The sequence below is a fragment of the Mus musculus genome, chromosome 16 (assembly GCF_000001635.26).
Source record: "Mus musculus strain C57BL/6J chromosome 16, GRCm38.p6 C57BL/6J".
Lineage (NCBI taxonomy): Eukaryota > Metazoa > Chordata > Mammalia > Rodentia > Muridae > Mus > Mus musculus.
Window position 1 is genome coordinate 13,532,524 of NC_000082.6, and position 242,620 is coordinate 13,775,143.

At 43.7% G+C, this 242,620-nt stretch overlaps 4 protein-coding genes, 1 long non-coding RNA gene and 1 pseudogene across 16 annotated transcripts; 4 read left to right on the forward strand and 2 right to left on the reverse strand.

Annotated features, from left to right (window-relative positions):
- Positions 1-5,440: 5,440 nt before the first annotated feature.
- Parn (poly(A)-specific ribonuclease (deadenylation nuclease)) lies at positions 5,441-135,675 on the reverse strand. Of its 6 annotated transcripts, none has more exons than NM_028761.3 (24): positions 135,488-135,647; positions 135,011-135,088; positions 133,379-133,458; positions 132,298-132,365; positions 132,133-132,214; positions 124,393-124,453; positions 121,926-122,070; positions 120,122-120,187; positions 119,275-119,313; positions 118,112-118,154; positions 115,896-115,976; positions 114,720-114,776; positions 107,730-107,807; positions 99,007-99,050; positions 97,060-97,102; positions 95,851-95,926; positions 93,591-93,701; positions 92,986-93,055; positions 74,728-74,783; positions 73,625-73,711; positions 70,505-70,579; positions 34,047-34,215; positions 8,532-8,725; positions 5,441-6,379 (listed from the first exon to the last, which is right to left on the reverse strand). In NM_028761.3, exons 1-24 carry the CDS (start codon positions 135,504-135,506, stop codon positions 6,327-6,329), a joined length of 1,875 nt encoding a protein of 624 aa, NP_083037.1. In that variant the 5' UTR covers positions 135,507-135,647; the 3' UTR covers positions 5,441-6,326. The 6 variants fall into 6 exon arrangements, with proteins under 6 accessions (NP_083037.1, NP_001345382.1, NP_001345381.1 ...); XM_030249305.1 differs by having other exon boundaries at positions 5,452-6,379; positions 133,375-133,458; positions 135,488-135,675; XM_006522652.3 differs by lacking the exon at positions 135,488-135,647 and adding an exon at positions 135,351-135,481 and having other exon boundaries at positions 5,452-6,379.
- Positions 29,379-30,150, forward strand: Gm33329 (predicted gene, 33329; annotated as a pseudogene).
- A 3,659-nt stretch (positions 135,676-139,334) lies between the features above and the next one.
- Bfar (bifunctional apoptosis regulator) lies at positions 139,335-171,089 on the forward strand. Of its 4 annotated transcripts, NM_025976.5 has the most exons (8): positions 139,335-139,555; positions 152,539-152,875; positions 154,868-155,072; positions 156,233-156,402; positions 159,910-160,054; positions 164,810-164,983; positions 166,350-166,552; positions 169,542-171,089. In NM_025976.5, exons 2-8 carry the CDS (start codon positions 152,613-152,615, stop codon positions 169,732-169,734), a joined length of 1,353 nt encoding a protein of 450 aa, NP_080252.1. In that variant the 5' UTR covers positions 139,335-139,555; positions 152,539-152,612; the 3' UTR covers positions 169,735-171,089. The 4 variants fall into 4 exon arrangements, with proteins under 4 accessions (NP_080252.1, NP_001171023.1, NP_079929.1 ...); NM_001177552.1 differs by lacking the exons at positions 154,868-155,072; positions 156,233-156,402; NM_025653.3 differs by lacking the exons at positions 152,539-152,875; positions 154,868-155,072; positions 156,233-156,402; ... (2 more) ...; positions 166,350-166,552; positions 169,542-171,089 and adding an exon at positions 144,311-145,865.
- An 11,444-nt stretch (positions 171,090-182,533) lies between these two features.
- Positions 182,534-198,571, reverse strand: Pla2g10 (phospholipase A2, group X). 4 transcript variants are annotated; one of them, NR_110990.2, is made up of 5 exons: positions 197,834-197,961; positions 195,440-195,590; positions 192,586-192,692; positions 191,809-191,907; positions 182,534-183,073 (listed from the first exon to the last, which is right to left on the reverse strand). NR_110990.2 is itself a non-coding variant. In XM_017316987.2 (4 exons), exons 2-4 carry the CDS (start codon positions 195,508-195,510, stop codon positions 182,931-182,933), a joined length of 321 nt encoding a protein of 106 aa, XP_017172476.1. In that variant the 5' UTR covers positions 195,511-195,590; positions 198,009-198,571; the 3' UTR covers positions 182,534-182,930. The 4 variants fall into 4 exon arrangements, 3 of the variants coding, with proteins under 3 accessions (XP_017172476.1, NP_036117.1, NP_001277938.1); XM_017316987.2 differs by lacking the exons at positions 191,809-191,907; positions 197,834-197,961 and adding an exon at positions 198,009-198,571; NM_011987.4 differs by lacking the exon at positions 191,809-191,907.
- Positions 197,313-206,948, forward strand: Pla2g10os (phospholipase A2, group X, opposite strand). Its single transcript, NR_040574.1, has 3 exons — positions 197,313-197,396; positions 204,968-205,053; positions 206,788-206,948. It is a non-coding gene; the product is annotated as a phospholipase A2, group X, opposite strand (long non-coding RNA).
- A 15,092-nt stretch (positions 206,949-222,040) lies between these two features.
- Positions 222,041-226,014, forward strand: A930007A09Rik (RIKEN cDNA A930007A09 gene). The gene has a single exon (NM_001357954.1). It carries the CDS (start codon positions 222,121-222,123, stop codon positions 224,029-224,031), a length of 1,911 nt encoding a protein of 636 aa, NP_001344883.1. The 5' UTR covers positions 222,041-222,120; the 3' UTR covers positions 224,032-226,014.
- Positions 226,015-242,620: the final 16,606 nt, after the last annotated feature.

The window sequence follows — 242,620 nt, forward strand, 5'->3', positions numbered from 1 at the left end:
TCAAACTCAGGTGGTCAGAGCTGCCATTCATTCATTCATTCATTCATTCATTCATTCTTCTGTCCAGTTACTCATTTGTGTGAGGCAGTCTCACTGTGCGGCTATCTCAGCACCACACATGGCAAACATGTCCATTCAACAAAAACAAAACCCTGTGTAGCTGAAAGCACAGCACTCACCAGAGAGCCAGCATCAAGTGCTTCTCAAGTTCATGTGTCTAGCTTGATAGACACAGCCAAGCAGCTGATGGAAAGCTGAGCTCACGCTAGCAAACACCAGACAACTTGGAGGGGAAGTGACTCCCAGCTAGCAGGAACAGGAAACAGCTTTCTGCTATTTTATTCCCCATTCCCAACAAAATTATGACACACCAGGGCATTCTGCATTACTGTAAAAAAATGACTGAAGTAATGACATTAAAAAGTATTCCTTTGTATTTTATGTTTACTGGTGTTTTGCTTGCATGCATGTTTGCACACCATGTTCATACACTGCCCATAGAGGCCAGAAGAGGGCATCAGATCCCCTGGAATTAAAGACAGTGTGAGCTGCCATTTGGATGCTGGAAATTAAACAAACCTGGGTCCTCTGGAAGAATAGGCAGTGCTCTTAACCTCTGAGCCACCTCTCCAGCCCTCCATGGAATCTGTCATGAGATTGAAAACCCAAGTCATTCACAGATATTAAACTGTTTCAAAGTATCAGTGATTCCCAGGTTGGGACAGATGGCTCAGCCTGGCCTCTGTGTAGCCAAGTGTTACAGCCTGATCCCTCCCAAGATCAAGGTTAGTGCAAAGACATTGCAGGTGAGAAGGGCACGTGCAGGGCACCCAGACTTGGCCACTTAGCAATACGAACAGCAGCTTCTGAAATGCACACCCAGCACCCACACTGATTCCCCACTAAAGTACCAAAGCCTCTACTGATGGTGCTACAAGGACAAGACATCCCTATGGAGGAAGGGAGCAAGATCCAGCCTCACCAGACACTAAAGTTACCCTGAGGCGAATGGTACACTTAGACATGACTGCGCCCATGTCTCCAGAAGGAAATACTAAAGGGCAGTTTTACCACTTTAGAGTGTCTTAGGGTACAGGGTAAGAATCTATCCATCAAAATTAAAATAAGACCAAGGTAATGAATGGCCCAGTGGGTTCAGTACTCGGTGCACAAGAGTGAGGACCAGAGGCAGGTGTGGTGGCACATCTGTCTGTAATCCCAGTGTTGACAGGGCAAATCCTGGGGATCATTGGTCAGTCTGCTTAACCCAAATCATGAGCTCTAGGCTCAGTGACAGACCCTGTCTCAAATAAGACGATAGAGGAAGATTCTTGAAGTCAACCTCTGAGTTGAAGTCAACATGTACGTTTGCAAAGAGGAGCACACACCTTTTTTTTTTTTTTAAAGGGGAGCTGCAAGCCATACATTGGGATGAAACAACTGCAGAACATCTGATGAAGAAAAGATACTGTGAGTACGTACCTCACATTAGGCATCTGAGAAAAGGCTGACGTGGTCATTGCATGCAGTGCACCCCTACCCAGAGGCTAAGTCAAAGACCAATTCCAGGAAATGTTGGCAAATAAAGGAAGTCCTGGGACTTCCCAGGTTTTTTGTAATGACATAAATACACTGAGGAGATGGCTCAGGAGACAACACACTTGCCACAGAAGCTACAAGAATGTGAGTTTATATCTTTAGCACCCACACAAATGCTGGCTGGCATGTATGTGGTGGCCAGCCTGTAATACCAGAACTCAAGAGCTGGGGAAGAAAGCTGGGGCAAGCTGGCCAAACAGACTAACCAAACTGGTGAGTTCTGGGTTCAACAAGACACCCTGCCTCAGCGAATGAGTCGGGAGCAGTTGAGGAAACTACAGGACACTGATCTCTGGCCTCCCTTACCTGCTTGTAAGTGTACTTGCACTGAACACATACATGCCCACTCAGGCAAATGCATCCACACACGCACATATGCAACAAACAAACAAATGACACAGCCACATTGGAGAAAGACCTGACAGCTTCTTAGAAGACATGCACAACTAACCTGAGCCCTTCTTGGGCCATGCCTGACCCTTGCTACTTATTCCCCCAGTTAAAAATTTTGCTCTTTGAAAAGAAAAATCAATGACTTAAGCAAAAATATTTATACAAATTTTAGTTACAAAAGTCTGCAACTGGAAATAATGTACATGTTTATGGGTCATGAACAAACTGTTAGAATAGACATGCTCAGAAAGAAACAAGAGGCTAGGGTAGCTCAGTGGTGAGGTGCCTGCCTAACGTCACAGGGCCCTGCATTACATGCTGTAGTGGTTTGAATAGGTTTGGCCCAATAGGTTCATGTGTCTTTATGCTTGGTCCATAGAAAGTGGCACTATTAGGATATATGGCCTTGTTAAATAGTTGTGGCCTTGATGGAGGAAGTGTGTCACTATAGGACAGGCTTTGAGATCTCATATATAAAATAAGCTCAAGCTCTGCCCAGTGTGACAGTCTCCTCCTGGCTGCCTTCAGATCAAGATGTAGAACTCTCAGCTCCTCCAGCACCAAGTCTGCCTGGATGCTGCCATGTTTCCTGCCAGAATGAAAATGCACTGAACCTCTGAAATTATAAGTCAGCCCCAATTAAATGCTGTCCATTTTGAGAGTTGCCATAGTCATGGTATCTCTTCACAGCAATGAAACCCTAAGATACATGCATAGCACCTAAATGAATGGGTGAATAATAAAGAAATGCTGCATGCACAACATAGATAAAGCCCAACGACATTATGCTGAGAGAAACAAGACTCATCTCTCTTGTTTTTCAGCTCTAGGGATGGAACTCCGAACTCAAACATGTTATTCAAGCACTCTGCCATATAGCTACATCCTCACCCCAATCTTATACCATCTTGGGTATAGACTTTCTCATTCAGCTTTCATAAAATCCAAGAGATTAATCTGTGGAGAGAAACAAAACAAAACAAAACAGTCCTGGGTGCCGCTGAGGTTAGGAGTGGAACTGGGGTTGGCTGAGCGGGGCCAGAGGAACAAGTCTGGGGCAGTAGCATTGGTTACTGATTCAATGGTACCTTAAAGAGTATTTTACTCAAGGTATGATTCTCCCAGGTCCCTAGATATAGACAACTACTAACTGGCTAAGACCCAGAGTATGTAAGGGCAGGGTGTGTTGCTGTCCTTCTGAGGAGGAGAGCAGCATCTCTGGCCTGGTGATGCCTAACACTGCCACTGAGCCATGCCCATCACCTGACCAAGGGAACACCTAGATGGGCTCACCATAAGCCATGCTAATGAGAGGTAAAAATCAATGTTCTTCTAATGAGATATTGTATTTTTCCTCTCCAGATGCCCATGCCCACAGTACGGTCTGGCTGAGCCAGCCTGCCTTTCTGAGGCTCGAGGTAAAAAGGCCCAGCATTCCCTTTCCTGCGTCCGTGAGAAGCTGGCCAGAACCTAGCACTTTTACTGACCCTTCGGACCTCTTCCCTTTCCCGGCCTCCTCACCAAACGCTGCCTGTCAACTGGCCGTCAGACCTGATGCAGCTCAAATAGCACGTGTCGTCTCCTCCTCTTAGTCTCCTTTCGGGAGGCTGCTGCAACGGCCAGCCTGCCCTGGGATATTTTGAACCTAAAAGGGGAATCCCAATTTCTCCTCTACCATCCTCCCAAATTCCTGTATGTGAATGTTTACAACTGAGAAATTCATCAAAAACTAAGATGACTGGATGATGAGTGGCTGAGTGAGTAGATGGATGGGTGGGAGGGTGGTAGAGCGGTGGATGGATGGACAGATGGAAATAAGACAAACATACTAAGAAAGCAACCACATACAGTTCAAATGGTGAATAAATGGAGATTCCTGAACACCACTTTAGTAATTTTCCTGAGATGTTAGTAGGGGCAGTGAACAAAGATAAACAAACACGGACAAAGCTGGGATGTTTAATTTCCACTACAAGACAACGTGCGGGGGAAAGCCACAGCATTCCATTCCCACACCTGTCTGAGGGCTTGGTGAGAGTCCTCAGGAAACCCACAAACCACACCCACACTCAGGGTGCCTCTGGTCAGAGGCGTTAGGAAGCCAGAAGCCTATCCCGCGGCTTTCTGGATGCATCCACATGACCTGGTGAATAGTCCAGGCAAGGTGTGAGGAGGGGAACACAACCTCCTAACCCACAACAATCTCTGTGTACCTGTGAGCGGTTTTGGTATCTTAGCTGTCTTTATGCTCATGACTACTCTGTGAGGCAGGGATATTGTTCTCATTTTATGGAAGAGAAGGCTGGGACTCAGAGTGCGAAAGAACTGTGCCCGGGAATACACAGCTGGAACTGGGATGCAAACAGAGTTGCACGCGGCCTGGAGCACATGTTCTTCTGACAAAGTACAGCTCACCTCCAACAAAACTGCTCTCGGCCACGGCAGGCTCTCTTCCAGTCTTCTGGTAATGAGCAATATATATATTTATATAGTGTGTGTGTCTTTGGGTACAATGCAGACATTCATCACCTTCAGATAAAGAAGCTGTCCCCTTCTCATGTGACATCTACATTTATACAGGGCTAGGGGTTGCTACAAGCACACGAGGACACACGTCAAGCCATGTGCATGTACACAGACATTCCAGCTCATGGTGTTTACTGAGTATGTACACAGACATGCCACTCTTCCCATTTTCTTTCTTTTTTCTTTTTTTTTGGAGGCAGGGTTTCTCTGTGTAGCCCTGGCTGTCCTGGAAATCACTTTGTAGACCAGGCTGGCCTCGAACTCAGAAACCCGCCTGCCTCTGCCTCCCAAGTGCTGGGATTAAAGACATGTGCCACCACTGCCTGGCCCCTTTTCATTTTGTATAGTTTTAAAAGATTCATTTATGCATGTACGTATGTGCACATGTGTGTTGGTGCCCATAAAGGCCAGAGGGAGGTGTTGGATGGCCTGGCTGGCCACAGATGCTGGGATTCAAGCACTCAGACACCGAGCTACATCTCTAGTTTCCCTTTTTCTTTAAACAATTAGTGTAAGACTGAGATGTAGCTCAGCGCTGAACAAGCATAAGCAATGCACTGGCCCCCCTTCCTACACAAAACCAAACCAAGCCAAAGGCAGGCTCGGGCTCTTGCTAGCCCCTAACCTCTAAGTCTGAAGACTTGGTGGAGCCAATGGCCCTGGCTTGCTCCCTCCATATTTCCAGTTTCCACTTCTGCTGAGTGTACAAACTGAGCTGGGGTAACTGAAGCCTTAAAGAGGCTAGGCTCCTATTTCTACCAGGTCTGTTGTCACAGACCCTGGGGAAAAGGAGTTAGGAGTTTTGTGAGTGAGGAAGTGCTTCGCATGTGGAGGTGTGCAACTCCGTGATGGAGTTGGGGTGAGGACCAGATGGAGGGGATGTGCATCAGTCACACCAAAGAACAGTTAAAGGCAGAGTTCTAGGAAATTTTCTTTAATTTCAGCTTTTTGAAATTACTTTTTCACTTTTATTTTCATGATACAAAAGCATTACATGTCCAGAAGTGTCTGCTGTGGGGTATCCTGCAGGAGCAAGTGAGGCTCTGCCACTGAAACCTGTCTGAATGAGGACTTGATGCATGCTGTAGGCCTGCCGCTGTCACAGACAGACAGACAGACAGACAGACACATACACACACACACAGACACACACACAGACAGACACACACACACACCATGTACCCAGATACAGACACACAAAGACATACAGTAAAAACCAGGAGAAGCTGCTGCACCGTGAACCCTGTGCGTAGGAACAGAAGAGCCAGCTTCTCACACACATGTCACCACACCCGGGACACACTCCTATCTGAGGGAAAGAAACTTGAAATAACAAGCTCTCAAAGCCTGGGCATCTGTTGAGATGAGCCTGAGCTAGCACAGGAATCTCCCACTGAAAAGACAAGCCTGTGTGCTGTTTCTGGGCAGCAGTGGGAGGATGGCAGGGCACATCTCGGGCAGGAGAAGCTCTGCAGAAATCTGCCTAGAACACCCCGGAGGTTGGCTCTCCTGGCGTGGTTCACAGCTGACTTACTCCCTGGGTGGACTTGCCAACATTCACCAGGGCAGGCAGGTTTTCAAGGAGCAGGAAGTAATTAGTTAATAACACACACGCTTGCAGAAGCCCTCAACCACGACGTGTGCCAAAGGTCAGTTTAGACTAAAAGGGACAATAGATGCAGCCAAAACAGTAAAAAGTAGCTTTGCAGGAAACAATCTGGTTCCAAAACTCCCCCAGGCCATATCTGGTTAAGTGTCTACAGTATGGCTTCCAAGCAGGTAGGCTGGGCTGTCGCAGCAGTACTCCACTACCATGTGTCAGGGACTTCAAAGAGCACGGCAGGGCTATCCGAGACACTTCCTGTGGGTAAAGGAGAAGCCGATTAAGGACATGGACAGTCACTAGAGGAACACTGTTGACTCGAACCACCAACACGCTGTGTATAACTTCTGTACACAGGTAGGTCTGGACCTGGGGACAGACCCAGCACACGAAGGGGAAACCCTCGGAAGCTTTGGGAGGGCAGCACACCACCTGACCCGCTCTGGCTGCCTCTGGCTGCTCACAGACAGGGTAACCGCTCGTGCACCTCTCCTGCTGTGTATACAACATTTTCTGTTGGCAACCAAGCTGGGCATTTCATTCACATACCTCACAAAAGCCCACTAGGCAGCCACCATTGTCCCCCAGGATAGCGATGCAAGAACACACACTGAGAGGTGAGGGACCTAAAGCTACCAAGGGGCTGAGGAGAGTTTAGAGCAAGTGCCAAGCTCTTTGCTACAGCAGCAACAGCCTGAGTTTCCATGAGAGGTACTTCTGCCATTTGTACAGCAGTGGTGGGGTGATGGGGTGGGGTGCGCAACACAGCTGGATAGGTACTGAAGCACCAAGTCTAGACTGGATTGAGAGCAGACTGAGTGGGGAAAAGCACACTCACAATGGAAAGCATCCAGGCCTGTCACTGACATAGACAGAGAAACAGGCAGAACCAAGGCTCTGAAACAGATCCAAAACCCTGGCAACAGCTTAATTGTACTCAAACTGGGAAATTAGTCTTAAATCACCCTGAGAGAGAGGAAGAAGAAGGAGGAGGGGGATGGGGAGGGTGAGGGAGAAGGAAAGGGAAAGGAAGACAGAGAGGGAGGGAGGGAGAGGGAGAGGGGGAGGCAGGAAGGGCTACCAACCACCCCAGTCACTATGCACATAAAGGAAGACTCAGTCATTTGCTTCTTCCTCCGTCCCTCCCTTCTGTGGGACAGGGTTTAGTGTCGCCCCACTGGCCTCTGGTCCAGCTACACTTGCTTCTTGAAAACCACACTTGCTGACCTGGGCAGCACATCACATATTGGTAAGTCAGCTCCATGGGACCTGATCACTCCTGTTGAGGCGCTTCATCATGTGCCTTGTTTCTGATTTAGAAGATCTGCAGACATTTTCCTTTGTAAAGAATCTTCCAAGTCATGGGCAGTTTGGACAAACCTCTGCTGCAAAGCAGGGAGGTGCAGGGGCTTTGGAGCTGGGGGTTCTTAAGAGCATGAGCTCTGGGCTCAGACAACTCAAGGGCAAACTCCATAAAACTGTTTCCTCTCCATCCTTGGACAGCAGCAACCTCGCTGCACATTTATAAAGCCTGGCAAACTCCAAAATAGGTTCTGAGGGGCAGGTGCCTCCTGACACAGCAGGTCACAACAGAAACCCAAGCAACAGCTACGTCTCCTGATACTTAGACACTCTTGTTACATGCAAATGCACTTGGTATTTAACTCCTCTTGTATCTTAGCAAAAGGTTTTGGTAAACGTTTGGCACCATTTTGTGTGGCTCCTGTGGAGGTCTCTTCGTGAGAAGTATTTGGGCCGTTTTCATAACGCCTCTTACTGCCATGTTATCAAGGTGTTTTGTGATTATTTCAGGTAGCCTCAGTGTTTAGGACATGTGTTTAGATTTACACAGAAGCAACTCCTTGTGTTAAATTTCACCAACACCCTGGTTTTTTTTTTTTTTTTTTTTTTTTAATAGAACCAGGGCTTCTTCTAGCATCTCAAATTAAAATGCATCACTCCTTGTGTCTTAAAGGCTCACATCTGAATATTCAGACCTCAGCTTGTGATGCTACTTAGAAGGCTGTGTGGCCTTTAAGGTGGAATCTGGCCGCCAGAATCAGGTCTCTGAGGGTTAAACCCACCCTGATTCTGATCTGGATTGGCTCCTCCACTTCCTATCTGCTAATGCCAGGTGCCTCCTGCTCTAGCCACACAGGCAGAAACACGCATACCATCATGCTGGAACTCCTCAGAAACCATGAGCCCCAACCAATCCTTCTTCCCTTAAGCTGTTTTGCCAAGTAATCCATCCCAGCAATGAAAGAGCTTTTCCCACTCTATTCCTCAATACATCAGGCCCATGGGTACCACGTGGGGGTTGCCTTCAAGTGAAGCCCTACTATTATTTTGCTCCCAAATTATGAGCCTCCTGAGGCCTGAGATAGTTTGTGATTGAGTCAATACCAACCTGCCAAGGAAAGCTCCTTCTTCATTCGTTTTAACTTCTTGGACTTTTTCCTTCCCTCTGGGAGGGGGTCTGTACAGGAATCTGTCTGTTCAAGCTCCGAGTCAGATACCTCCTCTGATTCTCTGTCCTCCAAGGCAGCTTCCCTTGGGTCGGGACTCAGCGTCCTCTTTCCAAGCATGCCAGCGGCTGTGAAGCTGAATGACAAGGTGAGCTGCAGGGGTGGGGCTGGGAGCTGGGACATGCCTCAGACATCACAGACCCTATCAACGTGTCACTGCAGGGGTGGGGCTGGGAGGGACAGGCCTCAGAGATCACAGACCCTATCAACGTGTCACTGCAGGGGTGGGGCTGGGAGCCGGGACATGCCTCAGACATCACAGACCCTATCAACGTGTCACTGCAGGAGTGGGGCTGGGAGCCGGGACATGCCTCAGACATCACAGACCCTATCAACGTGTCATTGGTGGGCAGCATGCGAATGCCGACTCAGCGTTCACCTGGGACAAACTGGTCAGAGGCTGGCTCCACAGGAGAGCAACAGCACCTTCAGCTGATGGAGGCGGAGCAGGATGGAGAGACAGTTGTCCCAGCTGCTCCTGCACAGCTCAGAACCAGAACAGCTATAGAGCATGAAACCTGCTTCTGTTTTTAAGTATTTTTAGGATTCGACATATTGAATTAAACTAGATTATAGATCTGATTTTGCCTTAAGAAGATATATTTCCTGAAATGAAACTTGCTGAAGAGTAGCACATGTGACTAACAAACCCTGTCCCCTAAAAATGGGTCCTGTAAATAGGGTTTTTCTAGATGATGGAAAGCATTAAAAAACAAAGACAAAACCCAAAGCAACCCACTTAAGTCAAGCCTTCAAGCAGAGCGAGCAGGGAGAAAAGAGAGCTGGCCTCATTCCCATTAGTCACTGACAAGATACCCAAGCCAAAACTCTGGCTGGCCAATTCTGCTCCCCTGTAAGCTTCAGCCCTTGACAGCCACTTGAGACAGTCCACTATGTGAAGAGGAGTCACTCCAGCACTGCCTCCTGCTTCACCTCTGCTACACGGAGGGTTCTGTTTTGGTTTTATTTTGTAGCATTCTGCCAGGGAGATGGGGGCACCTAACAAAATGGCATACGTGCACGAGCCAAGGGTCTACCTTCTGACAATTCAGAAGACACACCTCCAACAATGCAAATAATGTCTGTGTGTCATTCATTACTGTGTCATCTGAAACTGCAGAATACAGCAAAGCAACTGAATGTTCAAGTATAGGAAACTGAATGGAGACACTATAAAACACACCATCTAAATGATGTGCAGAGAGTGTCAAGAAAAGATTGAGAATAAAGGGAGAACTAGGAACGTCTAGGCAGTGATCTGGGCAGTGTGTGAAGAGAGCACACAACCCTGCTGTCCTCAGTCCATGTGCTGTGGTGGAGAGCTGGAGAATAGTAGTGAGCAGCATTGAGTGTGATGCTGCCCTGCAGATGAGCACACACTGCAGGGAAGCCAACGTGGGGACCGGCTGGGAGAGGCCAGCGGGAGAGAGCTCACTGTGTGAGCAGGGAGATGGGGTTACGCAGGAGGACCCCACAGGAGAGGTCCAGCTTAGTGTTTTACAGGCTGTCTGCTGTGAATGAGTGGGTCTCTGTGCCTGCAACTGTTTCTTGGGCTCTCTTTATTTTGTTTGTTTTGTCCTATTCCAATGTTTTAGTTTTTACCTAATTTGTTATTATCCCTTAGAAGCCGGTTTGTTTTCTAATGAGAGACAGAAAGGAAGTGGATCTAGGTGAGAGGGGAGGTGGGAAGGAACTGGGAGGAGTAAAGGGAGGGGAAACCATAATCAGGATGTGTTACAGGAGAAGAAAAATCGATTAAAATAAAAAAACAAACTAGATAAAGAAGGAAGAAGAGCGATGCCCTCAGAGGTTTTCCTTCCCCTTTGCTACTCTGTACTAGGTCTATCTCCCTGCAATTGTCCCAGAGTTCTCAGCCCGTCTTTCTAGATGTTCTGTGAATGAAATCACAATTCTTGGTGCTTGGTTCTGGTGTTTTGCAAATGGCTGCATGGGGCCTTCAGTAAGTGTTTCTGCACGTGGCCAGTGGCAGCATGTTCCGCTGCAGCTGCATTGCCATTTGCTGACACTACCGTTTAATGCCTAAAGATTATAAACAATGCTGTTATAGGGGTTGATGTAAAAGTGTTACCGTGACTACATTCTAGAAAAAATATCCAGAGGCAGGATTCCAGAGGGACAGAAGAACTCCAGCTCGGGATGCTGGCCCCACTGTCCAGGAAGCTGCCACAGTAACTCATTCGTCCAATTAGAAGCCTGCTGTTCCCCCTCACCTTCTCTACAAATGCTTTTCTTCCTTCATGGCAGTGAGATTGAGCTTATGTTAGCCAGTACTCCTGAGCTACTACCTCCCCACTCTGAAATCAGGTATATGAGTTCTTTATATTTTCTAGAAGTAATTACTTTATTGCATATAGAATTAGCAAATAGGGGCTGGAGAGATGGCTCAGTGGTTAAGAGCACCAACTGCTCTTCCAAAGGTCCTCAGTTCAAATCCCAGCAACCACATGGTGGCTCACAACCATCGGTAATGCGATCTAACGCCCTCTTCTGGTGCATCTAAAGACATATAATAATAAATAAATCTTTTAAAAAAAAGAATTAGCAAATAGGTTTTGCCTGGTTACAGCTTCTTTTATATGTGCATGTCTGTGCACATGTGCCAGTAGTCAAGTTCAAGTGTTGTTCTTCAGACACAGTCCACCCTTTCTTCTTTATTGACTTAGAGACAGGGTCTCACTATGTAGCCTGGCTGGCCTGACAGTCTATGTAAAGTAGGCTGGCACTGAACTCACAGAAAAGCTCCTGTCTATCTGCCTCCTGCATGCTGAGATTAAGAGCATAAGCCATCATGCCTGGCCCTCAATTATTTTTGATTCATGAAAGCAAAACCCACAAATAAGGAAGGCTGGATGTAGCATCCTTTGAAGAAAAGCACACTTAATGTAAATCCAGTTACTAGTATTTTTTCTTTGATAGAACATGTGGTATTTAAAAAAAATTTATCCTCCTTCTAGCTGCCTAGGAGCTGTCTTCTTCTGGCTACCTTCAGATCAATATGTAGAACTCAAGGCTCCTCCAGCATCAAGCCTGCCTACACAGTGCCATGCTTCCCACCATGCTGATAACATCAAGTCTGCCTACATAGTGCCATGCTTCCCACCATGCTGATAACATCAAGTCTGCCTACATAGTGCCATGCTTCCCACCATGCTGATAACATCAAGTCTGCCTACATAGTGCCATGCTTCCCACCATGCTGATAACAGATTGAACCTCTTCAGCCCCAACTAAATCTGAATGTTGTCCTTTATAAGAGTCGCTTTGGTAATGCTAAGACACATTCATTCATTCATTCTCTCTCTCTCTCTCTCTCTCTCTCTCTCTCTCTCTCTCTCTCACACACACACACACACACACACACACACACACACACACACACACATATTAATTAAGTTCTAAGTACCTGGCACAGGGCCTAGAAAGCTAGTCCTCTGTCACTTTCCTGAGTGGATGGAACAAATAAGTGGAAGCTCTCTCCCAAAAGCAAGAAGGTAAGCTTTGAGAGATACTTGTGATACCACAGTTTATATTCATTACAAAAGATAAATGTCTAACCTAATAAGAGGAAATTAAGGGAATGAACGAGGAATGAAGAGTGTCCCATTGTTCAGAGAACGAAAGAAAAAACAAGGGCAAATGGGAGCTAGCATATGCTCTCCTACTGCATTCACAGGTTCATAGAGTCGCATCCCACTAGCATGACTGTTAATGTGTTTGGAGTAAAATCTGGGGAGGAGGAGGAGGCTGAGGGACAGCTCTACTTTGTTCAAAAGCTAACAAACGAACACTTCTCTCCTCCCCTTTCACCTCTCTCCTCCTTATGTGTGTGCATGTGTGTATCCCAATGTTCATGTGTGATGGTAAGAAGAGATCAAGTATACTGTGTCCACCACTCTTTGCCTTATTGCCTTGACACAGGGTCTGTCACTGAACCTGGAACTCCCTGTTTCTTCTGCTAAGCTTCCTGACTAGCAAGCCTCTGCTAATGGCCTGTGCCTGACCCCTCCAGGTACTAAAGTTACAGGTACAAGCAAAGACACGCATGGCTTTTTATATAGGTGCTGGGGATAGAGCTTAGGTCATCATGTTTATGCACAAATGCTCTTACCCAGCCCATGATTCTCATTTCTAATAAAGTATTTGAATTTGAAAAGTAAAATTAACACTTACTAAGACATGTCTGTATGAGAGCGAGCTGCACAGCAGTGAAAGGCTTCTCTATAAGATGGGAACACACACATCTGTCTGTGTGAGTTCTTACAGGATGGGAACACACACATCTGTCTTGTGTGAGTTCTTATAGGATGGGAACACACACATCTGTCTGTGTGAGTTCTTATGGGCTGGGAGCATGCACATCTGTGTGTGAGTTCTTATGGGATGGGAGCACGCACATCTGTGTGTGTGAGTTCTTATGGGATGGGAGCATGCACATCTGTGTGTGTGAGTTCTTATGGGATGGGAGCACGCACATCTGTGTGTGTGAGTTCTTATGGGATGGGAGCACGCACATCTGTGTGTGTGAGTTCTTATGGGCTGGGAGCATGCACATCTGTGTGTGTGAGTTCTTATGGGATGGGAGCACGCACATCTGTGTGTGTGAGTTCTTATGGGATGGGAGCACGCACATCTGTGTGTGTGAGTTCTTATGGGCTGGGAACATGCACATCTGTCTGTGTGAGTTCTTATGGGATGGGAGCATGCACATCTATCTGTGTGAGTTCTTATGGGCTGGGAGCATGCACATCTATCTGTGTGAGTTCTTATGGGCTGGGAGCATGCACATCTATCTGTGTGAGTTCTTATGGGCTGGGAGCATGCACATCTATCTGTGTGAGTTCTTATGGGCTGGGAGCATGCACATCTGTGTGTGTGAGTTCTTATGGGATGGGAGCACGCACATCTGTGTGTGTGAGTTCTTATGGGATGGGAGCATGCACATCTGTCTGTGTGAGTTCTTATGAGATGGGAGCATGCACATCTGTGTGTGAGTTCTTATGGGATGGGAGCATGCACATCTGTGTGTATACCAGCTCTTATAAAAGAGAAGCACACATCTCTGCATCTGTCGGGGAGAGTTGGTCAGATGAGCACACATTCAATCCTCAGCATGGAGCATGTTTGTGAACATGAGATTTGCTTTAATAAGAGAAAAACAGTGGGTTACAAAGAATTTATGCCATCTAATTAGAAATACTTTTTACAAAAAGTCCAGTTTGAAAATTTTGAGCAATTCCTATTGTTAACTCCTTTTACTTCAACATAGAAAAGATTAGCTGATGAAGACCAGGAAAGACAGCTGCTTTAACCTGAACTCCTGAATGAAGAAGAAACACCAAACATTCAACCACTCGAAGCTCAACTGACAACATCTAGAACAAGAATGAAATCTACCTGTGACCTGCTGAAAACGATTTGCCCAAGAGGCCAGCAATAAAATCACAGCCACAAGAGGAAAACTAAAACAACATACCCTCCCTTCCCAAAGGAAGACATTTCAAACCATTTAAAACCTCAGGAAGTCTGGGATGGGTAGCTCTGTGGAAGAACATCTTAGTAGAAGCATTCCCAGAGCTCAAACCCTCAGTATTGAGAAAAAAAAATCAGGATTTTAAATATGACCAACTGATACAGCAATCTGTCTGTGGAGAGAGGCTTGCACGTGCCTGGACAGAGACTACGCCAGGCAGCCGAGGACTGACATCAGCTATAAATAACTTTGCGGAGGAAAAGCAGGAGACATGTGCCAAAGATAAGCTTAGAGAGGGAGATCTGCATGAGTGATCTTTGAAGGACGAGTTTGCCTGAGAATCCTAACATCTCTAGATATAGTAGGCTTCAGATTCCTGAAAGAAAATGGCCCGAGCTGAAGTCTCTTCTGGAGTCTGCACCTCACTCCAGTGAAAGAATAGCCAGGCCAGCAGCAGCCAGTCAGGCTTAGTGTCTGGGACCATGATCCTTCTGTTGAAGCTCAGATGCAGGACACCAGGCAGTGTGGAGAGTGGAGGTGAGCAACAAGAGCCAGCTGGCAGGTCACGCGGTCATCTTCACATCCTGGGGGGCTGCTAAGGCCACCAGCTTCCTTCTGCCCATGCCCTGAACTTGTATCCCTCAATCTACAAGTCTGAAAGTCAGTAAAAACTAAAAACTTAAAAGCCTTCCCTTAAGATCAGCAATAGAAAGAGATAAAAGATAAAAGACACAGGACTTGTGTTAAACACTACACTGGAGGTCACAGCCAGTCAGCACAGCACCAGACAGGGGCAGTCAATTATTTACCTGAAAGATGAAATTGATCACCTTCAATCCCAGCACTCGGGAGGCAGAGGCAAGTAGACCTCTGAGTTCAAGGCCAGCCTGGTCTACAGAGTGAGTCCCAGGAAGGCCAGGGCTACACAAAGAAACCCTGTCTCGAAAAACCAAAATCAACCAATCACTCAGCCCATCCATCTTGGCTTAGATTAAGGTTATCAAGACTTTCTTACGCTTTTTCTAGCAGTTTCATAGTTTTCAGTTTTATGAACAGGTGTAGGTGATCAATTTCAACTGAAAGTTTATATTTGATGGGAGGCAAGGGAACGCCTTTATATTTGCAAAAATTTATACAGACACAAAAATCAAGCCAGAGAGAAGTCAAGTAATCTCAGAGCAAAGATAGATTTCGGAGAGCTTTCACACCACCACTCTGCACAGGAAAACCACTGGTAAGCCTGCCTTGCTCAGCCGGTTAGATGGCTCCGTGTTCCTGATGCTTCTCACTAACACTGATGCCTAAGTACTCTATGCTTGGACCCACATGGCGGGAAGAAGGATCCAATCCTGTAATTGTCATCAGACCTCCACATACTGGACAGTGCGTGCTCCCCACACACAATTTTTAATTTTATTTAATTGATTTAAATTAATTTTAATTGATTGACTAAAAACTGTATCTGCCTCTACCCTCTCTTTGAGTTTCTCAGGCAGTTTTAGCTCACTTCTAACTAACAATGAATGAGTAATGAGAACATGTTTGAAGAGTCTCTGACTAGGGAGACTACAACTTAAGATGACCTTCACTCAAACAAAGCCAAGCGAGGAAGGCAAGGCACCATTAAAACCCAGAGGTGGTCCTTACCTCACACCTAGCACTGGGAGGCTCCTCCCTCAGGACGGGAGGACATAACTGCTCAGAGGCTGGCCAGCCCTAAGACCCTGAGGAACACTGAACACCAAGGATACCAAATCCCTCATAGAAAATGCAGCCGTATTGTATGTAACTGACTGGTACAATCCTGCATCCTTTAAATCATGTCTAGATTATTTATGACAGCTATGTGATAAAATGCTATCTAAGTAGTTACTACACTGTACCTTTGGCAACAGTAACAAGAAACAAAAGTCTGTACATATTAGCACAGATGCAATTATCTTCCCTGAAAATTCTAACAGCCGTCTGGCTGAACCTGCAAACAGGCCCCGAGAAGGCTCACCACAGTGACTCCTTCTCAAAGACGCAGAGTGTGGACCTGGGGAAAAGAGTCCTTCATGATGGGGAAACCTGACAGCACCTCATCAGGGAGCCTAAGGTGACCATCAACAGTGTAGTCACAGTGGCAGCCACACTGATAGTTTTTCCAAGTGTCACTTACAATACTGTCTGACACTTAGATGAGAGATATTCTATAGAGCTGGTGACCTGTGCTACTCAAAACAGTAAAGGTGATCAAGGTCAAAGGAAGGAATATACAGCAGTCTATATGACCCTGTGGAGGCATGGCACAAAACTAAGTGTGTATCTTGAGAAGTTTCTTCCCAAACACACAACTTAGGGTTTGGTGTGAGCAGCATTCCATGCCCTGCACTAGCCTCACTGCGGCTCTGTTAGTCTGTACACCATGACCGGTTACCAATCACACCACAGCTTCCAGGGCCTGGCAACACAAAGATTCAATTCATGTTCAGACAGAACAACACAGCTCCTTGTTTCTAATGACAAAACCATGCAACATTTAAAAAGTTTAAGTGGACAGGAAAAGATTAAAAACGCAACAAAGAATCAACCAGACAACACCACTTACACACAAGCAGAGCTACAGAAGGTAAGGCTGCCACTGAGGCCGCTGCAGATATAGGTCAGAGAAGCTAGTATAAGCAACTGGGCACACTGTGAGGGAAGACTCTGAGCCACCCACTCATAGCCCGAGGCATTTGTGTATAACCGCCAAAGGTCCTGGGGAATGCAAAAGATTTGGGACAGTTCAAGGAGGCAGAGGAGGACACAGAACTAAGCTGAAGGTGGAGAGGGCAGAGTTGGGGGGGGGGTGGAAACAGCAAGTGACTGCTGCCTTTCTGGGACGTGTTTTATTTTTATTTTGGATAGAACAGGGAGGAACCTCTCATAAACCAATTCTTTTTCAAATTGAACATAGTGAATAATGGTCTTCTAGTTTTTATTATAAAAAATAAATCTTCCCTGTATTTAAAAAACAATATTTATGTACTTCACTGAAAACATTTTTTAAAACCAGCTGGTGAGTTGGCTTAGTAGGTAACAGTACTTGCTACACAAAACTGACAACCTGAGTTTGAGTCCCAGAACTCCGACAATGGAAGAAGAGTTATCATCAGACCTCTACACAGGCTGAGGCATATACATATACCTTACATATGCATATCACATATACACAACAAATAAAAACAACAATGAAAATATTTTAATGGGAAGAATGTGTCTCATTTAGGGTTTTACTATTGGGAACAAACACCATGAACAAGGCAACTCTTATAAGGACAACATTTAATTGGGCCTGACTTACTGTTTCAAAGGTCTAGTTCATTATCATCATGACGTGAAGCATGGCAGTATCCATGTACACACAGTGCTGGAGGAGCCAAGAGTTCTACAGCTTCATTGAAAGGAAGCCAGGAGCAGACTCTCCCACATGGCTAGGAGGAGGTCTCAAAAACTACCCCCACTGTGACATACTTCCTCCAACAAGGTCACATGTCCTAATAGTGCCACTCCCTGGGCCACGCATATTCAAAGTACCACATTCCACTTTCTGGTTCCCATAGGCTAGTTCAAACACATGAGTCTATGGGGGCCATACCTAAACATAGCATAATAAAAATACATTTAGTCCAACTTCCAGAGTCCCTATAGTCCCTAGAAGTCTCAACAATGTTAAATGTCCAAAGTTCAAAGTCTCTTCTGAGATTCATCCAATCACTTAACTCTAATCCCCAAAGCAAGACAGGAAATCAGCTGAGCGAACTCCAGATTTTATACCTCCATGTCTGATGTCAACGCAGTCTTCAGATCTCCAACTCCTTTTTCATCTTTGTTGAATGCAACAAACTTCTTTCTCCTGGGCCAGTTCTGTTGGCATTTAGTAACCAAAACCCAGGGTATGTTGGCATTTAGTCTAGGCTCCGGCCCACAGTTACCTAGCAATAGACAAGTAGCGGCCTCTTCTCTTCTCCTTTTCCTCTCCTCTCCTCTCTCCCCACCCCACTCTGCCTTTCTCTCAACTCCCCTCTTCATGCCCTGAATAAACTCTATTCTATACTATAGGTTGTGTGGCTGGTACCTCAGGGAGAAGGGATGCCTCAGCAAGGCCCTGCAGAGTCACCCCCTTCCCCCACACTATATCGCACCTCCAACAAACATGTCCCTGCTTGCTTATCTTTTTATAAACACACAGTAGGTTCTGCTTCCTGTTAGCAGCTTTCCTTGGCAGGTATTCCACAGCTCTAGCATCTCTAACATCTGAGGGTCCCCAAGGCAACTTCAACGTCACAGCTTCTTGTTCCAGTGTCTGGGATCCACACATGATCTTCTGGGCTCCTCCAGAGGGCTGGGACACTTCTCCAGCTCTGCCCTCTGTAGCGCTCTGCTTGACTCCACCTCACTGCCACTGCTGTTCTGTAGTAATCTCATGGTACTGGCATCTCCAACATGCTGGGGTCTTTCAGTGCAACTAGGCTTCACCAATAGCTTCTCATGGGCTCTCTTCATGATGTCAACCTTCAACTCCCTTGTATGACCCCTTCAGTCCTGGACCATCAACTGCAACTGAGGCTATACCTTCACCAATGGCCTTCCCTGGCCTTTCACAGTGCCAAGCCTCAGCTGCTCTTCATGATCCCGTCATACCTTCATAACCAGTACCACTTGGGAGATTCTTACACATTATCAAGTCCAGCTGCAGCACAAGGTACAACCTTGGCTATCTCTGGAACTCAGTTTCCTTGTGATCTCAGAAAACACTTCCCAGAAGATTTCACCTCAGTGATGCTGGTCTCTTCTTAATCACTGCTAATTTCTTAGCTCCAGCTAACTAGCATCAATTGTTCCAGTAACCCCTTCTACTCTTGACTCTAAAGTCAGAGCCACATGGCTGAAGCTGCCAAGGTCTGCTGCTTGCGGGGGCATGTTCTCCCTTATTCTATCACCAGCTTTCTGTTTTCTAACTCCTTCGCTGCCTAAGCTTGGCTGCTTTGGAACTTGCTCTGTAAACTCATTTTGAACTCAGAGATGTGCATAGTGCTGTCTCCTGAGTGCTGGGATTAAAGGCCTGTACAACCAACCAGGCCTGGAAATAAGCTTTTCTTCACCTAGAACTTGCTTTGTACCAGGCTGGCCTTGAACTTGGAATCTGCTTGCCTCTATGTCCTGGAATTTAAGATATATACCACCATGCCTGGGCCTAAGCCTTTCATGGCCACTATTCTTTAAGATCCAGATCAAAAGCCTGTGTCTTCCAGCCTCAAAATCTAAATCACAAGTATGTCCTCCATTTCTGGATTGTTCATTCCAGATTAAAAATCCAAATTATTACTTGTTTAACTGCAAACACAAACAATAATTTTATCTGGGTGGAATCTTGTCCTGAGATCACTATTCCCGTAATCTCCTTATCGCCTTAAACACAGGATTCAGTTCCATTTCACTTCCTGCTGCTCTTTTGTTATTACTTGACCTATACATTTTGTATCTTTTCTTTGTAACCTTGCTATGCTTGATCAGAATGCTCTTTATGAGAGTAAACCAGAGGATAAAGTCTATGCTGGGCTTTCCTGAGACTTCCATTGTCAATGCTATTAACCTGATTCTCTTCACTTTAGACTTAGCTTAATGTAGACTCTGCAGACAAGGGCAAAAAGCAGCCATAATTAAATTTTTGTGGTACCAAAGTACCAAAACAACAACAACAACAACAACAAAAACCAGTCTCTAGGATACATACTGAAATTCATCTCCACTTGAGCTAGACCTGCACAGTTCAGATCACTTTCAGCACAGTCTTCCATGCTCCTACTAGGATGGCCCATTAAGCCCCACTTAAAGCCTTCCACTGCTTTCCATACCAAAGTCCCCAAACCCACATTCTTCCAAACAAAAGCATGGTCAGAACAATCGTAGCAACAGACACTATGACCAAGGCAACTCTTATAAGGACAACATTTAATTGGGGCAGCTAACAGGTTCAGAGGTTCAGTCCATTATCATCAAGATGGGAGCATGGCAAAGTTCTGGCAGGCATGGTGCAGGAGGTGTTGAGAGTTCTACATCTTCATCTGAAGGCCACTAAGAGAAAACTGGCTCTCATGTGGTTAGGAGGAGGGCACACTGCCACAGTGAAACACTTCTTTCAACAAGGCTACACCTATTCCAACAAGGCCACACCTTGTAACAGTGCCACTACCTGGGCCATGCATATTCAAACCATCACAGAATGTAAAGGACTCCCAGTAGACTGACTTAAGTAATAACACCAAGAGAAAATCAGCACCTGTTTTTAAAAAACAAAATCAGCTGATAGAAACTGGCTTTGTGATGAGGAAAACACATTGCTCTGAGCTTCCAGGTCCCCTTGCAGTGGCACAGATGCTCTCCCAGTCTCTCCAAGTCCACAGGACACTGCTTTATTAGCTTACACTTGGCTTACACAGCTGAGATACCATCTGTCTTAGTCAGGGTTTCTATTCCTGCACAAACATCATGACCAAGAAGCAAGTGGGGAGGAAAGGGTTTATTCAGCTTAGGAGGTGATGCAGAGGCCATGAAGGGATGCTCCTTACTGGCTTGCTCAGCCTGCTCTCTTATAGAGCCAAGACTACCTGCCCAGGGATGGTCCCACCCATAATGGGCCTTTCCCCCTTGATCACTAATTGAGAAAATGCCTTACAGCTGCATCTCATGGAGGCATTTCCTTAACTGAAGCTCCTTTCTCTGTGATAACTCCAGCTGTGTCAAGTTGACACAAAACCAACCAGTACAATTGACCCCTTGTCAACTTGGCACACACACACATCACTAGTAAGCCTCAACCCTTACTTTCTTATTCATCCCCAAGATCTAAATAACTTTAAAAGTCCCACAGTCTTTGCAAATTCTTAAAATTCCAAACTCTTTAAAATATCCAATCGCTTCAAGAGGGAAAAACATCAGGGCTCAGTCACAATCAAAAGCAAAATCAAACTCCAACTGTGTAATGTCTGGGATCCTCTCACGAACTTCTGAGCTCCTCCAAGAGCTTGGGTCACTTCTCCAGCCCTGTTCTTTGTAGCACAGACATTGTCTTCTAGGCTCCAGCTGCCTGTACTCCACTGCTGCTGCTGTTCTTGGAGGTCATCTCATGCTACTGGCATTTACAAAACACTGCTGTCTACCGCTGTAACTAGGCTTTACCAATAGCCTCTCATAGGCTCTCTCATGGTGCCAAGCCTCAACTCCTTTGCATGACCCCTTCAGTCCTGGGCCATCAATTGCAACTGAGACTGCACCTTCACCAATGACCTTCATGGCCTCTCACAGTGCTGAGCCTCAGCTGTTCTTCAGGATTCCTTCACGCCTCCAAAACCAGTACCACCTGGGTTACTCTTACACATTGCCAAGTCCTGCTGCAGCACCAGGTACAACCTTGACTATCTCTTTGTGCTCTCAGAAAACACTTCCCAGAAGATATCACCTCAACGATGCTGGTCTCTTTTTAATCACCGCTAATTTCTTAGCTCCAGCTAACCATCATCAATAGTCCCAGTAATGCAAAGGTTGTTGCTTTAGTAGTTCTGGTATCTTGTTAATCACAGATGATTCTTCAGCCCCAGCTAACCAGAACCACAGAATCTTCACAATCCAAACTAGCAATGGCCCTGATAAGAGTCTTTAATCTTCCCTCTGAAATTTCAGAAGCCAGGGCTCCATTTTCTGCACTGTTCTCAACATTATCTTCCAAGCTCCTACACAACATCCCACAGAGCTCCTTAAGACTGAATGGGTCTTCTAGCCCAAAGTTCCAAAGTCCTTCCACAGTCCTCCCCAAAACATGGTTAGGTTGTCACAAGAATACCCCACTCCTGGTACCAATTGTCTTTGTCAGGGTTTCTATTCCTGCACAAACATCATGACCAAGAAGCAAGTTGAGGAGGAAAGGGTTTAGTCAGCTTACACTTCCACATTGCTGTTCATCACCAAAGGAAGTCAGGACTGAAACTCAAGCAGGTCAGGGAGCAGGAGCTGATGCAGAGGCCATGGAGGGATGTTACTTAGTGGCTTGCTTCCCCTGGCTTGCTCAGCCTGCTCTCTTATAGAACCAAGACTTCCAGCCTAGGGATGGTCCCATCCACAAGGGACCTTTCCCCCTTGATCACTAATTGAGAAAATGCCTTACAGCTGGATGTCATGGAGGCATTTCCCCAACTGAAGCTCCTTTCTCTGTGATAACTCCAGCTGTGTCAAGTTGACACACAAAACCAACCAGTACACTATCCATTCCCCAAAAGAGAGTATCCTCATTTCCTCAAAGATTCCCTACACTCTAATCTAGGTCTCGCTTCCATTCATTGGGTTACCATGGCACTGGTACAGACATAATATTAACACTGAAAAGTAGAAATGACTCTAGGAAAAGACTCAAAGCTAGTTCCCAAACAAACATCAACACAGTACTCTCACTCTACCGTGCTCCTCAAGATACTCATTCTATTTTTTCAGAAACTATCATCTTGTTTCCTGGTTTTCTTTTAATCTAGTTGAATAGGAAAGGAAGTACCGCACTGTCACCTGGGCAGGGTCAGACTGGAAGTGAGTGAATCTACACAAAGAAAGATCAAAAAGAGGTGTAAGAACAGTCTCTCGATTGCAGAGCCATGCCTCCAGTCCTTACCATGACTTTATGGTGATAAAGGAAGAGAAGGCAACCTGTGTGGCCTCACGTAAGAAGAGAAGGAAGCTGTGTTCCAAGTGCTACAGTCCCTGGTTCACTTGGAATAGCGCATGTACAGGGGTGAGGTGCTGGAAGAGTTAATATGAAGGAAGTGTTAGCTCTTCCTCTTGTTACTTTTTCCAAGAGTCACAAGGCATAGAACTACAAAATCTGGCATGAGGGACACCTGAGAAGGCAGAGTGTATCATAAACTTATCAATATCTAAGGAGAGATTGGTTTTTCTGCTTTCCTAATGAATGGGATTTTCTGTGAATGGTCTTGGGAGGCAAGAGATAAGGGTTTGAGTCTGCTCTTTACTGGTTGTCTAACACTGAGAAAGTTTCTTCTTTTAGAAAATAGATTATAGTAGTGCTGGAGAGATGGCTCAGTGGCTAAGAGCACTGGCCGTTCTTCCAGAGGACCCATCTTCACTTCTCAATATTCATATGTCAGCTCACACCTATAATTCCAGTTCAGAGGATCCAATGCCCTTGTCTGGCTTCTGCAGGTACCAGGCATGCACGTGGTACACTGACATACATGTAGGCAAAAATACTCATGTAAAAACCAAGCCAAACCAAGCCAAAAAAAGAAAATGGATTATTGCAAAGATTAAATATGGAAACCATACAGTACATGCTCTGTGCTTGGTGCACAACATACTCCAGGACAGCAAGCAGGTGTTCCTCTGTTGCTTCCATGCTCTATGCTGAGAAAGGAAGACAGCCATGTTGTCAGAGCTGACGCTGATCTGAATGTTAAGACACTCCTCTAAATCTTCAAAAAGCAGCAATTTGATTAGTCTTGCTTTGGTCCAGAGTTTCCTCAGTGTGCCCCTTTCCTCCTTTATGGAATGGTAATGTATATGCTGTGTATGTTAGAAGTACATAATTTACTTTTTTATTTTCAGGGGATTACACTTAAGAGATTGCCTTGAGTCTCAGAAGAGATTTTGGACTTTAAGATGGTGTTGAGACTGAGAGATTACAGGCGCTTTTGAAGTTGGTCTAAATACATTTTGTATCATTGTATGACCATGAGTCAGTGAGGAGTAGGATGTGATAGCAGAATGAGACTGGCCCCATAGGCACAGACATTTGAATGCTTGGTCCCCAGCTGGTGGTGCTGTTTGGAAAGAATTAGGAGGTGTGGCTTGGCTGGACAAAGTGGGTTACTGGGTTGGGCATTGAAATTTAAAAATCTTCTAGCCATTCTCAGTACATTCTCGTATTCTCCTCCTCCTTCCCTCCCTCCTCCATCTCCCCTTTCTTTCTCGATCTTTGCCGTTTAAGACATGAGCTCTCAGCACCCAGATCCTGCTGCCACGCCTGCTGCCATGCTTCCTGACCACTGGAACCATAAGCCAAATAAACTCGTCCGTGTGTATGAGTAAATGAAAAGCAGCAAGGAAGGGGGCGTGGTGAAAAGAATAATGCAGGTAGGTACAGACAGCAAGAACAAGACAGTCCTGATGGCCGGAGAGTGAGAAGGCCAGCATACAACCAGCAGCTGGACGGCTACTTGTTAACTTAGGGTTGTGCAGGGCCCCCCCCATTGCTCCTCAAGGGTCACCCACACTGTCCTGTGTACAGTTCCTATGATATAAAGTTCTACCCTCTCTGCATCTCATTCTGAAAACTTCAGATATACAGGACCATTTAAATGCTTGAACCGTAAGCATTTATTTGCTGGTATGGGTTTTGCATTTGAAGAGAGGCGCACGCGTGGAGGGTGTGGTGTATTCCCAGGTGGCAAATGCTGGCACGTGTTCAGCCAGTGCTGCAGCTGAAAGCTGTGCTTCAGCGGGTTGTTTGAGGTTTTGCTATGTAGCCCTGGCTGGCCTGATATTCACTGTGTAGCCCAGGCTTGTCTTTGCAGTAATCCTTCTGCCTCTGCCTCCCAAATACTGGATTACAAATGTGCACTCCATGTGCTGCTTCAAGGATTCCTGAACGGACAAAGGGTCACATCTCAGATCTAAGACAAACAACAAGCCTGGTGTTGGGCAATAGTCACTTCACCCCGTGTCTGCTCCCCTGATAAACCCAAACACCCTACACTTCTGCTGGCTGTGGGTGGACGGCAGAATTGTGGCTAAGGATAAACTACCAAGAGAGAGCTGCCGGAGAAATGTTAAGTAAGGATTTCTATATCCGGCAAACTGAAATCTCAGATTTACACATTTCATACTTTATTTTAGCAACATGTTTATCAAAATAGAAAAATAAGGTCAGGCGCATAACATCTGGAAAATTCAAACAAGAAATTTGGTCTGTGTTTAGTTGCCAGTCACGAAGACACAGCACTCTACTTTCTGTAACTGAAAGGTGATGAGGGCAATCTGTGTCAAAAGTCATCAACATTCATTACACACTTATAAAAAGCCACGAGCACACAGAGATAAATGTGAATAACTGGACACCGGCAAGGACCTTTAATTATAGTTAATCAAGTAAATAACATGAAAATTTGGCAAAAAAACCCCACTAATTCTCAAATTACTGTTACTAGAAAACATAAAAGCGTTCCAATGCACATTGAAAGTAACTCAAGTGCAAGAAATCAGACTTAGTCTCATGTTACTTAAAATAAACCCCCCAGATGACATGCCAATTTAAAGTGTTAATGTGAAAGCTAGCATTCAGTGCCAAATTCCAGATTCTACACATTGGAAACATTTGGTAGAGAAAATTACAAAACTTTCTGTGTTTTCAAATTTAAAGAAAGGTAAATCATTGTCAAAAATTCTAAATTTTAATGAAACAATTGCAGATTCTTTAAAAACTCAACTTAAAAACAACAATGCTGCTTCCCCTTTGCACTGGCTTGCCTTGGGCGCAAACTCTGCAACCAGTCCCACAGCACCTGGAGAAGGCTCAAATCCCAGGTGCTCTAACACAGCCAGGATCCCAGGAGCTTGGTCACACCAAGACCTCAGTGTCCCAGAAGCAGCTTGACTCCTAGGAACTCTGACACACCCAGAATTTCAGGATCACAGGATCCCAGAATCACAGGATCCCAGAGACGGCTGGACTATGAGGAATTCTGACACAACCAGGATTATAGGAAGGGCAGGCTCAGTCAGATAGTGAGGGCAAGTAGCACTAGAGATACTCAGAGGCAATCGTAAAAACATAAGCAACGGAAACCAAGGTTACTTGGCATCATCAGAACCCAATTCTCCCACCATATAAAGTCCTGAATACACCATAACACTGGAAAAGCAAGACTGGGATCTAAAATCACTTCTCATGATGGTGATAGAGGACTTTAAGAAGGACATAAATAACTCCCTTAAAAAAATACAGAAGAGGGGGAGGGTATGGGGGACTTTTGGGATAGCATTGGAAATGTAAATGAGGAAAATACCTAATTAAAATAAAATTAAATTAAATTAAAAAAAAACAAAACAAAAAAACCAAAAAATAAAACAAACAAACAAAAAAATACAGAAGAACACTGGTAAACAACTAGAAGCCCTTAACTAGGAAACACAAAAATTCCTTAAAGAGTCACAGGAAAACACAATCAAACAGGAGAAGGAGATGAACAAAACTATCCAAGATCTAAAAATAGAAATAAAAACAATAAAGAAATCACAAAGGCAGACAACCCTGGAGATTGAAAACCTAGGAGAGAAATCGGGAGTCATAGATGCAAGCATTACCAAATGAATACAAGAGATAGAAGAGAAAATCTCAGGTGCAGAAGATACCATAGAAAACATTGACACAACAGTGAAAGAAAACACACACACACACACACACACACACAAACAAAAACAAAAAAAAAAAAAGCTCCTAACCCAAAACATCCAGTAAATCCAGGACACAATGAGAAGACGAAACATAAGGATAATATAGAAGAGAACAAAGATTCACAACTTAAATGGCCAGTAAATATCTTCAACAAAATTATAGAAGAAAACTTCCCTAACCTAAAGGAAGAGATGCCCATGATCATACAAGAAACCTACAGAACCAGAAAAGAAATTCCTTCTGACACATAATAATCAAAATGCATTAAACAAAGAAAGAATATTAAAAGGGGAAAAGGTCAAGTAAGATATAAAGGCAGACCTATCAGAATTAAACCAGACATCTCACCACAGATTATGAAAGCTAGAAGATCCTGGGCAGATGTCATACAGACCCTAAGAGAACATAAATGCCAGCCCAGACTACTATACCCAGCAAAACTCTCAATTACCATAAACAGAGAAACCAAGATATTCTATGACAAAAGCAAATTTACAAAATATCTTTCCACAAATCCAGCCCTACAAAGGATAATAGATGGAAAACAACAACAAATGAGGGAAACTACACCCTAGAAAAAACAAGAAAGTAATCTTTCAACAAACCTAAAAGAAGGTAGCCCCATAACATAATTCCACCTCTAACAACAAAAATAACAAGAAGCAACAATCACTTTTCTTAATATCTTTTAACATCAATGGACTCAATTCCCTAATAAAAAGACATAGACTAACAGACTGGATTTATAAACAGCACTGGACATTTTGCTGTATACAGGAAATGCACCTCAGTGACAAAGAGGAACAATGCCTCAGAGGAAAAGGCTGGAAAACAATTTTCTAAGCAAATGTTCCCAAGAAACAAGCTGGAGGAGCCATTCTAATACCGAATAAAATCAACTTTCAACCTAAAGTTATCAAAAAAGATCAGGAAGGACACTTCATATTCGTCAAAGGAAAGATTTACGAAGATGAACTCTCAATTCAGAACATCTATGCTCCAAATGTAAGGGCACCCACATTCATAAAAGAAACTTTACTAAAGCTAAAAGCACACATCGAACCCCATACAATAATAATGGGAGACTTCAACACCCCACTCTCATCAATGGACAGATCATGGAAACAGAAACTAAACAGAGACACAGTGAAAATAACAGAAGTTATGAACCAAATGGATCTAACAGATATTTATAGAACATTTCATCCTAAAGCAAAAGAATATACCTTCTTCTCAGCACCTCATGGTACCCTCTCCAAAATTGGCCATATAATCAGTCACAAAACAGACCTCAACAGATACAAGAAGACTGAAATAATCCCATGCATCCTATCAGATCATCATAGTCTAAAGCTGGTCTTCAATACCAACAAAAACAACAGAAAGCAAACATACACATGGAAGCTGAACAATGCTCTACTCAATGATAACTTGGTCAAGGAAGAAATAAAGAAAGAAATTAAAGACTTTTTAGAATTTAAGGAAAATGAAGATACATCATACCAAAACCTACGGGACACACTGAAAGCACTGGTAAGAGGAAAACTCATAGCTCTAAGTGCCTCCAAAAAGAAACTGAAAAGAGCTTACACTAGCAGCTTGACAGCACACCTGAAAGCTCTAAAACAAAAAGAAGCAAATTCACCCAAGAGGAGTAGATGTCAGGAAAGAATCAAACTCAGGGCTTAAATCAACCAAATAGAAACAAAAAGAACTATATAAATAATCCACAAAACCAGGAGCTGGTTCTTTGAGAAAGTCAACAAGATAGATAAACCCTTAGTCAGGAAGAACTTGGACTGCCTTGCTAAAGCAGACATCACAGAAGTTGCTATGAGCTACTGTGGAGCTGGAGAGGGACCTAGCAGTTAAGAATATGTGCTATTTTTGCAGAGGACCTGAGTTTGGTTTCCAGTACCCACACTGGCTCAGAACCTGTAACTCCAACTCAAGGGAACAGCCATTTTCTCCTGGTCTCCAGGGCCATCTGCCTTCATGTACACATACCAAGAGGGGCTAGAATCCAGAGGGTGTCCACTTATGGTTCATGACCCTTTTAAGTCACTTGGAAACCACAGATATTTACATTAGAATGTATAATAGCAGCAAAATGACAGTTAGCAGTGAAACAATTTTACGGTTGGGGTCACCACATGAGGAACTGCGTTAAAGGGTCACAGCACTAGGGAGGTGGAGAGCCCCTGGCTAGATGTATGGCTCCACGGTTAAGACAACTTGCTGGGACTTAGTTCCCAGCACCCGTAGAGGAGCAGCACAGGGAGCCTATGGGCAATGCCACCATGGGTGGAGCTCCACAGGGACCAGGTTCCAAGCAGTTCTCAGTGGCTCCCCAAACAGTTTCCCAGCAGCAGATGTGGAGAGGCTTCTGCGGGAGGGGGGCCTTCACCTTTTATGACCTCTTCTCTTTGATAAAACACTGACATCTCATTCCTAATAAACAAAGGTCTTAGAAAATCAAAAAGTAAATCTTAAAAAAAACTTACAGAACGATTGGGATTGTATCAGAAAATCTTTCATCTAAGATGACTGATAGAGGCACGTGGTATACACACACAACAGAAGAAGTACGGGAATTAAGGAGGCTGCATGGTCTATGGTCAGTCTACAACCATGGATTATATTTCTATATAAAAGCTGAAAACAACTTGGAAATACAAATGTAGGAAACGATTCCATATATAATAGCATCAAAAACATAAAAAATAAATATTAAAGTATTAAAATAATAAAATGCAGAGTGAGTGCTATTCTGTGTCAGATCCTGCACTGCATGTGTCTCCCACCCTGTGCTGCAGCAATGCCCCAGAGGAAGGCTAGTGCCATGGAGCCCAAGCGCCACTCCCCAAGGATGTCAGCCAAGCCTGCCCTTGCCAAGGTGGATGCAAGGCAAAAAGGTCAATCAGACAAAAGGGTGCAAATGAAAGGGAAGAAGGGAGTGAAGGTTAGACAGGCTGAAGTGGCTGACCAGCAAACCACAGATCTGCCTACAGAAGACTGGAGTCCAGCCTCCGAAGAAGAGAAAGACTCCAGGTCCGACTAAGCACCCATCAGGTCTGTCAGTGGCCCTGCCTTCCTTCTTGTACAATCCAGAGGAATATTTTTATCAATTATTTTGTAAATGAGAGTTTTTTAGTAGCTCTAGAAACATATTTACAAGGTGAGGGAATCACACCTCACCCCATTTTTAAGGGTAAATGTTTTTTTAAGAGGTTAGATCATTTGCTGGTTGTTTTAAATTTTTTTTAATTTATTTTTTGGTACAACCAGAAATAATGAGGAGAGGCTGTGACTGTAGAGCGGGTTAGTTTCATATCCTACAGTACAAAGCATACTAAATGGCAATTTGGAATCTCAGTCATGCATTCCACTCTGGAATGTTTTCAGCTCTATCTGGTCTACTGTTTCTAGAAGAACCATTTCCTAAGGAAACTACTCCTTGGTCAGAATTGACTGTAACGTCTCTCGTCCATTTTCCTAACAGTTGTGATAATGTGCTGAAAAAGATGGATTTTTAAAAAAAACGATTGTTTATTTATTTATTTATTTATTATATGTGAGTACACTGTAGCTGTCTTCAGACACTCCAGAAGAGGGAGTCAGATCTCATTATGAGATGGTTGTGAGCCACCATGTGGTTGCTGGGATTTGAACTCCGGACCTTCAGAAGAGCAGTCAGTGCTCTTACCCACTGAGCCATCTCACCAGCCCAGAAGATGGATATTTTGAGTGTGTCTGTGAGTCAGTGAGCTGAGGATTTGGAGCATTTGGCTGTTATGTGAGGTTAGGGAAACTTGTTAAGTTTGAGGCTGGAGCATCACTGGAATAAGTTCAAAGAGAAACATGCAGCTCTTCCTTCATTTGTGAGCATGGACACGATGCAACGCTTCAGAGTTTGGGTATGCTAAGAACTGGAATGTCTGCGAACTCTGTTCCTCCACCAATAAAATCTCAGTTATGAAAGAGAGTGTGTGTGTGTGTGAGTGTGTGTGTGTGTGTGTGTGTGAGTGTGTGTGTGTGAGTGAGTGTGAGTGTGAGTGTGTGTGTGTGAGTGTGTGTGTGAGTGTGTGTGTGTGAGTGTGTGTGTGTGTGTGTGAGTGAGTGTGTGTGTGTGTGTGAGTGTGTGTGTGTGTGAGTGTGTGTGTGAGTGTGTGTGTGTGTGTGAGTGAGTGTGTGTGTGTGTGTGTGTGTGAGTGTGTGTGTGTGTGTGTGTGTGTGTGTGTAATTTAGAAATATCAGTGTAACTTGTTTAAAGGATGAAACAAAGGAAGACAAACTCCCTGTTTGAAAAAAAAAAGCAAAGTTAGAGCCTGGGTGTTAGCTGAGGTCAAGACTTGTTGGAAGCCACAGAAATGCAGCAGTTTTGATTTTGCATAAGAAAAGGCATAAATGCAGCAGAGACTAGAAGAGATCAGACGCATGCAGGCCTGTTTATTTTTCACAAAGGTCAGTGCATTGAGTTATGAAGAGTTTAGTGGTTCTTTTCTTCTTTTTGGGGGTTCTATTTTAATTTTTATTTACATATATGTGTGTACATCTGCTTGTCTATAGGTGCACACAATGCCCATGAAGGCCAGAACTTAGCATCAGAGCCCCTGGAACTGGAGATACAGATGTTTGTAAGCTACCATGTGGATGCTGCACAGGCAAGTGTCTTCAGTCACCCCACTCCTTTGTTTTGTACTTTTCTTAAACAAATGCTAGAACAACAACCAGACAACCCTATGGGAAACACCAGACCTTAGCCTCCACAGATTAATCATTCTCACAACCATGACAAGTGTCTAAGAAAAGCAATTTAAAAGGAAGAAAGATCAAATTTGGCTCATGGTATCAGGAGTTTCAGCTGCTGGCTTGCTGACCCCTGATTTTGTATTCAAGGTGGCACAGCACAAACAGAAGAGACACTTGGTGGAGGGAGGCTGCTGAGCTCATGGTGGCCAGAGCAGAGGGAAGAGACAGTGTCCCAGAGTCTCCTGGAAGGATATTTCCCCAATGACCTACTCCCTCTAAACAGAGCCCATTTCTGAAGCAGCAACAGGGGAGAGCAACCTTTAAAACAAGAGCTCTTAGAAGGCATTTAAGAGATAAGCAAAATTCCAGCCGGGCGTGGTGGCGCACGCCTTTAATCCCAGCACTTGGGAGGCAGAGGCAGGTGGATTTCTGAGTTCGAGGCTAGCCTGGTCTACAAAGTGAGTCCCAGGACAGCCAAGGCTACACAGAGAAACCCTGTCTCAAAAAACCAAAAAAAAAAAAGAAAAAAAAAAAAAAAAAAAAAGAGATAAGCAAAATTCATTTGAAATGGATCATGACCCAAACAGAAAAGTACAAACCACAAACTCTCCTGAAGACAACAGAAACAAAATCATGACTGCCTTAGGGGTAAGAAAAAAAAAAGAGAAAAATCTATTAACCATTAAAAAAATCAATCAATCAATCAATAAAACAAAAAAGCCATAAGCAGCATATCATCGTGGTAGCAGTCAGTTTTCTGCTGTGATAACACACCAGGAGCGAGACAACTGACAGAAGAAGTGTCTACTTAGGGTTATGGATCCAGAGGGATCAACCTCTACTACCATTTTAGGAGTAAGGAAATGAAGTTCAGGGAGCTGACCAGCAGCAGAATGAGAGACCAGCATCAGAGCCGCTCCCATCAGCAGCTCATCTCTTCCTTTCCCCAGGTGCCAAGTACCTTCTCCTCCTCCTACCCCAGGTAGATACCGTCCTGGGTGCTCACACTGGGGAAGTGTGGCAGCAGGAAGCAAGGTGGCTGGGCAGCAAGCTGAGAGTGCACATCTTAAACCTCAAGCACGAAGCAGAGAGCAAACTGCTCCATGGTACAAGTCTTTGAAAGTTCCAAACCTTCCCAAGTAACACACTTCCTCCAGTGAGGCCACACCTCCTAGGTCCTCCAAATGGGAACCAAGCTCTGAAATGGCAGAGCTTATGAGGGGCATTGTCATTCAAACTACCACAAAACTTTAAAATATCTGCTCAGTAAGAGATATCACTAAAAATCGAGTAAGTAAACCAATCACAGACCATAAGTGTTCAGTGCGTATTTCTGATCCAGAATACTTAGAAGAACTGCACATCAACAGAAACAGCCAACACAGCCTGGGGTTGGGGGTGGGGTGACACTTTATATACCTCTAAAATAAAAAGGTTTATGGTCAACAAGTATATTAAGAAGGTGCCAAGGGCTGGAGCTGCAGCTCAGCACTGAGCCGACTAGAGTCCTAGCAATGCAAAAATAAAACGTAGGCCGCTGCATTAGTCATGAGAGAGGTGCAAATTAGAACTGTGATATGATGCTAGCTCATAGTCTAGAATAGTTGAAACAGAAACTGTAGCATTAAATTTTGGCAAGTATGTGAAGCGACAGAACTCACACATTACTGGTGGGCTGTAAATGTTTCTATAAAGCTTAAAGTTTAACAAACACACAGATGCCATACATCTCCAAGTCCACGTTCCTAGTGCTATTCACTTAAGAGAAATGAAAACATGCTGACAATATTGTTTCACACATACATCACAGCAAATAGCCTCAAACTAGAAACCATCCAAATGTCTACCAACCCAAATAAATGCTGTACAGTCACACAAAGAATAATATTCAACAATAAAAAAAATTTAAGTCATTGCACATAATACCAAATCTTAGAAAACAAGTTTTGTTTTGTTTTTTTAAGAAAAGACAAACACAATACTATGTAATTCCTTTCTCAAAGGTAAACTAAATAGGCTAAATTAATCTTCTGTCTACCTATCTACCTACCTACTTATTTTGTGGTACTGGGAATGAACTTGGAGCCTTGGACGCTCTACTGCCTGTGCTATACACACACAGGCACACGGCACAGCAGTGTGAGTATCTACCTGGGATCTAGGGGGAGGCAGAAGGTATTTGGCACCTGGGAAAGGAAGAGAATAGATGTCTACGGAAGCAACTGTAATCTGGCCTCTCACTCACTATACTGCTGGTCAGCTTACTGAACCTCCATTTCCCTACTCTTAAGATGGGAACAGAATATATTCCGTCTGCCTTGATGGTGTTGCAGGAGAGTTAATGGGAAAAGCTGGGGTCTACATCACCTCACAAAAGTAGGGAACTGGAATACTTATAAGCTAGTCCACATTTCTAGCACTGAAGAGGTCTCTGAATTCAAGGACAACCTGGGCTACATGGCAAGATTGTAGAAGAAAAAGAAAAGAAACAGCAGCAGAAACAAAACAAAACAAAACAAAACAAACCACTCGGTAATCACAGTTCCTTATACTATTATGCAAAACCTAGGGCAGAGGTTATTTTCCTCACAAGAGTCAGGTGCTTATACTCAAGGAGGCACCAAGAGGATCAGTGCGGGAACAGCTCAAGCCCCAGCCCAGCCAGGTGCTCACCTGTTGCTGTGGTAACAGGGGCCCTGCATGTGGGGCCGCTTTCTGTCCACCTCCTTCCAACTGTCTTCTGTCCACTTCCTCTTGACCTGCTTGCCTTTCTGCTTCTTTCCCACATACTCAGCATAGGTCTGGATCCGATAACTTTCAGCGTACTTGCTGGTATTAACGGCTACAAGCAAGAGAAAAAAAATCCTTAGAAAAGATGAAGAGGGTGATTAGAAAAAGGTGGCCTACAGAGTCCTCAGCTCACATGGAGAGACGTCATTGTTGCTCAGTCTCCCCCAGTGTGGGGGCTTTGCAAACTGGAAACCATTGCAAAGATCCTAAATAAAACACTGACACTGTAGGTATTTATAACTAGCAAGACTGCCTGAAAACCTTTCATTTTCAGGCTAAGAAAGGGAAAACAAGCAACCATTAGGCACCAAATGCATGCTCTCACTATTAAAAACCAAGTGGCGCCAAGGCTGCATGCACACTGTTATGTCACCATCAAAACAGCTCTGTTACACATCTGTGTTCCATGTTTCATGTTACTGTGTTTAAGTTCCATGTATGCCCATGAGCCAGGAATTGTCTTTAAAGACGAGAACAACCGTCTGGAAAGACAGCTCACTCAGCAAAGTCATTGCTTTACAAGCATGAAGATCTGAACTCACTCTACAAAGAAACAAAAACCAAAAACCAAACCAGGAACAGTGGCCTGTGCCAGCAATCCCGGCAGTGACGACCTAAAGGACAAAGGCAGGCAGGCAGATCCCAGGAAGCTTGAAGGCCAGCTCTCCTAGCCTACATGGCAAAGCCCCAGGCCAATGACAAACCCTACCCAAACAAAGGGGGAAGGTGCCCAAGCAAAGGACCAACATCTGAAACACACCCCCCCCCCCCAAACACACACACAATGAAAAATCAACGTCGCACAGGTCTGGGGCTACCTACAGGTTACTCTGCCAGCACTCATGTCACAGAGGTCTGGGGCTACCTACAAGTTACTCTGCCAGCACTCAACGCCAGGTTACCCCAATGCCAGGGCCATTGCTATTGCCTTGTGCCTCAGTTCCAGGAACTCCATTTTTGGTATTTGCCTTCACCCTCAATTTTTAAAGACTGCCCCTATCCCCACGTTGCACATCTGGCTATACCCTGAAAGAACACATAGTAGGTCAGCTTTGCAGCACTGGGCCTTTAATCTAGAAGCCAAGGGCTGGCTTGGAACCAGGCCTCTGACAGATGAATCAGCAAGAAGGCTATCAACCTAGTCCTCCAGCAGTCATATGCCTGTTAGGAGCAGCATGCATCAGGGTTGCCTGGTGACATTTGACTTCTCCAGATAAGGAAACTGATTTAAGGCCCTCTTTAGCTTCCACCACTTTGTCAAAGCCAATGGGAGACCAGACACACTGGGAGTCTACCCTGTTTCCCTGTAGGCAAGTGAAGTTGTTCTCACATAATAATCTCATGTCTTTGTGCCTGGTCTGTTGTCTTGTCACTGGCACACATCACAGTATTTAGTCTTCACAACCCCCAGTTCTTCTGTGTCCAGACTGTGCCGGCTCCTTGCCAGCAGGTCCAGGCGAGAGAAGGGAGATCCCGGTCCCGCCGGAGTCTCTCCAGGGCTGAGTGGGATGGTGAGTGTCTATAGCCCACAAGAAACACACCAAGCCAAGAGTCCTGTTGAAGCAGGAACTCAACTCTATGATTATATAAGTTCGGAACATGGGGGGGGGGATTTTGGTGGGATGAGATGACGTAGGAGGTGGGGAAGGGTGACAGAGAGTATGGAGTGACTGACAGGGCCAATGGCAAAGCTCTACATTAGCAACAGTAGGGCAGAAGCAGGGCCAAACAGGTCTTGCTGAGTCATCCAGATATATAAGTGACAGGTCTCAAAACTTGAGCCTGGCTTAGGCTCTCCCACAAGGCCATAGAAACTCAAGACAGGCTCAGGTTTGTCCTCAAGGCCCAAACCAGGGTCAAAATGGGGCCCAACACAGATTGAAGGTGGGAACAGGAGTATCCCCAGAAAGTCACTGACAAGTTAACCTGACACAATGCTGTAGTGATGAGGCCCTGACTCAAACAACCAAGGGTGTTCTCTGACCTCCACAGGTGTGCAGCTGCAGTCACACACACACACACTCGCACACACACTTGCACACACACACACACACACACACACGCGCGCGCTCACACACATGCGCTCACACACACTTACTTTCTGACTGATGTGGTGGTACATGTCTCTAATGTTAACACTTTAGGGACAGAGGCAGGAAGATTGCCTGAAGTTAAAACCCAGTCTGGTCTACATAGTGAGCTTTAGGTCAGCCTAAACAACTTGCAAAGAAAACAAAAAGTAAGAGTAGAAAAACAAACAATTTTATTGTCAACCAAAATCTTTCTACTTGGCAACTGTATTATATTTATATAGATTCCTTCTGAAATTGATCTACAGACTGATTGCAATGTGAGGGTAGGCATTTTAATGAAAGATTGCAGGAATTTAAATGAAAACAGCCCCCTTCTCCCCATGAAAAAGACAAAGCAAACACACAGACCCCTGCCCAGCTGGTAGTGCACACCTGTTGTCTAAAAAGAATGAGATGGGGCAGCCATGAGTCTGAGGTCTGTGGGGACTTACCTCACCTGCTAGAAATGTATTCTAAACTTTTATTTAATGCTAATTAAGCTAAGTATAGTAGGAGTATTCGTCCATGCCTATAACCCAACAGGTTAGAGGGTTAGGGGTTACAGATTAGGGTTGGGGGAGTCTGAAAAAGGAGAGTAACCACAAGTTCAAGGCCAGCCTAGGCTACAGCATAAACCTTGTCTCAAAATAAATTCAGTGTAGTGACCAGGCAGATATAAACAAATAGGCCAAGAGTATAGAAGTAAAAACTTAGAAATAGAATTCTGAATTTGCAAAATGTTGAATTTTAACAGAACAGCCTAAAAAAAAAAAATGAAGACCTGGGAAATTTGTTTATCCATGGGAAAAATGAAATTTTCCCATATAGTCATATGAGATAAAAAAAAAAAAAAAAAAATCCACTCCAGATGGGGAACTTAAATTCGAAAGGCAAATTTTGAAAACCTGAAAAGAAACTATAAGTGAACTTTCTGAGCTGCAGTTAGGAGGGATTCATGAAGATACAAAAGGCCTAAGTGAGAAGTTGAGGACAGCGTCCATGTTAATATCAAAACCGCCACCAGAAGATTCTATAAGGAAAGTGAAGACATTCGTCAACTGGGAGAAGACCTCTGCAATACATTTAGCTGCAGAGAATTCTCTTATCACCAGGATAGAGAAAAATGTCAGCAATCAGTATGAAACACAAGAAAACAGACAAAGACACAGAAAGCACGGGCCTCCATCACACAGAAAGCACGGGGCCTCCATCACACAGGAGGCCAAGAAATACACCTCAGGCAAAGGAAGAGAAATGAAGAGCACAGTATGATACAACTCCACACTGAGCTGAGCCTATGGCTTCCAGTGGTCACATGCTTCAGAAGACAACTCAGTGTGCCTCTGGTTACTGCTGATGGACTCACACTCTACAGAGAATATCGTATCAATGATGAGTACTAAGAGACAAACATTGAAAAGGGAGCTCTCTGTCTCCGGTTCCTACACACACACACGTGCTCTCTCTTCTCCCCCACCCTCTCTGTGTCTGTATCTGTCTCTCTTTCTGCAAAGTAGCAAGGAAGTTTTACTCAAAGCAAAGTGTGCAGGTCAGAAAATACACTATTTCGGGCATGGTGGCCCACGCCTTTAATCCCAGCACTTGGGAGGCAGAGGCAGGTGGATTTCTGAGTTCAAGGCCAACCTGGTTTACAAAGTGAGTTCCAGGACAGCCAGGGATACACAGAGAAACCCTGTCTCGAAAAACTAAAAACCAAACCAAACCAAACAAAACAAAACAGAAAATACACTATCAGGAGTGACAGCAGGCCACAGGAGTAAGAGTACACAGGGCCAAAAGTCCTCTTTACCACAGCCAAAAAAGCCAGGAACTAGGAAGGTACACAACCCAACACTGAATTTTAGAGGCATGGACCAGCATATACATGGAAGGACAAAGTGCACAGACTAAACCATGCAGTGCTACTGTCAGAGAAATCACCAAGCTGACAAGGGAACATCTTCCTAAGGAAAGACATCCATGATTCTGCTGAGACTTGAGGGTTTCCCAAGCAGATAGTGCAGGAAATACTGAAGGTTAAGATTTATATTCCAGGCAGAAGGCTCATTCTGTGAGCAACCCCTGAGAGAAGCAATGTCCAGCCTGAGGAATGAGAAGACTAGAAAGGTGAACCCCAGAGATGGTGCGAAGAGGAAGTCAGGGCAGAGCCTGAGCAACAGGCAGAGTACTGTATTGGCATGGTGGGAGTGTCTGAGGAAGCCATCTCATACAGCTCCTGTCTAGGATTTGAGAACACAAGGATGCCAAGGCCATAAATAAAGAGAGGAAGGAAAGCATCAAGGCAGGCTAGCAGAGATGATGATACAAGAAAGACACAGATGGAAGAGCAGTCCTTGAAACTAAACAATATGTGGGGATACCCTTTAGGTATGAACTATGAATGGGGAACACAGCATGTTTAGGAATGGGGTCAAATGCTGGCTTTGAGGCACTGGGAAACATCAAGTAGAAACACGGGATAGAGAGAAAATCAGTCTGGGAATCACTGGCAGAAACATAATCTGAGCTGTTGAGGAATGAGCTCTCAGACGGAGTGAGGAACACCAACTGGAAGGAGCAGGCATGGGACCTGGGATATTTTGACCATCTAGGAAACAAATGTTACGGAATTCAAGGAAACATTGCTTCAAGAAGGAAGAAGAGGCTACTGTACCGAGCGAGCGATGTGGAGGGTGGGAAGGCTGACTGGCAAGAAGGCCATTGGACACCTCTGGAGTAGTAAACTTACGGCTGTGGAGAGACACAGCCAGAGTCACTGCTAGGTGATGGCTGCAGAGAAATCCCGGATAGAGAAAGCAAACTGGGATGGGGACTCTGAAAGGATGGAGGCCTTCAGAAGTTGTTTACAGTCAGGAAGAAGCCAACAGTTAGGCCCAGGAAAGAGCAATGACACAGCCGTGGGGGAGGGTCAGACTCAGAGCCAGGTAAAAGGAGGTAGAGGAGAAGGGAGGCTTAGGTGCACATGAGAGACTGGGTTGTTCTTAGGGGAGAGAAGAGTATTCCTAAATGTGAAGATAACTCGTTGATAATTTATTGGGATTCTGACAGAGACAGTGACTTTCAGTTTAGAGACAATTCCTTTTCATTTCAAATACTCTCACTACAAAGTAAGTGGCAACTGTTTACCAAGTAAAAAAATAGAGAGGCTTGCAAGGTTGCCATTACAGGGTGATGCCACACTGATGTCAACTCCTATCTCACCTCTTAAGTACTGGGATGACACTTTCTCTGACTGCTGACAGATGTAACAAACCCTCAACCTGTGTGATGCACAGCTATTCAGAAACCAGCCAAATAAAACGAGCTGAGCAAGCTCCCTTCAAGACTAGGCAGTGATGTCAAATACAAGCAGGTGCATTCAGGAAAAGATTTACAACCGTTAGTTAAACAAACAAGCCACTTTCAGCTTTTTTTTCTTAATATTTTAAGATGGCTGCTTGCTTGCTTGTTATCGCTCTCTCTCTCTCTTTCTCTCTCTCTCTCTCAACTTTATTATTACTATACATAAGTACACTGTAGTTATCTTCAGATGCTCCAGAAGAGGGTATCAGATCTCATTACAGGTGGTTGTGAGCCACCATGTGGTTGCTGGGATTTGAACTCAGGACCTTCGGAACAGCAGTCAGTGCTCTTACCCACTGAGCCATCTAGCCAGCTCCCACTTTCAGCTTTTCAAGATGAAACATAACAACTACAGAAAATCATGGAGCTGGTCAGAAAATCATGGGCCTGGTCTAGCTGCCCTGAGAGACATGTGTTAAAGGTTTTTGAGGTTAGAGCCTATGGCTCCTGGGGCACTGTGTGCCTTTCAGATTCTAGGAAACCAAGGCACTCCCTCAGGCAGAGAAGTACTCAGGCCACCTGTGTTTCTCTGTGTCCTTTAGAATTCATCAAAGCATGTAGAAGTTTGGCAGAATATTTAGCCTTAAACATTTATTACATATGCCCTGTATAGCTTGCCATTATCCTGGCAACCACTGTACTGTTTTGGTAAGTGTATTAAAAGTCTGACTGCTTGAAATAAACTTGCCTCAACCTCAGTCTTGCTGTGACCCTCCAACCAACCCAGTCTGTTTTTCATTCCAAACCATATCAGGAGATCCTGGATAAGCAAGCACTGGTGCTTACAATACACAACTAAAACAGGAGTTGGTAAGTAGTCCTGACAGCCAGCTGAAAGACCTAAACACTTCATTCGAGAAAATTAAGACTGATGTCTCAATTCTACAAGAATAATTTAAGGTAAAACCAAAGATTGTCTAGATTCTGCGTGTCGACACTGAATGGCACATGGGGAGACTTTGGGGAGTCCGGGGCTTTGTGCTGTCATCATGCTTTTTCACAGCAGTACCTTTAGACAAGACATAGAGATGGCAACCACAGTTTACAGAGCTGTTACCATACACTGAGTGCTGTGTGTTAGCCTGTAATATGCTACTATGCTAACCTTAATAGACCTCTTTCATCTCTAACCCCACATCCAGGAAAGCTGTCTTGCACAGAAGGGAACCTCACACAGGTTATACAACTTTCCTGCTGTCCCCACCTCTGCCAGACTGACCCACCATGACCTGGCATCATACACTAAAGAGCCCAGAAGACTCCTCCATCAGCACAGAAGTTTTCATCTTTTCCCTTCTATCTCTTTGCTAATGCAGCTCTCAACTGGCATGAATTTCCTGACCTATTTACAAACCCTGACCCAAAGTTTGAAACATACCAGACCCACTGATACCCATAATCTAACCCAGGACTTGCTATTAACAATGCTTTGTATTCTAAAAGGTTAACCAACAAAAAAATCCCTTTAGGATACAACCTATTGGAGTGTTGGACCGGGTTGATTTTATCTTAAGACTAGAAGCTGTCTTATTGAAAATCAAAATAAGGCCATTCCTGGTTTCTGTAAAATGGATTTGACCAGATCTTGACCCACTTTCTGGAATGTGACAAGTTCCACACCCTATACCCTGACCTCCACCCTGATAAGATGTCCTGCCAAATAATTTTGACATGTTCAGCCACGTTTCTATATAACCAAGATTTCCCCCAGAAATCTCCCAACCCTTATAAACCCCCCAGTCTTGCAGGTTTTTCTGTGCTATATAAACCCCACTGTCTCCTATACTTGATGCTATTTTTTCAAAACCCACTTTAGGGAAATAGCCCTGTCTTGACAGAAAATAAAGGTTGCTTAATTTAATCAAAGAATTTGAGTAATGATCTTCACTCCTGGCAGTGGGAGTAACAGGAGTCTGCATGTAATAGAAGTACTGGTTGACAGAGTTAAGGGGAGCCTTGTTTGGTGTGGCTGTTCTAGCTCAGTGGTACCTTATTCCATACAGAAGGCATGGGTTCAATCCCCATTAACTCATGGGCATAAAATAAGCCTCAAATTAGCCTAGGATTTTACAGATTACAAAGCTAGGTCTTTAAAGTTGACTTATTTGCCTAACATATACACATGTGGAAAGCCATGTTAAAACATAGTGATTGTGTCTGTATTCCTTTACACTCCTTTCGGTTCTCTCGCTGTCACTAAGTGCAGACAAACACCAAATATAAAAATGCACTGCATGCATTCTGGATTTGTAGAGTTGCTTACAGTCTTGCATCTGCTACAATATAGGTGATGTTTTGATAAAATATATGTACCATTACTTTCCAGTTCTTATAACCATATTGAATACAAAACTCGGGTAAGCAGTTACCTGTGAAAATTCTGAAATTTCAATAGCTGTTTATAAGCTAGTGGAGACTCATCATCATGTCTCCACTGATGCTGGAATGTGCCTTTCATTTGATAAAAGGATGTTTCCACACCTCAAGACTCAGCTTAGTAGTCAACTAAGAAACCTAAGAGGAAGCCAGCTGTGGTGGCAAATCTCAGCTTTTGGGAGGCCAAGGCAGGGGACCTCAGAGTTTCAAACTAGCCTGGTCTTCTACAGAGTGAGGCTCAGGACAGCCAGGGCTACATAGAGAAACTCTGTCTCAAAACATAGAAAGGAAGGAAGGAAGGAAGGAAGGGAGAGAGGGAGGAGGGAGGGAGGGAGGGAGGGAGGGAGGGAAGGAGGGAGAGAGAGAGAGAGAGAGAGAGAGAGAGAGAGAGAGAGAGAGAGAGAGAGAGAGGAGAGAGAGAGAGAGCAAAGAAAGGAAAGGAAAATTAAAGAGTAAAATCTAGTATGGGAATCACAGAAGTCCCACGCAAACTGCACCCAGGGACAGCTTTGAGTCTGTGGTTCCCATTAGTAGGTCTGTGCAGCTACTATGATACACTAACGCTTCCTGTGGCCCATGTCATTCCTAGGAGTCATCAGCCTAGCCTTGCAGCTCTCCAGCCTGCAACCCGGCTGCAGGTGCAGAGCCCTAGGTTATAGAGCAGGCACCTGCCACATTTCTCCAGAACCTCCGGGTACCTCTCAATCATGAAGATCTGAGAAATGCCACCACTGCTGCCCCAACACTTGGCCACCTACTTCCACACTATCATGAGCACCTGCATATCTGCCTCGGCACACTGAGAGCCATTTCATAAAGAAAGGAATGAGGGCCGGGTATGGCAGCACCTGCATTTTAAATCCTGGCACCTGGGAAACAGGGAGAAGGACCTGAGCGGCCAGCCTGGGTCTACAGCCAGGGCTATATAGAGAAACTTTATCTCTGTCATGCCCCAAAGATACCCCAGGCCAAGGCTCACTCAGTATCTGTAGCTCCTCCCATCAGTCTCACCCCACCCGCTACCCTAAACCTCACCAGCCCAGGGGCTGGGCTTTGCCTCCCTAGCGTCTCTTTCCTATCTGAACCTGCCATTTCAGCCACCCACTCTCTTGGTCCTTTGCTCTTGGCTCACTCTGGGCCTCATTACCCTCTTGACTCCCTGCTCTCTACTCTCTTCCTCTCTTGCTCCTCCCCCCTCACCCCACCCCCTGCCCCAGTCATGTTCATGCTACACCAGTAGTTCTCAACCTGTGGGTAGTGATCCCTTTGGGGGTCAAACAATCACTTCATACCATCAGAAAACACATTTAAATAAAGATTCATAACAGTAACAGAATTACAGTTATGAAGTAGCAAAACAACAAAAATATGGTTGGGGTCACCACAACATGACAATAAAAGGTCACACTATTAGGAAGGTTGAGAACCACTAATCTAGACTCTTCCAGATGCATCTGTCTGTACTCTCCCCTCATGTCTACAATAAAACAACAACAACTTCTCATCCATACCCTGGAGTGGCCATGCACTCATTTTCAATCAGAACAAAAACAAACAAACAGTAATGAAATCTCTTCAAATTACAATTTGAAATAGTGACTGTGAGTTTAAATGACATTATCTCAGTCATGGGAGAAATCTATAAGAGTCACATGTGGGAAATATGCCAAGAATGGGAACACTGGCTTTCTTTTTCCTGTCTGTATCATCCACTGCTTCCGATGAGAAACTGCAGCTCCAAAGGTAATACAAAACACAAAAGAGGGGCTGGTGAGATGGCTCAGTGGGTAAGAGCACCCGACTGCTCTTCCGAAGGTCCAGAGTTCAAATCCCAGCAACCACATGGTGGCTCACAACCATCTGTAATGAGATCTGACTCCCTCTTCTGGAGTGTCTGAAGACAGCTACAGTGTACTTACATATAATAAATAAATCTTAAAAAAAAAAAAAAAAACAAAAAAAAAAAAAACACAAAAGAGCATATTTACTTTTTCATCTTCCTGCCTAATCCTCCCAAGTAGCTGGAAGTATCGGTGTAGATCATTCCACCCAGAAATTATTTCAATTATTTTTTCTACAGACAAAGTCTCATATAGCCAGGCTGGCCTTGAACTCCTAATTCCTTCACCTAAATGCTAGGATTATAGGACTGTGGCTACACCCAATCTAATTCTTTCAATGTTACAGTCCCTTCTGACTTCACACTTAGGATAATGTCTCTATCGTACATCATTTTCTTTTTAATTACCAGCTCATTTACATATGTACTTTATAATCTTTAGTAGTCTGTTCTACCTCTTCATATCTTTCTCTTAAGCAGTTTCTCTACAGACACAGGACTCATAGGTAGCATTTAGGTCTAGACCAGAAGCCAGTGAGCTTCCCAAATGAGACACACCATACAGTGCCATTTCTTAAGCCAGACACATGTTTCCATGGAGTGGAAAACAAAGAAAGAGAAGAGAGGAGAAACAGCCCAGGAGTCAGCAAGAATAAGTCTTTCCCTTAGTAAAAGCTTTTTAGAGCAGTGGTTTTCAACCTCTTGATTGTAACCTCTTGGGGGTGGGTGGGGGTGGGTGTTGAATGACCCTGTCACAGGGGTTGCCTCAGACCATGGGAAAACACAGGTAGTTTTACCCCACTGAATACACAAAGCAAATCAACTAGTTAGATAAATGGAGTGAAGCCTAACACAGAGATACAGATATATAGACACAGATACATGATACATACTGGGAAATATGATCCTGCTATGATATTTTTAGTACTTTATAAGAATGTACCTGAAAGTTCTCAGTGACCCCAGGATTTCCTACAATGTCCCAAACCCAATGACTCCTGGAAGTCATGCCTACACAGCAATCAGACTGCTTTCTGAATGACAGTGTGGTGCTTATGACCCTTAAAAGTACTCTACATTTTTCTCTCAGGAAACTCCCAAGTCCCACTGCTAGTGTATTTAACATAAGCAGTGTTCTTTTGCACATGTGCAGTGTATGTGTATATGGATGCATGTGTAAGTGCACGGAGCAACACGTGTGCCCCACAGCTGGCACTGACTGTCTTCCTCCACTGCTTCCCACTTTACTGGGACTGAACCAGAGCTTGTCAACTGCTGCTGGTCAAGATAACCAGCCTGTACCAGAGATCCTGTCTCTGTCTCCTGAGTGCTGAGATGACAGACGGATGGCCATGACTACCCAGCTTTTACATGGAACCTGGAGATCTGAGCTTTGATCCTCATACATATGCAAGAAGCATTGAGTCATCTCCCTAACCCAGCACTCAGGAGGCAGAAGCAGGTGGATCTCTGTTGAGTTTGAGACCAGCCTAGTCCATGTAATGAGTTCCAAAACAGTCAGGAATATATAAAGACACTCTGTCCCAAAGAAACCAAACAAACAAAACAAAACAAAACAAAACAAAACAGAAAGTCAACCCATTTTCTTTCCTAGCCTCAGCACATAGCTCTGTTAGTGGATCTTCCTGATATGGAACAGAGACTCATGTACCCATAGTGATGTGTTCTATAATAATGAGGTAGAAAATTCGTTCTTTCTATATTTACTGATTATGTTGTTGAAGGTTGAACATAGGGTTTTGTTAAAGCTAGGCATGTATTTTATTAGTGGGTTATGCATTCTTACCTTCAGAACAATTTTTGTTTGTTTTGACACAATCTCATTCTGTACCCCAGGCTAACCTTGAACTTATGTCTAGCATGGACAGACCTCAAACCCATAGAATCTTGCTATCCTGGTCTCCTGGGTGCTGGGAATGCAACTGTGAGCCACCATACCTGGCTTAAAACATAACTAAGAAAACTAATTCTAGCTCAGCCAAAAAAAAAAAAAAATGGAAAATAATAAAATAAAGATATGAGAACCTTTGAGCATATTATCAGAAGGTTAGTGCCAGTAAGGACCAAGGAAGCTTTCTATGAGAACAACAATTACGCTGGATGGTGATAGCGCACGCCTTTAATCTCAGTGCTCGGGAAACAGAGGAAGATGGATCCCTGAGTTTGAGGACAGCCTTCTCTACAGAGTGAATTCCAGGATAGCCAGGGCTACACAGAAAAACCTTATCTAGGGGGAAAAATTATGATATTTTATTTAATTTATTTGGTATTTGACTACAGATCATCTCAAAATTTCTAGGTTACAGGCTAGAGGCTGGAGGTGTCGCTCAGCTGATAGTGTGCCTACCTAGTGTACATGAAGCCCAGGGCTTGGTCCCTATCACTGTATACATGAGAATTGGTGGGCATATCTATGAGTTAGGAATCAGGAGGTGGAGGCAGAAGAATCCAGAGGAATTCAAGGTCATCCTCACCTACATATGCAGCTTGAGACCAGCCTGGGTACACAAAACCCTATCTCAAAAATAAATAAATAAACCCTAGTTTACACTAAACTCCATCTCCACTGATCATTTCGTGTGGTATTTATATGTAGAAGTAGCATGGTTATCACAAATTGAACACAAGCTCTCCCATCACTTTTCACTGTATAGATATAGATAGATACATTTGTCAGCATCAAAACGATAATCTCCAATCTTTTATAGAATTTAAAATTTACTGTTGGAATATATTGTTGACAATAATTTATTATTCTGAGACTATAAAATGTTTTTTAAAAAGAACTAAGGTAAAAATTTAGATAAACTAATTAAAAAGAAATAAAATTGTTCAGAAATAAGTAAGACAAAGACCAGGAACAGTAATACTTACCTATAATTCCAGTTGTCTGTGGGGCTGAGATAGGAGAATCTCCAGTTTAAGGCTAGTCTGGGATATAGAGTAAGACTGTTTCAAAACAAGAAACCTCTGATGTATGTACTATACTAGCCAGACAGGCCAGGCCCCAGACTAGGCTCACTTCGCTGATCCCAGAAGGAATACACAGTACACTCAAGAGCTTCTATTCTATGTTTTGGGCTGGCAAAAAATGGCTCAGCTGATAAAGGCATTTGCTACCAAGTCTGCTTAGCCGACTTTGATCCCTAGGACCCACATGGAAGAGAGAACAGACCCTTGCAAGTTGTTCTCTGTATACACACAATAGCACTTGGGGAGCCTCCATGGAAATAAATAATTTTAAGAACTATTTACTGTGCACAGCACTGAGCTGCCACTGTCATGTCCCCGGGGGGGGGGGGGGGGGGAGCCTGGGAAAGGGGCACTGCAGGAGGGCTGCAAGCACAGAGGTCAAGAGCCACGCCTGGGGAGCAGGCAGGGCAACCAGCACTGAGGGCAGGGGGTTGTGCAGTGTCTGGAGCTTTCTTGGAATTCCCCACCCCCCAACACACACACACACACACAGAGAGAGAGAGAGAGAGAGAGAGAGAGAGAGAGAGAGAGAGAGATGCTATATTTATGGTACTTCAGAAACCTTGAACCAGATCAAATAACTTGTTGAAATAAGTATTTGGATGTAAAAGCTGTTTGGGCAAATTAACATACTTGCATGACACACAGCAGTTTGGAACAGCACTTTAACACATGACTGTGTGATAGAGAAATGAGGAGGATGTCAAACAGAGCTGTGAGTGTGTGTAGGGAGAAGCAGAAGTATAGGTACAGGGGCACAGGCACAGCAGACAAAGGAGCCTGTACCTGCTGAGGATGGCCAGTCCTCAGGCGCTGGAAGCTCAGGCCACTAGCAGGCCTACCTTGGCCCACTGCCACCTGCTAGGCCAGTGCTACTACTAGGCATGCAGGCCTGGCCCTTGGTAGAGCTGCTACTGCTGTCTCTCTTGATGCTCTGCCTGCAGGGTGGCATGGTGGGCAGAGTGGGTGGTATACAATAGCATGGAGCTCTAATGGGGGAAAAATGCTGAAGTGTAGCTTCTCACAGTTGATGGCTTCTAGCAGGTGGTAGGGGTGGGAAAAAGTCAGTTTTCTTTAAGAGGCTGCCCACTCAGCATTTGACCATACTCCAGTGAGTATGGGCAACACAAATTGGACTTGGTGAAAGGGACGGGGGTAGGAGAATAGACCTGGGAGGAATGGAGCATTGCATGAAATTCCTAAATAATAAAAATATTATGTTGGGGAAAAAGATTTACTAAATTAGTCCTTCACTTGACCCTCAGTACTCTATACTTACCTATCATGTATAATCTCTAGATTAGATTAAAAAACAAAACAAAACTTACGTTGGAGACGGAGAAAAGCTTTTATTTATTGCAAATGTGGCTTACTGCTTGATCAACTAATACTTTTTCCCTTGGCCATGAATAAACCTATCACACCTCTCAATGTTATGACAAACAATAACAATTCAATTCCCAATCTACTTTCATGTGAAAAAGAGATTTGAGCGATGCATATTTTAAATCTAAATCCCACCCAACACATAAACATAGACCTCAAGTAGAAGGCAGTCATGACACTAACTCTCACCATGGTTAGCATTTCATATCCACAAGGTGTACGGCATGGCTAGCCACCTGGAAGAAATGCAGACCCCAGCTCTCTAACTCCATCTGCTGGTAGGGCAGGGAAAGGGCCTCTGTAACCCGGTCAGATGACAGAGCAACAGCAGACTACATAAGGAGTTTGACCAAACAAATTAAACTGAGAAGTACCAAAAGAAGAGAGAGAGAGAGATTGATTAAGCTTTATGATTACAATTAAAGAAAAAGAAATCAGAGATGCTTTTTAAATTTCTTGAATTATTTAATTGAAATTTATGATTGCTCTCTTTTAAAAAAAAATCAGAGATGCAAAGAGAAAGACAATTACTTAGTGAACATGACAAACAGGGGAACCCAGAGTCAGCTGCTCCTTTTTGCCTATGATCGAGGCTGGCTTTGAGTCCTCAACCCTTATGCCATAGTTTCCCAAGTGCTGGCATACAATCATTATAGTCCTGTGGCACCATGTCTGACTGTACTGGGTTTGTTGACTTATCATTCTGCTTTTCCAAAACCCACAGAAACTCTGTGCTATAAATCTACATCCTGGTTTGCTGGCACACATATGGAATCCTAGTATTTGGGAAAGGCAAAGCAGAAGGACCAGAAGTTCAAAGCCAGTGGCTATGCAGTGAGTTCAAGACCAGCCTGGGCTATGTGATAGCCTGTCAAAAAAAAAAAAAAAAAAAAAGACAAAACCAAAACCAAAACAAACTGGGTGGTGGGAAGGTGGGAAGGATCACCAATGTCAAAGGTTCTGAATATTGCCTAAACCATAGGATTGCCCAATAAAAGCCATTTCTGAATCATCACCCTTTAAAGAGTCCTGTAGTCAAAATTCCCACTCTCCTATTATCTTTAATGCTCACAGCCTAAATGTATGTCATGAACTAGCACAGATGATCAAGCCAAGGTCTCACTGTGTCTGGAAGGTCAAGGACAAGAGGTCTGCTCTATGAACCCTTAATATGTGCTGCTTCCACACAGGATAAGGAAAAGATCTAGACAGCTAAGAAACCCAAAACCACATTCTATGTGACACTTCTGTAAAGTAACAACAAAAACAGCCTGCAAGGATAGGTCAGGGGAAGTCTTTCTAGTGTGCGTAAGGTCTTCAGTCTGACCCCTAGGATTGACCAAGGAAAGAAAAAGTTATGTGGAAAGTATTCAAGAAGTCTATGGATCTCTACAGTCTCCAGAGAATAACTAATAAACAACAAATCATACACAATATTATTTTGAGTCATTGAACTGAAATAAAGACAAAGTATGAGATAAAATAGAGCCAAAAACATGAGCCAAAAATCTCTTTGGCTCTTTTTGGCCTACTGAATTATGAGAGCTAGAGGATTCAAGTGGAAATCTCTGTGCCTAAAAGGCTCAGGGCAGCTAAACTAAAGTACAAGTAATTCTGAGAGCCTTAGAGTTGAAAAGTGAGTGAGATTGCCCCTGTTCCAGAAAGCTGTACATTAAAAAGCTACTAGTCATATACAGAACCTGAGGGTAGGGACTGTCATTTGGCTGAAGACTTGACTGCCAGGCTCTGCCAAGCATGAGAATCCGTCATACCCTGCCCAGTCTCAGATTAGCACAGCTACAGTTTTAGATTGTTTTAAAAAGAAGTGACATTCTGGGGGATGCCCACAGAAATACTCACCAGTCAATACGCTATAGTCCACGATATGCTTCAAGAAAGAAAAAATAAGGGAGGGAAAATGGGAATATAGAAAATGTCTAGGTTAGCCCAAAAGTAGGCCAAGAAGGAGTTAACATAGCAACCATTACATCTTTTTTAAGTGGAGTTTTAAAATACAGCCATGATAGACATGGACAGACAGCTTAGCCAGTAAAGGTTTCGCCTTGTGTCTTAGTGCTCTATTGCTGTGACAAGAAATCATGACCATGGCAACACTTATAAAAGAAAAATGTAATTGGGGCTGACTTACAGGTTAGGAGATTTAGTCCATTATCATGGTGTGAAGCATGGCAGCACACAGGTAGACATGATGCTAGAGAAGGAGCCAAAAGATCTAAATCTGGATTGACAGGAAGAGAGAGACACTGGGCCTGGCTTAAGCATTTGAAACCTTGAAGCTCACCCCTAAGTGATATATTTCCTTCCACAAGACCACATCCCCTACCTAATCTTTTTAAACAGTGCCACTTTCTTATGAGAAGCATTCAAATATATGAGCCTATGGGAGACCATTTTCATTCAAACTACCACAGCTCCTGAGCATGAAGACTTGAGTTCAACCACCAAACCCCACTCTAAGTTTTTTTCAGAATTATCTCTTTTTATTTTAAGTGTATGGGTATTTTCCATTAGCTTATGTCTGTGTACCCCATGCACACAGTGCCTGTGGAGATCAGAAGAGGATGTTGGACCCTCTGGAACTAGAGTTACAGTAGGTTACATCCTGCCACATGGGTACTGGGAATCAAGTCTAGGTTTTCTACAAGAGCAACAAGTGCTCTTGAATGGGGAACCATCTCTCTAGCCCCGAACCCCCCCCTTTTTTTTTTTTGAGACAGGGTTTCTCTGTGTAGCCCTAGCTGTCCTGGAACTCACTTTGTAGACCAGGCTGGCCTCGAACTCAGAAATCCGCCTGCCTCTGCCTCCCGAGTGCTGGGATTAAAGGCATGCGCCACCATGCCCAGCTCCGAAAATCCATTTTTAAAAAGCAGGATGTGGGTGCTGGAAAGACAGCTCAGAGGTTAAGAAACTGTTCTTTTCCAGAGAAGCTGGGTTCAGTTCCCAACACCCACATGGTGGCTCACAGCTGTCTGTAACTCTAGACTCGCACACAGACAAAACATCAGTGCACATAAGGAACAAAAGCTGGGTGTGGTAGTGGGCACTTGCAATCCCAGGACTGGTGAGGCCAATATTCCTTACAAACAAAATATACAACCATGTATACTGCCTGACACTTTGTACCCTGAGAGAAATTCCATTCAGGGTTGTCCCAGAAAGTGGTTGTAATACTGTAGTTCTCTACTTCTGGGTGCTGGTGCCTGCATAAGGTGCAGAACCATGAATAAACCAGGCCTCAGTCCTCGGTCTTCTCTTCCTCCGTCAACCGGTCATAAGGCACGCCCCCATGAGGCTAGAGGTGCACACTTGGCAACAGATGGCATTGTAATAGTAGGAACCATTTACATGGGCAGCTTCTTCATGTAACTTGCTTATGCTTTCAGGACCTGCTCGGGCATGATCACGTGTATACCACTTCTATTTGATAACAGATTGCTGCTGTACATGTCCTGCATCATGACTTGTTGGGTCAGAAACATCCAGCTCATGATGGGCAGCTCAGGTCTAATGGTAACTCGGTGGCCCACTGTCCAAAGTTCAATTTCCATAAAAGCCCAACAGCAAGCCAAAAGCTGTCTTTCGAAGGGAGGATCATTGTATGCAGATGATATAGAGCCTTGCTGCAAAAGCCCAAAGGTCTCTTCTGTGATTCACCTATAGAGGCCTGCAAAGGCTCCAAACAGCATCCCTATCTGCCACTGCCACTTCAAGGACTACCAGATCTAAGGGCTCATATGTTCCAAGTGGTAGAACAGCCTGCACGGCAGCTTAGACCTATTGAAGAGCCTTCTCCTGTTCCACACAAAGCTAGTAGCTTTCTGAGTCTCTTGGTATATGGGCAGGAGTAGCACACCCAAGTGAAGAATGTGCTGTCTCCAGAATGCAAATAGACCCAGTAAATGTCGTTGCTTCTTTCTTGGTGGTGGGAGACACCAGGTGCAATAACATCCTTCACCTTAGAAGGAACATCTCTGCATGCCCCATGCAACTGGACTCCTAAGATTTTCACTGAGGTAGATGGTCCTTGAATTTTGGTTGGATTTATTTCCCATCCTCTGATATGCATATGTGTTACCAATCAGTTCAGAGCAGTTGCTTCTTCCTGTTTCCTTGACCCAATTAGCATAATGCTGCCTACATAGTACACCAATGTGATATTTTATGGAAGAGACAGATGATCAAGATTTCTTCTAACTTAGACACAGGCCTGGAGAGTTAATATATCCTTGAGGCAAAACTGTGAAGGTATACTGCTAGCCCTGCCAACTGAGAGCCAATTATTTCCAGATACCTAGAAAAGGGCATTTGCTAGAGCAGTAGTTGCATCTCAAATACCACCACCAGCTCTGCACAGGTGAGAATTTATCGATCTTGAAACTACAAAAAATACGGTGAATTAGCAAGTACAGAATGTGTGAATTGTGAAGGCAGACTGTGTTCACTACACCACGTTCAAACCAACTTTCCAAACTATGTCTGAGAATAGCTCCACAAACGCAAGGAGCCCAGGCTCACCTGCTAGTCGGCTCTATAAGTGTGGCATCAGGCTTCTGTTCTGTCTTGTTTTTGCAATCCTAGGGATGGAGCCAGGAAGACATATGATGGTCACGCTCCTCCTATTACTTCTGAGACTTCCTGCCACAGAAAGCTCTCGTCAGCAGTCGGAGCTGCTGGAACCCCCTGCACTGCTAAGAGGTTGTTTCACGTGGCAGCCCAGCTGCTGGATGTCTCGGCAAGGAAAGCAAACTCGAGTCAGTCTGACAGAAGGTCTGTCTCACCCAAACCCCGGAAGTCACTTTAAAGCAGCCCTGAGCCAGGGCCAGGCCAGGGGGCTTCTCCAGGTCCACACTCAGAAGTCTGGTTCCACAAATGTGTGTAGATCTGTCTGCTGCCAAAGCCGGAAATGCTGTTAGGCCACATTACTGAGCATTGATAAGCATTTATTTTTGTTTGTTTGTTTGTTTTGTTTTTTGTTTTTCGAGACAGGGTTTCTCTGTGTAGCCCTGGCTGTCCTGGAACTCACTTTGTAGACCAGGCTGGCCTTGAACTCAGAAATCCGCCTGACTATGCCTCCTGAGTGCTGAGATTAAAGGCGTGTGCCACCATGCCCGGCTGATAAGCATTTATTTAAGTGAAATATTTTACTGGAACTTGGACAGGCGGGTGGCTACCAGCATGGCATGCCACCTTCTGGTTGATGAGGTAGAATTAGGACATAGGAAGCTACATTTGGAGTGAGCGGCCATTTGTGGTTTGACAACCCAGAGGGACATCAAACTAAAATATTTAAGTTTCCATAACAAAGAAAGAACATTTTCAGTAAGAAAAACAGCTTCTAAGACCAATTATGAAACAAAAAGTCTTCTTTCTAAGTCACTACAACTTTCTACTGGCTTTTGACAATACCAGGCCACACCTCACCCCAGCCAAAGTCAGAGGAAGGGGATTCCTCTGCAGGCCGATGGAGCCATGCCCACACCCTAGAATGTAAACTGTTCTCTGCTGCTCACATTCACAGCCCATGTTTCATGAGAGCACCCATCAAGTCAATTGGTCTCTCCTGAGCCTTGTCAGCACTTGAGATTTTCTCAGTGAGAGCATCAGGGGGCTCTCCAACACTAGGCTCTACAGTTCAGTAGCCAGGATGGTTCCTGGGCCTGAGGTCCAAAGGGGGCTTCCTACTACAACTGATGCCACTCCTTACAGGAGTCCAACTGAGAGACTCCCACACCACACACAGTAAGTGAGGAGACTCCTCCTGTCCCCTAGCAGAGATCCAGGTAGCTGCTTTCTAGGCCAGCCCTCTTCCAGGCAGTGATCACCCACTTGCCCAAAGACCCTTGATTATCAGGCTCCTCCTAAATCTATCCATCAGTCATGTCCTGCATTAGTCCCCAAGGGAGTCCTCCTAAATCTATCCACCAATCGTGTCCTGCATTAGTCCCCAAGGGAGTCCTCCTAAATCTATCCATCAGTCATGTCCTGCATTAGTCCCCAAGGGAGTCCTCCTAAATCTACCCACCAATCGTGTCCTGCATTAGTCCCCAAGGGAGTCCTCCTAAATCTACCCACCAATCGTGTCCTGCATTAGTCCCCAAGGGAGTCCTCCTAAATCTACCCACCAATCGTGTCCTGCATTAGTCCCCAAGGGAGTCCTCCTAAATCTACCCACCAATCGTGTCCTGCATTAGTCCCCAAGGGAGTCCTCCTAAATCTATCCACCAATCGTGTCCTGCATTAGTCCCCAAGGGAGCAGCAAACACTGAGAGGGAATACTTAGGACAATGCCAGCAGCAGCAGCAGCAGCAGCAGCAGCAGCAGCAGAAGAAGAAGAAGCAGCAGCAGTAGCAGCAGCCGCAGCAGCAAACCACAGATCTGCCTAGAATGTATGAGGACCTTGGTTCCACGCCCAGAGATAGAAAAAAGAAAAGCTGTGCATGGTGACACTGTCTCAGAAGACGAGGGCCTCATCAGAACAAAAGTGAAACATCACCTCACTGTATGGGGCATACTGGCATTCTTAGGGTCTTCTCTTTTAAGAACACTGCAAATGGGGGAAGAGCTCCCTGGCAAAGCACTTGCCCAGTGTGTGGAGGTTCTAGGTCCCACCTCCAGCACCAGAAAAAATTAAAGCTGGCCATAACTCACTCAGGAACCTCACAGCTCTGGTCAGGTGATCCACAGCTTGGAAACACCAGGTAGTCACCACCATTCTGTCCTCCCTCTGCTAACCAGCACTGCCCCTCATAAGCCCCACAAAGGCTTCTCCCTCAAGACTACAAGTGTTCCAAGCACCACCCCATAGTTCATACTTCAAGGTGCCAGGTCTCCTGGGGGTGGTAGCTGAGCATTACATGACATGTATTAGTTCAGCATGCCCCACTCTGAAGGAAAACACCATCTGTAACCATCCTACATCCAGGCACTGTGGGGCAGTGGCCAATGCCAGGAAACTTGGTAAAAAGTACACTAGGTTCAGAAACCCCAGCACCCACCTGAAGACAGCAGGGGTTTCCCTACTGCCAACCAGATTCCTGGCCTGGAACACGTGACCACACTCCTTACATAAAACATGACTAGTGGTCAGGAGCACATAACGGAGTTCTCCATGCTAGTGAGGTGTCTAGATGGTCCCTGAGGGGTTGTCCAGTCAGCTTCCTTTCCCTGACCTTCCTTCATGCAAAAGGTCTTTAATCTCTGGTTCCCCCCAGGAAGATATATGAACCCATTTTCCATGATGAACAATCAATAAACAGTATTGACAAGCATGCACTCTCATCAAGAACCATGCGGGAGGGGGATGGGGGTGGGGACGGAGGAAGCCTTTGACGACGTACAGAGCCACTGCCAAACCTCCCACAGAAGGCCCCTCTACTCCTGGGCAATTTCAGGTGAGCTAAACTGAGGTGCCTCTCCCTACCCCCTAACCTTCCCCATCCTTGACTTCTCTGGATGCCCCGGAGTTAGGGAACTCCAGCTTCAGCCTCAGCCTGTGCTGTTTCTCATTTGAGCTGAGGCCACCATCCTAGGCTACATTCTCCACCCCCTGAGCAGTGCTTTGGCGCTTCCCACAAACCCACCACTTGATGGCAACAGAAGGTAAATACAGTCTAGCATTCTGCGGTTTGTTTGTCCAAAGGAGTTCCCACACCCCTGCAGTGAGGCAGAACACAGAACCATAGGGCTCTACCATACTTTGCCCCACTGCCACTTGTGTAAACAGCATGTAAATATGTGTCAAAAGATGAATATGGGCCAGGTGATGGTGGCATACGCCTTTAATCCCAGCACTAGGGAGGGAGAGGCAGGCTAATCTATATGAGTTTAAGGGCAGCCTGTTCTATGGAGCTAGGTCCAGGACAGACAGGATTACACAGAGAAACCCTGTGGGAAGAACTTGGGGGTGTGTGAATTCATCCAGTAGAATGTCTGTCTGTCTGTCTGCCTGCCTCCCTCCCTTTTCCCCTCAGTCTTCTTTGTCAGAAATATCTTTTACAAATGCTAAATTAGGAATTGAAGCTCACTATCAACAATTCTTGGAAGCCATGGCCCATTTATTATGCTGTATAGCATTTATAGACATGGCAGCTTCCAAGATAAATTCAATTTGGCCTCAGTCCAAAGCTATGAACCAGTGTAAATGAAAAAAACAAAAAGCTTTCCAGACATTTTAAAATAAACAGACCCAGCTTAGAACACCCTGTACTTGGTCTGCTCTGGACTCTGTGCTATGGAGCACCCTAGCTGTGCAAGGCCTGTGCCCTCCTCTAAAGAACCAACCTGGTGCCCAATGTTGAGCAAAGCGCACCATCAACAAATGCTTTAAAGTGTTATTTTATTTTTAAACCTTCTGTAGTCAAAAAGAAAGAAATTCCACAATGGCAAGACTTATAGAACAGACAAGATTCCAATCTGACTGCTCACATACCAAACTCCTGTTTGCACTGTCTGCCTGCCCTTCCTGTCTCACGTATCTTCATACTGGAGGGTGAGCTCAGGCTTGCTTAGTCCAAGAAACCTTCCCTGACTCTGCTGTGTCTCCTGAGCCACCTTCTACTCCAGTGCTCGGTCTCTGTGACTTGCAGGTTTCAATGAAGCTATATCTTAAGAACCTTGTAACATTTTAACTCTTTCTCTTGTCACTAAAGGACACTGAGCATGAAGATCCACCACGTCCAGTGTCACACAGTGATAAATTAATATGAAAAGGGGGCTTCATTTGTCTGAAAATATAATTACAAAATGTGTGAATACATTTTCATCCCAGCACTGGGAAGGCTGAGGCCAAGTAAGACTGCTCTAAGTTCAAAGCCAGCTTAGCCTACAGAAGAGAGGCCTGGGTTAGAAGGAAAGGAAGAAGAAAAGCAAGCCTAGCTTTATTTATTTTCAATTATGTGTATGTGCGCAGGTATAAGCACTTGAGTGCAGGCACCTTCAGAGGTCAGAAATTCCCTGGAGTGGAAGTTAGAGGAATTGTATGCAGGTCATCTGTAAGAGCTGCCAGTACTCTTAACTGCTGACTTCTCTCTCTGGCCCTAGTAAGTATGTCCAAATATGGCCTGCTCATGATGTAAGCAATTGAGTTAAGTTAGATGTTAACAGGTAATTAAAATTAACACTATACTACAAGTAGGCCTTTTTAAAGCCACATAATACGCTATAATAATTTCTAAATTACCTATATAGTATCAGGTAAAAGAATTTGTGAGAAAAATAATTCTCAGCACAGCACTATTGTCTCTCCATTCCTTTTCCAACACAGCACAAGTTCCTTGCCTCTGATGCACTCTGCAGAAATGTCTGCAGCTCCCCACATTGCTCCAATCCGCACAGAGAAAGGGAAAGAGGCATTCCAAACAGCTGACAAAATAACTGGAAACTTTAATATACTCAAGAGTTATTTGAAGTCAGTGTTGCTTTTTATAGTAATTCCAGCTGAAAACGAAGCATTAATACAGAGATAAGGAGATAGGGTATAGAGTTAGGGTAAAATCTGGACTCAGGCCTAGGGAGGTGGCTCGTTGGTAAAGTGCCTGCTGCACAAACATGAGGGCTGGAATCCAGAGAGCCCTAGCACTCACACAGAAAACTAAGGCCCATCACTTTCACACTGTTCTAGTCAATATTCTATTACTATGAAGAGACACCATGACCAGGGCAACTCTTATAAAAGGAAGCATTTAATTGAGGGCTTGCTTACAGTTTTAGAGGGTCAGTCCATGATCATCATGGTGGGAAGCAGACAGATATGGTGCTGGAGCAGTAGGGGGGAGCTAACATCCTAATTTACTGACAGACAGAGATTAGGCCTGAAGTGGGCTTCTGAAACCTCAAAGCCACTCCCAGTGACACACCTCCTCCTACAAAGCCACACCTCCTATCCTTCCCAAACTGTTCACTAACTGTGACTATGCATTCAAATATATGACCCTATGGGAGCCATTCTTATCTAAACCATCATAACCCCTCCAGTGCTGGCGAGGTAGAGACAGGTAGGTCCTCGAAGTTCATTGATCAGCCAGTCTAGATAAACCAGCAAATTCTAGGTTCTGTGACAGACTCTATCTCAAAAAGTAAAATGAAGAGCAATCCAGGAATATACCTGATGTCAATCTCTGGCTTCCAAATACATTAGCACACGCACACGCACACGCACACACACTCTCTCTCTCTTCACACTTAGGTCACCATCAATCCTGTGTCTGCTGGCACCTGATGTACATGACAAAGTGTCAGCCATGCTACCACAAACAAAGTGGGACTTCCTAAACAAACATCTTTAAAAAAAAAAAAAAAAGACAGCTTGCCTGAAGACTCAATAGAGAAAATGCTATCCAGAAACACAATAAAAACTATTTCATGTTCAACTTTTCAGTATAGGGTTATACCAAAAAGTTAAAGAAAATTTCAGCAAAACTAATTCCATAAATTCTACAATAAGAAATGATGCCATGAGCCAATTACACTCAGCCATAAGAAGTGCTGTTTAGGGCTGAAGAGGTGGCTCAGTGGTTAAGAGCACTGACTGCTCTTCCAGAGGTCCTGAGTTCAAATCCCAGCAGCCACATGGTGGCTCACAACCATCTGTAATGGTATCTGATGCCCTCTTCTGGTATGTCTGAAGACAGCAATGGTGAGAAGAGAAGGAGGAGGAGGAGGAGCAGGAGGAGGAGGAAGAGGAAGAGGAGGAGGAGGAAGAGGAGGAGGAGGAGCAGGAGGAGGAGCAGGAGGAGGAGGAGGAAGAAGAGGAAGAGGAAGAGGAAGAGGAAGAGGAGGAAGAGGAAGAGGAAGAGGAGGAGGAAGAGGAGGAGGAAGAGGAAGACGAAGACGAAGAAGAATCATCATCATCATCATCAAGATGTAGAACTTTCAGCTCTTTATCCAGCACTATTTGTGCCTGCAGGCAACCATGCTTCTTACCAACATGATAATGGACTAAACCTCTGTAACCAACAGTTCATCCCATCTAGTGAGGGCAGCGGACAACAGCAGCAGCAGCAACACCAAGGCCAGCAACAACAACAGCAGCAACAACCAGAACAGCAACAAGGCATGGCATCACAAGTTCCAGAAGTCAGAATCTGGGAGCCAGTGCATCCCCACTGAGTCCTCATGTTGCTCAGAGGCCCAGATGCAGTCAGCAGATTGACCTCTTGTTCTATACTCCAGTTGTCCCAGCAACCTAAATATCTGCTAAGAATTAATGTAACTATAGCAATCAATCAAAGAAGGTGAGGCTTGCTATGTAAAGTTTGCTGCATGACACTGAAAAGTAAAAATGATGGGCCAGCAAGAGGGCTCAGTAGGTAAGTGCTTGCAGTACAACCTAATGACCTGAGTTCAATCCCCAGACCCACACAAAAGAGGAAAGAGAGAAGTAACTTCACAGAGTTGTCCTCTGACCTCCACACATGCTCACACACACACACACACACACACACACACACACACACACGCACACACACAGACAGAGTAACAGTCTGTAAAAAGTAAGCATGATAAAAACAAGAGCAAGCGTAAAATACATGAGCAAAGAAAACCAAATTTAGGTACTAAACTGAGAGATATTGTATTCCTGATCATAAAGATCATCTCTAAATAAAAATGTTCAAAGAATTAGTAGAAATGTCTGTTCAACACAAGCAAAGTCCAGGGACCACAAAGGAAGAAAGATACTGAAAGGAATTTAGCTGTTTGTTCCAGATCATCATCACAAACATAGAGACTGCATTTCTTCAGAATTGAAAATAGGCGAAGACATAGACAAGGACTAAAGAACAGATGCTTACTAAAGTGCTGATTTAAAACAGTTACAGTATTGCAAACATCCAAGAGACAGCACTAAATCAGTTATATCCATACGTACAACGTATAACAAATACAACACACCTGTCCAAAGAAACTTCTAGGAAATAGCAACAGCATAGGAAATGCCCACAGCAGCATAGGAAATGCCCACAACAGCATAGGAAATGCCCACAGCAGCATAGGAAATGCCCACAGCAGCATAGGAAATGCCCACAACACTCTAAAAACAGCAAGACTCAAGGGTGGTGAGGAACCTGCCCCACAAACCTGGAAGTCTGAGTTTTAACTCTAGAACTTACACACAATAGTAAACAGAAAGTGCACCCCATCAACTTGTCCTCTGACCTTCACATGCATCTGTGGCAAGTGTACACACCTAGAGATCATGTACACACACACACACACACACACACACACACACACACACACTATACACAATAATACATAAGACCCAAAAATACATAAAATAACAAAGTGAGTTTGGGCTGTGGGTGAGGTTCAGTTGTGAGGTCGTGGTGTCATCCTACCATCATAAGAACAAACACCAAAGCAGATTCAAATCCCACAAACAAAGTCAAAATCCAATTAGCTTTCAAAGTTATGAAAATACTTACATTCCTGTAATCCTAGAAGTCTGAGGCTGAGGTAGAAGGGGATCCCTTAAGTTTCAGGATAGCCTAAGCTACACAGAAAGACTGTTGCCATTTGAGGTGGGTGACAGTCAATGCAGAGGCTCATAACTCATAAGCGACTGTTGAGGGCACACCTCTGAAGATGAGGTCAGAAAGCATGGAAGAGCCAGAGAGCGAGGGAGTACTGTGAAATGCTTTCTAGAGCGGCCTTGCACCCATGTGCTCTCAGCAGTGGTGGCCGGGGCTCGGGGGTTGGGAGAAGTGCAGGTAGAATATTTACTCCAGTCCACGTTCTATAGCCAGTAGAGGAAGCTTGGGAGGCAACTGGCAATGAATGGCAGCTGGGGTGGGAAACCACTTTCCTCAGGTGTGACCACTGGTAAGCTGCCCAAGTTCCATAACTCCCCATCTGTGCAAGCAACTCCAACTCTTAACACAGCATGAAATAGGAGAAGAGGGTCACAAAAATGTAATAAACATACTTATTTATAAGAAAGAAGGAAGGAAGAGGCTGGGCATGATGACGCATGTGTGTAAAGAAAGGAGTTGTGGGTTTTATTAAGATGTACTTGTTTTTACTTTATGGGTAGAATGTTTTCCCTAAATGCACATCTGTGCCGCATGCATGTATGCCTGGTCCTTGAGGAAGTCAGAGGAGGGCACTGATTTCCTGGAAGTAGCGTTACAAATGGTTGTGAGCTGCCACATGGGTGCTGAGAACCAAACCCAGGTCCTCTGCAAAAGCAACCATCTCTCCAGCCTCTATCTGTACACATTTTTTAATCGGAAGACACTGGCACAGAACATTCATTCACAGAAGTTTCTGTTCTTTTCTTTCTTGAAGCAAGGTCTTATGTTGCCTAGACTAGCCTTGAACACAAGATCCTCCTGTTTTGTCTACCTTCCACGTGCTGGGATTACAGAGGTGTGCCACTGTGCTCAACTCCACATCACATACATTCCTAGAAATATCATTCCAGCTGGGCAATCCCAGGACTCAAGAGGCTGAGGCAGCTGGATCTCTTGAGCTGGAGACCAGACTAGTCAACAGAGTGAGTTCCAGGACAGCCAGGGCTACACGGAGAAACCCTGTTTTGAGGAGAAACAAAGAAGTCAGAAGAAGAGGAGGAAGAGGAAGAGGAAGGAAGGCTGACCCACTGTTCCTTCGCCTAACTAAACTACCTAGAAACCATGGAGTCCTGTTTTTCAGTTTCCAGAACCCCGTCCTCATGTGAAGAAACCATGTCATTTAAATCCATGAGGTGAATTACCAGCCCTTCCACTAAAACAATCTTATCTATTTATGAGACTTGTTGCAAGCTGTCTCTGGCTGTAGGTTGTTCCTCTTGCAAGAAAGTCACAGTAACAACGAGCCAACCAACATGAGCTGAACGTAGGGCCCAGTGCATGCTAGGCAGGCATTCTAACACTGAGAAAGATCTCCAGCCTTCCTTTTACTTTACAAGGTCTCACAAAATTGCCTAGGCTGGCCTTGAATTTACCCAGTAACTCAGGAAGGCCTTGAACTTGTGATCCTCCTACCTTAGGCTCTGAAACAGCTATGTGTCACCAGGTTTGATTTGAGTTACTGGTTTTTATATCTCAATATTTTCAATAATTATTATTAAGCACAGAGGCAGTTTACACACAGCAAATGGTGTGGCTGGGAGATAGGAAATAAAGGCAGGTGCTAGAAAAGCATAGCAGTTAAAAGCAGGAAAGGACATGCTGGCTCTGCTCAAACAGGAACCTAACAGAATGGTCCTCCACTGCAAAACTGCAGGCTAAAGGGTAGGAGGAGGCTCTGAATAGGTGGACTTGGAAAAGCTGAAATAGTTGGAGGATACAGTAGCTCAGAGAGAAGGGGGAAGAGGGAGAGAACACGTGCGAGCATACTTGTGCATGCCTGTGCCTGCACAAGCAGTAGAGAGACTGCCCTATAGGGCAACTGTCATTAAAGTGGCTGGTGCCTGGATCCTGTAAGGCTTTTTTCTTTTTTTAAAAGACAGGGTCTTATGTATTCCTGGTTGGCTTGGAACTCACAGAGATTCTCTGACCTCTGCTCCCTAAATGCTAGAACTAAAGGTATGGGATATCAAGACCAGTTACCCAAAAATATTTTTTACAAATCTCGTATCTTTCTGTCATGATAAACAAAAAGAAAAGCATGGCTTTTCTCTCCAGTGTCTCTCTAAGGCGGGTCCACGCAGGAGAGTATGGGCAGCAGAAGCAGCAGAGCTATGCAGACACAGCCCTGCTATGGTCTTCATCCTCAGCCAGGAGGCGGAGCTGATCCTCAGTCCTCTGTGCACCTTCCCTGCCAGAGGAGAGCTTGCCTCCAGGGAGTGCTCTGACCCCGGGATGCAGGTGAGATCACCATTTTCCCTCCAGTGACTCTCTAAGGCAGGTCTGCTCAGGAAAGCACGGGCAACAGAGCTTCTAGGACAGGGTCCTACAGGCCTACATCTGCAGCCAGGAGGTGGGGCTGTTCCACAGCCCTCTGTGCACTGGTCTTGCCAGGAGAGAGCTGGTCTCCCAGGAATATTGACACAGGCTTACAGACTCACAAGAGGAACAACCTACAGCCAGAGACAGCTAGAATATCTAACACGAGAGATTACCAGATGGTGAAAGGCAAATGTAAGAATCTTACCAAAAGACACCAAGACTCCTGGGCATCATCAGAACCCAGAACTCTCACCACAGCAAGTCCTGGATACCACAACACACCAGAAAATCAAATTTTTGGATTTAAAATCATATCTCATGGTGCTGGTAGAGGATCTTAAGAAGGACATTAATAACTTGCTTAAAGAATTACAGGAGAACACAGGTAAACAGGTAGAAACCCTTAAAGAAGAAACACTAAATTCCCTTAAAGAATTACAGTAAAACACAACCAAACAGGTGAAGGAATTGAACAAAACCATCCAGGATCTAAAACTGGAAGAAAAAACAATAAAGAAATCACAAAGGGAAACAACTCTGGAGATAGAAATCCTAAGAAATCAGGAGCCATAAATGCAAGCATCACCAACAGAATAAAAGAGATGGAAGAGAGAATCTCAGGTGCAGAAGATTCCATAGAAAACATGGACACAACAATCAAAGAAAATGCAAAACGCAAAAAGATCCTAACCCAAAACATCCAGGAAATCCAGGACACAATAAGAAGACCAAACCAAAGGATAATAAGTTTAGATGAGAATGAAGATTATCAACTTAAAGGGCCAGCAACTATTTTCAACAAAATTATAGAAGAAAACTTCCCTAACCTAAAGAAAGAGATGCCCATGAACATACAAGAAGCCTACAGAACTTCAAATAGACTGGACCAGAAAAGAAATTCCTCCTGACACATAATAATCAAAACACCAAATGCACTAAATAAAGATAGAATATTAAAAGCAGTAAGGGAAAAAGGTCAAGTGATAAATAAAGAGATACCTATTAGAATTACACCAGACATCTTACCAGAGACTATGAAAGCCAGAAGATCCTGAACAGATGACATACAGACCCTAAGAGAACACAAATGGCAGCCCAGGCTACTATATCCAGCAAAACTCTCAATTACCATAGATGGAGGAACCAAGAAAGCAAGAAAGTAATCCTTCAACAAACCTAAAAGAACAGAATCCCAACTCTAACAACAAAAATAACAGGAAGCAACAATTACTTTTCCTAAATATCTCTTAATATGAATGGACTCAAGTCCCCAATAAAAAGACAGGCTAACAGATTGGCTACATAAACAGGACCCAACATTTTACTGTATACAGGAAACCCACCTCAGGGACAAAGACAGACACTACCTCAGAGCAAAAGGCTGTAAAACGATATTCCAAGCAAATGGTCCCAAGAAACAAGCTGGAGGAGCCATTCTAATACCGAATAAAATCAACTTTCAACCTAAAGGTATCAAAAAAGACAAGGAGGGGCACTTCATACTCATCAAAGGTAAAATCTACCAAGATGAACTCTCAATTCTGAACATCTATGCTCCAAATGCAAGGGCAGCCACACTCATTAAAGAAACTTTAGTAAAGCTCAAAGCACACATTGCACCTCACACAATAATAGTGGGAGACTTCAACACCCTATTCTTATCAATGGACAGATCCTGGAAACAGAAACTAAACAGAGACACAATGAAACTAACAGAAGTTATGGAACAAATGTATTTAACAGATATCTATAGAACACTTTTTATCCTAAAACAAAAGAATATACCTTCTTCTCAGCACCTCATGGTACCTTCTCCAAAACTGACCAAATAATCAGTCATAAAACAGGCCTCAACAGATACAAAAATATTGAAATAATCCCATGCATCCTACTATAGAATCCAAAATAAATTCAAGACCACCCAGCCCTTTCCCCCTTTGAAAGGACTTCCAAATTGTATAGCTTTAGTGGTCAGAATAACCATGACTTTTGTGTTTGGTTCAGATAGTGCCTAGATTATTTTACCACCCTTATGACTACATTTAGAGATCCTGAATAATAATCTGACTAAGCCTGCAGCTGCCAAAACAAAATTAGCAGTTCCCAGAAAAATTCCCCTACCCCGTCCCACACTGAATTCTGAGAAAAAAACACAAACTGTCCTGACCTTGTTGCTAGAATTCCCTGTGACGTTAATAGCCGTGACTTAATAGCTGTGACGTTAATAGCCGACCCAAAAGTTCAAAACCACAAGGGCAGGCTGAGTGAGAAACTAGGCCAAAGGGTTACTTAGTCACCCTATACAAACCAACCAGTGTCTGAAAGGGTTACTTGCTACACCAATTAGAATAAGCCAGCTACCTTGTTGCCTAAATGTGCCCCTTACAAGGTATAAAAAGTGTGTTCTTTCTTTGTTTGGGGTCATTCCTTTTGCCTCTGTGCTGGGGGGGGGGGGTCCCCAATGCATTGGAATAATAAAAAAACCTCTTGCAGTTTGCAGTGATGGCAATCTCTGTGGTCTTTGTGAGTGAGGGTCTTTTGGCGGACTCCTACACTATCAGATCCCACGCACTAAGGCTGATCTTCAATAACAACATAAATAATAGAAAGCCAATATACATGTGGAAGTTGAACAACATTCTAGCCAATGATAACTTGGTCAAGGAAGAAGTAAAGAAAGAAATTAAAGATTTTTTAGAGTTTAATGAAAATGAAGACACAACATACCCAAACTATGGGACACAATAAAAGCAGTTGTAAGAGGAAGAGTGCCTCCAAAAAGAAACTGGAGAGCATACACTAGCAGCTTAACAGCACACCTAAAAGTGATAGAACAAAAGGAAGCAAATTCACCCAAGAAGAGTAGACAGCAGGAAATAAACTCAGGGCTGAAATCAACCAAGTGGAAACAAAAAGAACTATACAAAGAATCAACCAAACCAGAAGCTGGTTCTTTGAGAAAATCAACATGATAGATAAACCCTTAGCCAAACTAACTAGAGGACACAGGGACAGTATCCTAATTTAAAAAATCAGAAATGAAAAGGGAGACATAACAACAGAATCTGAGGAAATCCATGCCACACCCACTCCAGTGGAGTTTTCGTGACAAGTCCAAAAGCTTGGCCACAGTCTTGAGGCAAAAAGTTTCAGTGAAACTAGTCTCCTGGGGTCTTTGGCGTCCCATAACATGATATGGCCAGATATGTCCTCGAGATAGTCTGGTGAAGGGTTTTGCATGCTTTCTTTCAGTATTATAAGTGCCTCCAAGGAATGATCTGACAAATAGCTAAATTAGATTGGCCTCCACCAGTGTTCCAATTTCCTAAGCAATCATTGAGCCAACCTTGGGCTTTAAATTTTCTAAGAATGTTACTTATTCAGACGAATTGCCTCCAGTGTTGTGAAAGAAATCAGGCATTGCAGTTTACTGGATTAGAGTAGAAATCTCAGGATAAGTTCAACAAAGTAAACTTAGAATTCTCATTACAGTCATGTATGGCAGACTACATTAGGAGTCTACTTTTTTACTTTTTCCTCCTAGACTACTAGGAGGAAAAAGTAAATGCCACAGCTTCCTTGGTGCATCTTTGCAGCCACCTATGAAGCGACTGTACTCATGATCCTGTCAGACTGGGAACCTGCAACCCAAAGGCTATTGTGACTCTCCAGGGATACATGGACAAAAGACCATCATCATCATCATCATCTTCATCATCATCATCATCAGCCCCCGAGTCAGTCGACTAAAGGTCTGGATGCTCCTCCTGCAAGGTTTGCAGGTCACTGAGGGGGAGAGCACTGAGCAGAGCAGGTGCAGCCACACTGCAGGTCAGAGTTGTACTTTCTTTCCTTTCATTCATACTATGGCCTCTCTACAGCCTGCCTCTCAGCTACCTGATCCCCACTGAAGACATCATCATGCTCTAATAAGCTGAACTCTTGTATTCTAAATCATCTGTCAAAAGACTGGGGAAATGGATAGCAAATATCAGAGCAAAAACTGCAAAGTATACAACCACAGCATCCTTTACATCCACATCAGACATGACCTTTGGTGTCACGCCTTTCTGAAGAACACCTCCCGTTGAAACATCACTGCTATTGAGTAGCTGGAATACAAGATCACCAAGCTAATAAATGCAGCTATAAATATGTTCTCAACAGTCCAAGTCCATGCTATCATTCTTACTACACAGATATGAACAGAACTTAGCAGGTTATGTAGCATGCTGGCATCATACACCATACATGGTTGAGTAGTACTAACACCAGTCTTAAGTTTTTACTTCTACAGCCCAGCCTGTATCCCTGAGATAGTGAAAAATTAAACAAAAAAATATCAAACTATTTGGAACTGAATTTGCATATGTAGAAGTTCAAAGTTTTAAAACTTTATAGCATCAGTTACATTATGCTAGTATTTGGCACTTGAAATAAAAAGCAGACAGATAAGCCTGGTGTGGTGGTTAGCATGCCTTTAGTCCCAGCACTTGGGAAGGCAAAAATAGACGGATTTCTGAGTTTGAGGCCAGCCTGGTCTACAGAGTGAGTTCCAGAACAGCCAGGGCTACACAGAGAAACTGTCTTAAAAAAACAACAAAACCAACAAAACAAACAAAAGCTGCTCTTTAAGAGAACCCAGGTTCAGATCTCAACACCTATGTGATGGCTCACAAACATCTACAACTCCAGTCCCAGGGAGCCTGATGCCCTCCTCTGGCCTCCAAAGGCGCTAGGTTTGTACGGACTCACAAACAGGCAATAAACTCATATACATAAAAATAAAGAAAAGAAAAAAATTGAATGAACAAACATTAAAGAAAAATGGCAGTAAAATTAATGCCTTATAAGGATCAACAGAAGATGTGGTGGTGACCCATCTTTCAGAACCCTGTTTAAAAGTAAATGACTTGTCATCCATTTGCTTGTAAATAGAACATTTGAGACGAGTTTAATGGCATGAATAAATTACAGCTAAACAGGAAAAGTACAAGATGAACAGACCAATGAAGGGTACAAGGTACCCCACTTCCCTCCTTCAATCTTGCTACCTCAGATTCTCAAAGTATACCTGGAGCTTATTTTAGAAAAAACGCACTAGGAAAAGAACAGAATAAAAGCAAATGCTCTCTTAAACTCCTCCTGGTGTAATCTAGTCTGCCCAAGGAACTGCATGAGCCAAGATAAGTGGCTATGCACAACAGACATGAGCTGGAGAGATGGCTGAGTGGTTAAAAGCATTGCCTCTCTTCTGGGTTCCATTCCCAGTACCCACATGGTGGCTCACAACAGGGACAGCCAGGGCTATAGAGAGAAACCCTGACTCAAAACAAAACAACACTTCAGCTTCTAATCAGAAGATTAATGATGTACATAAAAGATTGACTAACATAAGCACGCAAAACTAAATTATTTCCTAGGTGGTGGGAGGTCCTTTGATAAGTACAAAGGAGCGACTGAGCGTGGTTTATATGCGTTCCAACTTCTCACTCGGGAGCTCCTCCACACTGGATCCACACTGGATCCACACTGGGATCCACTTGAGGATGCTTAGTTCTCCAGCAATGTTTCTGTTAGAAGCTGAAGCAGGACCACGGCCCATAATTTTAAGGATCTGGTTGGTTTGACAAACTTATCTCTTAGAAATTCCATTCTGATGCAAAGGATACACTGTGAGAACTGGTCCAGTTTTACAAACAACAGAATTTTAAATAGGGGAAGTTAGTAAGGAGACACCTCCCTTGCTATGTGCTCTTTGAAAGTAACTGACAGAAACTACAGAACATGTAGGATGTGCTGCGCCGTAACAGCGCCTGAGCCGGAGCCCCAGAGCTCTTGTAGTATCCAGCCTTCTTTTTAGTACAAATACTTGTAGTTTGTAATGAATGTGCCACATACAATTTTTGTAGTTTACTACTATGGAACAGATTGAAGATCGACAGTAAGAATGGAATACTTATAAAGGTTTGCATTACTGAGGATTACACAGAAAACCTTTGTGTAAGGATTTGTATAGATCTGATAATTGGCAAATTTTTATTTTAAAAATATTCTTACAGAAGAGTTCCATTTAAGAATGTTCACTTAGGGGCTGGAGAGATGGCTCAGTGGTTAAGAGCATTGACTGCTCTTCCAGAGGTCCCGAGTTCAATTCCCAGCAACCATATGGTGGCTCACAACCATCTGTAATAGGATCCAATGCCTTCTTCTGGCTACAGTGTATTCATAAAAAATAAAGATAAATAAGTCTTAAAAAAATAATAATAATAAAAAAACCCTTTAATTTAAAAAAAAAAAAAAAAATGTTCACTTAGCCGGGTGTGGTGGCACACGCCTTTAATCCCAGCACTCGGGAGGCAGAGGCAGGCAGATTTCTGAGTTTGAGACCAGCCTGGTCTACAAAGTGAGTTCCAGGGCAGCCAGGGCTACACAGAGAAACCCTGTCTCGAACCCCCCCGCAAAATGTCCACTTATAGAACCAAAATATAAATTAAAACTTTCAAATATATTTGATTTGAAAACAGACACACACACACACAAACCTACTGATTTAGGGGAGCCAACTTCATGGGATCCAAGTTTTAAATAGGTTTACTAATGAAACATTAAAAAAACTAAATTAATTCTTTAGTAGCCACACAGAGTGACACTTGTCTTTAATCCCAGCTCTTGAGAAGTAAAGGCAGGCAATTTCTGTGAATTCAAGGCCAGCCTGATCCATATAAGACAGAGTCTTTCTTTAAAGAAAACAAACATTTTGATATACATATAATTTTGTTATTTGTTAAGACAAAAGCAATTTACATACTAATGAGATAGATGTGCCTGTCTAGCACAATACAACCCAAAGCTGTATTAATGTGCCAGGTGCTGATAAACAACAATAGGAAAATGGGACCTCTTCATTCCCATAATTAATCCACTATGCTCTGTCAACAGAGAACTGTAAGTACATGAGAACAGTGTAGTTAGAACACAGGCTAACCTGGAACCTGAAGTGTTTCAGGCAGTTGATGAGGATGCTATATCACAGGAGAGCACGCACAGCACAGAACATACAGGCTGTATGCTCAGAATGAAGGCTGCCTCCAGTTCATTAGTGCTTGATTTTTAATTGTTTAATCATTGCATGCTCAAAAACCTTTCTTTATTGCCAAATTTTCAAACTGCATATTCAGTTACATGACATTACATGGTGTTTTGAGCCACAGTTTAAGTATCTTTAGACTAATGAATCAAAAGCTCATCTTACTAATTTTTTCTTTATTTAACTAGCAAGCTAAAAATAAAACAAGCAGAAATGCTAAGTGAGCCAGCTAGCTGCCTGAAACCACAGCTGTCATAAAGGTGACCACCCCCACCTCATTAACAAACAAAACATATGTCTAGGACACTAACCAATTTGTACTTGTTCTGGCTGGCTGAGAGAAACGAAGGCTGATGTATCATCAATCCAGGATATCTGAATGTTACCTGTTAATGGAGAATTAAAAACAAAATGAGCCTCTGAGCATTTAGAAAACCATACAATAAACAGTCTGGTATAGTTCAGTAGAGTCTAGAGGGATGAAGTGCTGGTTTAAAGCTGAAAGCCTCAGCACTACCCAACTTACCAAAAACTTTCAATCCACTATTTATTTCTGTTAAAACTTCAAGACCGGCTAGCAGGTGGCTCCCTGCATAAAAGGGCACTTGCTATGAAAGCATGAGGACCTTATTCAAAGGCCTGTAACTCTAGCACTGTGGGGCTGGAAACAGTAGGATCTCAGAAGCTCATTGGCTAGCCAGCCTGGGACAACTTCAGGTTCAGCAAAAGGAGAGTGCCACAGCAGGATCTCCACCTCCTCCTCTGGCCTCTCCAGTGGTATAAGAGTATACCTCTGCACACACGCATGCATGCACGCACACAAACACCCATGCAAACTTTCAAGAAGAAAAACCTAGGAGATGTTTTGACTTGTTTTAAAATCTAAATAGGGATGGGGAGAGGACTCAGTCAGTATAGTGCTTGAACTTAAAGACCTTAATTTGATCCAAGCACCCACATAAAAAAAAAAGGTGAGCATGGCTGACTGTAAACACAGTGCTGGAGAGGTGGGCATGGAAATCCCTAGAATTCTCTGGTCAGCCAGCCTAGCCAAATTGGTGAGGTGTGGGTTCAGTAAGAGACCTTGCACTAAAAAGGCAGATGGAGGGGGTCAGTGAGATGACTCAGTGGGTGGGTGCATTCACTGCCAAGACTGATGATCTGAATTCCAGCCCTAGGATGTATGTGCAGCATAACTTTCTAGAAATATACCTGCTTTCACTTACGGTATTCAAGGTTTCTTTTAAGTTAGGAGGTAATGTATACTCATTTTTTAAAGACAGGAAAGCTTAGAAAACAAAAAAGAGCATCTGTCAAATACTCAGTGGTGTGACTGAAGGGTGGCTCTGCAGTAAGAGCACTGACTGCTCTTCTAAAGAACTGGGGACAGAGGCTCACAACTGTCTGCAACTAAGGTATCAAGGGATCCAATGCTCTCTTCTGACCTCCAGGGTACTGCACATACATGGTGCTAACATGTGTGCTAACAGAAATGCAGACAAAACACCCATATAGATTTTTTTCAATGAATCATAATAAAGTACCCAGTGGTAAATGCATCTTCCTTCACTTCCATCTGATTTCTCTATGTTGCTTTTAAAAAAGTATTACGTATGCAAGATCCTATTCCATATCCTCCTTTTAATCTAAGTATTAAAATACACTTTAATAGTTTACAATTTTAATATTTTCTTAAATGTCTATACATCTGCATATACAATTCAAGTATATTGCTTTATTCATTACTGTGCTAGATGGTTTTGTATCAACTTAACACAAGCTAAAGTCGTCTGAGAGGAGGGAACCTCAATTAAGAAATTAATGCCTGAGCGGGCGTGGAAGCGCACACCTTTAGTTCCAGCACTCGGGAGGCAGAGGCAGGTGGATTTCTAACTTGGAGTTCCAGAACAACCAGGACTACATAAAGAAAGAAAATCCTACCTCAAAAAAACAAAAAGAAAAAGGAGGAAGGAGCCAGGCGGTGGTGGCTCATGCCTTTAATCCCAGCACTCAGGAGGCAGAGGCAGGTGGATTTCTGAGTTGGAGGCCAGCCTGGTCTACAAAGTGAGTTCCAGGACAGCCAGGGCTGTACAGAGAAACCCTGTCTCGAAAAACAAAAAAAAAAAAAAGAAGAAGAAGGAGGAAGTAAGGAAAGAAAGAGAGAGGAGGGAGGGAGGGAGGGACAGTTCAGCCTGTCCAAAATCCCATAGGACATTTTCTTGTTTTTGTTTTTGTTTTTGTTTTTGTTTGAGACAGGGTTTCTCTGTGTAGCCCTAGCTGTACTGGAACTCCCTCTATAGACCAGGCTGGTCTTGAACTCAGAAATCTGCCTGCCTCTGCCTCCCAAATGCTAGGATTAAAGGCTTGTGCCACCACTGCCAGACTAGGACATTTTCTTAATTAGTAATTGATGGGGCCTATTTTCAGTGGGCTGGGCTTGTGGTCCTGGATCCTATAAAAAAAGCAGGCTGAGCAAGCCCTGTTAAGCAAGGCAGTGAGCAGCACTCCACAGCGTCTGCATCAGCTCCTGCCTCCAGGTTTCTGCTTGTTTGAGCTCCTGTCCTGACTTCCTTCAGTGATGGACTACAACACAGAAGCATAAGGCAAATGTCGCCTTTCCTCCCCGCATTGCTTTGTTCACACTGTTTCGCTGCAGCAATGGAACTTGTAATAATAATCACTATTATGTGTATTATAGGAGGCACAGCACGCACATGCATGTGGAGGTCAGAACAACTTTGTGGAACTGGTTCTCTTCTTCCACTTTTACATGGGTTTGAGGGATTGAATACAGATCACAAAGCTTGCACAGCAAACACTGAGCCATCTCATCAGCATATGAATATTTTCTTAAATCTCTACATAATAAATCTTTTGAGGAAATACAAGTATTTACTAAGCATCATTACCATGGCCAGTTCACCACCTTCACATTACTTAATAATTTCCAAAGAGAATAAATAGCTTTAGTACTTCATTTGTTAAAATGATAACCTGTACATTCCCAAGCCATGTGCACAGGTCTACTTCATGCCCTGATAAGCATGAGAGGAACTGCCTATGTTACGCCATATGAAGACTTGGTCGGCTCACACATCTGTGTTTGCTGATTAATTTCAAGCAGAAATTGTCCAACAGTATAAAAGAGACATTTTCTCTATTTAATCTTAAAACTTATTTACTACCGGTCTAGGTTTGCTTTCCCTAGTCCACAGGAAGGGCAGTCATAATGATGGCTCCCTGCTCTGCTCTCTTGGACTCTGCTAGCAAAGGCTATACAATGCACCTCAGATCACTTTAGAACATAACAAGTCCAAGACTGAATTCACCCTGCATTTGGACTTAAACGTCTTTTACAGGATCTACTTCTAACCACCTATACACCAAGATGAGTCAAACCTTAAAGCAATTGTCACAGGTTCCTTGCTCACCGAAGGCGCTGAAGAGCTGGTACAGGTCGCTGGTTTTCCACTCTTTGGGGAAGGTCACGTGGAGAACATGGTCCCGCTTAGGCTGCACTACAAGACACAACGTGACAAAAGGGCAGCAGTCGAAAGGTAGTCAAAGTATTGGCTAGGGAAATAGCTCAGTTTGTAAGACATTTGCCACCCAGGGACAAGACCTGAGTCTGACCTCCAGAATCCCCATTAAAACAGGTAGATGTGGGGGAACGTTCCGAATGCCAGTGCCAGGGAGGGGGAACAAGGAGGGATCTCTCCTTGACCTCTCTGGCTGACCAGTCTAACCTAACCAGCGAGCTCCAGGTAGACAGTGGGTCTCAAAACCCAAGGTGGGAAGCTCCTGGGAACAACAACCAAGGAACCAAAGCAAAGCAGGGATTTTTTGATTGTCTTAGCACACAGGGTGTTAGGATTAAAAGTATACACCACCACACTTTGCAAGCACACATTCTTTCATTAAACCAGCCCACACTACCTTGTGAAATTATCATAGATGTCTCAGGGTTAGCAAATAACTGAGAATCAGTAGAATTCTTACTACTATGTAGACATGGCTGATGAAAGGGCACAGAAATCCCACCTCTGTTCCCATGTGCTTGGAATCCAGGTGTGCACTGCCACACCCAGGCAGTAGCAGGCTGCTCTTATGTTAGGTAATCCACAACAATTTGATTGATAGCAATTTAAAAAAAAAGCAACTTGCTGAATTGAAATATATACGTAAGTAACTAGAAAACAGAATTTAACAAATTACTAACATAGATAGCATATTTTAAAATATATGTATTGGAATATGTATTGGAAATTATTCAACTTCAGGGGGAATGAATATATACTGTGAATATGTATATAAAGAGATATAGATATATAGATATATCATAGCCCGGAAAAAATAAATCATGATTAACAAAGGCCCAAGGTCTCATGAACTTTTAATTATGCAATCTCTACCAACCAAAAATAACTGCTCATTTTTAAGTAAAAAATGTCTTGTCAGCACTCTTTTTCTGTTATCCCTTTCAGACCATACTCTGACAACAATAGATACAATGAGGAAATCAAAATATACTTACAGTCTGGCCCTTCCAAGTTTAAATAGGGAATATCCATGACCCTCATAAGAAATAACCTACCAAAAGAAAACAAATAGTTCACAAACTAATTTAAAAAAAAAGCATCTATTAAAATGTTAGTAGAAGCTACTTGCTACTGTGGTTGTTTGAATGAGTAGACTCATATGTTTGAATACCTTATGAACGCTAACCCTCTGAAACTATTAGCCCAATTAAATAAATTCTTTCTTCTCTAAGTCTCCCAGGTCATAACATTTTGTCACAGCAATAGCAGAGTAACAAATATGTTCACATTATTCTATTTCTTAAAAAAAAAAAAAAAGAATTCTTAAAATTCACTTTGGAGATTTCTTTTCCTTTTTAGCTAAATATGTAGTATAAAGATAAAAATATAAATTGTGATATCTCCAACACCTACAACAGTTTCTGGCACTCAGTAGCTTCTCAGTAACACCAACTAGATTAATAAAATCACTAATGAAGTGTTGAAAGAAGTCTGTCCTACCTGTTAGTCCAAAGAAACAACAAGAAAGCAAGGACTAACTTCACCAACATACGAAAAGGTTTCTGTACAGTTATACTTGTGAGGGGAGAATGACATTCATTTATTTTTATTTCTTATACTTTAATAAACTACAAAGTCACTGGATGTAGGGTAGACCCCATAGACTGAAGCAACTGACTGTCTCAAACGATCACATTATTATTGCCATGAAAAACATATCTTAAGCACAAAACAAAACAATACTTGATAAAGAAAGTCATTATAGGGCTAGGGAAATGGCTCCGTGGGTAAGAATATTTGCTGTGCAAGCATGAGGAGCTAATTCAAATCCCCAGCACCCATGGGTAAAGCCAGGCAAGGCTGCACAGCACTAAAGGAGGAGAGACCACTGGGGATCTGCTGGAGACTGATGAAGAAGGATTCCAGTATCTTCCTCTGGCCTCCACTTTGCTACACAGGTACACTCACTGACCTGGCCACCTAGTCCAGCCCCACACACACATGGCTATCACACAAACATGAAGCACAACAAGCATTTTATGTATAGTTTCTGAAATGGATTTGGAGGCACACTTAAAACAGTACTTGTTAATTACATCTGTCTGCGATGCCTTTCTTTCCTTTTATTAGCTAGATTATGAACAAAAACAGGCTTTCTGTTGTGTCTGCAATGATACTAATGAGCTCTGCTTGGATAACAATATATTGTGTTCTTCTGTTAGAGGAGCCATTATACAGCAGATTAAAAAGGCGTCTAAGTGCTCAACAAGCAATTAGTTTGGCTTCAGTGACCTGCAATTAAGGAACATTATTCCCAGGCACTCAAAGACAAGCAGGGTATGATTAGCTCACAGACAAACCATTGGTAGAACAACTTTGCACTGTTACTTTAAGAAAAAATAAAGTCAATAGAGAGTTTGTGCGGGCCTCCAGGATAATTAAGCAAATCCTGTAACTAAGAAATCAAATATATGTGTAGCTCACCAATATAGGTTAGAGTCCACTACTGTGCTTATGGAACTATGTCACCCAAATGAACCAATGTTCCTACAGTGAGAGGAAGTGATAAAACAGCCACAGCATAACATGCCTGAGATCACTGGGCAGCTATCAGCATACCTACCACCCAGAGCATGGCACATTGCACAGGGTTCAAGGCAGGGAAAGTATCATACTTTGTATAATTTTCAGTTCTCCTTTTAGTAGATTTACATAGTTTCCCCAATTCTGAAAGTCAAATTAAAATAAAACAAAAATATTTACTTCAGATCAACGAGATGCCATGACAGGTAAACAAACATGTTTGCCATATAAGCCCTGTGGCCTGAGTTTGATTCTCCAAAACCCATGTAAAGGTGGAAGCACAAAGATGAGCTTCACAACACGCTGTGGCAAACACTCACATAATACATCATGGACACATGGGTTGAGGTTTGGTCTCTTGCTATGCTAAGTACTGGTTGCTCCCACAGATTACACATAGACCCAGGTAATGCTATGTGACCTTGCTCCTGAAGTTATCCCTGATTGGTAAATAAAGATACCAACAGCCAAGAGCTGGGCAGACAAGACAAAGGCAGAGTTTAGGGTTCCCAGGCTTAGAGTTGGAGAACCATGAGATGGAAAAAAAGAAGATGGAGAGAGAAGAAACTTAAAATAATGGCCATGTTGGTTGGCTAATTGGAGTTAAGAGCAGCAAAGATGAAACATGTCAAATTATATAATTGGATTATTGGCTGGGAAATAAACATAATAGCATAAAGGATAGATATCTGCCCAGCTCTTGTGCTGATTAACACTTACTATAAATATAAAAGTTGTGTGTTCTTTTATCCGGGAACTGAATGGTCAAAGGCAAGGTAAGAACCCCAGATTGAGATATTCTCAACAACACACATGTACAATAACAAATTTGGAAAATTACAAATTGAGGCTGGTGAGCAGCTCAAAGATTACAAGCTGCTCTTGTAGAGAACCTAGGTTTGATTCCCTGCAACCAACCACACAGTGGCTCCCATGTTAGGACTCCAGTTCCAGGGGATCCAGTGTCCTCTTTTGAACTCTTCAGCACTACGCACACATGGTACATATATAGAAATGTTAGGCAAAGCAATCATACCCATAAAAAAGTTTAAACTCTGTGGGAGGAAAATAGACTTTGAGAAACATATACCAGAGCTGGAGAGATGAAGGGCTCAGTAGTTAATTGCGTGTTACTCTTGTAGAGGATGCAGGTTCAGTTCCCAGAACCAAAACAACAGCTTACAACCATCTATAACTCTAGTTCCAGGGGATTTAATGACATCTTCTGGCCTCTGAGAGTGCCAGGAGTGTCTATTTAAGCAAAACACCCATATATAAAATATATCTAAAAAAAAGTTTTAAATTATCACTGCTTATCCTTTTTGCTAAAATCAAGTATAAAAATTAATGAATGGCAAGATAGGAGAAATTGATTGTAGATCACTTGTCTAATATATGTGAAGTCCTGAGTTTAATCTCTAGCAGCATAAAATAAAAATATTTTAAAGTCAAGGAGATAATTTACAATTTTTAATCTCAATTTCAAGAATAAAAGTTGAGCTGGGTGTGGTGGCCCACAACTATAATCTCAATCCTCATGAGACAAAAGCAGGTGGCTAATATAAATTCAAGGCTAGCCTGGTCTACATAGAAAATCCCAAGCTAGGCGGTGCTACATAGTGAGACCCTCAGACTCTGAGACTGTCTCAAAAAAAAAAAAAAAACCAAAAAACAAAAAACAAAACAAAACAAAAAGGGAAAAAGAGAACGCTGAATCGGTAAGATGCTCGTTGCTATACTATAAGCAAAACAATAACCACGGTTAACTGGCTGCTGGTGGACTCAAGGTGTCAATAGTCTTTTTTGTTGTTGGTTTTTGTTTGTTTGTTTTCTGAGACAGGGTCTCACTATATATCCCTGGCTGGCCTGGAACTCACTATGTAGACCAGGCTGGCCTCAAAGTCACAGAGATCCCGGTCTCTACCTCCTGAGTGTTGGGATGAACAACCACTATCTGGTGGTATCAACAAAGGGAAGCTCAAGAGCAAAGAACGGACTCAAACAGAATCCTGAGGACAAGTTATTACAGTTTAAGAAGAAACCCCAGGGCAGGCAAGCCGTAGCTCTCACAGCTGCCAGGAAATGAAGGGAAGAAATGAAGAAGAGAAGGAACGAAAGCCAAGTGTCTAGGCTAGGCAGCATGGAGGTCAGCCGCCTGGCAGCAGGCAGCAACCACACGGCAGGGAAGAGGGCTTTAGAAGGAGCAAGGAGGCCCACAGAATTAGTTAATATTTAAAAGCATACTTGGGCTCTGGCCAGCATTTCAAAGAAAAAGATAAGAAGAAAAAGAAACAGTTATGCCTTTCTAAGGAATGGCTGGCAGGCCCAGGCAAACATCATGGCGGCTCATGAGAAGTGGGAAGAAACCCCTGAAAGGAAAAGCACCCTGAGGTGAGCCCCTCCCTACATCCCTGGCTTGCCCCCCCGGATTAACCCTCAGTGGAGGAGATAAAGACCTGGAGCTGAGTCCATTCTTACTCTCTTTGTAGCAAACAGAGGGAACTAGAGACTCATCACAGGCAATTCCAAGAATGTTGTTTATCCAAGCCCTACAGGACATTTGGATAAACCCCTCAAGGCTCAGGGGACATTTCAGAAGGGGTTGGGATGAATATAGAAAGTCAGAAGACAGGAAGAAGGGCTGCAGAACCCTAACTCCTAGACAGGACACAGACAGCATGGTAATCATGAACTCACAGTAGCTACACCTACTGGCACTGAGCCCTGCATACCAGGGCTCTCTTACAGTCATCTAAGGATAGGGAACAGGCTCAGAAGGTCCTATCATTTACTGCTGAACTACTGGCAACTAAAGGAGGAAGTGTAAACACCAGCTGTCAGCCACTGGTGAGCCCACTAGGTGCTAATGTATAGCTCCAAACCCAAGGTCACTAATTAAACTCTGTATGTTTACAAAAAAAAAAAAAAAAAAAAAAAAAAAAAAAGTCATGGATATGGAAAGGCAATTGTAAGAAAGAAGAGCAGCTGGCAGGGGACGGAAGGAGATGAGGGAAGAGTAAAGGGAAAAGCAACCAGAATGCACTGTGCACATGCACAACACTGTCAAAGGCTAAGATTTGGTAGTAAAAAAGTAAGGAGTATTTATCCTTGGGTAAAACATCCAAATCTCTCCTGAAAACGCTGTGTCAGTCTTGCCCTATCAGACCGCCTTCCCAGTATTTGACAGAAATCACTTTCACGTGAATTAGTAACAGCACTTCTCTAAATTTTCACATCTAGGCTGCACAGAACCAAACAGCCCCCAAAGCAGGGAGGACATAGAAATCAGACCTGTGCATGACATAGCACAGGGGCTCTAGAGAGAGCCTCACAACTGTGAGAGTAACCCTAATGCGGCAGAGCTGAACCAAAATTAATGTTCCCGCAGCTTCCCACCTCCTTAGACCATGTGTGCAACTGCTGCCACCCAGAGCTCAGTGCGTGAGTTGGCCACGAAGTAAGCTTTAACCACGAAGGTCACACTAAAGAACATCTCTGATCTATACAAGACAGAACTGACACCCATAACCTTCATCAGACATGGAATCCTTCCCTCCACCTCCCACCCCCAGGGAGGGCACCGAAGTGAAAGGTTATTCTTTGATGACCCAATAACTTGCCTTAAACTATGACTCATCTGAATCATTCATTCCCTACCTGTCCAAAAAAGATTACAATATAATGCCAGTATTAACCCACTGTATGCTACCATGTTCAAAGAAACACACATGTAAATGTCCGGTGAGATGGTTCAGTAAGTTAAGGCTTTACTGAAGCCCCGAGTTCAATCCTCAGGACTTACATCAGGAAAGACAACAACAGACTCCAGCAAGATGTCTCTGACCTCCACAGATACTGAGATTGGAGGGTTGAAAACTTAGGCAAGACTAAATAACAAGACCCAGCAGGGGACGGGAGGTCCTGCAGGTAGGCTCAGGCACTGCTATCATGGAAATTTCCCCAGTTGCTTCCCACCTTGTTACACCACTGTGTGCAACTGCTGCCACCATGCGCTTCTGGAGGCAAGTTGGAAAAAGACTGATTCTGATTAGAAATGAAAGAAAATAGCTCTCGACTTTCTGCTCTCTAAGTAGGAGGCCATTCAGTATGACAATTGAAAGCACAGAGAGAAAGCTAGTAAGACACATGGAAGTCAGTGAAATAAGTAGCTAGGGGCTGGAAAGACAACAGCTCAGTGGTTAAGGGCACTGCTGCTCTTAGAGAGGATGAAAGTTGGGTTCTCAGCACCACATTGGCCAGCTCACAACCACTACGTCTGATTCCAGCTGAAGGGTATCCCATGCCCTCTTCTAGTCATCTCTATAGGTACTCACATATACAAAACAGAAACACACAGACACACACCAGATACATACACACTCATACAGATACATAAACACACTCACACACACACATATAATAGATATATATACAGCAGATTCACAGACACACACCAGATACATACACACTCATACAGATACATAGACACACTCACACACACACTTATAATAGATACATATACAGCAGATTCACAAACACACACACACCTATCAAATACACACACAACAGATAACAACAGATACACACACACACACACACACACACACACACACACATCCCAATTAGCAAACAGGGAAGAGTGCCAAGAGTCTACTGCCACAGCTATTTGGGAAGCTAATAAAAGAGAATTGGTAGAAGCCAAGAGATTGAGTCTAGCTTGAGCAACATGGTAAGACTCCTTTACTTAAAAACAAAACAGAGAGCCGGGCGTGGTGGCACACGCCTTTAATCCCAGCACTCGGGAGCCAGAGGCAAGAGGATTTCTGAGTTCGAGGCCAGCCTGGTCTACAGAGTAAGTTCCAGGACAGCCGGGGCTACACAGAGAAACCCTGTCTCAACAAAACAAAACAAACAACAACAAAAAAAACCAAAACAAACAAACAAACAAAACAGAACCTGCTAAGTTCTGGAAGGAAAACATGGTACAGTAGAGGTAGATACTGATAAGATACTCATATCCAAAGAGAAGGTCTCCACAAGAACCACCTGCCAGGGCAGCAAGGGCAGCTCTACACAATGCTGACCAATAGGTCTACAATCATTTCATATATATCTTCTTTCTCATAGGCTTTCATAGGTATACACACACACACACATACACACACATATACATACACATGTACATATGTGTGTGTGTATATTTTAATTTTACATATATGTATAAGTATGAGCATATATATGTATGTCCACCATGTCAGGCCTGGTTCTTAAGGCTGTAAGAGGGCTACTGTGTGGGTGCCAAGAACTGAACCTGGATCCTCTCTACAAAAGCAGCAAGTGCTTTCAACTGCTGAGCCAACTCGGCAGCTTATATATTTTGAACTTGTACGCTTATATGGTAGTATAATCAGGTGAAAATGGTGTGGTTTAAATAGGAATAACCCCCATAGGATTATGTGTTTGAATGCTTGGCCCATAGGGATTGGCACTATTATGAGGTATGGCCTTGTTGTGGTAGATGTGACCCTGTCACTGAGGGAACAGGCTTTGAGGTCGTAAATGCCCAGTGTAGGACAGAGTCCCCTTCTGCTGCCTGCGGATCAAGATGTAGAACGTTCAGCTCTTTCTTCTCCAGCACTGTGTCTGGCTGCATGCTGCCATACTTTCCACAATGATGATAATAGACTAGATCTTTGAAACTAAGCCAGCCCCAATTAAATGTTTTCCTCTGTAAAAATTGCCTTGGTCATGGTGTCTCTTCACAGCAATAAAACCCTAAGACAAATGGGAAATATTGATCTCAATTAGTAAATGTAAAAGACACCAAAAGGGGATGTGGAAAGTCAGTAAAATGACAGTGGATTTACTTTGGGCTGAGAAACTTCAATTTATTTTTATGTTTTAATCTGTTTTTAAAAAAACAAAACACGGGGCTGGTGAGATGGCTTAGTGGGTAAGAGCACCCGACTGCTCTTCCGAAGGTCTGGAGTTCAAATCCCAGCAACCACATGTGGCTCACAACCATCTGTAACAAGATCTGACGCCCTCTTCTGGAGTGTCTGAAGACAGCTACAGTGTACTTACATATAATAAATAATAAAATAAATCTTTAAAAAAAAAAAAAAAAAAAAAAACACAAAAACACCTGAACATCAACTTCAGCTTTCTGAGATCCTTTGAGGTCTACCCTTGGCCACTAAAGGGGCAAAGAAAAGATCAGAGCCAGAACTTCCAAGGCTTCCCCAGCCTTGTCTCCAGTGCAGGGCACTCTCCAGACCCTTCCCCACCAAATGTACAACACAGGTTGCTTCAAAACATCCGTTGAAGCCTGGTTTGTGTGTGTAGGGGTACATGCCTTTAATCCAGCACTCAGGAGGTGGAGACAGGTAAATCTCTGTAAACTTGAGATCAACCTGACCAATAAAGCAAGTTCCAGGACAGCTAGGATTATACAGAAAAACCATGTCTGGAAAAACAAAAACCAAACCAAAAAAAATCTGTGTGACAGTGGGCTCTGAGTCCGTTATAAGGAGCTAGGGACCAGAATGCAAATGCACACTCTAAAGCAAAATTCAACCCCTTAAGTAATGACTCCAGATGTTTGTGGGGGTTGGTAGTTAACGCTCCAAGGGCTGATTAGATTATAGCTGCTATGACGGCACACAGCCTGGATATGGGAAATGAGGCTGCTGCCCAGTAAGAAGCTCTGAGTAGAATGAATTTCAAGGCAACTGGAACAAAAGAACAGCGCAGAAAGCTGCAACCCTTTAATACTGCTCATGTTGTTGTGACCCCGACCATAAAATTATTTTTAACTGATGTCTCAGTTCCTAAGACAAGCAGAAATATGTATTTTTTGATGGTCACAACCCACACACTGAGAATCACTGCTCTAGGGATTGATTTCCCTGCCTATAGGATTACAGCTGGGCCACCAAACCCAGCCAGCTTTTACACGGCTCTGGTTTTATGCTCTACCCTCTAAGCCATCTCCTCAATCCCTCAGCTACATTTCTTTGAGGACATAGCTTACTGTTGAACAGTTACAAACGACATAATCTTGAAAATAATTATTGACCTCTTGTTCTAAGCCAGGACCAATGAAAAAAACACATTAAAAAGTTTTTTGCTACACGTGGTGATATGAGTCTTAATCCCAGTACCTAAGAGGGAGTAGCAAGAAGATCCCCAAGAGTTAGAGGCCAGGCCTACAAAAGAGAATACCAGGCCAGTCAGGGATACACAGGAAGACCCAGGCTAATAATAATAACTACTACAACAATAACAAAGAAAAATGCTGACTTAACTACAAATGGGACAAAGAATGGTAGCTTTCAAAAAATGGCCACCATTAATCGCCAGGACTTGTAAATGACAATTGGGGGGGGGGGGTGTCGTAATGACTGTTATAAAGGATCTTGAAGCAAGAATATCCTGGATTATCCACATGGACCCTAAATGTCATTACAGGTAATCTGAGAGAGGCTGAAAGAGATAGACACCTTCACGGAGAGGTAGCATTCTGGAACTATGGATGAAGAGGATGAATAATGTGGTCACAAGTCAAAGAAGACGCAGCAGTACCAGCAAACACCAGCTAGAGGAGGCCTTTGGAGGGAGCATTGTCCTGTTGATGTCTTAATCTGGAACTAGGACCTTCTAAACGAGAGAATATACATCTCTGATATTCTCGGTATGAAGCTTGCAGTAAGTGTCACCTACACTACAGGCAGACACTAATGCCATACCATCATGGAGGAGGCAAGCTGCTCCAAGAAGCATCTGGGAGTTGGTAAATTTCATTTCATCTCAATATACTACTTTTTTATTCTAATGTTAAATTAAACCAGGAAGAAATGTGATTTAAAGAAGCCAGAGCAAGCACAAGACCAGTTCAGCCTGAGGCAAGACCTTGTACTGTCCACGAGGCTAGCTTGCCAAGTGGAGCATGCTGGGGCACCTCTTAACGCTGCCTTAAAAAGCAGTCTTTTAATGAAGCCACTGAAAGAGCACATGTGGTGTGTGTGTGTGTGTGTGTGCGCGCGCGCGCGTGCTGCTTTCCAAAAAGGGAAACCATGTACACCATAGCCAGCTTTTTAAGTGGATTCAGACCCTAAATTCAGTGTGCACAGCAAGCTCTTTACCTACTGAGCAACCTCCACAGCCCCACTAATAAATGTTTTGACAATCAAAAGTTCAAATGAAATTAGACATGATGATACCAAGTATGGTACCAAGTATGATACCATACCAAGTATGAGTAATTTGGTACCCCAGACAGAAAGCTCCTCCCCCTGGATGAACAACAGTGTACAAAACTACTTTTAGAGCCAAATGTAATAGTGCAAGTAGGAGGCCAAGGCAGGAAGATCACAAACCAAGGCCAGCCTGGGCTATGTAACAAGATCCATCTATCTGGGTGATGTGACTCTTGTCCAGCAGATAGTCCCTGGGACTACAGCTATCCCCCTACACCTCTGCCAAATTGCTTTTCAGCCAACCTCTTAGAGACGGTCCCATCTATGCATCTGGAAGATTGGGAGTCCAAGAAGTAATCATGATATACCACAATATATTCCTGGTGTTTCTAAAATGTCAATAGTTTTATCACATTAGGCTCCACTGGAGCAATGCACTGCTCAAAAACAAATAGGTCACCAAAGGACGCATCCTTAGGAAGCTGAAAGGTTAAGAGAGAGAAAGCAGGCTGGGGGTGCCTGAGGCCCAGACTGTTCTGCTGGAAGTCCAAAAACTTCTACAATTAGAGGGTGTTAGCGCTTGCTCAATATTGTATTTAAATGGCAAAGATATAAAAAGTTATGGGTGTTTTATTACAATTTTAAAAAATTAACAGCCCTGGCTCATAAATGGCTCAGTGAGTCAAGTCCTTGCCACTTAGGCCTGATGAATCGAGCTGGGTCCCCAGAAGACATATAATGGTAGCAGAAAACTGGCTCCCAAAAGTTGTCCTCTGACCACCACACATCTGTGTACAGTGTACACCTACATAAACATATATATCCACAAAATGAATTCTTAAAAATTAACTTTATATGCCAAAACATTAAATTATATACTCTAGATGGATAGATGAGCCACGTTCTGCTGCACTTCTCTCAGAAAATCAGGTAAAAGAGAAAAGGGAAAGAAACGGCATGTGCTGAATAATTTAGCAGACGTCACCTCCTCACTACCCCTGCCTGGTGAAAACACCACTCAACTCTCAGCAGCAAGCAGATGACGGCCATGGGCTTCAAGAGGAAAACAGATGAAAAGCGACCCATTCAAGTCTTCTCCCTACGAGCACAGTTCTTCTGCTTTCTGGCCAAGGGTTCTAATTTAATACAAAGTCCTATTTAAAGAGTATGGACAGTGCAAAAGATACGATTATACAGTGTCTCCTGTAAGAATCAAACAGCCCCTCTTCCACTTTCCACCCCTGTCCAGAGAGACAAGCTGTGCGAGGCCTGTGTGCTGGCCATGGAGGAGCATGCTGTACTGTATCTTTCCACCCGCAGAGTCCCACAGAAAAGTCCTAGCAGCCACAATTTGCAGATGAGAAAGATGAGACACAGAAGAGTGAGCAAATGGTTTAACTCTTAAACACAGACAGAAAACAGCCCTGTGGCCCTGTGACACACGTGCCTCTAGCAGCACAGCTCACACTTGCACTAACCATTGGCAAGCTGTAAGGAGGGGAGACTGCACAGTGTGACCAGGGACAGAAGGTAAAACAGCGCTCTCTGGGGGCTAAGCAGAGAGACAGGAGACTAGGTCCTCTCCCCCACATTACCACTAAGCACTCCTGACCTTGAATAGACACAGCTGGGTATGAATGGCACTGACAGCAGTGAGCTGAGGCTCTAATCCTTCAGTCTCAAAATCATTTCAATGAAGTGGTGCACACCTTTAATCCCAGCACTCAGGAGGCAGAAGAAGGATTTCTCTGAGCTCAAGGCCAGCCTGGTCTACAGAGTGGCTTCTACGACAGCCAGGACTACATTGAGAGACCCTGACTCAAAAAACAAACAAACAAAAAAAACCAAGTCAATCAACTTTGATACATTTTGAGCCATACATATTGTGTTAAAAAAAATAGAAAATAAAATAAAATATAAAAAATAAAAAAAAACAGGGCCATCAAGATGGCCAGCCTGACAACCTGAGTTTGATCCCCAGAACCCACATAAAGATAAAAGGAGAGGGCTAGAGAGTGGCTTAGCGGTTAAGAGCACCAACAACTGCTCTTCCGAAGGTCCTGAGTTCAAATCCCACCAAACACATGGTGGCTTACAACCATCTGTAATGGGACCCGATGACCTCTTCTGATGTGTCTGAAAACAGCTACAGTGTATTTACATATAATAAATAAATAAATCTCTGGAAAAAGAAGGATAAAAGGAGAAAACGAACTCCCCAAAGTTGTCTTCCTTCTAACATTCACACATGAACCAAGGATTACAATTACATGAGCTATGGTATGCATGCATCTGCATTCACAGTATTCCCCAACTATTAATAAGTAAAAAAAAGAAAAAAATTAAAAGACCCTGTCTATTGCCTGAAGTGGGTTGGGGCTAATGCCGCTTGTGTTATAATGTTAATTTTGATCTACAAAACTGCTACAATAGTGTCTGCACTGAAGACACTGAGGGACCCTGCCCCCAGTTGGCTCTGATTGGTAAATAAAGATACCAGCAGCCAATGGCAGGGCAGGAAAGACAGAGGTGGGACGTTTAGGCTTGAGAGGAAGAAGCAGAATCACCATGAGAGGGCATAGAATGGACCAGCCATGTAAGAATTCAGGCGAGTGGCCCTAGCCACTTCCCTGGTTAAGTCTGGAGTAGCAGACAAGAAATATAGATTTTTAAAGGATGTTAACTCTGAATACCAGAGGGGAGTATTTGCTAGCCAAGGGAAGGATTAGAAGAACCCAGCTATTAAGCTAGTCAAGGCATATCGAAATTAACTGGTGAGTATGTGTGTGATTCTCAATTCAGGTAGCGCTTGGGCAGGTGCACACATGCAACCCGTTGAGAGCACAGTGCAGGTTGACTACAGTTAAAATTGCCAGAACATAGTCACTTTCCTTAGATGAAAGGAATAAAACATGAGTGAGCTTTATTTGGGGACTGGGCTGTAAGGAATCGTCTCCCCTCTCTACTTGCTGCTCTTAAATATGCTGTCACAACCTTCCATAACTGTAGCATTATTGTCATTTGAATAGTAGGATATTAGTGTTTGTAACTGCCCAGTTCAAAGTGACTTTTCGTCCCTAACCAGGCGTCCTTCTTGAAAGCAGAGCACACAGAAGGAGATACTCCACACTCAGATCTATAGCCAAAGGGTAAACGAGCTCACTGCTAGCATTAAACTAAAAATGTAAAACCTACAGCTTGCCACAACCACAATGATTTTGTAGGGAGCAGGGCAGGAAGGCAGTGCTAAATAGAGGAGGAACCCCTACTTTCATTAAGCTTCATAGGAGGTTGTCTTCAAGAGATGTCAGAATGCCGCGCAGACAGACAGCTAGCTGTTCATAAGATACAAGGCAAAGTCCTGACTCTCCTTCTGTAGCTCAGTGATAGTGAAAGCAGAGCATATTTTTATCTCATTCCAGCCTTAAAGGGTTTGGCCAAAGTATCTTTTCTAAGTCTGTTTTTTTAATGCATTGATTCAAATAGATCAAGGTTATAAAATAGACCATGTCCTGACCAGAGAGTTCCCCACGGAAACAATCAGGACACTGCCACCCAACTCCCATTGCCATGCCTCAGTTTTCACACACACACACACACACACACACACACACAGTTTTCACACACACACAAATAAGCACACATACATACGGACTTCACTGGCTGGAGGTATAGCTCAGTCATAAGGTTTAGCACATATAGGATACAGGGTTCCATCCCCATTGTCAGTGGGTACACACACATTCACATGCACACACACACAATTTTAAATGGAAATATGAATTCATCTTTCGTTCAAGGTTTACCCCTTTCTTCTTTGTTAAAAATTCTATTTATAATTATTATTGTACGTGTGCATGCTGTGTATATGTGGGTACACATGTTACAGCATGCATGTGGAAGTCACAACAACTCTGTAGAGTGAATTCTCTCACTCCACCTTTAATGGGTTCTAAGAATCAAACTCAGGTTGCTAGGCTTTTGTGCCAAGTGCCTTTACCTACTGAGCCATTCTGCCAACCTGCCTCAAACTTTACTTTTAAAACAGAAATCTGATGATAACAAAACACACAACTGTTTATGATGTGTGAGGGCAGACTTCACGCCAGTATAGGAAATCTACATTTAGAGAAATGACTATAAAAATTAATTGTCCTGGAAGAGAGAGACAGGATAAGTAGAAATTCAAGATCTTTCTCAGCTACACAGAAAGTCTGAGGACAGAGGTTAATGAGACACTGTTTGAAAATAAAAAAATAAGAGAATAATGAAATAAGTTGACCTTCAGAAAAAGTACCTTTTATTCCCCTATGGTAATTGTAGTCTCTGAGGCTTACTACCCCTCCAATTGCTAACATGGGCCTAGTCCTGGAAGCTTCTAGCCTCAGAACAATCTTATCTAGACCTAGAATGTTTTCAGCCTCTGAGACTTGCTGCTGAGTAAGCTCGCCCTTTCTAGCGCTTTCTGAATTCTGGCTGGCTGGTTCAACTCAGCTGCTTTGGCTCAGACTCTTCTCCAAACTGACTGATTCAATCTGCCTTCTCTCCTGGCCTCTCCTGAACTGCTCTGCTTGGCCTCAAACTAATTCTGGCAATTTGTTTTTACTCTTCAGCCTCCTTCTTATTTGGCTTGATCTGTCTTTCCCTGCGTCTAGTTTGTCCTCTCTCTACAACCTGTCTCTCTATAAACTGTCTTGGTAAAACTGCCTCCTTTCTCTGTACTGCCCCTTAAGTAGCTTCCCTTATGTCTCTTCTCTTGAAAGTTGGGCATATCCTATTCTGTCAGATCTTTCTCTGATTCATCATGTTGTCTGCTACTCAGTTAGATATCACTTTCAAAGGTGTGTGTTTCTACAAACTAACTTTACCTTCCTTGTTTGGGATTAAAGGTGAGTACTAAGGGCGTGTCTATATTCCAGGAAGAGGGTTTAAGGTGTGTGCTAAGGGCTGAACCACACCACAACTAGAAACAGTTTTTTTCAGTAAATAATCCAATCTCAGGATTCACATTGTGATCAAATGTCCTGCAACAATAAGTTATATTTTTCTAAAATCATTAATTGATATAATATTGGGAGCCAATGTTTGATGTTTATAAACATGGTAACTTGAAAAATGACAAAACTAAAGTTTTAATATGATAGGTCAGACTTGCAAACAAGAGCAATGTGACTGCTAGGACGGAAGATGATGTGGTCTAACCGCCTTGTCCAACCCCAGAATAGCTGTAGCCATTTTGTTCCATGCTTGACAGCTGTTTCATACTGTTGCTGTAACATGCCTGCCAGTCACTGATAAAGAAAACTAACTTGACTCAGAGCAAGGTCATGCTGATCACAAATCCCATTAATGTTATGTTCTGTACATCCTGAAGCTTGTTAATCTTAAGGAATTCCACAAAGCTTTACATAGGACTCATCAAGTTAAAGGTCAATATGAACTGTTATGGCTTGAGTCAGAGGTGACCAGCAGGCAGAAGCCCCTGAGCCTGCATATGAGCTCACTGTGGTTTTGTGGGTGACACTGAAGAATGCCACTAATAAGCCAAAGAGTTATGATTATAACACCCATGCTCTGTTATCTCAATGTTCAAAACTCCCCCCCGTTCACCACCTCTCTTACCTCACTCAGGACCAATCAGCTTTTTTTTTTTTTTAAAGATTTATTTATTTGTTATATGTAAGTACACTGTAGCTATCTTCAGACACACCAGAAGAGGAAGTTAGATCTCATTACGGATGGCTGTGAGCCACCATGTGGTTGCTGGGATTTGAACTCAGGACCTTTGGAAGAGAAGTCGGGTGCTCTTACCTGCTGAGCCATCTCACCAGCCCCGCAATCAGCTTTTAAAGGTCAGTTGATAATACTCTCTCTAGTAAGCTAAAATGTAATACTGCTCCCCCTTGCCTTTAAATGTTTGAACCTGGTTTTTCCTATAAAAAGTCTGCTTGCAGGACAGATGGGTACCACAATTAAGTTATTCTTTTTGTGGTCCTGGTCTGATCAGCATCTGGGTGTGCAAACAATAAACCATCCCTGTCTAACTGATCAATACCCGAGTGCTTTGTGCAGCGACTCCTAAACCACAACAGAAGAGATGTCAAAAGTAGCAGTGCATCAGGAGATAGGACTGCACTGGCCCAAGATATTACAACACATAGTAGAAAAACCACAGTATTTTCTCTTCAAAGCATTTACAAACAAGAAAAAATAGGCCAAAAGTCAATTTCTCAGTGAAAATCATAGGATTCTTGATCTTATCCCCTATTCAACTAATTGAGATATGTATTTAGACTTTAGCCCCTCAAAAAGAAAAATCCTAAACAGACAGATGTTCTCTCGCTAAATGAAGCCTTATGTTTTTGGTGGAGACGATTTCACACTGCAGCTCAGGTGGACCTAGAGCTTACTGTATGGTCCAGAGCTAGTCTCAGACTCTGTCTTCCAAGTTCCAGGATTAGAGGCCTGAAATCCTGGAATAAGACTGCTGTGCAGCATCTGGCGTATACTCATGCAGAAAAGCTCTTGATCAGGCTGCTCTGCTCTGTTGGGGACATGTGAGACTCAGAAGCTAAATGCAGTCACCCTCTAACCCAGTCGGTATCCACAACACCTGAATGTAATAGAGAACTTCTGCTTCAAATACTTGCAGGAACTAAACATTTCAATTTGAAGAATACTGTAGACCGGAGAATGAAATACCATGTCCATTTAATGTTAGAGATGCTTGAACTTCAGTCATGTGTATTGGCACCAGTGGCTTCCATGGTCTATGGCAGGGATTTAAGAAGAATTACAAAGAAAAACACTGCTCTGAAATAAGAGGTAAACGCTAAGAAAATGATTTTTCACTCTTTTTTCCCCACGCTTAGTGAACTGGCCAGACATCAAAGAAACTTGTGTTAGCACAACTCATTTTCCATGCCAAAAAACTCCAACTTAATTTCCAATAAACATCACACAATTCTCTCTTTTGAAAAGGTCATCAATATCATACATATTTCCTCTGAACTTCCAGGTAAAATACCAACAAAAATAGAAAAAAAGAGGTACTGGAGAGACCACTCAGCAGTTAAGATAACTGGCTGCTTTTCCAGGACTCAGGTTCAGTTCCCAGCACCTACATGGCAGCTCACAACTGTTTGTAATTCCAGTTACAAACAGCCAGGCGGTGGTGGCACACGCCTTTAATCCCAGCACTTGGGAGGCAGAGGCAGTCGGATTTCTGAGTTTGAGGACAGCCTGGTCTACAGAGTGAGTTCCAGGACAGCCAGGGCTACACAGAGAAACCCTTCTCAAAAAAAACAAACAAACAAAAACAAAAACAAACAAACAAACAAAAAACAGTTACAAACTCCGGTTACAGGGTATCTAACTCCTCCTTCTGGTCTCTGAAGGTACCAGGAGCACACATGGTGTACAGATATAATGTAGGCAAAGCACTCACAGATAAGATTAATAATGATAGGAGAAAGATAGTGAGAAAAAAGAAAATAAAGGAAGCCACATTATAATTCACGATAAAACTCACTAACTCAGGGAATACCACTACCCAGAGCCTATAAGAATCTTGGTTTGGAAGTAGTAGTTGTCACTACAGCATACCAAATAAAGAACTGTAGACCTATAGTTAATATAGACACCCTAGGGAAACAATATCCTCCCCTGTAAAGCCATGATACAATGGAGCTGCTGCACATGATGTACAGAAGTGATGAAACTCCCAACTCTGAAACAGCTGTTCATACCATGATAGATGTGCCTGTCTCATTCTGTTTGGCTCACACAGAATCTACTATCAACTCTGTCAGAGAGACTGAAGCCAAGAAGAAGGCTGAGGGCTGTGGCACAGAGCAAAACTCAGATGCTAGTTTAGTTTAGACCTTGCCAAGCAAGCACAAACCACACTAGGAAATAACAATCTTTGAGATTCTTGAAAAATGCTCTGAATTTAAGACTTCTTCAGAAATCGCAAGTACAAGATTTTCCCTCGTTAGATGAAATAGACAGGAGAACACTAGCATGCATGAGACCATGGTTTAATCCCCTGCACACCACAAAAGGAAAACGAGGCAAACAGAGAACCAATGAGCATGCAATTACAAGCGTGGCTTCTTAGCTCAGCATCCTATTTATCTAACATCTCCTTAGAAATAACATGTAATCAGTTAATAAGGCAAATACGAATAAATAATAATGTCATGTGTAAAGTTTGATAGGAAGTGGATTTAACTAAAACACAAGCATCCCTTGAAGGTAATTTAAATGCCAAAACCACTATCTTTTATTTTTGGAAAAGATCTATGCCATCAGAAATACTTTCTTTCCAAAAAGTCAACTTCTACTTTCAAAAAACATCTGAGAACTAAAGATGAGAAATATTTAATTAAAATATACCCTGGATCCCTGTCCCCCAAGATATGGGTCTTATCCACAGTGTGAGAATCAGGCTGCAACCCTCTGCTTACTTACTTGTTAAAAAAGGGTTCAATGAGCTTTGATCTGGCAGACACACACATTTTTGGAGGACTGAGTAAAGAACCTAGAGAAGAGAAGCAGGATATTACACACAGTACATGGTCAACGTGCAGAAGCTCAGACATGGTGAGTTACACTCAGAGAGGTAATGGTACTCTTGAAGGTCCACACATCTTACAACAGGCAGCAGGCAGCTGTCCCTTCCTGAGTGTCCCCACCTCAAGTCTTCTAGCTCCCCTCTCATCACCCTCCTGCTTCTATAAGGACGGCCAGACCCTAGGACCACAGTGGTGATGCAGATTGCCATCCCTTCCCCACTTCCAGATGGAAGCCACATCCCAAACAATGATAACCTTAAATGCGCTATCTGGGGGTCAAATAGGGTAACTGGTTCCTTCACGAGAAACACAGGTGCTTCCTCCCTCAAGCACTCTACAGTGTGAGGATATGTAAACGACAACTGTTAGAAAGCTGGTGTCCAGGTGTGGGCACCTCAATCCCAGGATTCCAAGTCTCCTGCACCAGGAGAAACACGGATGGATCTGTTATCTAAGCCGCCTCTATTCACTCTATTTGACAGAAACATGTATCTCAGGTACCTAAGTAATTTGCCATGGAGATGAAGCAGAGCCCTGTGATGTAGGCATCGTACCCCGCCTCATGAAGCTGCTCAGAAGCTGTGTCGTAGCTTGGAAAGCCTTCTGCACTTTCTAAAGAGGAAACAAAGGAACGATCAATTTCTCCCAGAGCACTGCAGAATATGAAGCATGATGTCTGGCCAAATCCATACTGCATGCAGTCTTGTGTATTGTATGTGGCCTGAAGACACAAAGAAATCTGTCTTATTGCTCAGTTCTATTCTTAGAATATGAGATAACAAAATCCCTAAAAATGGGAATTGCAGTTCAGACAAAAAAAAAAAAAAAAAGGCCTCAGTTTCCTTACCAAGATTCAGCTGTAGGCCTCCACAGCCACACCGACTGGAGCCATTTGCAATCTTATGTTTCCCATCCTGTGACAAGTCCTCCTTGCTACTCTTACCATACATGTAGGACAAAGCAGAGACTAAGCAGAACTTCAAGCTGGGCACGGTGGCCACACCTAAAATTGATGTACGTGGGAAGCTGAGGCAAAGAACCACAGCAAGTTTGAGACCAGCTTAGGCTAAATAGTGAGTTCTAGTCCAACCTCGGCTACAAAGTAAGACTCTGTAGGCAAAGTAAATAACAAACCAGAGGCGCTGAGAGGTCATGCGATGACCGTCAATCCCTCCCTCCGTCACTCACACAAATGTGACCCTTGGACAAAGCACTGCACCCCTCAGCCCCCCAGTTGTCTAAAAATGAGATGATAATCCACCTCCCCTCGTAAGGCTTTGGGGGAGGGCAGCAAATGGCAGGGTCCTGGAACATGCCACATGCTCATGACCATCCTCCACCAGTGTCCCAAATAGTCCCAGAAAACAACAAGTCCAGCCAGATGCAGCAGGCCCCCGGCTGGTGCAAACCTAGCAATTTATACAGACCAAATAGATCAGAGCTTGCTGTAATGCTGCCCTTAGTCCATGGGGCCACTGTACTACAAAACCATTCATAAGTTGGTTCTTAGTCACACATACAAGTGCTGAATGAATGTGAGAATAATCTGCTTTTCAGTAAGTTCTGTGCCAAAGAAATATGAAAATAATAGGACAGAATACAGCTCTTACTCATAAGTAATTATTTCCTAAAATCAAGTGGGAAATGAGTGTTTTTTAACACTGTCGAGCCAGGTATGGTGGTGCACACCTTTAATCCCAGCCCTCGGGAGGCAGAGGCAGGCAGATTTCTGAGTTCGAGGCCAGCCTTGTCTACAAAGTGAGTTCCAGGACAGCCAGGGCTATACAGAGGAACCCTGTCTCAAAAAGCACCCCCCGCCCCCCCAAAAAAGGCCAGTGTCTCGTCAGAAGCAAGAGCGGAAACTAGTGATGGAATGGCTGGAATCATTTATGCTTTTTTATGTAAGAATTCTTTAATTTCCTTACATACCAAATATTGGGCTTGACACTTGCTAAGAAAGAAAGCCTTTTAACAATGTAGTGCTTAAGTAAGACCCTAGACACCACCTGCTGAAGATCATTATTCCCCAGATCAATTATCCCATTACACAGTTACACACAGGGTATTGGTTTCCCTCCCTCTACCCAGTTCACATCGTAATTGGATTCTTGGACTATTACCCAGAAGGGAAGCAATGCTACCCTACTACCTGCATCACCAACTTCTGGACCATTAGTGCTGTGATCAGTGTCTTTGACCACAGCCCATAGAATGCTAACTGCAGGTCAGCAACTCAATGTGGGTAACAGGACGGAGGACACAGTGCCTCAACACAGGCTTTCCTCAGTGACATTGTTTAGCTCAGAGGACACAGGTATGCTCTCATCTAGGCAGCACGCCTAGTTCTTAGGTTTTCTGAGACCCAAAATGTATTTTCATTGCATCTCCAATGATCAGTCACTGACATACTGTCTATCTTCAAATAATGCACCAGATAAAAGGATACATCAAATTTTGGAAGAATTCTAAGCATTAGGAAATAAAAGCCTTAAAACTTTAATTGCCAAACATCACAGTAAATGGCTACCATAAAACTCTTAACATGATGTGGATATAGCTGGACATGGAACTAGAATACCATCATTATTCAGAAAGCAGCCATCTACCAAGGGCCTAGAAGTTAACCCAGCCAAAGTCCACAAATAACACATTACCATTTCCAAGACATTTCATATAACGTATTTGCATTTCCAAAGTTGAATATAACATATTAACATAGTAATTTCCAAAGTTTGATGGTTTTCGTGTTCAATATTCTTACCAACTTTGGGAGGGTCAAAAGGTGTCTCTTTCAACCGCTTTTCCAACTCTGCAAGGGATGTGTTGTTAATGATATCCTGCAAAGCAGTAAGCGGAGAATTAGGACATGTCATCTCAGCAAGAGACTAAGGAGAGCCAATTTAGGGTATCCACGTGGGAAATGCACGCCATACTGCCCTCTTGTGTCTCTTAAAAGAACAGAAGCCATTAGAACACATTTGTGAAAGGAACAAGTTCAAGGGTCACTACTCAAAGGTGATGAATGGAAAGACTTACAGGGTAAAACCTATAAACTCAGGCAGTGCTGGTGCTCACTTGTAATCCCAGCTACCTGGGAGGCTGAGGCAGCAGGAGGAGGAGTTTAAAGCCAACCTCATTACAAAAGCAAAATTTTGGGGATAAAACTGGCAGAGGGAAAAAAACTTCCATGTTGTTTGCTGAGGGGTTGGGGATGTCAGTACTTTGACAGGCACTGCAAAAAGGCTACAGGCAGTTCCATTGCTGGTAGAGACACAGAACTAGAAAGCACTGTCTTAACGTATTGTTCAGGAGGCTTCAGAAAGTCCTTGACAAGAATGTAAATAATTAACTAATTATCCTTATTAGAATATATGTCCAAATATGCAAAATAAGCAGGCAGGCAGAAAAAGGACAAACTGTCTGCAGGTATAAGCTATTGAATAACATACATGACAAGCTGCGCAGTGGTTGAGCACATCTTTAATTCCAGCACTTGGGAGGCAGACGCAGGTGGATCTCTGAATTCAAGGCCAGTCTGGTCTACAATGCAAATTCCAGGACAGCCAAGGCAGTTATACAGAGAAACCCTGTGTGTGTGTGTGTGTGTGTTGCAGGGTGGTGGTGGTGGGAAAAATAAAGATAACTTCACATTTTTATATTATTTCTGTTCTTTTCAAAATTCTCTCTTCTTCCTTTCTAATTTTTTAACGTGTCTGAAATCGCATTTAACTAGATCAGAATTCCAAAGCTATTTGTGGTCATACAAAAAATTTCAAAGAAAGCTGGACATGATGGCATACACTTGCACCAACCACATGGGAGGCAAAGGCAGGAGGGATCAGAAGTTCAAGGTTACTTCTATCAGCTACAGGGTGAGTTCAAGGCCTGCCTAGCATACCAAGAGTCTGTCTCAAACAAACAGAAATCTCAAATTATATCGTATGAGTGATAGTTCAGATTTAAATAATACCTTAAAAGGCTGTGTGCTGGCCATCAACTTAGTATCCAAGAGTCTGGAAACAAAATACATTTTAATAAGGTAAATAAAATATATATCAATATTGAAAATGTACTTTGTTAAAATATAAAATACTTAAAATGTTTCATAAATAAAACATATTCTTCACATATTAAATACTTTCATAAAACACATAGAAGTGGACAGATGAAACAAACACACTGGTCAGTGTGAACCGAGCGGCAATGTGGTTGATGAGCTGAGGACAGAGTCCCATCCTCTGGCTTCCTTCACTCACTGAAGTGTTGCATGCAGTCCATACTAAGCCAAAGGGACAGGTTCCGTACCTGTACCTGGAGGGAGGAGGCTAGCATCTATCTTGAAAGTGAGGCAGGCACTGCACATTTTACTGTTCTGTGGATCCACCCTTCCAGACTGCCACTGCCCACTGCCACCATCTGGTTTGCAGTCTGAACTCTTATGGAAGCCAAAGTCTGCATTGGGAAGTTTCCTGCTACCATTTCTTACAGTGGCAGCTAAGCTCCAGTGTCAACATGACTGGATTTGAAATCAACCATGAGCACACCTCTGTGTCAGTCTTTGAGGAAGTTTTCAGAGGCTTAACTGAGGAAGGAAGACCCACCTAGAACGCTGGCAGCACTACCACTGAGTGGGTAAAATAGCAGAGAAAGGCAGGTAAATCCTTTCTCTGCTTCCTGATCAGTTCTTGTGAGAAGTGCTCAACTCCAAAACCCCCACCCTTCCTTTCCCATCAAGACAGACTGTACCCTCACACCGATGCCAGCTGATTTTGTCAGGTAGTGCATCACAGCTATGAGAAAAGGAGACCACTTAACTACTCTACTACAGGGACCAGAAATACCAGGGAACAGAGTGACCATGGACAAATTCTCATAAATATAAACACTGTGGCCATAGTAGCAATAGCTATCCTAACTTGCCCTCCTTCAAAAGACATATTGTCTTACTGTTCAAGCTCCATGCATTTTACTTGCGGTTCCTCAGACATGTATGCATGGTGTAGTCAAACTAGCATGCAGTGCAATGCTGACTGTGGAAAACACTAATAGTGTTTAATCAAAGATAGAAGATGTGTGGGGCCAGAGAGCCATGGGATCAAAAAAGCAGGCCTGGAGCAAGAATGGGGACAATCGGCAGGAGTAGGATTGTTCTGTTCAGGCTCTAGGCCTGCAGGTCCTGGTGCACGTTGTCTTGTACCCTGACCCTTGCCTCCTCAGAGGAGCTCATGTAGGCAATGATCAGGTTAAACTTCCTCTCCCCTCATAAGGTCAAGTACAGCGCACCTAGAATTCTTCCTCATGCAAATGAGGCAACCTCAGCACTCCGGCCCCAGCCAATAATGTATACTTGCCACCATACCCCACAAAGGTTTAAATAGCCTCTGTTTCCCCTAATAAACGGAGCCAGTTCTCTGAAGCTGCTCCCAGGTGCATGTGTTCTTTACCCTGCACTCAGCACTAACCAAGATCCTATCTGTGCATCCCTGTCTTCCCTCCAGTATAGCTGAGTGCTCAATGAGCCTGGCTACCCAGAGTGGGAGAAGCAGACACAGAATGGGGACAGCCTCTATCTAGTTCTTAACTGAGGAAACAGCACTGTCAGCTGAGACACATCAACAATTAAATTGGTACATCCCACATGTGTGAATGGCCAGAACTATGACAGGACCCTTCACCAGTCCTTCAGACAGCTGAAGCAGGAGAGAAAAAGGGAGCTGTCACCTACTTTCCACTTTCACTCTGTTAGAATCCGATCTTTAAAGGCATGATCAAACTACCTGTAATTTAAACAGTCAACTATGGCAACGCTGGGGATGTCCCATCCATTAACTCGCCTCCCAGCTTGTCCACTTGACTAACTGCGCTGCATACGCCTCACTCAGTGTCTTAAACGTCAGGGCTCTTGAACAAGGCTTACCTGGGGAAGACACATATTGCCATCTCCTTAAACTCATTCAGGTCCTGAAAAGCAAGAAGATGACCTGTTACTGTTTTCCTAGCAGACCACAGTACTGCCAAAAACACAAGAGAGCATCTCCAGTTCTCAACTACTTCCTCAAATATTAACGCCTCACATGGGCCTCAAGCTAAATGGTAAGATCCACATGTAATTAAGAAATATCTCTTAGGAGCTAAAGAGATAACTCTGAAGTAAACAGTGTTGTTGCTCTTGCAGATGACCCAGGTTAGATTCCCAGCACCCACATGGTAGCTCGAAACCACCCATATCTAGTTCCAGGCCCCAAATGCCCTACTCTGACCTCCTGATCAATGAGAGCCACATGGGAAGAGAGAAGCGACTCCCACAGTTGTGCTTTGACCTCCACAGGCTCACCTTGGCAACACACAAAACACAAAGACAATACACAAAATTAAAAGTTTTAATGTAATGAAAATTAAATAATGAATTTAGGAATATCTCCCAGTTCTCACTCCCTGAGAACTATGTGGCCTGGATAAGTAATATCATAACCAAAAGAGTCTATGGCTGAACTAATGAGAAAGTGGTTCCATCACATGTAAAGTACTGCTGACCTAAATGACTGCACCCCAGGGAGTTCAGGGATGGCTGACAGGCTGTGCTCCACTTCACTTAGGTTAATAGTGGCAAAAAGTGGCATCACTACAGTTAGTGACTGATGTGGGACTGAACACACTGTAGAGCAGCTTAAACCTCTGAGCCTACCTCTGGTTGTTAGTTAAAATGGCCATTAAAACACAGACCTAGGACATGCGTGATTCCTGCCTAAGTACTCAGTAAATTGCTAATGTGGCACCAACTGCTGTGGGAAGATAGCTGATTACACTGTAAACTAAGATTGTGTCCTTTACTGGAAAAACTTGTTTCTAGTTGTGGTGTGGCTCAGCCCTTAGCACACACCTTAAACCCTCTTCCTAGAATATAGACACGCCCTTAGTACACACCTTTAATCCCAAACAAGGAAGGTAAAGTTAGTTTGTAGAAACACCCACCTTTGAAAGTGATATCTAACTGAGTAGCAGACAATGTGATGAATCAGAGAAAGATCTGACAGAATAGGATATGTCCAACTTTCAAGAGAAGAGACATAAGGGAAGCTACTTAAGGGGCAGTACAGAGAAAGGAGGCAGTTTTACCAGGACAGTTTTATAGAGAGACAGGTTGTAGAGAGAGGACAAACTAGATGCAGGGAAAGACAGATCAAGCCAAATAAGAAGGAGCCTGAAGAGTAAAAACAGATTGCCAGAATTAGTTTGAGGCCAAGCAGAGCAGTTCAGGAGAGGCCAGGAGAGAAGCCAGATTGAATCAGTCAGTTTGGAGAAGAGTCTGAGCCAAAACAGCTGAGTTGAACCAGCCAGCCAGAATTCAGAAAGCGCTAGAAAGGATTTACTCAGCAGTAAATCTTGAGGCTAGAAGCTTCCAGGACTAGTCCTAGGTTAGCAGCCAGAGGCATTAAGCCTCTGAGAGAACGCCAAGTACCTAAATTAGACTATTTATTTTACAGGTTGATTTTGATCAGGAGTTCTAGAGCAGAAATGAGAGCACTTTAGTTTTGAACTTGCCCACTTACATACATAACTGCCATGCTAGCCTGGGTAGTGCCCCTCCTGCCCCTTAGTCAACTCATGCTTCACAGCAAGCAGCCATTCACAATTAGCTTTTCAAGCCTGTAAACACAGACTGTACTTAGCCTGAAATACACACCAGCTTCTCAATGGCTGTCACTGAATCAATGGCTAATACATGAGCAAGGGTCTAAGGCTAAGTCAAACAAAAAATGCCCTACAGTCTGTTGTTAACCTTTCAACACCACTAAGACGTGTTACAAACAAGAGAAAAGTAGAATTATGGCCACTTCCAGGACTAACAAAGAATGCTGGACTAATGCCTACAAGGACATGCTCAAGTATCAGGCGGTCCCATAAGAAACTCTCTGCTAGGAGCCAGAGAAAGTACCCAAGGAGCTAAAGGGATCTGCAACCCTATAGGTGGAACAACATTACGAGCTAACCAGTACCCGGGAGCTCTTGACTCTAGCTGCATATGTATCAAAAGATGGCCTAGTCGGCCATCACTAGAAAGAGAGGCCCATTGGACACGCAAACTGTATATGCCCCAGTACAGGGGAACGCCAGGGCCAAAAAAATGGGAATGGGTGGTTAGGGAAGTGGAGGGGAGGGTATGGGGGACTTTTGGAATAGCATTGGAAATGTAATTGAGGAAAATATGTAATAAAAAATATTAAAAAAAAAAAAAGAAACTCTCTGCTAAATAACAAGACACAGTTTCTTTCTTTTTATTTTCATCTTGGTATATCTGTGCAAATAATAAGTATATAAGTATTGTGCATAAGCCTGCCACAGCACATGTGTGAAAATCTAAAGACAACTTCTAATGCCAGGCTTCTCCTTCCAACACACGTGAGCCAGAGTCTCTTGTTTACCATATGCCAGGCTGCCTCACCCATCAACTTCCAAGGAGTCTCCCGTCTCCACCTTCCATCCTGGAGTAGGAATTCTGGATTATAGATAAGCTATGACTAGCTTTACATTCACATTCTTAAATACGGTGCCAGTTGCTAGAGAGATGGTTCAGTAAAGAGCACTGGCTGCTCTTCCAGCAGACTGGGGTTCAATTCCCAGAACCCATGTGGCAGCTCTGAACTGTTTCTAACTCTAGTCCCAGGGGACCCAGTGCCCTTTTCTGGGTTTTGTTGGTACCAGGCATTCATGTAGTGCACAGACACATAGGCAGGCTTTAGTGGTTTGAATATGAATAACCCCCATAGGCTCCTATGTTTGAAAGCTTGGTCCATAGTTGGCAGAACTGTTTGGGAAGGATTAGATGAAGCCTTATTGGGGAAGATGTATTACTGGAGTTTGGGGTTACAAAAGCCCACCCATTCCAGCAATAACCTGCAGATCAGGATGCAAAGCTCTCAGCTACTGCTCCAAGGCCATGCCTGTTTCCTTCTCACTGTGGTGATCAGATGCACACTCTAGAACTGTAAGAATGCCCCAAATTAAATACTTTATTTCCTAAGAGATGCTTTGGTCATAGTTTCTCTTCACAGCAATAAAACAGGCAAGACTGTGCTGGCTAGTCTTATGTCAACTTGTCATACAAACTAGAGTTATCTGAAAGGAGGGAACCTCAATTGAGAAAATGCCACCAAAAGATCCCATTGTAATTCATTTTCATAATTAGTGATTGATGGAGGAGGGCCCACCCCATTGTAGATGGTTCCATGCCTGGGCTGGTGGTCCTGGGTTCATTATCAGAAAGCAGTCTGAACAAGCCATGTTTAGCAAGCCAATAAGCAGTATCCATCCACCATCCGTGGCCTCTACATCAGCTCCTGACTCCAGGTTCCTGCCCTATTTGAGTTCCTATCCTGACTTCCTTCCATGATGAACACTGATATGAAAGTGTAAGCCAAAAATAAACCCTTTTATCCACAACTTGCTTTTTGGGCATAGTGTTTAATCAGAAACCCTAACTAAGACAACACCCATACACACACATAAAATAAATGTTTTTAAACTTAAATATGGTGGCAGGAAATGTAACTATTCTACCATCTTCAATAGACTGTCTCCTATTCTTATCATTTCCATAGCTAAATCAAAGGACCATTTTTTCTCTCTGATCATGCAGAGGATTTAGATGCATGTGTGCATTCGTGCTTGCATGCTAAATCACCTCAGGTACCTCAGTGAGGTAAAACTGTAATCACCTGCTCTCTGGTGTCCTGGCTGGTGTTGTGTCACCTTGACACAGCTGGAGCTATCACAGAGAAAGGCGCCTCAGCTGAGGAAATGCTTCTATGAGATCCAGCTGTAAGGCATTTTCTCAGTTAGTGATCAGGGGGGAGGCCCCTTGTGGGCTGGGTTCTATAAGAGAACAGGCTGAGCAAGCCAGGGGAAGCAAGTCAGTAAGCAGCACCCTCCATGTGCCTCCAGGTTCCTGCTCTGTCTGAGTTCCTGTCCTGACTTCCTTTGGTGATGAACAGCAATGTGGAAGTGTAAGCTGAATAAACCCTTTCCTCCCCAACTTATTTCTTGGTCAGGATGTTTGTGCAGGAATAGAAACCCTAACTAAGACACTGGTAGAATTTGAATTGGACTAACCTCATTCAAGTTCACATTTTCTGAGCAATCACACACAAGCTGAAGTCAATCCTCCCCAGGTCTATCACCTAGGAGAAGAGGCTGTGCCATATGATATAGAACAAAACTTAGGCACCGGGGACCCCCAAAGCCCTGGAGGATCAGCCACTGAAGCTTCTAGCATGGCAGCAAGCAGAGAAGAACTGCATGGTAGGAAAGGGTTAAGTGGAGATCTAGAACTGAGAACATGGAGCAAGGCTAAAGGAAAGCAGGCAGAAGCAAGCAAGCACTGAAACCCGGGCCTGCCAGAGCCCACATCAGCCTACCAAGGAACATGGAACCTAGCAGAGACTGGAGTACATAGGCAATCAGATACAACCTGACAAGCCCAACTCCAAAGAGTCAGCTAGATGCAGAAACAATGTGGGAATACCTGAGAATCTTAAGCAGGGTCAGTGATGTGAAGAGAGCTATACATCAGAGGATTACAAAAGCAGTAGTCAGAAGACAAGTCACTTGTTAAATCAATACTTAATGCCTTCCATGTGCCTGTCTCTGTTTGCTATTAAGAATACCAGAAGCACAATATTAAATATGCTCCCTCAGTCCTTATGGTAACTGCGTCATCAGTAACCCTAACCCTTGCTCCTTTGTTCTCCATGGCTAGTAAAAAATTAATGACTGAAAACAACCATTAGCTCTGTAGACAGAAAATGCAAATGTATGGTCATCACTTTCACTGGAACCCTTGCATCCTAGAGAGGAATGGATGGGTTGTCACGGAAGTACGTTAAGACCAAGCCCTAGGACAAGCAGCAACAGACCCACTGTGCAAGTGGCAGAGCATACTGCTCTTCTTCAAAAGACTATCAGGAGCTAATGGGGCAACATGAGCTAGCAAACATCAAGAGAGCCAAACCTTGCAAGCAACAAATGATGAGTCCAGCCTCACAGCGATGTAAAGCAAGACTGAGCCAGGAGCTGGAGAGCATGTTGTAATCTGAGCAGTCTGGGCTACATATAAGATTCAAAACAAAGTGGGGCTAGAGAGATGGCTCCGCTCCTGGTTTAGAGCACTTGTTCATCTTCCAGAGGACACAGGTTCAATTCTCAGCACCCATATGGTGGCTTGCAAATACCTGCAACTCCAGTTTCAGGGAGCTCCACATTCTTCTCTGGCCTCCGCAGCATCAGGCAAGCATGTAGAGCACACTCATACATGTGGGCAAACACTCATACACTTTAAAACTTATTCATTTTTATTTGTGTGTGTATGAGTGAGTTTATGGGCACTAGATTTTTGCCTGTGCCCTTGGAGGCCTGAGGGCATCAGATCCCCTAGAGCTAGAGTTAAAAGCAGTTATGAGCCACTAATGGGCAGGAACAAACCCCGGACCTCTGAAAAAGCTGCAAGTGCAGTTAACCACTGCGACACCACACTCCCTAAACTTAACCACTGCGACACCACACTCGCCCTAAAATAAGTTTTGTTTTGCTTTTTTAAGTTCATAAAAATAAAGCATAGTTTGATGACCATTCTTGGATAACTTGACTACATCTGGAATTATCTAAAACTCAAACAGCTGGGCACACCTGTGAGGGGCTTTTTAAAAATTGAGTCATCTAAGTGGGACGACTCACTTCTACTCTGAATTTTTGAGGTGAAAAGATAAACCTTTAATCCTGATTTTTTTAAGTGGACACCTTAAATCTGGACCACACCTTCTGTTGGCAGCCCACAGAAAAGACATGGAAGCAGAAAACTTTGTTCTTTTTGTACTCTTGCTATTACTGGCTCATGTCCATTCCTTCACTGCATTAGAGCCTACTTCTTAAGGATTCTGGCTTGTACTGAAGACCAGCTGAGACACGCAGCCTCTTGGACTGACTTTCTCTCAGTTCTGTTCCTCTAGAACCCTGACTAATACCCATGGATTGGCAAACTGGAGCCACACAACTCAAATGTGGATCACCTGTTGGGGGCTATGCAAGAGGAAACAACAGAGCAGCTTTAGAACTCACGGACTGTGGCCTGCTCGAGCAGCTACCACAAGCAGGATGGAAGTGCCTCAGAGAGGAGGAGCCCAGAGGACTGTGTGTCCTGAGGACTTCATGCTGCTGTGAGCATCGCTCTGCTCGCTGCCCTCACAATCTAAGAACTGTAGGAAAACATTAAGGGGGTTTCCAGCCCCTCACCAGGCACTGTCATTGGCTTTACAACAGATATTGATCTTTCTCGAGCACTGCTGCTGCAGCAGATTAGGGATTCAACCACCACCTCAGCGAGAACTAAGAGACTGTTAGTTACGCTAGGCTAAGATGCTTTTGTTAGTGCTTTGACAAGGAAAATCTAAGGGAACAACTTAAAGTTCAGAAAGGCACACTTCCGATAATTGAGCAAAGGATTTTTTGAGGTCAGGGAACAAGAACAATGGCAGCCCGACTAGCACTGGCTGACATTCCTCGGTGATCAAAGTGATGATTAATTTTTTTGTACCTATTTTTGCCCTCATCTTCTTGCTATAATTTAATAAACAACTGTTAAGGAGTAGGTGTGTACCTTGAAGATTTGAAGTAAAAATGATTGATTGTTTTTTATATATAAAAGTTTAGATTTGGGCTGGAGAGATGGCTCAGCAGTTAAGAGCAGTGACTGTCCTGAATTTAACTCCCAGCAACCACATGGTGGCTCACAACCATCCATAATGAGATCTGACGCCCTCTTCTGGTATGTCTGAAGACAGCTACATTGTACTTAGATATAATAATAAATCTTTGGGCTGGAGCAAGCAGGGCCGGAGAGAGCAGAGGTCCTGAATTCAATTCCCAGCAACCACATGATGGCTCACAACCATCATAGCTACACTGTACTCATATACATAAAATAAATAAATAAATATTTTTTAAAAGTTTAGATTTATGATTCTTTTAAGTTTTATAAGAAGACTTTTAAAGATAAGTAACAAAAATCAATGATCCTCTGATTATATCCACAATTTGCAGCCTGCCAGTAATGTAAGCACATTTTAATTTTTATATTGCTTGAAAATTTTGTTAGGATATATAAACTGTGGGAGAAGGAATAAACTTCTTAGACCCACCGAGTTCTTCATCCACCGATGTGTGTGCGCCTGTGCGTGTTCGTGCTTTCCCCACTACAACAAAAAATCTGTTCGACCTACAAAGATGATTCCTGCATCTGTGTTCTGCCAACTCCATGCTGGATGTTGACAGTCACTACCTCATTTTTTCCTTTAAATCAGTTATTGTCCAACATAGCAGCCTCTGGGTTATAATGGCAGACTAAAGAGTTGTCTCAGCACTATACTGGATAGAAAACAAAAATATCTTACTATGTCTTTTATAAAAATGTTGCCAATGTATAGCAGAAGAGACAAACTGAATGTTAAATGGGGAGAAGGAGTCAAATCCAGGCTGGACTCCCGAAGAGAAGGACAGCTAGAGAGAGGTAAATGAGATCTCAGGTATGAGACACAGCATGTAATAGAGTCATCAAAAGTATCTACACACTGGACTGGCAGGACTCAAGCTCACATGAAACACAGGACTGCAGCTGGGAAACCAGAGTAGCAGAAACAGAAAACAGAACTGGTTTAAAGACAGTAAAAGAAGAAAAAAGGGGAAGCCACACTTTTAAATCTCTTTTGAGATATATAAATCTTACAAATGCCTTAGTCTGAGGGCTAGAGTCTAGCATGAACTGTACACCTGGGCCTGAGAGAGACCGGAGCTGGGGATGGATGTTGGAGTACCTATGGTATATGTGGCTCAAGTCATTTGAAAGACAAAAAAACGAAGGAGGGTGAAGGCAGAGTGATGGGGGCAAGAGACACAGCCACAGCAGTTACAGAGTGAGGGAGAAAAGCCAGTAGAGAGAAAAAAAACATTTGATAATGACCCAGATACCCTGGCTCCGAGTACAGAAATACCAGCAAGGTCCCCAGGGAGCCTCAAGCTACTCAGCAGTAGCAATCAAGTGGCACCCTCTTCCTTCCGGCTCTCCCAAGTCTAATTTTGGAGATACCTGTGGCCTATCCTATGTGTAGCAATAAATGAGCAAAACTACCAGCATTGATTGAGGAAATAAATATTTCGCCTTGCTCTGGCAATACCCGACAGCCATCAACCCCTTAAAATAGCTCATGTATTTATTCATCCTATCAAAACAGCAAAGCTGGGTTAGCAGCGCAGAGTACTTTCAAACTAATATTTTTCAGATGATGTCTGAGTTCAGTGATGAACAGCACGCGCTGCTCTTTCAGAAGACCCAGCATCCACCTCACAGCTCAGAACCTTCTGTCACTGCAGTCCTAGAGTACATTTCTTCTGAGGCTCCTTGGGTGCCAGGCATGCACACATGCATGCAGCAAAACACTCATCAGACACATAAAATAATAAAAAAAATAATAATGAGAAGCATATAAGATCTTCCTAGGAACATGCCACATACAAGGAAATGAAGAATCACAACCCAGGCAGAGAGCGCGCTCACAGGAGAAGCGGGTGGGTTTTGACCCTGCAGCCACTCACCGCAGGCAGGGGGCAGTAGAACTGATGAATCGTATGCATGACATCCAAGAGCATGTTGTGTCCCACAACCAGCTTCCCCTGGGGAAAGACGTTAGGAAATGCATGTCAGAGTTGCACCAGGCTTTACAAATAAGGTAGATGCTTCAGATGAGGCAGTCACAACACAGCCAGGCTAGCCGGCTGCTCCCTAGGTAAGCCACACAGGCCTCATGCTCTCCCTACCTCAGCTTCTCAAGTGCTGAGGTTACAGGTGCTCAGCTACTATGCTCATTCTTAGTGATTTTTCCCATTTTTATTCATCTTGTTATTTTCAAAATTTTGTTGTTGGTTTTGTTTTTTTGGACAAGTCTTGCTATACTGTCCAGGTTGCCCCTGAAATTCTGAGCTCCAGCAATCCTCTCGAATTAACATCCCTGAGAAGCTGAGACTATAGAGAACACTCTGCCTGCTGGAAGTAGTTTGACTGAAGCACTTTTAAACGATAAAATCTGAAATCCTGAGAACTTTGACTTCAAATATTTAAGACTCTTAAAACATCTTTAAAACCTACATATTTTTAAAGATTTATTTATAACATTGTTATAAAATGTAAAAAACCTACTTCCTAATGTTCTTAAACTTGATACATTTTCATTTCCTACATCATCTATGTCCAATGGTATGCCATTGCTCTTCTTTTAAAAATGTATTATTAGTCTTGTGTGTGCACTCGAGCACTCATGCACACAAGCACATACTTGAGCAGGTGGTGAAGGGGACAGAAATACAAGCCACAGAGTGCCCACAGAGAAGACTGGGGTACAACTTTGTGGACTATGTCCCCTCACCTTTACACACATTTGGGAAATCAGCCTCGGCCACCAGGCTTGCATGGCAAAGGCCTTTACCCACTGAGCCATCTTGATGACCCTCATTGCTTTTCAATCATACACGTACAATAAAATACTCCATTTTAGTAGCTACTAAAAATAAAATTCTTTATTAATTTTATAAAATTTTTTAAAAACTACTAATATACAATATCGTCTTAGATTTCCCAGCCCTGTGATTCCTCAGGGAGCAGAGAGATGTTGCTGTTTCAGTTTTGGGGGTCAGGAAAGTAGGAACTGAGATAAGACCTAATGTAGCCCAGGCTAGCCTTGAACACCTATGTAGATGAGGATAACCTTTAACTACTGATCTTGGGCTTCTGTTCCCCGAAGTGCTGAAATTAGGCCTGTGCGACCACATCCAGCTTTGCTTTCAAATTCTGCGTGTTTGTTTTTGTCACAATAGTGGGTTAAGATGGGTTTTATGTTTTGTTTGACATAGGGGTCTCTCTCGGTAGCCTGGGCTGAGCTGGAACTCATTGTGTAGCCCTGGCTAGATGACTCCATTTTTAACATAAACATTGTCTTAGGGTTTCTACTGCTTTGATAAACACTATAAACACATGGCAATTAGGGGAGAAAAGGGTTTATTTGGTTTACACTTCCACACTGCTCTTCATCACCAAAGGGACTCAGACAGAGCAGGAACCTGGAGGCAGGAGCTGAAGCAGAGGCCATGGAGGGCGCTGCTTACTGACTTGCATCCCATGGCCTGCTCAGCCTGCTTTCTTATACAACCAGGACCACCAGCCCAGGGATGGCTCCACTCACAATGGGCTGGACCCTCCTTTACTGATCACTAATTGAAGAAATGCCCTACAGCTGTATCTCGTGGAGGCATTTTCTCCACTGAGACCCCCCCCCATGACTCTAGCTTGTGTCAAACTGACACAAAACCAGTCAGTGTAAGCATCAAACACTACAGTAAAGCTTTTTACAGTTTCAATGGTTCTCTATGCAACATGCCAAACTCAGATGTCAACTTGATTTTTTGACATAATTAATCTTATACAAAATATCCCAAATCTATCTAACAAGATGGGTTTTTTGCTTTGCTTTGCTTTGCTTTGCTTTGCTTTGCTTTGCTTTGCTGTGGCTCAGTATCCCTGTAAGTCTTGAGTCCCAGTGCAATGTTAAAATGCTAAGCACTGTAGCAGCAGACTCCAATCAGAATGCAGGAGAAGCTGGGAAGAAAAGACTTGAAGAAGCACTTGACTAGACACTATGAGACCAAAAACTGCAAGAGCTGCAGAAAAGGTTGTAGTCTGGGCTGGTGAGATGGCTCAGTGGGTAAGAGCACCCGACTGCTCTTCCAAAGGTCCGGAGTTCAAATCCCAGCAACCACATGGTGGCTCACAACCATCTGTAACGAAATCTGAGTCCCTCTTCTGAAGTGTCTGAAGACAGCTACAGTGTACTTACATATAATAAATAAATCTTTAAAAAAAAAAAAAAGGTCGTAGCCTAGTCAAAACTACACTTGTCACAGGCTCAGCCAGTAAAGTAGTTGGCCATAGAAGTACAGGGATCTGAGTTTGAATCCTCAGGATAGTGGCATACAGTCCTAACAATCCAAACACTGGGGAGGGATCATCACTTAGTCAATGAGGACGAAGATAAGTAAAAGGGAGTAGGGAACGGAGAGAGCAACTTAAGAAGGGAGATGCCAGATGTCAACAACCGTCTTAGTCACTGCTCTATTGCTATGAAGAAACACCATGACCAACACAACTCTTCTTATAAAAGAAAGCATTTTATTGGGTCTGGCTTACAAAGTTAACCCATTATCATAATGGTAGGGAGCATGGCGGTTTGCATGTCACTGGAGCAGTAGCTGAGAGCTACATCCTGATCCAAAGGCAAAGAGAAAGACTCTGGGGTTAGCATGAGCTTTTGAAACCTCAAAGCCCACCTCCAGAGACACACTTCCTCTAACAAAGCCACCCCTCCTATTCCTTTCAAATAGTGCCACTCAAATAAGTGAACCTATGGGGGCTATTTTCAATTAGATCACACCAACCATATTCTGCACACAGAACTGTGTGTATATGCAGTGTCCAGTGACATCTAGAGCCAGGACAACACAAAAGAAATATCAGGCTAGAATCTTGGTTTCAAGATCCATTCTAGAGGCTACAGGATGGACCAATGGCTAAGAGTAATTACCGTCTCAACATCCATGCTGGCTGGCTCATAATCACCTGTAATTCCAGCTGAAAAGACATCTGAAAATGTTCTCTTCTGGCTTCTGCAGGCAAACTCATATGAGTAGCATGTAAATATAGATAAAAATAAATGTTCCAGGCTGTGCAGTAATGGTCCATGCCTTTAATCCTGAGTCTAGCCTGTTCTACAGAGTGAGTTCCAGAGAATAGAGGACTATACAGAGAAACCATGTCTTGAAGAACAAACAAAACTCCATTCTCCTGGAACCAGAGGTCCTTAAAGAAATCACTGTTTCCAGAATGAAGCCAAAGGAAACACAACATGACACCAAGAAATTGTCAAAGTAAAGGAACAGGAAACTTGCTCAAAGGACATAAGAACCAAACTAAAAAAACCACCAAGTAAAACTATTCTAAATTGAGCAACAAAATAAGCAATAAAAATACTAGGTTATAGGGCTGGAGAGATAGATGACTCAGTAGTTAAGAGCACTGACTTCTCTTGCAGAGGTTCTGAGTTCAATTACTAGCAACGACATAGTGACTCACAACCATCTGTAATGGGACCTGATGCCCTGTTCTGATGTGTCTAAAGACAGCTACAGTGTACTCACATACATAAAATAAATAATAAATCAAAAAAAAAATTCCACCGGGCGTGGTGGCACACGCCTTTAATCCCAGCACTCAGGAGGCAGAGGCAGGTGGATTTCTGAATTCAAGGCCAGCCTGGTCTACAGAGTGAGTTCCAGGACAGCCAGGGCTATACAGAGAAACCCTGTCTCGAAAAAAAAAAAAAAAAATTCCTAGGTCATAGCCAACCACTGTGGTAGATGTCTGAACTTCTAGCCCTTGAGAAGCAGGATGGAACAGTCTAAGTCTCTGTCTCAAAAACAAATAACAACAAAACTAGGTTGTCTAGTATGACATGTTTACATGCTCGATAGCCTAGACTAGCCTCCCAACTCCTGACCCTGCCTCTGCCTCTGCCTCGGCCTCTGCCTCAAGTACTGAGAAAACAAAAGTACAAGAGCACAGCCTACTCACCAAAGATATTTACTGCCTACAAAGGAGAAACAGTAACTTCACAGAGCAACAACTCAACAATCCATTACTGACGTCAACATCATAAATATCACGTCCGTGGCCTTCTTGCCAAAACAGAACATTCTGATTCTAAACATGAAACAACAAAGACCAGCTGAGGGACATTCAACAAAAACAATGAAAATCCATCAACACTATCAAGTTATATAGACAAAGAAAGATTATCAAAGTCTACAAGAGCAAGGAATGGTAATGAGCAAATACAAGCAGTCCTGCAGGGAACTGTGAAGACTTCGCTGAGAAGCCTGTGAGCCTCAAATTAAGGTTTTAGTTTACTTCCTCATATTCGCTTCCTGGTTCTCATAATCACAGAAGAGCAATGCAGGATGTTAGCATCAGGGACAGCTGTCCAAGGCATGCATGAAGATTCTTTATTATTCCCGTGACATTTATGTGAGTGTGAAATCAGAAGCCTGAGGCTTCATCCCTGGAACAAACACAATGGAAGATGAGAAATGATTCTCAGAGACTGTCCTCTAGCCTCCATGTGTGTCTCTGTACACACACAGAGACAGAGAGTCAGAGACAGACAGACAGAGATAGAGAGAAAGAGGCTGGAGATGCAGCTGAGTTGGCAGAGGTTTTTCCTAGTAACTGTACGATCCTAAGGTCAAATCTCAGTAGCACCAAAATACTTACAGATATTTAAAAGATATAATATAGATCTGCGTTGACTGGATAATTATTTAGTGAAATATAAATATCCCAGAGGAGTTGGAGGGCAGCTCCAGAGATATCTCAGTGGTTAAGAGTGCATACTAATCTGAGTTCATTTCCCAGGATCCACACTGGAGCTTACAACATCTCCAGAGGTATCTCACAATCTTCTGCACTCTAAGCAGCTGCACTCCCAAGTCCACACATACACATTCAGGCTAAGTACACATGAATACATTTTTATTTAATTAAAAAAATGTAGCCGGGCGTGGTGGCGCACACCTTTAATCCCAGCACTCAGGAGGCACAGGCAGGTGGATTTCTGAGTTCGAGGCCAGCCTGGTCTACAAAGTGAGTTCCAGGACAGCCAGGGCTATAGAGAGAAACCCTGTCTCAAAACACCTAAATAAATAAATAAATAAATAGTACTAGATTCCACCTTCAATCCTGCAAATAAACAAATAAATAAATAAATATGTCTACTGGCTTCATAGAGCTTATTGATATTAATAAAAAAATTAAGTTGGGCAGTGGTGGCACATATATTTAATGCCAGCACTTGGGAAGCAGAGGCAGAGAGATCCTTCCTTGAGTTTGAGGCCAGCCTGGTCTACAGAGTGAGTTCCAGGAGGGCCAGGGCTACACAGAGAGATCCTATCTCAAAACAAACAAATTAACATTAGAAAATAACTTCATTTCTAAGATACAAACATAACTTTTTTCTCACTGTTTCCTCTAAATCCTAGGAAACATGGTTTTACTTAGATCTTTTTTATTAAACTGAGTGTTTTTAAGAGATGCTTGTCATTTTCCCAGTTCTCAGATCTGCCCAGGCTTCATAGGTATTCAAAGGCATTACTAATGTCTTCTGTATTTTTTCTGAGTATGCATAGCTAAGCAAATAGAAATGCATATCTCCTTTTGTGTAAGTAGAACAAATAAATGCCTCAACGTTGGAAAGTAAGCTGAATTCTTATGTTAGTTAACGTGGATCAAAGCTGAAGGCCCCTGGCTTGTGAAGCATGCTGGCTAAGTGTTCACACAGTTCCAACGGTGGCCAGAACCTGCTTTTCTGGGTACCTGTGACCTTAGCAGCTGCTGAAGTGACTCACCCTTTTCTCCTCCCAGGATGACACAATTTTATGTTCAGGACAGTTTTAACTGTACTTGAGTAACAGAGTTCCCTGTAGCTATTGGTCTTTTATACGACTCTGTCATTTGTGCTGTCTTCAAATGAGGACAGTGAGTCTCCTCTCCACTGTCCACATTAACAGACTTAACTCTGAGAGGATCTCAATGGGCAGCATCTAAGGGACCAGCTCCAACTGCCCACAGAGAAGAAGGTCTTAGACCCAGGTGACCTACTATCCATGCAAGAGCATCACCTGGTTTAACCATGCCCAAGGTGGATGCCTTTCAGAAGGCCAAGGAAAGATGGCTACCACAGAATGCTCCAGCACATTTACACAAATAGCCAGCATAGTTTTAAAGCTTTATTATTACTAGGATTATGATAGATGAATCTGGGGATTTAATTACAGTTCTATAGAGGAAGTCAACTTGTAATTATGTATCCTTTGGATTCCTCTGCTTGCTCCTTGACTTCTAGTTCTTATATTAGGACTCATGAAAGTCAGTTCTGTGCAACTATACAAGGACATCATAGGGCAGGGTAATCCTGTATTTTTGTGCCTTGGTATGTGTAGGATATATATATGTTTATATGTGTGTGTGTATATATATATATGTATATGTTTGCATACATGTATGTATGTATACATATGTATGTGTGTGTGTGTATATATATATATATATATATGTATGTATATTATGTATACACATAAAATACACTAACTTAAAAACATTTATTTCTCACAGTGTGTTTGTGTTTACGTTTCTGTGTGTTTGCTGGGGGAGGCTTGTGTGTCAAAGGACATACATGGGGTTGTGCGCGTATTTTTGTACTTTTGCAACAGAGGCTTTCTGAAAACTGATTTGGATGTAATTCCACAACGATGACATCTGACCTGGTATATTGTACAGCAGCAGTCCACGTTACCAACTTCTCCCTCCAGACGAGGTAAACATTCCAAGGGTAACCAAGTGAGCAATTTGCAGTAGCAGTTAGACACTTCATTTCAAATACTGTGCTTGGCCATAAAACTAGAAAAAACCAAATGTGGCCAACTCACCGAATTAGCAATGGCATGGATGACTCTTGAAAACCCCACAGCATCATTCAGCTCCTCCTAAGGAAAAGGACAGAAAGGGCTGCAGGGTCAGAGAATAAGGTGCCTGCACAAAGGCCTCACATCTGTGCCCTCAGAACCCCATCAAGTCTCAACAAGAGAACCACTCCTTGAAGCTTCCCACTGACTTCCGCATGTATGTCCTTGAACAAGTGAACCCCCATCTGTCTCTGTCTCTGTCTGTCTCTGTCTTTCTCTGTCTCTCTCTCTCTCTCTCTCTCACACACACACACACACACACAAACACACACACACACACACACGTGAGAAAGACAAGTTTTTAAAAGTTGGTGTGTGTTTATCCCATACATACAAAGGCACATTGCCTTCCTTATTTGAATGAACCTTCCCCAAAATGAAATTTTCTTTTTTTAAAAGTTTTTTTGTTTGTTTTGTTTTGTTTTTTGAGACAGGGTTTCTCTGTATAGCCCTGGCTGTCCAGGAACTCACTTTGTAGACCAGGCTGGCCTCGAACTCAGAACTCCCCCTGCCTCTGCCTCCCGAGTGCTGGGATTAAAGGCGTGCACCACCGCACCCAGCTTAAAAGATTTATTTATTTATTTTATGTAGTACAATTATCGCTGTCTTCAGACACACCAGAAGAAGGCATCAGATCCCATTACAGATGGTTTGTGAGCCACCATGTGGTTGCTGGGAATTGAACTCAGGACCTCTGGAAGAGCAGTCAGTGCTCTCAGCCACTGAGTTACCTCTTTAGCCCCCAAAATGAAATTTTCAATCAAGTGGGGTAGCTTTACTGTCACAGGATTTGTTACACTAATCCCTAATTGCATGTAAATGAGTATCTAGGGACCTACAGAGATACTGTCAGAGTTAAGAGTGCTACTCCTTTTGCAGTGACCCCGGGTTCCATTCTAGCACCCACACCACCTGTATCTCCAGTTCTAGAGGATATCACAGCCTCTTCTGATTTCCAAGGGTATATAAACTATTGTGTACATTGTGTACACACACACATACACACACATGAATGAATGAATGAATGAATGAGTGAAAGAAAGAAAGAAAGAAAGAAAGAACTACATAGAAAGAAGTTAGTTATTATCATAGAAGTTATTATCATTCCTTATGCAAAAGAATAAAGCTGTAGGCACTTACCTGCTCCTTTGTGTACTTCTCCTGCTCTCTCCTTTTGCGTTCTTCTTCATCCACCTTGCTGATAACTATATGTCTTTCCTTCTACAAGACAAATAATGCCCAGTGTTCCGGAAACTTTCAACCCCTTAGCCTGCAAAGTGCGGTGATTACTCTGCTCGGCAATTCTGACACACTGGGCCACTCAGGGGGTTAAAGGACAGCCTCAGTGATACAATGACACCATCTCAATGAACCAAAAAGTTATAAGCCAAAGAACAAGCAAGCACAACCAAACCACTGTAAGATGATGCCAAAGCTGAGAGGGCACACAACCCCTATATATCTGCATGTCCACAACACTTCCAGCATTTAACATTTCAAACCAACAAACATCAGTTGAAATCAGCTACAAACCATCCAAATTAGACTTCATATAATGAGCATTGAGGTCACGCAGCCTTTAAAATGCTAAATAATTACTTTTAAATGAATAAAGCACCTGCTTCATATTTTATGAACACAGAAAAACCTTGAATAATTATAGTCTTCTTTCACATTAATTATAGTTTATATTTATTAAGCATACTTCAAGGGCCAGAGAGATGGCTCATTAGATAAAGATACCTAATGACAAACCTGACAACCTCAGTTGTATCCCTGGGAAGAGAGAACTGACTCTCACAAGTTATTCTCTGATCTCCCCATGGCCCTACTGCTAACACACACACACACACAAATAAATAAATAAACACATTTATATGTGTGTATAAATATATAAATATGTATACAAATACATACATTTTATATATTTATGTACTTATGTATATATATTCACATATATACAGAAATATATAATCATATATTTATATGATAAAATATATATTCATATATAAAATATATGTTTATATATGTATTGGTTTAATAAAGATGCCAACAACCTATAGCTGCGTAGAGAAAGGTAGGTGGGGTTTCGGTTCCCAGGCTTGGGGTCTGGGGAGACAAGGAGGAAAGAGGAAAAGACACCATGAGATAGGTACCTCATGGAGACAGGGCCATGAGGGCTGGCCAATTGGAATAAGAGCTGCTCAGATGGAACAAGGCAAGTTAAAAGTCAGGGTTAGCCAGGCATGGTGGCGTACGCCTTTAATCCCAGCACTCAGGAGGCAGAAGCAGGCGGATTTCTGAGTTCGAGGCCAGCCTGGTCTACAGAGTGAGTTCCAGGACAGCCAGGGCTACACAGAGAAACCCTGTCTTGAAAAACAACAAAAAAAAAAAGTCAGGGTTATTTGATAGGGAAGTAGAAACTAATAGTTTAGATGATTGATATCTGCCCAGCTCTAGTGTTCTTAAAGGCTTATTATAAATATAAAAGGTTTGTATCTTTTATCTGGGAACAGAATGATCAAAGTGAGGCAGAAACCCCCAACTGAGATTAAATATTTACTATAACAGCTAAGGCTGCTCTTCCAGTGGACCCGTTTGATTCCCAGCACCACATGGTAGCTAGCAACTGTCTGTAACTCTAGTTCCAGGGAACCCAATGCCCTTTTCTGGCTTCTGTGGGCACTGTACACACATAGCACATAGACATATGTGCTGGCAAAACACTCATGCACATAAAATAAAAATAAATCTTTAATTAAAAAAAGATTACAATAAATGTATATATTACAAATGGAAAAAAAGTTCACTTCCACTTATCCACGAAATAATCATATTTGGCTGGCATTTGTTTGTTTTGTTTGAAACATAGTATCTCTACATAACTGTCCGGGAACTCACTATCTAGACCAGGCTGGCCTGGAACTCACAGAGATCTAGCTGCTTCTGAATGCTGGGATTAAAGGCAAGACCACTACTAGCCTGAATCATCATAGAGTTGGGGAGGTGAGTTAAGGGCTCTGACTGCTCTTGAAGAAGCCCTGAGTTCAGTTCCCTACAACTACATGGTAGCCTACAAACACATATATCTCCAATTCTTTTCTGACCCCCATAGGCACATGGTACACATACTACACACAGGCAAACCACTTATACGAATAAAATTAAAAGCTATAAGCTACATTAGCATACAATATCATGCTTAGCCACACCATACAAATGAGAAAATCAGGCTCAGAGAGGATAGGTGGCTGGCCAAAGTCACAGCTCATGGAAGGCAGCACAAAGGTGAAAACTATCAACACCTCAGTGAGTCACTGTTAGCTGAGTGTGGGCACTGAATAACTCTTGGTTACCTTGTCAGTCTCTAATGTCTCAACATGAATGCCTTTAGGATACCTAAATGAAAAGAGGAAAAACTCACATCAGTGCATGATTCAGTGACTGCTAAAATCCCCAAAGAATTCAACAAGCTGCCATGTGGCTGTAAACTAAAGTTTTACTAAAATGGGACAATCACCACTAAAGACTTTAAAATAAGCCAACTTACAACACCTCAGCTGCTATTTCCCTGCCTCTTCTCTCAAATGCACAAGGATGTTACCAGTTTTGTGTGAACGTTTTAGGGTTTTAGCACTTTCTAAAATGCTTGGTATTTTATAATGCAGTCAACCCATTGCCACGGAGGTCATCTTACTTCTAAATGCCTGCTTTGTAACTGAAGTGGTAACAGTCTCTGTAGACTTAAGAGAAGGGTTGGGGGATGCTGGGCTTCAGTTTGCCTTAGTGTTTGCAGCAGCCAAAGAGGAGAGAGACATAGCACAGAGAAAGATGTAAGGATAAGACAAGAGAGGAGGCTGGACAAGACAGCCCAGAGCCCTCCCCTGTCTGGTTTAAAAGTTATTCCCTTCCGGAAATTGGGAGGCAGAGGCAGGCCGATCTCTGTGAGTTCGAGGCCAGCCTGGTCTATGAAGCAGCTTCCAGGACAGCCAGGACTACACAAAGAAACCCTGTCTCAAAAGAAAACAAAAAAATAGAATGAAAATTATTCACGTACACATCACTTGTCAGATTTTTTTTTTAAGTTTTTTTTTGTTTTGTTTTGTTTAGTGTGAAAGAGTGAGAGAGGAAGACATAGAGAACAGAGGAAGTTACGTGTTTTAAGACATCTACCAAATGGTAACAGAAAATTAATTAAATGAGTAGTCAATTTAAGAACTGCCAGGGGACATGATAGCGTCACATGACCCATAACTGAAAAACTCTAAAGAGCAATGGGACCAAAGATTATACTTAATTTATTAAGTTCTGTCCTAGAGAGCACTTTTTTTTCAAATGGTTTTAAAGTTTTATTGTAGAAAGGCAGAAAGAAAAAGAGAAGGTAAAAAGATAGAGAGAGGCCAGCCATGGCCACATGGAGGGGGAAGAGGGAGAGAGAGAAGGAAGGCTAGAGATGAGAGTAAGAAAGGTGAGAGCTTAAAGAGTAGAGAGCACTCTTATAGCTAATTCAAATACTTACTTCCAACTCAAAGTCTGATAAATAAGTTTTCTTTGGAACCTATAAAACAAAAGAAAAGGAATGAGCTTAGACTATTAGGGGTGAACCCTAACTGATCAATCAGTGGGTGGGAAAGATTTAATTTAGAGCCCTCACTAGAACAGGCAGGTATGGACAACCATCACAGGCATTTCTGAGGTAGAAGGACTGACTCATCATATGTCTTCATCAAAATTTTAATGTTACTACATTGCTTTTAGAGAATAGGTAGAAATTATGATCAACTACTGCTTCCTGCAGCCTTATGGAGAGTGTAGAACAGACGCTTGCACTCTGACACCTCTGTGAAGCACGCCAGAGGGAGGCAGGGGAGAGGCTCAGCTGCTCTCTCACATGATGATTTGTATTTTTCTCTGTAGAGAAAGAACAGAGGTGGCCTGACAGTGAGTCCTCTGCTGAAGCCTGTGTCTGTTGAGCTACCCTCCAGGCCAACAGTGCTGCTCCTGGGCGTAGCCTAAAGTCTAAGTTGCAGACAAAGTATTTGTTCTGAGCCTCAGAAGACAAGCATCCCTGCTGTGGCAGTACTACAGTTAGCATTCAAGGCTGAGGAACACACCTGTGACAGAAAGACCACATCCAAGCCAGGTGTGATGAAACAAGCCTTTAATCCCGGCACTCAGGAAACAGAGGCAGGTGCATCTGTTGGTCTACAAAGAGAGTCCAGGATAGCCAAGGCTTGTTACAGAGAAACCCTGTCTCAAACAAACAAACAAACAAACAAACAAAGAAAACCAACAGCCATATGCATCCAAATGCAGAAGTCCTCCTCTCCTAAAAAGGAATGCTTGCAACAAACAAGCCAACTGACCCAGTGCATGGGTCAAGTTCCAGGCTCCTCTTCTCTTCACTTTGTAGGAAATCCTCTATCTTCTCTCTGATGATAAGATTCAGACAATGACCATCAGTGCCTTGAATGGATGAAGTGATCAGAACAGTGATTGTCCTCAAAACCTATACTCAAAATAATCAGCAACAGATCCACTCAAAAGCAATGTAAATACTGTCAGGGGGCGAAGCCAGTGGCAGAGCACTTGTCAAAGATGAGCAGAGGCAGGACTTCCATTTCTAACACACACACACACACACACACACACACACAGAAGCAGTCTAGTTTTTTTTTCCTTTTTTTTCCTTTGAGACAGTGTCACATATCCCAAGAAGACATCAAACTTGCTATGTAATGAGGATGGTTTGAACTTTTGATTCTCCTGCCTCTACCTCCCAACTGCTGAGTGCCACGAGTATAGCTATGCGCCACTATACCCAAGTCATGCAGTGCTGGGGACCAAACCCTAGGCTTTATAGATCATATGCAAGCACTCACCAAGAACATATTTCTTATGCTTACAGGTCCTCTTTCCATACATTCTGAACAAATGAAAAAGATAATCAAAGCTGGGAGTGGTGGTACACGCCTTTGATCCCAGCACTTGGGAGGCAGAGGCAGGTGGATTTCTGAGTTCGAGGCCAGCCTGGTCTACAGAGTGAGTTCTAGGACAGCCAGGGCTATACAGAGAAACCCTGTCTCGAAAAACAAAAAAAAACAAAAACAAACAAACAAACAAAAAAAAGATAATCAAAACCAGAGAGAACAGGTATATTTTGACATAATCTTTGGATGAAATTATTGATGACACTAGCAAAATTGTAACAAATTCTCAAACAATTTATCAATTTTAGAGCTATAGAGCCTAGTTAGGAGTCACAACCACAAGGGTGAGTGAAGATCCCAGCACCAACACAAGCCAGGCATGGCTTAACAAAGAGTCATAACCACAGTGCTGTGGTGGGGAGCAGTGCAGAGGCAGGAGGATCATTAAGGTATGCTGACTGCCAACCTAGCCAAAAGATTCAAACTTCAGGTTCAGGAAGAATTTTTGCCTCAAAGTAAAAAAGTAAAGAGAGATCCAGGATATCCAACCCCCCTTCTTCTCTGACCTCCTCATGTGTGTACCCACACATACATGCATGTATTCCACTCACACATACACAGAATTTGTAAGTATATTAAGAATTCGCCAATACTAGCAATATAATTTTGACTTTTCTAATAAAGCTATTATACTGGTAGCTACCCTATACATGACTAGATACTCCTCCCAGAGCACATCTGTTTGTCAAAGACTTCACTGCAATAAACAAGTATATACAGACATTCTAGCAAGCTTTGGTCCAGGAAGATCTACACACCTGCTGAGACCACCCCAGTAACAAGAGAGTAAGTCCAAACATCTGCCACCTGCTGAGACCCGCCCAGTAGCATGGGACAGGTCCAGATGTGATACAATGTGCAGTTCTTGTCTGGATTCAGATATGGCACAATTAAAGCCTGCAACTCACATTCACACTGTGTGAACACCTTTGCATTTGAAGCACAGGTTGGTGTCAAAGACAGAAATCCTGCCACAATCAGACACTGGTGCTCGCATCACCTTGTGTGTACACCTGTGCATGTAAAACACAAAGCAAGTGCAAGACAGACATCCTCCAATAGGTCACAATTACAGCCTGCCTCTCACATCACACCTACCAAGGTCCCTGCAGATGCTGCCAGTGTACAACAGCCCCCAGTCCACACCTAGTGCATCTCTCGTGTCAGTTAAGGAACTTACATTACTTGGTCAATAAACTTCTTCTGATCCTCAGGGATGGTCACAGGACATTTTGCCAGAGCTCCTGCCCCATTGGCTTGAGACCGTTTTTCATCGAATTGCTCTCTCAGCTGCCTTTCTTCTTCCTGATTCAGATATGGAATCCCTACACAGAATTTTTAAAAGAATAAATTAGAAGAAATAACAATTTCAAGCACAAAATTATTTTGAAATTTTTATTTTTATTTATATGTATGTGTATTTGTCCTCTGTGCAGGTGCCTGTAACCTGTACGCAGGCCCCTCCAGAGATCAGACGAGAGCACTGGAGGCCCTGGATCTGGAGTTCTGGGCATCTGCAATCTGCCAGATGGTGGGTGGTGGGAAGTGAACTCCAGAACTCTACAAGAGCAGCAACCTCTCAACGTCTGAGCTGTGCGTTCAGCCCTTACACTAAACTACTTGTTTGTCTTTATTCTTTTGAGTCAGGTCCTACTTTGTAGCCCTGGCTATCCTAGAACTCACTATGTAGATAAGGCTAGCCTCAAATTCACTGCCTCTCAAGTGATAGGATCAAAGGTGTGCATTATTTCATCTGGTTATATACAAAAATTTTAACTAGCGAGAAATCTATCATATACAGACCATATTTTAACTATACTGCAAAAAAAAAATCAACTGAGAAATAATCGTGAAATATGCTTGCAAGTGCATTCAGTCATATGGATGAGAGCATAAAGGAACAGGCAGAGGTAACCTGCCTCAGTAAAAGGAACTTCTGATCAGACACAGAAAAGGCCACTGTGAAGAAAAGTCAAAAGACAAGTAAGAAAGATATGCAGAGCAGGGAGAAAGAAGAAAAACAGACAAACAGAAAAAAAAAATACTCAGTGGATGCTAAAGTTAACTGACAAGAATATCAATCCAATTTAGTATGATTTCCTCAAAAATGCACAGAAATGGGCATTTCTGATCATTCTGTTGGATGCTGAAGACACCCTGAGCAAAGAGACATACACACTAGGCATACAAACACCGCCATACAGAGATCAAGCTCCTGGGAAATGCCTGGCAGTCATGAGCCGGTGATGCAGTCCTGCAAAGAACTCCTAGCAGAAGAGTTATTGAGACAACACCTCTCGCCCTGTAGCCAGGGCTGGCACTGAACTTGGCAATACACCTACCTCAGATTCCCAACTACTGGGATGGCTGGCAGCCACTACCACATCTGATTCTCAAATATTCTTTTCTTTTTTTTCTCCCTTTTCTTTTTGCAATAGTAAGGCAGAGACCCAGTCTCGCATATGATGACAAGCACTCTTCCACTGACTTACCACTCCCTGGCACCTCCACTCTCAAAACATTTAAGGGAAAGGAAAGTCATTCCACTATGTCCAATTATCCAACATTCCAACACCACCATTCTACAAAGAGCTGATAGTCACCTCCCTGATAACGAAGCCTCATGCTCTGCAATGAGGACGGGACATGAGGAAGCCACATCTCTCCTCAACATGCTGTCCAATCCCATATCCCCAAAGGTGAGCCATTACAATCATGCCAACTACACAGACCACACCTCTCCCCATGAGGTGTCTCTAACTGTAAGAGCTACAGTAATGGACAAGGGAGTACTGTGACCAAAGACCAGAACACTGTATATACGTTGTTAAGAATTGCATGCACCTGTCACACAGGCAGAAGCTAGAAAACATTCCCACATTTGGACTCAGAAGTGACTAAATCCTACACAGGTCGAATGAACAAGCCCAATCAAGTCACAGTTTAAGATGCCACATTATCATCCAAGGAAATGCTATCTACTCTCCTGATCAGCTCAGAAGTTTCAAGGTTTACAAAAACAGAGTGGAGCTGAAGCAGTTATGAGCACCTGCTGTTCTTCCAGAGTGCCTGAGTGCATCCTCCTCTGAGCTCTGTGGGTGCCCGCACATAAGTGGCATATGCACAGACAAAATCTAATGCAAAAAAATTTTTAATAAAAAACAAAAAACAGAGGTTGAGGAAGATAGCTCAATCTGTTAAATGCCTCCTATGAAAGCCTGAGGGGTGATTGTGGAGCCCCAGGAACCTCCAGAGAAGCCAGGTGGGACAGCACATGTCAGTAACACCAGTCCTGCCCATGAAAACTGTCACTGTCTCAAAACAAAAAGAAAACTAAGGTCATCCTTGAACTACATAGCAATTGTGAGACAAGCCTGGTCTACATATTAAATTGAAAATTAATAAAATAAGAAGGCTTTTTCCAGAGGTCCTGAGTTCAATTCCCAGCAACCACACAGTGGCTCACAACCATCTGTAACGGGATCTGATGCCCTCTTCTGGTGTGTCTGAAGACAGCTGCAGTGTACTCATATAAATAAAAATAAATAAATCTTAAAAATTGGCAATTCTCAAGCAAAATGAGATTTACTTCTGAAGGATTTTGAAGGTTTATCAACTACAAAGCTAAGTCACATAGACAGTCTTACCACTGCAAAACACTTTATTAAAGTCAAATCCTTGGCTCGCCAGGAAGTCAATGCTGGAGCTCTGAAACAGACAACACACACATCAGTGAGACTTGAGGCAATCCTTAGGCCAGCAGAGACATAATGCAGACATGAAACCATGACAACCCAACAAGAAAGCAGGCCAAAAGTCAGAAGACACTCTTTAGCCATAGCTTCTGGGACTGTTCGTTTACTTAAAACACCACTTAAGTTCTCCCCCTTAGTAGCTTTATAAAACATTCTTTGTGTTATAAAATTTGTTAAGCCAGGCAGTGGTGGCACATGCCTTTAATCCCAGCACTTGGAAGGCATAGGCAGGCTGATTTCTGGGTTCGAGGCCAGCCTGGTCTACAGAGTAAGTCCAGGACAGCCAGGGCTATACAGAAACCCTGTCTCAGAAAATAAATAAATAAATAAAATAAAATTTGTTAAACATTCACTGAGTAAGGGCTGGAAAGATGGCTCAGCGGTTAAGAACACTGACTGCTATTCCAGAGGTCCTGAGTTCAATTTCCAGCAACCACATGGTAGCTCACAACCATCTGTACAGTGTACTCATATATGAAAAATAAAAAATAATTTCTTTAAAAAAATTCACTGAGTAGACAGCTAATTCCCCAATAGCAGGAGGCCCCTGCCATCTTGCTGCTACACTGACTGTGAGGCTGTAAACAGAAGTAGTGTACATTCATAAACCTCTATACTGACTTGGATACAAAAGGCCCATATCTTATTAGTAGTAGTACATGGGCACTAGTGTGTGTATGTGTGTGTGTGTCTGTGTGTGTGTGTGTATGTGTGTCTGTGTGTGTGTCTGTGTGTGTGTATGTGTCTGTGTGTGTGTATGTGTATGTGTGTCTGTGTGTGTGTGTATGTGTGTCTGTGTGTGTGTGTGTGTGTCTGTGTGTGTGTGTCTGTGTGTGTGTATGTGTCTGTGTGTGTGTATGTGTATGTGTGTCTGTGTGTGTGTATGTGTGTGTGTGTCTGTGTGTGTGTGTGTATGTGTGTCTGTGTGTGTGTCTGTATGTGTGTATGTGTGTGTGTCTGTGTGTGTGTGTGTATGTGTGTCTGTGTGTGTGTCTGTGTGTGTGTATGTGTCTGTGTGTGTGTATGTGTATGTGTGTCTGTGTGTGTGTGTATGTGTGTGTGTGTCTGTGTGTGTGTGTGTATGTGTGTCTCTGTGTGTCTGTGTGTGTGTATGTGTCTGTGTGTGTGTATGTGTATGTGTATGTGTGTGTGTGTGTGTGTGTGTGTGTGTGTGTGTCTGTGTGTGTGTGTGTGTGTCTGTGTGTGTGTGTATGTGTGTGTGTGTGTGTGTACCTGTAGAGCTGGTTCTCTCCTTTCACCTTTGCATTCTAACCCACTCAGAAGTGTTACCAGCCCTGAAGGCCTAAAATCATAATTGGATATTGTTTTCTTTTGTCTCATCCTGGTTTATGTTGGTTTTTTAGACATGGCCTCATGAAGCCTTGAACTACCTCATCCTCCTGCCTCCACTGAGTACTGAAATTGCAGCTGTGCACAACCACACCCCGTCTCTGGGTACTGGGGATGGACTCCAAAGCTTCATTCATTCTACAAAAGCACTCTACCAAATGAATTACAATCCCACCCTCTCAATGTTCTCTCAGGTTCTGTTTCTGAGAGGTGGGATTAAGCCCAGGGCTGCGCACACACTATGCAAGTGCTCTACCACAGAGCTGTACCCTCCGCATTCTGCTTTTGGTGTTTTGAGTTGTTTTGTTTTCAGACAAGGTCTCACTGAGTTGTCAAAGACAGCTTTGAACTCACTCTGTACCCAGTGATAGACTGAGCTCTTGTTCCTCCCTGCCTCGGCTTCCTGAGTAGCTGGGATGAGAGGCCTGTGCCACCAGACCTGGCCAGTTGGATAGTCTTAATCTTCAAGATCCAGAAACAAAATCCCTAACTAAGCAAGCCTGAGGAAGCAAATACATACTGTACCTAGAAGAAGCTGAAAGATTCAAGAAGATGTATTAAAACTGAGTAAGTAATTTTGAGGACTGTACCAGTTTAGCCAAATTCTGAAGCCCCTCAAAGCAAGGAAAGAGAACACTATTGCAGCTGCTCTGGTTCCCTATAGTCTTGTACATTCATATAAACACTCCTCTGTAGGCAAATGAGAGGGACCTAGATTCACGGTTTGACTACCAGGGGCCAAACCGAAGCTGCTCGAACTTTTCCACTAGAAACCCCCCTCTCATCCAAGGAGTTTCACATGACCTCATGTATAGTCATATAAAGTAGGTAGACAAATCAACCATTTACTAGGAAATAAATCACAATGACATTTATTCCAAGAAATTCTTTTATATACACATAATTATTTTACCATTATTAAAGACAAAAGCAGATTTGTGATACATCTAACAAAAGGAGCAAAAAGTTCAAGGTCCTCCTAGCTACTTGGTAATTCTGAAATCAGCCTGGACTATATGGGACCATGTCTCAGAAAACACAGAGAGAAAGAGAAGGTGGAGGAAATGAAAAGAACTCAGAAAGCATATAAATATTGTTGTTTCTCTCTACCACACAAATATAGCATTCGGCAGCTCGCTCCTCCACACCTTACCTAGCAGCTCAGTATTAAGCATTTAATTTTCAAGGAAACATTGTTCTGCCTTCAGGTCACATATAATTTGAGGGTGATTGGGGCATAGCTTTAATCTACTCACACTCTAGCACCTAACTCCTTTGTACAGCACAGCTCTATAGATGTGTGGGTGGGTGAGTGGGTAGGTGTGCGTTTGCACCCGTGCATGCATGTGCATAGTATGTGGAAAAGGGCGCACACACCTATACGTATTTGTATTTTCATACCATTCTCTACGTGGCTGTGTTTATGTATGCACTTGACTGTATGTGGTGCATACACGTGTGCACAGGGGCACTCAATTCACCCAGGCAACCATATGTGGAGGCTTGAGGTCAACACTGAGTATTTTCCTCAATTACTCTCAACCTTAATTTTTGAGATATGGTCTCTCATTGAATCCTTGTCTTTTCAGCCAGACTGACTAGCCAGCAAACACCTAGCCCCAGAACTCACCTGTCTCAATGAGTGATCATGGAATTACACATTGTGGTTGGCATTTCCTAATTTTCCAATGGTTCTAGGGGAATTGATATCCCCCCCTCAGCTATCTCCCCAGAGTCTGTATTTGTAGACTTTTAAATAAAACAAGCAAACAACAACTTTAGGGCCAAGGGGATAGTTCAGTTTATAAGGTGTTTACTTATCATGTATGAGACCCTAGTATGTCTCATTATGCATGACAATTTAAATCTTGAGGGGTTGGTTGTTTTGTTTTGTTTTGTTTTTGGACACAGTGTCTCACTATGTAGCTCTGGCTGGCCCATACTCCTTATTTTGACCAGGCTAACCTCAAACTACAAGATTTACCTGCCTTTTTTTTTTAAATAAAGATTTATTTATTAATATACATAAGTACACTGTAGCTGACTTCAGACACACCAGAAGAGGGCATCAGATCTCATTATGGGTGGTTGAAAGGCACCATGTAGTTTCTGAGATTTGAACTCAGGACCTTTGGAAGAGCAATCAGTGCTCTTACCTGCTAAGCCATCTTGCCAGCCAGATCTACCTGTCTTTGCCTCCAAGCACTAGTACTAGATTGCAGGGATTAAAGGCTAGCTAGCATCACCACACCCACCCAACTAATCCTCTGATGTTAACAATCAGTCAATCTTATGTATTCCTTAATAAGAAGAGAAAACAGGGAAAAAGTCAAGAGACAGCCTGCTCTGTAGGGCTAAGGACACTCGGTTTGGCTGAGTCCATACTCGACAAGCATGGCCCGGGAGTTCCATCCCTAGGACACAAGCGACACCAGCACCCGGGAAGCAGGCTAAGGCAGAAGAACCAAATACTCAAAGCCGTCCTTGTACAATCTTCAAGAGGCCTTGTGTGTACAATCCTTGTGTGTCCTTGTGTGCAATCTTCACGAGGCCTGCCCAGGGCCAGCTGGCCTGCTCTCAACAACTGGGCAGTCCAAAGACACATTCATCTCATTCAAATGACTTACGAGCTCACACACCAAGGCTACACCTTTCTCTGTCTGTCCCTTTGCTCTTCCAGACCAAAGCCCAGGAACTGGGCCGGGAAGATGGCTCAGCAGGTCTTACTAACAAGTCTAATGACCTGAGTTCAATCCCTAGGAACCACACGGTAGATAAAGAGAGCACTGTCACAAGTTGTCCTCTGACCTCCTTGAGTGCACTGTGGTAAGCACAAGTACTTACGTACACACGGGTACCCAAGTACACACCTGCACATACATGCATGTATATTCTTGAGGCAGCTCACAACTGCTGGGAATTGAATCTGAAGACTCTGAAGAGCAGACAGTGCTCTTAAACACTCCTGGGCTACCTCTCCAGCCCTAGTCATGGATTTATCACAGTAAAAAGAAAGTAGCCAGGCAGTGGTGGTGCACACCTTTAATCCCAGCAATTGGGAGGCAGAGGTAGGCAGATTTCTGAGTTTGAGGCCAGCCTGGTCTACAGAGTGAGTTCCAGGACAGCCAGGGCTATACAGAGAAACCCTGTTTCGAAAAACCAAAAAAAAAAAAAGTAACTAGTACAATAATTTTTAAAAAAAGTTTTAAAATAATTTTCTTAAAAAAAAAAGCAGCATTTTAATTTGCATTTGAGGCATCTACCTCAGGAATACCTCCAAGAATATCATCTTCCTTAAAGAGCACCTGGATGAATATCCCACATGTTGCTGTGTCACAGCTCATACAATGGCTGGAGCTCTTCTAATCGGCCTCAGTTTATTTCCTAAATGCCAGTTCTAAGGAGTGTGAGACTGGAGAATTACAATTTAGTGGTCAGCCTGGCTGACAGTGAGGAAGAGCAACCTGACTACACTGTGACACTATGTCTCAAAACAAAGACTAGCCAGAACACTACCTAAGGCATCTCACTGAATCCCTGTTTTTATATATTATTAATCCTGGACCAAAATTATAGTATCCTCATTTTAAATAATTGTTCTTGTGCTGGGTGTAGTGGTGCATGCCTTTAATCCCAGTGCTTGGGAGACACACGGGAAAGGGGGTGGGAAATTGGGGGGGAGGGTCTCTTAAATTCAAGGCCAGCAAGACTATACATAAACAGTTCCAGGCCATCCAGGGCTACAAAGTTGAAGCCTTGTCTATAGGTAGATAGATAGATAGATAGATAGACAGACAGACAGACAGACAGACAGACAGACTTCTAACCCACTAACAATTGTTACTTCTTTTTTTGTTTTTTTTTTTTTTTTTGAGACAGGGTTTCTCTGTATAGCCCTGGCTGTCCTGGAACTCACTTTGTAGTCCAGGCTGGCCTCGAACTCAGAAATCCATCTGCCTCTGCCTCCCGAGTGCTGGGATTAAAGGCGTGTGCCACCACGCCCGGCACTATTGTTACTTCTGAAAATAACTCTATCCAAAGAAGTTTCCAAACTGAGCCAATTTCCCCCCAACTGAACAAACACTGTTTAAGTATTCTACAATGAGGTTATCTTGTAAATAGTTAGTATCTGATTCCAGGAAAAAGGAAGTTTCAGGTCAGAGATATGATGACCTAGTAGAGGCATCCTTGTATACGCATGCGGCCCTAGACCCCATATCCACATAGTAGAACCATTAAAGTAAATAAAAAGAGCAAAGGAAATAACTATTGCTTATATAATAACTTAAGAAAACTATCTAAAAGACCAAAATAAACATGATCTGGATCTATAACCCTAGCTTTAGTTATGAAGTGATAATCTGTCCTTTAAAAACTAAAAAAGCAGCCAGGTGTGATGGCTCACACCTTTAACTCTAGGACCCAGAAAGTAGAGTCGAGAAAGGACTATGAGTTTGAGGACAGCCTATTCTACCAAGTTCCAGGCCAGTCAGGCAGGGTTGAAAGAACAAAATTACCTTCATTTTTCCCTTTTGTTCCCACGTATTCAATTATCTCTCCGTATCATGATTTGTGTCTTTCATTATTTTAAAGTAACAGTATGCACATTTTGGTTACTATGTTTGCTTTTCGAGACAGAGTTTTGTATAGCTTGGCTGGCCTCAAAATTTGTTGTGTAGCTAAGGATGCCCTGACCTTCTGGTCAGCTTCCCTAACTCCCCAGGTCTGGGATTGTGAGCATGTACCACCATGGCCAGTTTATGCAAGCACTGGTAATCCAGTAACTGCTGCCTGCTAGGCAAGCACTCTCCCTACTAAGCTACAGGCTCAGCCCTTGTCTTGTCACTTTAGGAAGAAAGTGCTCGGGACTCTGTGCTCTGGGGTCCCACAGCTACAGCACCACTTTCATGGCAAAAAGGGTGCAGACTGAGATGCACCGATGTTACTGTGTGGAGAGAAGCTAGGCTGCGGTAGCATGGGAGAAGAGGCAATCCCTCTATCATACACCCGCATGTTTACTCTCCTTATCCATGACAACAAAGAATCAAGCAAGCAGAGTGGAAACTATTTGAGCAGCGTCTGCCAAGGCAGCTACCACAAGAGTGTAAGGGAAAGCTTCCCTGCATCTCTCCTCAAAAATGTGTCTTGTCCACCTTCTGTTTCCTAACTAGTGACTCGGGAGAGGACCCAGGCTTTGAAGTTTGAGACTCTTAGCGGGCCAGTGGTGCAAGCATTTAAACCCAGCACTTTGGAGGCAAAGGCAGTTGTTTGTGAGTATGAGGCCAGCCTGGTCTACAGAGTGAGTTCCAGGACAACCAGGGCTACACAGAGAAACCCTGTCTCAAAAAACAAAAAAACAAAACAAAACAAAAAAATTTGACTCTTTCGGAAAACAAAGCTCCATCCTTGGGAAGGAACAAAAACAATGAAGGAAGGAGAAGTCTGTGGGGCCTGAAGTAGGGCTCCATGCAGAGGAGAGCAGTGGAAGTCCCAAACGGAGTCCCTCTGGACCATCAAGCTCCCCAGCGCAGCTTTAGTAATAAATAATTTACTAATTATTTAGTATAAGTATAATTATTTTAATATAATTATGACATAATAGTATGAGCTTGTTGATTGTAAATATATTTATTAATTATAAATATTAAGCCAGGCAGTGGTGACGCACGCTTTTAATCCCAGCACTTGGGAGGCAGAGGCAGGGGGATTTCTGAGTTCGAGGCCAACCTGGTCTACAGAGTGAGTTCCAGGACAGCCAGGGCTACACAGAGAAACCCTGTCTCGAAAAAACAAAACCAATAAATAAATAATATTAACTATTTATTAATAAATACTAAAGTTCATGATCTAATTTCTATCTACCTATCTATAGTCTATCTCATAACATTACGAAATAGAGATAACAATGTCATTAATTTAAAAACCTAAAAGTGAAGGTCTGATAGGTGAGATAATTTACCCAAAGCCTAAATCTTTTTGTTTGTTTTCGGGGGAGGGTTTGGGGTTGTTTGTTTTTAAGATGGGGCATCATATAGTCCAGACTGCCCTCAAACTCCCTACACTGTCAAGGATGGTTTCTGATTCAACTCTAACTCTGCATCCTTCCCAAGGCCGAATCACAGGCATGTCCCACTGTGTGGTGCTGGGAATGGAACACAGGGATCATTCATGCTGACTGACTCTGGGAACTGGCCCACAGCTCCAAGAGATGATCTAAAACAATTCTACATTTCCACTCCATCCCAACAACAATTCACAAACAGAAAAGGATCCACCACTAACCTGGCAAACAAACTTGACATCTGGTGAGGACCTACTGAAAGGCTTGGGGAAAACATAGAAGTTAAATGACTTCGTTACATGCCTGGGAAAAGAAAAGAAAAAGACACTCAGGGGTGACATCAGGAGACATCTTAGGAAGTCCCACCACCCACTAACTTAACCTACTTGGAATCTGTGTGGTCATACTTAAAAGCACAAAGGCCAAACTGAAACAGCAAAAAGTCCATGGAATGCTGGAAAAGGGAAATAAAACATCAGACACAGGAGAGCCAGGTTTCTCACGTGAACAAGTGTTCTCAAGCTGGTGGTTTTCTGGGCCTCTCAGCATAACCATAGCAGAACCCTTCTGACGGAAAACACTGGGCAGGCTATGTACCACAGTTTTATCCATGTGCACACAGTTCTCAATTGCATTCACAATTAAGAACTCAACTTTCATCATCAGAGCATATTATCAGGCATATTTCCAAATTACTAAAACTACTGAAAGGACACTAGTCAACTCCAGAGGGTAAACTGGCTCTGGCAGGCCTTGCCTGTCTCTATTCCCTCTGCCTCACTAAAAACCATTAGTTTATATTCCTAAAGCTAACTACCAAGATCTATTCCCTTATTTGACCACTTCATCCTCCTGTGACTGACTACCAAGGTCCAATTATCAGTTTTGAAGTCCAGCAACCAAAAGCCCCTTTGGCTCACCTAATTAACATGCCCAATTAAATAAACCACCTCACCCTAACATGAGGTTTCCCCTTTTACCTTTAAAAACCCTCATTTACCTATGGACTATGTCTGTCTCCTCTCTATCCAGAGGCAGCCTTTTGTTCCTCCATACAAATACCCCTGCCCCATCTCTCTGCCCCCTTTCCCTTCTCCCTTGTCCTCCCTCTCTTATGTTTATCTCTTATTCCTCTGGGGCAAAAACATGTCCTGTGTGTTGCGAGCTTGGTCTGGGGGCTTCTGAGCCAATACTGATCCTTTCAACTACATCATACTTATTTCCTACATATTGAATTAATATTCAAAGGTAATAGCCCTTCCCCAGAATGTCTTTCAGAGAACAATAAACAATCATTTTGTTATTTTTTTTAAACATCACTAAAATGTAACTTTCTGGCTAGATTTGAAAAGATGCACCTCACTTAGAAAACATGCAAGTGTAAATTTAATGATTCCGCCTTTCTGTAATTCAGTAGCAAGAGGAGCCACAGGAGAAAGGAAAGGGCTTTTGAGAATACCCACTTGCCTTTTTAAGCTTCTGATATCTCTCTTCTGGGGTGTCAAAACCACTTGTTAATGCTGTTACTGAGGGTCCATTGCTGATTCCTAGATCATAAAAAACAGATATTAGGCTGCTTCATAAATGCTAGTGTGTCAGTCTCCAGTGCTTATTCATATTCCCATTAGTTAAAATTAATTCAAAGTGCCTGTATCACACTTTTTAAAAATTAACATTCATCTGTGCTGTGGGTGTAGTTCACTGGTAGAAGTGCTTGCTTGCCTTGCACATGAGGGCCTAGGCTGGATTCTTACATTCACAGAGAAATCATAATTACAGGATGGAGAGATGGCTCAGTCAGCAAACTGCTTGCTGTGTAAGCGTGAGGACCTGAACTGGAATCCCTAGAACCCATGCAAACAGCTCCGTGCAGCACTGCCGAGAGCAGCGGATCCCTGAAGCACACTGGGCGACCAGGTGCATTGCAGGTTGAGACACTGCCTCAAAAAATAGAGTGTGGTTGAGGAAAAGCATTCAGTGTTGAACTCCAGCATCTATTCATGCACATGTGTGTACACATACTTAAACGCATACGTAGCACATGTGGGTCTACTGAGCTAACCAAGGAAGACTTGTACTAAAGCATTAAGTAATATCCTTATTTGTCGTCTAAGTACAGCCCTGGCCAGTCTCACAATACTATAGGTTTCCTCTTACATGATGTGTCTAGAGTGGTCACAATCAAAGACAAATGATGGCTGGTAGAGGCTAAAGGGAGTAATAGAATAATTCCATGAGTAGTTATCTATTTAAGATAGAAAAAGCCGGGCGTGGTGGCGCACGCCTTTGATCCCAGCACTTGGGAGGCAGAGGTAGGCGGATTTCTGAGTTCGAGGCCAGCCTGGTCTACAGAGTGTGTTCCAGGACAGCCAGGGCTATACAGAGAAACCCTGTCTCAAAAAACCAAAAAAGAAAAAAAAAAAAAAATCCAGAACTGGAGGATACCAGCTGGACAGCAACATGAGTGTAGTTAATGCTACCAAATTCCAAAACCACTTAAGAACAAATGCAATAGAGCTAGGAAATGTCTTGAAGCGTAAAGTGCTTGCCATGCAAACACGAGGACCTGAGTTTGGACCTTCACCATATAAAAACTGAGCATGTCAGCACACAGTAACAGGACCCCACAGCTGTCATCCTGGCACCTGTAACCCCAGCATGGATCTTGTAGGAGAGACAGATTCGGGGGGCCTGCTGGCCAGCCATCTTAGTAAAATACCCAGCTCTAGATTCAACAAGAGAAACACGTTGAAAACTTATTTTAAACATAAGCTACCCAAAAACAACCTCTGGCCTCCACTCATCATATACATATACATATTTGTGTGTGTGTGTAGTGTGTGCATTTCGAAATGATAAACTTGGATAGGTGTATTTTGTCACAGGAAAAAGACCTCAACCTAAACCCCCTGCTTTTTAACCATATACACCTAAATTAGTTTAAACAGCACCAGAACCATAATCTCTATCCAAAAATCTCACGCCCTGACCAACCACAAAACCACATCTCTCCCAGGCTTTTGCCATGACCAGTGAGGAAGGAGGCAGGGAGCCTTTGCAATACAAGGTGTAAGCCCAGAGCTTTCAAGGGAGTGATACCTGAAAACTCCCCATCGATGGCGAAGAAGTCAGCCTCCTCTATGGCCTGGTACACTTTGTGAAGATTAATCTTAAAATCTGCAGAGAAACCAAGAAAAGGCTCAGAACAGGTGGCCTGCCTTCCTGCCCACCAACTAAAGGGAGATGGGAGAAAGGGCCGGAGGAGCTCCCGGGGCATCGGAGAAGCGGAATAAGTGTTCAAGGACCACAAGGGACACCTCCTCCAGGGGTCACTAGATAAAGTATGCACGACTGAAAAGGGCTAGCCCTGAGCAGGTGAGCAGGGAAAAGAAAGGCATGGATGCCAAAGGTGCACGCTTTGCAGAGCGACAAGTCCCACCAGCAGCACCGCTTTTCAGAGGAAGTATTGCCCGGCGGGACTGACTTGTCCCGGGCCCCGCTAAACTCGAGAGGTCTGGGCCTAGCACGCTAGGTGGGCTTGAGGACAGGGATGGGGGTTGTGCGGCGGACACGCACTGCTCCGGATTATCTCCATCCTGCGGCGCAGACGGAACCTTGGCCCCGCCCAGGCTGACGCCGGTCCACGCGCAGAGTTCCGCAGCAAAAGCAGCGTGGGGATGTCGGAGGCCGCCACGAAACAGCACAGGACACTTCCGGAAACAGCGCGCGCCGCTGCGCCTGCGTCAGATCTGTGTCACGTTAGGGGCGGAGCCCGGGCCCTCCGGGCTGCCTAGAAAGGAAAAAGGGGCATTGCTATCAAAGTCTCAAGGCCTGGCCCATATGTTGGAGAAGTTTCCTGTCCTGAACCTGGTTGATCAAGAGACATATGGACTGGTTTCCCCTGGGTCTATAATTCCAGTCTGAGAAGGATGAGGCAGGAGAATTTGCAAATTCGAGGCCAGCTTAGGGAACATAATGAGAGTCTGTCTAAAAATTTTTAAATTAATTTTATATATACAAATATATAATTCTTGCTTAATTTGTGGGGTAAAGTGTTGGAGAAGTATACGTGCGCATTTGTGTGGCGGTCGGTGATCACTAGTAGTAAGCAAAGAAGGACCTCCCGTGGCTGTTCTTGTTCTCCACCTTCCTTGAGACAGGGTCTCTCTCACTGACTGAACTTGTTTCAGCCGGAGTGGCGCCTAAAATGCCAGTCTCTGACTCCCAACACTGGGTTTACAAGATTGCAGGGCTGTGCCTAGCTTTTTTTTCATGGGTGCTGGGGATTTGTCCATGAGTCTGGATGACTCCACAGCAAGTGCTCTTACCCACGGAACCATCTCTATGCCCCATATTGACTGAGTTCCGGTTCTATGCCACTCTGGTAGAAGAGAGACACTGTGATGACAAATCATGGTGGTTGTCCCATTGCAGCGTAAAACTTGGATAAGAAGAAAAAAAAAAAAAAGCCAGGCAGACATCAGACTTGCTACTTGGAAACATGATAGTTGCTATGGAGATAAAGAGCAAAATTCTGCAGCAGAGAGTGTTAGGTAATCAGAAAAGGCAGAGCCATTTTTGGGAGCCTACTTTGTGACCTAACACTCTACAAAAGTGGCAAGTACTCTTAACCTCTGAGCCATCTCTCCAGCCCTACATTCAGCTCACCTCAAAGAGTTTCAGGATTTTGTTAGCCAGCCCCTGCTGGCTTATTCCAGAGATAAAGTGTTCACAGGGGCTAGATAGTTGGCTGTTAACAACTGTAATCTTTCCAATATTTATCCTCCAAAGAGTAAATGAGACCCCGTGTGATGGCTATTCTTGGGTGTCAACTTGACAATATCTGTACTAAGCTACAATTCAGAAATGGAAGGCACACCTGTGAGAGATTTCCTGCTTGATTTACAGTGAGTGAATTCACTTCTAGTCCAGACCTCTGAGGTAGGAAGACATACATGCTTAATCCAGATCTTGAGGCAAGAAGACACACACCTTTAATCTAGATCTTGAGGTAGGAAGACACAACTCTAATCTGGGCCAACCTTCTGCTGGCAGCCTATGTAAGGACCTGGAAGAAGGAAGCGCTTACTCTTTGCCTGCTTACCCTGTAGGAAGTCCATTCCTTCACTGGCATTGAGGCCCTCCTTCCAAAAGACCAACTTAGACATCCAGCCTTGTGAGACTGAACAAGTACTAGAACCTTAGACTTGCTGGTCCCAGCTAGTCATTGTTAGATTATTTCCTCTCATATCTAAATATATACAGTTTGCTTCTTTATTTTAACAGAGTGCATTAGTGAGGGTAACCTAGGGTCACAGAACTTTGGAAATTATTCTCTGTCTCTGTGTGTATGTGTCTCTCTCTGCTTTGCACATCGGGAATGATGATACCTTTACCTGCCCTGGAGCTCGAACATCTCCCCCAGGATGCTGACCTTCAGAAACTTCTGTTAGAGACTAGACCTGATCTTCAGCTGAGATACATCACACAGGTGAGCAGCCTTGGGAAGATAGGCTTAGGACCATAGTTAGGAACTTAGTGTGAACCTTGTGTGATAAACCTCAGCGTAATACAACGTAACTTTCATTACACTAAATACTATGCATATCTATCTCCCTTCTTGCTTAAGACAGAGGCAGGTTGATCTACAGATTGAGTTCCAGGACAACCAGGGGTACACAGAGAAACCCTGTCTACAAACAAACAGGGGAAGTATGGTGGGACACACCTGCAATCCAACCATCTGGAGAGTTCATTTGAATTCAGGACTAAACCTGTTCTACAAAGGTTGTGTCTTATTTATTTATTTATTTATTTATTTATTTATAATATATGTGTGCTCTCCTGCATATGTATCTGCTGCCTGAAGATGGCATCAGATCCCATTACAGATGGTTGTGAGCCACCATGTGGTTGCTGGGAATTGAACTCAAGACCTCTGGAAGAGCTCCCAGTGTTCTTAGCCATCTCACCAGCCCAGGGCTGTGTCTTAATAAGGAAAAATAATCTTAAATGGTAAATTCTGTTATGTATCTGTTATCACAATGAAGAAAAAAAGGTTTCTACCTTTACTAGATCACTCTCTAGAAAGTAAATTCTGCTAGCACAAATCAGTTTTACTCTTTACCAACTTGAAAAGAACACTCTCATTTATTCCTTTAGAGGTGGCTGATCTCAAACTCATTCCATAGCTAAGTCTCCATAGTCTTAAACTTTTTTTTCTTTTTCAAGACAGAGCTTCTCTGTACAACAGTGCCCTGGCAGTCTTAAGAGGACTCACTTTGTAGGCCAGGCTGGCTTCGAACTCACAGAGATCCTGCCTCTGCTTCCTGAATTCTGGGGTTAAAGCGCTACCATGCCTGACAGCCTTCAACTTCGAATCCTCTTGCCTACTCCTTGCCTCGTTTGGGGATTACAGGTGTGCCACCGAGCCCAGTTCGTTTATATGCTACTGGGATCGAACTCAGCACAGCTTGGTATGTTAGTCAAGCAGTGTACCAACTGAGCTTCATTCCCAGCCCCATCTCCAACAACGTAGAGATGTTAAAATTTTGAAAGATCAAATCAATGATTGTCCAATTAAAGCAAGCTGTATTTGGGGGGTACACCTAGGCTAACTGACTGTCTCCTCCTAAATCGGGTTTTGAGAGAGCAGCCTCTGCTGGCTTATAGGAGATAAGAGTTTAAAGAGTTGTTTAAAGAGTTGGCTATTGCCGGGTCTGGTGGCGCATGCCTTTAATCCCAGCACTTGGGAGGCAGAGGCAAGTGGATTTCTGAGTTTGAGGCCAGCCTGGTCTACAAAGTGAGTTCCAGGACAGCCAGGGCTATACAGAGAAACCCTGTCTCGAAAACAAACAAACAAACAAACAAACAAACAAAACCCGAGTTGGCTATTAACACGTTTTTATAAAGATACAATGAAAGGGAAGGAACGAGGGCACGTACATGTGAATGGGGTTGCAAACAGTTTATTAAATCAGAACTGAGAAACAGGAACTTTTTCTTTCTTTGGTTAAGTTTCACTATGTAGCTTTGACTGTCTTGGAATTCACTCCGTAGACTAGACTGGCTTCGAACTCACAAAGATCATCCTGCCAAGCATGGTCTCACAACGTCATAGATTGAAAACATAGTACCATTGAGTTCTCAACAGATCTAGATCAAGGTGGGTAGCTGCGGAGTAAATGTGATAACGCCATTTTACCCCAAATTCCGACTCTATAAATAAAACTTTAAGGACTGCTTCTGTGGTTTTCTTCATAAATGTGAAGTTAAGATCTATTACGATGCATTCGGGCACTGTGGGAGACTTTGATGGCTGAATAAAGCTAGCTAAATACGGGAACGCAATCCAGCTGGAACCTCCAGACCTGGGGCGGTGACTTCTGTGCTTGGCTCGGACGAAAAGGAAGGGGCGGGTCGCGTTGGTGCGCATGCGCCCGCATGCCCCTAGAGCAGCCGCTCTAGGCAGCCGGAGGTCGCACGGGGTTGAGAGCATAAAGAGGTCTCTCCTCTATGGTTGCGGGAGCTGATCGTAGTCGGCCCCTAGGCCCAGGTTATTTCCGGAAGCGAAGCCTTGTCCTCTACTTCCGCGGGGTCCTGGCAGGTGGCGGTGACAGAGTGGGTACCAGGACTAGTGGCGAGGTGAGCTTCGGCACGGTGTGGGGTGGTAATGGTCCGGCAGGGCGCTTGGCTTGAGAGTGCGGCGCGGGAGACGGAACTGAACCCGCTCCCGGAGCTGCGCTGGCGGGGACTGAACCCGCTCCCGGAGCTGCGCTGGCGGGGTGGGTCCAGGCTCTGGGGCCTCCTCACCCCGGCCTGGACGCGTCCCAGCAGGGCTGCGGACCGTAGCCCCTTCCCTTACGAGGCGAAGACCCACGCCACTGCAGGTCTCTAGTCCTCCCCCGCGTCGGGGTCTGGGTCAGAGCCACTCGACCCTGGGGTGGTGACAGAGATGGGTCTTGTTTCCACTTACTTGCGGGCTATGGGCGCCCGCCACGTCGGCTAAATCCGAGGCACCTTCCTGTCCCAAGGCAGAGGGTTTCATAATGGGAAGTGAGGATAACGGAACATCAGACTCCAAAGTGACACCGAGGCTGACCTAGAACTTAGCTCTTCTCATTCCCATACACACGACTCAAAAATCGTGTGCTGATGAGAGCGTGTGTGTGTGTGTGTGTTTTAGAAGAGAGACGCTGTGTCTAACTGGGGACCTTTAACTGGGCAAGGGGCAAACCCCTAACTTTGGTTGAGAAGAGAAAGTGGGAGCCATTGGGTCCTCCCCACGGAAGCCCATTGGCCCGCCCTTGGAGTGGCCCCAACGTCACACCAGGAGAGGCCAATGCGAAGGAGTTTTCCTTTCACCTTTAGGTACGGACTGCACGTGCTGATGAAGTTTTATTTACTTTTGTCAGTGCTCTTTTATAAACAGCCTGGATGTGTCCCGACCAAAGTGCACGGTATATGCCAGGGAATATCGTCCATAAACCTGATGGGAAAGCTGTACTCTGTCCAGGCTGTTCACACACACACACACACACACACACCCTTTTCCCCCTTTCTCTCTGGCAGTATAAATGCTAACCACACTGTTAACAGCATTCAGTAAAATGTGACAGTTAGTAATGCTATTATTATCAGTCAGCAAACTTTTTACCTGGTCGAAGTTTGACATCTAATCCCACAATCCTTTAGCGATAATATTAGTATGGCTTGATAAATGGAAAGTAATGAAGCTCGAGGAGAACAAAGGGTGACCAGATTGGGAGCCCAGGTTGGCCTCGCTCTGAAGACTTAACTTTGGTTTTGGTTCTTTGTTTGTTTATTGGGGGGGGTGCATTTTGAGACAGGGTTTCTCTATGGAGTCCTGACTGTCCAATAATTCACACTAGGCTGGCCGAGAATACACAGAAATCCACCTGCCCGTGGGGATTAAATGCCACCATGCCTGGCTTGTTTTATTTGTTGAGAAAGGCTTTATGTAATCCAGGCTGGCCAAGAATAATTCTTGGACTTCTGATTTCTCTGGCTTTCTGAATTGAGTAGCAGGAAATGGAGAAGGGAGAAAATGAAACTCTTGAACTGAGTCTAGAAATCTGGACTTATGCAAAAGAGAGATTTCCCTGAGTGGTGTGTGCCACCATGCCCGGTTTATACACTGCTGATGATAGAACCAGTCAGCAAACACTCTACCAAATAGTCCAGATTAGGTAACACACAGATAAACCTTACACAGTTAACTTGGGTTTGGAGTGGATTAATCATCAAAGACGGTTTGGATCTTGTGAGTGGATACTTTTGACTCAGAAATCTTAACAGATGGGAGTGTAATGATCCATTTAAGATAGTTATTGACAACCATGCTGATTATGCCAGTTAAAAAATTTTAAGTCCTTTTAATTGATGACAAGACCATAAGTGGCCTTATGCCTCTGAAAATATCCCTTGCTGCCTCTGCCCAGGGATAGAGTTTTTAAAGACAAAAACCTCAAAGACCTTAATTTACCTCAAAGTTAGATGAGGATCAGAGTAAACTTTCATTCCTGGCAGGGCATAATTTTAGATGTAACCTCAAATGGGTATCCAAAGCAGACATTGGGTTGCGGAAAAGGGAAAGACAAAATACATTCAAAACAGGATGGCATTACCTTAGTCATTTCAGGAGGAACATTTGAAGAAAAAAAAAAAAAACACTCAAGGAGCAGAAATTTATAGGTGGTCTATGAACAGAGTCTAATCTTAGTAATAGAAGGAACTCCTGTGAGTTGTGATATATGGTTATTATCCCCACTGTTATAGGGATACAAAGAAAGGTAAATGACCTACCCTAGATCAAGCAGCTAATGGTTTGTTGAGCTAAGATTTAACGTGATCATTCTGCCTCAAGTTTGTGCTGTAAGTGAAAATGTTCACTTGACAGCCAGACATGATGGTGTCCCAACATTTAACAAGCCAAAGCCTGGTGGTGCAGACCTTTAGTTACTTGGTAGACCAAGGCAAGAAGATTGCAAGTTCAAAGCCTTAGTTATATGGATTGGGGCTGAAGGTACTACCTCTGTAGTAGAGTGTGTTTAGAGTGAACAAAGTCCTGGCTTCAGTTCCCAGCACTAGAGAAGTTAGTTTACTACTATGTCATTCATATTCTTTACTGAATAAAACCACAGCTGTAGGTTTTATTTAGTCTTATTTTCTTTTTCCATAGCAGGGAGTGTTGTTTTGTTGAGATGGTTTCATGCATCACTCGCTGGCTGGCCAGTGATGACCTTGAACTCTTAGTCCTTCACCACTGAGCGGCTGGGATTACAGGCCTGTGCTGTCGGGTCCAGTTTAGTGGGGAAGGTTTTGGGCAATTTGATGGGAATTTTGCTCTAGGGAGATGATTCAAACATTGAAAAAAAAGAAATTCACAAAAAGAGAATAGGAAATGAGCATTATTTAAGTTTCACTTTAGCCATACCTAGTCTGTCATAATTAGGCATTTACATGCAGATTACATGTAGTTGTAAACTTCCAGGCTCTTGTGAAGAACTTGTTTCAGGTACATAGTCAGGTCCATATCTATAAATTGCATATCTGCAAGTTCAATGGTGAATGAGGGGGAAAATTCAGTTCAATTGTGGGCTAGAGAATGTAGCTCAGTAGTATAGTGTTTATCTGTTGTGTACAGTGGCCCTGAGTTCTACCTCCAGTCCTGCCAGAAAAATCCAAGAAGTTCCAAAAAGCAACATTTGATTTTTGACGTATGCTAAGTACTACACTGAATCAAGAGGAATGAGGCTATGTGTAGGTGTACACACCCTTCGATAGCTTCCCACCATTTCACAGATCCTTAGCCTCTCCAGCTCTCTGGGCATTGTTTGCCTGGTATTCTGATCACTTGTACTTTGTAGTCAGGCTTACTGTGGTTGCTTGTATAACAAGCATGTTAAGAGATGACTAAAAGAGCCTGGTGGTGGTGGCACAAGTCTTTAATCCTCATACTTGGGAGGCAGAGGTGCATGGACCTCTGTGAGTTCCAGAATAGCAAGGCTACACAGAAACCAGAGGGATTGGAGAGAAGACTGGGGGATATAGGAAACAGTGCATAGGCCACTTGCAAACACTGTCCTTGCCCAGAAAGGACTTGCACACCCATGAATCCTGTCACCCTGGAAAGTCCCGGAGGAGACACCAAAGGAGGACTGTGTACTCTTCTGCCTTGTTCTCAGACATTCTAGTTCAAGTTCTTGAAGTTTCCCATGGGATTCTATTGAAGATATTAAGAGTCACATTAATAAAGAGTCAGATATTTGTTTGCTTCAATTTTCAGCTGCAAATATTTAGAGCCCCACTTTGCAGCTATTGTGTGATATAATAGGATTCTGTAACTTGATTCGAATTCATGGAGTCCAGATTTGGAGAGACAAATGTGGCTGGAATAGGATGTGCAAAATAAAGTCAGCAACTGCATTTTGCTTTTCTAAGAGTAGATAGAACTAAGAGGGAAAGAGCCTACAGAACCTGGAATCTCCTGCCACATTTGAATCATGTTAGCAATTCTGCTTTTGGCAGGGTTGAGAGTGAAGGTGAATGGGTTTGCATAAAGGAAAGTCTTGATTCTAAGATAGATTTACTTCCTTCTAGTGCAGTGGTCCTCGGTCTCTGAGTTTCAACAAATTTGGGGGTTGAGTGATGCTTTTTAGGGGTTGCCTAAGACCATCAGAAAACACAGTTATTTATATTAACAATTCATAAACACCAAAATTACAATTTATGAAGTAGCAGTGAAAATAATTTTATGGTTGGGGGTCACCACACATGAGGAACTGTATTAAAGGATTGCAGCATCAGGAGGGTAGAAAACCATTGTTCTAGTACCTTAATAGGCAAAAACAATACAGAGCTAGGTCACGTGTATGATTCAAGATTGGTTAGGAAGTCAGTAATTTTGCTCATTTGTTTATTCGATTGTTTTTGTTTTTTTGAGACAGAGTATCACTATGTAGCTTTGGCTGTCCTGAAACTTGCTGTGTAGACCAGGCTGGCCTTGAACTCACAGAGATCCTCCTGTCTCCATCTCCTGAATGCTGGAATTAAGGTATACACCACTACTCCCAGCTGACTCTCATTGATATAACCAGCACAGTATTGCTCTGGAGGATTGTGGGTAGGGAAGGGAATAGCCTCTTTCTGATGGAGATCTTAGTTCTATTGAGGGACAAGACCAACCTGGGAGGGTTAGGTTACAGAATGACTTGTCTTAAGAATTGGTATGCATAGTATGGATCCTCTTGGCCCCTTTTTAAAGTTTTATAAATCTATAAGAGGTGTGCACTAACCTTTCAGGGTTTGTAAGGTGCCCATCAATTGCTCCTACAGAAAATAATACAAGACAGTTTATACTTAACTTTTACTCACCAGCACATGCCAACGAGACCTCTAACTGCTCCTGTGGCAGCCTGCGTACCAGCATCCTGGAACCTGGAACCATCAATTTACACTGAAGTTCACATCTCCTAGAGTCTAGCCTATCTAGTGTGCAAGTGAATTTTGAGGCTAGTATCTCAGTGGCCATCAAAGAACTGCTAGGATTGTCTTGGTGAACTTGTGGCGAGCCCAACCTTCCATGCTTCATATCCCGGTCATCCTTGGTCACCGTCCAGGATCAGTGTACAGAAGAGACAAGATGTGGCCTAACAGATCATATGATGAAGTACCTCAGAATGTCTCCAGTGATGAATCTACCCTGAGGAAAACAAGAGGTGATCTTTCTGCAAGCCAACAGCATGAGTGCGGGGATGAGAAAGATGACTTTAGAAGAAACTGTTCCTCTTCTTCCCATTACTCAGAACAGCAGTCTCCCCATAAAGGGGCTTCTTGTTTTTCCAGAAAATCAGGTATAGATCAGAAGAACTCCCCACACAGCAGATCTGGATCCAGTGGAAGCCATTCTCCAAAACAAAGCAAACTGCATTCTTCCCATGGGTCAGAGCTTAGGAAGTCCGAGCATGCTCATTCCTCCTACAAACGGCACAGTGAAGAAAAGCCAGAAGGAGGTAAAAAGAGGGCTGGCCAGTCTTTGAAAACATCAAGAGACACACACCCAAAAAGTTCTTCAGCAGTTCCTTCGTCAGAAAGTTTAAACAAACTCAAAAGGCTTGATGAAAAGGGACGTCCTAAAGCTGCAAGCAGGCAAGCTGTAGAAAAGCCAATGATGGCAGATGAAAGTGACTTACCTAAAATTTCTGAGTTTGAAGTTGGATTCTCAGAACTTATGGATCAGCCACAAGAACCTGGGTCAAACAAAAAAGATCATACAGAATTCATTGATGACCAAGTAACCAATCGCCGTAAAGCAATAGTGTCAAAGACCAAGGAAATTGAACAAGCCTACTACCAAGACTGTGAGACCTTCGGAATGGTGGTGAAAATGCTGGTTGAAAAAGACGCTTCATTAGAAAGGCCCATTCAGTTTGCGCTCCGGCAGAATTTACATGAACTAAGTGAGCGCTGTGTGGAGGAGCTCAGGCAGTTCATTGCAGATTATGATGCTGCTGCTTCCTAAGGACTGGTGCTCTAGCAGAAAGTCTATCTTGATTGTCATTCCAGAATTGTATAAATGCTTCATATGTGGCGTTTTTGTGATGAAATAACCTCAGTTAAACATCTAGGAAACATCTGAAATGGTCAGCTTAAAATCATCTTCAGAAATGTTTCCACTATGGAACCTCATGATTCATACACTCACCAGTGTGTGTCTTAGCCTGCTGGGGAGGCTTACTTACTCATGCTCTGTAGTCTTCCAAGTAGATGAATGTATGGCTCAGTGTACTTTACAGTTAGATTGAACTTCATAGTAAATGGTAGCATGTAAAAATGTTAGGATTCGAGTTGTGGTTTTTATTGGCTTTTGTTTTCTTAGGCTTTGTTGCTTTTATTAAAATCATCCTACATTAAAGTATGTTTTCTTAATAAACTGGTACTTTGGTATCTTAAGAGAATAAAACACGGGGATGAGCTGACTCTTCAAAGGACACATGAGTTTGTAATATGAGTTGAAGTTGATGTATCTGTGAGGTACTGGGGATTACGCTCAGAATTTTGTTATTCTAGGCATCTGATCCACCACTGAGCTATAATCCCAGCATCAAAATGAATATTTTAAACCAACTATTATTAGATCATGTGTTACTTGGTAACCCCTATAAAGCTTTTTGGTTTGGGGGTTTTGTGGTTTTGGGGAGGGATTTGTTTTGTTTTTCTTAATAGCTTTCTGAGTTGTTGAACGACTACTGCATGTAATGCAGAATAGATCCTAGAATGTCTGCCACAGGGATAGCAGATGACAGGCTTAGCCTAATGCCCTTCTCAGCCTGCCCTCATCTTGCCCAACACAGCTTAAGGCAATCTGTTCAGACAACAAGTCAGGGTCTAATGGAGCATGTTACCTTTATCCTAGTCACCTCTGGCCTTCTCCAGAAAGAGTCTTTTTGGAATTGGAAAAATACAGAGTTTTAGACAGACTGGAAATGCTTTCTGTCTTATTAATGGAAGAGCCAGGTTTACTGGCTACAGGAATTCCACTAACATTCTATTCTATTTACTGACAGTTGGTTCTTACTGCCATTCCTGACCTTTGCCTCAGTTAGTCTGGGCACATTAATGTTTATATGGTAGTCATGAGAGATGGGTGGATACTTTCTGCCAGCATTTATAGTGTTATCCCAGACTAGGCCTGGCCTCCCGGTTTGATTGTGAATGTTCTCTGTGGAACATTCTAAGAGCTAACAGTTGGAGTTCATGTCCCAGATAGTATTGTCAAATCCTAGCTTGTTTTTCTCATCTGTACCATTGCAGCACCTTGGTGTATACTAGGCGATAAAGGAGTGAGTCATACTTATTAAGTACTTTGTTAGGATAGTATCTTTATGATGACATTCTTTAAATTTCTATTTTATGTGTATTAAGATTTTTATTTTAGGGCTGGAGAGATGGCTAAGTGGTTAAGAGCACTGACTATTCTTCCAAAGGTCCTGAGTTCAATTCCCAGCAACCACATGGTGGCTCACAACCATCCGTAATGAGATCTGATGCCCTCTTCTGGTGTGTCTGAAGACAGCAACAGTGTAGTTATTAATAGTAATAAATAAATTTTTGGGCCAGAGCGAGTGGGGTTAACCGGAACAAGCGTAGGTCCTAAAACTTCAATCCCAGCAACCACATGAAGGCTCACAACCATCTGTACAGCTACAGTGTACTCACATACATAAAATAATAAATCTTTAAAAAAAGATTTTTATTTATATGTATGTGTGTTTTGTCTGCATGGGTATCTCTGTACCACATGTATACGGTGCCTGTTAGAAGCCAGAGGATGACACCAGATCCCCTGAACTGGAGTTACAGATGGTTGTGTCCTGCCATGTAGGTGCTGAGATAGTTCTCTGAAAAAGCACCCATTGCTGTAACCACTGAGTCATCTCTTCAGACTCAAAGTGGGGTTGTTTTGCTCACACTGAATATCTTTGCAAAGAGAGGATTGAAAGAAAAAGTTTTAGGCTGAATTTGAAATAGTCTTTAAAAACATTCCTCAAATTTTAGGTATAATTTCGATCATGATAACTGAGTTTGAGTTGGTTTTCTTTGAATATATGTATGTGTGCACATGGAAGCCAGAGGTTAGGGTACTGTTATTCAGGTTCCATCCAGCTTCACTAGGCCTGGAACTCTTTGATTAGGCTATGGAACCTACATGTTTCCACCTGTCAGCTTTGTAATTGTAATAAGCTACACGTGCCTTATTATTGATTTTTGTTTTAATGTACATTGGTGGTGTGTCCATGTGAGAGTATCAGACCCCCAGACCTGGGGTCACCGACTGCTGTGAGTTGTCGAGTGGGTGCTGGGTACTGAGCCTGAGTCCTTTGGAAGAGCACCTGATAACTCTTAACCATTAAACCATCTCTTCATCCCACCTTATTTACTTGTTTATCTTTTAAATATGAGGTCCAACTTAGGTCTTCAGGCTTGTACAGCAAGCACCTAACAGCTGAGTGTTCTCCTTAACCCAGGTTTGTTCTGTTGCTGCTGCTGTTGCACTGTTACGGAGGCATTTGGGGGTGGAGGATGTGAGATAGGGTCTTACTATGTAATTCTGCCAGTGCAGTTCTGGCCTAGAACTCTTACATTGACCAGGCAAGCCTCAGATTCACCTGCCTCTGCCTTCTTGGTGCTCAATTTAAGACATGAACCGTAAGGCCTGGCAAAGATACTCTTAAACCTAGATTAAATGGTTTCTTACTTGATAAACTCAATAAAATTTATTGCATTAAGTTGGTCAAGGTGGGAAGGCCTGTAACCCACCACTTAGGAGATTGAGGTGAGATTGCCACCACTAAATGGTTAGCCTGGGCTACAGAGTGAGATCCTGTCTCAAAATAATCAAAGAGCTTGCTCTCCTTTCCTCCTATATAACATAGAGCAAACTACATGAACCATACCCTCCAGCATTTCAAGAGGTATCTGTCCTTGGGCAAGTGAGTTTACAAAGGTTAGAAACATTTTTTGTTTGTTTTGGTTTTTTGGTTTTCCGAGACAATGTTTCTCTGTAGTTCTGGCTGTCCTAGATCTCACTCTGTAGACCAGTCTGGCCTAGACCTCAGAAATCCGCCTGCCTCTGCCTCCCAAGTGCTGGGACTAAAGGGTCTGCGCTACATCTGCCCAGCTTAGAAATATTTTTGTTCTGTGGATCTCTTAGGCACAGTAATTAAAACATAACTTTAGCTCTCACAGTATTGCTAATTGACTAGGTGGTAGTGACTTTGCTATATGAGCAACTGGCAAGGCTAACAGATGACAGTGCTATAGGTGGTCAGTAGCCCTCCAGATAAGTGTGTCGGTGAGGACCAAACCAGACAACTTAGAACAGGAATGGACAAGTTCATTTATCTCAGGTTCTTTGATAGCAAAGCATCACTGGGGACATTATGTGCATCCTAGCATCCTTTCTTTCAAAGATTTTCAGATAACTATACCAGTTAACTATGGCTTGAAGGGTGGGAGGTCATATTGAGATAGAAATGGTGCTGCATACCTCTAATAGCAGCACCAGAATTGGTAAATTCAGTCCTAGTTTGGGTTACCGTATGAGACCTGTCACATAAAAAAAATTATATATACACATATATATATATGTGTATATATATATGTATATATATATAAATTTTGGAAGGGCCCAAGTTATCAGAGACTACTCTTTTAAACCCTTTTGTGGTCCCTGTCCCTCATATTATCCTGAGTGCTTCACACACAAGCAGGTTTCTGTAGCCTCCCATCCTAAAGCAAAACGGAAATTGTATCTAGAAAAATGTGTGCAAGACCTAAGCTATCATTTTCTCAACCTGATAGCAAACCAATATGGAAAAACGTATCAGAACTTCAAAAGCTGACCATTCCAAAGCTAGTTAGCCTAAAAACAACTTTGTACAGTTTCAACTCTCAAGGCATCCCATTAAGAGCAAGACCTGAGAACTCCTGGGAACTAACAACATTAAAATGGAGGACCGAGGGGCTGGAGAGATGGCTCAGTGGTTAAGAACACTAACTGACCTTCCAGAGGTCCTGAGTTCAATTCCCAGCAACCACTTGGTGACTCACAACCATCTGTAATGGGATCTGATGCCCTCTTCTTACTGTATAGCTGTATAGCTGTGGCTGGCCAAGAACTCAGACACTCAAATGCCTCTGTTTCACATGTGCTGGAATTAAAGGTGTTCACTTAATTTTTTGACACAAAGACATATTTAGAAGTCAGTTCAGCTAGACTGAACCGCACAGATCTCCTGTCTTTGGTTCCTTGGTAGTGGGCTTGGCAAGCTCACACCACCCTTGCCTGAATTTCCATGGGTGCTGAGGCTCCAAACTCAGGCATCCATGCTTACATGGAAAGCACTGTCTCCCCTTCCCCTTAATTTGAATTTATATTCTTAACATTATACATGTTCCACAGCACTAATCCCTAGTCCCTATATTTTGTTTTCTGTCTTCTTAGAACCAGGAGTTAGGTTTGAATAGTAAATGTCTCCCAGGGTCTTGGGCAATTGAATTGGTCCTAGTTAGTAGAGAGAGCTGTTTGGGTAGTATGATGGTTTGTATATGCTAAACCCAGGGAGTAGCACTATTAGAAGGTGTGACCCTGTTGGAGTAGGTGTGGCCCTGTTGGGGTGGGTGTGGGCTTTTAAACCCTTATTCTAGCTTCCTGGAAGCCAGTATTCGTCTAGCAGCCTTCAGATGAAGATGTAGAACTCTCAGCTCCTCCTGCGCCATGCCTGCCTGGATGCTGTCATGCTCCCACCTTGATGATAATGCACTAAACCTCTGAACCTGTAAGCCAGCCCCTGTTAAATTTTGTCCTTATAAGTGTTGCCTTGGGGCTGGAGAATGGCTCAGTAGGTAGGAGCTCTGACTGCTCTTCCGAAAGGCCTCAGTTCAAATCTCAGCAACCACATGGTGGCTCACAACCACCCATAATGAGATCTGATGCCCTCTTCTGTACGTCTGAAGTCAGCTACAGTGTACTTATGTATAATAATATACATAAGTATGTATATTATGTATAATAATAAATTTTTAAAAAATGTGTTGCCTTGGTCATGATGTTTGTTCACAGCAGTAAAACCCTGAACGGGTATGCTAGAGAAAGTGTATCACCTTGGGGGTAGACTTCAAGAATTTAAAGATTGCATCATTTATACTTAGCTGTTTTGTGCGTGGGCTGTCAGCCTCCTCATCCAGCCATGCCTGCTGTGTTGACATGCTTTCCTGCCTTGATGGACTTTCTCCTCTGGAAGCTAAGCCAAAAACCCCTTCCCTCTGTAACTTGTCTTGGTCATGGTGTTCTAACACAGCAACAGAGCAGTAAATAAGACATCTTTGTGACTTATCTATAGTTATCCTCAGTCCAGCCCATCCCCTATCCACAGAGAGATGTGTCATGTAGAACTCAGCTTCACTGACTTCATTGCATCTGAAAATTTATGTGCTCTCATCAGTCAACTGCCATTCTCATTAACCTGGCATAGGAGACACCATATCAGATCCCAGCCCTGACATTTGCTGGTTTTGACAAAAAATACAAAACAGTGCCTGAGGCAGGCCTAGTTCTTACTTAGATGGCCTGTATCCTTCCCCTGGCTCTGGAGTTCAGATGTGCTGGTTATTTATCTTAGGGCCTGGCTCAGCACCTAGCTTGTAAGAGATACTCCGTGAGTAATGGTGTCTGGGGCTGAGGATGTAGCTCAGTGCTAGAATACCTGCCTAGTGTGGACAAAGCAGTGCAAAACCAAAACAAAAATACTTTCGATATACTTGCCATATACTAGGCTTTGTACTAGACGCTGTACATGTATTAACTTATAGATTCTGCAAATGTCATGGGAGTAGACTCTAGTTCTGAGCTTGTCATACTGAGGAGGCTGATCTGCTCACTGGGGCCTGTGTTCTTCTTGTTTGTTTGTTTGTTTTATTTGCATGTTCTGTTTTTTTGGGGTAAAAATTTTGCTATGTAGCCCTGTCTAGCCTGGTACTTACGGTGTTGCCTGGGCTGTGTTAATCCTGTTGGATAAGAATAAAACTCCTGCCACAAATATTTAGCCAAAATTGAAGCAAGTTTTTATTAAATACTGGCCAAGATGGTGGATACTAGCCATGTCCATACCTGGGATTCCCAGAGAATGGCTGTGAATTACACATTAGTCCCAGTGTTTATAAAGGCAAATTCTACAAGGCTACATACTTTTTGCATTTGCCCAGTCGAGGCAAGCATACATCCTGATGTACTTCTACCTCCTGACTATGTGTGATCGATCAAGCACATGTGCAGTTGGGGCAACCAACCTTGTTTCCAGGAGTGAATACACGTGGCTTGTTATATCTCACTTCCTCCGCATTCTAGGAAGTTATCCATCGTGGGGCAAGTAGGGTTTATAGGTCAAAGGCATTTTGTTGTATAGCGCTCCTAAGTAATTTAAACTTAAAACATAACTTTAGCCCTCATAGCGGGTCTCATGCAGGAGGTGGTGTGCTTGCCTCAGTCTCCTTGGTGCTCGAACCACAAGTGTACACAGGTGTCTTAGCTCCCCAAGCTCTTGTTGTCGTGGCCGCTGTGGGTAGCAATGGCGAGTCTTAGGAATGTACCCTACTACCAGAAATAGGTGCCCTTTGCCCCTACCTTTTGTGAGTGTGGGGTGCTGTTTTTTATTTTATCGTTTTGAGAGACAGCTTAGTTGGTAGAGTTCTGTCTAGCGTATATGAAGCCCTGGGTTCAGTTCACAGTTTCACAGAAACAAGGTATGGTGGCACACACCTCTACTCTTGGCTTCTAGGAGCTCAAAGCAGGAGGATCTAGAGTTTGAGGCCAGCCTGGACTATATATGATCTCCACGCACACCTACCCCTTAAAAAAGAAAAGGAGACAGACAGAGAGAGAGAGAGAGAGAGAGAGAGAGAGAGAGAGAGAGAGAGAGAGAGAGAGAGAAAGAGAGAGAGAGAGAGTGAGAGAGTAAGAGAGAACAAACTTGAGTAGAATGACAGTAATCTTACACAGCGACCGTTCATTCATCCTGTTGTGTGGCTTTACCCCACTCCCACAGACTTTATGATGCATTGCAGCAGTGTCCTGAGTCTGAAAGTGTCTATGTGTATGGATCCCAGAATTTGCTGAGAGATGGAGGAGCCTCAGAAAAATGACCTGAGCATGAGAGAGCAGGAGGAAGAGCATCCTGTCAGAAGCAGCGGCCCTCAGATTTCTGTGAGCGAGTTCTCCTGCCACTGCTGCTACGACACCCTGGTTAACCCCACCACCTTGAACTGTGGCCACAGCTTCTGCCGGCACTGCCTGGCTTTATGGTGGATGTCTTCAAAGAAGACAGAGTGTCCAGAATGCAGAGAAAAATGGGAAGGTTTTCCTAAAGTCAACATTCTCCTCAGGTAACACTGGGTCCTATTGACAGCATGGTGTGCAGTGTGGTTTCTCTGTGGGAACTGCTGTTTATAAAGAAGCAGACTTGAGGCAGATTACTCTAGGAGCTTGGAACCAAAAGCCAGATTCCTTTCTTACAAGTGGTTGTCATCTGTCCTTCCGTTTTATTTATTTTTTTAGGCAAGATCTCACTACAACATGTCTGGCTGCCATGGACCTGCTGTGTAGATTAGGCTGACCTTGAATTCACAGATCTGCCTGCCTCCTGAGTTCCACTCCCATTACCCTCCCTATTGTCCCCTGAACCCACCTTGTGTTTTAGTATTTTAAGACTGAGTCTCAGTCAACTCACACTGCCTCTTGCCTCAGCCTCCTGAGTTACAGGCACAGGCCGACATGCCTAGCTGATTGTTATGTTCCATGGGAAGAAACAGAGATACATTTCTGGTTATGACCATTGCTTATCATCCCCTACCCTAGAACACTTCTTTCTGATTTATGCTTATGAGTAAAACGATAAAGCTATACAATTAGAGGTAACTGGTGCTAATTTTCTTAATATGTAAGTAAAACCTGTGGCTGTCATCGCCTGGTAGAGTTTCTTTCACAACCAGCCACAAACCCTTTCACATGGTTGGTTCTTCCGTGCTTCCATGCAGTAGGGCCTTTCCAGTTTTTGTTTGATTTGGTTTTGGTTTCTTTTTATTTGTATGTATTATTTTTATCTGCATGTGTATCTTACTTGTGCCTGCTGTCTGAGGAAGTTAGAAGAAAGTATTGGGTGCCCTGGAACTGGAGCTCTGGTTGTAAGCCATTGTATGGGTTCTAGGAATCAAACTCAGGTCCTCTGCAAGAGCAGCAACACTCTTAACACAGAATCTCTTCAGCTCCTCCTAGTTTTTGTTTGTTGGTGGTGATGTGTGTGTGTGTGTGTGTGTGTGTGTGTGTGTGTGTGTGTGTGTAGGGGTTGATTCTTTCCTTTGATTATTGGTTTTTGTTTTTGTTTTTTTTTTTTTAATATAAGCACACTGTAGCTGTCTTAAGACACACCAGAAGAAGGCATCAGATCCCATTACAGATGGTCATGAGCCACCATGTGGTTGCTGGGAATTGAACTCAGGACCTCTGGAAGAGCAGTCGGTGCTCTCAACCACTGAGCCATCTCTCCAGCCCTTGATTGTTCTTTGAGACAGTGTCTCACTATATACTTTAGAGTTCTGCCTGCCTCTGATGGAATTGAATTCATGTGCTACCACACCCAGTGCCTTGGAGGCTCTCGTTCTTTTTCTTCTTATTTCCTTAGCAATATGCCTTAGTTAGGCAACCTCACTCAGATCACTAGAATACCCAAAAAGTCCATGAACCCTTTAACCCAACATTGTTTTATAAATTATGTGGTATTCTACTAGAAGATTTCAATATTCTAGGCTCAGCAGGTCATAGTACTTGCCACTCAAGCATGATGACCGACCAGAGTTTGATGATAGGAGGGGAGATCAGATTCCTGAAAGTTGTCATCTAACCCCCACATGTGCGTGACCAAACTCACACATTGGACACATATGTGAACATAATCATTGTAAGTAATTTTATTAAGTCAGTCTCATTGTGTCACCCAGGCAACCTGGAACTGCCTATGTACATCAGGCTAGTCTGGAACTCACAGAGTTCTGCCCTTGGAGTGCTACAATTAAGGACACATGCACCATACCTGGCAATATCAAAGGTTGGGTGGTAAATATTTTGCTGCCATTTATGAGACCTCAGATTTAGTACCCAGTACTTTCTGGGAAAAAGACTTGTACGTAAATATCTCATTTGGCTGTTTCCTTAGTGGTAGCACATAGATTGTTGTGAATTTTTTGTTTTTATCATAAAGCAGAACTCTTTGTTGCTCTTCTGGGCTTCTCTGGATTATGAAATGTCTGTACTGGTGGGTGTAGTCTCTGAATGCTATATCTTGTCAAACACCTGTTCTGTGATTTCTCTCTTCTCCACAGGGATGCCATTGAAAAGTTATTTCCTGATGCCATTAGAATGCGAGTTGAAGACATTCAGCAGAATAATGATGTAGTCCAAAGTCTTGCAGCCTTTCAGAAATATGGGAATGATCAGAATCCCTTAGCTCCCAGCACAGGGCGAGTAAATCCTCAGAGAGGAGGGGGATTCTTCTCCGGTGTTCTCACAGCTTTAACTGGTGTGGCAGTAAGTCTGGCTGTTTAATCTGTACCGTGCGTCAACCCCCAGTTGCCTCTGAAGTCAGTTCTTCTGATATCACTTAAACAGTTGATGGTGTAACCATGTCTAAGTCATTGTAGCCATTAGATTTGTGCTGCATGTTGATAGCTGAGACCATATAATCGTTGTTGGCTGGGTAGGTGTTAGCTCTGTTCTTATTCAGCCCTCTTCCTGACCTTCAGTGGTGTCATGATGACCCCCATTTTAGAGCTCAGGAAAGGGGCAGAACAAGACTTGAGAAACCATGTCTGCACTGTTACGGGATTCTTTCTCTTCTTTCTTTCTTTCTCTTCTTTCTTTCTTTCTTTCTTTCTTTCTTTCTTTCTCTTTCTCTTTCTCTTTCTCTTTCTCTTCTTTCTCTTTCTCTTCTTTCTTTCTTTCTTTCTTTCTTTCTCTTCTTTCTCTTTCTCTTCTTTCTTTCTTTCTTTCTTTCTTTCTTTCTCTTTCTCTTCTTTCTCTTCTTTCTCTTCTTTCTTTCTCTCTTTCTTTCTCTTCTTTCTCTTCTTTCTGTCTTTCTTTCTCTCTCTTTCTCTCTTTTTTTCTCTTTCTCTCTTTTTCTCTTTTTCTCTTTCTTTCTTTCTTGGGGGTCCTTCGTTTTTTTAAAAATTTATTTATTTATTCATGCATGTGAGTACACTGTCACTTCTTCAGATACACCAGAAGAGTGCATTGGATCCCATTACAGATGGTTGTGAGCCACCGTGTGGTTGCTGGGAATTGAACTCAGGACCTCTGGAAGAGCAGTCAGCGCTCTTAACTGCTGAGCCATTTCTCCATCCCTGTTATGGAATTCTTAAGAGCACACAGGTCACTGCCAATGGAAAGACTGCTTAAGTCCAGTCCTTTGAAGTTCTTAATGTTTCCCTGTAGAAAAGGCAAATGAGTTGGTGAAGTCAGAGACACAATTGCTCCTAGATTGTCTGCCATGTACCCTTTCCAGACCTTTGCACAGCCATGAGCAGAAATGAACCTAGAAACATTGTGTCCTCACTTCTCTAGGACTTAGGTTGCCTTCTTTCTTGAAGAGACTTGGTGTCATTTCTCAGACTCAGCCCCTTCCTTGCCCTGCCCCATCCTCACATCCTCAAAAACTGACCTTTCACTTCTGACCTCCTGTCTCCTTCCAGGTCATCCTGCTTGTGTATCATTGGCGCAGCAGAGAATCTGAACATGGCCTCCTGGTGCACAAGGCTGTAGATAAGTGGACGACGGAAGAAGTTGTCCTCTGGTTAGAACAGCTAGGACCTTGGGCCTCCCTGTACAGAGACAGGTTCTTATCTGAAAGAGTAAATGGAAGGTGAGAAAAAAAACCTGGCACACCAGGGTAGGTGTGGTGGTGCAGGCCCTAAATCTTAGAGGCAGGCAGATCTCTTGTGAGTGTAAGGCCAGCCTGGCAAGTTCCAGGCCACAGGGTGACATAAATCCTGTCCATACCAGACATATTTCTAGATGGATTTGAGATACATTCTACCTGCCACAAATCCTATCTTATAGAAGTGAATAAGCGTGAGCTTGTAAGGTCTTCACAGATATGTAAAACCATTTCCAGTCATTTCCTGACTCTCAGAAGAAAACTCATTTTCTTCCTGGTCTACCCTCACTTCTTCTCCCTCAGCAGATTTTATTATCTTTATTCAAAAATGGCTTTGCCTATAGTTCTTGCATATTATGTAATCATAGAACATGGAACCCTTGTGTGCAGCTCTTTCCCTCAGTCTGATTTCAAGGCTCACACATGTTGTAGCATCATCTATGCTTTATTTTATCTCTGAAAAACTCCTTGTATAGGTAGATCAGATTGTCAGTTCCTCACTTGGCAGGTATCTGAGTTGATTTCATTTGTAGTTATTTTGAATAGTGCTGCTAAAATCATTCTTGCACAGGGTTTTGTGTAAATATGTATTCTGAGAACTCTGAGGAATGGCCACATCCCAGGATCTGTCTGTGTTTACTTTTCAAAGATGTTGTTGAGTAATAGTTTAATTTCTATCTTAACTTCTCATTATGAAAGTAACATTTGGCCAGGCATGGTGGTGCAGGCCTTTAATCCCAGGACTTGGGAGGCAGAGGCAGGTGGATTTCTGAGTTTGAGGCCACCGTGGTCTACAAAAGTAAGTTCCAGGACAGCCAGGGCTATAGAGAAATCCTGTCTCAAGAAAACAAAAAAACAAAAAAACAAAAAAAAAAAAGAAAGAAAGAAAGTAACATTTAAGGCTGGAGAGATGGTTCAGCAGTTAAGAGCACTGACTGCTCTTCCAGAGGTCCTGAGTTCAATTCCCAGCAGCCACATGGTGGCTTACAACCATCTGTAATGGAATCCAGTGCCCTCTTCTAGCTACATAGTATGTTCATATACGTAAAATAAATAAAATCTTTAAAAAAAATAAGTAACATTTATTATTTTTAAAGACCAGCTGGGCAGCAGTAGTGTATGCCTTTAATCCCAGCATTCAGAAGGCAGAGGCAGGCAGATCTGAGTTCAAGGCCAGCTGGTCTACACTGAGATCCAGGACAACACAGTGAAACCCTGTCTCGAGGGGAAAATAATAATAATAATAGTAAGAATGATGTGGGACAATGTCTTTATGTTGCTACTATTCACAAATTATTGCTGTTAATGTCATAATAGACATAACTGAACATGGCGGCACACAGCTAACCCAGCACTTGGAAGATGGAGGTAGGAGAGACAGAGTTCAAGGTAAACCTGGGTTATACATCACACCCTGTCTCAAAAAAAAAAAAACCAAACAACTTATTACACATCTTTCCAAATCTAAAGGTGTTTCCTTGGCATGCTGGGGATTACATAGGGCTTTGAACATGCTAGCTGCTTTCTCTACCATTGAAACCCTCCCCAGCCCTAGTGTTTTTCTGTTCAGTTTATATAGGTATATAAATATAGTGTTGGGTTTTGGGGGTTTATTTTGTTTTTGTTTTTTTAGTATAGAATAGAATTTATTCAGAGCATGGGGAGGGGAGTTAAGAGGGTAGTAGAGGCAGAGTGGCAGGTAGAGAAAGAGAAAGTAGAGAAGTAGAGGCCGGCCATGAACACATGGAGAAAGGCGGGAAGGGAATGGGGAGTGGGGGAGCAAGAGGGAGCAAGAGGCAAAAGAGCTTTGGGGGTTTTTTATTTTGTTTTGTTTCATTGGTTTGTTTGAGACAGATTTAACAATGTATTTCAGTCTGATTTTGAGTGTTCAATTCTCCCATTGCTGCTATAATTATAGAAATGAATTTAGCTTTTTAAATTCTCTACCACTGAACTGTGTCTCCCACCATACATGGATGGTTTTAACAGTGAGTTGTTGTAGAAACAGGTTGTTGGGTGTTTGTTTTCTGTTTTCATTCCATTTTGTTTTCTGTTTTCTTTCTTTTATAGATAAATATTTTTTAAAATTTTATCTATTTTTATATGTATGTGTGTGTTTTTTGCCTCCATTTTTTGTCCCTGCAACATGATTATGCTGGCACATGTGGAGCTGAGAAGAAAGCCTTCAGATTTCCTGGACCTAGAATTACAGACCAGTGTAGCCACCATATCAGTTTGGGAACTGAACCCAGGTCTGCTGGAAGAGTGGCCTCTTAATTGCTGAGCCATCTTCAGCCCCTAAAATAAATTAGGGGTTTATAATTCTTATTAAATTGAATCAGTATCTCAGTACAATCATTGTTTTGGGGTATTTTTTGAAGTGGAGATCTTGATATGTTGCCCAGGCTGGCCTTAGTTTGAGCAATCTTCTGCCTCAGCCTTCCAAGTCAGTAGTATTGCAGATGTGCAGTATTGAACCCAGCTAAAGCCACCATGTTTATTTTAAGTTTTTATTTGTTTATTTAATGTATATGAGTATACCTTTACTTTATTCAGACACACCAGAAGACATCAGATCCCATTACAAATGGTTGTGAGCCACCATGTGGTTGCTGGGAATTGAACTCAGGACCTCTGGAAGAGTAGTCAGTGGCTTTTAACCGCTGAGCCATCTTTCCAGCCCCACAACGTTTAGTGTAATAATAGTGTTCAGTTGAATTTCCTTCTAGTTTTCTCCTACATACACCCTTTTAGAAATAAAGCAAGCCGGGGCCTAGCAAACTCAGAAGTGGATGCTCACAGTCAGCTAATGGATGGATCACAGGGCCCCCAATGGAGGAGCTAGAGAAAGTAACCAAGGAGCTGAAGGGATCTGCAACCCTATAGGTGGAACAACAATATGAACTAACCAGTACCCCCAGAGCTCGTGTCTCTAGCTGCATATATATATCAGAAGATGGCCTAGTCGGCCATCAGGGGAAAGAGAGGCCCCTTGGTCTTGCAAACTTTATCTGCCTCAGTACAGGGGAACGCCAGGGCCAAGAAGTAGGAGTGGAGGGAGGGGAGTGGGTGGGGGATCGGGTGGGGGACTTTTGGGATAGCATTGGAAATGTAAATGAAATAAATACCTAATTAAAAAAAAAAAAAGCAATATGACAGTAGGAATCTGTAATGGATTGGAGGCTTAAGAACAAACATTCTGATGTGCCTAAAGCAAGTCACTTTATTTCTAAAACCAGGTTTTGATCCACAAAATAGACATGAAGCCACTCTGTGCAGAGTTAAATAATGACAGTGGTTTGTGAAAATATTTCCAACTGGAAGTGGGCAGTAAGCAGACTGCTCTTGGCATTCATCAACACAGCGTTTAATGTTCAGCCTTACTAAGCAAGCCTGTATACCTGTGCAGAAAGGCAAAACTCAGTGTGTAAGCACGCGTTGTCTGCATCCTGTGGGTCATCTCAAAAGTCATCTCCACCCTCCTCCCTTCAGGTTGCTTTTAACTTTGACAGAAGAAGAGTTTTCCAGGGCACCTTATACCATAGAGAACAGTAGCCACAGAAGGGTCATCCTCACGGAGCTGGAGCGTGTGAGAGCCCTGGGAGTGAAGCCACCGCAGAATCTCTGGGAGTACAAGGTATCTCGTGGGGGGTTTTTGTTTGTTTGTCTTGATGGGGAAGTGGGGGCTAGAAAACAACTAGCAATCACCTTCCTGCTCACTGTGTAACTTAAGAAAACATTGCAGACATTGAAACTACAAGCACAGCTAATCTCCAAAGGCACCACGCTCCCACAGTGAGTGCTTCACAAGCCTCTCGGGTCCCTGTCCATAATCTGTGGGAGGTGTCCTGCCTGAGTGCTGCATAAACCGAGAGCTCCCTGTCCATAATCTGTGGGAGGTGTCCTGCCTGAGTGCTGCATAAACCGAGAGCTCCCTGTCCATAATCTGTGGGAGGTGTCCTACCTGAGTGCTGCATAAACCGAGAGCTCCCTGTCCATAATCTGTGGGAGGTGTCCTACCTGAGTGCTGCATAAACCGAGAGCTCCCTGTCCATAATCTATGGGAGGTGTCCTGCCTGAGTGCTGCATAAACTGAGGCGTCCACTAGATACATTGTTTCACAGGCAAGAGGCAAGAACCATGGACAGTCTTCTGCAAATAGCTGCTTTTTCCTAGGGCTCTAGTTCATTCCATCTTTTTGATGGAATTCTTCACTGGTCTGTGTGACAGTTTATGAATTTTCCTGTTGATAGTCACAATTTTTCTGTTGTTACTGTTACAGGATATTTGATTGATGTACATAGAGACCCTAATAGCAGAATATAATGTTTACGTATGCTGTGTTTGTCAGATGTAGTTAGGTGTGTCCTGAAAAGATGGAGTTTTGGTGTGCCTTTAAAAGCCTCCATAGATAAGCATGCTAAAGAATGGAAAGTTCCTGCCTATTTTAACACAAGTTGCTTGAGAGAGGTCTTGTTGTCTTTGCTCTATGTCCAAGGCAAAGTCAGCTGGGTGACCTGGAGCTACCACTGTAAAGGTAAAATGGCTCAACCCCTACTGACTTGGCTGGGAGCCCACCACGATGGAAGTGACACGTGGTTCACCCTGCCAAGAGTATAGGGGAGGCGCTGGAGAGCTCTTTCATACACAATTGGACCTCTGATAGAGCTTGCTCTCTCCAAAGGCTTGTAAGAGCCTTTATGGAAGGAACTCCTGGTTAGAGATAGGGATTTTCTCTTTGAGCATGGAGAAACAATAGAAACAACTGTCAGGACACAGGTAAGAGAGCCAAGGAACCCTCTTAGGTTTGGGGAAACTCAAGAAAAACGTAGATTAGCTAGGTAGAATGATACAGATAGAGATTTCTAAAGAGCTCGCAGTTTAGTTGTAGCATCAGAAATGTCATTCAGAAAATAAAGTTATCTTGCTGAGTGAGCCAGCAGGGTTTTAACTCACTTTACAGCTCTCATTTCTTTATTGGTGTAAACACTGGATAATTTTAATGGTTATAACAAATCATGCTGCTTTAGATATTATCCTCATTCTTCAGCTTATTCACAATATATTTATAGTCTATGAAGAGGCATGGAATTATCAGGTCACAAATAATCCACAGCTTCATCTTTCTGTATTTGATAACCCGATCCTCATTGTGACGGTATGAGTTGATTCTCCCCCACAGACAGAATGTGATGAGTACTGCAAGTCTCTGGAATATACAGGCATGCATGCATGTTGAAAGAGGCATTATAAAGAAAGATGAAACTATGTAACTCTTAAATATGTGGTGGGAAATATTTGTAGTTCAAGAGGTGCAAATAAAACGATCGATCAGGTGGCTTTCACCCATTCCTGATGTAACACAAAGGAGGACGGTTTGTTAATAATATCCCAATGGAAACTGCACTGGCCTTGGGTGGGGGTTGTTTTCTAGATATAGTTTGTCTTTGTAGTCCAACTCAAAGGAACTTACGGTTCTCCTACCTCCTCCTCTTGAGTGCTGGGATTGCAGACATGCATCACCAGCACATTAAAAATAACCCCTTTAATCTAGAGGCAGGTAGATCTCTGAACTGAGACTAGCCTTGTCTGCAGAACTAATTCCAGGAATACACAGAGAAATACTGTCTCGGAAGGAAGGAAGGAAGGAAGGAAGGAAGGAAGGAAGGAAGGAAGGAAGGAAGGAAGGAAGAAAACAGTCTGCCCAGGGGTCTGGGGAGATGGCTAAATGAGTAAAATGCTTGCTATGTAAGGATGAGGACATGAGTTCAGATCCACAGAAAACCACAAAGGCCTATGTAGCCCCAGCTCTAATCAGTCAGAAACAGGTAGGTCCCCACCTATTAGCCAGCCAGCCAGGCTTGCCAAAATGGTAGGTAGGGTTTAGGTCTAGTGAGAGACTCTGTCACAGAAAATAAGATAGCCAGTAATAGAAGAGGCCACCATTGTTGACTTTTGGTCTGTGCATACATACACAAGGGAGAATACCTTCACAAATGTGAGCACACAAACCATACACACACAGAGAGAGACAGACAGACAGACAGGCAAAGAGACAGACAGAAGGAGAAACAGAGAGAGATTTGTGTCCATCATTACCAACAGGTTAGATAACTGACACATATACACAAACACCCACTGAAAATGAGAAAGTGACTGTGTATTGTTAATTAGAAAAGGTCACTGGGATAGCTTAGTGATAGAGCTTAGCATGCATGCAGAAGAGGCCTAGTCAGTTGCTAGCACAATGGATAGATGGTTGGTCGATCAATCAGCACATAGGCAAATAGAAATCTTTTCTTGAGGCAAAATCTCACTGTTGTGTAGACATGCCTGGAACTCAGCATCTTCCTGCCTTGGGCTCCTAGCTGCTAGGACTACACGCCTTCCTCACCATGCTGCTAGGACTACACGCCTTCCTCACCATGCTGCTAGGACTACACGCCTTCCTCACCATGCTGCTAGGACTACACGCCTTCCTCACCATGCTGCTAGGACTACACGCCTTCCTCACCATGCTGCTAGGTCTACACGCCTTCCTCACCATGCTGCTAGGACTACACGCCTTCTTCACCATGCTGCTAGGACTACACGCCTTCCTCACCATGCTGCTAGGACTACACGCCTTCCTCACCATGCTGCTAGGACTACACGCCTTCCTCACCATGCTGCTAGGACTACACGCCTTCCTCACCATGCTGCTAGGACTACACGCCTTCCTCACCATGCTGCTAGGACTACACGCCTTCCTCACCATGCTGCTAGGACTACACGCCTTCCTCACCATGCTGCTAGGACTACACGCCTTCCTCACCATGCTGCTAGGACTACACGCCTTCCTCACCATGCTGCTAGGACTACACGCCTTCCTCACCATGCTGCTAGGACTACACGCCTTCCTCACCATGCTGCTAGGACTACACGCCTTCCTCACCATGCTGCTAGGACTACACGCCTTCCTCACCATGCTGCTAGGACTACACGCCTTCCTCACCATGCTGCTAGGACTACACGCCTTCCTCACCATGCTGCTAGGACTACACGCCTTCCTCACCATGCTGCTAGGACTACACGCCTTCCTCACCATGCTGCTAGGACTACACGCCTTCCTCACCATGCTGCTAGGACTACACGCCTTCCTCACCATGCTGCTAGGACTACACGCCTTCTTCACCATGCTTGACGATTTTTAGTTCCTTTATTTCTTTTGAGACAGAGTCTTAACATGTAGCCCTCGCTGTCCTAGAGCTCACTGTGTAGATCAGGCTGGCTTCTTTGAATTCACAGAGATTCCCTGCCTCTGCCTCGAAAGTGCTGGGAAGAAAGGCACCATGCTCAACTCCTAAAACTCACCTTTTTCAAAATGTACCCTAGTTTATGAAGAATGCGTCTGGAGTTCCTCAGATGAAAATGTGTACAATTTTGGTGGTGCTGCTGCTGCTGCTATGGTGGTTTGTTTATGATTTTTCCAGGGTAGAGTTGATATCAATGAAACCGATGCTAGTCTTGAGCTACCTCCATTCCACAAGTGCCAGGATGATAAGTGTTCAACACCATGCCCAGTGTGTCTTATTTATTTTTTATTTATTTTTTATTATGCATATTTACTCTTGGATCTGTGTGCACACATGCAGCTGCCAAGGCACACATGTGGAAGTCTTACAATCTGCAAATAGTGGAAGGAAATCTTTCCTTCTAACATGTGGGTCCCAGGGACCAAACTTAGGTTGTCAGGTTTGGGAGCAGACGCCTTTATTCACTGAGTTATCTTGCCTAAGCTAATACTGTTTGTTTGTTTGTTTGTTTGTTTGTTTGTTTGTTTGTTTGTTTTTTGAGACAGGGTTTCTCTGTGCAGTCCTGGCTGTCCTGGAACTCACTCTGTAGACCAAGCTGGCCTCGAACACAGAAATCCGACTGCCTCTGCCTCCCAAGTGCTGGGATTAAAGGCGTGTGCCACCACTGCCCAGCTGCCTAATACATTTTTTGTAATGTGTTTGGGTGTATGCCTGCTTGTCTGTATGTATACCACATGTGTGCCACATGCCCTCAGAGGCCAGAAGAAGGATCACATCTCCTGAAACTGGGATTGAAGCTGTGCATAATCACGTCTAGCCAGCTTCTTGGGTTTTGAGATGTTCTTTTTCTGTGTTGCCTGCCCTTGAACTTGTTCTGATACAAAGGCTGGCCTAAGATTCACCATCTTCTTCCACATATTAGAGATGTGTACAACCACGCCCAGCAAGACTGGAGCTTTTTACAGTATACCCCAACAAATGAGCTCTATACCACACAAAAGACTGGTAGCAAAAGTCATGGGACATTGAAGAAGTGCAGGTGGAGAGCTGGCCACAACATACATAACATGGTCCCATGTCTGTCTTGTCCTCTGCAGGCTGTCAACCCGGGTAGATCCCTATTCTTGCTCTACGCTCTCAAGAGCTCACCCAGACTTGGCTTGCTATACCTGTACCTGTTTGACTACACAGACTGCTTCCTACCCTTCATCCACACCATCTGCCCTCTGCAGGAAAACAGCTCTGGCGAGGACATTTTCACCAAGCTTCTGGTAGGAAAAAACTAATTCTACTGTACCTCAGTGTTGTACAAAGCTGGAGAAAGTAGACCAGCCTATCTATGAGTTTTGCAGAGCAAGTCCTCTGCAGAAGAAAAGAAAGTGTGACCCTCTCCTGGAAGCCAACTTCATTTTCTGTACTGTTCAGCCAGAGTGAATAATATTGAAAATTTTTTTTTTAAGCTTTGATTTTGTTACAAAAGAAGTCATTGTAGGCCTGGAACACCCTAAGAGATTAGGTGGCTAGCCCTCGAGATTTGGCAGAACCCCTAAAGAGTAGTAGTTAGCCGACTACAACAGGATTTGGATCTGCCCTTAAGGCCTCACGGTAGTAAGCCGTGGCCCAGGATGTGACTACTGCCATTGGCCAGTTATTTCTCCATGTCATGTGTCGTTCTCCAACCCTTGTGGAACTCGTTTTGCTGGGACGACTTCTCTGAATCTAGTTGGTCTTTTGAGAGTAATATTTGTTTGCTCCTGTTGGACTATCTGTGTACTATACTGTACATACTATCAAGAAATCACTTCTTCAAGGGACATATTTAGGTCTTTTTTATTCACTCACCATGTCGTCATCATAACACAGCTAAGATGTTCTATTCTAGCCATGTTTTGACCTTCCCATGTAGACGCGAAGAAATAGAACAGAAATCCTAAATTCATTTTGCCCTGTTATTCATAATTCAGGCCTATTAAGGTTTTTACCTCTAATCTTCCACAACTCGACAATAAACATCTCAGTTCAAACTTTTTGGTAACATTGATCTTATTTTTGACTTTTTGTGTGTATATGAATGTGACATTGGTGCATATGTGTATACACACAGTGTGTGCAGGGCCTTGAACCTATGCACAGGCCAAAGGGAGGGGTTCTCCTTTATCTCTTCCTCCCTTGTTTCTTGGAGGCAGAGTCTCTCTGAACATGGAGTTCAAGGTTTTCTGTAAGCTGGCAGCCAGTAAGCAAGCCCCAAATGTCCTCACATCCCCGCCCCTCAGTGCTGGGGCTACAGGGGTGTCAAGAACCATACCTGGCTTTTATGAAGTACAGAGGATCCAAACTCCAGTCCTCATGCGTGGACAGCGTGCATCCTTAACCACTAAGCCATTTTTCTAGCCCCAACTTTATTTTAAGATGAACTATTACAGGGGGATTGATAAATTTTTATTTAATTTAGCCATGCACATGCTTTTAATACGGGACTGATGCAGGAAAAAAATGTGAGTTTGAAGGCAGCTAGCTATAACCAGGTGTTGATTGTTAGAGGTAGGGGTGTGTCCAAACGTAAAGCTCATTCATCGACATTACTTGTATTAGTCAATCCTATGATGACTGGGACTCTGTTGTGTGTTCTTCTTCAAGGACCTGAGGGAGCCCACGTGGAAGCAGTGGAGAGAATTCCTCGTCAAGTACTCCTTTCTTCCGTACCAGCTGATCGCGGAGTTTGCCTGGGACTGGCTGGAGGTCCACTACTGGACATCTCGCTTCCTGATCGTCAATGCCGTGCTGCTCTCTGTTCTGGAGTTGTTCTCTTTTTGGAGGATCTGGTCGAGAAGTGAGCTGAAGTAAGTGCCTTTCAGTGGTAGATGGTTGGTAAGGAAATACCAATGACGATGGTCCCTTTAAAGTATTTTCAGACCTGGCATGGGGGATGAGGTTGCCTAGCGCCCCCATCAGGCAGTCTACAGTGACTCCAACCTCAGAGCATCTAGCATCCTCTTCTGGCCTCTGAGGGCACTGCATTCATATGCAAAAACCTATACGCATATACATATAACTAAAATAAGTGAATAAAAATAAAGTCTTTTAAAAAAATTCTACCTTGGCTCCTCAGGCTCTGATTTGAGAAATACTCTTTAAACAGCAAATAAGACCGTGATTTGTGTCCAGGAGGTAGTCTTCATTTCATATAGTGGTTTGGTTTGTTGATTTTCTTTGGTTTCTTTGTTTTATTTTGCTAGAGATGGGGTCTGTCTTAGGTTTCTAATGCCGTGCTAAAACACTGTGATCAATGTCAATAGGAAAGCTAGTGTGGTGGTGCACTTTTTAAATCTCAGCCCAGGGACCTCAGCACTGAGAGGCAGAGACAGGCAGATCTCTGGGAGTTCAAGGCCACCCTGGTCTACAAGTCAAATTTCAGGACAGTTAGGGCTGTTACACACAGAAACTCTTTTTTGAGGGGAAAAAAAAATCAGTTTGTGGAAGAAAGAATTTATTTTGGCTTACTGTTTGTAGTTCATCCTGGGAAGTCAGAGCAGGAGCTAAAGCAGAGTTCATGGAGGGTGCTGCTTCCTGGCTTCTTCTCTATGGCTTGCTCAGTTTGCTTTCTTATACCACCCAGACCTTTGCAGAAATGACAAGGCCTATAGTATGCCAGGTTATCTCCTACCTCAGGTTTCTGAACTATAAGCTTGTGCTATTCTGCCTAGATCTTTGTGTTTGTTGGTTTTGATTAGTTTTTAGGTTTTTGTTTTGTATGCATGTATGTATTTATTTACTTTATGTATGTTTATTAAATTATTTTGTAAATATATATGTTTATTTGTCCTGCTTTGTAGCTCTGTCTAGCTACTCACTAGTAGACCAAGGTCACAAAATGCTAGGACTAAAGAAGTGTACCACTATGCCTGGCTCATTGTTCTAATTTGTGTGTGTGTGTGTGTGTGTGTGTGTGATGGGTCTCAGACTTAACAAACCTGCCTCTGCCTGCCAAATGCTGAAATTACAAGCATGTACAATCATACCTGGCTTCCATATCTCACCCTATTTAAAAGTAAGCCAGATAACTTCTGGGGTGGGGGGGTTATTTGAGAGATTTTATTAATTGATGAGTAATCAAAGGAAAAGCAAGTATAGAAAAGAACAATATAGCAAAGGCCAGAGAGACATCATGTGAATTTTATAGTGTTCTAATTCAGTTTTACCAACACTTGGGAGAATAACTTCCAGATTAATGTAGGATGAGAACATTGGGCTACCTAGTCTGTAAGTAGATCTCTTAGTGGCAGGTGACAAGAGCCAACCTAATTGACTTACTACAAAGGCTTTCAATGCTCACACAGAGTAGAAAGCATGGTTAGGCCCCGTCTTAGTAAGGGCCTTATTGCTGTGAACAGACATTATAATCATAGCAACTCTTAAAAAGGACAACATTTAAGTGGGACTGGCTTAGAGTTTCAGAGGTTTTGTCCATTATTGTCATGGTGGGGAAGTATGACAGCATACAGGCCAGCATGGTACTAGAGAAGGAGCTGAGAGTTCTACATCTTGTTCTGCAGGCATCAGAAGGAAACTGTATGTCACACTGGGCATAACTTGAACATATAAGTCCTCAAAGCCTGACCCCACAGTGGCACACTTCCTAAAACAAGGCCACACTTATTCCAACAAGGCCACACCTCCTAATAGTGCTACTCCCTATGGGCTAAATACTCAAACACATGACTCTATCTATGGTGGGCATATCTATTCAGACCAGCACAGACCCAGAGATGCAAATACTCTCCTCGGGGCTGCCTCACTCAGGACCACCTTGCTCACAGGCTGGCCTTCCCTGTGCTACTCAGCTCCTCTCAGCTCTTCTTGCATCTCATAGCCTCTGGTTGCCCCAGAGCTTGGCCTAGCAGTGCCAGTCAAAAGCAAGCATTTCTTTTCCCATCACATTTGAAACAAGCCTTTACTCTGATTGGTCCAGCTTTAATCATGTGGTCACACAGACATACTACACTGCAGGAGTGTGCTGTGCTTTCCATGGCCAAGCTCAAGGTATAAAGCATATCTCCAATTCAGACCACATAGGAAAATAGAGGAGGGAGGGCCTGGGATGCTCTCATTGCCCCAGGTAGACAAGGCAGGCATCTCCAGAGCAAGTCAGACTGTTTCAGGAAAACAGCTCCAGGCAAACAGACTACCACAATGTTTCATGTTGATGTCCTGTCTCTCACACAATTCCTGGCCTTATAAATTGTTGTAAGAAACTCTCAAGTGTTTCCATTCAGCAGACTCATTTATTTATTTAGAGAATGTATATATTCATGCTTAGGCTTTGTCCCTCTGCATTTCATCCCCAGCACAGATCAACAAGATATGGTGTCACATGTCTGAAATCCCAGCCTTCAGGAGGCCAAGGCAGAAAGATGAGAAGTTTAAGATCATTCTTAGCTACATAGCAAATTTAGGCTAAGCTTGAGCAATATGAAAGTTTGTCTTAGGAAAAAAAAAAAAGTGCCATTGCCAGGTTGTGATGGCACATGCCTTTAATTGGGAGGCAGGGATAGGTGGATCTCTGTCACTTTGAGGCCAGCCTGGTCTAGAGGTCCAGGCCAGCCAGGGCTACATAGAAAAAAACCTGTCTTGAAAAACCAAAGAGAAAGAAAAAAGGGGCGACAAAGCAGGTAGAACAGAGTCTGCGCCGGTGTGTACAGAGGACACATGCTAGGAGCTGGAGACTGGTAAGGCAGAGTGTTTCCTCGGTTGTGAGAACAGGTGACAGGGCAGACCCCTCGGCACCCAGCTTACCCAAGCCCACCGTCCACCACTCTTCTTTCTTTTCAGGACAGTGCCCCAGAGGATGTGGAGCCACTTCTGGAAAGTATCGACACAGGGGCTTTTCATGGCCATGTTCTGGCCGCTTATTCCTCAGTTTGTCTGCAACTGTTTATTTTACTGGGCTCTGTACTTCAACCCAATTATTAACATTGATCTGGTGGTCAAGGAAGTCCGACGGCTGGAAACCCAAGTGTTATGATGGGCAGCAAGGCCCGAGCGAGCCCGTGAATCTACCTGACAACCAAGCTGTGACATTCAAAGAGACAAGGGACTCGTTTCTACCCCTGGTAATGCGAGGTGCTGCTTCTGTGTGTCAAGGCTTCAACCAGGTCCCTCTTCCTCTGACTCTGGCACCATGCCAGCTGACTGCTACCCAGGTCAGATTGGACTCATGGTCAATACCCAGCCAGTCTTCTTACAGGGACTTGAGAGGCTCAGGCTACTATGACCAATAGAAGTGAAAGTCTTGGTCATAATTTGGGGTGACATGCTGTCAAAAGGCTAATATAGACTGGGTGTGGTAGTGCACACCTTGAATCTGAGCACTAGGAAAACAGGCAGGTGGATTTTTGAGTTCAAGACCAGAGTGGTCTACAGAGTGAGTTCTACAACAGCCAGGGCTACATAGAGGAACCATGTCTCTAAAAAAAAAAAAAAAGAAAGAAAGAAAAAGAAAAGAAAAAAGAAAGAAATCAAAACAAAACAAAAAGAAGAAAAGATAAAAAGGAAGGCCATTATGGTCAGTAGCCCTAACCTCACTAACTGACATACTCCCAAACCAGGCTTCTTGGGCCAGGTCTGTCCCATGAGTCAAATTTAGGAAAGCAAGGATAGGTTTTGTCATAGATATGGATAGTTGGACATACAAAATAAAGACCTAGAATCCAGTCATAGTTTCTCACTGAATAGTTGGTAGGTTTCAGAATAAACTCAGAGAAAACTTCAGGCTAAGAGACAGTGCTGCGTAGCTGTGTTGTTTCCTGTTATGAGCATTGGAAATTGGGTTCTCCTTCTGTGAGCATGGAGTTGAATGGAATGCCCACCAGGCCGAGTCTTCTTAGATGACTGAGCACTGCTTGATGTTGTGTTTTGAATAATTTAATCTGTACAATAAATACAGTATAGGCTGATCAAGGAGCATTTTGTAAGCTGCCCTCACACTATATAATGGACAATCTTTATTCTGTTCTTTAGTATAACAGCAAGTATAATTATGCCGAGTCCTGCCATCATAAGTATGGAGTAAGCTAAAGGATGACCGTTATGCCCGTGTAGACATAGTGTACTCAGCAGATGTAGAATGTGAGCTCATCAGCCTTGGCCTGGCTGAAACAGGCTTGCATCCAACGTGAGACCGACAGACGGACAGACGGACAGACAGAATGTATGGGTGAGAGAGAGACAGAGACAATGGGAGAGAGACAGAAGGAGAGAGTCAGAGAGACTTGGTAATTCATTAACTCTTTGTATCTCAGAGTGAAGATTTGACTTAAACTTTGCATTGAAAGTTTGGAAAATTACTTGAAATAAAAAAAGATTTTTATACAAATACAACCTTTATAGAGAAATCTGATTGCTAAGGAAATAGAAGGGGAAACCTACATTGCTTGATGTGTTATAACCTAGTCATGTTGAGTTTCCAGCTCTGTGGGATGTTGAACCAGGGTGGTTGCTTAGAGATTTCTACAGGAAGGGACGAGTCTTTCCTAGTTTTCTCACAGAACCCCAGGGCCACCTGACTTTGTAAGACAGCAGCTTTGTGGCTCAGGCACACTGTAGTGACCCCTGCTCTTCCTTCCCATGAGTAGGTAGGGGCTGGCTGACAAAGGTCATTGTACTGGTACTGGCAGTCATAGGTTTGGGAGTGCCCAGGCTAGACTGTATATAGCCAGCCTCCCAATATCCCACCCCCACCTGAGGCCTTCCACACTGACTCCATGTGCACTGACACTGTACCTCAAAGATGAGTAATGCCCAGGAAAAGAGGAGATTGGGCACAAAGCAGATGGGCTGGCACTCTAGCTTCCGTTAGAGCGGGCATGCTCAGATCCAGGCGCACAGGCCTGTGCTAATGCTTGAATCTGTCTACCCTCCCAGGAACGCTTGGATCCTCAGGTCTTTGAAATTCTGGAATTACAGTTGCATGCAACCACACCCAGTTTTATATAATGCTAGGAACCGTCCTCTAGGCTTTATGGATGGAAAGCAAACACTACTAGCTTAGCAACATCCCCTAGCCCAAAGTGGGATTTCTTTACACAGATCCTAAGAAAGAATTTACAGAAATAGGAAATGACAGAGCTGGAACTTTTAGAATCCAGAAGTTGGCAGTGCTAGATATGCAACCCAGGGTTCATTCGTGGTGGGCAAGTGTTCTGCCACTGAGCCACATGCCCAACCTAATGCTGCTTTTCAGTTTGTTTTGTTGTTTGTTTGTTTGTTTGTTTGTTTGTTTGGGGGAGGTTTCAAGACAGGGTTTCTCTGTATAGCCCTGGCTGTCCTGGAACTCACTTTGTAGACCAGGCTGGCCTCAAACTCAAAAATCCACCTGCCTCTGCCTCCCGAGTGCTGAGATTAAAGGCGTTCGCCACCACACCTGGCTCTAATACTGCTTTTCAAGAGGCAGTTTCCAAGGTTTTACATTAATGATAGAAAAGACTGAAAATAGTAGGGCATCGTCTCAACTGCATCTTCTAAAACTAGGAAAGGGGCCTTTTGGAATGGGGATAGCATAAGGACGAGATGTAGCTAAGAGTTTCCTGGTATCATGGCAGATCCTCAGGATCGCCACCAGAGGAGTCAGAGTCAATAGGGTTTTCATTGCTGCGCCCAGAGACTGAGTTACCACTGTTTCTGAGCTAAGTTTGTGTGGTGTTTTCTTCTCACGGCAATTCGACTGGGTTCCAGAGAGAAAGGTATGGTGCAAACCGTGGGTTTGTCTAATGTGGGCCACAAAGGCTGTGGGGGGGGGGGTTGAAGCCTGGGTGCTGGCGTGGTAGCGACCCGCCAGTGGGGACCTAGCGAGCTGGGTGGAGAGATTCTGGAGTTCTGAGCCAGAGATTTTCCATGAGATAATACCAGGTCGGCCATTGCCCCCCAGGGCATGGCCGGCCAACCCACCTGGGCAGAGTTGCCAGTACCCCGCAGTAGTGTAGGGAAGCTTGCAGGCCAAATTTTAATATTTCCCACAACAGCTCTACACACACACACACACACACACACACACACACACACACACACACGCTCTTCAAAAGTTTTGTTGGAAAATGTACTTTAATGTTATCCAAAACTGTAAGTTTAAAAAAAAAAAAAAAGAACCACCATTGGCTCTGGAGCTAGAGGGATCTCACAGTTAAGAGCTCACTCTTCTTCCAGAGGAGCTGAGTACAGCTCCCAGCACACAGCACACACATGTGGGCTCCAAACTATCTGTAACTCCACTTCCAGGGAATCTGACATATTTTTCTGACCGTCAGGAGCACCACACATGCATGTAGCACGCATGCACACAGGCAGAGCACACCGACACATAAAATAATGTGTTTGTTTTTAAAGCCACTTAAACTGAAGGTCTCAGAGATCTCTTCCAGCTTTGAGCATCAGCATCCCCCATGGTGCTGGAGGAATCCTAGGATCTCATGAATGTGAGGCAAGCATTCTACCAACTACGCTGTTAACACCCAAACCCAAAGGTTCGTGGTTTTTAAATAATCAACTGTGCAGTGTCACTGAGACCAGCATTATGTTAGTGGCCTGCTCATCAGTTTGTTATTTATGACAGCATCTTACAGCAGTATGCTTGGTTCTGGAGAAATACTACCAACCAGAAAAATTAACGTGATGACTTCAGATAGTCTGAGGGAGAATCAAAGCAGTAAAAATCATCGAGTTTTAAAGAACTGACAGTCAGGAGCTGGAGAGATGGCTCAGTGGGTAAGAGCACCCGACTGCTCTTCCTAAGGTCCAGAGTTCAAATCCCAGCAACCACATGGTGGCTCACAACCATCCGTATCGAGATCTGACTCCCTCTTCTGGAGTGTCTGAAGACAGCTACAATGTACTTACATATAATAAATAAATAAATCTTAAAAAAAAAAAAATTTAAAAGAGCACTGACTGCTCTTCCGAAGGTCCTGAGTTCAATTCCCGGCAACCACATGATGGCTCACAACCATCCGTAATGAGATCTGGCGCCCTCTTCTGGAGTGTCTGAAGACAGCTACAGTGTACTTACATATAATAAATAAATAAATCTTTAAAAAAAAAAAAAGAACTGACAGTCAGATATTGTCATGCTGGCCATGGAGGTGCACTGCATGGAATCCAAGAGAAGAAGCTGGTCAACCCACAAAACACCATGGCCGCTGCCTATCCCCAGCTAACCTCTAACTACCTCCAACTCTTTAACATCACTCCATCAATAGCACTAAATCTTACTGCAAAATTAGTTTGGACTACTACTCAGAACATTAATTTTTTTAACAATATTTTCAATAGATTAAATAAAGACCACTGTTCAGTTAAATGACAATGAGAATTTTTTAAATTCATTATAATGAAATGAATACCTACATGTGCCTGAACTTTTTAAAATATATGCTACCATTAAACAGACCAAAAACAAACAAACAAAAAACTAGGAAAGGACACAAACGCAGACAGTATTTTGGATTATACAAATTTGAATTCAATTTTTTATCTGGGTATTTTTAATATTCTTATCTTTTGTGCATGAACATTTTGCCTGCATTATGTGTGTGCACCATGTCTGCCTCATATGCAGAGGCCAGAAGAGGACTTTGAGACATTCCCTGGAGCTGGAGTTGATTCTGGTTACGAGCTGCTTTGTGGGGTTAAAGCTGATTTTGAGTCCTCTAAAAGAGCAGCAAATGTCCTTTAAGCACTAAACCATGCCTTCAGCCTCATTCTTTTATTTATTTATTTATTTATTTATTCATTCATTCATTCATTTATTTATCATATGTAAGTACACTGTAGCTGTCTTCAGACACTCCAGAAGAGGGCGTCAGATCTTGTTACAGATGGTTGTGAGCCACCATGTGGTTGCTGGGATTTGAACTCAGGACCTTTAGAAGAGCAGTCGGCGCTCTTAACCGCTGAGCCGTTTCACCAGCCCTCAGCCTAGTTCTTTATCATTGTTAGGTTGCGGTAAATCTCCAACCCAAATAAGCCTGGTCAATGAAAACACAACTCAGGTCATATGAATACAAGCTGCATGCCTAGATTGGGCGGATCTACCGCGACACTACTATATTTCCCGTCTATGAGACCCCTTGTAATTTGTGGTTTCTCCAGGCCACGTGCTTCTCCTCCATTCTCCTTCCACTCTCTCCTCCTTCGCCCCCAAACTTTGCAGCTCCACCTTCCCTTCTACTGCCAATCACCGGTTCTAGCCTTTATTTTACAAGTTAAGGTGGAGAGCAGGTTCACAAGAAGTCACCTGTATTTGTGATTCACTCCTCAGCCACAGCCCCCACCCCCACCCCCAAGCAGAATTATCATCAAAATACAAGACCTGGGCTATCCACAACATTGTTATTTAATAGTTTGGGTTGGTTGGTTGTTTTTTTTTTTTTTTTAGTCTGTATTAGTCAAGGTTCGAGTAATAGAACTTGAATCTCTATATATAGAAAGTGGATTTACTAAAATGACTTACAGGCTGCAGTGCAGCGAATCCAACAGTGGCTGGCCGTGAACAGAAACACAGTCTAACTGGATGAGCTAAACGGCTCAGTATATCCTGGAATTCCAGAAAAAGTAATCTCTAATGCCCGTAAAGGAAAGGACTTGCTGACAAAGGGAGGACAAGCAGGCAGAGCAGGAGCTTCCGTCTTCCATGTCTGTCCATCGCTTTCCAGCAGAAGGCATGGCTCAGATTAAAGTTGTCTTCCCACCTCATGATCCCGCCTCAAGATCCCAAGTAAAGGTCTTCCTACCTCAAAGATCTGGATTAGAAGGGGATCCACTTGCTTCAAATGAAGCAAATTTCTCACAGGTGTGTGCCTTTCAATTTTGGGTTTGGGGAAAGTCCAGGTAACAACCAAGAATAGCCTATACAAGTCTATGTCTTGTCAACCTGATGCATAATTATATCTTATGTCATGTTTAATTTCCAAATGAAATATATAATATAGCACCTAAACATAATATAATTATTCTACTGCAATTACAAATACATTATATATTTAACCAGGTCATAATCACACCTAACATAACTATCATCCATACAACTATAAACATATGTTTAGAAAAGGTGACAATATCCCTTGAGGGATATATTTTTCTAGTATCTCAAACTTAACTATGATAAACATTTATACTCTCTTAATTGATGTTCTATCATATGATAAATTGAGGAAAGAAAACACAGATATATGCTTAAACATTCTTAACAAAACAAGACAGAAACACTCAACCATAATCTTTGTTTCTGTAACTGGTCACATGGCATTAACTAGTATTTTTTTTACTTTGTTTTTCTAGACAGAGTTTTTCTGTGTAGACCTGGCTGTCTTAGAACTAGCTCTGTAGACCAAACTGGCCTCCAACTCACAGAGATCCATCCACCTACCTCTGCCTCCCAAGTGCTGGCATTAAAGGTGTGGGATACCATACCTGGCTCTTAGCTGGTTGTTTATAGCTGGTGTTTATAACTACCTTCCTCTACTACCCATTCTGTATTTCCTCTACCTTCCACAAGAATCTCAGGAGGTCTTGGTTCTTTTCCTGGAGGAGTGACCCATACCTTCATTTCTGGTGTGCCTGTGCCCTTTGTCATCCTGCCTGAGTTAGGCTCTTGTAGTTTCCCATTGACTTTAATCACAGGATACAGTACCACAAAGAGATGCCCTAAGAGATCTCCTACACTCCTGACATAATCTTTCTTGCCTCCATTGTGAAGAAGCAATCCAATCTCCCCTTGGTGATCTGGATCTATCACCCCTCCACTGTTACTCTTTTCTTAGCATATTGGTTTAAAGGCATTAGAAGCCTAGAGTGGCAAGGGGAAAGTCTGAGCTTCCAGGTGAATGAAATGTTTGTTGTGATTCCTGGTAGAAGTGCTGCCTCCCTACTCAGGAACCAAAATTTCTAGGCTAACAAGAGTTATAAGGCCTAGAGATCTGCAAGCAAAATGTTTCCTAGTGGATCATTAGTCGTGATAATGAGTAGGACTATTCCCTTTTCCATTCCTTTATTCCTGGACCTGTGGATCCTGGCTATGGGAGAAATCACTGTATTTTGGACACTGACTAAAAGAATATCCTGCCTCTTGCCCCAACCCTCCAGGCTGCTGCCACCTAATTGGAAGTGTAATTGTGTCTTCCAAAGGCCATTCCATCTTCTTATCAAGCCAGCTCCTTCAAGATGGTGGGGAACGTGGCAAGATTCCATGATTGTGGGCCCACTGTTGTACTTCTCTGGCTATGGAATTAGTTCCTTGGTCAGAAGCAATACTGTGGAATACCATGGCAGTGCATAAGGCATTATGTTTAGGAAAGTCAAATCCATAACCAGAATGGGTATCTACTCCTGTAAGAACAAAGCATTGTCCTTTCCATGGAGGAAGTGGTCCAGTATTATCAGCTGCTACCAGGTCAACTCAGGGACGGTGCATATATAGGATCTGGCTTTTAGCAGCATCTGTAGCCAGGTCAGCATTGGTGAGTGGAAGCCCATGCTGCTAAGCCCATGCATATCCCTCATCTCTGCCTCCATGGCCACTTTGTTTATGGGCCTATCCTGTCACCTTGATTCTCAGCTAAAGCCACCTTTTGATGAACATTTACATGGGACACAAGTATCTTCCCATCCTTTGCCCATTTGGAGAGCTCTAGCCACATACTTCTTCCCCAGATGTCTTTCTCATGTATTTTCTAATCTTGCTCTTTCCAAGTCCCTGACCATCTAGCCAATCCACGAATCTGAACAATCACACATCTGGCAATTTTTCCTTCCAAGCAAAATGTGTACAGCCTGAAGTTCAACCCACTGAAGATTTTCCTTCAGTGGTGTCTTTCAGGGATGTCCCAGAAAGGGATTGTAATGCTGCAGCTGTCCCATTCTAGGTGGTGCCTTCATAACATGCAGAACTATCATGAAGCCATGCCTTTTCCTCCGTCAACCGGTCATAAGGCACACCCCCATGAGCTAGAGGTGCACGCTTGGCAACAGATGGCATTGTAATAGTAGGAACCATTTACATGGGCAGCTTCTTCATGTAACTTGCTTATGCCTTCAGGACCTGCTCGGGCATGATCACGTATATACCACTTCTATTTGATAACAGATTGCTGCTGTACGTGTCCTGCATCATGACTTGTTGGGTCAGAAACATCCAGCTCATGATGGGCAGCTCAGGTCTAATGGTAACTCGGTGGCCCACTGTCCAAAGTTCAATTTCCATAAAGGCCCAACAGCAAGCCAAAAGCTATCTTTCGAAGGGAGGATCATTGTATGCAGATGATATAGAGCCTTGCTACAAAAGCCCAAAGGTCTCTTCTGTGATTCACCTATAGAGGCCTGCAAAGGCTCCAAACAGCATACCTATCTGCCACTGCCACTTCAAGGACTACCAGGTCTAAGGGCTCATATGTTCCAAGTGGTAGAACAGCCTGCACAGCGGCTTAGACCTATTGAAGAGCCTTCTCCTGTTCCACACAAAGCTAGTAGCTTTCTGAGTCTCTTGGTATATGGGCAGGAGTAACACACCCAAGTGAAGAATGTGCTGTCTCCAGAATGCAAATAGACCCAGTAAATGTCGTTGCTTCTTTCTTGGTGGTGGGAGACACCAGGTGCAATAACATCCTTCACCTTAGAAGGAACATCTCTGCATGCCCCATGCAACTGGACTCCTAAGATTTTCACTGAGGTAGATGGTCCTTGAATTTTGGTTGGATTTATTTCCCATTCTCTGATATGCATATTGTTACCAATCAGTACAAAGTGGTTGCTCCCTCTTGCTTGCTTGATCTAATCAGCATAATGCTGCCAATATAGTGCACCGATGCAATATTTTATGGAAGAAACAGACAATCAAGATTCCTTCTAACTTAGACACAGGGCTGGAGAGTTAATATATACTTGGGGTAAAACAGTAAAGGTACAATGCTGGCATTGCCAACTAAAAGCAAATTACTTCTGATAGGCCTTATGGGCAGATACCCAGAAAAGGGCATTTGCTATATCAATAGTTGCATACCATATTGTATAGGGGATGTATTAATCTGTTCAAGTAAGACACTACATCTGCTACAGCAGTTGCAATCAGAGTCAGTACTTCATTGAATTTTCAGTGACCAACTGTCATGCTCCATGATCCACCTGTCCTGGACATTAGCCAAAAGGAAATGTGGTGGCAGCCATCACCCAGCATCTTTCAAGTCCTTGATGGTGGCACTAGTTTTCTAATTATTTCAGACATTTGACACTGTCTTTGATTCACTATTTTCCCTAGCAGAGGCAACTCCAGTAGCTTCCATTTAGTCTTTCCAACCTTAATAGCCCTCATTCCAAAAGTTAAGGAACTAATGTACAACATCTGCCAAGGTCTAAGTCTATCTACCCCAATTCTACATTCGGGGGCTGGTGATGAGTCCAGGAATCCACGGGACCTTTGTGTGTGTCAGACTCCAGCCACTCCCTAACCTCTTATGTCCATAAGCTCCCGCTTTAATGGGAGGGCCACAATGTTTCTTGAGGTCTCCTAGAATCTCTGCTGGTTCAGAACCAGCATCCAGCAGTTGAACCATCTCATTGTTTCTTTTCCTCCATTGTTCAGTTTCCCCTGTAAAAGACCACAGATCCCTCTGAGGAAGGGCTGGAGAAAGACTAACAGCAAATGTTTCCATGTTTTATCCACGTCCTTCCTTAGGGGAACCTGACTGTCCTTTCACTCAAGGGGTTCTGGGTCTGCCAGCTGGCTCAAGTCTGGAAATTGATTCATGGGCCGAGATTCCCCTTTGCTGTGATCCAGTGTAGCCTTTTCATTTGTTTGAGAACTTTTTGGCTTCTACAGATGAAACAAAAATTCAGTGGCTTCTTATCTATTTCCTGCCTGGAAACACCATGAGTAATTAGTAGCACTAAATGTCCACATGAGTCACCCACCATTAAATTCACTTTGCCTGTGCTGACCATTATGGGTCAGGCCACTATGAACATTGCTTTGCCTATGCTGCCCATTATAACTACCCTAACAGTTTTAATGTACCTATAAGTCACCTTGCTTTTGGTGATTCAGTGCTGGCGCCCAGCCCCTGCTACTTATTGGGGTCCAATTAAATTCCATTCAATCCGTTAACTGGGCAGCAGCATCTTCAACCTTAAGGTCTGGCACAAGGAAAGGGGCAACAATAAAGCTCTTCAAATGTGCTGGTGCCCCTCTCACTATTTTGTGTCTTATAGGACTCATGAGGGCATGTCTTCTGAGCCTTCTCATCATGGAGGGTTAGGTTTTACAGAGTACCCGCTGTAGCATTGCAATTTCCCCAAACCTTACAATCCCTTCATCAACACGAAGCCAAGGGATATCAGGCATACTCCAGAAGTAAGCCATCTTTTGACAAATACTTCACCCAACCATTTAAACAAACTTTTGACACTTTTTTTTAACTGTGTAAGTTTACATATTCAACCTAGAATCTCCACTTAGAGGGCCCATGTCAATAATCTCAGCCTTTTCTAGTTTTATGACCTTCTACCATTATCCCATACCCTTAAAATCCATTCCCACACATATTCCCCAGACTTCTGCTTGAATCAACAAACACATTAGGCTTTTTAATAATATAGCACACCTCCTCAAGGACAATACTTTTCTACCTCCCCTCTAGGAACCTGCTTTGCCTTGAATTTAGTTACAGATCTAGAGCAAATATTGGTGGGCCCTGAAGGACATTAGTATTGTCTTGAGTGGCATCTCCTTCAGAGAAAGTCACATCTGGCTTAGCAAATGATGAAGGATTTATTTCCTGGATCAAAGGCAGAAAAGACAATATGTCAGGGGTAGACAAGCTCATTTTCTGCTGAGGGTGGAAAGACTTTTTTTGTTCTTGTTTTTGGTTTTTTTTTTGTTTTGTTTTGTTTGTTTTGGTTTTGTTTTGTTTTGTTTTGTTTTGTTTTGTTGTTTTTTCGAGACAGGGTTTCTCTGTATAGCCCTGACTGTCCTGGAACTCACTCTGTAGACCAGGCTGGCCTCGAACTCAGAAATCCGCCTGCCTCTGCCTCCCGAGTGCTGGGATTAAAGGCGTGTGCCACCACGCCCAGCTTTTGTTTTTGTTTTGTTTTTTGAGACAAATTTCTCTGTGTAGACCAGGCACCAGGCTAACCTCAAAATTAAAATGTCTTCCTGCCTCTGCCTCCTGAGTGCTAGGGTTAAAGGCGTGCACCACCACATCCCTTGGCACCACCACACCTGAGAAAATAGAGACTATTTTTTCAGGTGAGATAAACCCTTGTGAATCTGAAGGTTCAAAGTTCTCAGCTTCAGTAGGCGCCTCCCACGCATCCCATCCCAAGTTAAAGGATTCCCCTTAACCACTGACACGCTCCAAGCTGGAGCTTGAGTTTTCCTTGTAATTCAGTGTGATTGTCTACAACTTAGGCTTCCTGGCTGCTGGAAAGATGATTCCCTTCCAGGGCACAGTGAAGCCTTTAGAGTGCTGATGGGCATCTGGAGCCAGCTTTATCACTGCCCTTCACTGTATTCTGCTAGACATTGGTTAATTCTACCAAAGAGCTCATTTCTATCCTTTTTAAGTTTTTCCAGAGATGCTAGGAGCAACCAATATCATCATTTTCCTTATTTTTACACAAGCTCTCAAAGGTTTCATATATTAGGACATCAAATTCATTGCCACTCACCATTGGTGAATCATGGTGCTGAAATGCATTTATCTTAAGTTTATAATATAGTTCACACCATGGGCTTCAGTAAATGCAATGGCTTCAGTAGCTGTATGTGTTGGTGAGTTGAAGTTTATTCCAGATATTTAAAAAAGATTCATCCTTATACTTCTGTTGTTCTAGAACCAGTTCTGGTACCAAAATATGTAGTAACAGAATCTATCTATCTATCTATCTATCTATCTATCTATCTATCTATCTATCTATCTATCTATCTAAAATTCCATATATATGTGCGATTATACACACACACACACATATGGGATTTTAGTAGAATGACTTACAGAATGTGGTCCAGCTAATCAGACAATGGCTGCTTATGTATGGAAAGTCCACGAATGCAGTAGTTGCTCAGTCCATGAGGCTGGATGACTGGGCTAATCTTCAGTACACACTGGAATTCCCAAAGACAAAGGTTCTGATGCCAGTGACAGAATGGACTTAGCATCTTGAGTGAGGGCAAGCAAGCCAAGAGCAAAGGCTTCCTTCTGCCATTCTAAAGCTTTGGAATGATCTCTCTCTAAAAATATTTTGATTGTGGGATGTGTGTGTGTGTGTGTGTGTGTGTGTGTGTGTATACACGTGTTTACTCGAGCACACACTTGTGCAAGTAAGCATGTGCAGACACGTACTTGCAGAAGCCAGATATGTCACATTCTTTGGAACCAGAGCAAAAGCAGTTGAGCCGAACAATATGCAGGCCAGAAACTGCACTCAGGTTCCCTGGGAGGGCAGGAAGCTCTGCTAACCACTGAGCATCTTTCCTGGCCTGCGATTTCAGTTTTTAGGGTTTGATCTGTTGTTCTACATTTTTTTTTTAATTTTTTCCTTGAAATGTTGGGACTCAAACTCAGGACCTTAAACACGCTTCACAAATGTTTTGACACACAGCAGTACCACCAGCCCAGGAAAGAATTTTCTTTTTCTTTGAGAAAGTCTCTCTTGCCTACACTGGTACCAGCCTCCTGGGCTCAGCTGACCTTTCAACCTCAGCAGAACACCCCAGCAGACATCCCAGGAGTGTGCCACCACACCCAGCTTCCGGGAAATAAAATTTACCTCTTACACAAGGAGCCAGTTAGGGAACATTTTTTTATTACAGTTACAATTCTTAGATGTATCATGTGGCAATGTTATTACCACAGCCAAGCCTAAGCAGGTGTTCACCCACATCTGACCAGCAGCCCTGCAGCAGGTACAAGATAGTACAGCTTCTCATAAAGGCTGAATTTCAAAAAGTATACCACGCCCAACACAGCGCTATTTGTATAAAACAGGCCCAGGACTTTGAACCTTCATCAGACTGGCAACTCCACAGGCTCATAGTTGTGAGTTCCTGAATGGAAGGAGAAAGCAAACGCAGGTGGCTTTAGCACTTGGCCTCCGGTGACTCTCCTGCACAAATTGCATGCTGTTGGTGATCACTGAAAGTGAAGTGCGTTTCCATGTGCAAAGGGACATGTGAGCCTGTCAATTGCACTTGGGAGAGTCCTTCTCACATAAAATGGAGGGGAAGAAGAGGTATTTCAGGTGGTACTCGGTCCCTGCCAGGCAGTAAGCCAGCTCCTCGTCACACCTGCACAAAAGTTCTTGGCATTTGTTCTCTGCTGGTCCTGGAAGAAGTATGGAAACTGAGGTTAGAGCAGAGACTCAGAGGCACATGAGAATAAGTGCCAGGGGAGTGTAAGCTGGAGGCAGGACGGGTTATAGTTTGCATTTATGTGACATGTGATAATTTCCCATTTGAAGACCACTTGAAGAGGTAGCAATGACAGCCAGCTTCTACAAGAAAGGGAGTTGACAGACTGGAGAGATGGCTCAACAGTTAAGAGCACTGACTGCTCTTCCAAAGGTCCTGAGTTCAATTCCCAGCAACCACACGGTGACTCACAACCATCCATAATAGAATCCGACACCCTCTTCTGGTGTGTCTGAAGACAGCTACAATGTACTCATATAAATAAAATAAATGAATCATTAAAAAACAAAAAACAAAAAAAAAAAAAGAAAGAAGAAAGAAAGGGACTAGGCATGCCAAATGGAAAGTCCAAATTCCATACAAGCTTGTGTCTTCTCTTCTTTGTCAATAATACACGATTTCACTTAGGAATCCATTCAGGTAAGGCTGGGTGCCTAGCAACCATCAGGCCTCAGTTTGCAGTTCTTACTCTGAGTTGTGTGACCTTCTCCACCCTTTATGTTAAACAGAAACAGCGGAGGGTAGAGCTCAGTGGTAGAGTACTTGCCTGGCTTATATGAAGCCCTGGGTTCCATTCCTGCCACCACCAAAACAAATAGGTTAAGTAAATAGGACATGATCATTCCCCACTTCACATGGCAAGCACACATCCTGGGTGAGATAGGCTGTTACACAGTTCCCATCCCAGAGTTTGGGATGCCCCTGAGTTGGTAGAAAGACTGCTTAACATGCACAAAAACCCTAGGCTCTATCTCTAGCACCAAATAAACTGGCATCATGTCACATTCATGTAACCCCAGCAAGTGTGAGGAAGAGGCAGAAGGATCTGACATTCAAGATGATCCCTGACTACCTAGCATGAAGCCAGCATGGGCTGCAAGAGACCCTGACTCAAAAAATGGGGCCTAGCTGGAGGAGACAGTCACTAGGAGCATGTCTCTGAAGACTACGCGTAGTCCCCAGTCCCTTCCTCCTTCCTTGTCTGTCTCCCATAAAGCAAACAGTCTCCTCCCTGGAACTCCCTCTGCCATGAAAGTCAGCCGTATCATGGGTGAAGGACATGGAATCAACCACAATGAAACCTCTGAACTGCCAAGAGCTTGAGAACATGGTCTGTAAGGCAAGTTCCAGGCCAGCCATGGCCAAATAGTGAGATAATCTCAAAAAAAAAAAAAAAAAAAGAGGAGGGAGAGGTAGTCTGTTAATTTGAGGGCTGAGGATGTAGCTCAGTAGTATTCACCTAACATACATGGGGCAGGCACTAGGCTCAACCCCCAGCACTGCAAAAGAATTGTTTCTCAATGGCTAGTTCTACATCAACTTGATACAAGTTAAAGAGTCATCCAAGAGGAAGGAACCTCAATTGAGGAAGTACTTCCATAAGAGCAGGCTGTAGGCAGACCTGGGCCTCTTTACTAATTAGTGATTGACTGGGGTGGGGACGGGGGACACTCAGCCTATTGTGGGTGGTGCCATCCCTGAGTAGGTGGTCCTGAGTTCTATAAGAAAGCAGACTGAGCAAGCCAGTAAGCAGCACCCCCCACCATGGCCTCTGCATCAGCTCCAGCCTCCCCGTTCCTGCACTGTTTGAGTTCCTGTCCTGACTTCCTTCAGTGATGAACTGTGATGTGAAAGCAGAAGCCAAATAAATTCTTTCCCCACACCAAGTTGCTTTGGTCATGGAGTCATTTCCACAACAGTCACTGTAAGACAGTTAGCTTATTGACTAAATATTAAGTAATTAATTAAACAAATTTGTTTAAGTACATTAACAATGTTAGTATTCATTTAATTCTTCATTTCTATTACCAAAAAGACACTGTGTGCACCTTAACCAGCCACTCCTCATGTTCCCCCTGCTGATCCTGAGTCTCTTGTGTCTGCAGAGATTGACTGTCTCATACAGATGGAGTCATGTGACCTGTTGAACCCGGTTCCTGTCACTCTGCATCATGTTCTTAAAGTTTATTATGCCCATGTTACAGCAGATGTGGTACGTCTGCTTTTATTTGGGAGGATGCTGGAGAGATGACTCAGAGTTTAAGAGCACTTGTTCTTATAAAGGACCTCGGTTTGATTCGCAGCACCCACCAGCTCAGAAGAGTCTCTAACTCTGATTCTTTTTTTTTTTTAAATTATGTATTTTCCTCATTTACATTTCCAATGCTATCCCAAAAGTTCCCCATACCCTCCCCCCCACTCCCCTACCCACTCACTCCCCCTTTTTGGCCCTGGCGTTCCCCTGCACTGGGGCATATAAAGTTTGCAAGTCCAATGGTCCTCTCTTTCCAGTGATAGCCGACTAGGCCATCTTTTGATACATATGCAGCTAGAGTCAAGAGCTCCGGGGTACTGGTTAGTTCATAATGTTGTTCCACCTATAGGGTTGCAGACTCCTTTAGCTCCTTGGGTACTTTCTCTAGCTCCTCCATTGGGGGCCCTGTGATACATCCAATAGCTGACTGTGAGCATCCACTTCTGTGTTGGCTAGGCCCCGGCATAGTCTCACAAGAGAGAGCTATATCTGGGTCCTTTCAGCAAAATCTTGCTAGTGTGTGCAATGGTGTCAGCGTTTGGAAGCTGATTATGGGATGGATCCCCGGATATGGCAGCTCTAGATGGTCCATTTAACTCTGATTCTGTATGATGCCCTCTTCTGTCTTCTGTCGGCACCAGGCACTTGCTGCCAAGCTGAGAAACCTTGGTCCCAGAGCTCACATGGTGAAAGGAGAGCTGATTTCTGCAAGTTTTTCTCTGACTATCACATATGCATGTGCATGCATACACACAAGGAAAGAAAGACAGAGGAGGGGGTAGGAGGAAAGGGAAGAGAAGGAAGGAGGGAGGGAAGGAGAGAGGGAGGGAGGAACAATGTGGAAAGAGTAAGCCAGGTCTTTATATTATTTCCAGTGCTCATATAAACCTAGCAACTTTTTTTCCCTAAGTTTTCATTCTTAAAATTGTTTTATTTCATTTATTTTTTTCTGTTTGTTCGTGTTCACAGAATGATTATGGAGGTCAGAGAACAAATCAAAGAAATCGGTTCTCTCCTGTGACCATGTGAGGATTAAACTCAGGCCATTAGGCTGGGGAGGAGAGCATCTTTAACCACTAAAACCATCTTGCTGGCCCACAACTATGTGTTATTTTCCCATTTTACAAAGTGAGGCTGGAAGGGATTACTCAGCCAAGGTCACAGACCTGGGAAGGAGTCACCAGGATTACAACCTAGAGTCAGTCCTCCCCCTGGCAAGAAAGACTTTCAAAAGTAAGGCAGGTTCACCTCTCCATGTCCTGAGAGCCGAGGAAGCTCACTGTTCCAGAAGAATGAAAATTTGGAGGGAGTGAGCCTTGCTGGTGCCACTTGGAATCCCAGCAATCGAGAGACTAAGACAGAAGTTTGAAAAGTTCAGGCCAGTCAGCCTGGGCTATGGTGTGAAACTATTATCTCAAAAATAAATAAATAATATATAAAGGAAAAGGAAAAATAGCTTCCATGGGTTATACTTAAAATTAAAGCCTGCTAGTAAATATTATTATAAGCTGAAAATTTTAAATATATTTGTCAGGCCCATAAATGGAAAAAAGGCCAAACCTGTAATTAAATAAACAACTATGCTCAGAATATCTCTAAGCAGACTAACAGAATATTTTTGTTGAAAATGCATAACAGAGACCTTGGCTCTTTCCTCCGGGAAAGAGCTCTGAAAACAAACAGAGGCTCCACCAGCAAACACAGCAGTGAACATTCCCTGAATACCATTTCCACATGCGTGTTTTTGAGAACATGCACACTAAAGGGGAGGGTAGGAAAGCTATAAGAAGTATTTTCCCACAAAGCCTCTTTGCCCGTGCTAGCAGTTCATGGACAAGTCACTTCTTACCCAGGGCCTCCATTCCCAACACAAAATGAAAGGTGAGTTGAGTTGAAGCAGAATGCTTGCCTTGCATGTACAAAGCTCCAGGTTCCATTACCAGCACCACCTGTCCAGAAGTAGAGGCAGGAGGATCACAATTTCTGTGTCATCCTAGACTACACAGTGTGTTTGAAATCGGCTCGGGACATATGAGGCTTTATCTCAAAGAAAGACGGTTAAATAAGATCACGGCGCCTGGTGCACAGTCATGGTCATATGCCATGACAAGGGTATGGTGATGCATGGATGCAAATCTCCATGAGGTGAAGGCCAGCTTGGTACGTAGCAAAAGCCAAGACAGCCAGGACAACATAGAAAGACTCTGTCTCAAACAACACAAAACAAAACCAAAAAATAAACTTAAAAAAGGGGGTGGAGGGTTTTAATGTCTCCACAGTGATTCAACTTCACTTTTTTTTTTCTGTCTGTTTGTTTTGTTTTGTTTTTCGAGACAGGGTTTCTCTGTGTAGTCTTGGCTGCCCTGGAACTCACTTTGTAGACCAGGCTGGCCTCGAACTCAGAAATTCACCTGCCTCTGCCTCCTGAGTGCTGGGATAAAAGGCGTGTGCTACCACGCCCGGCTTCAACTTCACTCTTTTTTTTTTTTTTTTTTTTTTTTTTACAGAAGCCAGGGAGCAGGAGCCTGCTAGGACTCACTCAGCTTTCTTTTTTTTTTTTTTTTTTTAATTTTTATTTATTTATTACATGTAAGTACACTGTAACTGTCTTCAGACACTCCAGAAGAGGGCGTCAGATCTCGTTACAGATGGTTGTGAGCCACCATGTGGTTGCTGGGATTTGAACTCTGGACCTTCGGAAGAGCAGTAGGGTGCTCTTACCCACTGAGCCATCTCACCAGCCCTCAACTTCACTCTTTAAAACAGTTTTTTCTATGTATTTCTTTTGGTTTGGAAGGGTTCCATTTCTTTGACGGGGAAAGGCAGGAATACACACATACCACAGCACATTTTGGTTTGTCATTTTACTATGTGGGTCTCATGGATCAAACTCAGGTCATCAGACTTGACATCAAACACCTTTCTCCGCTGAGCCATCTGGCCCACCACAACTTTATACTACCAGCTCTGCCTTCCCTCTAGGGAACCCGGGCCAAGAGCAGTGCATATGAAGCTGGTCACCCAAGGTGTTCCTGCTCTTTCTGCCTCCAGAGCAGACAGACCCCAGAAGCTGAGGTTTTAGTGGAGAGTCAGAGGGTGGGAGAGGAAGGGGGAAAACAAAACACACACACACACACAGCCTCAATCTGTTTAACATGTTTTGAACTCTTTTTTTTTTTTCATCCTACAATACCAACTTCCAGGTAAGGAAACTGAAGCCCAAATGGATTGTTATCACTTCGGTGTACTACGACCATCGCCCATCTACGGTCAAGTGATTTTCAACAAAGGTGCTAATGCTATTCAAGAGAGAATGATCTTTTTAACAGTGTTGAGACAGCTGTATGACAATATGCCAAAAAATGAAGTCAGACCTACCCCCACTGTTTGTATGAAAAGTTAACTCAAAGTGGGCCACTGCCAAAAATCTCAGACTATTAGAAGAAATAGAAGAAGACAGACAGGTAAATCTCTGCGGTGCTCTATTCTCAGTGGGCTCTTGGCTTGCTTGGTTTTTGTTCTTTTGAGACAGGGTTTCTCCTTGTAGCCCTGTCTGTCTTAGAACTCACTCTGTAGACCAGGCTGGCCTGCCTCTGCCTCCCGAGTGCTGGGGTTAAAGGTGTATAGTCAGCACCACCCGGCTCTCAATGGATGCTTAAGGTATCAGCATAACTGACGAGGATGTCAGTAAAATGAAAAACGTCTGTGTTTCAAGGACGTTATTCTGAAGGGAGGACAACCCACAGAAAGGAGAGCAGCCACAAGAAGGGCTGAAAATTCAAAACATAAACAATTCTCATAACAGCAAAAAAACAATCCTATTGAAAGATGTATGTGGAGGGGCTCAGTAAAGAGCCTGACACAGTGGCCAGTCTGTTGGGGGAAGGGTTTTGTTGTGGATGAGAAAGAAAATAACCAGAGGCAAGTGTAAGAGTCCAGAGCAGAAGCCGGGTGTGGTGGCGCACGCCTTTAATCCCAGCACTCGGGAGGCAGAGGTAGGCGGATTTCTGAGTTCGAGGCCAGCCTGGTCTACAAAGTGAGTTCCAGGACAGCCAGGGCTACACAGAGAAACCCTGTCTGGAAAAAAAAAAAAAAAAAAAAAAAAGAGTCCAGAGCAGAGAATAAAAAAACAAAACAAAACCTCTAAACTGGATGTCACCAGGGCTATCTGCAAGGTAGATAGAATGGAGACTGCAAATGAGAGAATGGAGAGACGGAGAGAGAAGGGCAGGGAAATAAGGATGAGTAGCTGCTGGAAGACAAGCGGAGCAGGCCTGGGAGTTCTAGGTAGAAGAGGAGTTGAGAGGGGCAGGATACTATCTGCAAGGTAGATAGAATGGAGACTGCAAATGAGAGAATGGAGAGACGGAGAGAGAAGGGCAGGGAAATAAGGATGAGTAGCTGCTGGAAGACAAGCGGAGCAGGCCTGGGAGTTCTAGGTAGAAGAGGAGTTGAGAGGGGCAGGATACTAGGTGAGGGCTTTGAAATATATAGTAGGTACTTGTGAATAGGGACTACAGGAGCCTGGAAGCTAGCATGGGTCTGGATATACCCCTTTGATACATACAGCTTATATCTGCCACAGGTGTGTGTCAATGGAGAACCATATATCCCTTCTGCCACAGATAAGGGAAGTGACTTCTTTTTGTAGATAAAAAAACCTGTTCCTGATAAATGTTGGCTTTTATCTAAGCCCCAGAAATCCTCCTATAGTCCAAGGAGATGAAATACCTATGATCCAGAATCCAGGAAGAAAAGACAGACAGAACAATGGTTCAAGGCCAGCCTGGGCTATGTGGGACCCAGTCTTAAAAAGCAACCAAAACTCCAGGCAGTGGTGGTGCATGCCTTTCACCTCAGCAATTGAGAGGCAGAGGCAGGTGGATCTATCTCTTTTGAGTTTGAGACTAGTGTGGTCTACATAGTGAGTTCTAGGACAGCCCAAGGCTTCACAATGAAACCCTGTCTGAGAGAGAGAGAGAGAGAGAGAGAGAGAGAGAGAGAGAGAGAGAGAGAGAGAGAGAGAGAAGAAGAAGAAGAAGAAGAAGAAGAAGAAGAAGAAGAAGAAGAAGAAGAAGAAGAAGAAGCAGCAGCAGCACTCTGTTGGAATGACCTTCCCCCACACATTGTGTCAAATGGCTTGTAGGGTATGTCCCTGTATTTTTAATTGGTAATTGCTGTTCTGGAACAAAACTAAGTACTGGCAGAATTTTTGGTATTGTCCTCTCAGTGGCCCATTCCCAGCCTTTTATATGTAAATGTTTGTCCTCCCCACCTGACCAAAAGATGATTTTCTGAGATTACTATGTTAAAAAGCAAGCGGCTAGGAGGGCAGTCAGATAGCCCTCATCCAGGCCAAAGGGCAACCCAGAGAACCGGATCCACGCGGCCCTGCAGCTGATTGGTTCAGACTGGAGTGTGGCTTTTTAGAGAATAAAGAGCTGGCTTCCAGCTGGGGCGGAACGAGAGAGGCAGGAAGGAGAGGCGTGAGGGTGAGAACCCAGTGAGTTGGCAATAGGAGACAGAAGCATGATGGGAAGGAAGCAGGGAGGTAAAGAGACAGATAGACCAACGTAGTGGGGATGCAACGGCAGGAAGTCGGGTTAAGGTAGATCATAGCTGAGAGTCTGCCCCAGCGAAAGGCCAACAGCCTAATACTATATAAATGTCTCCACGTTTTCATCAGTAAATCTCAAGTGGACTCTGCCAAAGCCCCGAAATAGCAATCAAAATTTTTTAAAAAGAAGAAAGCGAGAGCAAGAACTAGAAATTATGAGTAATGGCAAATCTGAACAAAATCTTGATCCACCTATATTTATTTGTGATTTGTGAGTGTACACAGGAGGTCAGGACAGCTCGTTAGAGCCAGTTCTCGCCTTCCACCCTGTGGGTCCTGGGGGTTGGACTCAGACCATTGGGCCTGGCAGCAAATGCCTGTGCATGTTAAGCCAGCTTGCCAGCTTGCCTATATGCTTTAAAGGGAAGACAGAGACAGAGAGAGACAAAGAGAGAGAGAGAGACAGAGACGCCTGAAGGGTACATGAGAGGGTTAGGCAGGAAGAAAGAAGGGAGACACCATGCAATTACAAGTTCTAAAAATAAAAATAATTTAAAAAAATTTTAAATGTTAATTTTTTTCAGTGTGGTGATGGAACCCAGGCTGTCAATATTCTCAGCAAGTGCTCTACCAATGAGCTCCCTGAATTCCCAGCCCAGCTAAAGCAAATCTGGCCTGGGGAGGATGGTTCACTGGTTCAGATTACCTCCTGGTCTTCCAAAGCACCCGAGTTTGGTCCCCAGACCTACACTGGAGTGGCTCTAAGCTACAAAGGAATCCGATGCAAATACTGAAGTCAAGAGCACTGATCATTGAAATAATAACAATAGTAAATATATAACTTAATATATTCATAATTATAATTTAATATTTATCTAGTAATAGTATAAAGCAATGAAATTTGTATTGTGTTTATTCTTATTTAAAAGAAAAAAGGAGAGAGCCAGGGCTGTGGGGCTCAGTGGAGAGCACTTGTTTAGCAAGTTTGAGGCCCAGGTCTAACCCCTAGTACCATCAAAAAGAAAAATAGAAAAAGGGGGAGGAGCCAGTCACCTACTTTGTTTGCAGCTCCTCAGAGTACTGGATCTCTGCCCCACTGTATTCCTACCCACAGTTCATCTGTGTGATCACGCACTCCGAGTATTTAAAGTCAGTTCTGCATTTAAAGTTATTTGAAAGAAAACTATAAATGGAGGGGCACCATTAAGCCTTAGTCTCTGTCACCCAGGCTCCCCACAACTGCACAAGTATTCTACCATTAGCTACTTCCCTGACTGCCCAGTAGCCTTAAAGGTAAGTGTCTTACTTCCAGGCTAGGTGGAGCATACTTGTAATCCTAGCACTTGGCATGCTGGATCAGTAGTAGACCTAGGGAAGGAAGAAGGCCTCGGTCTCCACCCTCAGATCCAGGGAGGTAAGGGACAAAATTACATAGTATCACCAGCTCTATATTTAGATTTTTTTTTAATTTTCTTTTGTTTGTTTAGTTGGCTGGTTTTATTGTTGATATTTTGTTTGAGTCAGGCTCTCAAATGGTTCTGCCTCATCCTTTGTCCAGCTTAGAGTATATTCTACAGTTTGGCTGCACCATGAACACATCGCCAATCCCCTCCTATGGACTTTTAGGTTGTTCACACCTAGTATCTTTCTCTCCTTTTGGTCCACACACTGAATACCTACATGAGTACGTGTGTTACAAGGGTTCGATGACGTTATTATGTGGTCTGTGGATAGCTACAAGCAGTGGTACCTTACCACAAGGGTACAGGAGCCATTGGGATCTGCAGGATGTCCAGTGGGCACTTGGGGAAGTCACACGGCATAGGGCACTCACCACACAGGATGTGATGGTCCATGCACTTCCATGGGTAGCGGTCTAACTTAGGGCTGCAGCCAGCGTCCTGAGCCCGAGAGTAGCAGCAGTCGTGGTGGTAGCAGCACCTGAAGGTGAGAGTGGGCAGATCATAGCTGTGTAAAAGCGGGAATTCTGCTAGCCTTGCCATCTGACAAAGATTCTCAAGGAGCTAGTGTCCTCTGATGGACACACTGTCCCTCACAGTACCAGTCCCGGAGAAAAATTGTACCAGCTGAACATAACTGCCCAGACTCTCCCTGACTTTGCCTATCTACCCCTGCCTGCCTCCTTGTAACTCTGAGCCCCAACTACCCTGGAAATCTTCCCTTCCTTCCTGGGTCTGGGTTGTGCCTTCTGCCTGGACAACCCAATGACCTTCTTGGCCATTAGGTGTGAGGAGCCATCTAGGTTATACTAAAGGCATGCAAGGGAATCCAATGCAGATACTGAAGTCAAGTGCACTGATAATTGAAATAATAACAATAGTGTGGGGCAATGGGCTATGCACAGACAGTCTGGTCTCCAGTCGAGCTGAGGTGTGGAACCCCCAATACCTAGTGATGATAATTCACCTACATGGGACGGTAGACATTCCCTCATGTCTCCTGGAACCCTGGCTCCTGTCGAAGTTACCGCCCCCCAAAGTCCCCACAGGAGAAGTGTGACTTTTAGTCACTGTCCCCACTCGATGGGGTCAGTGGCTTAGATGCCCACCCAGGGCTGAGTGGAAAGCATCTGGCAGCCCTCCTGCATCTGCCTGCCCAGAGCACAGGAGCTCCGGCCGGATGTGAGCTCTTTCCTTCCCCCTCCTTCTCTTACTCCTCTTGGGGCCCACACAATAGTAAATATATAATTTTTAAAAAAGATTTATTTATTTATTATATGTAAGTACACTGTAGCTGTTTTCAGACACTCCAGAAGAGGGCGTCAGATCTTGTTATAGATGGTTGTGTGCCACCATGTGGTTGCTGGGATTTGAACTCCGGACCTTCGGAAGAGCAGTCGGATGCTCTTACCCACTGAGCCATCTCACCAGCCCGTAAATATATAACTTAATATATTCATAATTTTAATGTAATATATTTATATAGTAATATTATAAAGCAATGAAATTTATATTGTGTTTATTCTTATTTAAAAGAAAAAAAGGAGAGAGCCAGGGCTGTGGGGCTCAGTGGAGATCACTTGTTTAGCATGTTTGAGGCCCAGGTCTAACCCCTAGTGCCATCAAAAAGGAAAAAAGAAAAAGGAGGAAGAGCTCTCTGGAGATAGCTATCATACTGCATACTCTACAATAGATGAGTTCTAAAAGGCAAGGTCCAAAGAGACTTCATCTCGGGATTGATTCTTAGAGCTTCCTGTTATTATTAAAATAATATAATAATTCCTGGGCATTAACCTACCCTATTAGATAGATTTTTCTGCAGATCAACAAAGATGTACTATCTTGTAAATATACTTTGTAGACAAATTGATGATTTCATAATTCCTAATAATGATTCTATAGAATTCCTAAATTTATACAGGTAATTTTGAGCCCTCTATAGTATGAAGGCTGCAACTAGGGCTCTGTAATTCTTCATGTGTCACAGGCTAATTGCGCTAGGCTAGAAAGCAGGCTTGGAACAGATTTGTGATCAGAGAAGGCATTCTTTCTGGGATGGCTGTGAAACCATTGGCTGATAACTGGGAGTGGATACTTTATTGTGGGTGCAAGGACAGATAATGAAATAATGACTGGATTGATCTATATAAAACTTCAGTACTAGTGAGACACAAGACAGATAATTTGCCTTTTGACAAAACCATACTAACTTAAGATATAAGAATTATTGTTTTAAACTCTTTTTTTTAGATGTTGTGAATCCATTTATTTATTTATTTATTTATTTATTTATTTATTTATTTATTATATGTAAGTACACTGTAGCTGTCTTCAGATACTCCAGAAGAGGGCGTCAGATCTTGTTACAGATGGTTGTGAGTCACCATGTGGTTGCTGGGATTTGAACTCCGGACCTTAGGAAGAGCAGTCGGGTGCTCTTACCCACTGAGCTATCTCATCAGCCTCTGTTTTAAACTCTTAATGAACGTGTGGAACTAGTAACAGATAATAAATGTTTAGATAACTCATCTTAATAGAAACATTGCTGCTGAAACTTCTTATTTGACTTATGATGAACTTCTGGAGTATAAAGATGCTTGGAAAACCATGTGATCTATTCTTCTCTTGAGAAAGTGTCAGGGCTTCTCTCATTCAGCAATGAAAAGGTAGAAGCTTTTTTTTTTCTCTGAACAATAAAGGTTGGAGCTTATTTTTCATCCAGAATGAGTGGAGTGGATGAGATAGGTGGTTGGGCCTAACAAGAATGTGTGTATATGAATGTGTATATATGAATGTGTGTATATGAATGTGTATATGTGCATATTTGCAAGTATGACTTGCTTTTCCTGGTTCACAAAGAGTTAATAGCTCCAAGCCTCCCACTCTCACCTATGCCCATACTCTGGGCACTAGATAAACAACTTAATGGCTCTGAAGTAAGCTTTCTTATCTACGAAATGGAAAGGATCCTCAGAGCTCCTCAGGCTGTACAGTGGTCTAGATAGCTTTATGTTATCCTCAATGAAAGCGTCAGGCCACAGCCAGGATAAAGGTTAGCCGGCACCAAGACCTCCTCACTGACCCTAGAGCCCTTTGTATTCAAGGTAATGCTAGGTTCTGGGATCTTTCTGAGTCAAAACTGGACTTCAGTTTGGTGTTTTTCTCATAGCCCTTGGCTGTCCTAGGACTTGGGAGATCTTTTCTACTCTGGGCCCAGTGTACACTCACCAGTCAATGGCGTCACGTGGCTCTCCATGGCCACCAAGGCCACAATAACAGCCATAGTTCATGTAAGCCATCGGAGATCGAGGCCCAACACAATCCAAGGTCCCTGCCAGCTCCAGGAGTCCACGCTTGTATACATGTGACCTCCTGGTTGCTAAGAGATAAACAAAGGTCATAGGTTCAAGGTCAGAGCTTCCCTATCCCTAGTTAGAGGCACTGGCCCAAGAAGGACCTAGATGTAGCAACTTGACTGGGTTTGATCCTACTTCTAGGTATGTGACCTTGGACAAATTACATACCTCTGTGATCTGCTTTCCTCATTTGCTTAGTGCAGGATAAGATGGCATCAAGTCACAGAAAAAAGTGCCTTGTGCAATAAAATCTCCATTGAAATTCAGATCTTTTTTTTTTCCCCTCTCTCTTTTTTTTTTTACTTTTTCAAGACAGGGTTTTCTCCATGTAGACCTGGCTGTTCTAGAATGTGTTCTATAGATCAGGTGGCCTTAAACTCACAGAGATCCTCCTGCCTCAGCCTCCTGAGTGCTGGGGCTAAAGGTGTGTACATTAAAGGCTGCATTTGAAAGATAGAAAAGGAGGCCTTCTGGAACAAAAGCAGCCTTCCCACTCCCACAGCCCACAGCACTGGAGCTAAGGTTACAGCCCATGTACTGGTGTTTCTCCATCTGTGTGAGGAAGGGGGAATTGCAGCAGAGCAGGACAAACTCCCAAGTCTATTTGCTGATGTATGTATGTACCCACAATATCCTCCCCACGGTGGAGTACATTGGCAGTGAAACCTTGCCCTGGGCTGCTGTGACTCCCATTTGTCACTTAGAGCATGTTTCCACCACAATAACTTATTTGAGGGCTCTCCACTAAACTTAAATAGAATCATGTTTTCATGGAAAAAGTTCTATCTTAGAGGTGGTTCAGATCAGAAGATCAGAAGAAAAATCTGGTCCGTTTGAGAATCCGGGGCATAACCCAGATGGAAGCATACACTGCTGGCATGCACTGGGTTCCATCCCCAGTATCATAAGACAAGGTAGCCCACGCTTGTAATCCTAGCACTTGGGAGACTGTGGCAGAAAGATCAGAAGTGATGCTTCTCCTTGGCTTGATGGTAAGTTTGAGGCCAGCCTGGGCTACATTTTCCTCTCTGGATAAGTCTGCTCTCTTCTAATAGCCCACACACTTCCCTTGAGCCTTCCTTGGTTCCCATTTGGGATGTAGCTCCCAGCTTCACTGTCCCCCAAGCCCCAGTGGAGATCCCAAGCTAGATCCCGAAGCCTTCCTACCTCCCCAGAACCCAGCTTTCCCTCCAGTCAGGCCATCACACTACTGCCCCTGCCTTCTCTTCAGCCTGCTCCCTGCTGCCTTACCCTGCCAATGGCCCATGCTGCTGCCTGTTTATTGGGGGTGCCCTTCTAGCTTGCTCTTCCAGAACAGATCTCTGACTCAAGTAGCTCTGGCACACGGAAAGGCTTCTAGGAAAGGTCTGTTGACCTCAGGAGCCACCAAGTCCAGGTGAGACACACCTAGCCTAACCACTCCCAACACCATACCCTGAAACCATCTGCAGAGCTCCCCCTACCCCACCCCCAGCCACTCTCTGCTTTTAGAGGCTAAGACTGCCCATGAAGGGCCCAGGTGAGGGACACACAGCAGCACTAAGTTTGGAACCAAAGAAAACACTCCCTTTATGCCAACATAGGTGGGGCAGGCCAGGCTGGGGTCTGTTTGCTCTGTCTACCTGTGGGCAACCTCCAATGGCAGTGCCAGGACCCACAGGGCATTGTAAAAGCTCAAGGTCTACGCCCATTGTGGGCCGTCCTAGGCATCCCTGAGCTGTGTGCTAGCCGGCCAAGTGCTGCTTGGAGCAACTGTGGCATCTGAGATGTTGGTCTGGGTGAGCCTGTCCAGGAGGAGAGAGGCTTCACACCTGCACCTCTGTACCCAGGTAAGGCCGGGGTTGGTTCTGTGCCTCTATGCTTTATTGTACTCTAGGATTAAAGAATCACCAAGAGGGGCCTTTCTAGAGTAGTAGGAGTGAGTGAGGAAAACCCCCTCTATAAGTGATAGCCAGTTCACATGACTCAGGATCAGAGGCTAGGAGCTTCAGGCTGCTGGAGAGGACCGCAGTAACTATGGGGTTCAGGAAGGGAGGACTCTGAGACCAACCCCTCTTCCCCTTCTGAGTTCCTGAGTGAAATGCCTAAGTGGAGGGCTCTGGAAGGAATCAAAGACATGACTCCTGGGTGTCTGGGAAGATGGATGTGTGGGCATCTGATGAAGGGACTGGGGATTTTAAGGCTTCAGGGTGCTGGAACTAGGTGTTGAGTTGGGGCGGTGAGGAAAAAATCCCAGGCAGGAGGAAGCCAGTCAGTCCTCACTTACCTTCGCTGAATCCGGGTCCAGGTCCCAGCAGCAACAGCAGCAGTAGCAGCAGCATTATTGCCCGTCACAGAGGTGGCCCACACATAGGAGAGTGACAGGTGTAGGACTGACCAGAAGGGCCAGTATACTCACCAATCCTGCCGACCCCCACCACCAGCCCCGCCCCCTACCTCACCTTCTTTCCGTGGGGCGGAGTCAAGCAGGAGTGGTCACCTGGAGCCTTGAGGAGTGACTGTCTCTGACTTCTGCAGATTAGTTCCAAAAAGTAATCCAGACACCAAATGGAATGCTGAGGCCAAAAGGGGATCAGGTTCGGGGATGCCTCCACAGAGTGTAAAGATGCTGCTGACGCTGCAGTTAAAATGCGGGGTGGGGGTGGGGGAGGGAGGGGGACGGTATGCTAATTTTCGCCGTGTTATTCTAATTTACTGTAACATTTTACAACGCGGGTAACTGCTCCTGTGGGGCAGTCACAATTAACACTCTACAATCTCCTCACTAATACCACCACAAAGCGAGAAACTGAGGTAGTCAAGGGTTGTCCCAAGTCAGGCAGCCATTTCTAATAAAAAGAGCTGGAGCCTTGGTGGTGGTGGACTAGAAAGCTAGGTCAGAAGAACGTGAGGAGTTCGGAACCAGCCTGGACTATACAATGAGGCAGACCTCGGAGAGGTGGGGGAGGGGCGCTTACGACACAAGGGCTGGAATGGAGCGAGCAGGATCGTGTGGGAGTTATCTATCCCGTGCAGTCTGCCTCAGGCTTCCCGTTTGTGGATGGTTATGGTTCTTCTGGGGAATGTGTGTAAGCAAGGAGGTGTACTCAACTGATGCCTACTTTTCATACTGAAAAGGCATGATAATTGGGACACATTATTGCTTTTTGCCCCTGAGACTAGCACTATTCAATTGGTCAATAATTTTTGTTGTTTAGATTTCATATCTGATCTGAGTGAAACCTTGGAACCACCCCCCCTCCATGGACAAATTCTAGTAAGGGTAAGAATGATCTCCAGAAAAAAAAAAAAAAAAATGACAAGGTGAATTGGGTTTCCCTGGCTTGAAGGTTCACAACACAGGTTGTACGCCTAGGACCCCAACCCATTCACTGTCATAGAGAGACACTGAGGGTCTGAGAACTGGGAAGCCAGAGGCATGGTGAGATGGCTTAGAGGGAACCACACAAGCCTAGAAACCTAAGTTTGATCCTAAAACCCATGTAAAGGGGGAAGGAGAGAACTGATTCTACACAGTTGTCCTTTGACCTCTGGACTTGTACTGTGCCCTCCCATGCATCATGTTCATATATACACACTAAAATAATTTTAAAATGTTAAGTATTAAAAGTAGGTGGTCCATGCCTTTAATCCCAACACTCAGGAGGCAGAGGCAAGTAGGTCTCTAAGTTTGAGGCCATTCTGGTCTAAATTGTGAGTTCCAGGACAGCCAGGACTACCACAGAGAGACCCTGTCTTAAAACAAACAAATGAACAAACAAACAAACCAAATGAGGAGGAGGAGGAGGAAGAGAAGAAGAAAGGAAGGAAAGAAAGAAGGAAGGAAGGGAAAGAGAGAGAAAGAAGAAAGAAAGAAGAAAGAAAGGGAGAGAGAAAGAAGGAAAGAGAGAAAGAAAAAAGAAAAAAGAAGAAAGAAAGAAAGAAAGAAAGAAAGAAAGAAAGAAAGAAAGAAAGAAAGAAAGAAAGAAAGAAAGGAAGGAAGGAAAAGAAAAGAGAAGAGGGGCCATGAGTAGAACTCATTCCACTTGGTACTCAATCTGTCTTGGTCCCTGCTATGATAATTCACAGGGACAAGTCTTCCTTCCTTTCCTGCTACCCAGTGGGTAATGCTCTTTCCATTGGAGTGTGCGTGCCTTCTACAGTCTCATGTCATGCTTCTTGTGTGGCCATCACTACTCTGCCTGGCCTTGGTCACCACTCAGTCAAACCTTTTTGATATAGGACAGATGAGATTTCAAATACTCCAAGTTTTTAGATTATAGAAAAAGTAAATGACAACCTGAGTGTTCAGCACCCTAAGAAAGGGCATGGCCTCCTGTGACCCCAACACTCAGAGCCACCTGTTCCAGGAGGGTCCCTGCAGATGACCATAGGGCATTGTTTTGAAATTGACGTCCTGGAAGATGCTTGGGTACTCTACTGACAGATGAAAAACAGAAGTTGAGAGTAGGGACAGGACTGCTCATGGTGGTACGTAGTTCCTCAAGACGCTTCATGCAGAGCACTCCGCTCTTGGAGCACCTCCCGTGGGAGTTCTTTCTCACCTTTCCTCAGTTTTGCTCTGTGAAAAAGACATTGACCTCTTGGAAGGCTGAGGTAGAAAGATTGTTGTGAGTTTGAGACCAGACTAGACTATATAGTGAGTTCTAAGCCAGCTTGAGCTACCGAGTAAAAGCATGTCTGAGAAAGCTAGGAGCCAGCAAGATGGCTCAGTGGCTAAGGGCACTTGCTACATTGCCTCGGGACCTGAATCTGATTCCAGGAAGTGTATGCTGAAAGTCGAGAGCCACCTCCCTTCACAGGCACATTAGCCACATTCCCCACCTCCATCAGCTAAATAAATGTTAGAAGAAGAATCAACTCAGGTAGGTCTACAGGCCCAGAGCTGCTTGGGAGGCTGAGGCAGAACGATGGCAAGTTCAAGGACAGTCCAAGGGAGGTCAAGCTCAAAGCTACTGAGTTAGCTCAAGGTCAGCCTGAGCAACTGACATCCTTCTTAAACCAGGGATAAGGGGGTTGAAGAAACAGAGAGCTGGAGATGCTGATCAGTGGATGTGCTTGCTGTTAAGTATGTTTGAGGCTGGAGGTCCAACACCCATTAGTGAGGGAAGAAAAGAAACTTGATTCAGTCCCTCTGCTATTCATTCACCGTGTCCCTAGCATGGACTGACCACCATGTCCTCAAGGGCAGGTCCTTTAATGGAACACAACAGAGGACCAGGTACAGTTTTGTCCCCAGAAGTCTCTACTGACTGTAGGGACAGGATGAAGACATAAGGGATGTGAAGATGGGAGCAGGACAATGACAGGATAGCAAAGGATTTTGGTTCCAGGGTATGAACCTCCATGTCTCAGACTGAATGATCTGTCATTTCCCAAAAGCAGAGCCTGGGCTGTAAAGTATATCCAGGGAGCAGAGAATGGAGCCAGAGGAAGGCAGAAATGCAAGAACAAGTTTCTGTGTCTGAGTGAGCAGAGCTCACACAAACAAGACCTTCTAGGGAATTCATCTAGAAATTGTATCCTAAGTGCCCATGCGGAGAACAAACGAAAGAAGCTCTAGGCTCCTGTCTCTGATTGGTTGAGGGTTGCCCCGTGGAAAATGCTGCAGAGGGTGAAGCTGATGAATCTAGTTATAGCCCTGGTGGTTAGATCCAGGACTGAAATCTGCTGAGATAGAACATGAGGTCAGGGACAGAAATCTTGCAATTCCTCTTCCTCGGGACTTAAAGAAAACTCTCCAAGCCACGTAAGAGATGAACTTTCCAGATACGTAGGAATGTGATGGGACCATGGAGCAAAGACACCAAAGGAAGAGAGACAGACTCAGCTAGGCAGAGGTCCTGCTGCCAATAGGAATTCCTGGAGCAGTGGTACAGGCCGCCCCCTGGTGGACGACCTAGGCCTAAAGATTCTTACCAGGCAGTATTTGATTTAGGTGTGGGCAAAAGGAAGAAACTTATTTTCTGATTATAAAGATTGCAAAGCTGGAGATATATATTTGAAGAGAACTATAGTATTGGAAAAAGAAACAAAGTGTGCACGTGTGCACACATACAAATGAGAGAGAGAGAGAGAGAGAGAGAGAGAGAGAGAGAGAGAGAGAGAGAATTAATGGAGAACACAAGCAAAACAGCTAAACCAGACGATGTGTGCCTGTGATCCCATCAGTCTGCAGGCTGAGGCTGGAAGAACACAAGTTCAGGTCTTGGGTACGTATTGAGTTAAGAGGCAGCCCGGGATGAGTACACACACACCAACCCCCCCCCCCCCCCAGTGTTTGGGTAGCTTGTATGCCTTATCATTAATAACACTGATCATTTCACCTAGCAGGCTGGAAGTTGGGTCACTTGACCAATGAAATGTGGTGAAAGGGACCTAGGTATCTCTTTAGCAGAAGCTTTTAGAGGTAGCAAGTGTCGGTGTCTATCATTCCTTCAGTCTCAGAACTGCTGGTCCCAGTGAAGGCTAAGCACTTAGTCTGTTGTAGTTATAAGGTATTGGAAAGAAATCTTTCCTGTTTGTTTTTCAACACAGTATTTCTTTGTGTAGTCCTGGAACTCACTCTATAGACAAGTAGACAAGGCTGCCTTTGAATTCACAGAAGTTCTCCTGCCTCCTAAATGTTGGGATTAAAGACACACACACCCGCACCAAAAAAACAAAAAACAAAAAACAAAAAAACCTTTTTAAAGTTAAAAAAATTAAATATGGGCTGGAGAGATGGCTCAGCGGTTAGGAGCCCTGACTGCTCTTCCAGAGGTCTTGAGTTCAATTCCCAGCAACCACATGGTGGCTCACAACCATCTGTAATGGAATTGAATGCCCTTTTCTGGTGTGTCTGAAAACAGCTACAATGTTTAGCATATAGCTAAAGTATATATAAGATAAATAAGTAATTCTTTGAAAAATTAATTATGCTTGTATGTATGTCTTTATATAGAATATAACCTTGTGAGTACAGGTGCCTATGGAAGCCAGAAGGATTGCTAGATCCCTGGAATGTGAGAAGTTCCAGGTGATACTGAACCTCCTAACCTTAGTTCTGGGAACCAAATTCTGATGTTCCACAGGATCAGCAACCTCTCTTACCCATTGAACCATCTCTCCAGCCTAAGAAATGAATGTGTACTGTTGTAAAGCTTTGGGAATTGGGCTTACATGTTACTGCACCTAAACCTAGTTCTTATCCTGAAGAACTAATGTTGTTAGAAGAACAACTTTACTTTGCTTACTATGGCCTTCCTGAAATCTTCAGAGAAGACTCAGGGTGAAGGCTTTCCCAAAAATAATCTTTTTTTTTTTTTTTTTTTTTTTTTTTTGGTTTTTCGAGACAGGGTTTCTCTGTGCAGCCCTGGCTGTCCTGGAACTCACTCTGTAGTCCAGGCTGGCCTCGAACTCAGAAATCCGCCTGCCTCTGCCTCCCAAGTGCTGGGATTAAAGGCATGCGCCACCACGCCCGGCTCCCAAAAATAATCTTGATTTATATTCCAAGTATAATCTGGGAGACTTTGGATAATTCATTCCCTTCCATGTGATTTGGTCATCACGAGTGTCAAATTCCTGCGGTAAGCTATAACTTCTGTAAAGAATTTTGCTCTGGAGCTGAGGATAAAATCCAGTGGTACCTTTACCTGCATTTCGTCATTATAAATAAGGGGAACACCCCTCCCTCTCTTTTTTCTCCCTTCTCTTTCTGCCACCACCGCCCCCCACCCCCAATAAACCTCTCACCCATGGAACTGTTTTGGTCTAGTGTGCTGTGTTCAGACATAAGCCGCTGTTTTAATACATCGTTTTGGCGCTGAAACCCAGGAATCAGCAGTAGCATCAACAGCTGCTATGGCACACACCACAGCAGGGGCCGCACAAGCAGTGAGATCACGGCCATGTGGACCATCACCTCTAACTCCTCTGCCTTTATTAAAGAGTTTCAATATATCACTCAATCTTACAGCTTGACTTTCCACGATGTACATATGATACTTACTGATAACTTACTTCCCGAGGAATGCAGGCGAGTTTGGGAGCAAGCAAGAACACGTGCAGACGAAATTCATCAAACAGAGCGGATGGGATCGGAGACAGTTCTAAAAGGCTGCCTTTCTAAGACCAGGACCCTCAATGGGACTATAACTCCACATGTGGTATTTTAGCCAGAGACAGGTTTATTACATGCCTTTTGGCAGGTCTTAGAAAGGCAGCCTTTTAAAAAAAGATTTTATTTATTTTATGTATACGAGTACACTGTAGCTGTCTTCAGACACACCAGAAGAAGTCCCAGTACAGATGGTTGTGAGCCACCATGTGGTTGCTGGGAGTTGAACTCAGAACCTCAGGAAGAGGAGTCAGTGCTCTTAACCGCTGAGCCATTTCTCCAATCCATGAAAGGCAGCCTTAAAGCCAGTAAATTTTGAAAAACTCCAAGAGGTTGTCCAGGACACGCAGGAAAATCCATCTCAATTTTTGGAATGCCTCACAAAGACTTTATTACAGCATACCAATATGGACCCTGAAAACCCAGAAGGTAAGCTACTTCTGATGACCTATTTCTCTTCCCAGAGCTACCCCGGCATAAGAGCTAAACTTAAAAAGCTAGAAAGGGGACCCCTAACTCCACAGGCAGAAGTTTTAGTGCTGGCCTTCAAAGTATACCATAAAAGAGATGAGAAAGTTTGCAAACAACAATACCATATGCTGGCACAGGCTATCCAACGAGCCCCAGTCACTGCCCTTGACTCCTGGTTTTCTAAGACCCAGAGACCACCAGGTACCTGCTACAAATGTGGTCAACAAGATCATTGAGCAAAAGCCTGCACTAACTTCCGCAAGCCAAGGGGGCCATGCCCTAGGTGCCATCAAGAGAGACATTGGGCTGTCGATTGCCCTCATGTTACACAGAACAGAGGGACATCACCCCCAAACAATCCTCTAACTGGTCTCCTAGGCTTGGCTATGGCCGACTGACAAGGCCTGAGCTCCCCTGACCCGACCACTGCCATCACTAGCAGGGAGCCCCAGGTAGATATTGTGGTGTGTGGGCAGCCCATCTCCTTCCTCTAAGACACTAGGGCCACTTACTCAGTCCTGACAGAGTTTTGGGGACCCACTTCTCGCTTTTCTGTTGTCAGGGTAGGAGGACAGTCTTACTTCCCTCACCAGACCCCATCACTTAGTTGTATTTTAAGGGGTGTACCTCTCACCCATTCTTTTTTTGGTAGTGCCAACATGTCCTGTCCTTCATTGGGAAGGGATCTTTTAGCTGAGTGGGGAGCCTCTATTTCCTTTGCTCCTCCCATTCGCCTAAACCCAAGCTCACCAACAGTTCCTCTGTTCCTTCTTCTAGCCAGCCAGCCTACTAACACTACCATGCTATTTATTTCCTTTACTACATTCTCAGGTAGATCCCCGAGGCTGGGACGTCCAGAACCCCTTTGTTTCTAAACACCATTCTCCTGTTGTCATCCAATTACTGGACTCTACCAGGTACATAACCCAAACTCAATACCCCCTCTCTCTCCAGAGCCTCAGGGGTCTTAAGTCTATCATTTCTGACCTTTTCAGAAAAAAGCTTCTTTGCCCTACCTCTTCCCCCTTTAACACCCTTATACTAGCAGTTAAGAAATCTAATGGTACCTATCGCCTCGTTCAAGACCTCAGGCACATTAATTCTGCAGTGGTTCCTCTCCATCCTGTTGTGGGTTGAGAAATAATGGAACCAAGACAACTAGTCTGCTCAAGGTTCAAATTTTTAATGGCAGACACGCTTTAGAAAAGAGGGGGGAAAAAAGGGGGGAAAGTCCATTCCCGCCAATTCATCCTTGGAGCCTGGAACCAGCTGCAGGTGATGACGTAGGATAGGGCATAGTCTCCAGAAGAGCTCCCGGGCCTCTCAGCAGGTAGCAGTATCCTGAAGAGGAACAGTGGCTGTGGTGAACAATAGAGTGATCTAGGGAGGAAGGCTCCACACTTCTTTCCACTATCCCCTCGGGGACTTCCCATTTCTCAGTCCTAGATCTCAAAGATGCATTTGTCTCTATTTCTCTAGATGCCCAGTCACAGAACATATTTGCCTTCACCTGGACAGATCCTGTTACCCACTTTTCTACCCAACTTACCTGGACTGTTCTACCTCAGGGATTCCGGGACAGCACACACCTATTTGGTCAGGCCCTGGCTTCTGACTTACTATCTCTGTCTCTCCTTAAATCTAAGATCATACTTTACAAAGATGATGTCCTACTCTGTAGCCCCTCTCTAGCCAAGCTGACACCTCTGCTCTTCTAAATTTCCTCTCCAGTTGAGGCTACAGGATCTCACCTTCTAAAGTACAACTGTCCACTCCTCAGGTCACCTATTTGGGACTAACAATTACCCCAACCCAAAAGGCTTATTACCTTAGAAAGAATCTGATTCAGTCTCTAACTGTTCCTTCTACAAAGGAAGAGACTTTATCATTCCTAGGCATAGCTAGTGTTTAATGTTCCTGGGTTCCTTCCTTTCCCCTCCTTTCTTGTTCCTTATATGAATCAGCATTAGGCCCCACCCATGAACCTCTTCTCAAACCTATTCCAAGCCCTTTCAAAGGCTCCAGCAGGCTCTCCTTAAGGCCCCAGCTTTACATCTCCCTAACCTGATCTCCTTTTTCCCTCTACGTAACTGAAAAGGAGGGATTTGCCCTTGGAGTCTTAGGTCATCAACTGGGACCTTCTTTTGCAGCCATAGCATACTTGTCAAAAAAAAAAAAAAAAAAAAAAAAAAACTAGATCTAACCATCCAGGGATGGGCATCTTAGCAGCCACTGAACTCCTTATTCAAGAGTTGAAAAAACTAACCTTTAGGTCACCTATAACTGTCTTCTCATAACTTGTCACAGCTCCTAACTTATAAAAGCTTACAGATTCTACCTCCCTCCAGGGTTCTTTCTCTTCAGGTAGCTCTAATAGAAGACCTCACACTCACCTTCCAATCATGCCCACCTCTTAATATTTCCAATCTTCTTCCTCGACCAAATACTGACCACTCCCTATCTCACTCCTGCACTGAAACTTTAGAGGAACTATTACCTCATCCTTCACACATACAGGAGTGTAGCCTCCCATAAGCCTGAAGCAGGGTAAACTAGAACTTGACCTTGCTGCCACTAAGGAGATTATCTAGGGTGGAGCCTTCCTCCCTAGCTCACTCTATTGTTGAGCCACAGTCACTGTTCCTCTTCAGGATACTGCTACCTGCTGAGAGGCCCGGGAGCTCTTCTGGAGACTATGCCCTATCCTACGTCATCACCTGCAGCTGGTTCCAGGCTCCAAGGATGAATTGGCGGGAATGGACTTTCCACCCTCTTTTATAAAGCGTGTCTGCCATTAAAAATTTGAACCTTGAGCAGACTAGTTGTCTTGGTTCCATTATTTCTCAACCTGCCTAGGCTCCCTCTTTTCTTCCAGATTCCAAGATGCCTTCCAGGGTCGAACCCGGACATGTGAGCTGCTGGCCGGCCCCAACACAGGAGGGCACATTGCCTCAGGTCATCTATACCTAGTATACAGATGGCAGCTTCTTTTTACATGACGGGGCCAGAGAGCTGGCTATGCCATAGTGTCAGACACTGAGGTGGTGGAGGCACAGGTCCTTCCTGCTCATACCACCAATCAACAGGCTGAACTAATAGCCTTACCCGTGCCTTTCAACCGACACAGGGAAAATCCCTCAACATCTACACAGATTCCAAATATGTTTTTCATATCCACCTGTTCCATGCTACTATCTGGAAGGAGCGTGGATTACTTACCACAAAAGGAGGATCAGGGGGGCTGGTGAGATGGCTCAGCGGGTAAGAGCACCTGACTGCTCTTCTGGAGGTCCTGAGTTCAAATCCCAGCAACCAAATGGTAGCTCACAACCATCTGTAAGGAGATCTGACTCCCTCTTCTGGAGTGTCTGAAGACAGCTACAGCGTACTTACATATAATAAATAAATAAATAAATCTTAAAAAAAAAGGAGGATCAGTAACTAATGCAAACCAAATTTTGGCCATGCTAAAGGCCTCCCAATCTCCCCACAGCTGTTAGGATTGTACACTGCAGATCCCACCAGATGGCTGCCTCTCTTGTCTTCAAGGGAAACAACTGAGCTGACGTGGCAACTAGAGCTGTGGCCCTTAGGGGCCTAGACTTGTCTCATCCTCCCCAGGACATCCTTACACTACAACCTACACTCCACCTTCACCCCCTGATACCCACCAAATTCTGTCCTATCTCCCTCCCTCCCTCCCTCCCTCCCTCCCTCCCTCCCTCCCTCCCTCCCTTCTTCCCTCCAAAAAAACCTCTCACACATGGAACTGTTTGGGCCCAGTGTGCTGTGTTCAGACACGAGCCGATATTTTAACACATCAAAAACAACAACAAAGAACAAACAAAATCCAAAACCAACAAACAAAGGAATTTCTGGTGCAGGCCCAATGTATAGCCCAGAGCAGGTGCTTAGGGCCTTTGAATCAGTGTTGCAGCTTCCCTGGTTCTGTGGGGCTGTAGTTGTTAGTCAGACCTGCGAGAAGCCACCTAGCAAACTAAAAAGACAAAGGTGATTTTGACTCACAGTTTCAAAGAGTTCTTAGCTCCGAACATTCTGGGCCTGTGCCAGTCATGAAGGAAGTTGGGAGAGTGTGGAAATGGAAACAACTGTTCATTTCATAGCAGCAGGACACATAGTGCAGAGAAACAGCAATCCAGGGGATGTATTCAAAAGTACACCCTCTGGGACATACTTCCTCAAGTAGGTCCCAATACCTAAAGTTTCCAGAACATTCCAAAATAATCTAGGAGGCAAAATTTAATGCTCAAGTCAGAACAGGAATTCACCAATGTGACACTGGTTGATAGTATACAGGGACGTTGGGTCCTGATCCCCTGATTGGACTGTCTTAGATCTGTCAGTTTCTGCAATGGGGCCCTAGGGGCAGCATAGTGCCTGGTGCCTAGTTTCAAAATACAGTGACTACTTTGGGGCTGAAGAGGTGTCTCAGCAGTTAAGAGCACTGGCTGCTCTTCCAGAGGTCCTACATAGACACACACAGGCACACACAGAGACTTTCCTTTTTCTTACACCACATCATTCGATACATCATTCCCACCTGGACCCATCTCTTCTTTCCAGAAACAAACAACACTTTCTGGAGGATCCTGTTTCCTGTGCCTTCAATTCAGTTTCACAGCTATCTAAGATCATAGCCTCCCAGTGTCCTGGCTTGGCTGGGGCACACAGTAGATGGGGATCTAGTTCCCAGAGGCTGCTCCTGTGCCCCCTTGCTGCCCACTGCAGCCCATTCTGTGGACAGGCAGAATTTTATATCAGATTGAACCTGCTGCCTCCACCACCTGGCAGGAGAGGCTGCTGGTGCAGGATGTATTGGGGTGAACCAGGGGAACTGAGTAAGCCTCTCTACTTCTGGGGGGACCTCTTCCCCATAGACTTTAGCCCTACTTGTGCCTCAGTTAAGAAGACTGACTGAAGACTGGAGAGATGATTCACTGACTCCTCTTCTAGAGGGTCTTGAGGTCAATTCCCAGCAACCACATGGTGGCTCACAACCATCTTTAATGCCCTCTTTCTTGTGTGTCTGAAGTCAGCCACAGTGCTATAAGCCCAGGACAGCTCAGAACTACACAGAGAAATTCTGTCTTGAATATAAAACAAAGAAACAAAAAACTCTTTCTCCCATTTCTTCTGCTGTCCCATTTCTGTTTGTCTGCCTGCCTGCCTCTATCTCTCCCTTATGTACCCACTCAAAGATAGTCTTCCCACCCTATCCTTTCCCCCAATAAACCTCTTACACTAGAAAAAAAGAAAAAGACTACAACGTGGGATGTGTGGAGAAAACTCTGTTCCCAGCTTCCCCCAGCTTCTCTCAGTTTGCTGGGTTGTGGTACTTCTGCAGAGTGAGTGACTGGCACAGAAAGGGGGAAGTCACTGCAGGTATCCTGTAGTCTCCTGTGCTCGCTGCTCACTGTTTATCCACTGCTCAGCACCAGGAATGGGCCATCTCTTCATCAGACATTCCTCTGCTGGGAAGGCCCAGGTGCTCAGTGTGTGTTTACAGACCATATGAACAGAGCCACCACCCAGGTCTAAATGCAGGATATTTTCCACATCCTGCTGGCTCCCTCAGGCCCTATAGTCAATCTTTCTGCCTTAGTTACTGTTCTATTGCTATAAAGAGACATCATAACCAAGGAAATTAAGTACCTTGATTATGAGGGCTTGCTCACAGTTTTAGAGGGCTAATTCCTGATCATCATGGTGGGAAGCAGACAGATGGTACCGGAGCAGTAGCTGAGAGTTCTACATCCTTATTTACATGCTGAGAGAGACACGTTGGACTTGGCATGGGGTTTTGAAACTTCAAAGCACATCCCAAATGACACACCTCCTCCAACAAGACCATAACTCCTAATTCTTCACAAACTGACTGTGGATGTGGACCAAGCACTCAAACACATGCGGGGGGGGGGGGGGGGGGCACGGGGGGGGGGGGATTCTCATTCAAACCACCACAGCTACCCACAGCCATCCAAAGGAAAGCATGCTTCTGTTTCCCTCCCCAGGGGTTGTGTGTGGTGATTGTGTTCTGTGTGCATATCACACCATGTACAATCTGAGGTCAGCTGATCTTCCAGGAAGCAGAGTCAGGATGACATGATGACAAGAAGTACGTGGGGACAGCACTGTGTTGGGCAAAAGGAACACGAGGTAACACTGGGCAGGGACAAACCTCACAATGTAATGTGGATACCACTTATCACTTGGTACCTCTGCTCTTCACATGTAGAAACAATTGTTGCAGAAGGAAACTTTTTGGCTTATTTTGACCAGATTATGTTTCCATGGAAACATTTTGTTTTCTGAGACATGCTATAACCCTTAATGAACATTCATGGGTATCTGCACCCACTTCCCCTCCAATAGTTACATATATTCAAACCAACTTCCCTTCAGATACCAGGTCCTCTGGTCCAGATAGTTGAGTGTAATCATAGCTATCCTTTCTGTATCTGGTAGAAGGTGGCTTTTATTGTAGCTTCCCTCCCCTCCACCCAAGCAGAGTTTCTCCACATAGCCCTGGCTGTCCTGAAACTAGCTCTGTAGACCAGGCTGGCCTCAAACTCACAGGCATCTGCCTGCCTCTGATTCCCAAGTGCTGGGATCAAAGGAGTACACCATTACCACCTGGACAGCTTTTGTTTTGTTTTGGGGGTGGCTTTTAGTACATCAGCCTTTCAAAAGGGGAATCACAAATCTTTTTGCCAAAACTATCTTTACATTGGTGGTGTGGCCTAGTTGGAGTAGGTATAGCCTTGATGGAGGAAATGTATGACTTGGAGTGGGCTTTGAGATTTCAAAAGCTCAAGACAGGCCTAATGACTTACTGCCTGAAGATCCAGACATAGAACTCTCAGCTACCTCTCCAGCACCATGTCTTCCTGCATTTTGCCATGCTTCCTGCCATGAGGATAATGGATAAACTTATGAACTGAAGTCAGCCCAATTAAATGTTTTTCTTTATAAGAGTTTCTGGGGGGCTGGTGAGATGGCTCAGTGGGTAAGAGCACCCGACTGCTTTTCCAAAGGTCCAGAGTTCAAATCCCAGCAACCACATGGTGGCTCACAACCATCTGTAATGAGATCCGACTCCCTCTCCTGGAGTGTCTGAAGACAGCTACAGTGTACTTACATATAATAATAAATAAATCTTTAAAAAAAAACTAAATGTAAAAAAAGACAGAGTTTGCTTCTTTAAAAAAAAAGAGTTTCAGTGGTCACTGTGTCTCTTCATAGCAATAGAACCCTGACTAAGACATATCTATAACCTTAGCTTGGTATACCTTAATGGATATCTGTTAATGATCTTTCCTGTGGAAAGAGTGCAAGATATCTTTTACAGATGCTCAGTCTCATCAAATTTTAAAGCAAAGCTGAGCGGAGCCCTGCAGACTTGACTTCAGGCCCTGAGATGGCAGGGACATAAGAGGAGAATAGGATGTGGTCTAATATAATGCTCAGAGCCCAAGGAAACTAGAAGGCATTAAAGTGTGGGGAATGTGTCTAGCAGGGCAGCTCATCAGCCTCTATTCCATCTTGTCTACATCCTGGCAGTCACTCAGCGTTATCTGCACTAGAGTTCTCCACGGAGCTCTGCAAACTGACGTAGGCAAAGTATTTGGAGAGAACCTCACAAAAGTTTCTCCACACAGAATCTTCTCCCTTTCAAGGGAATCAGTCAGTTCTGCCTCACACTGTGGACTAAGAGCTCTAGGGCAGCCATGAAACTCCTAGGAGAGCAGGGCCCTCTTCCAGCCAGTGCTGCTGAGCCCATGCAACTCCATGGGGGCCATATTGCCTTCCTTCTGCAGTCTACCTTTCAGGGAACAGCCTCTCCAGGTCATCTAGCTGAGTATTGTAAGCCTCACCCAAGTCAGACCCTCAGAAGCTATTGTCTCCAAAGCTCTGATTCCCTCCTCCCCCAGACTCCTGTCCTGTGCTGGGCACCCCTCTTCCCCTTTTTCCATGAAAGGGAATCACACACAGCTCAGTGCTATCTGCTGTGTTTGTCTCAAAACATCTAAAACATCTAAAGCCCAGATCTGGGAATGTAGTTGAGTAGTATAGCGTTTGCCTGGCACATGTGAAGTCTCAGGTGAAATTCTTAGCCAACAAAAGGCGGTGAATGGTGCTGTAGAGTGGCTTAGCAGTCCAGAGAACTCTGCTCTTGCAGAGAACCTAGCACCCATATGGTGACTTACAGCCACCTCCAGTGGCAGGGATCTGACATGCTTTTCTGGGCTTCTTGACAACCAGACATGGGCTGGAGAGATGGCTCAGTGGTTAAGAGCACTGACTGCTCTTCCAAAGGTCCTGAGTTCAAATCCCAGCCACCATATGGTGGCTCACAACCATCCGTAATGAGATCTGACGTCCCTCTTCTGGTGCATCTGAAGATAGATACAGTGTACTTACATATAATAATAAATAAATCTTTAATAAAAAAGAAAACCAGACATACACATAGTATACATACATGCAGGCAATAATTTATATGTATAAGATATGTATCTTTAAAACAAACAAACAAACAAACAGACAAGCATCTGAAACCTAACGAAGTCAGGATGTCTTTCTTTTGCCATATTTGGCTGGGAATATAGCTAATGCCCCATGCATGACTGCTGTTATTTCTAACTTCTATTAATATCTCTTACTTCATCTTCAAAAGAGATCGTGTAGGGACATAGAGGAGAATAGAATGCGGTCTAGTATCCCTTGCCTTGCTCCTACAGTCTACCCTTTAGGGAGAAGTTACTGTGTTTGCCTCAGACACCTGAAAAAAAATCCAATGTCCACCCCAGTCAGCTTTTCCTTATGTTACAAATCCTGTAACATCATCAGGTGACCTTTTGGAGGGGATGAACTAGGGATCTCATCTCCCACTATGTTACACGTCCTAAAAGTCTGACTGCTGATAAAAACTTCAGACTGTGGGGTGCTAAAATGTTACACACTGAAACCCAAGATATCTTAGGCAATCTTAGTCCAAATATGGCCATTTATTCCTTCCTCTGCATGACTTAACATCCTTGTGACTATTGGGTACATCTTTTTGGAATGTCAGATCCCTATTTTCTCCAACCCAAGGAGTTCAAGGTCAATCGGGACGAATGGTAAGTAAGTTCAAGGGTGATCTGAGCTAAGTTGTGAGACTCTATCATAAGCAAGCAAGCAAGCAAAACATAAACACACACAAAAAAGATTGAGCTGCCGGACGTGGTGGCACACGCCTTTAATCCCAGCACTTGGGAGGCAGAGGCAGGCGGATTTCTGAGTTCGAGGCCAGCCTGGTCTACAGAGTGAGTTCCAGGACAGCCAGGGCTATACAGAGAAACCCTGTCTCGAACCCCCACTCCCCCAAAAAAGATTGAGCTGGGCATGGTGTCACACATTTTTAACTCCAGCACTTGAGAGGCAGAGGCAGATGTATCTCTGTTCGTTTGAGGCCAGCAAGTTCCAGAGTCACTAGGTCAATATAATGAGACTCTGTTCAAAAGAAAGAAAGAAAAGAAGGAAGGAAAGAAAGAAAAGGAAGGAAGGAGAAAAGAGGACTAAATAAGCGTAGCTAAGTAATGCACAAATACAACCCTAGCACTGGACACTGAGACAGGAGGATTAAAAGTTTGAGGCCATCCTGGGCTATATAATCAGTCTGTAACAAAATGAAAAGGAATAAATAAACAATGAAAACCATGATCCTGGGAAGAAGGTTCTATGGCAAGTGTGAGGACCTGTGTTTGGATTCCTGAACATATGTAAAGGTAGGGACAGTAATGCATGTCTACAATTCTAGAGCCCTTAGAGAAAGGTGGGAATCCTTAAAAACTTGAGGGCCAGCTAGCCTGGCATAAATACAGTGGACATGAAAAGACTCTTTCTCAAACAGATAAAGGAGAGGACGGGCGCCTGAGCTTCTTTTGACTATAAAAATATAACATGGGGGCTGGAGAGATGGCTCAGCGGTTAAGAGCACTGACTGCTCTTCCAGAGCTTCTGAGTTCAATTCCCAACAACAACATGGTGGCTCACAACCATCTGTAATGGGATGAAAGAAAGAAAGAAAGAAAGAAAGAAAGAAAGAAAGAAAGAAAGAAAGAAAGAAAGGAAGGAAGGGAGAGAGAGAGAGAGAGAGAGAGAGAGAGAGAGAGAGAAAGAAAGGAAGGAAGGAAGAAAGGAAGAGAGGAAGAAAGAAAGAAAGAAAGAAAGAAAGAAAGAAAGAAAGAAAGAAAGAAAGAAAGAAAGAAAGAAAGAGAAAAGAGGAAAAAAAATAAAGGATTGAAGTGATCCACAAGTCCATCTGTTCTGACATGAGATTTGGGTTTAGCCGGGCGTGGTGGCGCACGCCTTTAATCCCAGCACTAGGGAGGCAGAGGCAGGTGGATTACTGAGTTCGAGGCCGGCCTGGTCTACAAAGTGAGTTCCAGGACAGCCAGGGCTATACAGAGAAACCCTGTCTCGAAAAAAGAAAAAAAAAAAAAAGAGATTTGGGTTTAAACAGAAGACAAGAAATGTATGTATCCAGGAGTATGCTGCACACTTTTAATCCTAACACTTGGGAGGCAGAAGGAGGTGGATGGACCTCTATGAGTTTGAGGCTAGCCTGGTCTAAATAGTGAGTTCCAGGACAGCCAGGGCTATATAGAGAGAGACCATGTCTTGAAGAACAAGAAAAAGGAGGAGGAGGAGGAGAAGAAAGAGAGAGAGAAAGAGAGAGAGAAAGAGAGAGAGAGAACCTAAGAAGTAAGTGCTGATCAAGGTATAATTTCCATCTTGGTTCTACCAGCCAATAGCTTGAACTAGGAGAAATCTTCGTGAGAAGCAATTCCTTCTCTGGCTGACATCAGACTTTGGCTTTTGTCTTCCCCCGGGGAGGATTCCTGGAGATTTTTTGATTTTTTGGTTGTTTTTTTTTTGTTTTTGTTTTTGTTTTTGTTTTTTTGTTTTTTTGTTTTTCGAGACAGGGTTTTTCTGTATAGCCGTGGCTGTCCTGGAACTCACTCTGTAGACCAGGCTGGCCTCGAACTCAGAAATCCGCCTGCCTCTGCCTCCCAAGTGCTGGGATTAAAGGCGTGTGCCACCACGCCCGGCACGATTTTTTGATTCTTTAGGGCTTATTGTTTCAATAATCCAAATCAACCAGTATGACACCAGAGCTATATATCGGAGTATCTCCTTTCTGCCAGGACAAGAAGACACAGCAGGCCACTAGCTTCCACCACTCCTAAAGCTAAGAATGTTATAAAACAGGATCTGAGACTTGTAACAGATATTTCCCAACTTCCCAGAACTGCATGCCTCCTGGCCCCACCAATGTATTTAAATAAATGCCTTGATTTAACTTTGTTTCACATTGGACCGCTACTGGGGGGCAACATGAATCTATGTTTCCAGGCTATAGTCAATCTTTTTTAGATTAAAAATAAAATATATGTCATTTCCTTGAATGTAGGAACTCTTAATATTTTACTGTAAAAATTTTCAAGTGCAAAGACAAGTTGAATTGCTCAGAAAACATCTATATCCACTTTGCCTTATCACTACCTCTCTTATATAGCTATCCAATTTCCTAGACGTGTGCACACACACACACATCCACGCACATCCATGCACACATTTTACATATGCATGTCACAGCAGGAGTGTGGAGATCAGAGAATGACTTTGTGGGGTCAGTTCTCTCCTTCCCCTTGATGTAGGGGTTCCAGGAATTGAACTCAGGTCTTCAGGTGCACAGCCTGCTAAGAAATAAATTTCTTTTGCGTATGCATATCACTGCTACTTCAGATGGAGCAATCTGTAGAGTCTAGCTGCAAAGCTGTTTGGCAAACACAGATATGACCCTGACAATGGTGACAGGAAAGCTGTATTGGGTATATATTCTTGACCTACCTTTGCTTGCCTATGTCCCAGATTAGACAAGCTGCCTTGCTTCAAGCTTTTAAACCTTGTGGGACAGAGAACAAAGAGACTGTGGAAAATAAGTTAGAAAAATTAATCAAAAGGAGGTGTTATAGTGACTCTTCCTTTCCTTTAATGTGACCAGTTATTCTGACTCAAATAAATCCAGTATTGGAGATTCCTATTATGAAGGTAGCTAAAAATCTTTATTAGCTAGCAGAGTTAACTTGGAGCATAGCCTCCAATATTTACATGAGAAATTGTAGCCTCCCCCAGCCTTGAGTAGGCTGGCTTTGACCTTGCTGCCACTGAGTATGAGACCACCTGGGGTGGAGCCTTCCGACTTAGATGGCTCTATTGTTCTGTCTTCCGCGTTGCTCTTCTACAAGACACTGCTACCTGCTGAGAGGCCCTTGAGATATTCCGGAGACAGCCACAGGCAGATCACCTACAGGCTGGCCACAGGCATCAAGAATGGATTGGCGGGGGATGGGCTTCCCCGTTTATAAGCACAGACTCTTAGTAAACTTGGGGGCCTTGAACAGAAACGCGTCTTGGCCCCCATTATTTCTCTCACCGTTTCCTTCCTTACAGTTCCGGCCTCCCACTCAGGAACCCAGTTAGTGTGGCCGCAGGTGGCTTACAAGAAGTAACAGTTTTGCCGGGCGTGGTGGCGCACGCCTTTAATCCCAGCACTGGGGAGGCAGAGGCAGGCGGATTTCTGAGTTCGAGGCCAGCCTGGTCTACAAAGTGAGTCCAGGACAGCCAGGTCTGCACAGAGAAACCCTGTCTCAAAAAATCAAAAAAAAAAAAAAAAAAAGAAGTAACAGTTTTTCTGTTGATTCTCAAAGCCACCTCCCCTGCTCCTAGAGGTCAGACTTGGATCTTAACATTGCTAATTTGCAACTGAATTGAGTGCCTGGGACATCCGCCCAGACAACCTTAATCCTGTTGCTTTCAATTTTGACTTTGTATTTCAAGTAGATCGATTACCTTCATACAGGCTCACCTTCAGCAAAGCTCAGATATGGCAGTTATTCATCGCTATGAAGAGATGCATTGAGTGCATATTGGGGCTTTGGTTTGAATGGGAAAAAGAAGTGCTGTGAGGGCCGGCAGTCAAAGATGGGCAACTGATGAATCTATGACTCTTATCAACCTAAGACAGAGGCATGTGCCAAAAGGCTGTTTGTTCATAATAAACACTAAAATGCCGTGTTTGTGCAAATAAACACAAACAAGCTGCACGTGTTGTCCGGGATGGGTCAGAAGGGGTATAGACATTCAGACCCAAGCCAAGCACCGCCAGCCACCGTAATTCCCAGGCAAGACCATGGAGCATAAATAAATTTTATGCCCCAGTCCAGCTAATTTTTAATAAACAAAAAGAGAGAAATTGTGCCCTGTCCTCCAGCCTTGAGCAGGCTGACTCAGAACTGGTTTGCCACAGTTGCTAGCCCACCTAGGGTGGAGTCTTCTGACCTAGGTAAAGTCTATTGTCCTGCCACAACTGTGGTTTTCCAAGACACCACTATCTGCTGAGAGGCTGAACCTGTTTTCCTGACAAAGCAGCGAGATCCTGGCATGGTGGGGGATGGGTCCCCCCTCCCCCTAAATTTATAAGATCAGACTCATCAGTAAAGATTGACCTTGATCAGAGAGCTTTGTCTTGGCTCGTTATTTCTCTCACTGCCTTTCCCATCCAAACCCCATCTTTCCTTTCAGGAACCCAGTAACCCATGGTCGCTGGCAGTTACATTTCCCAGCTCATGTTCATTGTTTTTTAACACTGGGTCTCATGTAGCTCTATTTTGCAAATACGTTTTAAATTTGGATCCTTGTGCCTTCACCTCCAGACCACAGCAATGTCTAAACTGTGGACTACAACCCCATACAGGCTAATTTAACTGAATGTGGGAGAAAAAAACAAAACAAAACAACAACAACAACAAAAAAACAGAAGCAACAGTAAAATGTTTCTAAACATTTGACAACCAAAAATTAATTCAAAACCAAGCAGATAAGGAATCCAAGGTATCTCTGGAAGTATCACTCATGGTGAATCACACTTTGCTGCAACTTTTCATTCTGAGCTCAGGACAAGTGCAGTGTGCACTGTGCATGCTATTACATGGGCTCCACCATCCCAGGCTGCCTACAACACCTTAGCTCAGATTGACACCATTGTATGTTAAGAAGTGCAGTGTCTCTATTGTATGCAGTTTTCTGCTCTTATAGAAATGTAATGGTGCCGGGCGTGGTGGCGCACACCTCTAATCCAGGCCGCACAAACCTGGCAGGCAGAGGCGGAGGCGGAGGCGGAGGCGGAGGCGGAGGCGGAGGCGGAGGCGGAGGCGGAGGCAGAGGAGGCAGAGGCAGAGGCAGAGGAGGCAGAGGAGGCAGAGGAGGCAGAGGAGGCAGAGGAGGCAGAGGAGGCAGAGGAGGCAGAGGAGGCAGAGGAGGCAGAGGAGGCAGAGGAGGCAGAGGAGGCAGAGGAGGCAGAGGAGGCAGAGGAGGCAGAGGCAGAGAGGCAGAGGCAGAGAGGCAGAGGAGGCAGAGGAGGCAGAGGCAGAGAGGCAGAGGCAGAGGCAGAGGCAGAGGCAGAGGCAGAGGCAGAGAGGCAGAGGCAGAGGCAGAGGCAGAGGCAGAGGCAGAGGCAGAGGCAGAGGCAGAGGCAGAGGCAGAGGCAGAGGCAGAGGCAGAGGCAGAGAGGCAGAGGCAGAGGCAGAGGCAGAGAGGCAGAGGCAGAGGCAGAGGCAGAGAGGCAGAGGCAGAGGCAGAGGCAGGCAGATTTCTGAGTTCGAGGACAGCCAGGGCTACACAGAGAAACCCTGTCTGGGAAAAGAAAGAAAGAAAGAAAGAAAGAAAGAAAGAAAGAAAGAAAGAAAGAAAGAAAGAAAGAAAGAAAGAAAGGTAATGGTTTAATTACTGTGAACAAAGACTTTCAGCATTTTCCTATTGTCATTCCTCAGCATGAAAGTATCAAATCAATAAGTCTTTTTTACAGTATCTATTTTTTTTCCCATTACACAGGGACTCACTGTCTCCTTTGGCTTTCCTGGATCTATGTTGTTAAGGCTAGCCTCAGACTCAGAAACCTGTATGCTTCTGCCTTCCCAGTGCTGAGTCTAAACACCACACAAGGTTAGAAGGTTTGTTTGTTTTACTTATTTTGGATTTGCAGAACAGGGTTTCTCTGTGTCATCCCTGGCTGTCTTGGAATTCGGTCTATAGACCAGGATGGACTCAAAGTCAGGAATCTGCCTGCTTCTACCTCCCAAGTACTGGGATTAAAGGTTTGTGCGGCCTGGCTTGATTGCTTAATATTTAAAACTGCTATAAGGGCCTGTGAGATGACTTAGCAGCTTTTTGCTGTTAAGTTTGACAGCCATGTGGCCCCAGGATTCACATGGGAGAAGTTTAAGTTATCCGCTGACAACCATAGTTAAGCCCTTATACTCTCCCTCCCAAACAAACAAACGTGGAAAATGTGAAGATTCTCTATGTCCTACAGTATCAAATATTTAGCCAAGACTCAACTCTTTATGTAAAAGAATGTGTATCCATCTGATGAACATGCCAATTTGCTTTTGTCTAATGAATGGTAAAATTATATGTATACCAAAGCATTGTTTAAATAGCAGGGCATGATGGCTATGTCCATAATTTGAGCACTTTGGAAGTAGAGACCGGAGGATCATGTCATCCTCAGTCACATGGTGAATTCAAGGCGAAACTGTGCTACAGTGAAGCTATCTCAAAACAAAACAGTAATAATAGTTTAAGGCTGGCCTCGAACTCAGAAATCCGCCTGCCTCCGTCTCCCAAGTGCTGGGATTAAAGGCGTGCGCCACCAGGCCCGGCTCAAAACAGTAATAATAAAACCCTTGTTTTTAAATAAATGTATGAGTGTGTTTGACTTGTATACCTGATTTTATATATATATATATACATATATATATATACATATATATAATTGTATATATATGTGTGTGTGTGTGTGTGTTTATATACCTACAGTGATGTAACAATTTCTCACACATAAAGGGATCCTAAATGGAAATGGCTTGAGAGACTCTGGCAGTGAGCAACTGTTAGTACTTCTCAGTATAGCATCATCTACTGGCCATGTCACAGCCTCCTTATAGGCACCTGTTCTCTCATTTACAGAAGAGGAGATCAAAGCTAAGGGAGGTTAAAGATCTCAACTCAGGTCAGAAACTCAAATTTAAGCCTTCCTAATTCCAGTATAGAGACTTGCCTCAGGCTAAACTGGGCTAATTTCAAAGGATCTGACGAAGGATAACTCCAGCTTATCACCTTGCGGTCTACGTATGGCATGGTGCTGCACCCTTTATCATTAGGCAGATAATTCTGGTTGCCAGCCTTGAACACTCCTGCAGCCAAAGGGGAGAGATTTATTTCTTTTCATCTGGAGGTCAGACAGCAATGTGCAGAAGTCAGTTCTCTCTCACCATCACGTGGCTCCTGGCGACTGGACTCAGGCTGTCAAGTCTTTAGCTACTGAGCCATCATCCCCACCTGCTACTCATGTTTATAAGTTTATAACTTAAAATTTAAATTACAAAATAAAATTCTGCAACTATTTTGAAAAATGTCAAGCCTAAAGAACACAGGAAAGAACTGAATAATGAACACCTATACTTATTTCATCTATATTCTATAATTATGAACATTTGCCATATTGTTTTCTCTAATTATCTTTATACTTTATTAACTTTTTATTCTTTGACAATTTTATACATAGATTTCTTGATTATATCCACTTCCAACTTCCTGGACACACCTTCAGGTCTTTTTATTTTCATCCATTCATTTTGACACAGGGTCTCACAGTATAGTCCTGGTTGGCCTGGAATTCTCAAGTTAGGACAGGCTGACTTCCAACTCAGAGATCTGCTTGCTTCTGCTTGTTGAGTGCTAGGACTAAAGTCCTGCACTATCATGTCTGACCTTTTTAAAAACATTTTAATAGGGGCTGGTGAGATGGCTCAGCGGTTAAGAGCACTGACTGCTTTTCCAAAGGTCCTGAGTTCAAATCCCAGCAACCACATGGTGGCTCACAAACCATATGTAACAAGATCTGACACCCTCTTCTGGAATGTCGGAAGACAGCAACAGTGTATATAATAAATAAATAAATCTTTTAAAAAAAACACTTTAATAACCCTCTGATTCCAATTTGTATTGCTTGAATGCTCAGGCCAAGTAGGGACAACCTATCATTCTTTATTCCTTTATAATTTTCTATCTATACGTTTGAAAATGCTTAAGAGTAGTTTTCTCCAAGTATAGTGGCGTGTGCCTATAGGCCTAAGTAAATGTGGCCTGAACTACAGGCCTAAATCTATTTAAAATGTACCAAATGTTTTAAAATCCATCAAACACACACATAAAGGTCAACCTTTTTCTCCTTTCATCCTACCCTCTCCCTCCCAGCCTCTACAATACATGGTTGGTTGGCGGGGGTGGGGGGGGTGGGGGGGTGGGGGGGTGGGGTGGGGGGGGGGACGGACGGACGGACACGCGATGGGGTCTATTAGGTCCTTGGGCAAGTTTATCAACAGTCACCAGAGAAGATGGGAGTACAGACCTAACAACACTAGATGCTAACTGCACCTGAGGCCAAGAAGATTCTCGCCCCAGGTACCGCTAGTTTCATTGTCATAAATTCTACTTCTTTTTTTTTTTTTTTTCCATTTTTTATTAGGTATTTAGCTCATTTACATTTCCAATGCTATACCAAAAGTCCCCCATACCCACCCACCCCCACTCCCCTACCCATAAATTCTACTTCTTGATACACCTAAGGATCCCAGACTGAGAAAAGCTGCCCGGGCTAGCACTGGGCGCAAACGCAGAAGGTTCAGCAGGTCGTCGTGCGCACGCGCAGCTCCCTTGGCCCGCTCCAGTTTCCTGGTGTGGAGCAGAATGCCGCTTCCCGCCCCGCCCCTTGCGTTGCCATGGAGAGTGTCTAAAGCCCGCCTGTGGCAGCGCCCTGGGCCTGGTGTCCTCTGGCGGGGTTTGCGTGGAAGATGTTGAGCCTCTCGGAGCTTCCGCAAAAGAACACAGACTTGGCGGAGATGCAGTCCGGGCCCTTGGGTCGCTGCAGTCACTTTTTTTGGCTGGGCGTCGCCTTCGACGCGGTGGGTGTGGCAGTGCTGTTCACTGGCGTCTTCGCCAACTTGCTGTTCTACGACATGCTGCTCTATTTGGGTTCCATCATCATCTTCGTCAGTCTCCTGTGGTGGATCTCCTGGTACACCGGCAACATAGAGGCGCTCCCGGAAGACCCCTTGAGGGGGACTTCGCCCCGCGAGAGCGGGGTGCACCGTAGCGGCAGCCGTCGCTTCTCGCTGACCCTTAGGAGCGTCTCCGACACCTTTCAGCGGATTCGCCGGCGACGGCGGCGGCGACTCCACCCGCGGGTCGTCCAGCGGATCAGTAGCATCAGCTCTACGGACCCGGGGCAGCTAGAAAGGAACTGCGACGCCAGAACCTCGGGTGGCAGAGCGTTGTTCCGTTCAGCGAAGCCTGAGGCTGTTCTGAATCAGTTTAGCAGAGTCCAGACCTCTAAGAGCCTGCCTCTGGGCATTGTCCACACCGGTCTTTCCATTTGTACTTCTAGGAGTCAACCTGTCTTTTCAGTGACTTCGCAGACCTACCCTTTGGCGTCTGACAGCAATTCTCAGATGGCAATGTCCTCTGACAGCCATGTGTATTTGGACTCTCACTCTCAGGAGCACTCTAAAATCAGTGTGGCCTCTCAGATCTACCCTCTGGAACGAGAAGAAAGTCAGAGCCACCTCTTGGTGATCCCTGACAGTTTATCTATGGTACCCGTGACCTCTCAAAGCCAAATCCTGCCCTCTGTATCTTCTGAAAGCTGTGTGCCTTTGGGCCCTCACTCTCAGGGGCGCTCTAAGATCAGTGTGGCCACTCAGATCTACCCTCTGGAACGAGAAGAAAGCCAGAGCCACTTCTTGGTGATCCCTGACAGTTTATCTATGGTACCTGTGACCTCTCAGAGCCAAATCCTGCCCTCTGTATCTTCTGAAAGCTGTGTGCCTTTGGGCCCTCACTCTCAGGGGCGCTCTAAGATCAGTGTGGCCTCTAAGATCTACCCTCTGGAACGAGAAGAAAGCCAGAGCCATCTCTTGGTGATCCCTGACAGTTTATCTATGGTACCTGTGACCTCTCAGAGCCAAATCCTGCCCTCTGTATCTTCTGAAAGCTGTGTGCCTTTGGGCCCTCACTCTCAGGGGCGCTCTAAGATCAGTGTGGCCACTCAGATCTACCCTCTGGAACGAGAAGAAAGCCAGAGCCACTTCTTGGTGATCCCTGACAGTTTATCTATGGTACCTGTGACCTCTCAAAGCCAAATCCTGCCCTCTGTATCTTCTGAAAGCTGTGTGCCTTTGGGCCCTCACTCTCAGGGGCGCTCTAAGATCAGTGTGGCCTCTAAGATCTACCCTCTGGAACGAGAAGAAAGCCAGAGCCATCTCTTGGTGATCCCTGACAGTTTATCTATGGTACCTGTGACCTCTCAGAGCCAAATCCTGCCCTCTGTATCTTCTGAAAGCTGTGTGCCTTTGGGCCCCCACTCTCAGGGGCGCTCTAAGATCAGTGTGGCCTCTCAGATCTACCCTCTGGAACAGGAAGAAAGCCAGAGCCACTTCCTAGTGCCCATGCCCTCTGACAGTTTCCCCGTGGTACCCATGACCTCTCAGAGCCAAATCCAGGGATCTCTGGCCCAACAAAGCCATCTCCAGAATCTTCCTCTTGCCTCTCAAACTCCTGAAACTGATAAAGCTTCTAAGAGCCATACTTTGGCCAAGGGGGTTCCTGGGGTGCCACCTGGGTCTGCCCAGACTCAGCACCCGCAGGCCTCTTTAGCCCAGACTTCTCAGATTTCTTCACCTGTCCGGAAGGTTCCTAAGAACTAAAGTGCTGAAGCTTTGGAGACTCTCCCAGCACCCAGCTTGAAACTAACTCAGGAGCAACCTGACTCTTCATTGCCTGTCTTTAAGGCCACCCATTCAGACTCTCAGTAGTGTGACAGTTCTGGAAACCCTTCAGCTTTGGGGATAGTGAGGAAAAGTCACCCTTTCTAATAGGACTCAGACACCAGCCATTTGAATGTCTGCTAAGACCTTTGCCAAGTAAGTGGCTTGGAAGAAAAGTTACCAACATTATTATCCTTTTTATTGTTAGTGTTCTGGTGGCTTTCTCAATTCCTGTAGTGGGAGCAAAGTGGCCTTGGACTTCAGGGATTAGCGATTTTGATGATTTTTTGAGACCAGCTCTTTGAGTAGTTGAGACCTAAGGCTTTGACTACTTTATTGAATAATGAAACCTTTCGTTGTGTTTAAAATTAGAGGAGGGAGCCAGGGGAATATTATTCTTTTAGGAAGCTATAAGATCTGGAGATAGGTGGAGGATTTAGATTCTGTAAGGGTTCTCTTGGAAGAAGACAGCATTCATTTGTACAGGGACATAACGCCAAATGACATTGGGGAAGTTATTTCTTTTCAATATATTTGATTTTTGTAGAGAGGCTATCTTTTATTGGAGGCAGTGCCTTCCAAATGCCCCTTTAAGACCCCTTTAAAGCTTCAAGGCAAAACCTATTCCCAGCTAGACATTAATAATCTTCATATTCATACACTTTTCAGTGAGTCACTTCTACTTAATGCCAAGTGATATTAATTTCCTGTTTGCAACAGTGATAGTTGCTGTTTAAATATATCATCTAAATAAAACGTTTTGTACAATGTAAAGGTAAGCTTTGAATGCATAAGAAAAGTTGGGTGACTCTAAAGTGAAAATGTGGGACCTGAGCTAGCTAATTTACTTTCTCTTCTCCTCTTTCTCTTTCCTCTCCCCTCTCCTCTTCTCTTTCTTGGTGCTGTTTTTGTTTGTTTGTTTGTTTTTGTTCTTTGTTTTTGTGACAAAGTCTTCCTATATAGCCTTGGCTGGCCTGGAATTCACTATGTAGACCAGGTTGGTCTATGTAGATCAGGTTGGCCTTGAACTCATAGAGATCTGCCTGTCTTCCTGTCTTTGCCTCCCAAATCCTAGGATTAAAGGTATGCCCTTTCTATTAACAGAGACCTCATGTAGACCAAGCTGGTCTCAGCCCTGATCCTCTCCCTTCTACTTCCAGAGTGGCAGGATTACAAGTATGCACTGCCACCCCTAGCTGAGCTTATTTTTTCTTTGCCTTTTTTTTTTTTTTCTGGGGTGGGGTGTGTGTAGGGTCTGATGCCCTTGGACAGAAGAGGGCATATGATCCTCTGGAAATGAAGTTAGATAGCTGTAAGCCCCCACGTAAGTGCTGGGAATCAAACCTGGATCCTTTGGAAGCGCAGCCTGTGCTCTTAACTGGGCATCCATCTCTCCAGTTCCTTTTTTTTTTTTTTTTTTTTTGCATTTAGTTCAATAATGGAAAGAACTGAATATTAGGCAGCAGTTATTATCTTCTTACAACTTCCTCCAACACTCCTTTAAGAAATGTATGTTTTTCTTCTCTAGAAATAGACACATATATTCTGTGAATCTTTTGTTATTTTGAGATAAGAGTCTCTACTTAGCCTTGGGTATCCTGGAACTCACTGTTTAGGCCAAGTTGGCCTGGAACCAACTTGCAGACCAGACTGGGCTTGAACTCACAGAGTTCTATAAATCTTTACAGGCATTTTGGCTACTTGAATTTTATACAGTTTGAACAACTGAATTCTATAAATAAATATAATATTTGATTTATAAATAAATATATTTATAAATATATAAAATATACCCAATGACTTATGTTTCTATTAAAAGAGAGAGAAGCTGGGCATGGTAACACATGCCTATAATCCTAGCATTTGGGATGCAGATGCAGGATGATTGTTGAAAGTTCAATGTCAATCAAGGCAACCTGTCTCAAAAAAAAAAAAAACAAAAAAACAAAAATTAAAAGTAGGGGGCTTGGGCCCTAGTGGAGTGGCTCAGTGACAGTGTTTGCTTGCCTGATACAATAGTGTGTATGTGTGTGTGTGTGCCCATGTGCCCACGTGTAAACTATATATGAGCAAAACTAATTTTAAAAGGGAAAGGCTGGGTTGGATGTGGTGGTGTACACCTATAGTCTCAGAATTCATGAGGTAGAGGAAGGCAGTATCTCTATAATTTGGAGGCCAGCCTGGTCTACAAAAGCAGGTTCTAGGCCAGCCAGGGCTACATAGTGAGACCCTGTCTCAAAAGCAGAAGAAAAACAGAACTTAGTGTGTTGCAGGATTTTCCCTGTCCAATAATTACATTAGGGCAGCAGGAGGCCTGTGATTGGACAGTGAAAGGGAGGCAGAACTAAGAGTTGCAGAGACAGTGTCTCAGAGGGAGAAGGGAGAAGGCCAAGATGGAGGCAGATGTGAACCAATATGGCTTTAACCAGCCACAGGTAGTTATGATATAAGGTTAGAATAATTGGGATAAAGCTCTTATCATTATCAATTGGTTTTGAATTTATTGTCTTGGCATCTTATAAATTGATATTTATTGATACATAAATCTGATTGGTTAATTATAAGCTTCAAGAGTTTTGTTTCTATCGGGCAGATGGGTATTGTGGTGGCTGACCGTGGTGTGGATGGTCATTGCATGGCATCAAGAGGAACTTGGGAGCTCAGGCCCCGCCGGAGAGTTGCCGGCATATGTGTGGGAACATGCCGGTCATTTTTTAATATTTCCAGCAACATTAGTGTTACTTCAAAAGGCCATTCCCGTGGATCTTGCCAACAGAAAGTTTGTAGTCTTTGTTCTCCAAATCCAAATGAGAGTTATGAGGATGCCTGAAGGTTAGCCTTTAACAGGAGGAGCCTCTCTTGCCCTATAAATAATTAATTTATTGGCCAAACATTGGTATTCTTTCTAGCAGGTGCCAGGCATTGTAGTAAGTACTGGTGAGTGGGTACTATATTTGGAGACCCTACTTTTCAAGACTTCCCACCTATCAGGAGGCAGAGACACTGAAATAACTCCTATAGTGTAATACTATGCACACTATACGGTATGTAATTCAGTGCATACTATACAGCATGTAATTCAGTGCACACTATACAGCATGTAACACAGTTCACACTATACAGTATGTAACACAGTTCACACTATACAATATGTAATTCAGTGCACACTATACAGTATGTAATTCAGTGCACACTATACAGCATGTAACACAGTGCACACTATACAGTATGTAACAGTGCACACTATACAGTATGCAACACAGTGCACACTATACAGTATGTAACACAGCACACACTATACAGTATGTAACAGTGCACACTATACAGTATGCAATACAGCGCTCACTATACAGTATGCAACACAGTGCACACTATACAGTATGCAACACAGTGCACACTATACAGTATGTAACAGCACACACTATACAGTATGTAATACAGTACACACTGTACAGTATGTAACAGTGCATACTATACAGCATGTAATTCAGTGCACACTATACAGTATGTAATACAGTGCACACTATACAGTATGCAATACAGCAACACTATAGCACACTATACAGTATGTAATACAGTGCACACTATACAGTATGTAACACAGCACACACTATAAGTATGTAATACAGTGCGCACTATACAGTATGTAACAGTGCACACTATACAGTATGCAATACAGCACCCTATACAGTATGCAATACAGTGCACACTATACAGTATGCAATACAGCACACTATACAGCATGCAATACAGTGCACATTATACAGTATGTAATACAGCACACTAAGTATGTAATACAGTGCACACTATACAGTATGTAATTCAGTGCATACAGTATACAGTACTTAATACAATATAATGAAGCTAATACAGTATACAGTATGCAAGACTGTAATACCAGTGAGGGCTGTGTGAGAGGTGTTTGAAATGGATCCAAAAATAGACATTCACTGGGTGAAGACCATGGATGAGAACATGGGAAAAGGGAAAAGGATTTTTTTTTTTTTTTTTTGGTTTTTCGAGGCAGGGTTTCTCTTTATAGCCCTGGCTGTCCTGGAACTCACTTTGTAGACCAGGCTGGCCTCGAACTCAGAAGTCCGCCTGCCTCTGCCTCCTGAGTGCTGGGATTAAAGGTGTGTGCCACCACGCCCAGCAGCTGTTGCTTTTTTCAAGACAGGGTTTCTATGTATAGCTGGCTGTCCTGGAACTCAGAGACCTTTCTGCCTTTGCCTTCAAGTGCTGCAGGATGACCAATGCCTGACAATAAATAAATAAATAAATAAATAAATAAATAAATAAATAAATAAATACCTTAAGCAGGGCATAGTGCATACAACTTTAATCCCAGCATGTGAAAGACAGAGGCAGGCAGATCTCTGTGTGTTTGAGGTCAGCCTATTCTATATATCAAATTCCACAACAGTCCTACTACAGAGAGAAGCCATAACTCAGAGAGAGAGAGAGAGAGAGAGAGAGAGAGAGAGAGAGAGAGAGAGGAGGTAGGGCTTGGATGTAGTAGCAAAGCCAGTAGAATGTACACTTCCGTTGTGGGGCATGTGGGTCCTGAGTTCAATTCCCAGCAACCACATGGTGGCTCATAACTATCTGTAATGGAATCTGATGCCCTCTTCTGGTATGTCCAAAGACAGATACAGTGTGCTCATAGAGAAAAAAAAAGCAAATCTTAAAAAAAAAAAAAAAAGATAGTCTTTTGTAGGCAAGATGGTTCAATGTGGGGAACACTTAATACCAAGCCTGATGACATGAGTTCTATTCCCAGTACCCTCTAATAGAGAGAACCAACTCCTGAAGTTTGTTCTCTGAATCAATCAATCAATCAATCAATCAATACATGTTTAATACATAAATAAATAGCTTAAGGAACCCTCAGATGACTTCTGTTCCTCATCCATGAGAATCTTTATGTTTCATTTATCTGATAGCCTCAGTTTGTATCATCTTTGAAAAAACACTCATGTATTTATTAATAATAGCTATTGGATATTTGTAATGCACTACAAGTGACTCACAGGCATTTATCACAGTTGGGCACTGTTGTTATCTCCACTTAAGGGATGGGTTTGAGTTAAGAGATTAAGTAAAAATTTCAAAGTCATACAAGTAGAGGAGTTGGAATTGATGCAGAATTTTAACAAATTATGGGATATACAACTCAATTTCCTTTTGTATTAAAGTTACTGGTTAGGTATGATGGTTCATACCTATAATCTCAGCACTCTGGAGGATCAGGAGTTTAAGGTAATTTTCAACCACATAGGGAGTTTGAGGCCAGCCAGAGCTGCCTGGGACCCTGCCAGTATTATTAAGGAGCCTACTTGTTATGCATCGTAGGTGTAATTAAGTTGTAATGCCACAGGGCAGTTGGTGGACTACTTCTCTACTTAGACTTTTGGTGGCAGCTAGAAAAGGAAACCTGCCATTGCCTTCGCTTCCTTGTTCTATTCTAGATTATCATGTTTGTAACTACCATCTCAAGTAGAATTGCCTTTTTTCTTTCCAGAAGTTAACAGTGTTCCTACATATCTTGTTTTAGAAACTTCTATCTGGAGTCCTGACCTACTCCAGACAGACAGACTGCCTATGCAAGTGTTATATGAGACTGCCTGTACTTGCTTCAGTACTGGAGACAGTTTTCCAGCTAAAAATAATAGTACTATTTATTAACAGGATTATAAACTGAATAAACTTTGTTATTCTAATGAAATTCTATTTAAAATAAAGTTTTGAAATATAGACTTATCTTGTGCAAACAATTCAGAAACCTGAATGAAAAACGTCCTACATAATATGTATACAAATACAAATAGACATTAAAAATATAAAATAAAAACACCACTTTGCAGTTGAGCATGGTAGCACATGTCTTTGATTTCAGCACTTGGGATGCAGAGGCAGGTGGATTTCTGTAAGGCTGAGACCAGTCTTGTCTATATAGTGAGTTCTAGGACACCTAGAACTATGTAGACAGATCTGTCTCAAACAAACAAAACACTTTCAGGGCTGCTGGAGGTCTGGGTTTGTTTCCAGCACCCCGCATGGCACTGTCTGCAACTCTAGTGCCAAGGGTTTCCAGCACATTCTGCTGGCCTGTCTGGGCATAGTATGTAGGTGGTGCACATATATACCTGTAGATTAAACACTCATACAGACCCCCCCCCCCCGCCAAAAAAGAATCTTAAACAAACAAAAACCCACTAGAAAAATAAGACTAGGATTGTGGTCTCATTATAAAAGATGTCACAAAGATTAATGTGTTTAGTGTGTTGGGTAACAGCTTAGGTAAATAATTTTACAACTTTATAGTTTCCCATTTCTACTAATCATTTAAAATTAGCCTTGAAGGTGAAGAGGAACTGAATAGGTCAATAAGATCTGAAGTCCTGGGCTGGTGAGATGGCTCAGTGGGTAAGAGCACCCGACTGCTCTTCCAAAGGTCTGGAGTTCAAATCCCAGCAACCATATGGTGGCTCACAACCATCTGTAACAAGATCTGACTCCCTCTTCTGGAGTGTCTGAAGACAGCTACAGTATACTTACATATAATAAATAAATAAATCTTAAAAAAAAAAAAAAGATCTGAAGACCTCAGCAGATTGGATCTTCCCAGCCTCCTCATTCAGAGCAGATCTCCTGACCTCACCATTCAGAGCCTCATCAGTCTTTCATTGTTGGTTTTTTAATTTTTGTACTGAGATAAGACTTTTTAAAAAAGGATTTATTTATTTAATATATATGCATACATACAGATATGTGTACTCCATCCCTGTCTTCAGACACATCAGAAGAGCGCATCAGATCCCATTACGGATGGTTGTGAGCCACCATGTGGTTGCTGGGAATTGAACTCAGGACCTCTGGAAGAGCAGTTGGTGCTCTTAACCACTGAGCCATCTCTCCAGCCCCCTGAGACAAGTCTTACACAGCTGAAGTTAGTTTTGAACTGATTGCCGTGTCACTGCCTCCTAAGTGGTAAGATTATATTCATATGCCACCATTCTCATTTGTGATTGCATATTTAGTTTCTGCAGTACTTGGTATCCAACCCAGGGCCTTGTACTTGCCAGGCAAGTGCTCCCATGAGCATGTAGCCCTATCTTGTGTGTGTGTCTCTTTGTTACCCAGGTTGGCTCCTGCTATGTCCTGCAGTACAGCTGGGATTATAGGAAATGATATCTGACTAGAGGTGAGCTTTTAAACTGGTATAGTAAGCTGGGTTGTGGTGGTATGCACCTTTAATTGAAACACTCAAGGAGTCAAAGGCAGGATCTCTCTGAGTTCTAGGCCAGCTGGTCTTGCAGAGTAGCCATAGCTACACAGTGAGATCCCATCTCAAACAAAAGATGATATAGTAAAGCAGTCAACATAGCTCAGCAGGAAAAACACTGACCGTGTAAGCCTGATAGAAATCCACAAAGGTGCGCATATCTGCACTCACATACACACACACTAAAAGGTAAAATCATATAATGCTTTAGGTGGAAACCTCCAAAAATTGTAGCTTTTTAAAAAGACACGTTCTTATGACGAGTCTTCTCTGAACTGTGAAACTGAGCATGAACTTGAAATTCTGACCCCCTTCCTCCACTTTTTTTTTTAAAGATATACATATACATACACATATACACACACACAATTATAGCTGTCTTCAGACAAAACAGAAGAGGGTGTCAGATCCCCATTACAGATGGTTGTAAGCCATCATATGATTGATGGGAATTGAACTCAGGACAACTGGAATAACAGTCAGTGCTCTTTACTGCTGAGCCGTCTCTCCAGCCCCCTCCTTCCACTTCTTAAGTGCTAGAGTTACAGGTATTTATGATCAATCATGGTTTATATGGTGCTGGGGATTGAATCAGAATTTCTTGCATGTCAAATCAGTACTCTACTGTGAGGCATTGGGCTATGCACAGACAGTCTGGTCTCCAGTTGAGCTGAGATGTTGAACCCCCGGGGGACCGGTGGTGATAATTCACCTACTTGGGATGGAAGGAGTTCTCTCAAGTCTCATGGAACTCTGGCTCCTGTCAAAGTTACCGCCCTCTCAGCCCCCACAAGAAAAGCATGATTAGTAGTCACTTAGACAATGTCCCAAGCTTCTGACCTTCAAGCTAAACTCCTCCCCAGTTACCTAGCAACAAAAAGATAACAACACACCAAAAAGAGGGCTGTTTGGCCCCTCCTCCTCTCTTGCTCTCTCACTCTTACTCCCCTTACACTCTTCTCTCTCTCACTCTCTTCCTCTCTCTCAATCTTACTCTCTCACTCTTACTCTAGCCTTTCTTCTCTCTCTCCTTTCCCCCCTTCTCTCCTCTTGGCCATGGCCGGTCTCTCTCTCTCCACCTTCTCGCTTTCCCCCTGCCTTTCTATAATAAAGCTCTAAAACCATAGACTGTCTCTGTTCATCAAGGCCCTCTGCGTTTGGAGGATGGGATAGGCTTTCTTCTAATGAGCCGTTTCTAATCTCCAGATGGAAGGCCTTCCTGTGCTCCAGTCAAGGCCCGCTGCGCAGACTCTCACCTATGTGGAAACCTCTCTCCTTAAGCTCTCTCTCCCATAAGCCCCTTGGTTTCTGGGGCTGCCCCTTGTCCACTCCCCGTTGAGTGGGGTCAGTGGCTTAGATGCCCCCCCCCCGGGGGGGGGCGAGTGGAAAGCATCTGGCAGCCCTCCTGCATCCGCCTGCCCAGAGCATAGGAGGAACTCTGGCCAGACGTGGGCTATTCTCCTTTCCCCTACCCCCTTTTGTTCCCACACTCTCCAACTGAGTTACATTCTCAGCCAAAATTGATTTATAAAGTGCCAATTTGCTTATAAGATTATGATGGGGCTGGTGAGATGGCTCAGTGGTTAAGAGCACCGACTGCTCTTCTGAAGGTCCTGAGTTCAAATCCCAGCAACCACATGGTGGCTCACAACCATCCGTAACAAGATCTGACACCCTCTTCCGGAGTGTCTGAAGACAGCTACAGTGTACACACATATAATAAAATAAAATAAATCTTAAAAAAAAAAAAAAAAAAAAGATTATGATGTAGTCACCAAGAAGCCATTTTCACCCTTCATTTTTACCTTGCATAGCAAGAACATTAAGAAGTAAACAGTGCCGAGGATAGGATGTAGGATAGAATAGGATGTAGAACAGGATGTTGGGCTGGGCTGTGGTGGTGCACACCGTTAATCACAGCACCTGGGAGGCAGAGGCAGGTGGATTTCTGAGTTCCAGGACAGCCTGGTATAAAGAGTGAGTTCCAGGACAGCCAGGGCTACACAGAGAAACAATGTCTCAAAAAACAAAAACAAAACAAAAAAGACAGGATGTTGGATAGGATAGGATAGGATAGGATAGGATAGGATAGGATAGGATAGGATAGGATAAGATAGGATGTAGGATAGGATAAGATGTAGGATATAGATTTAGTTCCTCATACCCTGAGAAATGGGTGAGAAACAATAGTCCATGGCCAGTAATCACTATCTTAAGTCATAAAGAATCAGTTGCAGCTTTAAAAATAAGCTAAAATTATAGGAAACTAGATGTGATGATGCATTTCTGTTATCTGAGCACACGAGAGAATGGAGGTAGTAGGATCAAACGTCAAAAGCAGGTAGCCAGCCTGGGCTACTTGAGATGGAATTTTTAAAAGCCAAATGTAGGCTTTGGTGGTTAAAAGCTTCTTAATGCCAAGTATTGAGAACCTTAGTCTGATCCCTGTGACTCACATGGTAGAGAGAAGCAACTCTTGAAAATTGTCTTCTGACCTAATACACTCTCTGTCACACACACACACACACACACACACACACACACACACACACACACACACACAAGAAATCTAGGCAAGCTTCAAATTGGTAGTTCTGGATACTATGCCTAAGAATTGGGCAAGTTCAGGCAAGCCCAGGAAGTCAGTTAATAGAAAAAAAAAAATCAAAAAACAAAAGCCAAAAAGCCAGGCTTCAGGCAGCTAGTCAAAAACTGCCCTGTCATCAGAAGCTGCCTTGTCACCTGGCTGGAGGCAAGGACAATCAGCAGTTTCCAGACTTCTTCAACAATAGTTTCCAGACTTCCCCACTTGTTATTTTCCAGCCCCCATGTCCTGGTATTGGTTATGGAATGTCCCTAGAGATGGAGTTAACAGATTAAGATAGAGGCCACTTACCCTGGAAATCCTCTAATGTTCTTTAAGTCAGACCTGTGACCTCACTTCAGGGTCTCCATCTTGGAGACCCCAGCATGCTGGACTTCTGCAAAATAAAATATTCTTTGCATTTACATACTTTTTGAGTCTGGGGTATCATTCTTCGGTGAATCATGGACCCTTTCAACACACATACACACACACACACACACACACACACACACACATAATTTGGAGACTAGAAAAAGCACTGGCTGCTTTTGCAGAGGATCTGGGTTTGATTTCTCACACTGTCCCTAGCTCCGGGCGCATTGGCTCGGACTCCCTCTGTTGGCTTCCAAGGACATCAGACATGCATGTGGTGCACAAGCACTTATGCAGGTAAAACGTCAATACACATGCTATTAAAATGTAACTTTTATTTTGTTTATTTTTTTTTAAAGATTTATTTATTTATTATATGTAAGTACACTGTAGCTGTCTTCAGACACTCCAGAAGAGGGCGTCAGATCTTGTTACAGATGGTTGTGAGCCACCATGTGGTTGCTGTGATTTGAACTCTGGACCTTCGGAAGAGCAGTCGGGTGCTCTTACCCACTGAGCCATCTCACCAGCCCTATTTTGTTTATTTTATATTTATTTTGGAAACAGGGTCTCCCTCTTTAGTCCTGGCTGTCCTGGAGTCTGCTATGTAGACCAAGCAGATCCTTCTGCTTCCTAAGTGCTAGGATTAAAGGCATGTTACCACCCCAGGCTTAAGTGTAATTTTTAAAAAAGCCCTTAACAAAAAAGTAGTAGCCTGGTGATGTAGCTAACAACTCTAAACCCAGCCCTGGGGAGGCAGAGGCAGGAGGCTTACTTAAAGTTCCAGCACGGGCTGGTGAGATGGCTCAGTGGGTAAGAGCACCCGACTGCTCTTCCGAAGGTCTGGAGTTCAAATCCCAGCAACCACATGGTGGCTCACAACCATCTGTAACAAGATCTGACGCCCTCTTCTGAAGTGTCTGAAGACAACTACAGTGTACTTACATATAATAAATAATAATATATATTCAAATATATATAATAATAAATAAATAAATAATAAATAAATAAATCTTTAAAAAAAAAAAAGTTCCAGCACAGCCAGAACTAAAGAGTGAGTGAGAGCTGTTAAAATACAACAACAACAAACCACCATAACACCCAAAGAAACACATTATATCCCCAACAAAAAGGACTCAGCATATGCAAAGTATTACAAAGTATTACAAAGGAACAATAACATGATTTATTTTCCTCTACAGAATATTTGCCATGGTTGGAATCTCTTCCAAAGTAATTTGTTGAAAGTTAGTTAACAACCAAAAAAAAAAAAAAAAAAGCCGGGTGTGGTGGCGCACGCCTTTAATCCCAGCAGCACTCGGGAGGCAGAGGCAGGCAGATTTCTGAGTTCAAGGCCAGCCTGGTCTACAGAGTGAGTTCCAGGACAGCCAGGGCTACACAGAAAAAACCCTGTCTCGAAAAAACAAACAAACAAACAAAAAAAACAAAAAAAAAAGAAAGAAAGTTAACAACGTAAAGCAACAGAGAAGCCTCTTTCTTTCCTCTGGGCAATGGTTTGGGGACAGGGTCTTCCCAGTGTGTATCCTAACTGTCCTGGAACTTGCCTTGTAAACCTCAAACTCAGAGATCTGTCTGCCTCTGCCTCAGTGTTGGGATTAAAGGTGTGTGCCACCATGCTAGGCTGAAAGCTGCTTTTTATAGGGACTCTCAGAACTAAGAAAATACTCCCAGAGCTTTTGAGTTGGGTTCAGAGCCTTAGGGACTGGATTTGCAGTCTTGCATGAGGGTTAGGGGTGTGTATTAGGTTCTTTTATTCTTCTTGAATTTCTTGACACCCCTTTTGGGAATGGATATTGAACCCAGGCAGGAGTACAATCACTAAGCTATTATCCCCCTCCCCCCACCCCCAAACCCACCTCTGTTCTCTCTATCATGTAAGGATGCAGCATTCATCTCCTATAACTGAGCAACAATGGATTCTCTTAGAAATCACCACTGGGCTCTCACCAGGCATGAAACTTAGTGCCTTGTCCTTGGACCTCCTAGACTCTAAACTTTCAATGAATCCATCTCTATTGTTTTTAAATTATCCAATCTTATGTATCTTGCTATAGTAGCATAAAAGACTAAGCCGAGTTCCATTTTTTTCTACCATATAATTTTCATTTGACTTACCTGTAATTAAGTATCTCTGTTACATAGTGAGTTTGAGCTGCATAGTGAGCCTGGGTGCCAAGGACCAGCCTCAGCTTCAAGAGGGGATCCTGAGGAAATGGTGTTTGGGAGAGGCAGGAGAAACCATTCGAAGTCAATTGTGGATACAGGTGGACAGCTGTGTTTGAGAGCATCAAAAGAATGACCAGAAGTCAATTGTGGGTACAAGCCTTGTGTTCTGCTCAATGGAGTTCCCTAGACAGCTCTCTGTAGATGGCTTCTGGTTCTGTAGTCTGCTCAAGACTTCTCTCTGCTCCAAACAGCTTTAAGCAGCCTTCTGCTGGGAACTGGACCTTGCCAAGGACCAGCCTCTGCTTGGAGAGTGTTTCTGAGGAAAGGGTTTTTGGGAGAGGTGAAAGTCATTGACTTCAAGTCAATCATGGGTACAAACTGACAGCTGTGTTCTGCTCAAGACATCTCCCTAGAGATCTTCAGACAGCTCTCTTTTGCTAGAAAAAATGCTAAAAGCTCTCTGTATATCATGGGTTTTCTGACTTTAGTCAGAAAAACTTCTAGAAAAAAAAATCAAAAATAGCTGTGTTTGCTCTCTAAGTAGTTCTTTCTTGCGGATCAGAGCCCAGTCTTTTATTTATATATCAATTCAATTGTTTACCCAGGTTCCCTTTTTATTATCCCATGAATCAGTGTTCTATGAACTTAGCCCCTTGATTCTTAGAAAAGACAGCAAGTATATCTATTTTTTAACAAACCAAATGAATTCAGAGATCTGCCTGCCTTTGTAAGCACAGACAGTAAACTAGCTGGATGAGATCTTGCCATTCTCACCATGCTTGGGCCTAACCTAGGTCTGTCCAGGCTGGCCTTTGTAAGCACAAACAATAAATTTAGCTGGGTGGGTCTGGAGAGATGGCTCAGTGATTAAGAGCACTGACTGCTCTTCTGAAGGTCCTCAGTTCAGTTCCCAGCAACCACATGGTGACTCACAACCATCTGTAATGAGATTTGATGCCCTCTTCTTGGGTGTCTAAATACAGCTACAGTGTACTTATATACAATAAATAAATAAATCTTTAAAAAAAAATGAGTTGGGCTGGGCATGGTAGCACATGCCTTTAATCCCAGCACTCGGGAGGCAGAGGCAGGCAGATTTCTGAGTTCGAGGCCAGCCTGGTCTACAAAGTGAGTTCCAGGACAGCCAGGGCTATAAAGAGAAACCCTGCCTCGAAAAAACAAAAAAAAAAACAAAAAAAAAACAAAAAAAAAAAAGAAAGAAAGAGTTGGGTGGGATCCTGTTTTGTGATCACCACTCCCTAAATCTCTTTAGTTTCTTCCTGAATATCTTTCTGACAAGCTGGCTTATAGTACAGCTATCTCTATTCTTTTAGGTCCATGAAGCCCCTAATTTAATTCATATTGTATCCTCATATTTTACATAGTTGAGAAATTATACATTTTTGAACTCATGTTTTCAGAGTTCTTTCCCAGAGCCTTAATGGTTGTTCTGAAGGTCACAATATTTACCATTTTGCTAAGGACATTAGACACACCTTTGCCTCCTGGACTCATTCTGCCTTTAATTATCATTGAGTGTTTAACCTTGGTTGGGAGAATGTCTCCTGAAGGAGGAACATAAAGTAAATTATGTACATTGTTGTACAAACAAGCCTCATGCCTAGCAACCATCAACACTTGTGGAGGCCCATGCCCGGTTAACTCTGCTCCAGGAGTGAGAACTATGTCACACTGTCCCTTTAGTATGGCCATGCTCAGCAGAATCTGGGTCCTCTGCAAGAGCAGCAAGTACTCTTTACTACTGATCAATCTCTCTATGGAAATTTTTTTTAATGTATTCAGATAATGGGATGCAATATGGCAGAGAAACAACTTTATATTATACAAAGTGAATTGTAGAAATATATTGTTGAAAGTAGGTAGCCATGTAATGAAGCATGCAAGTAAATTTTACAAAATTCAAAGATATGTAAAAACAATTCTTAGGTGGAGTGTATCTCGGTGGCAGAGCATGTACTTGCACAAGGCCCTTGACTTAAACCTCAGGACCAAACAAAACAAAGCAAAACAAAACCAAAACCAAAGCCGGGCATGGTGGTGCACGCCTTTAATTCCAGCACTTGGGAGGCAGAGGCAGGTGGATTTCTGAGTTCGAGGCCACCCTGGTCTACAGAGTGAGTTCCAGGATAGCCAGGGCTACTTACTTACTCTCTCTCTCTCTCTCTCTCCCTCCCTCTCTCTCTCTCCTTTCTCTTGTGATCCCTACCTATCACCCCAAGCTTGATAACTCAAACTCCCCCTCTCTCTAATTCTTCCAGCAATTGACTGTTGTTAGTTTTATTTAACCAATAGTTTAAATTGGGGAACAAAGTTTATATTGCATCACTTGGTGTACATGAGGATCTGCTCATTGGGGGCAACCAGATCTTGGGGGCCTGTATTTGGCATTTGAATATATAGCAGCACCAGCCCAACTCCCAACATTTCCCCCTTTTTAGATAAAAAGGTTCTTTCTCTTACAATAAAAAACAACATTCAGGGCTGGAGAGATGTCTCAGCGGTTAAGAGCACTAACTGCTCTTCCAGAGCACCTGAGTTTAATTCCCAGTGTTGTAACCCCCGAATTACTGATACTAGAAAGACTTAAGTGTTGTACAGTTTGCCTCTTCGTTCCCACCAGAGGATCCCATTCCCCCACTCCCCCCACCCCACAGCAAGCACAATATACAGACAGCTGGTTTCTGAGCTGCATCCTCCTGCAGCAGCCAGGGGCTCCCTCTCCCTCCCATAGTGCGAGTCATTCCCCCACCCCTTCACCCCACCCCTGCCTTTGTGTCTACAAAAACCAACACCCAACACTCCTCCTCCTAACTCTCCAGGTGCCTGTTCTTGAGACCTTAGAGAAATAACAAGCTCAAGGGAGACCATGGAAAAAGTAGAAGGTAAACAGAGGTCAGGTCACAGACAGTTACGACAACCATAAAATTAGTCCTTGAACAGACACCCACTCCCCCGTCTCCCACTTCAGTGCTATTCCACCCTCTACTCCCCTTTCTGTGAATATTCACACTATTCCTAACCATACTGTATATAAACCCAATGTTTTCTGGACTCAGAATCGTTTGCCAGCATTCACACAGTGAGTGCTAGGTGGGCCAACCGGGTTTGAGCTTGAAACAATAAAAAGACTCTTTTGCGAATTGCAGCGGGCTTTGCAATTCTTAGGCTCCTCTGCGTTTTCTGTGGAACAACACCAGCAACCACATGGTGACTCACAACCACACAACCATCTGAAAAGGAATCCCCTCTTCTGGTATGTCTGAAGACAGCAACAGTGACAGGGTTTCTCTGTATAGCCCTGGCTGTCCTGGAACTCACTTTGTAGACCAGGCTGGTCTTGAACTCAGAAATCCTCCTGCCTCTGCCTCCCAAGTGCTGGGATTAAAGGTGTGCGTCACCACCGCCCGGCAAAAATAATAAATAAATCTTAAAAAACAAAAAACAAAAAACCAACATTCAGGGTTGGAGAGATGGCTAAGAGAGTGGTTAAGAACACTGGCTACTCTTCCAGAGGTCCTGAGTTCAAATCCCAGCAACCACATGGTGGCTCACAAGCATCAGTAGTGGGATCTGATGCCGTCTTCTGGCATATAGGTATATGTGCAAATAGAGCACTCATATACATGAAACAACAACATACAGTAAGAACATATATAAAACAATTATGAAAGTTATTAGGTGGCAGTTACATTCATAATGTCCAGTGTACTTAATCTCATAACTTTAGAAAAGTATTATATCATCTATCCTATCATGATGAGTTCAGAGTTTTATATCTAAATCATTTTTTATCATAACATATTACTAATCTGAAATTATTTTCTTAGAATGAAAAATATCTTCTAGACCCAAAAACATCTTAAGTTTTAACTACTTAAGCTTAATTGTGAGATTATAACTATCTAAGCTTCAACTTCATCAGAGACTTGAGAAGGAATAAGACTTACCTGAGTATGTAGTAAGTGCAAAGCAGCTTCCAAAATTATAGAAATGACAGACATGGTTGGCTGCCTGAGCAGTCCTCCAGAATTGTCTCCATAATGTTGGAGCATCTATCTTTACCTTCTGGCCCAATATATCTGACATATCTTTTTTTTTTTTCCCCGAGACAGGGTTTCTCTGTATAGCCCTGGCTGTCCTGAAACTCACTTTGTAGACCAGGCTGGCCTCGAACTCAGAGATCCGCCTGCCTCTGCCTCCCAAGTGCTGGGATTAAAGGCGTGCGCCACCACGCCCGGCTACATATCTTTTGAGAAACAGGAATTAAGAAGGGCTGCTAACTCTGTTTTGGCAGAGTTCAGCAGTCAACTAACCTGCATCATGTCTATTTTGGACAGTATTTTGTCTGTAGTCAGAGCAATGGCAGTTTTTGCCCAGTGGAAGCTTACTGCTGGGGTTCAGAAATTGCCTCCCAAATCACACAAACACTGATCTCAGTCAGAAATGGATAGCTTATTGAGCATATGCCTCAGGACTGGTCAGATTTGGGGACTGAACCATGACCCTGAGTTAAGACCCTACAGGATTTTAAAACCCCAAATCCACAAACATCTGTGCCAAGTCATTTCACCAGTCAAGATATAGAGATAGGGGATTTCCTTAGGAACATATCTTGGCCATACATTTATCCTGCTCCCATTGGTTGGGGTATTCAACTATGGAAGGGGACATGCCTTGTTTAATATTCATGTAACTTGCCAACCAGGATGTCAGTTACTCACGTACATGTCTCTTTCTACCAAGTAGGATGCCGCCACGGACCACCCCAGTCGGGTATGGGGGTCCCTGGAATGAGGGCCCTTGAAGCTAGGTGGGTAAGGATTCGGTGGTGACAAACAGAAACAAACACAGGGGCAGTTTGAATCTGAGTGTATTCTGCAGATCTCAAGCAAGGGATTTTATACATTAAAAAACCAAACATTACATCTCTTAGAAACTATATCCAGTGAAACAATCACAGATAACAACAAAAATCACTTGGCACAGTAAAGCACAAAAAATCATCCAGGCATTACAACTCTGAAACTATGTATTCAGTGAATCACAAACAGAACAGTTAGCATCATTATAAATCATCAAAATAGAACAATTCTAAAAGGATGTATTCAGTGTGGGGCTGTCGTCCAAGGCTGGTGGCATATTTCCAGGAGCAGGTTAATAAATCTTTAGTGGTCAGTGCTCTTAACCACTGAACTAACTTTCCAGCCCCATGGTCAATTATTACTTAACATCTAGTGCCTGTTTTTTTTTTTTATAATCTTCAATGTATAAATTTAAACTATTTGAATTCTTTCTAATTAAGGATTTCTTTACCATATACCAAAATCCACCTCCGATGACACACGTGTAGCCATATGAAATTTTATTGTTGGGAAAGTTTTATCATAATAGTTTTGTAAACGACTTAGAAAGTAAAGTATTGGCTTCCCTGGGGATAAGGTCATGTTAGTGGCCCCATGTCTAGGGATGGTTTCTTTTGTTTGTTTGTTTTTCAAAACAGGGTTTCTCTGTATAGCCCTGGCTGTCCTGGAACTCACTTTGTAGACCAGGCTGGCATCGAACTCAGAAATCCGCCTGCCTCTGCCTCCCAAGTGCTGGGATTAAAGGCGTGCACCACCATGCCTGGTTTAGGGATGGTTTCTTACCCATTAATCTCTCTTAAGATCTTGGCCTAGGCTACCAGGAACATGTAAATAAGAAAAGGAATAAGAGAAAACAAAACAGATAGATGGCCATGAGAACTATGGCTCAATATATTTTCTCCAGGGAAGAGTTTCACAACCGATTCCAGGAGGCCTCCCCCTTTTGAGGTCAATCGCCTCAGTCTGTGGAACTTGTCACACAGATCCTACTGGAGGTGGTGTGGCAGGATGTCAGTTTCCAGGGAGGTTTTGGGAACTTAAAATTTACTGGACCACTACTCAAAATGGAAGTCTTAATCCAAATATATTTTAAAACTTTTTATTTTATGCACATTGGTATATTTTTGCCTGCATGTGTATCTGTGTGAGCTTATCAGATCTTGGGGTTACAGAGAGTTCTGAGGTGCTACTTGGTGCTGGGGATTGAACCAGGAT

What these genes read in the sequence shown, in the direction of transcription:
- Parn (NM_028761.3), bottom strand. An exon ending in TCTACTGCCCCCTGCCTGCG is followed by an intron (nt 99,051 to 107,729) that starts GTGAGTGGCTGC and finishes CTTGCTTTTCAG; the next exon opens with GACCTGAATGAGTTTAAGGA. An exon ending in GAAGGAGCTTTCCTTGGCAG is followed by an intron (nt 6,380 to 8,531) that starts GTTGGTATTGAC and finishes CTTTACCCACAG; the next exon opens with GAAGTGTCTCGGATAGCCCT.
- A930007A09Rik (NM_001357954.1), top strand. Translation starts at nt 222,121, where the DNA reads ATGTTGAGCCTCTCGGAGCTTCCGCAAAAGAACACAGACTTGGCGGAG.
- Pla2g10 (NM_011987.4), bottom strand. Translation starts at nt 197,888, where the DNA reads ATGCTGCTGCTACTGCTGCTGTTGCTGCTGGGACCTGGACCCGGATTC. An exon ending in CCACGTGACGCCATTGACTG is followed by an intron (nt 192,693 to 195,439) that starts GTGAGTGTACAC and finishes TCTCACCTTCAG; the next exon opens with GTGCTGCTACCACCACGACT. An exon ending in GGACCATCACATCCTGTGTG is followed by an intron (nt 183,074 to 192,585) that starts GTGAGTGCCCTA and finishes TACTTCTTCCAG; the next exon opens with GACCAGCAGAGAACAAATGC.
- Bfar (NM_025976.5), top strand. Translation starts at nt 152,613, where the DNA reads ATGGAGGAGCCTCAGAAAAATGACCTGAGCATGAGAGAGCAGGAGGAA. An exon ending in CAGCTTTAACTGGTGTGGCA is followed by an intron (nt 155,073 to 156,232) that starts GTAAGTCTGGCT and finishes GTCTCCTTCCAG; the next exon opens with GTCATCCTGCTTGTGTATCA. An exon ending in ACATTTTCACCAAGCTTCTG is followed by an intron (nt 164,984 to 166,349) that starts GTAGGAAAAAAC and finishes TTCTTCTTCAAG; the next exon opens with GACCTGAGGGAGCCCACGTG.